At 48.1% G+C, this 254673-nt stretch overlaps 4 protein-coding genes, 1 long non-coding RNA gene and 2 pseudogenes across 16 annotated transcripts; 3 read left to right on the top strand and 4 right to left on the bottom strand.

Moving 5' to 3' along the window:
* The first annotated feature begins 2383 nt into the window (after nucleotides 1-2383).
* Nkd1 (NKD inhibitor of Wnt signaling pathway 1) lies at nucleotides 2384-70264 on the top strand. The gene is made up of 10 exons (XM_087900153.1): nucleotides 2384-2595; nucleotides 2721-2753; nucleotides 3358-3491; nucleotides 51261-51327; nucleotides 60409-60515; nucleotides 62677-62772; nucleotides 66501-66648; nucleotides 67142-67226; nucleotides 68093-68220; nucleotides 68779-70264. Exons 1-10 carry the CDS (start codon nucleotides 2571-2573, stop codon nucleotides 69369-69371), a joined length of 1416 nt encoding a protein of 471 aa, XP_087756279.1. The 5' UTR covers nucleotides 2384-2570; the 3' UTR covers nucleotides 69372-70264.
* Nucleotides 70265-102895: 32631 nt separating this feature from the next.
* Nucleotides 102896-117029, bottom strand: Snx20 (sorting nexin 20). Of its 4 annotated transcripts, none has more exons than XM_087900189.1 (5): nucleotides 116900-117029; nucleotides 112105-112241; nucleotides 108168-108309; nucleotides 106501-106652; nucleotides 102896-105069 (listed from the first exon to the last, which is right to left on the bottom strand). In XM_087900189.1, exons 3-5 carry the CDS (start codon nucleotides 108295-108297, stop codon nucleotides 104401-104403), a joined length of 951 nt encoding a protein of 316 aa, XP_087756315.1. In that variant the 5' UTR covers nucleotides 108298-108309; nucleotides 112105-112241; nucleotides 116900-117029; the 3' UTR covers nucleotides 102896-104400. The 4 variants fall into 4 exon arrangements, with proteins under 4 accessions (XP_087756315.1, XP_087756316.1, XP_087756317.1 ...); XM_087900190.1 differs by lacking the exon at nucleotides 116900-117029 and adding an exon at nucleotides 115322-115585; XM_087900191.1 differs by lacking the exon at nucleotides 116900-117029 and adding an exon at nucleotides 112346-112489 and having other exon boundaries at nucleotides 108168-108306.
* Nucleotides 117030-120731: 3702 nt separating this feature from the next.
* On the top strand, nucleotides 120732-172220 carry Nod2 (nucleotide binding oligomerization domain containing 2). Of its 3 annotated transcripts, none has more exons than XM_048428549.3 (13): nucleotides 120732-120792; nucleotides 126186-126652; nucleotides 135285-135387; nucleotides 138655-140470; nucleotides 147289-147372; nucleotides 147537-147623; nucleotides 149515-149598; nucleotides 152053-152136; nucleotides 152584-152667; nucleotides 159381-159464; nucleotides 168360-168443; nucleotides 170423-171097; nucleotides 171286-172220. In XM_048428549.3, exons 2-12 carry the CDS (start codon nucleotides 126194-126196, stop codon nucleotides 170493-170495), a joined length of 3042 nt encoding a protein of 1013 aa, XP_048284506.3. In that variant the 5' UTR covers nucleotides 120732-120792; nucleotides 126186-126193; the 3' UTR covers nucleotides 170496-171097; nucleotides 171286-172220. The 3 variants fall into 3 exon arrangements, with proteins under 3 accessions (XP_048284506.3, XP_048284507.3, XP_087756280.1); XM_048428550.3 differs by lacking the exon at nucleotides 120732-120792 and adding an exon at nucleotides 125131-125329; XM_087900154.1 differs by lacking the exon at nucleotides 120732-120792 and adding an exon at nucleotides 125131-125329 and having other exon boundaries at nucleotides 147540-147623.
* On the bottom strand, nucleotides 160766-167297 carry LOC148118450 (uncharacterized). Its single transcript, XR_015735910.1, has 2 exons — nucleotides 166762-167297; nucleotides 160766-161706 (listed from the first exon to the last, which is right to left on the bottom strand). It is a non-coding gene; the product is annotated as an uncharacterized LOC148118450 (long non-coding RNA).
* Nucleotides 172221-181001: 8781 nt separating the features above from the next.
* Nucleotides 181002-223968, top strand: LOC125411232 (ubiquitin carboxyl-terminal hydrolase CYLD). Of its 7 annotated transcripts, none has more exons than XM_087900398.1 (18): nucleotides 181084-181127; nucleotides 186475-186603; nucleotides 188172-188824; nucleotides 189963-190265; nucleotides 192378-192483; nucleotides 203142-203240; nucleotides 207589-207705; nucleotides 208499-208878; nucleotides 209694-209859; nucleotides 210679-210820; nucleotides 211936-212058; nucleotides 212648-212739; nucleotides 213632-213698; nucleotides 217046-217178; nucleotides 218005-218113; nucleotides 218909-219027; nucleotides 219327-219543; nucleotides 221394-223968. In XM_087900398.1, exons 3-18 carry the CDS (start codon nucleotides 188321-188323, stop codon nucleotides 221576-221578), a joined length of 2862 nt encoding a protein of 953 aa, XP_087756524.1. In that variant the 5' UTR covers nucleotides 181084-181127; nucleotides 186475-186603; nucleotides 188172-188320; the 3' UTR covers nucleotides 221579-223968. The 7 variants fall into 7 exon arrangements, with proteins under 7 accessions (XP_087756530.1, XP_087756526.1, XP_087756529.1 ...); XM_087900401.1 differs by having other exon boundaries at nucleotides 181093-181222; nucleotides 208505-208878; XM_087900397.1 differs by having other exon boundaries at nucleotides 181095-181222.
* Nucleotides 204951-206016, bottom strand: LOC125411186 (small ribosomal subunit protein eS7 pseudogene; annotated as a pseudogene).
* On the bottom strand, nucleotides 216191-216795 carry LOC148118451 (large ribosomal subunit protein eL21 pseudogene; annotated as a pseudogene).
* Nucleotides 223969-254673: the final 30705 nt, after the last annotated feature.

Below are 254673 nucleotides of genomic sequence, written 5' to 3' on the forward strand. Positions count from 1 at the left end.
AGTGTTAGAGCAAGGTTTACCACAGAGCTGGCATGCACTGTTTCCTTCCAGATCTTAGGCTTGGAATGTGCTGGAAACCTGAGGTAGTGAAAAATGAGTACCAGTGAAGGAGCAGCTTGAGGTTGGTTCTTAACGAGGTCACTAATCAGCTGCGTGATGGGTAACTCCTTGGGCAAGTAACCCCACCTCTCTGAGCCTATCCAACAGGATCCGTCGTTTCCACAAGTACAAAAGTCTGCATCAGGAGTGACTGTGAGAGCCAGCCTGGTCTAAAGAGAGTTCCAGGACAGGCTTCCAAAGCTACAGAGAAACCCTGTCTCAAAAAAACAAAAACAAAACCGGAACCCAAACCAAACCAAAGCAGAAGTGATTGTGAGGATGATGGGCACAGAAATAAACAGGTACTAAAGATATGGCGATATAAAACTGACAGCCGACCAAGCGTGGTGGCTTACACCTGCATCCCAATGCACAGGAGGCTAAAGCAAGAACATTGTTGCAATTTCAAGACCAGCCTGGGCTACAGTGTGAGCCCTTGACTCAAAAGAAGCTAAAAACCAAAAAAAAAAATCAACTGTACTATTTTGCTGTTTTATGAGGTCCCAGCCATGCTTGAAGGAGCACATCCTGCAAGAGATTTAGGTGTGCGCTTAGAGTAGCTTTCATTTCCTCCAAACAGGGTGTGAAAACATGGAGAGGGATGAAGATTCTGGAGGGTCACACAGCTCTGGGTTCTCTTGAGACAGGTAGGTGCTAAGAGTTGCATTTCACAGTACAGTAGCCACGAGCCCCATGCAAAGCCACTTGCAGCAGTGTGGCTGCTCTGCTTGAGATGTGTGTAAGTGTAAAATGCAGACCAGACTTTAAAGACAGTGAAAACTTATTAAGCGATAACTTATTAAGTATTGATGCCATTTTGGCTGTAGTGGGTCAAACTAATTTCACTTGTGTCTTTTTTAATTTTAAGTCACATTTATTTATTTAGTATGTGAGTATGTAGGTGGACACTTGAGTGCCACAGCACTCATGTGGAGGTCAGAGGACAATTTTGCAGCAGATGCGCCTCTCCTGTGACCATATGATCTCTGGGGATGGGACAGATCCCCAGGGTTGGTGGCAAGCACCTTTACCAGCTGAGCCATCTGGCTGAAACACCTGTTTCTTTTAACTTTTCAAAAATTGTGGTGCCTAGGGCTGAAGACATAGCCCAATAGCTGAATGCTTGCTCGTCAATCGTGACCAGTGTTTTGGGTTTGAGTCCCAGAGCTCCTTCCACGAGGTGACTACTTGTAAGTCTAAAATGACAAACGTGCTCACCTGTTTCTATTGAGTAGCGCTGCACAGGGAACAAGCAAAAAAAGGGTAGAACTAAGTATCCATTGTACAGATCATAAAACTGAGGCCAGCAGCCTAGTCTAGCTTTAATAGCAGATCTGGTTCTTTCCCACGCTCACACTGCCAGATACCAGGATGAGCCTTAGCGCAGGGCCCCGGTGTGGCCAGCAGAGACAGCATTCTCAGGACCACAAAGGTGGGATGGAAGCCTTCAAGTCGCCCTCCCCTTTGCAGAGACCTCCCTAGACAAAACAAACAGGCCCTTGGGGTCTGGAGAACTGCAGGGGGGAGGGGGGAACGGAAACTAAGAAAGATCAAAGACCCGGCGGTTCACCGCTCCCGGCCTCACAGCTTGGCAGCTGGCCCCGACTCCAGTTGGGCACTCACGAGCCCATGGGCGAGGAGTTGCTAGCGATTGGAGGACAGCTTGGGGTATCTGGACACTTGTCGTTAACAAGAGTGGGCTGAACCCGCACTCGCCTGCGAGGTGTCCTGGTGATTTCTACCTGACTCCCAAATGAAAGAAAAACAACCTTAAAATCTAGAGGAGTCAAAAAGGGGGCGCGGGCACGCGGCTGGAAATACGGACCACTTTCTGTAGAAGGCTGGGCACGGGAAGTCTGGGAAGGGACAACACCGTGGGAGAGCAGCAGACGCGTGCACCCGTGCAGCTAAGGTCACCGGTCGCGACCTCAGTTTCCCCAACTGTGAACCCGAGCTATCTAGTCTCACTCTGACGGCTCCGAGGAAACGCAGAGAAGAGGGAAGTCGCAGTACCACCAGCGAGGGCAGCGCTGCTCCACCACCCGGCGGTCAGAGCCTCCGCCCGGTCCCCATTCCCGCCCCTGAGTCCGCGTAAGGGGCTTGGGGCTCAGCACATCCAAAGCCCCTCCCCACCAAGGCCGCCCCGCCCACAGACCACGCCCTCTATGGACCCGCCCCTCGGCAGGCCCCTACTCGCAGGCCCCGCCTCTACCCGCCCCGCAGCGTCCGCCTCGCCTTTGATGGGCCGCGGCCGGCCAATGGGCGCTTGGGGAGGCGCGGGGCCGCGGCGGCGGGCAGGGGGCTCGGCGCTCCCGGGCGTCAGTCCGGCCGCGGAGACGGCGGCAGGAACGTGTACCGGGGCCGCCTGGGGCTGCTCTCGGCGCGCGGACTGTGAGGAGGAGGCGAGCGAGGCTGGCGCAGGGTCGGCGGCCGGACGCATGGCTTAGGACGCCCCGCCGCCGCGCCCCAGCATGGGGAAACTTCACTCGAAGCCGGGTCAGTGTCCCCCGCCCGCTCGCCGGCCGCGGCCCCGCGTCCTCCCGCCGGTGCTAACTCTCCCTCTCCTTTCTTTCCGGCTCCCGCCGCCGCCGCCGCCGCCGCCGCGCGCGATGTTCCCACAGCCGCCGTGTGCAAGCGCAGGGAGAGCCCGGAAGGTAGGAGCGTGGGCCACCGGCCCGGGGGGGGGGGGTTCGAGGGAGGCGGCGCGGCCGGCCCAGCCGCTGGATCTCATTACCAGGACTGCCCCAGCCCCCAGCCCCGCCCCGGGAGCGCTCTTTGGGGCCCCTCTGTCCCTTTACTCGTTCCCCATAGCCCAGTGCTCCCACTGCTGACCCTAACCCCATCCACTTTGGCGGCGTCTTCTCTTCAGCCCCCCAAGATCTTGCACCTTTCTTCTGGCCGCCAGCCCCTTCTCTGGAGAACTTGGCCTCTGCGCCCACTGCACCCCCTCTCCTGACCCTCAACTCTTTTCTCCACAGTCCTGACTCCCGCGCTCCTTCCTCTGATCCCCTAACTCCTTCACTCAGGATACTGCGAACTCCTTTTCACCCTCTGAATCCTTGCACTTAGGATCTCGCCGAGCCCCCTTTCTTGGCTACCTTCCTCTTTTAGATTCTGCTCCGTCCGGCGCTTGACCCTCCTGCCAAGCCTTTACTCTCCGGGTTGTGCCTCTCTGTCTCCTTCCCTTCATTCTCAGGTAACTTTTTGTCAGCTGCGGGGGGGCCCGGACTCAAGGTCTTCGTGTTCTTCCCGCCTCAGGTGACAGCTTTGCTGTGAGCGCTGCTTGGGCAAGGAAAGGCATCGAGGAGTGGATCGGGAGGCAGCGCTGTCCAGGCAGCGTCTCAGGACCCCGACAGCTGAGATTGGCAGGCACTGTTGGTCGAGGCACTCGGGTATGGCCCCCACTCTGTTCCACCCTTTCAGTTTTGGAGAGGGTCTGCGAACCGCCTCCCCTCCTCCCCACTTTCAGCATCCTGTTGGCACATTGTCTAGGTTCCCAAATCCCTTCTCAGCGTGTCCCACCAGCCCTACTTGTGCTCCATACTTTGGAGGATCCTTGTCGATCAGTCTGGCACCCATCTCCCGCCCAGTTGGGCACAGAGAGTTGCTTGGGGAGGAAGTGCCAGGGAGGAGGTGATACAGGTCCAGTGGGTGGGGAAGCTGTGCTTTGTTGTGTGTGTGCGTGGGGGGAGGCCTCCTCTGCTTTGCTTTTATGGCCAGCTTTTCCACAGGGAGGGGTTAGGACTAGAGGCAGGCAGGAGTGTCTGGGTAGAAGGCAGAGCTGTGCTGGCCCAGGATCTGTGGCCACCTCCAACTGTGTCTGTGGCATTCATCAGTGCCATCTGCCATCCGAGCGTAGAGTTTGGAGGCACTGAGACCTGGCTGTCCCCTCAGTGTGGCCCTTAGAGGTGGGAGAGGCGTAGGGTGGGGGGGTTTTGTATAGTGGTCTGGGTACACCCTCTTTCTACACCCAGGGGCTTCTTGAGGCTAGAGTTGTTCTGCAGGAGCAAGTGGGATGGGGAGTGAGTGAGTCCAGCCCCTGTGTCTGGCCTGGGACTGGTGTTCACAGATGTCCTGTGAGCTCCAGAACTCTGCACAGGGCTCTCAGATGGTCTGCGTGGAACTCTTGCAAGCCAAGGATCAAAGGATGAATCAACTTTTTGATGTGACATTTAATTTTTTTTTTTAAAACTTGGAGAGGGAACAGATCGAGCCTCAGGTCTGGTTAGTTCTTTGGTCTTATTCTTTGGGTGAGGCTGGTGGAGTCTTTGTGTGTGTATGGTGTGTGTGGTGTGTGTGGTGTGTGTGTGTGTGTGTGTGTGTGTGTGTGTGTTTGGGTGGTGGCATCTGGCAGCATCATTGCAGAGAGATGGCGTGTGTGTGTGGTTGGGTGGTGGCACCTGGCAGCACCACTGCAGGGAGGTGGCATGCTTGCCACCGTGTGTGTGTGTGTGTGTGTTCGTGCATGTGTATGTGGTGTGTTAAATGTCCTCTGTCTCTGGGATAAGCTCCCTCTCTACTGTGTAGCTCAGGCTTTCTTTTCCCTGGCCCTCCAGTTTGCTGGCTGACTGAGACTTGGGGCTGCTACTGTAGTAGAAAGGTCAGAACTGGGCCCAGGGGGTGGAGGCACTGCATTTAGAGCCTTTTAACAGAACCACAAACTTCTCCTTCCCCCACCATTCCTAGTTTTTGATGTACTTATTTATCTAAGGACCAATGAAAACAATCCAATTTAGACATATGAGCAGATGCATTTGCAGCTCAATACAGGCCAACAGAGAGGATTTCCATTAATCAGGTTTTTTTTTCCAGCCTGTTTATTTTCATAAAGTATTCTTGCAGAATGACATTTATTTAGGCTCTGCCGCTCTCCTCTTTCTCTCTCTCCTCTCTCTTTTTTTCCTAAACTGCCAGGCAGCTTTTACTCCATGCTAGAGGGGAAACTTGAAATACAGCGAGGGCTTGCTTCAACTGACTTTTATCTTCAAAGCCATAACAAATGTTACCCGCATGTTTTTGGTGGGTCTCCTTGGCATCCAGGCTGGGAGGATGGGAGGGAGGGGGAAGAAGGAGAGGAAAACAAAAGTCTGTCGTTTTTAATTAAATAGTAGTGTTCCCAGCAAGAGGAATGCAAGCCAGTAAAAGTTGCCATTGGGGGAAATGAAGAAGGGGGAGGGGGGGCCCCTGCTTAAGCCTGTGGCTTTGCTGAAGTCACGGAATTTCGTTGCCTGGTTTCTTCCCCCAGCTGAGGACAGCATGGGATGGATGGTGCTTGCTTGCCTTCCTGGCTCACCCCCCTCTCTGAGAAGGAGGGGTCATTAATATTTGTTCAAAGTCCTTTTGAAGATGTGAGGCATAGAGCCATCAGTGTGACATGTGTTGGATAGTTAAGAGGGTGGGCCCAGCCATCAAAGATGTTGAGTGTGTGTGTGTGGGGGGGTGTCTCTGCTTCCTTGAGAGTGGATCTTAATAACAGATCTGGATGCCTGGGTTCCAACCTGGAGTGGTCACAGTAGTAGGGCCATGCATCAACCCTGGAAAAGGAGCAGGCTGAGCCAAAGTGTGGGGTCGCACTGGTGGTGGGCCGCGAAGCAATTCAGGTCGTCTTTAGGGGGAATGTCTTTAATCTTTATAGGTATCTATCTTTTTTAATCAGGGAAAAAATAACTAGGACATCAAACACATGATTTCATGGATGTTATCACTTAAGATGAATCAGAGTTGAAAGAGGGAGGTGAGTTCAAAGCCAATACAGGGAAACATGCCGGGTTCAAGTGGTCGTGGTTGGGAAGGTAAGAGCGAGTGCTGAACTGGCAGGGACAGCGAGGGTGCTGGGCTGGCCAGTGGTGAGTCCAGTTCAGTTCTGTCGCTTCCCTGAGTCCCACTGGCATGGGAAGGGTGGCTGGCAGGTCCTTCCATGATATCATCAGGATGTCGATGGGTGTGGACTCCAGCAGTCTGCTAGCTTCCAGGGCTGGCAGCTTCCTATAGCCAGTACCAGACCTATCTTGGTGAAGGCCTCTGTGTCTGCTTCTCTACTTGTCCTGCCACCAAAGTGGCTGGGGACACATTAGTGACTTATCCAACTGACAACCTTATTATTGCTGTGAAGTCTACTGTTGCCTGAGCGCCTGTATGTGCCAAGCACATTGCTTCTATTACCTTAATCTCCCCATAACCCTCTGGAGTTGCAGCCAGCTGGGGTAGACTAAGTTGTCTCCCTTTCCAGAGTCAGTGTGTGTGTGAAGCCCAGCATTGCCTGATTCCCAGCGAGGGGCACAGACAGTTGCCACCATGTACACATGAACCAGTTGCAGGGGAGGAAGAAGCAAGAGGAGCCCTACCTGCCTCATATCTGGGGCAGGATCCAGGTTGCATACATAGCCCTAGGGTGTGAGAGTAGCCACGCAAGTGCTCAACTCAGCCTACCCCCCAACATATCGAAGTGACTGAGGTCAGACTCTGCACCATAGCTCGTCACCTTGTGCAAGTCACTTTAACTCTATGTATCTTGTTAAGCACATCTGTAAAATGGGCCCAGTCATGTTCTCCTCCATGTCAGAGTTAAGGTAGATAAATCTCGGAAAAGAGTAGAGCCCGGGCTGAGAGGGTGACATTTATGGAGGGGCCCTGGTGTTCGTGCTCTTCCCCCTACACCCTTGCACTGTCAGCTCACCTGGTGAGACCCAGGTTAAGGTCTGGGCTTTTGCCTCTCTGGGGATGTTGGATGAGGTACAAGGGACTATAAACTCAAAGGAGAGAGGTGGTGAATGACAGGAAACATAAAGGCACTGTGAGCGAAGGACAGTAGACGGAGCCAGTGCATGCCTGAGACATAGGCACTGAGCAGAATTAGAGGCTAAAGCACATTCACCTCCAAGAGATGGTAGAAACCAAGCAGCAGGCAGTAAGAGACTACCCAGTGGAAATCCAAGGTGGGCAGTGGCTGGATAATGAAGCTCCCTAGGTACCTCTGTCCATACTGTGAGCGTGGGCACACATGCATGTGTGGATGTGTGTAACCAGATTCAAAACAACCTTTACTCCGTGCACTATGATCCTTTTGCTCTTTTACAGCAAAACTGCTTGCAGAAATAGGTTGGGGGCTTGGGGGACAGCCAGCCCCCCTGTAGATCAAAGGCGGCTGCCAAGCACTTGGGTAATTTGATTAGGGGGCACCTAGCACATTTTGATATTTAGGGAAGATTAGGAGGGTGCAGGCATGCTGCATGGGGCCCGGGTGGGGCTGGGTGATGAGATTGGGGGCCGATCCAGCTGCTGCCTGAATTCTGGATTCCAGGGGAATTACCCTTGAATGATACCAGTTGGCACAATTAAAAGGCCCCATGTCTTCACCATATGGAAAGTGTTAGGCCTCCTTACGTGGTTTCAAAGCTATGTGTTGGGAGGTGGACTTGACATTTGAGGTACAGCATAAATTAAATACTTGGTGTTTAGGAATTAAAAGATGATTTGCTTTGAGGCTGGTCGGGGTGCAGGGGAGCAGCATTGTGTCTTCACGCACAGGCTTCTTGGAGTGGTCTAGGGGAGGGTCTCCTTAGCTGATGGCAGTCAGACCCCGCTTCACAGCCCCGAGAACTACCTGGACCTGGGAGAGCCAGCAAGGAGTAGCCTGGAAGGCCTGAGCTGTCCCAGGTGCCAGACATCACTGCTGCTTGCTCCCGGTCTTGCCAAGTGGTGTCATCTGCGAGATGGAAATTCTTGGAGGCCCTTTAACTAGCACCTTTTCTCCCTTTCAGGCTTCTTTAAGGAGACGGTTTCCTTGAGCCAGGCCGTATGTGCTGTCTGTTCCCTAGAAACCAGGGGTACCCATATCCGTTCACAATCTAGGCAGCCTCGCCTGCATGTGGTAGGAGTAGAACCGGGAGCTGCTGCTTCCTTTCTTAGTGGGAGGAGGAGAGAAGATGTGCTGTGGAGCGCGCGCGCCCCTGTTTGGACCGGGAAGCTCACTTCCCCCATCAGTGACCACCTGTCTCCTTGGACACTTGGTCAAAGTTGAACTGTCAGCAACAAAGAAGTCGTTACAAAACGTAACTTCTTTCTTGAGGTACGTAGCAGGCACTCACTGTGGATGAATCCAGACACTTTGGTCACTGCTTTGGTCCTTGCTGCCTCCTTCCTCCAGCCAACTTCTCAGACCATCATTCCCAGTTCGCTGTTCTTAGTGGACTTGTAGAGTCAAGTCTTTCTTAGTTGACTAATCACTGTTGACAATGCATTGTTAATATACATAGTGTCACACATTGGGGCATGGTGGGGAGAGGCATGGTCTTCGCCCTGGGGTAACTGCAGAGGAATGAAGGAAGCAAAAGCCTCTGCGCGAGCAGGCGGAGGACTGAGGACCGCCAGGATGTGTCGGGAAAGGGATGGGCTTTCAGATGGGGTGGAGTGTGGCGTGCTTGAACACCTGTCCCGGACAGGCGTGTGAGGCTACTACTTTTTCCTTGGAATTGATATGTAGTTGGAGGATGGGACATTGCCCCGCGGTCAAATGGGTTGGTGGCCTCTGGAGCCAGGTTATAGGTGGAGATCCGTGTAAGGGTCAGAAGCTTAGCTGTGTGGTTAGGGAACTGGGAGATGATATTGGCTGCTGAGAGGCAGAGGTCAACTCAAGGGCTTTGGGGAAAGAAGCTGCTGACAGCCAACCCCAGAGCAAGTGCACGGGGCCATTAGGGACAATGAGGCTGAGCTGTGGGAAGAGCTCCCCTGCCCAGGCTTTCCAGACTCAACAAAAGGCAAAGGGACCCTGGGATCAGGAATGGAGCCTATGGGGAGGTCTATAATGTCGAAGAGTCAAGTGCTCAGGGCTATAAACTCACACTCTGTACAAACTTTGGGGACTATCTGGCTGCTTGTTGGACCCAGGCACTTCCTGTAACTGCCTCCAGGCTCCCTCTTTCTGGTTCCCACATCCCTCCTGCAGCTCCTGTCTCTCACATTCCCCTCCTGTTTTCTTCCCCTTGTTTTCTCCCTTATCCCTCTCTTCCTGAGAAAGGAAAGAATCCAGTTCCTCATAAACCAAATATCTGCCCTGTCAGAGAGAAGTGAGGCAGGAGCCCAGAACACCCTGGACGAAAGGCCAGAGAGAGCTGAAGGCTTCGCTTGTTGGATCTGGAAGCTGGACTTTGATGTCACCCTGCTCCGTTTATCCTGGGACGTTGCCTGCCTCCTTGTGGCCTCAGCCTCTCTGCTGGACAGGGGCAAGCTCTCAGGTTGGAGTAGAAGAGAGGCATGCCCACTCCATGAAGGGTAGCCCTCTCTAAAGGGTAGCCCAAGAGTCCAGCCAGGCCGCACCCTGCCAAGCCCAGGTGGGTGGGGAGCCTTTTCTAAACACGCACTTCCAGAGACATAAGTAATTCTTTGATAGATGCCTGGGCAAGCTGAGAGGGATGTTTATCCATGTGGGCACCAGCCACAAGGCTCAGGAGGAAAGCTGTAGGCCCCTCGGCTGAAGTCATCCTCAGCTTCAGCAGGGCATGCAGGAACCCTGGCCAGCCAGTGTGACTGTCCGAGGGGCCTGACCAGGGCCGTGTTTGCTTAGCAGCCCTGAGGAATTAGTTTGGGCGACACTGTTCTGGCTTGCTGAGCCATATTGGCTATGGCATGTGACCCTGTGTGTAGCTGATGGCTATTTGAGGGCCCCAGGGCAGGGTGGGCTTTGCTGGAGCATGACATCAACAGAACGGCCTTTCCCTCTTTTGAACTTTGACATCTCCTGCTGAGAAGGGGGATGACGTCATTCTAATTTAGTGTGCCTTCTGTCCCACTGTCCATGTATCTGCGGTGGATGTGGGATGCACATCTGCTCCATGCACTGACCATAAGTCATTGTCATGAGGCTTCCAGCCTGGGAGAAGGCAAATGAGGTCCAGAGCTCGTATGGGTGGTTCTTCTTTCCACACTGGCAGTTCCTTCTGCTCAGGTTGCTGTGGAAACTGAGGAACAGATTGTCCTTCCCTCAGAGAATGTTTCCTGAGTTCTGTTGAGTTAAGAGTGAGGTGTCGTGTGTTGTTTCTTTTGGCTAACGTAACTTGCTTTGACTCTTGGTTCTTTAATATTGAGTTAGGAATAATCGTTTAGTTTTATCAAATGCTGTTGGCATGTTGATAGGATGGATCATTTACTGGTGTGATGTATAATTTGGGTTTTTGGTGGTGTTCTGTGACAGGATCTTTCTGTGTAGGCTAGATTGGAAATCACCATCCTCCTGCCTCAGCTTCTTGATTCTTAAGATTACAGTGAACGCCACCACACCTGGCTGATGCACTATTATCTGTATAGTAATAAACATTACTAAATTCCCTAGTGTTCAACTTCTTTGTACTTCTGAAGTCAGTCCATTTATTGTGACATATTATCAAGTGAGCTGTCTATATGTGGGTCCTGCATCTATGGACTCAGTCAACTGAAAACAGAAAATATTTGAAAACAGTGGATCCAAGCTGGTCAGGCTTCGCTTCTTGTCACCGTCCTTTAAACACGACACCCTGATGCCTTCATAGCCTTTTATTACATTAGGTCTGTTAGCTACTTTTCTGTTGCTCTGATAGGGTACCTTGACCAAGGCAACTTGTGATTCGGGCTTATGGTTTCAGAGGAGTAGAGTCTGAGGTGGCAGAGCAAGGGCATGGCAGCAGAATCAGCTGAGAGCTACACCGCCATCCACAAGTAGGAGGCAGAGAGAACTAACTCAAAATGGCATGGGCATTTGAAATCTCAAAGCCTGCTCCCAGTGGCGCACCTCTTCCAACAAGGCCACACCCCCTAATCCTTCCCAAACAGCCCTACCAACTGGGGACCAAACATTCAAACATAGGAGCCATTCTCATTCAAACCATCAGTTAGGAATTATAAACAATATGAACTTGAGTGTAAGTATACCATGCATGTATCTACCATACATGTATAGTCCTTTGTTACATAAGGGACATGAACACTGTAAATTTTGGTGTTCATGGGTGAGGATAAGGGAGACAGGAGTGCTCTATACTCTTCCCTATAATACCAAGGGATACAGCTGTGTTCTTTGTAAATGCAGTTGTACTTGCTATACAGATGCTGTACTGTGAGCTTTTGGAAATGCAGCTGTGTTTTCTATGCAGATGCTATGTTCTGGGTCTTTTGCACGGGTGTTTCTAAGTTAGATTGGCTCACGCTTAGAAAGTAGATGTTGAGCAGTGAGGATATTCAAGGAAGGTTAGGGGCAGCCTGGAGGCCCTGAGTCTAGAACAGGAACTACCGGGGTATGAGCTAAGCACCAGAGGTGAGTTGGGGATAGGAGCAGAGAAGGAATGTCACAATGGTTGCCCGCTTGCTAAGTGTCAGGCAGTGTGCCACAGAGCAGTGGACAGTTTGTTGGAGCTGTTGATGGAGGTCATGGCTGGCCTGGTCACCTTCTGAGTGTGCTAGGTTGACCTCAGACTTAGAGAGATCTGCCTGCCCCTGCCTGCTGAGTGCTGGGATTTAAAGCACAAGCCATCATGCCCAGCCCTGGCTACCTTCTCGCTGTGTTATGGATAAGGTCTTTGTGCAGAGGGGGAATATGAGGGAGCCTGTGTGAGGTCACCGTGATGAAAGGAGTCTGTGATGTGTGCTGTGGAGGGGGAAGGATGTGAATCCCTGCTGTAAAAACACTTTGAAGGTGAAGAGGAATCAAGTGGCAGAACATTTCACGGGCTCTGTGAGGATCCACAGGTTCACCTGGGATTGGTACAGCACTCGGTTCTCTGGGGGCCATCCAGGGGACTCTTGAAGAGGCTGCAGGCAGGCAAGGGGCAAGAGAAGCAGAATAGGATGCAAGGCGAGCAGGGGCTGTGGAGACCCACAGTCTAGGTTCTGATTCTGCCTGCATGCTTTGTCCTTGAGACTTCGGGTTCTAAGCCAGGCCTCCGGAGCCAACCAGTGAATGTGGTGGGAACAGGTGCGGTGTAGATAGATTAAATAAGAAGATTCCTGAGGTCCCAGAGTTGCGAGCAAGGATGGGAGTCTGGCATCCTGGCACCCCCTGCTGCTAAGGCACAGGTAATGGGTGGTAAAGGTTGTAGGCGTGGTGATTAACTGAGGTCAGAGTCATAGTATGGGGTGGTGAAGGGTGGGAAGAGCTACTTCACTTCCTCTCTACCTTCCAGGTCCTTCTCTTGGCTGAATTCAGAGGCCAGCAGGCAGGGGAGCCCTAGGGAACTGGTGCCTAGAGATTGGCTTCCCTAGGATGCCACAGAGAAGGCAAGGAGTCTGTGAACATGCTGTAGTAGTAGAGGAAGCATCTCTGGGCCTCAGTTTACACAACAGGGTCTGGGGCAGTAGTGCTGTGTGCCTCCTAGCACGGTTGGGAAGAATCCTGTTGTATACGTCTCTCTTTAAGGGCAGGGGTCGAACTATAAGTGTGATTGGAGGAGGAGGCGCATGAAGGGGGCTTTGTGGAATGCTGATACTAAGCTCTCAGGGACCCACGGAGCTGCAGAAATCACAGGAGTGGGTCACACACCTGGCTGGGTAGAAGGCCTTGGTGACTGAATGAACACACACCCTGCCTCAAGAGGGCAGTGCCACTTAGCGCCAGCCAACACTTAGCCTCTGGGGAACTCGGTCCTGAGGCTGTCATCTGGTGGTTTAGAGAACTTAGTATCTGGATTTTCACACAGAACCTTCTGAACTTAAAACGTTGTGGGCATGGTGACACACATTTGTGATGCCAGCACCCAGGAGGCTGAGACAGGGAGGATTGTAAGCTTGAGGTCATTTGGTTACCTAGGAGAGCTTGTTTCTAAAAAGCCAGTCAACTAGAGAACATTTTCGGGAACCCTTCCTGTGGATGAGCAAGTAGCTGGGTTTGGTTTGTGAGCCATGCTTGTGATGACTTCTGAATCGGCCCTGTGGGTCCAGGTAGTAGAGGATAAGACGGTGCGCAGGCTGGATGAAGCTTGGAGTTGAGCGCATTGCTTGCATCCCCTTGTGAGATCTTTGTACCTACACCCTGAAGACACTTTCATCATGTGGACAAGGGACCCACTCCTAAGCTGAAACTGCTGGCCTGGCAGGAAAAGCTGGGTTTGGATGCAAACAGAACAGAGCTGGTGCCCCTCTGAGCTGGGAAGTCAGGACTTGTTTCTCTGGCAGGACAGCGGGATGGCAGACAGCGAGTGCAGTAGAGATGTGGGTTGGCTGCTGTTGCTGAGGACCAGCAATGGCTCATCCCAGCTCCTCCGTCTTCACATCTGTGGGCTGTCTAAAGATCTGTTCCCACCACATGGAGTTCTCCGAGGGTGAAATAAGTTCGTGTCAGCAAGTAGAAAAGTGGAGCAGATACCCCTCCTCTCAAAGCTTTCTAGAATGTTCGCTCATGATCAAACAGATACATGCCAAGAGCGTGGGTATCGGAGTGTGCTGCAGAACAGGAAAGGAAAGTAAGGGGCTAATTCTTCAGGTTAGGGAGTGTTACTGAAGCTACAGAGCTCCAAGGATAAGTAGGAGGTGGCCAGGTGATGGATGAGGGCTTGGTGCAAGCCTTGCTTCCAGGCATGGGTGCGGGGGGGTTGAGGGGTGTCACACAAAGTCCTTAGCCTCCTCCTCGAGTCTAATTCTGGTCTCCTAGATTTTAGGTCAGGAATGTGGACCTGCAGGGGGTAGCCGTGCCTGCCAGAGTGGGTGGTGATAATGTGTGCCACGTCCTGTGGGACAGTCAGGCTTCTGCTGCAGACCTTCCTGACTCCAGCGTCTGCCTGTTCCGGCCACATGGAAGATCAGGGGGAAGACTCTCACTGCAGCCCTCCTAACTCCGCTTTCTGAGACTGTGTGAGCATCCACTCTTAACTGTGGAGTTGGGTTAGTCTACCCGCAGGCTGTGGAAGAGCTCTCTTTGGACTAACTTCAGAAGATTGGGCAGGATGTCTCATTCAGAGGCCTGTCTTATAGGGTATATTTGAGGTGTTGGTTAGGGTCCATACCTGTGTCCCACACTTGTCCTCCACAGATGTCTTGTTTACAGGGCTGTTTTTGATTTTGAATTTTTGTTGATTTGCCCTCTTTTTCCCTGTGGTTTAGACAGGTCTCAATGGTGAAAGGAGGACTAAAGGCAATTTGGGTTGCCTGGGAGTACAGTTGCCGTGTCTAGGGGTGCTGGGGCCGGCTTCTTGCACCCTGTCTGTGGTCGTGTGTGTCTGGGGTAGTCCTGAACAATGCCTCTTCTGGTGTTTTGTGGCTGCTGCCCAAGTGCACAGCCTCATGGTCAGCTCAGGTGCCCACCAAGAGGAGGTGGTTGCAGCTTAACTTCTGCCTACAGAGCTGAGGATGTCAGGCCTTGGGCCATGCCGTCTTTGTCCCCACTGCTTAGTTCTGTAGCACCCTGATGAGGTAGGTGCTGCTATGTCCCTTGTGTTAGTCACTTTTCTGGTCGCTGTGACAGAATGCTAGAGGAGACTAACAAGGGAGGAAGGTTTATTTCTCTTGCAGTTTCAGAGGGTGCAGGTCCTCAGGGCTGGAGACTGAGGGGCAGAGTAGCTCATGTTGGACAGGAAACGGAGACAAGATATCCACAGACACCTTCCCCTTCAGGACCTAGTCCCTGCTAGACCCTTCTTCCTTAAGGTTTCAGTGCCTTCCCAAGGTAGAGCCACTTCCTAGGGACTGAGACTATAGAACTTGAGCCACTGGGGACAACATCTCATATTTGACATTTGCATTCCCTCTTCATCTAGTGTCGCTGTTCTCAACCTGTGGGTCACTGTAACATGAGGGGGCCTGCTTGTTGGAGTTTATGTCCTTCCCATTTCCCCACAGCCGGCAAGCCCCAAAGAAAATCCCACAGAGATCTCCACAAGTTATAAAACTGATTGGCCCATTAGCTCAGGCTACTTATTAGCTCTTGTAGCTTATATTAACCCATTATTTTTATCTATGTTAGCCACATGGCTCAGTACCTTTTCCAGCAGGGCAGGTCACATCCTGCTTCTTCAGGGTGGTCTGGGCAGAACTGTGGAGGGAGCTTCCTGCTTCCCAGAATACTCCTGTTCTCATCGCCCTGCCTCTACTTCCTGTCTGGTTGACTCACCTATACTTCCTGCCTGGTCAATCAGCATTTATTTAAAACATGATTGACAGAATACAGACAATTCTCCCGTACTAGGTCACGACCCTCTTGGTGGGGGTCGTATATCAGACATCTTGCATATCAGATATTTACAATACAATTCATAACAGTAGCAAAATTACAGTTATGAAGTAGCAATGAAATAACTTTATGGCTGGGGGTCACCACAAGATGAGGAACTGTGTTAAAGGGTCACAGCACTGATCTACTGGAAAGCTGAAGCTGAAAGAGCTGGACCACTTTGCTGACTTGCTTCCGCTCACCTGTCAGGAAAGTAGGACCTCACTGGAGCAAAACTCAGGATCAGGCTGGTAAACTGTAGAGCTGTCTTAGAGACGTGTCAGTGGGTTCAAAGTTATGTTACAACTCCATTCTTGAAATCAACTGGTGGCCAGAAAATGAAATAGAAAATTATAAAAATAAAAAAAAAACCATACATACCTCTTATAGTAAGACTGCTGCTTTGTGTTACTTTTTGTATTGGTTTAGATAAGTATATTTATGCCCATACTCATATAAACATAGGCCTGTTATAATGTAATTCTTACTGTAGATCGTGACGTAAGTGTCTGAAAAACACTGGTGTTTGGTCATTGCTCTAGATTCTAAATGTGGATTCCTAGGTTCAAGCCCCAGCTCAACTCTTACAAACTGTGTGGCCTTGGGCAAGTTCCTTGACTCCTCTGTGTGCTTCTAGTTTCTTTCTTGGCTTCAGAGCCTTTGATTAGATGGATTCTTTTTTGTCTACGCTCCTCGGGATTGAGTGAGAACCTTCACGCTGACCCACTCCCTTTTCACTGGAGATGAAGACAATGAGGGATCCTATGGCCTTGTGTTTGAGATGTCACTATCTGAGCCTGAAGACATGTCTGCCCAGGGGATGCCAGCCTCCTGTTGCTTAGCAGCCTCAGGTATTCATTGGCAATTATTTGACTTTCCTGAGAGTGCCCTGCCAGGGTCCTTAAGCTCAGGCCTGGAGATGATGCTCTACCTCAGATTTCAGGGAAGGGACCATGGGGACCTAAACACTGGGAATGAGATCTCCGTTGGGGTGCACTGTGGCCTACCATAGAAGAGTGTGTTGTCGGGGTGCACTGTGGCCTACCATAGAAGAGTGTGTTGTCGGGGTGCACTGTGACCTACCATAGAAGAGTATGTTGAGAGGGAAAGCTGCTGCTGAGCAACTTTTTAAAGAAGCTTGTGTGGGGGGGGGGGTAATGTCCGTGAGATGGGGGGGCAGTGTCTGTGGAGCAGTGTCTGTGAGATGTAGGGGGATCAGTATGTGTGAGGTGTAGTGGGGGTCAGTGTTCGTGGGGCAGTGTCTGTGAGGTACAGTGAGGGTTACTCTCTGTGAGGTGCAGTGGGGGGCAGTGTCTGTGAGGTGCAATGGGGGGTACTCTCTGTGAGGTGCAGTGGGGGCAGTATCCGTGAGGTGCGGTGGGGGGTCTGTGAGGTGCAGTGGGGTACTCTGTGAGGTGCAGTGGGGGTACTCTCTGTGAGGTGCAGTGGGGGCACTCTCCGTGAGGTGCAGTGGGGGTACTCTGTGAGGTGCAGTGGGGTACTCTCTGTGAGGTGCAGTGGGGTACTCTGAGGTGCAGTGGGGGTACTCTCTGTGAGGTGCAGTCGGGGTACTCTCTGTGAGGTGTAGTGGGGTACTCTGTGTGAGGTACAGTGGGGGTCTGTTAGGTGCAGTGTAGGTACTCTCTGTGAGGTGTAGTGGGAGTACTCTGTGAGGTGCAGTGTGGGTACTCTCTGTGAGGTGCAGTGTAGGTATTCTCTGTGAGGTGCAGTGTGGGTACTCTTTGTGAGGTGCAGTGGGGGTACTCTCTGTGAGGTTGGTTCACTTGCTTCTGAGTGTCCTGGATGCTGACTAAAGCATGGAGTCCAGCTGCTGTGGCACACATATGTGCACTTAGGCAGGAGGATCATGAGCTCAGAGCTAGCCTGGGCAAGACCAAATGAGGAGAGAGGCCAGCACTGAGCTGAGTGTGGGGTCCCAGTGGGTGGTCCTATGGGACTCTGTGTGAGGCTCTCAGTCGATGGGTCTGTCTTCCTCTTCCTGCTCCTGTGACAGTGTCCTCAGGTTTGATACTTGGCTACTCTGAAGGGCAGCCAGGTCTCTGAACTGGGGATGAAGGGAATGGTAAGAGAGCGAGTCGGCAATGTCGTTTATTCTGGTGGCTTTCCTTGTGCTTAGCGTGCTCTAGGTTACGTGTGCTGTGTGCGAGTATCGTCCAGCTCCTGAGCTCTGGTAAGATAGGCTTGCTTTGAGAGGATTGACGTGCAAACTTATAGAGCCCCCAGAAGCTAATGTTGCTGCCTGCATTGCTCAGCTCTCATCTGAGGGGCAAGACCTACGCCGTGGTGCTTCTGGCTGAACTTTACCTTGCATCTTCCCTCCCCATCTCCCTCTCCTCCCCCCCCCCCCCGCCCCTCTCTCTGTAAGATATATTCGCAGCAGAAGGTGGTGGAAGGAACGTTCTCCACACCATCAAAAGGGAGCCCTGGTCCACTCTTCTGTGGAGCATCACAGACATTAGAGGCATGGATGTGCTGTAGCAGGAGAAGCCAGCCTCATTGGACACTGACAGCTATCGTCATGGTTTTCAGTGCTCCTGGGCTGCTTTCTAGAAGGGTAGAAGGGAACGCTGTGCCTTGCGTAGAAAACACCTAACTCCGGAGCTCCTGCATGCCACTTCTTTTTTTTTTTTTATAATATTTATTTATTATGTATACAATATTCTGTCTGTGTGTATGTCTGCAGGCCAGAAGAGGGTGCCAAACCTCATTACAGATGGTTGTGAGCCACCATGTGGTTGCCGGGAATTGAACTCAGGACCTTTGGAAGAGCAGGCAGTGCTCTTAACCACTGAGCCATCTCTCCAGCCCTGCATGCCACTTCTTGTGCAGCTCTGAAGTGAGGCTTCTTCAAGTGTGGACTGGGTGGGCACCTGGCACAGATTTTGCTGTGGGGTGCTAGATGACAAGCCCCTGTCTGGGCTGGAGCAGCGGCCCCTAACCGGGCGGGCATTTACCGAAGGTTAGCCAGAGGTTTTCAGATTCCCAAAGCCTTGCTCACAGTGATATTGCTCACCGCTAATTGGCCAGGATTATTTGCATGGGGAAACTGAGCTCATACTTGAGATTCCATGGGCAGTTTCCTGGGGGCTGGGCACTGCCTGGCAGGTGGTGGATACTCAAGAACTTCTGGGGCTTGGAGGATCCCCGTAGCTCAGAGAGGAGGTCAGATGTGCAGGGGGCTAGGACTCAGGCTCTGTGCCCTTCAGTGTCAGCTGCTAATCTGGGTCTTTGTAGAGAGCTTCTGCTTGCTTCTCCCTTGTGCTGTGTACAGAGTCTCACTGTTTGCCTAAACCATGTCTGTAGCTAAAGAAAATATAAGTAAAAAATAAGGAGAAAGAAGAGGCAAACTCCCGGAAAGTGGCTCATCTCGAGTTCAGATCGCCCACCCCAGTGAAGGGTGGCAGCGTCTATCTCTGCCTACTTTGGGTTGTCTTCATTTTTAGACTGTCTCCTCTGGTCAGTGTGGGTTTCCTTCCCCAGCAGTTCAAGCTTCTATCTTCAGCTGAAAGGTCCAGGAAATTTCAGGCTAGGATTCCACTTTTTTGACCTGGGCCATCTACTTTCCTGCAGAGTTGAGTCACCCCAACCCTTTGTCTCAGCTGAGCCCCTTGGGTGTGTCCATAAGAGAAGTCACCCATGGGAAGGGCTGCACATACTGGTGGATGGGTAGAACCAAGAGCTGTGCATGCCTAGTTTCCTGGGCAGAAGCCTCATCAAACAAAGAGGTGGCTCGCAGCTTGGGGCAGGGCTATCAGGTAAAGTAGCTGTAGCTGAGCTTTAAGAAGAAATATGGCTGGCCATTGGGTTTCAGAAAAGCCTGAGTGGTTTGCCATTTCCCTTACACAGTCCACAGGAGCCTCCTTCTTTCCCAGCCCCCTGACTCTGCATGGTTCCCAGGGAGTTCCTCCCACCCTGAGGACTGATAGCAGCATTCTGAGGTCCATGTGTCCTTCTCCTTGGATATGTGCTCTTTACTGTAATGTCAGTGCAGCCAGAGTTCTCAGGTCAGGAACTCCGCCTTGATTTCCACGGGATAGAAAAGGCCAAGGATGCATCTTAGTGGTGGAGGGCTTGCCTGGCATGTGCTAGTCCTGGATTTGATTCCCAGCACTGCAAGCAACACACCCGAGCAAGAAGTGATTTTAATCATGACATTTTCATATATGCATTTACAATTTTTTGAGCCATGCCTTTAATCTTCATACTTGGGAGACCAAGGAAGGTGGATTTATGAGTCGGAGGCCAATCTGGTTCACATAGCAAGTTCTAGACCAACCAAGGCTACATAGTGAGACCCTGTCTAAATAAATAAATAGAAAATAAAATATTAATAATAAAATAATGATTTGATTATTCCCTTAACTACCCTCTCTGGATACCCCCCCCATTATTGTCATAATAAATCTTGCCTCCCTGTGTGTGGATCTGCCAGTTCAAGGGGATACAGAGCTTCGGGTACATGCAACTTTGGGCAACTTTGGGGTTTACACTGTTTCTTTTGGGTAGTGGGGGCAGCCTCCATTTTGTTTCTAGGATTTAGTTAGGTAATATCAATGTCCACATATACTAGAAAATTTCCAGTAAGCTCACCTCTATCTCTTGGGTCTGAAACAACACTTGGCAAGGGTCTTAACTAGTGTGTGATAGGTGCAGAGGCTGAGAGGGACCAGTCGTCTGGGCTCTGTTTCTCTAGCGCATATATTCCACGTTGTGCTACATGCCTTATCTAGTGTCTTAGTGCGAGTCAGGTTAACCGCTTTTACACTGACCTAAGAACCCCTAACTTATTTTATAAGGTTCACCGCCTCTATGACAAAGGCCAGGCCACAGAGGGCAACTCGCCGGTGTATCATTGCCAACTCAGGGGTTCCCTGCTCTCCAGAATCCTTCCAGGCTCCTGAGCCCAGCCGTGGTTCTGCTGCCCACTTGGCTGCCCTATGTACTAGGGTGGTGGGTATTGTTCCAGCAGAAATGTGAACTGGTGTTTTGCTTTGGGTGTATTAAGACACAAAGTCCCTGTGGTTAACAGCAAATTAATCACCATGCCCAGGAGGACTGCCTGGGGTAGACATGACTTCATGAGCTTGTCATAACGTCTGCCTTGGCCGTATTTCATTCTCCAAGGTTTCTGACTTTCAGAAAAGGAGCCGCAGATAGAGTTACCAAGTTTTACAGAAATATTTGTACTGGGCAGAGGATTGCTTTATGGTGAGAGCCAGTTATTTCAGGAGACGAGCAAAGAGCCCTTTATTCTCACGTTCTGTGGGAGGAAAATATTATGTTGGAGAGCTTGCTTCTTGGATAGGCCACTGGGGGGGCCAGGCTGCATTTCTAGAGTGGGAGTGGGTGCCAGGAGATGGCATGGGTTTGTGGAGGGAGAGGGAGGGTGAACATGCACCCATGTTCTCTTCTCCCTTCTGGGGGTTTAGGGCAGGGATGGAGATAGGCAGAGCTAGAAGATGGAACCAGAAACCTGGGGAGGGTATAGCAGCAGGGAGGCCCCAGATTGAGATCTGGAGGCCTGGTCAGAGCTGGTGCTGCCTTTGTTGGCCATGGACTCTGACTTATCTGTCATCTGAAGACAGCAGCAGTACCTGCCTTGTGGTGTGTCCTCAGGGCTGAGTGTGGCCATCCTTGTGGGTTGCTTTCTTCTTTATTCTACCCATGACACTGAGGGCAGTGGTTGGGAGGCAGGGGCTGATTTCAACTACCCACACTACTGAGCCAGCTCACCCCTTCTCTTTTCATTGCCAGGGCCCAAGCAGTGGGAGATTTGAACTCTGGGCTAGCCACCCTTCGGATGTGGGAGCTCACAGTCCTCATTCTGTTGCTCAAGCTACAGTTAGTGTCCTGGTTCCCAGAAGGGGCCTTTCTCTTTCAGAAATTTAGGGGATGATCAGCCTGCCATGTACTCAGGATGGCTTTGAGCCCATGCATGAAGACTGCTTGCTTCCCTTCTGATGCGGAAGAAGGGTGCCTGCCAAAAGTTTTGTTTGTGTCTGGAGCAGCCTTGTGCCTGATAAGGACACGGCATCTTTGCTCCCTCCTTGCCCTGGACCATAATGCCTTTTAAGTTGGGCGGTGGGGAGGCTTGATTTCTTTTCTTCTCCTCCCCACCTCCTCCTCGTTAGTTAGAATGTGAGGGCGAGTTTATCTGCTTTTCCGGGTGATCTGTGTCTTCAGCTCTGGAATCGCATCCAAGTTTACAGAATGGAGTCTGTGCCCAGAGCCTTCTGGTAAATATTTTGGGAAGTTGGATTCAACTGGCATCATGGCTAAGGAGTAGGCAGTGGGTGCTGTTCAGGACGAGGTGGTTGAATTTGGACCCTTCTCACACAGTGCCTGTGCATAGGCATCTGTCTCAGCTCCACCATACCTGCCTCTGTCTGGCCCCAAGAGCCCTGTACTGTACAGGACACGCCTGGTCCGTGTTTTCTGAGCATGTGTGCCCTGCCTTATCCTGGGACCTGCTTCCTTCTTCCTTCCCAGGCCACTGGCATGCCATGTTCCTCCCCCTTCTGGAAGCTTTCCCTCAGCTGCCCTCCCTGCTCCAGGGAGTTTTCTTAATGCTCTGCTCATGTGTTCTTGGGTTGTCCAAGTCAAAGGAATATGTGTGAGATACATGCCCTCCCAGCCCTCAGTTTCCCCATCAGGAAAACGAAGAGTCATCAGAACTCATCTCTTAATAGTGAGGATCAAAAAAGAAAAGGGAAGCGGGAAACCTCAGGGCCTGGGGATCAGTAACTTTTAGTAAATACAGCCTTCCTGTGTCTTTGGTCCCTGGGCGTCTCCTCAAGTCCCTTATGCAAAATGACAAGACGTACATGTAACTTAGGCACACCCTCCTATTCTTTAGCCAGCCCTGATGGTTTGTTATACTCAAGACAAAGGAAATGCCTGAAGCAGTTGTTGCGCTGTGTTTAGGGAATAATGATAAAAAGCGGTGTGTACCTGCTCTCTGGGAAGCAGTTTCCCCAGCATCTTCCTGGGTTGGTCTCTGGCTGCACTGCAGTTTCTCTCCTCCCTGCAGAGTGACGCTGTGCATTGCAGAGATGCCCTGCATTCTCTGCATCCCCCAAGATGCTCCTCACGTCTCTCCCACAGCAGGAGCTACAGATTAGAGTAGGATGTGCCAGTTGGGGTTGATGGGGACTCTGTCCAAGGCTCTTCTGTGACAAAGGTCCCTTAGAATTTGTCTATAGAGAGTTCTGGGGTAGATACACAGCCTAGCTTCAGTAGAGTGGCTGGAACCTGCAGGCCCTGCCCACCATGAAGACCTCCTCTGCTTCCTAGGGGCTGACAGGCATGGAGATATGGATGGCATGGGGTGCAGAGGCACAGGGTGTCCCAAAGCTTTTGTGTGAGAAAGGAAAGATGAGAATTCCTGGTAACAATTTTAAAAAGATTGACCTTTACTGTTTTTAATTGTGTGTGCATTCATATGAAGGCAGATGTTCCTGGAGACCCAGTGGCTTCAGAGGGTGCTGGGAACTGAACTCAGGTCCTCTGAAAGAGTTGTATGCTATGTGTCCTTAACTACTGAGCCTTCTCTCTAACCCCTCTCCTGCAGTAACTTTTTTTTTTAAAAAAAAACCACTTTTTCTATAGAGTGACACTTTAGAAATGTAAATATTTGAATACACTGGCTTTAATAACATCACAATTAATTTCACTTTAAAAAAATGTAGCTGCTAGGGATTTGAACTTACATCCCCTGTATTCTATTGGACAGGACTGCTTTCTACTGTAAATGACTCTCCAAGGGGCAGTGGAGGTTGGTTCTTTAAAAATCTTACTCTCTTAAACTGTACGACACAGTAAACAGACAGGCTATTGTCTGCGGCATTGGGCATTGACGTTTTTGTTGGGGGCGAGGAGCTGAATGGTCCTTGCATGGGGGAGGGTGGGCAGGGAAAAGCACTGCTCACCACTGTGCCAGCCACCAGCCTATGGCCCCTGGAGGGCTCCTCTCCGCCTGTCTGCGTTCCAGCCAGGCCATGTTTACAGTACAGAAAGGCATCACTTCCTCCTGTCTCTCGGATCTCTCCATTGACTTCTGTGACTTTTGAGTGAAGAGATCCAACAGTGCCTGCTGCTGTCCTGTCCCTCCCCCTCCCCCACAGCTCTGCCCCAGCCATTCTGGTTCCACCTGTGCGTCTTTGCACACGCTCCTGTCTTCTTGAGATGCCTCCTGATTTACTTACCCTGGTCTTTTCCCAATCATCCTGGGGTTTAACAAGAACAGCATTCCCGGAGAGAAGTTCCTCCTCACTAGATCCTTATCACATCCATTTCTCTACTTCTGTGTGATCGTCACCACTGGCCACGGGTGGTTTCTCCATGTGACAGCTGAGTTACTGCTCACCTGAAGGACTGTCCACTGTGGTGCTGACAGGTTATTGCCACAAGGGGCAGGAGAATGTTGGGTGTGTAACAGGCATGGCTTTGAACTTAGGGAATGAACTTGCTTTGTTGTCTTAGATAAGTGCTGTTCCCTCTCTGTGTTCCTGACTGTGAAATATAGTGGAAGCAGATGTTGGTATTTCTGTGGAATTCTCCTGGGGCTGGCTGTCAGCTGAATGGGGAATTGTTTCCCACACCCCATCTTTTGTGTTCTAGCTGAGTAGGAGATGGGTGTCAAGGATCAGTTGGTTGATCTAGGAGAATGGAGACATTTGGAGGGTACCAATGAGCCCACCCTCAAGAAAGCCCCTGGCTCTTCACTGACTTGGATGTATTAGAACCATGCTTTGATAACCTAGATGTATTAGAACCATGCTTTGATAACTTGGGTGAATTAGAACCATGCTTTGATACGGGAAGAAGTGGGAAAGATGCTGACCTGCCCACACGGAATAAGCAGAGAGGACTCTACACTTGCATGTATTTAAACCCAGAGCTTGCTGCCTACTAATAATGCAAACTTAGGCAGCTTTACTGTCTTGAGGTCTCAGTTTTCCCATTTGTGAAATGGGGCTATCAGTGGTCCTCTTACTGTGGACAGTGGTAATGTAAAGTTACTCAGATGGTCATGTAAACCCCAGTTGCTCAGTAATGTGCCTTTACCCTATAAACCGCGTTGTTGGTGCAGAAAGATTGATTCTGATCCATGGCATTATTCTGTGCTTTGTAGGGTCACACCAGAACTCTGCTGGTCTCTGCCCCAAGCCCTCCTTAGCAGCTCCACATGGACCCAAGCAGGATTAAGGGCCATCCTGAGGGCTTTACAGATGGGCAGTATCCTGGGCATTCTTGGTGGAGTTCAGTTCCAGGTAGCTGGAGGGTGTGGAGGAGACTATTCACATCAACATAGACAAGGAGGAGGAAATAGTCAGGGACCAGAATAGTGTAATCTGCGAAGGCCTGGCCCAGTGACCTACTTTCTCCATCTAGGCTCCCCTCCTAAAGGTTTCACAGCCTCTTCAAAAGTGCTCCCAGCTGAGGAACAAGTGTTTGAAACATGAGCCTGTAGGGGAACACTTCAGATTCAAGTTATGACACCCCTCCCTGGAGGCTCAAGGAAGGTGGAGGCAATGGTCCAGGCCCCTTCCTATTCGCTGCTGCTCTGTGGGGGTTTGCAGGAAAGGGGGACCATCCAAAGGAACAGCAGGGCACTGTTGCCACCAGGCAGGGTAGGGTGAGCGGACACAAACAATGACTATATGTGCTGTATGTCTGTAGAGGTCCTGGGAGACACACAGTGCACAGACACATGTGTACAAAGTGTGTGTGGCTGGGAGATGGCTGGGTCAGTACTGTGCTTTCTAAGTCAGCATGAAGACCAGCAATTGAATCCTTAGTGTCAGTGTAAAATACCAAAAGGTAGAGAGACCCCAGGAGTCTTGCTGAGTTGCTGAGGGGTGTCTAAAAGTAAAATGGGGAGCAATGGAGGAAGACACTGGAACTCAGGCCTACACATGCATGTGTACAAACGTGTACACATGTGTACCATCCCCACAACAAGCATACATATACTACATGAACAGAGAAGCAAAAGGCATTATGTACACACACACCCTTTATTTTGTGTACACGAAAACGTGTTTTTTCACGCTGTTCTGAAGTAGGCATTCTTACTCCCACTTTGCTCTCCATGGCAGATGGCCTCCTTCCCGGTCGTGTGGGGAGTCAGTGGTAGCCCCTGGTCAGGTGTGAATGCTGGGCTGCCTATGCCCATTCTGCCTCACTGCTGCTACTTGGGGGTCATCGTTTCCTCAGCTGGCAAATGGGTAGACTTGCCCAGCCTGGGTGGACCGCACCTAGAGATAAAGGTGGAGGATAGGAAAGCCGTGTGAGCCACCTGCAAGTCGTGGCTGGGCCGGAAGTGTCCTGGTTTAGCTTGGTTGACTTTACTGGCCCCCCTAGCTGGATACACACAGCCTTCCTTCCCCCAGAGACTACATTTAGGAATCCTTGGGGTCTGGCAGACCTTGTCTTGTTTTTAGAAAGGTTCCTTTTTGTTTCTGCTGCTGCTGCTGCTGCTGCTGGTCACAGCTCAGTGATAACCTGGTCTCTGCTCTCCAGAACTGGCCTTAGTTGATCTTGTCAGAGCTAATTAGGAGCCGGCCTCGCAGGCCTGGCCTTCCCTGGGTGGGAGGAGCTTGAAGAGGTGTGCCAGGAGCTCTCCCCCCCCATCTCTGCCTCGTTGCTCCTCAGCAGAGGCCCTTGGAGGGAGGCGCTAGGGTTTTCTTTGGCACTCAGTGAGCAAATGGCTCCATCTCCCTTTTCTTCTTAGCCCTGTAAAAATAAAAAGTTAAAAGACCTAAAGTTTGAACTGTAAAACCAAATACATGAAACCAAGCTGTTTCCATGCGGGAGCCACGGACTACGAACACCCAAGTTTGAAACTTCCTCTCCTCTGGATTTATGGAGGCCTCGGAAACTTTTTCCTTTTTCCTTTAAACATCAGATCGGCTCAGGGTGCACTTGAAAAGCATAACCCGGCGTGTCTCACAGCTTGATTTAATGCAGCTGGGTACTGTGAGGACTTCTGAGGGCCGTGATTCAGAGGCCTGCAAAGCTGCTCCACCACTCAGTAAGTGGGGTGTGTGTGTGTGTGTGTGTGTGTGTGCGCGTGCATGCGTGTGTGCGTGTATTCCTTAGCCAGGCTGTTCCACCACTCAGTAAGTGGGGTGTGTGTGTGTGTATGTTTCTTTGTCAAGCTGTTCCACCACTCAGAAAGTGGTGTGTGTGTGTGTGTGTGTGTGTGTGTGTGTGTGTGTGTGTGTTCCTTAGCCAAGAAACATATTCTGAGATGTATTAGACTCTCGCTGCCTCCCTGCTAGTAACCCAGATTCAGGCTCTGCAGCTGAGAGATGAGGAGACAGGTTTTCCTGAAGGAGACCTGTCCACATCAAAACATTCATTGCTTATGGGCCAGAATCAGTTGCTCTACAGAGTGGCCCTGGCCCAGTCCTGCTGTGGGACATCAGCAGGAGGAGGTCGAGGTGGAGGAGAAGACAGGAAGCAGGGCGAGGCTACTGGCCTGTGAGTCTCAGGAATCCACCTGTCTGTGCTGTACTAGACCCAGGACTGCATGCCTGTGCCACAGTGCTAACTTTTTACTTGGCTGCTTGGGGTTGAATTTTGGTCCTTTTGCTCACGCAGCGAAGGCTTTTACAACTGAGCCGTCTCCGCAGCTCCTGGAAGTCACTTTTGATCAAGGCAGGCAGAACTGAGCCCTGGGGTTTGGGAAGGCTGCATGGAGGAGGTGGGGGCTAATTTTATCTAGCAGATTTTTCTTTTGCTGCTTTTTGCCTTGAACTTGTCTCTCCTACTGAGGACTTGTCTCTTCACCCGTGATATTTTTCTTTCCTTTTACTCCTGGTTTAGACGAACTAACTAGCACAAATTAACTTTGGCTCTGCATTGGCCCAATACATTAGGATTTTATCATGCACCAGCCCTAAGCAAGTGTGTGGATTGGAAGGTAGCTTTTGGCCTCGAAGTGACTTGACCCAGGTGACTTCCATTTTGTGACTCGTTCTGTCCTCTTTTAGCTGCCTTTGTCCTCCCATCTGCTGGGATTCCTGGCTGCCGGGTGCAGGTTCCTCTTCTACCCAGGTTCCCTTAGTAGGAATCAACCCCAGCCTCACTTTGACCCAAGAGCTGCTGGGAGATGATGGCCCATCCAAGCTGTCATCTCACGTGAGGGAGCAGTGGTCTTGGGGCTGCAGTTGTTTCTTCTCAATATCTAGCTTGGTACTTTCTCCTTTGACGATGTCTGGGCCTCCTTGTGGCCTCCTCAGGTGCCTGTCTAGCTCTACATTGTAGGAGATTCTGCCGGTTACCACATGGGGTGACATCGCCACTGAGGCCCGCTGATGCTCTTCTGTGGACTCACACTTAGGCTTTGGACGCCCTTCCTGAGCACACCATTAGCACGGTGTGTCAGCGCCCGCGACACAGCCAGCCATAGCCTCACTGTTAGTTTGAGCCATTCCTTTGGTTATGTCTCATCTTGTTAGGAACCCTGTTGATCTCTGGAAATGTAGATACCACTGTGACTCCCTAGGAAATTCCTTTATGTCCATGGCCTCATATTTGAGATTAAACAGCTGGGCACAACAGCACGTGCCTATAATCCCAGCAGTAGGAAGACTGAGCCAGAAAGATGGAGGAGTTTGACTCAGGCTGACCTGAGCGACATGGTGAGACCCTGTCTCCGAATGGGATGGGATGGAGTAGAGTCTTCTAAGCCCTGGTCATTCAGAACACTGGCCACTGAGAAGTCCTCGCAGGTCTTCCCCAGGAATCGCACCTCTGCTCTCCAACCACCTGACTACGGGCAGTATGTGTGTGGTGGGGCCGCCAGCAATGGACTCTCTGAATTTTGTCTGTGTTGAGTTTCTGAAAGGTGTGACTGTGACACCATGATGCATTGCTGTGATGTACTGGCCATCAGTGGGCCAACGCTCACCTGACCTGCCTCTTCCCGTGTGTGCCAGGAGAGAGCGTGGTACTGGGGTCACATGCTTAGAGACAGAACTTGTGTCTGTGGGACCCACTTGTGTATGCGGAATCAAAGAAGGATTAGCTGTGCATAGGCACATTGTAGCAGCCCGAGGGCAGGCCCACCCTGGCTCAGCAGCACTGTTTCCCAGGGCATCCCCTGGCCAGCAGACTTGATGACAGAACTCACTACTGAGCATCATTGTGTCCTGTTTGGCAGAGCTTGCAACCTGCTGGGTTTTACTGTCCCTGTGAAGGTTCCATTTGCTCCACATTTTAGATTTATTTTCTTTATGGGTAAAGTTTGCCTACATGTATGTCTGTGCTTCATATGCATGCCTGGTACCCACAGAGGTCAGAAGAGGGCATTGGATCCACTGGAGCTGGAGTTATAGATGGTTGTGAGCCACCATGTGGGTGCTGGGAATCATAACCTGGTCCTCTGCAAGAGCGACAAGTGCTCTTAGCCACGGAGTCACCTCTCCAGCCCCCTGACCCGCATTTTAAAGTGTGGTGTTTCACTTAGAAGTCTGAATTTTGATCTTCTGTACAAAAACAGGAAAGCTGGTGTTTCTGGCCTTAACAACAGTTTCTCTACCCTCTCCTTCCTGCTGCCATGCTTGAACGGAACCCAGAGCTTGTGCATACCAGCCAAGTATTCTCTCGCTGAGCTGTATCCCCAGCCTTAGGTGTATCACTACGTAGCCCAGGTTGACCTTGAATTAGTGACTCTTCTACCTCAGCCCCCTGCATTTGCACCACATACCTTAATCCCTTAAGCTGGTTAGATTTAACTGGAGCTGAAGGCAGCTATGCCTCTGGACAGACCTGTGTCCCTAGAGGCCATAGTGCCCAGCAGTGTGCTATTCCATTATTCCTCTCTGTCTCTGTCTCTGTCTCTGTCTGTCTGTCTGTCTGTCTGTCTGTCTCTCTCTCTCTGCTTTCTTTATTTTCCTTCCTCTTTTTTTTGTGAATAGTGATGATTCATACTGGTTATTTGTTTTCAGAGAAATGAGAATGTCTTTCTCCATGGAGCTGAAGAATGCTCTCATGTGTTTCCTGTGCAAATACTAAATAGCTCCCACCTCATGTGTTTGTGTAACCTGGCTCCCGTAGGAGTCAAGGGGAACTTGTCTCATCTGCCCTGTTCCCTAGACACTCTGTCCCGAATACACGATCCCATTAGATTCTGTGGAAAAGCAGATTCTGTATGGAAATAAGTTGGGTAAGATTAGATACAATGACAAATTCAAGTCTCTACTGCAGGACTTCTCAGGGCCTGTACTGTGCCAGTGTGTGTTGTGAATCTCAGATGTGGGCTTTGGTTCAAACTCAGTGTTGCTCCCATTTAAGCAACTCATTTTCCAAGCTTATCTAGCCTGAGACCCCCTGAAGTAGTTCTGTAGGGTCAGAGTACTCTCCCTTGGGCCCTGCGTTACTCAGCGTGCACCTGCTGTGGTACCAGATGCACTGAGAGCTTTGTACCAGGTCCGTCTCTGCTGACCATGTGCCTCCTGTCATCGTGCAACTGAGGTTTCTAGTTCTCATCTTAGGGGATCTCTGCCACCAACTCAGAGCCAGTGGATTGGGAGCTGGGCAAACAGCAAGTACCTGCTCTCTGAGTTTGTGACTCTGGGTACTTATTGGGCTACACAGAGCTATTGAGTCGTTTCCTTTTCTATTTTTAAAAAACTTTCTTTATTTTACATATTTGATTGTGTTTATGTGTACCATGTGCCCATAGATGTCAGAAGAAGGTGTTGACTCCCCTGGAAATGGAGTGACAGATAGTTAGGAACCTCCACGTGGGTGCTGGGAGTTGAACTGAGGTCCTTTGAAGAACAATCAGTGCTCTTAACCACTAAGCCATCTCTCCAGTCGGATGAATCATTTTCTACTTCATGATGATGTGATGGCTCTTAGTGACTGTAAGCCTACAGGGACAAATTGGGACCTGGAAAGACTGATTCATTATGTATTGGTGTGAACTCCTTATCCCACCCACATTAATTTGGAGAGGACTGGGTAGAGCAGAAGGTAGGAGGCATGCCTCTCACTTCCCAGCACTCAGATGCTGCAGAACCAATGCCCAGAGTGGTGGTGGTAGCGGTGGCAACAGGATTGCCTGATGATTATGCAACATATCTGCCCGGCTATTTGGCTGAATCCTAGCCTTGATGTGCGTAGCTCCCTGATATGTTTCTGGAAGGCCAGAGTGCATTGCCTGCCCAAGGACGTCTCAGCTAATTAGCCCATTAGAGCCGATGGGTCTCAGATCTCACACTTGGAGCCGTCTGCTAATTATGCCTTGATTGTGATTATAGTTAACTGACGGTGAGCTCTTCCAGGCTGCTCAGTGTGGCCTTTCTCAGCTGTGTCCAGAGCCCAGCCAATAGGCAAGTCGTTTTTGTTCTGGTAGAGAGAGCCTTACCCTAGGTTCTTAAGGAGTCCAGACCTTGAAGTGCCCATTTCCAAATTGAGGTCTTGGCAAAGAGCACAGTGGCACATTGTCTTTAGACACCTGTGTGTGGTCGGGGTAGGGGGCTTACTGTTATTCATTGTGCACATATTCATTCTGGAAGGTTCTGGCAGCTATGCTGAGGGGCTGAGGCCACTCCCTTCATCTTGGGTCAGATGGAAATGTACCAGTTATTCTCTAAATTGGATATGCTATGAACTTGATGCAAGCTTGCTGCCCGGTGAAGATCAGGGGACAGAATGTGCCACTATTGTGCCTCAGGACCCAGGCTGCAGTGACCTGAGGCTAGGCTACATGCCTAGGCCAGAGGTTGTGGTTGATGAACTTGCTGTCCATGGAAGAGTGTCCTCTCTTACTTTGAACGTGGGCCCCCTGGAACTACTTTAACCAGTAGCAGGCAGTGGAAAAGGGATGCCTGAGGAGACTTGACGGCATTCTCTTTTATGCTCCTGAGGTTCATATGAGAAGTTGAGTGGCCGTGTGAGAAGTTGAACCATCTTGCTAGAAGAGCCATGTGGAGGGACTCCAAGGCTGAATGCAGCAGGGTTTCAAAGCCCAATTATCTCAACCTTTTAGCTATCCCTGTAGTGAGCCAGAAGCAGAGTGGACCACTGTGGGGTGCCAGTCAGGCTGAGCTCCCAAATTCCTCAGCAGAGCCCAGTAACCTGGAACATCCAGAAATGGCTATAGGGTCGGGGGAAGCCTCTGAGTTTGAAATTGTACAGCATATCCAAAGAGAGGGTGGCTTCATGTTAGCAGGGCATGGAAGACGTGTGTGCAGTCACCTGTCCTGTGCTACAGCATTGCCTCATGAGTAACTGAGAGGACAAGGGTGATCCATGCTTCTACTGCAGGGCTGTGCACATATGTGACAGGCAAACAGATATGTGTCAGGGTTAAAGGTCGCCTTTTCTCGTGGTATACGAGATGCAAAGGCCCCTGTGATTCAGTGAACTTATCTGTCAAGTAGGAGATGCTCTAATACCTGTAATCTGAAGATCTGAAATTAAAAATACTTCAAAATCTAAAACTGTGTGTGTGTGTGTGTGTGTGTGTGTGTGTGTGTGTGTTTCTGTGGATTGGGAGAGAGAGAGAGAGAGAGAGAGAGAGAGAGAGAGAGAGAGAGAGAGAATATGAGAATATAGGCCAGAGGTTAAACTCAAGTGCTAGTCCTTGGGTATTGTCCAGGTTCATTTGTTTATTTATTTATTTTTCTCTGTCTGTCTGTCTGTCTGTCTGTCTATCTACCTACCTATCTTTTATTTATTTTTAAGACAGGCTATTTCATTGGCCTGGAACTGACCAAGTGACCTGGCAGTAAGCTTCATGGCCTCTCCCTGTCTCCTGCTCCCCAAAACTGGGACTCTAGATGTAAACCACCATTCCTGGCTTTTCTTTTTTAGTGTGGATTTTAGGGGTTGAACTTGGTTTTCATATTTGTGGGGCTAGTAATTTATTAACCAAGCTTTCTCCTTATCCCTGAAACTTTTTGAGCACCAACATAATACCACAATGGAAAATTTCACACCATGTGGGCAAGTTATACTTAAAACATGGGTACCCTAAGAATATTGAATTATATTCCCTTTAGACTATGTATAGTGCATGTATAAGACAAAGGAGCTTTGTGTTTAGATGTGGGCCCCCCTTCCCAAAATATCTACCTTCATGAATGTAAATATTGCAAACTAAAGACATAAAAGAGTAAAAAAATAATAAGTTGGGCTGGAGAGATGGCTCAGCGGTGAAGAGCCCTGGCTGTTCTTCAATAGATCCTGAGTTCAATTCCCAGCAACCATATGGTGCTCACAACCATCACTACCATCTGTGGTGAGATCTGGTGCCCTCTTCTGGCCTGCAGGCTTACATGCAGAACTCTGTATACAAAATAAATAATTTTTTTTTTAAGTCTCTTTGAGCTGGAGAGATGGCCCAGCAGTTAAGAATGCTTGTTGCCCACACTGAGTGGCATAAAACCATTGTGACTCCAGCTCCAGGGAATCCTCTCTGTACTCTTTGGGTGTGTGCGTGCATGCACACACACACACACACACACACACACACACACACACACACACACACACGCACGCGCGCGCACACACACACACACACGTACACACACAAGTTGAAAATATTTAAGAATAAGAAGTTCTCCAACATGCTGGTTCCACTCATTTCAAGTAAGGGATATGCGTTCTGTAGTGACTGTTTACCCCATGGCTTTCAGGAAAGTTTTTCCGTTGTTTCTTAGCCTTTTGGCTGAGATCAACTGAAAGAGCTTTTCTCCTCTGTCACTGTAGCCGGTGCAGCTCCTAATTGTTACGTAATAGGTTGTCCCAGCATTTAGTGCTTTGGTGCCGTTTGTTCTCCCTCACGTGGACAGACTGGCTGGGGCAGTGTCATCAGTCTAGGTTGTGCTGATGTGGGCTGGTCTAGGTGGGACAGGTCTGACCTAAACTCTGAAGAACTATTGTAGATTGGTCTAAATTGGGCTGGGCTGATCTGGATTGGGCTAAACTGATTTGGATTGATTAGGGTTGGTCTGGTCTAGCATGGGCTGTACTAGTTGATCTGGTTTGGACTGAGCTGGGTTGGTTAGGTCTGGGTCGAAGTCATCTGAGCAGAACTGATCATGCTTGGGCTTAGCCGAGCTTGGTTTTATTTCCCTTCTGAGGACAGTTGGTAGGTTGGCTGCCTGCTAGCTGGGCTAGAATAGAACTGACCTAGACAAGTTCCCTCTTCTTCCTGTGTGTTCCACAGGCATTTCCCATCGCTGTAAGGTCCCAGGCTCTTTATCAAGTTTGTATTACTTCTATTCCTGTCCCCATGGCAGGTCATGTGTTTAAGCAAAGACCCCAATGTGAGGACATTGCAAAGCAAGTGGAGTCAAATGTGAACAAATGAGGCCACTGACATAGAGGTCACCCCAGCTGGAGCGAGAGATCTTTTGCCTACCCCCAGGCCTTGACGCTGGGCAGAATCCTGTTTTGGCAACTTTCCAAATGTGGCTTTGGAAAGTTTATCTGGCTCTCGGTTTTCTTCTCTCTAAAACTGGTATAGTCGAGGTGGAGAAATGGCTCTGCATTTGAGAGCACTTGTTAATCTCCCAAAGGACCAGGGTTTGATTCACAGCACCCGCATGGCAGCTCACAGCTATCTGTAACTTCAGTTCCAGAGGATCCAGTGCCCTCTTCTGGTCTCCATGAACACCAGACATGCATATGCTACACATATGCAGGGCAGATATATGCAGGGCAAAAATTTATACATATAACATTTAAAGCAAAACAGAAAACCCACACTGGTGTAATCATAGAATCCGGGATGTTGCAAGGGTTTCATAAGAAGGCAGGGGTAAGGCATGCAGCAGTGTCTGGCCAGATGAGCGTGTACAGATGGGAGCAATTATTCAAGCACCAGCCATCGGAGAAGCCATCGTAGGTCACAGGCACATGGATGCATGGTCTCTTCTGGGGCTGCTTGATGTCTTTTTCCTTCATAGATAAGCAAAGGTCTGGACTGTCTTAGGTGACTCTGCTGAGTCCGCCATGACTGGACAGCAAGGACCATCAGTACCTTCTCTTCTGAACACATCTGTTATAGCCAAGTATCTGAGGGCTCAGTGCTAGTATGCTAACTGGTATTGAGCCCCAAATGCCTTGGGACAGATGAGTCCAGATGTCTCCCTTCATGGGATTCCTTTTCAGGCCTTGGAGAGAGTCCCAGTGGTAGATGGTGAGACCAGTCACCAGTAAATTTCACCAGTGACACTAAGGACCAATAAGAGTCACTGAAGTCTGGGTATTATTACTGAATATTGGGCAGGGGCTGGGTTGGGCTGGTCTTCTCAGGTTGTCTTCTTAGGAGCTGTGTGGAGGGCGGGAAGAGAAAGGAGTGGTACCCAGCAGCTGGGGTCTGTCAGCGTGGATAGCTGGCCAAAGAATTCTGGCCTGTGCCTGAGAAGAGGCTGCCTTGGAAGTATATCCAGGCCTGGAAGGAGCTGAGAGCTCTGGCCAGCAGGCCTGCCCGGGGACTTGGGACTGGAATGCTGGGAATGGAAAGCTGGCCTGACTTCTGAGACTGCGGAGCTGGCTCTCTGGAGGCCTCCCTGCCTCCAGAATCCAGCAGCCAAACGTTTACACAGCCAGGCCTGCCCCTTGCCCTCAAGCGCACACCCTGGGCTCTGTGCTCAGCTGGACCCGGACACTGGGCTTTGTGGTTTAGCCCAGCCTTGATGTGAGATGTTTGGTTCTGCAGCTCTGCCTGGCCAGGATGTTGGGGTCTGGGACTCTGGAAGTTTTCTTTTGCATTCTCTCTCTCTCTCTCTCTCTCTCTCTCTCTCTCTCTCTCTCTTTCTCTCTCTCTCTGTGTGTGTGTGTGTGTATTTTGTGTTTGAGGCAGGGTTTGTCGTGTCCAGGATGTCCTATAACCCCCACAAGCGGAGGTTCTAGCATGTGCTCTCATCCTGGAAGTATTGCTTCCCTTCCTTTAGAACTGGCACTCACAGGAGGAGGAACAACAGTGGTAGCAGCTGCCATCAGTGAAGACTTGCTTATGCAGCAGATCTTAACCACCCATCTCTATTGGAGCACACCCCTGTTCGAAGCCACCCTTTAGTCCCTTCCAGCTTGGCAGAGGTGAGGCTCCTACAGACTGGCACACACTCCCGCCACATCCCTACAGTGATGCAGGTCATCTTCGACTGGACAGAAGCTGAGGCTGTCAGGCTACCCTGTGGAGCTAGACTCACCTGTGGCTGCCCCTGCCTCAGCCTTGCTACCTCCGTGCAAACTTCACACAGCTGTGTAGAATGTCCTCGCGTCCGACCTCTTCAAAGTACTGTTGGAGTACTGGACTTGCAGTGAATTCCTGAAGATGTCAGCAAGTGGGGCTGCTCAGCCTTGGCCACTCAGTTTAAGAATAGTAGGCACCTGAACCTCGGGCCTGTAGACCTGCTGGGCCCCAACTCAGGGATGGTGTTTGGGCTGAAGTGTTAACGATAGACCCCATCATCTACTGAGACTTCTAAGGCCGTGGATGTTCTTGAGCTGTCGCAGTTTAAAGCCATCTTTTAATCACCTTTGTGTCACCTTTGGCCTCATCTCAATGATACAGAAAGAGTTTTCCTGCCTTTGGATTGGAGGGGAAAGCCTACCCCATTAAGACTTACTCCTTGATGAGCTAGGAATTGCTTCCCATGTATCCTAAACAGAAGGCCCCCCAGCCTTTGCTCGAACACCTCCTGTGGCAGAGAACTTACCACTTGACCATTCCTTTCCTTGTTGGACTTTCCTGGCTCCTAGAGCTAGGGATCGAGAATGTGGGTCCATCCTCCCACTAATCTTGCTTTGCCTCAAGAGATATCGAATTGATCTTCTCCCTCTTTAGAGGGTGATCCTGCCCTGTGGAGAAGCGAACTACTGGCTGTTTCTACTCTTGTCCAGCTGATCCTTGGGTCCCCATCTTCATCTTCCTGCCAGCTCTGTGCTCTGGAGGGAGTTGCTTAGCCTCTCTGAGTCTTTGCTTCTTCATCTGTGAGATAGAGATGGCGGCTGGGCATGGTGACATACACTCGTAACCTCAACACTGGAGAGGCAGAGGCAGGACGATCAGGGGTTTGAAGCCAGCCTCTGCTGCTTAGTTTAAGGCAGCCTGGTCTACAAGAAACAGTGTTTCAGACAACAGTGAATGAATGAATGAATGAATGAATGAATGGTGAAAGCTGTAGTTCCAACCCTACACTTTCATGTAAGACATGTAAAGTGCTTTCATGCATTAAATTAAGATTGACACATGCTAAGTGTAACAATCTCAACTCTTCTCTAGACCAGGGCTTCCCAAATTAGAGTGTGCTTATGAGTCACACGAGGGTTCCGAACAGAGATTCTGACTTGGTGAGTCAGGTGGAGCCAGACCACACTTTGAGAGAAGAACAGTGTGCCTTTTTTTTGGTATGAGGTTTTACTTTCCAGGTGATGTCTCTAAATCCCATGGTAGGAAAATCATCACCTCCTATGCCAGCACTGTGATAAGCTCTGTGTGTGTGTGTGTGTGTGTGTGTGTGTGCTCATGCAAATGTGTGCAATGTCACATGCATGTGAATGGATGTGTGTGCATGCACATGTTTGCATGTGTATGTGGAGGCCCAAAGTTGACAGCGGATGTTTGCCCAAATTGCTTTTTATTTGTAGAGGATCTTGCTGAACCCAGAGCTCACTATGCTTATTTAATACAGCTTAGGGGACTAATTATTGATATTGAAGTAATTTTTATTCCTTTTCCAAGTTGGAAGCGTCATTTATAGACAGCTGTTCTGCAGTGTGCATGTATTGATAGATCTGAAAGAGAGGCATCTTACCACTTTTCCTGCATCGCCTTAATTGCCACTTGATAGAGCCTAGCTATCTGAGGGGCCAACTGAGGAGTCACCTATATCAACTTGTCTGTGGGGGATTGTCTTGATTTTTAATTAATTGGAGTGGGGAGCTCACTGTCACTAGCACCATTCCTGGGGCAAGTGGCCCTGGACTGCTTAACAAATGCTGGTTAAGCATGAGGCAGAGAGCAAAGCCTGCAAGCAGCATTTCTCCATGGTCTCTGCTTCCAGCTCCTTCCTGGGGTGTCTGTCTGGCTTACCTCAGTGGAGTATTGTGACCCGAAAGCGTAAGCCAGATAAACCTTTCCTTTCCAGTTTGATTTTGGCAGTAGTGTTTATCACAGTGGCAGAATCAAACTAGAACTATTTCCTTCTGCAGGACCTGGGATGAGTCATGTGACAAACCAGAGCAGATGGGATCCCGAGGGTCCTGAAGGATGGTACACTTTCTCAGGGATGGGAAGGAAAACCTCTGCTGGGGAGAAATTTCTGTGAGGGGTATAGGCTGAGCACTCCAGCATGGCTGGGAAAGGCACCCTAATATCAGGGGTTGTCCCACCTCCTGGGTGCCCTGTCCCAGTGCTGACCCTAGCTTCCCAGTTGTTTCTGGGATCATGGGGCTGCTTTAGCTATACCGGCACTCAGTTCCCAAGGCACCAGAACACAGCCTCAGGAAGGCCCTGTGCTGTTGCCGCTGCTGAGCCATTTTTGAGTTTCTTAGCTGCTCTCAATCTCAGTTTTCTCAGGTAGTAGTTCCTGCTTCTGGTATCCATGACAGAGTTAAGGACAGATGCTATTAATGCCCATGACCTTTGAGCCTGTCCCCATGTGCCAGCCTCACTGCCAAAAAGAAATCTAAAACCAGCCACTCAGGCTGAGACAGAAGAATTCTGAATTCAGGGCTAGCCTGGGGAGCTCTGACCTCAAGCAGTTTGAAAGCAGGATTCTCAGCCTTGTCTGTTCTCCTGCATTCTGCAGAGTGCAGGGGTCCTGCTAATGTAGAGGGGAACATCCACCTGACTCGGCTAGGAGCAAGGAGCTGGTCTCAGGCTGTAGCCCTGCCAAACCAGGAAACAGCTAGAGGCTAGCTCAAAGGACTTGGGAGTGGAACCTAGGCTTGGGATTCTGGTCTCCATCCGTAGCCTCTGCACCTGTGTTGTTTGCATTCTGAGCAGTGACTTGGCTGCTGCAAGGGACTGAGCTGCTGGAGGCTGGTGGCATCGCCAGCATCGCTGGCCCATGTTTTGAGTAGGAGCCAGGGCTAGATACTGGCAGAAGTCAGCTGGTGCCTGTCCCTGGCTTCAGGTTAGTGAAAGCTGTCGGAGGGCCAGTGCCTTGTCTCTGCTGCCCTCCCCTACCGTACCCACCCTGACTCATGAAGCCTAGTCCCCAATTTTTGCCTCTCTGTAGTAAGTCACTGAGGATGGTTTCCTGAACACATAGAGGAAATTCCGTCTTCTGGAGGAAGAAAAAGGTGCTGTCTCCACTGCCTACTGTGTGTATACGTGCCTAGGTGTGCGTATGTGCATGACGTGACAGGCTTGTGAGTCTTAAGGGCTTCAGGCGCAGGGAGGGAGGGAGTTCATAAAGAGACTGGGCTTTCCAGAACAGAGGGCTTCAGGGGACCATACCCCAACTCCAGGACGGCTTCTCTGGAAGTCTGCAGGAATGAATCAGGAGGTGGCGAGAGGAGAAAGGAAGCTTTTGCACAGAGGGTGATGACTGACTGAAGTGAGAAGGACAGACAAATGAGGTGGCGGTGCCAGCGCAGGGAAGGGCAGAAAGTGACGGACAGCACATCCCTAGGTCAGTTACCCTAAGTACCGGTCGCTCTTGTGTTCCTATTCTTGTTCATAGCACCTTTCACTGTTGAAGGTGTTCTGCTTAGGGCAGTATAATGATAGGGACTCCTGCCATGGCTGGGCTGAGTAAAGTAAAGAAGACCCATGTGCTAGAGGCTGGATCCCTAGGGCAGCCTGGCAGGGGTTCAGTAGCAGGAGTGTGAGAACCTGAAAGTCATTGGTAACTATGCTCTAGGAGGGAACCTCAGGACCTTAGCCCCCACCCCAACTCATGAGGCTAATGTATTGTTCCCCACTGTTGCCATCCATACCTCCCAGTAGCTTCGGAATGATGTGGCCCCCTCACCACAGTCTGGACTCTCTACCAGACATGTCCTACCTATATGATGTCATTCACTAAGTTCATGCTCAAGAAACTGTTCAATCAAGTATGCCCCCCCAAAAAAATTATAAAAAGATTGGCAGTGTTTTCAGAAAGTTTATGACTTTGCTAGGTACATTTGTGACAGTGATGGGAGGTGATTAGGTGTGTGTGTTTACAGCAGCGGAGGCCAAAGCTGAGGCTTCAGGCCCTGAAGTGAGGATAGCCAGGGCTGGATGGGAGCTGAGCCCTTCTGACTGGAAAGCTGAGGCTCTCCTGCCACCCACGGTGAAGGGAAACCTTGGGAGTTCTGGGGCAATACATCGTGGGCCTGGCAATGTACTGGTGACGAAAGGAGGGTACAGAAAAACAGAACTCAGCAACCAGGATGGAAAACAAGCTCAAATTGGTTTAAGCAGGAAGAAGGAGATTAGTGGTTCACATTATTGAGATGTCTAAGGGGACCTAGCTTCAGGCATGGTTTGATCTAGGGGCTCAGATGGTGTTGGAACCTGTTTTTTCTTGCTTCACTGAACCCTGATTTCCTGTGTTCGTTTTTTACTCAGCTAGGATCTTCCTGTAAGGAAGCAAGTGTTTCTAGCAGTTGAGAATTCCAAGCTCATTATTGCAGATGTTCTGAGAATGCACTGGGTCGCCTTGGTCTGGCTTGGGATACTGCACAGTTCTCATTGGCTAGGCTGCATCATGGTCAGGGGAAGAAGTCATCCCTGACCACCAGGTGGACAGGGTGGGGTGGGGGATTAGGATTTCCCTGTTACATGTGTCCAGATAGAGACACAAAACTCTTGTTTTAAATTTGTTGCAAATTTTGCACGGGGAAAGCCTCACACTAAGCAGTTACGTGTTCTGTCTGAGATGCCCAGCACACTGGGTAGAATCCAAGACCATCAGTAACTCTGGGGACAGGGTACAGATACTGGGAGGGGCTGGACAGGAGCTTCTGACTCACAGATGCTACAATACATACAGTTAAAAAGAGAGACAAAGCTATGCTTCAGCCTGGAATCCCTCAAAGAATGGTCTGAAGTCTGTCCTAGACTTGCAGATGGATGATCTGAGAGAGGAGCTCTGGGGATAATGTACTCAGGAAGGGTTGACCATGTTTAAATGAGGTCCCTAAAGATGAAGGAGGAAGTGTTCCTTCCTGTCTGCCAGCAGAGACGGAGGCCTGGTTTAAGATCCTATGCTTCCCTGTGTAGACTGGCCTTCCTATGACTTCTGAGTCTGGACCCATTCTGTCTGGTTTGTATGAGCCCGAGCAGCTGGCCTTCCAATGGCCTGTCCACTGCCTGGGAAGTCACCACATGGGGTCAGAGCTCCCCAACTCCACAGTTAATTCAGTGGGAACCCCTCTTAGGTCAGGCATTCCAGAAGCAGAACCTGAGGTGAGGATTGTCTCTGATTTCTTTTAAGGATGTCCCGAGACAGTCACATGAAGGAAGGAAGAGGCAAAGGTGCCATTTCTGGGTAGGTTCTGGGCTCTGGCTTGGTCTTGTAAGGACCTCCAGACTGTGACATCTTTCTAGAATTTGCCCACACTCACCATGGGCAGCAACCTCCTGCACCTTTCTCGGGCCACCCAGTTCCAAGCCTTCAGACCAGGTGCCGGGGTTGGCTCCTGAGGAAACCTCACAGGGATGGATGCTGGGAGGCCTCAGAGAGTCCCATGTACCAAGCTCTCCAGAGTGGGAGTTAGTTATCCTACCAAAGGCTCTCTCCAGGCCCTGCTGCAGATGTCAGCAGAGGTGTGAGACGTTCCACGCTGGGGACCCCTGGATACTCTACGAGGTTTTTCTGTTGGCTGGGACTGAACTGGCTACACGCAGAACCTGCTTCTGCCTGTGGATAAGTTGGGGAACTCTTGCCCCTACTTTGGGTCTTTGGGGTTCTAATGGTGACTCTACTGCTGGAATGTTGTCTCTTTGAGGCCTATTTTCCCATCTGTTCTCAGGTTCTCCTCCAAGTCCACAAATAAACTGATAGTGGGAGGGTCAGGAAACCCATGTACGCGGCGCACCACTGTCTGGGGGCATCCCTAATGGGTCTCCCATTCTGCCTGGTCTGATGCCAGCCTGTGACAAGAGGCTGTGTGGACCTGTACTGCATTCTCCCCTAGGTCACTGTGGTCCTCAGGGGCCTGGCCTACACAGAAGGATGTGATCCTTCCCAGGTGCACTTCTTTCTTGCTTCCCCTTGCAGATCCTCAGCCCCTCACCTGAAAAGTTTGGGCTCTCTAGGTTACCAGGGTCAAGAGGTGATGGATGAAGCAACAGTTGTCGATCTCCTCTGTCCCTGAACCTAAGCAACCTCCTTCCTTCTCTGCTGGCCACACAGCCTTTGCCAGACTCAGGCCACCAATGGCATGGGACCCTGACATCCATACAAGGGCAAACACTGACCTCTTGTAACCCAGGGTGTTCTTCTGTCTTTGGGTTGACTAGAATGTGACAATGAAATCTGGTGTGTGGTGGTGACTACACCCTCTTTCTTCACGTGCTCCCAGTGATAGCTCAGTTGACATGCTCCATTGGTCTCCTGCCACTTCTGGAATCCAGGTTCTACTATATCTAATAGACCAGCAGTCAGTCCCCAGATTGCTAGGCAGGCAGGGTCTTCAGGACCTCCAGGTGGCTGAGTGCACGGGAGCGTTCTGCAGTGTGTGGTAGCTGGAGACCCCATCACCTTGACCTCATCGCTCTTCCAGTTGACTCCTGTAAACCCCACTAGCCACACAGGTACTAGTCATACAGGTTTCTGGCACAGCGCCTTGCCTTTTCTCTGCCGCTGGTGGTGAACATCAGGTGACCTGCGTGCCAACTGGCATAGCCTCGGAGAGCATTTTTGGTGCCATGTCTGTAACCTTGATGTATGGGAACATGTGGATAATTTTAGCAGAGGCACTCATGTCCTCTGGGCTCTTGGGCCACTCCTTTTTTTTTCTTGGAGAAAAGAATGTTTTCTCAGTCTGTAAACAGAGAGCTGCGTGGGTTGCTCAGCTCGTGCCTGGTGCATGCCTCCTGTCAGGCCTGGTATAGTATTACAGATGGTGCTGAGTCCCAGAGAAGACTAAGGAAGGGAGTGGGTGCATGCTTGGGAGGGGCTGCATTTTAAAATAAATTTAATAGTAAATTAATAGTAAAACGCTGAAGGAGAGAAGGGCTTTCTAGAGAAAGAGCAAGCCAGAAAGAAGATGCTGCAGGTGCAGAGAGGCCCAAGTAGGCGATGTGCTGAACACCAGAATAGCAAAGAGAGGTGTCTACCATGACTGCAGCAGACAGCGAATGGGGATCAGTGGATGACGCACCGTCGGTGGTGCCTGGATAAAGAAGTGGTGGGGAGCAAAGTGCAGAGAACGGTCTCTGTGGTCCTGGTGTCAGTGCTGGGACACACTGGGGATGGGGCGGAGGTGAGAGTGTGTGGTGCCGGCCTGTGATTGAAGGGTGGAGCCTACAGTCTGTGCTGATGGATGGAAGGAAGGAAAAGCTGTAGGAGAAGCCTCAGCTCACTCCCTGGTCTGACCTGGGCAGCAGTGGAGACTGCTATATTTGAACACAGGGACGACCAGGGAGGATGGGCTTGGAGAAGCTGTGGGTTGGTATGGAATGCATAGGCTTATGGTGAGTCTGACAGAAACCACATCTTAATAATAATGAAACTAAAAAACTTAACATTTTAGTGTAAAGGCTGTGCATGATCAGAGAGTGGGGTGAGGGTAGTAACAGTTCTCATAGTACAGAACGTGGGGATGGAGGCACCAGGTGCTCCTGTCTGCAGGGTCACACGGGCAATTGCTGCACTGCCCACTCATCCCATAGCAGGAAGGACTCCAGACTGGGTCTCACATGGGCTCCCTGGCAGCCGGTTTCTTATGTTTGCCTCTGCGTGATCCTTGTGCACCCAAGTATCAGGTTGCATAGGCTCTGGGATTCAGATCAGTCCTCAGGCTGAACCTCTTGATTCTGCCCAAATGGAGTGGGTGGGAAACTGAGGTATATGACTCCACTAGTGGAAGGAGGTATGAGACCACTGTTACGAAGGGCAGAGAGCTCTGGATAACCCAGCACAGATGGGCTGGGCTCATTGGCTTGTGGGGAAGCAAAAAGAATCCTCTGTCTATCTGTCTCTCTGTCTCTGTTTTTGTGACAAAGTCTTTCTACATAGCCCTGTCTGTCCTGAAACTCACTATGTAGACCAGGCTGGCATCAAACCCATAGCGATCTGCCTGCACTTGCTCCAGCTGCAGGGTGGTCAGAAGGGCTCAAAAGCCCTTGGCCACTCCTGTCGTCAGGTCTCAGCCATGCAGCCACAGGCCAGTGACGGGGCAGGTGAGCAGTGTGACAGGCAGTGGCCTGGCAGTGTCAGTGGAACTTAGGAGGTGGGAAGGCAACAGCCTGGCCATGTGCCTTTTGGGACAGCACAGATGCCTGATCCCTGAAGACCTCAGAGAGGAGAGGACAGTGGAGTGACAGTGAAGGTCCCAGCCAGGAACTGAGGGGGACAGTTCTTGCTCTAGATGTGAGCTCATTGCTTTATGCACAACTCATTTGCCTGTTCCAGCAGTTGGAGACAGCAATGAGCAGGCAGAACCTCAGTATCTACAGGGCTCATGTTGGGACAGCATCTGGCCTCAGACCTGGCACCATGGAGGGTTTAGCTAAAGAGGTACCAGACTCTGCATAGCACTAGATGGCTGTCACACTCGGCTTATGTTAGTTCCTGTCATCACTGTGGCCTTGGTCTTATGGTACCTGTACCCCCATGCTCCAGTGAGCTCCAGGGCTCTACTGCAGAAAATCTCTAAACTTTGGCTAGACCATGCCCTGGCTGTTCTGGTCAGCCTCTCCTGCCCCAGGACTCCTGCTTCAACCCTGAGATTCAACACAAGAGAGCATACACACTTTACCAGTCTTGTTGGTTTGGGCTTATCCCCCTCTCCGCCCCCAGCCTTCTTTACTCCATCCATAGAAATCCTATTCTAAATGTAGTTGCTGTTCTATGGGAAGAGCCTGGGAGTCCCTGGTGTTTGCCTTGCTCCGTGTCCCTTCTCTCTCTCCCCTGCTGTTCGAGTGAGCCTTGCCGTAGGGGTGGGACTGCGCCATGTGCTCTCCACATCCTACCTTTCTCAAAGCCTGCCTGTTATTCTTCTGTGGGGTGGGACTGGAGACGGTAAAGTAGTGGACATCTGGCATTTTAATGACTGTGTCTGTTCAATGTGAAATGCCCCTCAAAAGCCTCGAATATAACGAGGACTCACATCCATGTTTTCACTGATCTCATTGCAAGGCCGAGGAGAGGAGGAGGGGGAGAGGATGAGGATATTTAACACACTTCGAGACGTTTGAATATTAGCCAGCTGCACACCTGTAACTCCAGCTATTCAATAGCCAAGGCAGGGGGATCACAAGTTTAAGGCTAGCCTGGCAATTGAGACTCTGTCTCAGCATAAAAAGTATAAATATAAAAAGACTGGGGAGCTCAGTGCCAGAGTAATTGCCTAGCATGTAGAAGCCCTAGGTTCTATCTTCAGCACCCCAGTGCTCTATTGGGTAGGAGAAGAATATTAAGAGGCTTAGGTAGGAACTGCCTTGAAGGAAGTTGTGCTGATAGTGGCATAAGGATTCCATGGCACACAGATTCCACAGCGTGCAGAGTGACAGCCTGGGCAGGAGACTTTGTTGATCTGAGCTATGACTGGCTGATGCCAGAAGTGTGCAGAGCCATCTCTGGGGATCGTCTGTGTCCTGTGGGGCCCTCCCAGATGTCTGATGTCCATCTCCCTAGCAGCAGACTAGGCATCCAGGCTGCATGCTTAGCTGTGGGGGCCAGCTGGGGGCGCCGCAAAGAGCACTCTGATTACATCCTGGGCAGATAAAAATAGGAGCAATGCAAGGAATTTTAATCACTGCTCCGTGTCTTTGGAGCCACGGAGGCTGTTCCTTGTGAGCCTAGGCAGAAGGCCAGACCTGCCTGTGCCTCAGAGCTACCTCCCTCCTCTGAGCAGCACAGTTGGGCCAGCTGGGGAGACTAGAGGGGCCACGGGCAAGGGTGGCACAAGCAAGCCTCCCACAGCTCCTGAGCTTGGCCAGAATCTTGGATTCTAGCTATCGTAGGCTATGGCTTGGTCCTGGCTCTGTAAGAGTCAGGATTGTATAGCAAGGGACAAGTTTAGCCTGAGTGCTGTTGCAAGAGAAGAGATTAATGTGATGGCAGTGGTCACCTTCCCAGGTCACGATGCCTGGAGGTGAGGTAGGGGCAGTGTTCCTGGTGCTAAAGTCTATCCAGAAGACATTTATTACATTTGTCCAGCACCTGATGGATGTGTCCAGTTCATGGCCCACAAGATGTAGGCACCCCAGGAAGCTATGAATGCAACTTAACACAAAATGGTAAACTTATCTAGAACACCTAGTTTTTTTGCAGGGTTTTTGTTAATATTGTGTCAAAATGTTCAAAGGTTGAACACATACATAATGGATGTGTCAGGTACTATTCCAAGACCAAGTCAGCCAGGTCCCATCATGTGGAGTTTGCTTTCAGAGATGGTCGTTCACAGTCTTTTGTTCATTGGCCTCTCTCTGTGACCTCCATTTGGGCTAAAGCAGTAGACTTTGGGAGCTGGAGCTGAGGCAAGACACAGCGAGAGAGGCAGGTGTCTTTCCCAGCTCCCGAGAGTCCCAGGCACTGCTGGTGGCCTAAGTCTGGCAGACAGCTAGAGGAGCTGAGGGCTCCCTGCCTTTCGTTCTTGTTCTCTGGGAGCAGCCTGCTGAGATCTTGGTTCTGATACTGTTCTGGGGCCCAATGGGCTTGTGTTCATCTTACCCCTGGGGAGAGAGTGTTCCACCTTCCTGTCACGGGAGCCAGTGCTTCTGGGAGCCTTGTCTGTTCTCTCAATCCTTGGATGGCGACTGACTTTGTGTCCTGGCCCTGCGTGTTGCTCATTGTTGACCTGGATGGGCAGTTCCCAGCACCTATGGCCTACGGTGCTCATGAGTAAGATGGGTTGAGGCCGGAGAAGTCTGGGGAGTTGAGAGAGCAGAGGCCCAGATTCGTGGTGTGTGCTAGACACAGAGAGAGGCCGCGGGTGGTGAGCAGCCTTGGTTCCCCATCTCTTGTTCCCTTCATGTGCCACAGAAGAACAATCAGCTGCTGATGGTGTTGGTGGCTAGATGCCCCAGGAGTCCTGTAACCAGGAGGTCGTAGCCTCCTGGGCCTGGAGGACCCCAGCCTTCGCTGCTGTTTCTTCTCTGTGATCTCTTGGACCCTTCTCTCCATCTGTCTGAACTCCAGGTCCCTCTTCTGTGAAGTGGGCCATCATCTGCGGTCTTGTGAAGTCAGGATTTCATTCCCTGGGCGACACGTGGATGTGCAGCTGGCCCTCTGTGACTGTGGGTTCTACACCCACCCATTCATCCCGTAGAAGATACACATGGGAAAAACAACCTTTGTATTGAACAAGTACAGACTCTTTTCTTGGCTGTCATTCTCTAAACAGAGCAGTGTGACAGCTGCTTACACAGCTGCACTTGTTGGAACTGAGAGCCATCCAGAGATGGCTTAGAGACTTCGAGGGAGGTTTGGGGCTCCGCAGATACCGTGCTGCTTTATCTAAGCCCTCAGAGCCCTAGGATGTGGATGTCTTTGGAATCAGCCCTGATGGAGCCCAAGGGACCACTGTCTCATCTCTGAGTGCTCGAAGGATTCTCTCAAGGCTAGGTGTTTGACTGAGGTTCTGTGTCTGTGGCCAGGGCATCCATTCCATACCCTCTCTGGCCTCTTGAGTGCCACACGGTCCCTTATAACTGTCACTGTTTCCTAGGTGCACAATAGTGGCATCGTATCCCCTGCATGTGTTCCCGTGCTTCTCCGTGGGCTATGCTCCATGTAGCAAGCAGAGAAGTCCCACCACCCCACAGGGAAGACCCACACTGTATATTTTGTTAGCATTGGGGAATCTCTTGGCCCTAGATGTCAGTGAACTTAAATGGGCTCTCAGAGAGGGTAGAGCTGCTGGGAACTAGGTGACTGATTATCAGGATGGACCAGGAGGACATTTGAGAGCACACACGAGAGGAGGCTATGGCAGAAAAACGGGGGAGACTGAGATCGAGGTTCTTAACTTTATATCAGATGCCACCTGGACATTTTGATCCCTTTTCCTTGCCTCCTCTTTGACATAAAAAAAAAATTAAAGTAGGAGAATGGAGCGGTCAAGTTCAGTGACACTTTTATTGCCACTCAGCTGTGGAGAGGGGCTGAGCCCGAGCTGGACTAGCCCTGCCCTGCCTCTGACAGCAGAAGGTGGAGCATTCTGTTAGCGAGGCTGGGCTGTGTCTGCAGAGTTCGTGGAAGAAAGAGTTTGCTGTGCTTTCCTTCAGGGGCTAGCTAGGACAGGCTGCTTGGATCTGAGGGTTCTGGGGTGGCCTGGGCTGTGCCCCTCTTCCTGGAAAGTCTCAGTCCTGTGCATTCCTGAGTCTACATGGTACCGCGTTCTGTGGGCACCAAGAGTTTGCTTAAAAAATGTGTGGCACCCACATCTGTTACCTCTTAGAGAACAGAAAGATTGACAGAGACCTGCTGGGGCCTTACGTGGGGGAGACTGAGTTCAGGAGCATGAAGCCCCAATGACAAAGAGGAAAATCCCTAGCCTGCGCCAACACTCCCCAAGGCCCCACTTTGATGTGGTTTTCCGTCCCGGAGGCCTTATAAGGCAGTGTGCCTGTGCCTCTTAGCTCGGGACTGGGCGGGCTGCACACCAGTGACCGGAGAGGTTGCTCTTCTTGGGGCCCAGGGAGGGGTAGAGGCTGGGCTCCAAAGGGGCAACCGAGGGACAGCACTGGGACTTTAAAGGCTCATGAAGGCCACGTGTCCTGACAGAATACTAAGCCAGGCTCTAGCCTTAGTCAGAACTTGGAGTAAGTCTGAGGCCCACAGTCCTGGAAGCCAGAGGAGACAGGGCCTAGGCCCTGGGTCCTAGGCATTAGATAGTCCTTTGTCTAAGCCCCAGATTCAGGCCTCTTACAAGAAGGTGTAGTGGTAAGGGTCGGCCTCTCTCTGGCCTGGGCAAGTCACGAGACTACTCTGCCTTGGTTTTCTCATCTATAGAGTGGGTATAATAACAGCATACCCCACAGTGGTTGCCATGGGAGGACAGCTGGGTCTGGTCAGTCCCAGCATTTCCAGCACGTACTGATAGTTGTTTGTTGGTGAACACAGAGGAAGCAATGAATGGTCACTGCTGGTTGATCTTCCAGCATGGAGGCAAACACTCCCTTGTCTCTCAGAGTCACTCTGAAACTGCCCTGTGGGCTGTATCTGTGGAGGGGGAGCCAAGGCACATGGGAGGCTGAGCTGCACCTTCTAGACTTAGCTTGTGCAGTGAGCTGTGTTTGCACCACCCCTGACTGCCTGAGCCCAGTTCTGTGCCCTCTCTGCTGTAGGCCCCATGGGGCTCACTACAGCTGTGAGGTCTGAGTGTGCAGCTTCCACAGCACCTATCTGCCTTCCTGCAGGAGGAGGCTACAGGTCTGTGGCCATGTGGAAGGAGCTTATGGCCAGGCGGGAGCCAGGACCAAGCCCAAACCACAGAGGAGGAGCTAGCTGTGCTCCTGAGTCCCACTGGGTAGATCGGAACCCTTAGTCTCTGGGCCACCAGAGCTGGTGGCCAGGCCCTGTTTTATGCATTGTTTGAGGTAAGGTGTAGCCCAGGCTGGCCTGAAACTTACTGTAGAGAGGGTTCCACTCCCTTCCTTTCTCCTTCCCTTCCAATCCCCTCCCTTTTTGCATTGCTGTGAGTGGAGCCCAGGGCCTTGCACAGGCTGGACATGCCGGACAAGCTCTCCGAGTACTCTCTCACTGCTCGCGAGTTGGGCAGAGCGGGACTGTTGTGGTGGCCAGCGTAGGCTATCTACCACATGGCAGCACTGCCTGCCATGAAGGAAGTGTCCAGTGAGTGTTCGCGGTCTCTCCGTAGTGTAAGTTCACCTGAGTCCAAATGCTAGGAGAGCCCAGAAGCCAGGGCCTGACCCAGGGTTGGCTCCCCATGTTGCATTTCCTGGGTCTAGAGACCATGAACAGTTTATGCCAAGACCCCGGAGTGGCCCAGGGAGCACTGCAGCGTGTTGCAGAGCATATACTGTGTGTGAGCTCACCCTCTGCGGGTGTGCAAGACCCGTCATTCACAGTGCTGATGGTGGGTGTGCAGTATCAGCAGATAGCTTCCGTGGCTGCACTGTTGGGGTGATCTGGCAGTAACACCAGTAGAAAGTCACAGGACCTCAAAGACTCGTCATTGCCAGCCTCCTTGCTGTGGTGCTGTCAGGGCTACTGGGGTCAGTGCCGAGCCCACTCTCTCCTAGAGGACCCAGCGTGAAGGCCTTTGTCCCCTTCAGGCCTGCTGCTGCTCCTGTCACAAGCACTGCCTGTAGCCTTTCAGGGCTGAAGAGATGGCAGTATTCTTTGTCGCATGAAAGTGGGGCTTTAATTGGCTGCTGGGGTGTCCCCGCCATCTGATGATGCCACCTGTGTGTGTACCTTGCCTGTCACTATCTCCAGACTCCCTGTCAACTCTGGCTCTGTTAACACAAACAGCCAGGTTACAAGCCTGGGAAATGTTCAGTGATTACGATAATTGGCAAGAAGGGGAGTGAAGGAAGCCACCGGGGTTTGAAGTAAATGGGACGCGAGAGCAGGAGCAGTCACGTTTCAGCCACCTTGAAGGAGTGCCTAGAAAGATCTAGGCTGCATGCACACAGAGAGCTGTTTGTCTCTAAAATAAAAGATTAGAAGCCACCCTGTGGCTCTGTCCAGTGAGCACCCACTATTTGCAGCATTCTTTGCTATGCCGTGTCAAGGCGGCCCTGGATGTTCTTTAAGCATCCGAAGTGCCGAGTTTGGGTGGTTGGTATTCTCTGCTAGTGTTGCCAAGGCCAAGGTTTTTATGGTCACAATGAGGCATTGGTAGCAGCTGGTGTGTTTGGGCTTTTTCAGTGTTTGTTATTTGCTGGACTTTAGAGGCATCATCAGATGAACCATTGTGACATTAGGAGAGGGAATATGGCGTACCCCTCCATGACCTCTTCTTTCTTTAAGAGGAGTGTTTTCCAAACTGGGCCCTTGGGATGTGTGCCCCACACTGCAATATATAGAGCAGAGATTCCTATGTTGATAACTGTGGTGAAGGCCCTGAGAAGTCTCACATTAAAAGGTCTTGTTTAACTTTATCTAAATAATCTTAGGTTTCAAAATTCCTGGCTGAGTACCAATAAATAGAGAAGCCATTTTGCAAGATGCAGTCTAATCTTTCTGTATCTCTCGTCTGCTGGGGTGAGTCAGACAGCTGGGGCTTTAGTCTCTCTCCACATCTCAGACTTTTCCTAGCCTGTAGGACAGCAAAATTTCCTTTGCCAATATGACAGTATGCAAACGGCAGCTTGACAAGGCTGCTAGGAAGGACCCCTGCCACATTGGTTCCAAACATCATCAGCTTCTGGAGGGGACAGATCAGGCATGGGCCAAGGCCAGGGTAGTGGGAAAATGAGACCGTGGGCAAGACGTGGAAGCCCCAGGGAGGATCGCTGGAGTCATGGCCTACAAGCCCAGGGCATTAGCCAATGTGTTGGCACTACGTTTGGCCTTGAGGGCAATAGAGATTTACCAGAGAAGAGAGCAGAGAGGGCCCCATATTGTCTGGAGGAAGAATCTAGACTGAGTGCTTTCTGAGTCTGTGGCTGTGAAGCTGGCTAGACAGGGAGGGGGCTGCACAAGGGACACTGATCTTACCTGACATTCCAGTGGGAGAGTGGGCTTGGTCTCTAGGAGAGGTGGGTCCTAGGTGGGTCCTGGGCACTGAGAAGCCACTGTACTATCACATGACTAGGTCTATCCAGTCTGGTTGGTATCTTGTGCCCAGGGTTACCTGTCCATCTAGCCAGGTGGGTTCCTGCTGGGCCCCACCGTCTGGTAACCCGTTGCTCTGTCTTCCCCAGGAGCTCGTGGGTGACACTTCCAGAGAGGCACTTGGTGAGGAGGACGAGGAGGACTTCCAGCTAGAAGGTATGTGGGACTTAGTAGCGCTGTCTGTGGTACCAGGGTGGGGGAAGGCCCACAGAACCCAGAAGGGGTAGGCAGAGAATGTGAAACCCCTCCCAGTACCCAGGGTTTTACCCATACCCTGTGCTCAGAAGCTACCAGGCTTCTGGCAGGCCATCACAGGCCTACCCGCCTATGGTGGTGTCGGTGATAGTGAGTGAGTGTCCGTCTGGATACTGCACATGACAGCTCTTTCCCCAAGACCATCTATGTGGTGCCCTAGCATAATCACACCCAGTCTGCCTCTGGCCTCTTGCCTCTCTCCTCTGGTCCCTTATGCAAGACCCCTCCTTCCTCCAGTAGAAGTGCCATGCTGTTGAGCTAGTGACAGTGGCCTGGACCCAGCCTCTAGCCTGCTGGGTTTTTTTTCTGGCAATGCCTGTGTCCCTATCTGTAAGAGTGAGAGCTAATGCCTGCTGCTGTGGACTGCCCACGTGGCTCAGCTGACTTCCCATGACTATGGCAGGCAGAAGCAGAGAAGGCTTCCCTCTGCCTGTCACTCTTTATGGGAAGAGCACCTGGCCAGTATTGAGCAACCCAGGAGAGCAAGGACCCTGTCCGTTTTTTGAGACCCTTGGAAGAGTCCTGGACACATTGCCTGCTTGAGATTCTCCGGCTACTCCTGTTGTAGTGGCCCAAGCCCGCCCTAGGGCAGGGATGTGGCTGTGCATGGCACACTGTCAAGGACAGAGGCCCCTGAGTCCTGCCCACACAGCCGTACACCTGCTGGATCTGGGGCTGTGGTATCCCTCTGTGCTCCTGGCTAGGGGAGAAAACTGGTTCCTAAATGTCGTCTTTGTTTTTCTGTTGGCCAAGTTCATTGCCTCTTGGCTGCTAGAGAGCTGTTTAAGGGAGAAAAAGGGCCATGTGAGGCGTGAAGATGAAAAGGAGTCTCTGGCCATCCCCGGAGAGGAGGGCTTTGGCTCCTGGGTTGTTCTGTAAAGCTGCCCCTAATCCTGAGTCTTAGCCGCCTTAACTGGCCAGCTGGGAGCGAAGCAGGAGATTAAGGCTGGCTTGGTGTGCAGGGCTGTGAGCTCCTTTTGAACTTGGGAAAGAACAAAGTAAACATCAGAGGTTCCAAGCTGACTGCAGGCCTGTGTGGCAGGGTGTGGAAAGTCTCCTTTGGGACTCCAGCTCCAGCCTGGGACGTGAGGGGCAGCCCCTCATTCACTTCCAGCACTCACATGGCCTCTCAGGCTTATGCCCTGAGTGCAGGTCAGTGCTGGCCTGGTAGGCAGGCCCATGATACTTCCAAGGGTGGTCGGTCCATCTTGTGCACCCCCTGATTTATGTATGTCTCCTATCCCCAGGATCTTCCTGTTGCCTCTCACCTGAAGCTGCCCCTACCCATCCCAGCCTGCTGGCTCACTTCTGTCTCTGGGCTCCAAGCAGTTTTTCTATCAACCCCAGTGCCCATTTGGCATCTGCTGTAGAAAATTAGTTTTGCCGAACCTGGCAGTCCATTGGTGCTTTACCACCTTGTGAGGCTGTCAAGGCTGCTAAAGTCTGTGACCCCCAAAACAGAACCCACAGGAGCTTGGTATCTGTAAAGATAAAGAGAAGCCTGGGTGATGGGGAGACACTGGGTACAAGGCGATTGGTTAGGGATGCCAAATTGAAAATCCTGCTGGCCATCCAAGTGGAGGTGCTGAAGTGGTCAAACCACCTGGCTGCTGGGGACTGGAGTTAAGGGACAGTGTACTAGAAGGTACAGGACAGTGTACTAAAAGGTACAGGACAGTGTACTAGAAGGTACGGGTAAGGGCTTCTCAAGAGGCAGTTCCACTCACCCGTCCAGGGCAGGTCCATCTACAAGGCTGGCCGACAGTGCCTGACGTCTGAGGAGGCCTCTGGGGAGCAGCAGGCAGCCACCCTGGCTCCTCATCCTGCTTGAGTTTCCCCGGTGGCTCAGCAGTCATTCTCCAGTCCCCAGCATCTCTAAGCTGTTTCCACGGAGTGAACCTGACTTGGTGTCTTCCCATCTGCTCTCCGTGAAAGTGCAGCACGGACAGGGTAGAGTCTGCCTCTGCTGTGCCAGGAGGTTTAGCTGTATCTCCAGGGACCAGGTTTGAAAGCTAATCTCCTTCATGGACTTACACATGGGGGAAGGGGTGACGGGCAGCACGGATGGACCATAGCAGCCTCTTACCACTCTCGTGGTACAGGGTCCCTGCCTGTACTCATGATGTCCCCTCAGTTCTGTTCAGGCCTCAGAGCGTGAAGACAGACAGTGCTTGCAGACAGTTGCCTGCTTTCCCCATGGCCTTTTCCCTCTCAGTCACAAGCATCTCAAAAGCGGAGTCACTGCTGGCATATGGGCCCAGCGGTGGCATGTAGGAGGGGAGTATGCACGTTTGGAGGGAAGCCAGGGAGCGCTCGGGACTCTGCTGGGCAGATCACTGCTGCTGGGAGGTGGTAATGGTCCCCTGAAAAGTAAAAGTTCACAGTGAATCTCCTCAATCCAGAACCCTAGGCTCTTTGGGAAGCTCAACCAAACTTGCTTAAAAGTGAAGCTTTTAAAATCAAAAATTCCCAGGATAGCATTGCATAAAAAGCCAAAAGCTAAAAACACTAAAAGCTGGACTTAGGAATGCAGATGGCACCACCGGCATGAGGAAATACACAGACAAACACACACACACACACACACACACACACACACACACACACACACTCTTCTCTGTCCTCTGTCCCTCAAAGTCCGAGGTGGTTTTTAAGGGGGGATCAGGAATCTGTTCATGAAAGGGTAAGTTAGGGACACTCCTGGCTTCTTTCCCTCAGTTCCTAAACGGTCCTCACAGAGAGAGGACCTCTTAGCCCAACGCTCCTCCTATCCAAGTTTGATCAATGACACAAAACTCAGTCTGTAAGCTCTCTATCCTAAGAGTGTGGAGTGTGCAGTGCTATCTGAAGAAAGTCATGGCTTCTGAGTCACAGAATGCTGTGTAGAAACTCTGCTCTCATTTTCCTAACCCAGGGAAGCTCCAGGTGTGTGAAATTTAGCTCTAGTTCCGTGGTGGGGGTAGGGGGAGACCATCAAGAGTGCACTTTCTCTTGTCTTCCTCTCTCCTCTCCTCTCCTCTCCTCTCCTCTCCTCTCCTCTCCTCTCCTCTCCTCTCCTCTCCCCTCCCCTCCCCTCCCCTCCCCTCCCCTCCCCTCCCCTCCCCTCCTCTCCCCTCCCCTCCCCTCCCCTCCTCTCCTCTCCCCTCCCCTCCCCTCCCCTCCCCCCTCCCCTCCCCCCTCCCCTCCCCCCCTCCCCTCCCCTCTCCCCTCCCCTCTCTCCTCCCCTCCCCTCCTCTCCATCTCTTTTCTGTACAGAGTCCTGTTCCAGTAGCCTGGCGGGGTGGGGATGGGAGGGCTCAAACTCAGCATCCTGCCCTAGCCTCCCGAGACAGGCATGTGCCGCCTTGCCCAGCTTTCACTTCTGCTTTTTAAGCTTCACTCCCAGTGTTGTGAAATGCAAATGGGGACACTCCTACATTGTGTTAGTAAGGACTTAATGAGACAACATGTATACCTGCCAACCTGACCAGCAGTGCCAGGCTGGCACATCTGTGCATCTCTAGAGCCCTTTCCCTCGTGAGGCCTGTGCCAGTCATCCAAGAAACCATTTGGCCTGGAATGCACACACGATCTTTCTCCTCACGACCGCAGATTTACCCTCCTAATTATTTTTGGCATAGGCTAATATTAAAATCCATGTGCATTCCCCCTGACAGCTGCTGCTGGAGGTTTGGAGGCCCAGAAACATCCTGGCAAGCCACCCTTAGAGCAGAATATTTGTCACAGATATCTTTGTGTGGACAATCGCGGGGGGTCACGAGCACGGCAGGGCGCGTGTCCAAACTTCAGCGCAGAGGCGCCAGCTTGTGCTCATTCTTCTGCTGTGTCTGCCTGAAAATGCGTGCCACACGCTTGCTGGTCATCTCTGCTCTTTCCTTACTGAGGTTGGATCTTCACTGCCTTGCTCGTAACCTGCTTTCCAGTTTGTCACTTTTATCCAAGCTTGCTGTTAACTGGGCTTTTATGGACTGTGTTCCAATAAACTAGCACTGTCACCTGAGTTTGGATTTGTGCCCATTTTTCAACCATCTCCTTCCACACCAAGCCTCCATGTTGCTCAAGCCAGGATGGACAGCACCTGTCTGTCCTTACCTGTGCCTGTGTATAGGACACAGCACAGCTGGGCTCATGCCTGTGAAAACTCCCTCCTCTGCAAGGGTGCATAGATGCATCAGCTCCTGTGAGCAATACAGAGGTAGCAGCCACCAGGGACCAGCCTCCAGGAAGTTAATGTTCTGTCTGTGCAGATACAGAGCCTGCTGTGAGGTTGACAGAGGGCCCCATATGGGACTCTATAGAATGAATTGCCAGATTGAATGGAAGCAGACCACGCCCTGTCAGCTCCAATGCATTTGTACCAATTAAGAGACAGCGCTCAGTGCTCCTCCTTCCACACCTGCCTGCCTTTTGCTTGAGAAATGTCAGAAGTAGTACACTGTGCACGTCCCTGGTGTCATGTGGACGACACTTCTGGAATCGAGCAGTACATAGCCTGCTTCTCAAAGCCTGTCGCCCTGCAACCCCAGATGACCCCTGTAGCCCCAGCCACAGGGCAGGAGCCCTAGGTAAGCATGCCCCCGTGCAGCTTAGGAGGGAGCTACTGCACAAGGAGGGCCCACTTGGTTTCCTAGCCCTCTTCTCCCCCTGCTGTTTGGGTGACGCCAGCTGTCAGCGCTCAGGCTGGGTGGGCTGTGCCAGGCTGATCTCTGGGTCACTGCTGTTTGCCAGGGTAAACAGTCCCCAGAAAGTGATGGGCAACTCTCCTAGCATGTGATCGCAGGGGTGCCTCCTGTTGGCCTTGGGGAAGGCCCTAATCACAGCTGCCACCTTTCCCTGGTTCCTAAGCCTCTTCCCTTTCTCTTCCTCCTCCTTCTTCCCTCTTTTAAACTGGGGGAGGGGAGAGGGAAAGAGGCTGTCTTTGATCTCAGTGGAGGAAAGAAGTCTGTTCTGTTCAGGCTTTTGGCTAACACAACAAACAGTGTTTAAAATTTAACTTTGCTTAATTAATTAGTAATTCTGTTTAATGCTGTCTGATCTCCCTCCAAAAGGTATTTTGAAGCTTGAGAAGGGAACTTCAAAGGGAGCCGGGTGAAGATGGTCAAGTAATGCATTTAATCTGGCAGTTGCTGGGGGTGGAGTGCGGCCAGGCTGGAGCTGATGCGTAGAGAGAACGAACCATCATCTGCAGAATCAGCCAGCCAGCTCTGGTGGCCATGGCCTCCATGTGAGAAGGACAGAAAGCAGCTTCCAAAGAGAAGGAGCCCCACAAACAGCCCCCATGTTCTTCTGGGCTGAGAAGCAATTTTAAGAAAGTAGAAATGTCATTTTTTTTCTCTTCTGTGGCCACAATGAATGACTGAGCAGGTTGGGTACCACACAGGGTTTCCAGTTGGCCAAACAGTAAATCACAGGTAACTCCAGGCTGTGTCCTATTTGACAAGCATATGCCCTGGAAGATAACGGAGAACCGCCTTTGCCTAAAGTAGTAATACCCAAAGTTCCAGAGAGGACCAGACAGCTCCTGTCTTAAACTGTGTGGAGCATGAGGACTCTTAGGATGACGTCACTCAGCTCTCGTGTGTGCAGAGAAGCAGCCAGAGACTAGTGAGTGTGGTCTGTCTCATTAAGCTTTGCCTAGAAAGTCAGGCTGCAGGCCCAGTGGCCCACAAGGCACAGTTGGCACCCTGCTCCATGTCTCTCAAACATGCTGTTTTTGCCCACCTTTTTCCTGTCACATTGACAGTGTGCCCTGATGTGACTCTCCCTGGCAGTCGGAATATGTTGGAGATGTGTCTGGAGCAAGAAGCAGAGAGAGGTCTTGAGTACTAGAGTCCTTTTTGGCAGCTTAGTATCGTCCCTGCGTATGTGACTTGGGTGGCCTGCCACGAGCAGAGTTTGCTGCTGTCTAACCCTCGTGCCAGAAGCCATAGCCAAGTAGAGATGCTCTGATTAGCTACCTGGGCACAATACCATTTGCCTTGGTTTGGTTTCAGAGGGGTCATCTGCGAATCCCATGCCGGTTGTCGGAGTCCTAGCCCCTCTCTCTGACACCGGGCCTGCATGGTTTTCTGTAGGTTCTCTGCCTCCTCTTCTGGCACTTGATCAGGGGACAATAGAGGAGAGAGGTCTTCTTTGATAGGGCACAGAGTGTCAAGGAGTCTTACTGGCCTCACAGCTCTGGGGCAGCATGTCTCCCAGGCCTGCTCTTCATTTCTGCTCTGCCCAGGCCGGAAGGCTCTACATGCTCACTGACATGACCACCTGGGGCTACCATGGGGGCTTGTTGGGCTAGGACAGCATGAGGGACCTGCTGGGGAGGAGAGGACAGCCTAAGCCACTCTGGTCCCTTGGGAGGACACATGAGGATAAAAGGGGATGTTTTCCACTCCAGGTGGGGGAAAAGGAAGGGGCAGGGAGGTCCCAAAGGAAGACATGCTTTCTAGCATGGCAGCAAGGGTACTCCAGAGAGAACGGAACAGCGGTTCCTTGTCTTTGGGCTTATCAAGTGGAACATGAAAGGCGACATTGAACCTGGAGGTGCTTGTCTGATAACTTCCCTTTGAACTTGAAGTCGGGTTTCGATAAGCCTGGCCAGCTCGCATCAGCGGGACCTCTGCAGAGCCAGGCAGTGGCTTTGAAGATGGAACTCGGCTTTGTTTTGCTTTCTGCTTCCTCTTCTCTCTCTGGGAGGGGGAGGAGCACGGGAGAGGAGCAGGGTTCTGCAGGCTGTGATGTCTCTATAGTTCCTGCAAAGGGGCAGGTTGGGGCAAAGGAGACAGTTCGGACCTGAGCTACCAGCTGGGACTAGGCACAGTCAGTGCTTACTGAGCACCTGCCGTGGTGTCTGTCCAACAGTCTCCTCACAGTTCTCTCCTGGAACTGGCTTGAGGATGCTGTCTGCTGAGGACCAGCATCCCTGGATCACCAGGAAGGGTGAGGAGGCACCACCCTTCCCCCACTGTACAGACTTTGTTAAAGTTGCCTGGGTCAGAAGAGCAGGAGCACCAAATGCCCCTCACCTGTGGTGCTCCTGCACAGCCCAGCCGTGTCTGCTGGAGACGTTGGTAGCATCCGAAGCTAAGGCTCAGCAGAGCTCCCTGCTTCAAGGGGTAGCAGTAGGGCCACCTGTCCCGGAGCCTGAATGGCGTGGCCATACTGCGCGCCCTGTCTGGACTCATGATAGCATCTGTGGCCCAGCGGGCACTGGGTAGACTGAGTAGCTGGCGCTGGACTTTGAGTCCCTGGTGAGTCTCCAGCCTGGTCTTCCTGGATTCAGGGTCCTCTGGAGGAGGATCTCTGACAAGTCAGATCAGGATGGGACTACTAAGGATGAAATCCAAAGTAGTGGGCCAGTGGCCTGCCTGGCAGTAAGCGTGCTGGGCCCCTGGAGCCTCTGAGGAGGTGGCCATTCTAGTTTTGTGCTCCTTTGGCTTTACTCTGCAGTAACAGAGCATTTCCACAGTTAACAATTGTGATGGCGTTAGTGAGTTGTTGGCTCTCGGGGCACTAATGGCTGGAGGCCCCTGTGGGTATTGGCTGTGCCAAGGCAGGGAGAGAGAAAGGAGAGGTTCCCAGGGGACAGAACCACTGCTGCAGGCCAGTTTGTAGTTGGCTGTGGTGTCTGAGAGCCTGGAGTATTCTTATGCCGCAGTTTTCCTATCTGTTAAATGGAGCTAATAACAGTAACCACCTCACAAGGTCCCAGTGAAGATAGAGTCAGTGAATAGCCAGTGAGGGCGGTGGGGCCCGGTTACTGTGAGAGTCCATCGCACATGCGTTGATTGCCGGTTCCGTGGTACCGTGTGGACTGCTGCAAATAGATGCCAGGAAGAGAGCCCTGACTTGGAAAGTAGGAACAAAGCAAGGGTTGTGTGCCCCTCCCCCACTGTACCCCCTTCTCACTGTTGTGCTTAGGGATGTTCACATATCCCATTGCAACACTGGGATATGTGAACTGAGAGGGGTGGAGACAGAGCCCCAGTTTCCTGACCTGTGCCTCATTTTGCCATGATCATGACATCCCCAAAAGGTTCAACTGGAACTATTGGTCTAGCTGAGTCATCTCGTCTGCCCTCCGGCAACCTAGCCTTCTCAGGTCAGGAGCCATCCTCAGTTTGTTCCCCTTCAAAGTAGTACAGCAAGGTCACTGTGTCAGGACACTGAGGAACTTTGGGGAGGGAAAAGATGGGAGCATCTTCTAGAAAAGTAAACTGAAGCCCCCTGTGTCCCATGGAAAGGGTCAGAAGACACCTGTGGGTCATTCTGTTACATGGTGAAACCTGTAGCCTGGGTTCTGGGTCTAGGGTGATGGTGGTGCCAGACTGGCACATCTTGGACACAGAAAAATGGTGCCAGTGGGCCACAGATTTCACATTCCCTCTCCTGAGAGTCAGACACACAGAAGACCACGCCCTTTTGCAGACAGAAGGGTCCCAGGTGAACAGAGGCCAAGGGCAAGGGTCAGAGTGAGTGCAATCCCTGAAGAGGCCATTGTGTGGTACACGATGTCCTTCACCACATATACATATACCCTTCTTCAAACTGGGTTAACTCAGTTCTCATCCCTCTACCCTGCCCACTATAGCATCTTTGAGGATTCCACAGCGTCAGTGTAGGAAGCAGTGAATACAGAATGCTAAGGTCCCACACCTTGTCCAGTCCCCTAAACACCTCTCCAGGCCCAGCCCTGCTAAGTGGTCGGTTGTCCCTACCAGGTACTCAGTCTGCGGGCTGCTATTCCAGGCTGTAAAGTTGGGACAGAGTGGGAGTCTGAGAGGCTCCAGGGAAACCTGAGTAACTGGTGTGGCTGCACCACAGAGGCGTTCTCTGGGGCAGCCTGTGGCATCATCGGGGCCAAAGAATCAAAGGACATGGAACACAGCCAAGAGGCAGGGCAGGAGGGGCCCGGCACTCTTGGCCTGAGGACAGGGCATAGCCACCCTGATTTTGATTTTCCTCCCCTTTCCCTCTGCCTCCCCGCAGTGGCCCTGCCACCCGAGAAGTCCGACAGCCTGGGCAGTGGCGATGAGAAGAGAATGGAGAAAGCGAGTGACCCTGGTCCCGGCTCCAAGAAGCAGCTGAAGTTTGAAGTAAGCTTGCTTTGGAGGGTTGTGAATCATGGTGGTGCTCTAGAAGGGGTAAACCGAGGCCCATCTAAAAGGGAGGACCTCTTAACTCTCATGTGGATAGTTTGCTTCTGTGGGAGATCCTTCCTGGGCCTCTGGGCCATAGTATCTCAGTGATGGCCTCCCCACGTGGGTGGTGGCAAGTACACAATAATAGGACCCTACGACAAGGCGGGGTTGTACATGGGGAGACAGGGCTCTGGTCCTTGGGCCTGTTGCCTTCTTACAGGATCCTCAGATTCTTCAAACCTTCCATTTCATCCCCAGAGGTTGACCTGAGGCATATGGGGGCCTCCTCTGATATGGAGAAATCTAAGACTGGAGGCTCTGGACAGGGCCCCAGTCCTATCTGGACTTTGGTTTCTAAACCACAAGGACAACACAAAGGATAGCCCACCCCACATAGTGCCCATCCTCCTGCCCTACTCTGACCCCAGCAGTACAGCAGAATGGGTAGCTTAGTTCCAGGCACCAAACACAGAGTGAGAGCTCACATTGAAGCTGAGATCGGTGGAGGTTGCTGGCATCCCTCACCTCAGCGCCTCACTGTTTCCCTGTCCCTCCCTTCCTGAGACCACAGGGCACAGCTCTACTGTTGGCACAAAGCTGTGAATTCAGGCCAGGTCCCTTCATGTTCAGGCTCCCTGGATTGTGGGGTTAGTGAGGATCTGCGGAGTTCTGGAAGCTTTCGGTGCTCCCAGCCCACAGTGGGTTCGTTGCTCAGAATACTGGGGTCTCCTTCTTTACCCTAGGGCTCATGGAGCCCTGTTGCTCACCAGGAGATCAACAATGAAATGGGTATGGTTTCTGGTTCCTGCCCTTGCTGATCAAGCAGTGTGGTCAAGGTGACATGGTAGTTACTCGGACAAGTGGCATAGCTAGCGAACCAATGTGGTATATATGTGCAGGTGTGTATGTGTGCCACGTGTCGTATCACATCAAGTACTTCCTCAGGAGTAGAATGGGCACTTGGCAGGTGTCCGATTAGCATGTTGTGGATGAGGGAAGGTCGGCTTTGGACTCAGCATGACCCACTTGAGAACCAGAGAGGGAAGCCAGCTTCAAGCTGCAACTGCTCTAAGTAGAACACCTTGCCTGCCACGCACACTCCAGTTAGCAGGCATTTCCCACGTGGTGAGGCCACGCACACTCCAGTTAGCAGGCATTTCCCACGTGGTGAGGCCACGCACACTCCAGTTAGCAGGCATTTCCCACGTGGTGAGGCCACGCACACTCCAGTTAGCAGACATTTCCCACGTGGTGAGGCCACGCACACTCCAGTTAGCAGGCATTTCTCCTGTGGTGAGGCCACACACACTCCAGATAGCAGGCATTTCCCCTTGTGGTGAGGCCACGCACACTCCACTTAGCAGGCAATTCCCCTTGTGGTGAGGCCCGTCTCCATGTTCTCTGAGCTGGGGCACGGAGTCTGCCATCCTATTGATCAGGTCACCTCTGGGTCTTTGATGCCTGGCCTTGTAGGGCCGCTCTTGGCAGAGAAGCAGGACAGTTGAGGTGGAAGTATGAACTGTCCCCATAGCGGCAGGGGACCTGGGAACTCTGACCTGATAGAGGGCCACATGGGAAGGGACTTAGTGTTCTGACAACCTTACAGGACAGAGGATAGATACAATCATTTTCTGTATTTTATATGAAAGGAAAATGAAGCCTCAGAAACATAGAGACCTGTCCAGGATGGTACAATTGTTGGGGCCGTGCCAGGAGGAGTCTGGGCAGACTGGAGTTTCACCTCTTCATGTCCAGCCTGCTGCTGCCCAGTTCAGTTGCCCGTCCTGGGATCTTGTCTGGCTTCCCAGTCATTGATCACTATTTCCTTCGAGAAACTTTTCACCTTTGGTTGAAGTTTAGCCTTGTAAGGCCACAGTCTCCTGTCTGATTCCTTGTGTTTCCTTTGTCTTTGGACATTAGAGATTGTTGGTGCCCTGAGACCTGTATGCCCTGCTTAGACTCTGGCCTCTTTCCCTGCCTGGTCATGTCTTAGTCATTGTTCTTCTGCCTTTCCCAGTGTCAGGGAATAGTCAGGGTGTCCAAGGCCTTAACCACTGGTCCCAAGGTAAGGTAATTATGTAGCTGGTAAGTAAATAAGCCACCTGTCTTTCTGTAGGAGCTTCAGTGCGATGTTTCTGTGGAGGAGGACAGCCGACAGGAATGGACTTTCACTCTGTATGACTTCGACAACAATGGCAAAGTCACCCGTGAGGTAAGTGTGCTTGCTGCCACTTGGCAGCCCTCAGGCATAGGAGCTGGACTCAGCCTGAGTCTGCTGCCCCCTCCTCCTGCCTGGTGGGGGCAGGGCTAGGGAAGGCTGCTGGGAGTATCCTGAAGGGTGTGCTGGCATCTGTCAGTGAGGAGAGGGGCCAGAACGAGTACACCTGAGCACCTCACAGTCCAGGGTTGGGGGTACCCCACTGGGGAGAGGTGGGAGACAGTGGCACAGTTCAAGGATTTCCCAGAGAGGAATCTCAGGTCCAACAATCTGTCCCTACTTCCTTCCTCTCGCAGTCCCCAAGCTCCAGCAGCTACCCTTGATTGCTTCAGTGAGCCTCCCAGGCCACACAGACAGGAGCAAGCAGTGGCTGTGACTGGTCTCAGTCCTCCCCCCCCCCCATTCAGAGCCTCCTACAACTCCTCCCAAGTTCTTCTCACCTTCTCCTTGTCTCTATCTCTGCATCAGCTGTGTACCAGGCTAAGCACTCAGCAGGGGAGAAACAGTCTCAGTTCTCCGTGTGTTGCTCTGACAACCCGATGAAGCAGAAAACACCATTGGGACAGGAGGGAGCAGCTTCTTGGAGGGACATCCCAGTGCTAAGCTGGCTCAGCCATGCAGCACGCTGGCCTGGGAGTGTGCCTGCCTAGCTGATCTCTGGTTAAGAACTGAAGGAGATTGGCCCGTGGCCCCTGTGCACAGTAGTGGGTCTTAGGTCCTGCAAGCAACCCAGATTTCATTCCAGGGGCCAGGAAAGCCAAGGTGGGCTCAGACTCAGCATCCTTCCCTCTTCCTTCCAGGCCTGCCTGCACTTTGAGGAGGGGCCTCTTAGAGATGGTACTTGGCACCTGTGTGGAGGTGTAAGACCAGGTGGGTGGGCTTTGTCCTCTCCTGTGGGCCTGCAGTGTCTCCAGAGTCATGAAAGCTTGGCCTCCATATCTCCTTATCCCAGTTTGGGACAAGTATTAGCTTCTCCACAGCATCTACAGGAAGTCACCTTTAAGCTTTCTGAGGGGTATGTGGCTTACAAAGCCTGCCTGAGAACCAGGCGGGAGGGAGACTAACTAACTATGGCATGTTAACTATGCAGGACCCTGGCCTGTGAGCGATGGGATCCTAGTTTGTCCTGTTGCAGCTAACAACAACAGGAATGCATTGACTCCTTGACCTGTAATTCAGTTCTGGGGCCTTACTTTAAGTATGTGTACTTCAGGTCTTACTCATGGCTGTTCTTGTCTTACTGTGCACTCTCTCCATGGCACTGAATGCTCCCAGTTCTAGCCTGGATCTCTCCCTCTCAGGAATTTCTCCCATTCAAAATTTCCATACCCAGCCCAGAGTCAAATCTCACTGGCTTCTCATCCAGCCTAGATGACTAGGACACGTGGGGCCATCTGTGACGTCTTTGACATGCATGTCACAATGGAGGTGGCCCGCTCTTGGTGACTGCCGTCTTCCTGTCTCCCTGTTGTATACATGTGAGGCACCTCCTGTGCATAGACCCTCCTGCAAAGGCCTTGCAAGAAGGAACAGGGACAGATGCTCCTTTCTCTTTTCTAACTCATGTCCTTGGTGATGAGAGGAAGAAGCCACAAGGAAGGCAGGTGGCCCAGCATAGCCTGAAGCAAGCCTCTGGGCTATGTTTTCTGAGGAGCTAGGATGCTGACTTTGTGTCAAGAACCCTGCCTGGTGCCTTTCCCGTCTCTAGCCACAAAGCCCCCTTTAAACCTGCGTACAAAGCTCTTCCAGTCTTCTTCCTAGAGCGAGCACATGGATTTTGGTGTGTCCCAGAAAACAGGCTCCTGCCTCACTGCATCTGCTGCCTGTAGCCTGTGTGTGAGCTGAACATGGGAACCTTTGGGCTGTCAATCATACAGGAAGCAGTTAAGTCACCTGATCTGCCACTGTACCAAATACTGAGTTTTAAAAGGCAACAGGCTTACTCCAGTGCACAATAGTTGGTTCTGTTGTTTTGGACCTGTGGCAAGGCAGAATATTCTGGCATGTGTGCATGGAAAAACAAAACTGCTCACTTCAGGGCCTGAAAGGAAGAGGAGAGAGAGAGAGAGAGAGAGAGAGAGAGAGAGAGAGAGAGAGAAGAAAGAACCAGGTCCCCCTTTAGGAGCGTGTCTTCAATAGCCTAAAAGCCTCGCCACAAGGTCTTATCCCCTAAAAATTCCACCAGCTCCCCATATGCCCCCCTGAGACCACACATTTACTATATTGTCTTTATATAGTATAGTAGTGGCCTGTTCCTATGTTCCATACCCTGGCTTTTAAGGTGGTGGCAAAGCAGCTTTTTCAGCTCGGTGCTGAAGGCACCAAACAGGACCCCAGGACTTTTGAGGCAGTGGCCTTGGCTTCCTTGCTTGTCACCTCCATCATGGCTTTGGAAGATGGTGTAGCTCTAGAGCATGTAGCATAGCTGTGCAGGGAGCCATGGGAAGGACAGGAAGAGGGGTTCGGTGTGACCTCACTAGAGGAGCTGAGACAGCTCAGCATGCCAGGAGGGAGCAGCTGGAATCTGAGTCTCATACTGCCGCCCCCCCCCCCCCCAGTCTGTCCTGCACATATTCTGGTCTGGTCTTTCCAAAGCTTTTGTTAAGAATTAAGTTAGTTGTCAATGTTGACGATTTGGGATATTTCTCAGAAGATTCTGGATTTCTGGCTTCTCTGAGCCGGCTCAGAGTCAGCCTAGCAGCATGTCCACCATGTTTCACAGGAATGCCTGTGCCATGATAGACCGTTCGTGCCTGGCTACAGCATCGCTAGGGTCATTCGTCTCTGCCTCAGCCTAAGGGAAGAGAGAGGAGAAGGCCAAGTCTCTCCGCAGTCATGAGGAACTGCAGGGCAGTGGCTGAGTGTGTCTGGTGGATAGTGTTTTTAAAGCAAGTGGCTGTACCCCAGACAGCTGATCACAGATACCCAGAGCACAGAAGTCCCAGTGAGGGGTACTCTTCCCGACTCCAGTCAGAGTCTCTGAGATCCTCCTCATAGAACACTGCTGGAATCTCCATTCAGGCCAGAAATATCTGGTCAGGTTTCTCACCGACCAGTTTGTCTCCAGGGACACTTACCTCATGCTTCAGCAACAAAAACTGATCTTCCTCCATCCTGGAGGCTGGAGTTTAGGGCTGAGGCAGCAGGCCCCATGGTTCTGGTGAACACTCCCTTCCTAGTCTGTGGACAGCTGCCTTCTTATAGGCAGAGAACAGGTGAGCTGCAAGAGCCGCAGAACAGCAGCCTCTGCTCCCACATACTGCTCTTCCATCACCTCCATCGCTCCCTGATCCAGCTACAGCGTCCATGGGGATGACTTCGGCAGAGGAATGGTGGGGCCATAATCCAGTCCAGTGGAATTACACATTATTAATTATCACATTTCTGGTTTTCCGTCTAAGATCGGGGTGTGTAGCATCACTAGGTGCCTGTCACCTAGGAGGGTTGAGATCTGGTTTTTAAACTCTTCACCTCCCAGGTGAGGCTTCTCTGGGAGGTTCCACATCCTGCTGAGGTCCCCAGCGGCTCAGTCACTCCGAGCTCTGAACTCCCTTCCATTTGTTCTCTTACTCCTTATTCTCTCCCTGAATCCACCATTCTGCCTCCAGCTCTGTGTGAAGGAGCCAGGGGCCTTCAGCATAGTGGCGGCCCCCAACTCTCAGGTTGCTGGTGACTGTGCATTGCGGCTGAAGTACACGGTGTGTCTGCTTCTTCTCAAACAGGACATCACCAGCTTGCTGCACACCATCTATGAGGTGGTTGACTCCTCTGTGAACCATTCCCCCACATCAAGCAAGACCCTGCGGGTGAAGCTCACTGTGGCCCCCGATGGGAGCCAGAGCAAGAGGAGTGTCCTTTTCAACCAGACTGGTGAGAGTTGACAGAGTGGGTACCCACTTTGGGAAAGACAGGAAGGACCCATGTCAGCCTGGAAGGGTGGCAGGAGTCCCAGCTTCCCTGGACAGTTGCTTAGTGTACTTAAGACTTCGGTGGGCCCTTGAAGGAGAAGGCCCCTGGACTGGGGGTGGGAGGGTTGCAGATGGAAGGACCTGTGTAAGCAAAGGCGTAGAGATGAGACTGTAGCAAGAAACTACAGGGACATGTTGTGCAGAAGATGGCAGTCCAGGCCTTGGAGGGCAGCTTATGAATCTGGAGAGGTCAGTGGGACAGACAGCTAGCATGATCTTCACTGGGCAAGCCCACCCAAAGTTCACCACAAAGCTATGGTGAAGCATGATGGGTATTCGTTGTTGTTGTTGTTGTTTTGTTTGTTTGTTTGTTTGTTTGAGGGCATAGTGCCATGCAATCCCAGGTAGAGTAGGAGTAGGTACTGACTAGTATTTCTTGGGCTTCTGGGATTCAGACCTGCAGAGCACGAGGCCCCGAGCAGACACCAAGCCTGCTGAGGAACTTCGTGGCTGGGAGAAGAAGCAGCGAGCCCCTCTCAGGTATGACTTGCACAGGCAGAGGCGGCAGCCTCAGGCCCATGAACATATATTGAGCACCATCTGGATACATACATCTGAAGGACTTTGAGTTAGCAGGCTCTATTTTGGGTCCTTTGCAGGGGTCCTGGATCTATTTCAGAAGCACAGATTTAGAGTCATATTTAGACTCTAAAATTAAAAACAAAACAGCTGCAGATTTATAAGCCCTTACCTACAGTTCTGAAAGAAGCCTGAAAATGAAGGCTTTCCTAGCCCACTGAAGAGCCAAGCCATCCAAGGGATGGGAGGTTTGGGGGTTTGTCTCACTGTTGTGAAGGAATGTGCACATAGTACCTGGTAGAAACATTAGTTGGGCTAGGTCCCGAGGTGCTGTCCTAACCCCATCTAGAGTACATAACATGTCAGGAACAGTCAATATATGCTAATCCAAATTCCAAGGAGAAAATCTGAAGGATTTTTATATGGAATACAGTGAAGGACTATAGCTAGGGGTTCTGCAGCTGTATGTCCCTTTGTCACGTCTGCACGAACAGAGGGAAGGTGGGCTGTTCAGGCAAGTGTGGGGATCTTTCGCATCTGGCGCCAAAGGATGTAGTTGAAGGACCGGTCCTCGATGTGAACTTGGAAAAGACAGAACATTCTAGGATGCTGTTGGGTGGGCAGTGGACTGAGTGGAAGGCTGGCTTGAGATGAGTGGGACTGGGGTACAGCTGGGACAGGTGGTGGGCATCAGGGAAATGAAGGCATAGTCCGAGGGGTTTCTGTCTTGAACCCCTTCTCCCAAGTCACAGAGCAGAATGAGCTATGTGTTTGACCTGTGGCTTCCCAGACCTGTGCCTTCCCAGTCAACATACTTTTTGTCACAGGTTCCAGGGTGACAGCCACCTGGAGCAGCCGGGCTGCTACCACCATTGTGTGGACGAGAACATTGAGAGGAGAAACCACTACCTAGACCTGGCGGGGATAGAGAACTACGCATCTCAGTTTGGGCCTGGTAAGGGACTGCTGGGCAGGCTGTCCACCGAAAACACTGGGTTGGGTGAGGACGGGGAGATGTGGAACTTTTTACTGGACATATCAGAGACTCTTCTCAGAGACAGTTGCATTAAAGATGTTTCCAAAATGAAAGTAGTACTTGGACAAAGTTGGGCATGAGAATGAGGGGGCTTCAAATCCAGCCAAAGCAGTGGTCCCACCTAGGCCACCCCCACTCTGGCCCCGCATCAGCCACAGCTCCGGTAGCCACTTGGTCCATGGCAGTGCCACACTGCTAGCCTCTGTGCCCCTGGACCTTGCTTCACCCCTGTTCCCTCTTTTGAGTGCTCTCTCCGTTCCCTATGCACATCCCTTTATACGTGTAGAATGCGTTTGTCCCATCCATCATCATCTGGCCCCACCTCTCAGCAGATGGGAAGGTTCCCTTTCCTGTGGAGCAGTGAAGGACAGTAGCGGGTTGATAGCTCAGACAGAGAGGTGGTGGCACCTGGGAACCCCGGGGCAGCCCAGTGCATACAGTGCGCACTCATGAAGTATCTGTTGGATTGGTTCCTAGGCTCCCCTTCAGTGGCCCAGAAGTCAGAGCTGCCCCCTCGAATCTCCAACCCCACTCGCTCTCGCTCCCACGAGCCAGAAGCTGCCCACATCCCACACCGGAGGCCCCAAGGTGTGGACCCCGGCTCCTTCCACCTCCTTGATGCTCCCTTTGCCAAGGCGTCAGAGCTCCAGCAGCGGCTCCGGGGTACTCAGGATGGGAGCAAGCACTTTGTGAGGTCCCCCAAGGCCCAGGGCAAGAACATGGGAATGGGCCACGTGGCCAGAGGTGCAAGAAGCAAGCCCCCACTGGTGCCCACCACCCACACTGTGTCCCCCTCTGCCCACTTGGCCACCAGCCCAGCCCTCCTACCTACCCTGGCACCCCTGGGGCACAAGAAGCACAAGCATCGACCCAAGGAGAACCAGGCCAGCTGCCGGGGCCTGCAGGCCCCACTGGCTGCAGGAGGCGCCACGGTTATGGGTCGGGAGCAGGTGAGGGAGCTACCTGCTGTGGTGGTGTATGAGAGCCAGGCTGGGCAGGCCGTCCAGAGACATGAGCACCACCACCATCACGAACATCACCACCACTACCACCACTTCTACCAGCCCTAAGTCCCAGCAGGCCGCCACATGAAGGACCCACCCCCACGCCTCGAGGCATTATTATTCTATTAATTATTGTTATTATGACAATTATTGTTATTAATAATTATTGTTACTCCACTAATATTTAGCTAGCCTTCATGTAGAAGATATATGGAAACACAGAACTAAACTTTTATTTATATGTTGTGGGGATTATATAGCTCACCCAAGAAGTGACTCTGGGTTTGGAAGGGTCCTTGGGCTCCCCCAGCTGCAGGGTCCACGCAGATCTTCCCAAACCACAGGAGCCCTCGGCCCAGCTGCCCCACTTCTGCTCTTCCGGGAGCGCACCCTTGCCTGGCCAAGCTTCAGAGACCCTCAAGAGCTCCGGAGGACAACAGCTGCTACCTCTCAGTGTTATTCCGGTCTGACTTCACCCTTAACCGACTGTCACGTGCTACAGGGGCTTTTGGTGGACTGTATTGCCGTGCCCTCCCTGCCCTCATGTTTCCACACCTCAGCCTAGACCCTTAGCTGTGCTTTCTGGAGTTGCTGCCTCACCTTGGTCCACGCCAGCCCTAGCTTTTTTTTTTTTTCCTGCCATGCACAATGTGGAAGCGCCCCTCTCCTCCCATGCACCCCCCTTTGCTTTTGAAGGATGCACCTGTATTTAAGGATTGTCCTTGGAGCCAGCCTTCTCCTTTTGGAAACTGCTACAGAGAGAAGCAGCCACATACAGAAGCATGGTTTCCCAAGATGGCACCATTGTATGACGGAGGGTGTGAAACCTGAGTTTGCCATCAGCAAATACACTTTGTGGCTCTCTGGCAACCTTTGTATCTATAGGTAGATGCTGCCTGTCCGTGTCTCTGTATCTTTCTATAAATACACTCTCAGGTATCTTTGCTGGTGTGCAGAAATCACTGCGCTGCTCTGTGGAAGCTCCTGCAACCCAGATGTGCCCCATGTGCTTCGTGTAAGGGTCGCCCATGCCTCAGACACAAGCAGCCGCTACCCTCTCATAAGAGGTCATTTCTTTGGGTTTGAAGTCTGCAGTTTTGGAGAAACCTGCTTGGGTGTAGAATCTTAGAGTAGAATGGGTATATCAGGTGAGACCGTGGGACAGCCTCCTTCACAGAGCAGGATTATATCAGACAAGAGCTAGAGAAACCAGGAAAGGAGCACTGTTAACACTGGGGCAAAAGCTGAGGGACAGTGGAGCCCAGAACGGCTCTAAGCTATCCCTGCACCTGAAAGGTGAGGGTTGAAAGGCCCCTGGAAGCTGTGACTTTCGTTCAGGGAATGTAAGGGGCTGTGTGGAACCCCCAGGGGTGGAAGTCTTGACTCTCTCCTGCCTCTTCCACATCCTTCTGTAGTGGCATCTGGTGACAGTCTTGGGAGCAGGGAGGAGTCTGGGTATGGTCCCAGAGAGAGTCTGATCCCAGAAGGAAATGATTGCTGCTGTCTGCCCTGCCCCTTCGTCTCCTGAGTTTAGCATGGTTGGTAAGCACGTACTTCTGGGGGTAGGCGGCATTAGTTGTTTTTATGGTGTTAATTTTCCTGGTTGCTGGTCTGCTTGGGACTGGTTGATCCAGTTCTCAAGTCATCACACTGAGGAAACAGGAACTAGAAGTCCAGGGCCTGCATCTGAGGCTCAGAGAGGTCGAGAACCTGCGGAGTCACGCGGTAGGTGGCAGCGTGGAGTCCTAGTCGTCAGCATCCCTAACACCGTGAAGGGTATGTGAGCCCTGGCTTTTGTTCACAGGAAGTGACTGTAGCCAAACCAAATGGGCAAGGCATTGTGGGAGCTGACTTTGAGATGACAGGATCCAATATGAATGAACCAGGGTTTTTGTTCCTGAGTTACTCTGTGTCAGCAGGCCTGAGCTACTGGCATTCCGGGTCCAGGATCAGGAGAAAAGAACTTCCTAAGAAACAAACGCCTGATGAGGGATTGTGAAAGGCTGGGTTTGGATCAGGTAGTCACCCCTGGACCAGTCACCATGCCCCACCTGGTATGTGACCACTTGCCCCAGGAGGCAGTGTCAGCACTGATAACAGCAGGGGCAGGGATGGGGAGAGACAGCCAAAAAACAAAACAAGGAAAAAAAAAAAAAAAAGAAAACCAATGGACTCCAGGTCCAAAGTTGCCATGAGCAACTTTGCCTAGGGAGTGGGAGCTGCTGGCTTTAGAACATGGATCCTCAGCCTGGGGAGTGGGCGGGGGGGGTCTTCCTACTAACTTAAAAGTCATCTTATAAAAATAGTACCGTGTTCACCTGTAAAAACCCGTAGAAGCTTAGAGTAAAAGGGAACTCACCAGGCTCCATGCCAGCATCCATGTCCAGATGCCCTCCAGGACCATGGGTGCAGTGTGGTGCAGTGGTTGGGGCAGAGACTGGCCCGGCTGCAGGGACTCAAGGCCCGACTCCCTTTCCTCAGCACGCATTGAAAGTGAAATGCTGCTCCCTTGTGAGCACCATCCAGATGCTGGCTGCCTTCATCACTAGAGTAAATGCATTCCATAGAATATCTCCAATTTAAATTTTGTTAATTTAAAAAAAAAATTCAGAGCTTGAAGCAGTTGTGTACGGTAACCTTGAACTCCCCACCCAGAAGTTTCAAATACTGACATTTTGCACTATTTCTCTCTGATCTATTTTTAAAGGAGAAAACCCGGCAGTGATGTTCGGTCCCCTCCCCACCTTGTTCTTTTATTTTTATCCAAGGAGCAGCACAGCCTTCACTCTTGGGCTCGTTTCTCCGCAGCCCAGTGCGCTTGGGGACCTGCCCCTGAGTCACTGACCTCTGTCCCCCTAACAGCTGCTCAGCCCTCTCTTGCTCAGAGGCACTGTCACCTCCCGGCAGGCCTGTGGGTTGTCTCTCATCCTTCGCTGTGACATACTGCACAGAGGGTCCTGGTATGTAACTTGTCTCGCTGTCTACTCTTGAGACAGGAAGTGGCTGAAGGCGTCAATACAGAGCTGCTGGATTGGATGGCAAGTGTGGTTTCCGTTTTGAAGCTATTGTAGGTGACCCCTTTAAAGTGGTTATAGCAAATAATTAGAAGGAGCCGGAAGGACAAAGGAGAGAGGGAGGAAGGTAGAGAAGATGAAGTTGGATCCTTTGTGTAGATGTGACCCAGTTCCCGGGCACAGATGCTGCTTCTCTGGCCCCCGAGCTCTGAGCACCCGACATCCCTGAAGCCTAGAGAAGTATCTGGGTTTTTGTTTGTTTGTCTTTGATTTTGGATTTAAGGCATCCTGGCCTTGAAGCTTTGCACGCACGTGCACAGCACTAGCTGCTTGGTGGGAGGGTGGATAGCCACTTTGCTCTCACCTCCCTGTCTCGGGAGCACCACACACCCAGCCATGCCAATTGGACATTTTGGCAAAGGGCATAGTCAGGACCTGTTTGTCCTTCTCCTTTGCCCTGCATTCACATCTCAGATCTCTCAGGTTGCTGCTGGGCCTGAGGATTAAAAGCCAGAGAGGAGAAGAGAGGGGCTACCTGTCAAAAGTCATTCTAACGAGCAGCCCCCGGGACTCCTGACCTGGGCTATAGATGCCACCCAGCACCCTCAGCTCTGTGTGAAGGTGCGGGCTGCCAGCCACACCACTGGCACTAGGGTTGCAAACTCCAAATTCTCCAAAGCAACCTTGCCCTTTACCCAGGTTCACTCTAGTAACCAATTTCCTGGTGTTGGCCTTGGTTTCCTACCGTTCCCATTGTGGCAGGGTTGTGTCTGTAGAGTCGGTGGAGATGAATCAGCTACCTGCCTTACTGATACTAGACACAGGCAGAGGCCACCCTTCCCATCATCACATTCCTCCCACCCCCCCCCACTCCAAATTTACCCTTCATTAGGGGCTCTGATCTGCTCTGAGGCAGCAGAACCTTGAAGTCAACCCCTGTCTTTCCTGATATATTTTCCTTTGGAGGGATCCCAATGCCCAGTATCTGGTCCCAGGAAGTGACAGGGTTTAACTTAAACACCCTGCTTCCAGCTGACCCAGTGGGCTCTTTGCTCTCTCCCAGCCTTCCAAGCAGAAGAGGAAGCAGTCCTGCTACAGGGAGCCCATCAACCTGGCAGCTAAGAGTTAACTCAGTGAGGCCCAAGCCCCTCCTGATGTGACTTGAGAACAGGCCAGCCTGTCCGTGGATGGAAGCTGCATTCAGAATCACCTGGAGGAAGTTACAGAGGCCAATCTCTTGGTCCCATCTCTGATGATGCTGATTTTGGAGTCTGGGATGTAGCCTGGCCATTAAGAGCTCAGGATCCCAGATAGTATCCTATCCAGCCAAGGTGATACTCCAGAGCCTTGCAGCACCCCCTGGATAACTCCTGACGGTCTTTTGAGAGAAATATTTGAGTCCCAGGACTGAAGAAGCATGTTAAATAGAGACTCCCAGGCTCAATCCCCTGGATTAAGGGGGGAGATAGGTGAATTAGGGTTAAGGTACAGGGACAGTGGTTTTTAAGAAGCTCCCACCCCTAGAAGTGGTATATCTGGCCCACAGGCCATCCTGAGAATTCTGAGAGCCTGTGTTTTGGCCCTGCCTCAATGATTATGTGTATTGAGATTGGAGGGAGATAAGGAGAGACACCCCCTCCTGTGCTGTAATCAGGACCCAAAAACTCCACAGAACTTAGAACACATGATCATAACTTAGGCAAAGGACCAGGCTAGAGGGCTCAGTACCTCTGTTTGTATGGGTAAAGCTTCTCTCCTAGCTGTGCTGCCATTGGCTCTGAAGAGCCCACCTACACCATTGCCACAAAACCACAAACCTTCCAGAGAACTGGACTTACTGAGATCGCGTGTCCCCAGTGGAGTGGTCCACGTGACACTGACGAGGGCACAGACTTCACCCTCCACTTAAGAGGAGATCTGGCATTAATAAGATAGGCATACACGTTTTAAAATCCCTCTTTCTGATTCCTGCACTTGGCCTCAGAGCCCTGGGCCAAGGTTGACTTGGCAGCGTAGAACTCAAAGTGGCCACCACTTTGTTTACAAGGTGCCAGGTCACTGTGAGAGCCAGCTTTGGCAGACCCCTCTCCCCAGGAAGAAAGGTGGATGGGGAAACCATTTGGGGCTTAGTTCTGAGTGAGAAGCAGAGAAGGTCAAAGATCTTAGAGGTTCCCAGCATTGACAGGGTTATTCCTCACCTCCACCAGAGTTTTGATGCCCTGTGTTGCTAGCGTTACTCTGCTCAGTATTTCTGAAAGCAAAATTCTGGACGCATTCATCAAAGCAGACCACTAAATCTGTTCATCCTTTCTCAGCCAGGCTGTTCTTCCTGGAGCCGTAGCAAGTCCAGCAGAGGGCAGCAAGCAATGCGTGCCTCCAAACCTGGTCCTGAGTGTCTGTCTTGTCTGAATCTCCCAAGTGGGGTTCTTTGGGGCCCCGTGTGCCCGTAGGTGGTTAGTGAATAGGAGAGAGCATGTTGGTGAAAGAGATAAGGCACCTGTGGCAAGACAACAAACAGGAACGTGTAGGGTCTCATGTCAATCATAGCATCCTCCCTGTTGGTATCCTAGGGATAAAAGTGTGCATAGCAACAGCATTGCTATCTTTTGATTTTGTTTTAAAAACATACTTAAGATGTAGCTCAGTGCTAGAGCTCTTGCATAGCCTATGTTTGGCCTTGGGTTTGCTCTCTAGAACAACAACAACAAAAAGCCAATAAAACACACAACAAAAGCAATAATTTAGTTTATTTAAAAAGAAACAAACCCCTACTGTGTTGTCTTTGTTTTTTTTTTTTTTTTTTTTCTGGTTGGTTGCTTGGTTGGTTCCCTCCTCCCCCAGAACCAGTGACAATTTAGTCAAATGTTCTTTGTGGTTTTGAACAATTGATTCTGATTGGGTGAGAAGGATCTTTCGACCATAGACACAGGAGAACAGAAAGACTTCAGTAGTTAAACTAAACTTGTCTAGACACTTGTCCCCAGAAGCCAACCCCAGACCAACTCAAGGCCTTTTTCCTACCTGAGGCACTTGCTGTCTACACAAAGACACAGATTCGTTCCAGTACCTGGAACCTAGGGAGGGGCCGGACCAATTCAGTAGTAAGCCCTGGACCACGTGCCCATGCATGCGGTATGTGGCAGAGGGTATATAGAGCAGGGATGAGCCCAAGTTTCCCAGAGCTCTGGGCCCCTTCCCCTCCCACTCAGTCTTCTCAGCTCCTATGCTCACCCCCAATAGCTGGGACAGCCCTAGAAAGGCCCAGCATCTCATGTTTGACTCATTTCAGAGTTTCAAAGACTTTGAATGAATGTCCAAAATCTAAAGTTTTCACTTAAAAAAAAAAAATCAAGTCTTGTTTTTTTCATGAGAATGAGAAACTCAAAATCACCCTCCTCCATGCAGCAATCTGTGGGCGCTGAGTAGTGTCTGGCCCTTCAAGTAATGTATAAGCCTCCCAGGGCCTGGGGCCCATCCCTGGCCCCAAGCCTTCCCAGCCTGGCCTAGCTGCCTTAGAGCTCATGGTACATGGTCTCTCATACTGAACCTCTGGCGTGGAGTTGAGCTGGATCCTGGTGAGGGGGTGTTCCAGGCACAAGAGGACATTCACAGGAAGGTGTCAGGGAGCCACGCTGGCCTTCACCACATAGCCCATTACTCAGGTGAACAAGGCTGGCCATGGCAAAGCCGCAGAGGTGAGACTGTCCCAAACCTCGATTGCTTTGTCAAGTTGCCTGAAGAAATCCACCCAGCTTTAAGCTCTTGGATCTGTGAAGCTTCCAGCAAGATGGGAGATGGAAAGGGGGTGCCTTCCACATGGAGCTGCCTGGACAGATGCCACCCAGCTCCCCAGGAACGGGAGCAGAAAGACTGCTGGCTGGTCTGGAGAGCTCAGCGTTGGCAGGGGACCCCAATGCTGCCTGTCTTGCTGCGGCTTCTGTAGGTTCAGGAGACCGCCCCAGTTGGCATGGTTGACAGTACACTGCTCAGTGACACTGAGCAGTGACCTGACTACTGATACCCTCATTTCCTGCTTTCTATTGGGCTCATTAGTTCCCACCTCACGGAACTCCTGGGAAGATAAGTGGATCCTTGGCTGTAAAGCTTCAGCACAGAGCATTGCATGTACGAGTCCTGTCATAGACAGAAGCTTCTGTTAGGAGAATATGGCCCCAGGAGACTGTGGGTGCTATCCTGCCCTCGCCCCAGCTGCAGAGGTCCTTCTGCTGCATACTTGAGAGTCACCCTACCCGGCCTGTTGCTTTTCTTGACCACATTCCATGGGGTCATTCTTTCCCTCTATACCTGGCTTGTGGGGACTCAGAAAAGCCACTGTGCATCACCATGAGTCTGCCCCAACCCTAGTCTCAGAGAGTGACAACTCTGAGCCTACAGAGGTGGACAGGACTGGTTGCTGGCAGCCTGTGGGGCTGAGAAATAGCAGCCTTCTAAAGCTTTTGACTGAATGGCCAGCAGGCATTGGCCAAGACTAGCCAGGACCACTCATTCTCCACGGGCCACCGTCACTGTCACTAGTTTGGGTAGTTGAAAGAGAAAGAGTTCTGGAGACACTTCAGGCTTACCAAGGGCCCTGAAGCTCGTGGATCCTGCGGTCCCTTCCTTCTCAGTGTTGATCAGTGTTTGTGGCTAGTTTGTGCTCATTCATGTCTGCAGTTTGTCTGCCAGGTTGCCTTGGACACTCAATGTGTAAGTACTTACCTGCTGTTCCTGGGGACGTAGAGAGTGAGGTTCCCGCCAGCCTGCCGTGGCACTGCCGCCAGCCAGTGTGCCTTGCCCTGTGCAGTCACTTAGTTCCTGGATACTGATACTCGCACTGAGCGTGGCTATGGGACCACATCTCCAGCCTGGCATTTACTCCTCGAGACAATCCCAGCTTCCCCATGTTTGGGAACCGGGCAGTCCTTCTGCTCTAGGCCCAGGGACCATTTTAAACAGTGAAATCCCCAGCACAGAGCAAAGCCCAGAAAGAAATTGTGACAAGGACATGTGTTTATAAGAGGAGCGCTAGAACCAGAGACCACGGTATTGTCCTGTTCTTCCCCAGCTGGGCACGAGCAGCCGGGCAGCCAGCAGCCAGCCATTTCAATGCTTTTCCATGTTCGTGAATGACCATGAAAATGCCCTAGATAATAACTTCGGAGTTGCCGTCGAAGAGACACAGGTTGCTAAAAGCACAGTACAGCACCCGTCAAGGATGGAACCCTCTTTTCAGATCTGTTTATGTCAGTTATGTGGTTTCCACCAAGACTCTGTTCACCAGAGACCAAGGACCCCATTTTGATAGACTTTCACAGAACTCACAGGCCAGTGGGGTGGGGGCAGCTGTCCCACAGTGGCATTGCTACAAGCTGGGATGCCTTCGGTGGGGACATGGGGGTCTAACGGCGCATAACAGACCGAGGGTGTGAGAGAGTTAGAACCATGTGTAGGTGAGACTGCAAGATTGATGAGGAATTGGCCATGTAGCAATCCAGCCAAGACCCTGAGGCGTTGGGGGAATGACTGGAGGCCAGTGTGGGTGAGTGCTGGCAAGGGAACCAGCCAGGGTTGGTAGGGTCTGGAAGGGAGCCTGGTGGATGGTGTCCTCTTGAACCTAAGAGACATCAAAAAGTTGGAAGCTCAGCAGTATGAGATAGCATGTGCCACTGGCTAGGGAATGGTGAAAGGACTGGAAACCACCCTGGACGGGGAGCCTCTCTGTAAGGCCATGGTGACTCAACACCACCTACTGCGGGTATCTGTGGCATTCTTCCCCACAAGGTGCTCAGGATACACTAGTCTGTCTCCATCCTGGACGGGAACTCAGGCTCCCGGTGTGCAGGGGCGCTTCTGCTCCAGATGTGCAGGGGTGCTGCCGCTCCAGATGTGCAAGGGCGCCGCCGCTCCAGATGTGCAGGGGCAGTCTTTAAGTGCAGGAAGGAACATGAAGCAAGGATGTAGGCAGAAGAGGTAAAGAGAGGAGGGAGAGTGGGGAAGGTTAAGCAAAACTAGAGGTGTATGGAAAAGCTCATGAAAACCCATTGCTTTGTAAGACAAAAAATAAATGTTTTGAAAAAGGAGTTTGAACAGAGGTACCATGTATGGGTGGAAAATACCATTCCCAGATGCCAAAATTTAACCGAAGATCTCAGTGCCAGGCTTGGGATACCTTTACCCATTGTTAGTCTGGGAGGCCCCAGAGATGCCCTCAAATACAGCTATGGCCGTTGTGTTTGCCATCATAGCTGGATGGTAAGACCCTACTCCTGAAGAGACAAGATGCCTTAAATTCGAGACGCAGAGAAGTCAAACTTCCTTCCGAATGACTAGCTTTCATAGTGCCAGGATGCTATTCAGATTGCTGGGGGGAGAGGAGTCATCATATTACCGAGCAGTGAACAGGATACTTCAACACTGACCTTCCAGGAAGATGTGCCCACCGCTACAACAGCAACGCGAAGTTACAAGGATAACCAACCATTTTCTGATTGCTTCTGAGGTCTGCTCCATAGGAGGGAATGCATGTCTGGTACCCTAAATCCAGTCAAAAGCCTGGGAGGTCGTAGCCTGGAGGGGGGGCTACTGTTGTCTTGCTAAATGGATATACTGTCAAGCTACCTTGTAGATAGTCATGTTTAGACCTGCGGGTTAGTGCTGTTCTCATCCCTGGTCGAGAAGCTCCATTTTGCAGTGGTCATTGGTTAATGCATAAGTGGGTGGTGCTCTGAAAATAAGTGACTGTTGAGTGTTCCATCCGTATCAAGACCCTGCCCACAAGGCTCCAGAAACATTTCAGAAGAGGGGACAGGAAAAAAAGTGCTAAGAGCCAGAGAATGGGGACAAGTGTCTTCTGGACGTGATGTGGCCACTGCTCTTATAAACACCGAACGGCTGTGGTGGCGTTCATGAGATTGAGCACATGTGTGGAGCAGGTTAGGAAGCCCTGTGCCTATGTAAGGAGTTGTTGGAAGTTAACGATTGCTGGGGGAGGAGAAGTAATTTTTCTTCAAGGACATAGCAGGTGGTAAGTCGCCCATGGTCCAGTAAACAGCTCATATCCATGTAACCATCCAAAGCAAGTTCAGTGGTTTATCAGGAAGAAGAGTTCCAAAGGACGTGGGAGAGGAAAAGAATTGGGAGATGGAGCTGAATCCTGTCAAAAATACATTATATACATATATGAAATTGTCAAAGAACAAACTCTTTTTAAAAGAAGGGGGTGTGAGGCATGCAAGGATAGACATCTGGAGTCTGCATATCCCTCTGGTAATTGCTGAACTGGTGGCAGGAGGCAAGAAGGGAAGAACGGACTTGCGCCCCTCTGCCGGCAAAGCGGGGCGGGGGGGGGGAGGGGAGAGGGGGAGGGACAATATTGACTTTAACGTGGGGGATTTTAAAAGCCCCTGTGTTCCCACTTTGTGCTTTGCTTCTCACAGGCAACCCAGGACCTTTGAAGTCGGCCTGGCCCAGTGGGGAGCAGCTTCTGCTGAGAGAGGTGCGGGAGGGGGAGGGCTTCTGTGGAGAGGAGATGTGGGAGGGGCGGGGTCCAGCTTTTGTGGAAAGGAGATGCTGAGAAAGGCCAAAGGGGCGGGCTTCTGTGAAGAAGAGATGCGGGGAGGAGCTGGGGGCGGGGCTCCGTGCGGGGGTGGGTGCAGGAGGGCTGAGGGGCAGGCGGGATTCTCTGAAGAGGCTGTGCTCATGGGGGTGGGAAAGGGGCCAGGGGCGGCGGAAACTATTAGGCACGCTCCAGCAAAAAGGCCGCAAATCCAATGATAATGTACATCTGTTCTAGGACTTTATAAGCTTTGAACATTTTTTATGGGCAGATAAGTGGGTCGTTTTCTTACCATAACTTAGAACTTCAAAGCGGAATGTGTGGATGATGCAAATTGCTGAAATATGAGATTTTCCTACAAAGAGGCTTCCAGAAAAGACAGGAGGAAAGGGTGGGAGGGACCGGAGGCTAATTGATGCCACCGCCTTTTATGTACACTGCAAAAACGGGACAGAAATTGATTTTTATGAAAAGTTGATGGGAGATGTGAGGGGGGGTGACTTTGCCCCTCCTGTGGGATCTGAGATGGCCCAGGCTGAGGTCAGCCCTGCCGACATAGCCTCTTCTTCCAAGTGTCGCAGCAGTGGGGACACTAGGACATTTCTAGGCCAGCCAAGGATGTGTCAACACAAGTCCTAGAACACCCATGGGGCTCACAGGCGCGAAGCACTTGGGGGAGCCTTGAAGAGGCACTCTGTGGGGGCAGCATGATCCATCCTGCACCCCACCCCCACATATAGTTACCTGTGTTGTTTTTGTCTGCCCCCCTTCTGCTCTGACGTTTGGGGGTGGGCTCCTAAGAGGAGTTCAGTGCCAGTGAATGAACCAGATGAGAAAGTGGAGCTTCTTGGCAAGGAGGGTCAACCAGCTGCTTTTTTTTTTTTCTTTTTTTTTTTTTTTTTATGCTGAACCCACCGTGGGACAACTCATTCTGGAAAAGATGATAAGTCTGGCTTATAAGGTTGACTCCGACACCCTTTCTGTCCATAAGGGTGTGGTCTAAACTAGCCTGGGCAAAGCGACCAGTTTTGCCAGGGGTCGGTTTAGGTGAGGTCATGTGGCTGGAGTGTGGTCTATAAGATGGAAAGGTGCAACCCACGAGGAACTTGTAAAATGTTAAGGCTGAAGCCTTCTGGCCCGCTGCCAGAGACTAGTAGGGTGTGGGGCCCAGAGGCCACCACGGAGTTACCGCTCCTCTAGTTCCTGGCAACCATCCAGTTATGTGGCTTTTCTCCGGAGAGGATTTCAAGACAATAATTTGAAGACATGTTTATTTTGAAGTAAAACACCAGGAGGGGAGGGAGGAAACCAGACCGATGGGAGGGAGCAGCTAAGGGACACACACTGTCATAATCTTGTTCTCCAGGAGAGTATGGGGAGCTTCCGGTAGGCACCCACCCCCTGCTGCCCACCCTTACAGAGCCAAGGAGCTCAGAGATTATCCACTCACTCCTGTCAGTCACTTGTTGAGGGCAGCTTAGCTCACCAGGCGCAGGGAGAGCTGTGGCGACCCAGGGAGAGCTGTAGCAGGTGCGGGCTGGGCGTGGAAATGGTGCTGTCGCTCAGATGATCCCTGCATGGGCAGAGTCTATGACGTAGGATTGCTGAAGGATCCCAGTCTTTGCTTCCTAGAGGGCTGGTGGGTGGGGAGCTCAGAAGGCCAGGTGAGGTTGGGTAAGGGAAAGTCTGTCTCCTGGGAGCCCGTCCAGGTCTAGGAGAGGCAGGCGTCATAGTAACCCTGAGAAGGTAAAAGTATATTCAGCAGTAGCTGGATTGCTGGGGTGACCTGGAGAATCTTGTCCCCCACCCATTGACATCCTGGACCTCGGGTCTCAGTTTTGTGACAGATGCCCCTTCTCTCTTCCTGTCACCACCCACTCCTGGGCCCCACTGTGGAGCCACCAGCGAAGACAGGAAGTCCTCCATCGCCCACAGCTCCTGTTAAGTCCCCTGACTGCTACCCTGTGCGGGCCACCTCCCTTTTTGTCTGTTTGCTGTCTTCTCCTGGAGTCTTTGGGGGGTCTACATTTGCATTCTCTGTTTAAGAATTCTCACCTCCATGACACCTCCCCTAAAGAATAAGGTGCTCACAGTCCAGGGCTCTCAGATCAGATAGACAGTGATCATCGTCTCTGCCACCTTGCTATGGATTTTCTTGTCTCGGAACCCATGAGACCGTTCTGTAACAGGTTTCCTGTCTCACGGAAGTTTGTCAGAGTGCGGAGCACAGCTCCCCTTAGGCCCTACAAAGGTGTCCTCCTGCTCCCTGTCTCCCTTCTCCTCTTTTCCTGGGAATGCAGCCTTTGGTTCTGAGTTTAAGAATAAAAACAGTTCTCAGCCTGTCTCACATTAAATGTTCTTGTCAATACGTAGCTCCCGGGACCCTTCCTTAGAAATGGCTTACTATATACGTATCACCTTTCTGCCCTGCCTCTCCCTCCTCCGTTTAGCAAAATGGAAAGAAGAAGTTATGGCTACAATTTTAGTTACCAAAATGGATCGTGAGGACAAAGACTATACCCTAGAGATGCTGGAGTGGCAGGAAGAAGGTTGTGTCCCTAAGGTCTCTATGCTGGAGCTGATGTCTGTGGGCTATTCTGTGAAAAGACATCAGCTCCACTCTTGTTTGACCGCTCTCACTTGCAGCCAAACCCAACCTCAACTGACATTGCTTTCCTGATGTCATAACCTGTTCCATCTCTTCCAGCCTGGCGTTTGTAGCTTACAGATTTACCTAACCTTCCTTATAAAACGGTGTCATACACGGGTGCACAGAACCTGTCTGAGATATCTTTGCTGATTCCTGTACCCATATAATTATTTACAGATTAAAAAACTATTAGAATAGGATATTATTCAGACTTCAGTCCTGGCCCCTTTCTCTTTCCCTCAGACTCCCTGGGTCTCGTCTGCTCCATGGCTTCAGGGACCATCTTTATATTTAGGCTAACAGAGTTCTAATGACATCTGCCTTGAACTCAGTCTCTCACCCTAAAACTTGTTCCCTGTTTAGCAAATGACAAAGACAGTCCTCCCTGTAGCCCATCCGCGATTCCTCCCTTGTCTCAGCTCCGCACATGACACTCTGGACCTCAGTGATTCCCTTGCCATTTCCCACATCAGTTTTTCCACTTATGCCTTCTGGCTGCCTGTGGTATTGTTCATCCTAAGGTCCCTGGACCCTCACCCCAGCACACACTGCCGCTCTTTCCGGCGCTGCCTAAGTTTGTCCCTCCTCTCCCACTCCTGGTCTGAGCAGAGAGCAAGGCTAGAGATGACCCGTCTGTGTGAGGGTGCGTTGCTGAGGACGCTGCTATGGGGCCGTGACCCTCTCAGACCAGGACAAAATGTTTCTGGGTGCCCCACTGCCGGAAACATGGTGGTTGCAGGTACCTGTTGTTCCGGTCTGTGACTTGTGTGCTGTTAGGGGCGTGTACCCCTCATTTCCTGTAGGATTGGCGGAAGATGAGATGCAAGCCAGCCCTAGGAGGACATATAAACTGCCTTCAGCTGCCACAGTTCTGTGGGTCTGGGGTACATTTTGTCCAACACTCAATTCTTTCAGGTGAGCCCTGGCTCAGGTTCAGGTGGATACCCTATTCCAGACTGGAGTGAGCAGATAGGCCCGTGATCCTGCAATTGGACACGTCCTTGCTTTTGGTGCCCAAAGACTGCAGAAGACAGGGGAAACTTCTGCCGCTGATCCTTAAAACCACCACTAAAAACTATCCTAAAACCACCACTGTGGTGGGCAGGTTTTCTGTCGTGCCCATTTTACAGGTGAGGAATGTGAGGCCAGGCGACTGTTGCTGGCCTACAGCAGTTGCCGTGGAGGCTCATGCCCCGTGGTTTGTGCCTGCATTTGCTCCCATACCCGAGCCTCCTTTCTCAGGCTTCCTTCCATTCTCTGAGCCTCCCTGAACCACCTCGATGTCGGGCTGTTGTGGTCATCTCACTGGCTCCCATGTCTTTAGCTGAAGCGAGTCACATGGGCCAGCCTACAGTGGTGGGAGTGAGGTGTGACTTCCCAAAGAACAGTGCCTTCTGCCTCTGTCGCACGTGTAGGCATGTGCTAGGTAATACCTCAGCTGCATGGAGGCCCTGCATGGCCATCCATTTGATCTGTCATCCTGGGTGGACCATTTTCATCTTCTGCAAATCTCAGCATATTTCTCTCGACCATGCACTGGTGAAAGCATCTAAGTCACTGGCCAGTCTGAGCAGGGAGGGCCTTCTTCACACTGCCATCAGCAAGAATGGGAGTGTCCACCGTCCACACTGATGCCAGAGGCCACGCATGACCTCGGGGGTTCTTCCCTGTCTTCTTTTTTTTTAAATATTTATTATTTATTATGTGTACAATATTCTGTCTACATGTGTGCCTACAGGACAGAAGAGGGCACCAGACCTCATTACAGATGGCTGTGAGCCACCATGTGGTTGCTGGGAATTGAACTCAGGACCTTTGGAAGAGCAGGCAATGCTCTTAACCACTGAGCCATCTCTCCAGCCCCTCCTCCCTGTCTTTTAACACATGTTGACCTAGATCCACTTCTTTCTGACCTGGGGACCAGACTGACCTGGACTAGGCATAGCAGCTGCCAGCTCTTTTCCGAAGAAAATAAGTGTGGGGAAGAGGTGTGGGGAGACGACAGGACAGACAAGCGCCCTCTAAACTGTCTGCAAGCATCCCATACTAGCAGCTGGCAGCATCAGATATGGGGATTAGGAATTGAGAAACACAATTTACTGATAAAATAGAAGAGGCAATTAAGCTAATGAAGGATCACTTTGCTGGTTTACATGCTGTAATTAATAAGCATTCATTGTCTATTTTGAAGGCTAGCATGACCCAGGTTCAGGAGCCGGCGTCAAACACAGTGACAGTCTGAGCACGGTCCAACAGCTGCCCAGATGTTGCTCAAAGCCCGACAGGAGCCTGGCGAGGGACTGATTCTACAAGGAAAGACACCACTTGTTGCTCCGCTCATCGTTCTGAGATGTCCCTTGGGAGATGGGACCCTTGGTGTCTGTGCTTTCATCCTTGCTTAATAGTATGTGGACTGGCAGATGGAACCCTTCCTCATTTTAGCCAGCAACCCAGCTGGACTTTCTCATGGTGCCTGTGGTGGCCTTGCTTGTCCCGTGGTAGGTTTTGCAACCACATCTGTGTGTGAACAGACATCAGACACTGTCTGAGTCCTGGGATACAAGATTCCTTAGGTGGCTCTCCTGGAACCATGTGAACTGGGAGGACGGGCCCCAGTTGCCTCCCTAGTTACCGCCCTGGCTGGAGGAAGCAAGGCAGGTAAGCTTTGTGGTCTTGAGGCTTCTTGCTTGTGGAAACCTTGGAAGTCTGAAGGAGGGATGGCTTAGACATTAAGAGCACCAACTGCTTTTCCAGAGCTCCTGAGTTCAATTCCCAGCAACCACATGGTAACTCACAACCATCTGTAATGAGATCTGGTGCCCTCTTATGACATGCAGGCAAAGCACTGTATATGTAATAAATAAATCTTAAAAGGAAGAGAGACAGATAGACAGACAGAAAGTCTGCAGGAAGCACTGCAGAGTTCACCTCTCCAGGGAGGGAGAGGAAGAGCCATTGTCTAGCTAGATGCAGAAATAACTGTGCTCAGATCCCACGGCCCCCACCTACGTGAGAGTCTCTTGTCTCTGTCAGCGGCACTCTGTGAGCCTCTTACTGTTCCTATTATACAGACAAGAACATTGAGGCTATTTTGATGGGTGAGAGCTGACCATGTGGCAGGAGGAATGAAGGGGCTGTTAACAAAAGTCGGGGGACCCCCTGTGGCATTTCAGTGAGGATCTGCCTGGCCCACTACCTCCCTGCTGTGAGTTCCTTAAGGATAGGGACCTTGAGGTGTGGTGACTCAGGCCTGTAATCCCAGCCCTTGGTGGGAGGCTGAGGCAAGAGGATCAAGAGTTTGAAGCTAGGGACTGGAGAGATGGCTAAGCAGTTAAGAGCATTGCCTGCTCTTCCAAAGGTCCTGAGTTCAATTCCCAGCAACCACATGGTGGCTCACAACCATCTGTAATGAGATCTGGTGCCCTCTTCTGGCCTCCAGGCATACAAGCAGACAGAATATTGTATATATTATAGATATATAAATAGTTTTAAAAAAAGAGTTTGAGGCTAGCTTGGGCAACAGAATCAGAGCCTGCTCCCCCACCCCCATGTAAACACAAACACACAATAGCAGCCAAGGCCCTGGCTTCCCGGCAGGATGGACTGCATCCGAAAAGCCAGGCTGCTTTGGCTAGTGTTTACTCGCGCGGCAGTAGAGAAGCATGCTGCCACAGTAAGTTCCCATTTGGTCATGGGCCCAGTTTTCAAATATGATGTCTCAGTTGATTCCAGACCCTGTCAAGCTGACAACCAGGACTTACCGTCATCCCTGTCATAGTTGGCTTTAATGTCACAACCTGCCGTAAATTACAATCACCCAAGTAGACAGCTGCACCTGAAGAACTGAACTGTCCTGATTGCTTGCGTTGCTGTGGGAAGACACACACACACACACACACACACACACACACACACACACACACATTGTGGGTGGCCCCTTCTGGTAGCAATCCAGATAAAAAAGCAACACTCACACACACATCCCACAAAAGCAAGGCAGAAGGAAGCTCCAGCCAGGCCTCCCTCTTGCCCCGGAGCTGACTTACCCCATTGCTGCTGCTGTTGCTGATGTCATCACTGACTTCGGGTTTCTGCCATGGAGTAGGGACCAGTGGCTCTCCAGAAACTTCCAGGTTTCTAACTCCAGCTGGGGACTGACTGCTGAGGCACCCAGTCTTATAGCCTGAGCTACTAACTGGTTGTCAGCCTCCGTAGGGAGAGACAGCCGCTTATAGAACCCTGACACACCTCGGGATAGGACTATGAGGAAAGATTCAGGAAGAGTTTGCTGAAGAAACCCTGACACACACACACCTCCGGTGGCTGTCGCCTTCCCACAGGTGACGTGGACAGAAAACACACACACCTCCGGTGGCTATCACCTTCCCACAGGTCACGTGGACAGAAAAGTCCGTGGAACAACGTTGTGCTGCCTGACTTTACCCTTTCCTGAGAGTCACATTGTCACCACCGCTCAGGCGGCCATCATCCTTTGCTGATGTCAGAACTCAGTGAAGGCCAGCAGGTCTCCAGGAATCCTCCCCACCAGATTGGAGCTATGGAAGCAATCCTGTTTTGTGGATTAGACAGCTAGCGTGTTTTCAGCCTCTCCAGTGTGTAGACGGTTGTTGGACTTCTCAGACCCTATTCGTGTAAGGCAAGTTGGGGTCCCTTTTAGTATATATACATTGAATTTAATGTTTATATGATATATAATAATGAAAATAATATCATACATGATATGCTTCTGTCCCTCCCTCTATCTCTCTCTCTTTCTCTCTCTTTCTCTCTCTCTCTCTCTCTCTCTCTCACACACACACACACACACACACATATACATACAAACACACATACTCAGTTTTTTTTGTCTAGGGAAACTTACCTAAAATAGTAGGGGCATCAGATGTCTCTGCTACCTCTGTCTCTGCACCTGAGGATAGGACTGTCACATTCAAGAGAGACAGAGCAGTCACTGGGACTTCAAAGACTTTCAGTCTACTCCCCGGGGCTCATTCTGTGGGAAGACTTCAAGACTGAAACAACAGCACCGGGGTGGCCCCTGCCAGGAGCTTACCCTGTGGCACCCAACTTGAGCAGACCTCAGTTTCCCTCTCTAGACATGCCCTTGTCAAGCAGAGACTTGTGAAGGTCACTTTTATTTATTTGTGTGTTTATGCGTACACATACCCACACATGAGCCGCAGCACCTGTGGAGGTCAGAGGAAAATTTACTGGGGTCACTTCTTTCTACCCTGTGGATCTTGGGGCGTGAACTCAGGTTTCAAGCTTGCTCAACCACACCCTTGCCCTCTGAGTTATCTTGATGGTCTTTGGGGGAGAGAGGCCAGGTCTTACTATGTAACCCAGGCTGGCCCTGAACGTACGGTTCTTCTGCTTTAGCCTTCCTTGTGATAGGAACACAGACTTGCACCACCATGTCCAGCTACACAGATTCTACTGTGTGGGTGTGTGACACGCCCTAAGGGGTTGATGTCTGGAAACGTAGATCGATGGGTAGAACCATTTGCTAAGTTCTTAGGGAACTTACAGAATGCAGATGCTGTAGGGGTGTGGCGCCTGGATGCTCACGTGATAAAAGATCATGAAATGGCTGCTGCTGTTTTACAACTGCAAACAGGAGAAATTGCAACGGCCTAAGCAAACAAACAAATGAGGAAACTAGCAATCAGGTGCAGCTTGATCTAGGTGCTAAAATCAACAGAACTCATTGTCTTTTTTGCACCGTTTAGGGCTCTGTTTCCTTAGTTCTTCTTGGACAAACTCCCTGGAAGCTCCAATCTTGCCTTATCACGCCAAGATCAGCAAGAAGCATCCTCCAGTAGCCTGTCTAAAAGAGCCCCAAGACCACTTCTCTTTGGTTCTGATGAGGTCACATGCTCACTTCAAAATTAATCATTGTGGTCAGAAGTATGCAATGACAGGCAGTTTTTTAATTACACACAGTCTCAGAGCTACAGTAGAGTCTACAGTGCTTGAGGCTGTGTTCCATACAACACACTAAGATGCTTTGCCTGGAGGATGCAAGATACTGGTAGCTCAGCCACCTGATGTGAGCTGCTGGAGCCCACCAGGTTGGGGTACCCTTCTCTGTGTCTGTGGCAGCCTCCACCCTTACATCTGCACCACTCCCCAGGTCCTAAATGCCACCCAGTCCCTGTCTCTCTCCTGCAGGCAAAAGGAAAGGGGGTGCCCCTGTTATCTCATTAGTCTCTCTGACACCTTTTGTCACCTATCAGGGGAACAAGCGACTCCTTTGATCACAGCAAAAGGAGAGAACATTTAACACGCAGCCCAGGAAGATTCCCCCGGCAGAGGCTGCCAAGGCAGTCACTGGCAGGCCCTGGGTGGAAACATGATTTTGTAACTGCAGACTTGCTTATCTGAGCTCTGATACCAAGAGTGGGTCCCTCACCTGCCAGCCCTGGTTAATCAGACCGGGGATGGCTTCCGGCCAAAGGGATTTCCGTAATGAGAGAAGTCACAGCCTTTGGTGCACCAGGGATGGCAGCCTGGAAAGACTGCATCTTGTGGGAATAGAACCCCGAGCTGGGAGTCGGAGATCTCATGTGCTGTGGAATAATCCTTCTGTACACTGTGAATATGGATTACTCTCATCAGTTAATAAAGAAGCTGATTGGCCTATAGCAAGGCAGGATAAAGTTAGGCAAGACTATCAAACTGAGGATACTGGAATGAAGACGGGAGGAGCAAGAGAGTTCCTGGAAGATGCAGAGAGAGCAAGGTGGACAGGCTGTACTGAGAAAAGGTACCCAGTCGCATGGCAAAGCATAGATTAAAAAATATGGATTAGTTTAATTTAAGTGTAAGAGTTAGCTAGTAATAAGCCTGAGCAATTGGTCGAGCATTTGTAATTAATATTGAGCCGCTGTGTTGGTTATTTGGGAGCAGGAAGTCAGGACAGGAAAACTCTGCCTACACACTGTGTTGTCCTCCCCCACCCCCCAGACTCCCTTCCTCCCTGACCGGTTGTGGCCGCCCCTCCCTGAGCTTCAGTGCCTCTTCTGCAGCAGGTCTCAGGACAGAACTGTCCTCAGGTCCTCCTTCACAGTTGCCATCAGCCCAGCCGGTATTTACAGAGACCGCCTTTCCAAACAAATGCATTATGTTGGTGAGGGGCAGTTCTTCCCACCACAGACGAAACAGCTTCAGTAAGAAAAGCCATGAAAATAAACATGTCGGAAGGAAACCTGCCAGACTGTCTCTCTAGAACGTGGTTCTCAACCTTCCTATGCTGTGACCCTTTAATGCAGTTCCTCCTGTTGTAGTGACCCCCAGCCATAAAATTATTCTCCTTGCTACTTCAAAACTGTAATCTTGATGCTGTTATGAATTGTAATGTATATATCTGTGTTTTCCGGTAGTCTTGGGTGACCCCGTGAAAGGGTTGTCTAACCCCCAAAGGGGTCATGACCCACAGGTTGATAACCACTGCTCTAGATCCTTCTGTGGGTAAAAAGCAGCAGAAGCTTCTGGAAGGCTGAAGTGAAGCCTGGACTGGCATGTACACCAACTGGAATCTGACAATGTACGATTGTCATTTTCCTGGAAGCTTTTTCCTGGTGCATTCTGGATGAACCGTCTGTCCGTGCTCAGGGCGCTTAGGGACCAGTCACCGGGTAGGTTACACTTCTGCACAGAGGGAGCCTGGACCAGAAGAACTACAGGCCATCCAGATGTGCATCCAGGGGCAGCCTTCCAGATGTGCATCCAGGGATGGCCAGTCGCATCCTCAGACTCACTGTGGCACCAGGCAGCCGGCTCCAGGCCTTGGGCCATGCTGCCTCTGATTGTGAGGTGTCTATAGTTACTTAGTGTCAGAGGTAAGGGACAGAGGGAGGGGAGGAATCAGAGACACCAGGTCACACCACAGCTTTGGTTCCTATCCCCCCCCCCCCAACCTCAGCAGTGTCTCCTTTCTATTTCTCTGCTTAACCTGGGTAAGTCCTGGGCATGTACAGGGTTTGCCTCCCGCAAGGGGTGCGGGGCACCATCCAAGAACTATTGTTTTGTTGCCCTCTGTCTGTCCACACCAGGACAAATTACCTAATTTCCAAGTCCAAGTGCAAAATAAAAACGTGAGACATGTGTTAAAAAAAAGGATTACATCAGCCCGGTGGTGGTGGTGCACACCTTTAATCCCAGCACTCGGGAGGTAGAGGCAGGTGGATCTCTGTGAGTTCGAGGCCAGCCTGGTCTACAGAGTGAGTTCCAGGACAGGCCCCAAAGCTACAGAGAAACCATGTCTTGTAAAACCAAAAAAAAAAAAAAAAAAAAAAAAAAAAGTATTACATCAACATCCACAAATTATTAAGAACATCAAGGAGGTGATAGATCAAGCCAAGCATGGATCCCTGTAGGACTGAGGAGGTGAGAAGGTGAGGTAGTGTGCTATACCCCAAAGGGACCCCTATGTTATCTCCATGGGATACAGCTGTCGATCAGCCTTCCATCACTAGAACAAAACACTCATGACAATCAACTTATAAGAAAGAAAATTTTATTTTATGTCACAGTTTAGAGGTTACAGGTTATAGGCACCTCACTCCTTCCAGTTTCTTTGGGGGTCAGGAGGTGAAGGTGGGGGAGCAAATGATGGAGGAAGCCATTCAAGGCATGGCTAGGAAGCAGGGGGTGGGGGGAGGAAGCGGCTGGAGTCCCACAGTCCCCTTTGAGGACACACACCCTGTGGCTCCAGACCCCAGCCCTTGAAGCTTCCATTACTTCCTGACAGACCACCCTGGGGACACAGACCTTTGGGGGACCGTCACAGTCTGATGAACGCATGGCCTGTTAAAGGTAAATGGGTCTGGGTGGGGTCCAGCTCAGTGGCAGAGTGCTTGCCCAACGTGAGTGGTGCCCTGGGCTCCATCCCAGCACAAGACAAAAAGTCACACCAGCGGAAAGTGGGGGAGGGGAGGCGCTACAGGGGAGGGGATAGAGAGCCAGGAGGGAGACAAGCATGGATGGAGGTTGGCCAGGAGGGAGTCTTGAAGACAGGAAGGTGACAGAACGGAAGGCTTCTGAGGGCCAGACGCTGCATCTGGAAGCATGCTGGGGGAAGAGCTTCCCCTATACAGAATGCTGAGGATTGCTGGAAACCTTCAGAAGCTGGGTGAAGGCCAGGAACAGATTCTTTCCTGACATCAGAGGGAGCATGGCCGCACTGAACCTGATCTGGGTGCCAGACTTCAGCCCCCCAGAACCTGCCTCAAATCTTCTAATTTGTGGTCATCTGTTCTAGGGAAAGCATGCCCCCCCCACACACAAACAAGGAAACTGAGGTAGAATGAGTGGAGGCTGTGAAGGCTGCTGTGTCCCTGCCCATCTAAGGACATGGACTAGGACTCAGAGAGCTGTTTTCCCGGGGGAGGGGAGGAGTTAACCAGGTGCTAACTCCAAAAAGAGCTGGGTGGGTCACATCAGCATCAGCGACACTTGCTCATATCCTTAGGGTGGAGGTACTTCCCTTGCCTCTCTACCTCCTCACCGACCCAGAGAACATTTCAGAAATCCCATCTGTAGCCACGTGCTGTCTCTGTCACTTTAGGGGCAGGAACTCCAGAGGTCAAGCAAAGCATTTTGAGAAGCAGCGGCTTTGTAGGACCCAGCTGCGCAGACACTGCCGTGCAGAGAGGTGAAGGCAATAGAGCCAGCAGGTGACCCCATGGAGAAAGGCACAGGGTCCCAGTGGACCCCAAGCTAGACATAGTGATGCCCCAAAAATGAGGCCCTAAAATGTGATGACTGGTTGATTCTGTCCCCATGACAAGCTAGAGATCCAGGTACCATTTTGAAAAAAATGGATGTTCAGCATCCACTTTCCCCCTACACAATTGGAACAGAACAAGCCCAGAGTGGGCGCCGTGGTGCTGTGCCTGTCTCAGCATCTCAGCTTTGGCCTCTGTGTTCTATCACATCTTGCTTGAAGAGAAGACACTGGCTTCCAGAAGGCAGCAAAATGTGCGCTGAATGCCCCCATTAATTCCAGGGCTTTCTGTCGCCTGGACTCAAATGTTAGGCTTTTCTCATTTCTCCTTAGAATTTGCGGGAAGTTTGCGGGAAGTTGCAGGAATTCTCCTTATAATTGCTGGGAAGTTGTCTAAAGCTTTTCTGCTTGTCTCCTGCAAACTTGTTTACCCACCATCAAACTTCTGACACCATGCCTGCTGTGAAGATGGCCTGGGGTCTCCGGAGAAAGAATGCAGCAATAGATCATCACCAACCCTTGGTTCACTCAAGAATAAGAATAGGGGCTGAAGAGATGGCTCAGCGATTGAGAGCACTGGTTGCTTGCTCTTCTAGAGGTCCTGGGTTCAATTCCCAGCACCCAGATGGCAGCTCACAACCACCTATAACTCCAGTTCCAGTGGATCTGACACCTTCACATCAATGAACATAAAATAAAGTTAAATAAATTATAAAAACAGATTAAGAATAGAGCGCACGGGCCACTCTTCCTCCTGACAGCTCCTTTGAGGGAGCCCCACAGGTCCCTAATGCTAAGAGCTCACGGCTGTCCATTAGCTCTTTCGTAACAACCCTACAAATCTGTGGCTTGAAACACATCACCTTTGGCTTAGGGAACTTGGGAATGAGTCAGCGCATGTGGCTGAAAGGGTGTCACACATGCTGTGGTGATTGAATGAGATGTCTCCAGTCTCTGGCTTTCGAATACCCGGTTCACAGTTGGCTCTATTTCTGGGAGGCTTAGGAAGTGTAGCCTTGCTGGAGAAACTGTGTCACTGGGAATCAGCTTTGGGGTTTGCAAAGCCACAGTTAGCTCTCAGATGGCTGCTCCACTCACCTGCTTGCCCCCACACTTCCCTACTGTGATGGTGGCGGACTCTTACCCAATACCGCCTTAAGTCCAAATAAACCCTTGGTGTTTTATCACAACAGAAAAGTGACGATCATATACTCTGGCCTGGATTGTTCCCTGGGCAGATGCTTCATGCTCATCCAGGCAGCCCTCTTCCTCATCACCATCTAGGTCCTGAGACATGTTAGAAAGAGAGGAGCCTCGGGGTCAAACTCTAGCTCTGACCACCAGGGTACCCAATGCCTCTGTCATCATTAACATTCCATTTCTGTAAGAAATCCTTCAGATAATCAGCTTACAAAGAGGACAGGAGTTAGGCATGACGGCACAAACCTCATTACTCAGGAGACAGAGGAAGGGAGGCCTCTGGTTAGGAGTCAGCTTCATCAACATAGCAAGGTCATGTTTCAAGGGGAAAAATAGACAAAAAAGTAACAACAACAAAAGGAGAAGTTTATTTATTTTGGCTCATAATTCTGGAGATTTCAGTTCGTGGTTAATTTCCTCTGGTACTTTGAGGTTCATCATGGTGACTGCGGCAAAACCCTTCACCTCATGGATGAAATGAAAGAGGATGGCTGAAGTCCCAGTACCCTCTCCAGAGGCACAGCTCAGTGACCTCCTTTCTTTCCCCTTGGCCCCACCTTTTTATCTTAAGTTTCATTTATTCTTATTTTATATGTATGAGTGTGTGCCTGCACATATGTATGTACAGCATGCCTGGTCAGAAGAGGGTGTCGGATCCCCTAGAACTTAAGTTACAGATGGGTGTGAGCCACACCTCATAGATGCTGGGAACTGAACCTGGGTCCTCTGCAAAAAACAAACAAAAAACCCAGCAAGTACTCTTAGCCACTGAGCCATCTCTCCAGCCCTAGGCCCCACCAATTAAAGGTTCTACCATTTCCCAGGTATGCTGAGGACCACAATGCCCTTGGGAGGTGCACATTCTCTGCATCCGTCTGTGCACCCAGAGGAAAGTGCATAAAACCCAAAAGCACATCTTGGCAAACTGATACTGCATAGATACTCCTTGGACACATCTCCCAAGACTAAGAGGCAGAACATTCCCTCAGAGGATTATCTGAGACCCTCTTCCCAGCCATGTCTCCGTGAGAAGCGCCCCACTCCCCAGAATGAAAAGTCATTGCCTGGACTTCAAATGTTAGGCTTTCCTCATTTCTCCTTAGAATTCGCGGTGGCTGATGTTATAGTCTGCTTGCTCGAGACATGGGGTGCCCAGAGGGCTAGCTAATCTGTGTCTCTGAGGGTCATCTTAGAAGAAACAGCAGAGTTTCATGGGTTATGTGAAGAAGGCGGTGCCATTATCCAATCCTGCTAGAGACTAAAAGGCAGAGAAGGCTGGACTGGCCTCCCTCTGCCTGACTGCTGAGCAGTGCGCCCAACTCCCCCCTGCCTTGAGTGTGTCCTGTTTCCAGGCCTCCGCTTTACTGCAGAGGCTGTGGGATATCTTAGCCTCGATAAGCTCGTGAATTCAATGCCTTTGGATAAATCTCTTTACAGAACTTTGTCTTTGTCCCTGCACCCTGTTTCTGGGGTCACCCGTCGGCTCCACTGTGTTTTACCTCTGCACAGCCCTGTGCAGTTGGGTCTCACAGAGCAAGTGCCTCTCAGAAAGCTTCACTTGCCCTCTTGAGTTCCTGCCCTGGGGGTGACAAGGACTGTTGTGTCTAGAGATGTGAGACTTGTTGGTTGCATTTTATCAAGGTGTCTGTTTGCATGAATGTGAAATATACCAGTGACAAATAGGGTGCCCTTTACTTGGCTGTTGATTCTGAATGGGTATCTGGGTGCTCTCCAGGGTGACATGGCTGGAGACTGTTCTGCTAGGCAGTTCCAGGTGGTCTCCTGGAGAGTCCCTTGACTTTCCTTACCGTCTGCCCCTCCAGTAGGATTTTGGTCCTTGCCACACGTTGTGTTCATCCTTACAAGGGGAAGGTATAAGTGCATTTTTAAAGTTGCCTAACTAGTGAGGAAGGACCCCCTCTCCCCTCTCCCAATCCTTCTTCTTTCTCTGTTTTTTTTTTTCTTCTGTATTTTGAGACAGGGTTTCTCCCTGCAGCAGTCTTGGCTGTCCTGAAACTCACTCTGTAGACCAGGCTGGTCTCGAACTCATAGAAATTCGCCTACCTCTGCCTCCCAAGTGCTGGGATTAAAGGCGTGCACCACTACCTCCTGGCTTCCCATTTCTTTTTCTTTTTTCTTTTTTTTAAATATTTATTTATTATGTATACAATATTCTGTCTGTGTATATGCCTGCAGGTCAGAAGAGGGCACCAGACCCCATTACAAATGGTTGTGAGCCACCATGTGGTTGCTGGGAATTGAACTCAGGACCTTTGGAAGAGCAGGCAGTGCTCTTAACCTCTGAGCCATCTTTCCAGCCCCCATTTCTTTTTCTTTAACTTCCTTTTTATTTATTCTTTGTGTCTTTCACATCATGCATCTCCATCCCATTCATTTCCTGTCCCTGCGTATCCACCCTCTACCCTTGCAGCCTTTCCCCATAAAATTTAAGAGAAGAAAGAAAAAAAAGAAAAAAAAGGGGGGGGGATCTCATCATGAAGGCTGTACTGTGACACAGTGAGTCACACAGTAAACCCTTTGTCCTTATGTCTTTACTTGCAAGTGTTCATTGCAGATATTGCTTTGTTTCAGGCCTCTGCTTTCTGCCACACTCTCGAAGCTGGGCCTGCACTGGAAGACCTCTTGGTTCTCCTGCTGTTGCTGTGGTGTGGAGATCCTGCAGCTTTGCGTCTGCAGGACCAGTCCCTTCCCACACTCCCTCAGATCACAGATGGGATGGAAATTAGAATGGGCCAACCCATAACTCTGGTTCTGGGCTGGGGCAGTTGCAGGGTTGGTCAGCTCTCCCTAGTCCTCACCATCAGGTGAGCTCTCTCTCACCTTTGCAGTGCAGGGATGAGCAAGAGGCGGGGCCAGTTCTCCCGCTTTCATGTCCTCAGGGTCAGATCTCCCAAACCTACACCTTCTGGGCCAGCTCTACTGTGGCCCAGGCATGCATAGGGTTCACTGAGAGTGGCAGCAGATAAGGGGCGGGGCTAGCTCTCCCGTTCTTATGACCTCAGGGCCAGCTCACCCACCCACCTCAAGTATCGATGGGCAGGACACACACACACACACACACACACACACACACGCACGCACGCACATGCTATCTGGGTGGGAGGAGTACATGGGAGGAGGAGCCTGCATCCAGGCTATATTTCCTTTTGGAATGGGCATGAGCAGACTCCTGGTTGCGTAGAATCAGGAAAGGGTTCTCTGACATGGGAATGGGGGGTTGAACAGACAGTTGGGCATTTGACCTCCAGGAAAACATCCTGTAACTGCCTTTCTGTCAGAAGATGCAGGTTCCCCTTGCGGGACGGAAAGATGGGGAACTGAAAGAGTTCTGAAGTCCTAATCACAAGTGGAATTCCCCTGGGAAACCCCAACAAACTCGGGGGATAGTGATGGAGGCAGCGCAGAAACCTTTATTTTTTTATTTTTTATTTTTGTCTCTTCTGAAAGTGTTGCCAAGTTGCGTTTTCCTGGAGAAATGCTGGTTTTTAGCTTGCTCTCTTTCAGCGCCGAGTGCTGGGTGTTGAGCGCCCTCTGCTGACCACCTTGTGAATGGCCGGATTAAGCCTGTGATCTCCCTAATGGAGAGAGTCACAGGAAAGAAACCTAGTTTGAACTTAAGGCTAGCTTGACAGTGCCATAGCAGGTACATGAATAGGCAGTTCTCACATTTACCAGGTGGAAGAATATTATTAGCATTGCCTTTCTGAGGAGAAATAAAAACATTGCAAGCGTGGATGCTTCATAAACAGACACTTTGGTCAGTATAAGTGTAAAATAAAAGACAATGTCTAAATTCTGGAGAAGTGTTTAGAAACTCAGAAATACCACTGTGAGAGAGAGAGAGATGGGAGGGTACCCTGGTGCAGAAAGACAAACGTATCTTGCTTAAGTCTCTACTAAAGGAGTATGTGCCATAGTAAAGGTAGTAAAATATGGCATACAGGAGACCATGAGAAGCAGAGCGTGAGGATGTTTTACTCTGGAGACAAAGGCGAGTTAAGCACAGTTGCGTCCTACAAAGTCGATCGCAGAACGGTATGCTCGAGAACTCTCTGCTCAAGCCTGCCCAGGTGGATGCCCGTGCTAGCTGTGGTTGTACACCGTGTGTGTGAGGTGTGCCCTCTGGGTCCCTTGGGAAGGAACAGTTGTATGCTTTCCACAGATCCTATGTGCGAAGACCACACAAGAAGCCTGCAAGAGAGAGTCATCTGGAGTTGCCAAGAAAAGAGCATGCGATCTTGGAGAGCTGGCTGTCCTCTTGTCACTGAGAGAGAAAGCAAAGCAGAACAGAGTGGCATGCGAGTGTGTATGTGTGTGTATATGTGTGCACATATGCGTGTCTATGTGCATGCGTGTTTGTGCCTGTGTGCATGCGTGTGTGTCTGTGTGTGTGCCTATGTGCATTGTGTGTCTGTGTGCATGCGTGTGTGTCTGTGTGTGTGCCTATGTGCATTGTGTGTCTGTGTGCATGCGTGTGTGTCTGTGTGTGTTCCTGTGTGTGTTGTGTGGGGTGTGTGTGTCAGTATGTGTCTATGTGTGTGCGTATATGTGTGTGTACATGAGTGCGTGCATGCGTGGTGAGATCAGATCCAGTTTGGCCGGCAGCCAGTCCACTGCTGGGATCGTCAGACTGTAGGTTCTTTCCGGGTCAGGTTAACTTGTGGTTTTGTATGTGTAACTGAAGGGCTCCACACGCACCAAGCACAAGCTCCTCAGCTCATTGACTTTCATTGAGCTGGCCACTAGCAATGGCTTGCTATCTGCTGGTACTTGATGTCAGGTTCTGGCCTGACATTGATATTCTGCTTTCCCTCACTTGGGCTCCATGCTGGCTCCTTTGCACCCTCAGAGACCCAACACTTCCTCTGAGAACTCTTCCCCAAACACCTGACTGAGGGACACTGTAGGCCCATATGTCATATGAGATATTTGCAGCCAGGTTCTCCGGCCATGCTTCGTTTCCAAGGGCAGCTGCCATCCTGCCAGACCACCTGTAGCCACCTAACAAAGGCTCAGGATGGACTGCGCCTTCTCTTTGTTATTATGTAGATCGCCTGGGAAGAGGTGTGGATTCCAAGCTGGTGACTGAGTTGCAGGTGTGATGCCATGTCCCCCAGAAAGAGAATATTAATGAGTTTCCACCTTGGTTTACCTGGGGCAGTAAAAGGTGTTTGAATAATAAACGTGGGTGATCTTCAGGAATGAATGAAGCCAGAGATGCTCTTCCGATATTGCTGTGTGTACTGTGTCTCATTATTTCCCGCGTCTCCGTATAGGTCCAGTTAGGGAAAGTAGTTATATGTTGGGACATCAGACCCCGACAGGACACCATCCTGTCGGAGCTTCTGTTTGCTCTGAGTGCCTGTCATGTTGGAGTAAGGACAGGCACTCGACCTGTCCCAGCCGCCAACATGTCATTCCATTCTTAGGCTCCAAGACATAAAGTGCCTTGACTTTCCCTGTTCTGAGAAGACATGTCCAGGTACACAGCAGGTAAGATGGCCCGTGTGGGTCTGACAGAGGCTGGTCCCTGGGGCGGAGGGCGTTTCGTCTCATTGTTCTTCCTCTCAGCATGGCTAGCAGCGCCAAGACCTCCTTCAGAGGACACACTGCAGGGTCAGGCTTCAGCCAGCCCGGATCACTTCCTCCAAGAATGGGTGCTGTTAACTGGAATTAGCTTGAGGTCGGGCACTAAAGCTTGAATACCAGCTCCTAATGCGACTTTGCTGCTCAAGGTCATGCAATCAAAGTCAGAGCGGACACAAGCCTTTGGAGACAGTAAACAGGGCTGAGACCAGTGCTCAGGAGAGAACAGTAGGTAATGAAGTCTATGGTTTGCTTGGACCAGACAGGTGACTTGGGTTAATGTGGGTCAGACCCAGATGGCTTAGGACAACGCTGGCAGGAGGGGACCACACGGTGGACACTCTTATTCATTGAGCGGTGCTTGCCAGAGCCCAGAGTCCATCAGCACAGATGGGACTTAGCAGTGGAGGCCTGCCACCTGCCTCAGGGCAAGGCCTGTTGGTCACAATGAGGGTGGCAGGTGTCACTATGTTTATTATTAGAGTCATCTTCTAATGAGGGCAAGGGATTCTGACTTTCCACGTGGAGTTATAGTTGCATAGGAAGTTTCTTTTGCAAATAGATTTGCATAAGTAAAGCAGACCGCTAAAAGAAAACAGCACACGGCAAGTGATTAAAACCTGAGGTGGCCTAACAGGGCCCAAGAGGAAAGGCTGAGAGCGACTGTCGGTGCAGCCCAGCTTTTGTCCAGACCATTTCCAGCAGGAAACCCAGCAGCCTTCGGGACATGCTGGGTTAACAGGGGAAACGGACCCTAGGAGCTCCAAAGCAGAGAGTCACAGGAACCTCGTGAAAGGTGGGGAGCACAGCTGAGCAGACCCTCTACCCCCTGCAGCCTGCAGCCTGCAGCCTGGAAGCTAGGCGTCCTTGACCCTGCACCCCCAAGTCCAGCTAGGTGACCACCAAGGGCATCTAGAATCTGAAACTAGGGTTCTTCCACCTGCCTTGCCTGTTGGAGCATTTCGCCATGCGGTGGGCAGCCCAGGTGTGGTCCAGACATCATACAGTGCCCCTGCATACTTTCCACATCTGTAAACAGAGGGGTGTCATGGCCTCGAAGAGCTCTTCTGGGTGAGGGGTCCCGGGGCAGCCACTGTGATAAAGGTGAGGACGTGGGGTCACACAGCCTAAGTTCCACCTCCTGCTCTACTGAATAGGAGTCATGTGACCCTGGGAAAGTCACTTTAACACCTCAGGGTGCTTGTTCTCAGCTGTGAGTGGTATGAGAGTGTGGCCTGGACAGGGTTGGGCTGGCAGTACCAGGAGAGAAGCCTGGAGCATAACCGTCCGTGGACACAGGGTGTAACGGGGTTGCCCGTCTCTACCTAGACGGCTAACATGGGAGCCTAGTCCCCAGGCTTTGGGGCTAATATCCAGAGCAAGCTCATGGGCATGGCTGTGAGCCTCATGCTGCCGCTGTGTCTGTCTCACAGATGAACACCCGAGAGAAACAAATTAAGGAAGGAAACATTGGTTTTGGTTCTGGGTTTCAGAGGTCAGGGTTTGTGTGTCTCTTTGGGTGAAGGTGGCATCCCATTGGGCCCCGTGTCCATGGATGTTGTGTGGTGGGTCTCTCTCCTGTCACTGCCAGTCTATGGCATTCTGGTTCTACTTCTGAGTTATGGTAAGGATGCCATGGTGGAAAGGGTGTGGCAGAGCAAACAGCTCTCCTCATATGCCACTGTGCCCCTCCTTGAGCGCTAAGGGCAGACACACTGTGCCCCTCCTTGGGAGCCAGTTTGAGAAAGGGAGGTCCAGTCCCAGTTGGACCACTATTCTCAAATGTCCTATGGAGCGAAGACTAAGTCACTGTGATGGGAGGTGCTCTGGGAAACAGGGAAGTGGAGCACTACACGGGGTCACGGGGTCATGGCGGGAGTAGGTTTCCTCTGGTGGGAGCAAGCCAAGAGGAAGCTCTCTGGAGGGGTCTCCTACAAACTCAAGGACCTCTTCCACGAGTCCAAGAAACAAGGAGGTCTCTGACTCCAGGCGCTGGGAGGGGGTGGCCGGTGTGGCAGTTGTCACAGGCCTTTGAACTATCATCATGGCTGAACACAGCGTGTGAGCAGCAGGCGCTACAGTGGCCGTGGAGAAGGCTGTTGGGAGACCCAGGCAGGTGCTCCGAGCACAAAGACCATTCTCACCGCCATCAGAGCAGCTGGGACCATAGCGACAGCCCCTCTCCAGCTGCCTGTGGGCCTTCCCTCATAGAATGAGGGGTGAGAAGGGTGTCGAGATGCTCACCCAAGGTGCCAGCCGCTCCTCCTTATGCCTCCCTCCCAGCTGTATATAATTCTGCTCAGGGTCGCGCACGGTCTTGTGGGCCCAGGAGGTGCCAGAGCTTACAGACCGTGAGAGAGTAAGTGAAGGGGGATTCCATCTGTGCAACCATGGGGAAGTCATCATCTCTGCTACAGCAAGGCCTTCTGTGGTGCCAGTGCTTCGGGGTCACACATGCACACCCCCTGTAAGCAACACCTCACCTGTGCTCTGTAAGCAAGCTCAGTAGATGGACGCTTCACCGAGCCGAACTCTGGCAGCATCAAACTTTGTTCTGTCCCCGAAGCTCCAGGTGTGACAGATGTTATTCAGATTTCTCCAAATGAAAAGTTCACACAAGAGGAGGGCAGCATAGGGCACCATCAAGGAGAGGCGCGCAGGGGTCCTGCAGCTGCCTTGGCCTCTGTCAGGCCAACAGGGCAAGTCCTTGCCTGTACACTTTGTGGGACCAGTCCTTCTTCAGGTCCCCTGAGGGGAACCCCGCTACATGATGCTGTAGCTGTTCCCAGTGTGCACACCAGATATCCTTCTGCACCCTCACATCCACGCTTCCACACACATTTTCTCACACCCGCCCCCAACACACGGCCCATTCATAGTCTGGAGAAACACATGTTAGTGCCAAACACTCTTTTTGAATAAGATTCCTTTTATTTCCTTTACAATGCCAAGGAGATGTCCACCAGAGAGCACTTAAACCCAGCCTCCCTGCTTGAGCTACGTTGGAGCAAACTGTGATTAATCAGCCCCCAGGTGTGGCTGAGTGCTAGTTGGAGTCCAAATACCCAGATGTTCTCCACCTCGGTCATCTCACCGTTGTCCTTAGTTACAGGTTGGAATGCATAGGAGTCTTGGTCCATTTTCTGTTCAGCAGTCAGGTACCATAGACTGCATAATTCATAAAGAACAAAGACTTCTTCAGCTCTTTGTTCTGGAGGTCCAAAGTCAAGAGGGCTGCTTCTGATAAGGGACTTCTACAGAGTCCCAAGGCTGTGTGGGGAACCACAAGAAAAGACAGAAAAGGTAGGCACCTTGGATGAGGTCACCCGTGCGACTGCAGGGGCCTGTCCTTATGCTCTGGTCTAGTATCAATTACTTTCCAAAACTGCCACCTCCAGATGCCATATTTGGATAAGTTTTCAACCCCTTCTTTATTTAGACATGCACCCCCGGCTGGCCTGGAACTTAATAGCCCAAGCCAAGGAGGAATTCACTACATCTCCCAGGCTGCCCTGGAACACACAATCTTCCTGCCTTGGCCTCCTGAGTGGTGGGATTACAGGGATGCACCACCACATCAGTTTCTACCCTCTTACTATTTCACAGTTAGAGTTCAAAGTGGGGGCATTCAAACCTTGGCAGAAGTTTGGCTCAACATTGGTTGAGCTTTACAATGAGAATCCAGTTCTGTGGTTACTCAGCTATTTTTTTTTCCCTAGAATTTCCTGTTTAGTTCTGTATATGGGGCGCTGTTTTCTCTGTTGTATTTTATTGAGTACATTTTAGACTTAAAGAAATAGCTTACAGAATCACCAGTACAAACAGACACAGCTTTTATTTTGCCACTGAGCACATTAATTTCCCCTAAGACCAGCTTTTCAAGAAGCCCAATATTTCCCACTTGCTGTGTCTTCCTGGAAAAACTGCCTGAAGGAAGACTTTCTCTCTGCTTCATTCTAAAGACCTTCATGGGCCCATTATGGTAGTTGCCATAAGGCGTTGATGTTGAACAAGATTTGGGTGCAGTTTTGTGAATGCCTACCTTGGAAGAACTAACTCTTCCTACATCAGTGTGGTGCCTTGGTCTCTTGGCTCATTCACTCTGAATGCAGCAGCGGGTTAAGTCTTCAAGCCAGACTGTTCCATCAGCTCAGATCATTAGTCCTGATTACCCTTCACCATGAGGTCTGAGGTTGTCTTTTCCCCATCCTAGGATTCATCAAGAACACTCCAACCTACCAGAGAGGTTCCATGGGCACTGACTCCTTAAATGGGGAGCTGTGAAGGATTCCTTTGCCTCCCCAAACCCCGTCCCTTATCTCATCCCATTTCCTTCCCTCTGTGTGTACAAAACCCAAGAAAGCAGATGAAGGCACAGCTGCCTTAAGTTCATTTACAAACACCACCAGTGCCACAGTGCCTTGGGCTCATGTAGCTTTCTGGGCCAATATTTTTTCTCTTTTCTTTCTTCCTTTCTTCCTTCTTTCCTTCCTTCCTCCTCTTTTGCTTTTGAGACTCATTTTTTTTTTAAGGCCTAGGTGAGTCTTAAACTTGTGATTCTCTTGCCTCAGCCTCCCTCCTTGCACTACCACACCTGACTCTCCAACATCCTTTTACCCTTCAAAGAATCCTACAATCTTCACTCTGGGGGTGGGCTGGCGGACAGGTTTCCCGAGGAGCAGTAGATGGGCTTCTGCTTCACTGAGTGGGCAACACTAATGGGAGGAGCTAGGACTTTGAACTAGTGGGCAGAAAGCCTTGCAACTGTTGCTGGGGTGATGGGAGCAGAGGGAAGGTGTGGGGCAGCAAGACAGAGCAGCTCTGAGGAAGTGCATTACATGTTTGCACACGATGAACCCGCAAACTTCTTCCCTGGCTGCTTACAAAAAACAAGTGCTTATTTTTCTTTTATTGTAGTATTAGGGATTGAAACTAAGGCATCTCATATGTTCGGCAAGCATTCGGCTATTGAGCTACATCCTCAGAATTCTGTATTTTGAGAGTCTCACCAAATTGCCTAGGCTGGCCTTGAACTCATTCTCTGCGGAAGGCAGTTCATCCCATTCCCAGATGGTAAGGCCCACAGTACTTGCAAAGTTTTGACAGCTAAGCTTGTGGGCTCAAGGTTTAGAGAACCCAAGGGGCACAAGAAGGCTCTTCCGGGGATCGCAGGAACCCCTCTGCTTAGCAGACATAGTAAAGAGGTTCTTGTTTAAAGATGCCCAGCAAAACCCGCCCGCGATGGCCCCAAGCAGCCCGCCAGCGACAGTGACCCAGGTCCTTGTCCGTAGTCTGGATGCCTGGGCACCAGCCAGGCCGGTTCAGGACAGATACTCTCGCACCGTGAGCTCCTTCAGGGTGAAGCCCCTATGCGTGGGACTCCGGAGCTGGCTGTCATCCAGCCTGCCCTGCAGCGACGCGAAGTCCTTGCCCAGCGCGTAGGCCAAGCGCACCATGGCGTCCAGCAGCGGCGCGTAGTAGCGGTGGCTCTCGCGGGCCCGCAGACGCTGCAGCGCGCGCTCGCCCACCGCGAAGGCCTCGGCCGGCCGCTCCAGGTCGCGCAGGCAGACGAGCGTGGCGCAGAGCGCGGGCACGGCGGCGGTCGGGCAGTGCGCCGTCAGCTTCTCCTGCAGAGGCAGCACGCGGTCCAGCAGGTCGAGCGCGCGTGCGTACTGGCCGGCGCGCAGGCAGCCGAAGGCCTCGCGCAGCTCGGGCCGCGTCAGGAAGTCGGCGAACTCGCGCGAGCGGCGCACGGCGCGCACGGCGTACAGCAGCCGCAGGTAGTCGCACAGCTCGAGGCGGCGCTCGCAGATGGTCTCTGCCGACAGGTTCCCCGTCAGGCGCTTCCGCGGGAAGGCCACGTCCTCCAGCTCCGGCCCGAAGCGCTTCAGGAGGGCCTTCTGCAGCCTCTCGAAGTCCGAGTAGCGCCGCTCCACCACCGCCATGTTGCTGTCGAAGCTCCCGGTCTGGACGACCACGACCTGATACATCTGCAGGCAGAAGGGAGGGGCTAGGCTCGGGACACCCCCAATGCACGCAGTGTGTGTATAGTCTTGGGACACTCCAAATGCACACGCTATGTGCGTGTGCATCGGGACACCCCCAATGCACCCAGTGTATGTGTATGTAATCTCGAGACAGCCCTAATGCATGCAGTGTGTGTGTGTGTGTGTGTGTGTGTGTGTGTGTGTAGCCCTGGGACACTCCGAATGCACACGCTATGTCCGTGTGCATTGGGACACCCCCAATGAACTCAGTGTGTACACGTACGGAAAGGCTAGCCTCGGGACACTCTGAGTGCACACGCTGTGTGTGTGTGCAAGGACAACTTGTGGGAATTAGTTCTCGCCTTCCACCTTGTGTTTCTGGGTGGTCAAGTTGGGCAGCAAGTGCTATTCCTGGCTGAGCCATCTGGCGGACCCTCTGCCATTTTGTGTATGCATGTAACATACTTGGAGACTCGTCCACCCCACCCCAAACTGTATTCGCTATCAGTAAAGGTTGCATGGCAAATATTGGCCCTAGAATAATAGTGCTTAGAAGCATCTTGGAAGAAAAAGAGCGCAGGAACTTGGTGGTGGACTTGGGGTCTCTCTTAGCTTTTTATCATAAAAATGAGGGCTCCAAGTTCTGAATTGGGAAGCGTGGGCTGGAATTGGGAGGGCTTGTGTGGACCACCTGGGCGTTTGTTTCCGGTATAACACATTTAGTCACATTAGTCTTTGGTAATTTAATCTCTTTGAGCTTCCCCTTCACTAACTCGAGGATAGGAATAGTTCCTCTTTTCTCCATGAGGATTAAATCAGTGAGTGAACTCATTAATATGAGAGAGAGCCGTGCCCAGCATGCACTGGTGGCTATTTTAACTGTGCTGGACCCCGTGAGGAGGAGGGACAAGGAGGCCTACTCCCAGGGAGGTGGGAATTACTGAGGTTGGTGTGACTCTTCTATCTTCTAGAACATGTTTATCTTCCAGTCTCACAAAGATGGTAGCTCCTAGCAGGGCGCTTCCCACAACCACAACCAGCAGCTAGAATTTAATAAGAGTTCAGCTTTCTTTTGTGTTTGCTTTTGTAATTGGTTTTTCTTAGTGTCGTGGGAAACCAATCTTTTACTGAAATGTAGGTATTTTTTTTAAAGCCATTTGAATAAAAACCAAGCACGTAGTTTGGGTGATAGCACAGAATCAGTGGAGAAGGGCTGCAGATAGCTGACGCCTGGCATCGCGGGATCAGGAGCGTGACTCACACATCTCTAATCTTCGTGGGACCCTGCATGTGGAGCCATGAAACCTCCATTTCTCGGAGGACCGTGAGTTAGTGCGTCACGTCCTGGCTGGAAAGTTGAAGTCTCCCAAGACCTCCCCGGGAGCATGTGGGAGGTGACTGACAGGGGCTTCCTCACATCTACGCTCTGCTTACCACAAACTTGGAGACTCTCCTCTCCTCGATGCGGGCTGAAGCGATCTCAAAGAGCAGCTTGACATGTCGCCAGCGGCTCTTCTCCTTCTGCCAGTGTTCCTGTAGCTCCCTGGTGGTCATGCTGGAGTTGGAGCTAGGACCGTCCTGGGTTTCTGGAAGGATAGTCCCGTTAAGGAGTTTGCAGTAGGCAGTGCCCTCTAGGCTGGGGCTGGGGAAAGATGACTGGGTCCGCTTGGCTTGGGCCATCAGAGTTCTGGAAGGGCCTTTGCTTCCTCTCACCCTCACTGCTGGGGCACAAGCCAGGGCCCTGTGAATGCACGTAGTGCACTGACCTCAAATAATGCAGCACTCACTGCTTATTGTTAGGAAGTGCACTGTGGGAGAGTTGCATTACCTGCTTCCAGCCCGCTGATGGACCATTCTATAACCACGGGTCCTGGTAAACAGGGACGTGTCCATGTTTGCTTCTGTACTCCCTACAGCATTGACTCCAGGGAGCCGTGGAGCCCATGAGTGCACATCAGTGTGGTGAGAAAGCCCTGAGGGGGTCATATTTCAGCCTCAACTGGGGGGCAGGGAGGGACTTATTAGACTAACACTTTCAGGGTACACCTGCCACTCTCTGCTTTGAAACCAGTCCTCCTGTTTCCTTGCCTGGAACCCAGTAGTGTTTTGTATTTTTAATTGTTGTTTCGAGACAAGATTTTTCTGTGTAACTCTTGACTATCCTGGAGTTCTGTAGACCAGGCTAGGCTCCAACTCACAGTGATCCGTGTGCCTTTGCTTCCCAAGAGCTGGGATTAAAGGTGTGTGCCACCACCGTCCAGCTTTAGACTGTGTTTCTTAAGCCTCACTTGAACCACACACCCTTTTTAGAATCTGTGTAGTTTCTTCCAACACTACTGCATAAATAATTGTGCAGTTATTGCAAGAGGTGCAGGCTGGGAAATCCTTATCTTGTTTGTGTCATGTGACTCACGTGTTACTCTCTCCCCGCCCCCCCCCCCATAGTGGAGTAAGTGCCTCCTCTTTTGTTCCAGTAGCCTCTTTGTGGCGTCTCTAATTATTTTTCACTAATGGAGACTGAGCTTGAAGGCTAGGAGGGTGATCAGTTTTACTTTCCAGCAAGATCCATCTTGAATGGGTGTAAAGAGAGATTGGTCCAGGAGATGGCACTATTGCAGGTATCGTCAGTGCCAGGCTAGGACCCATTGGCAGCCACTGTTCTGGGAAGCCTCTCAACTTAGAATCCTGGGGCCTCTCTAGGACAACAGCAACATGCTCTGGTGTCTCTTCAGCGTTTGCAGGAAGGGATGGTGGATAATCACTGGCTGCTTTGTCCCTTGGATGCACACCTTAGTTATGTTATTTACACCTTCCCTTGGGCCCCCATCCAGACAGAGTCGCAGGCACCCACCCCAGTCATGGGATCATCCACCCCCTATACTGGGTGCTGCTCTTGTTTCCAGTCCCTGCTCTGCCTCCGACATAAGGAGCATCTCCCACATAAGGAGCCTGCACCAAATCCTTGTCTTGGGGCTTCTCAGGGGTGACCCCAGTTAAGACAGTTACCCAGCTTCTTGGTGCAGTCACTGAAGAGCTTCAGATGTCTTTGAACTAACTTCTGCCCCCCACCCCCGCACTGAACCCCAAGATCTCAAGTTTACCTAAGTGTTCTTCTGGTCCTGAACATGGGAGGTCTGGGCCCGAGGGCAATACTTCTTGCCTGGTTCTTGGTGTGCACTGGTGTATGGGTCCTGTCCAGCCAGGGCTCCCAGGATGCTCCAGACTTGCCATGCTCCAAGGCTGCTAGAGGTGTAAAAGAGAATAGTGAGAGCCAACTCATGTTGGGGCTCCTGCAAGATCCTGGGGTGCTTGGGATTCTGGCTGTAATCTGTGCTGTCTAGCGTGGAGGAATACCAATAATGATCCCTGTGCTTGGTTCTTTGCTGCCCACCCAGCCAGATCAAACCTAGCCTTCCCACTGATGGACAGACAGATGCAGCTGGGGCTGTGATCCATGGAGTGTACAATGGAGTGTACAGTTTCTTTGGATTCCACATGAAGTCGTGTCAAGTGACAGCAATAACTTTGAAAATTACCTGGGAGAAAGATGCTGGCTACTCTAGATAAATGTCCCACCACCCAGTTTCATATTACAGTGCACCCCATGTATGTACCTTTAAGCAAATATTCAATATGCTTAGTTCATCTCAACTGGTTCTTCAGACTTCATTTTTTTTGTGAGACAGGGTTTCTCTGCATAACCTAGGCTTGCCTACAACTCACAGAGATCTGCCTGCCTCTGCCTCCTGAGTGCAGGGATTAAAGGTGTGCACCACCACCGCCTGCTCACCCTTCCTTTTTAATACAACCCCCACAAAACTTTGCCACTCCTGCCTAATAACAGATACGGAAACAGATCTAACCCAAGGTCTTGTGGTTGGTGAGTGTACGAAGGAGCAAGATGGAACTGCCTCCACAGACACACACTGAATTTGTCTTCACGGTCTCAATCTCACTTCCCTCCTCTACAGGGACTGTTTATATTTTCATTTTGTGCCAAGGCTCTGAGATGCAGGGCTGCCTGACAGCAAACGCTGAGGTGTGGGCTGGGACAGAAGCCCAAGTCGGCTGACGATAGGATCTTTGCTCTTATAGAAGTGGACGGGAGGCAGACAGCAGGCCAGCAGGCTTCTAGTGTCCAGTGTGTGCACATAAGGAAATGGATCATTTGGCAGCTGTCAGCCACGTAGCTGCTCTATGCCCCGGTGTCTTATAAAATGGGTACAGTATCAGAACCTACCTTCACAGGCTGGGCTGAGGGTCAAGCTAGGCCTACCCCATAGAGCTTGGACTCGGAGTCCTTCACACCGCAGGGACTGCACAGTCCTTTCTGTTACTAGGATCTGATGTGCGTTAGGTGCGTGAGAAATAGTAATGAAACGGCTCTAGAAGTGTATGCCTTTGACAGATAGCTGCAGATTAGAAGAGACACAAAAGCCTCCTCTCAGATGCACAGATGGCTGGGCACCCTTTTAGGCCCATGTAGATTTTCTTCTCATCACTGACAACGCCTGAGTTGAACAACTGACGGAGGAAGGGCTTCTTATGCTCAGTTTCAGATTTCAGCTCATCATAGCGGGGAGGGCATGGGCAGAGCACAGCCGCTCCCCTCCAGGTGGCCAGGAAGCAGGGAGGAGGGAGGAAAGGGGGAGACTATGCCTACATTAATAGAGGCTTCTCCCACTTCTTTTTTAACATGTATGTGTGTGTGTGTGCACATGTGCATGCATGTGAGTACATGTGCATGTGTACTCACACATGCACATGAAGAGTATGGATGTCATATGTCATATGACAGCTTGCAGGAGTGGGTTCTCTCCTTCTACCACAGGGGTCATGGGACTTGAGTTCAGGTCATCGGTCTTAGCAGCAAACACCTTTACCTGCTAAGCCATCTCACTGAACCACACTTCCCTCTTTTCCTCCTAGTCTTTTGGATAGTGCTACTACCCACATTCAGTGTGGGTCCTTCCCCCTTACTTAGTCATCTGTGGAAACACCCCACGGACACACCTAGAGGTGCACTTCTCCTTGGCTCCCAGGGTATGGTAAATCCAGTTAAGTGGGCAAGATTAACCACCATAGTACAGGAATTGAAGGCAGGGGTTTAATGATGTCACCATCTCTCCAGGACTTTTGGCCTGGCCTATGGGAGGCTAGCTGGGCTGAATCTATGCCTCAGGAACTGTTCTTGACAGAACATGGAAGGAACCCTGAGCTGTTTTCTAAGCAGTGATCTAATAAGTGTCTTCAAGGACCCTCCATCAGGCCTAACATTTATAGGTGGGCAAACTGAGGCATAGAGCAGGGGCCTAACTGACCCAGGGCTGTAAATGCTTGTGTACTCAACAGATTGTGTGTCTTGCCAAACTCTCAGCCCTATGGAAGAGTCAGGAGATGGCCTCCATCCCGACTGACTACGGCCCTGGGGCAAGTTATTCACTATCTTCTGTTTTCCATTTTCCCATTTTCCTCTGGGAAGGAAATACAGCCTTGTTCCACTGTTAGGACATGGTGACGGGATGGGTCCCTCTTCTTCCGCTAAGTCAGTGGTTCTCAACCTTCCTAATGCTGTGATGCCTTAACATAGTTTCTCATATTGTGGGGACCCCAGCCATAAAATTATTTCATTGCTACTTCTTAACTGTGATTTTCTGCTGTTACTAATCATAAAGTAAACATCTGATATGCAGAATCTGTGACCCACAGGTTGAGAAGCACTGTGCTAAGTGCTAGCTACAGGTGGTCCACATGCTGTTATTTTTAATGGAAGCTTTTTTTAGCCCAGACTTCCTTTAACGCATACTCTTCCTATCTCTGCCCCCCAAGTGCTGGGATTGCAGGTGTGTGTCACCACACCTGACTTATCTAATGGGGACTTAGTGTTTTCTGTGGCCCTTATGCGCTTTTCCTCTATCATTTTGTCTGTGAAGTGAATGGGGGTGTGTGTAGGTGGCCTTAGTGGTCAGTGAATGGTGGTGTGTGCAGCTGGCCTTAGTGGTCAGTGAATGGGGGACATGTGCTGCTGGCCTTAGTGGTGAGTGAATGGTGGTGTGTGCAGGTGGCCTTAGTGATCAGTGAATGGGGGAATGTGTGTGCAGATGGCCTTAGTGGTCAGTGAATTGGGGGGCATGTGCAACTGGCCTTAGTGGTCCAGGTCTTTCCAGATGTGTTTTCTTGATTTGAGACCTTGGAAGACCTCAGAAATGTGCCTCCCTCCCCACCCCAGCTCCTGAGCATGACAATCATTCTTCCCATCTTCTGGGTGCCCTGATCCCCACTTTTAAGGCTCCTGCCTCTTCAGTCCTACCGGGGTACACAGGCCACCTTTCTTGGGGGTTGCAGAGGGGACGAGCATCTAATAGAATGTACTAAAAGCCCTCGCTATTCCCCCGCAAGAAAGAAGAATTGAGAAGAGCCCGTTCAAAGAGAAGAAGGAAGGAAGTGCCAGGAGTGGCAGTTGAGTTTTATTCTAAGCCCCTTTCTTTCTTGGGCAGGTTTCCCGGGTCTTCATTGGAGCAGTATCTGGGGCATCCCCGCCTGCCTTGCCAGGGAAGGGTTAGCGCCATGGGACCCCTGGTGCCTCCTTGTGAGGCCCCCATTGCAAGAAGGGAAGAACTCTCAAACATGGGTGTGCATCAGAATCCCCATTGGGGTCGGTGAGAGGAAGTGCTCAGGGCTCTAAAAAAAGGCAGGCTGTCAACCTCACAACACCCAGACAGCCTTGGGGTGGGCTCTGGATTCTGTACTCTGTTTCAGGGTCATTAGTTCCAGTCTTTGAGAAACGCAAGTCTAGACCTGTTCCCCAGAACAGGAATGGTGCCTGACATTTCAAAAGGAACCAGGACTAGAGGTTGAAGGGGGTATGCCCAGTTTGCCCCCCCCCCCCGGTTTCTAAGGAAAGCCCTACTGGTAGAGGCTCTCACCAGCCTCGATCCCACCCGCTCTGTCCCCAGCAAGTTCCCAGAGGACCTCTCAATGAGATCAGAGTCTCAGTGGGCAGAAGCCAACTGAGCTTGGGGTCAAACACTGACTGACCTGGGATCTTCAGGTTCTGTGGGTCCACGGTTCCAGGATAGTCACATGCCCCTCTCCGATCTCTCTTCTAAGGCCCAAGGAGAGACTAAGATCCGACGAGATGAGACAGTTGAGTGTCTGCTGCTCCACTGAGTTCTCTGTTTGAAAACAGGAAATAGGCTGAGCGATCTGCCTCAGAGGCCCCAGCTTATTGGCTGCTGAAAGATGTTCATGGAACCCCACAGACGTGTGTTTGCAGTACCTCAGAGAGGCCACCCACAGGAGTGCAGTTTGACCTCACTTCCTAGCAGCCTCCAGACACCTGAACCATCTCTGGCATTCGGAGCGTCGATCCCACAGTCCTTCATCTTAGTTCTTTTCTGTGGCAGTGACTAAAGACCACAGACTGAAAAAATCACACACAAACATTTTATTTAGCTCATAGTTCTGGATCTGGGACATGGAAGAGCACAGCAGCAGTGTCTGGTGGGGGCTCTCCTGCTACCCCTGACACGACGTGGCAGAAGGACAGGCAAGAGGGAGCCTACCTCATATACCCCAGTTTCACTGTTATGGCATGAACCTTTTATGAAGACTGCCCTCATGAAGTCACCCTCATAGGTCCACCTCCCAAACCCATGGTGTTGGGGTTCACAGTCTAACACAAGGATTTGGAGGCACATCCTTTTAGGAATCATTGTCCTAGTTATGAGCTAGGCATAACGGGGTCCTCATGTTCTCTTGACAGACCAGAGGACTGAGGTCTGAACACTGGGTTGGTGGAATGCCGACCCAGTGCCTGGCATGGAAGGGCATACAGTGGCCTCCATGCTCCTCTTTGGAGTTAAGCTGTGTCCATGATTAGTTGACAGAAAGCTCCAGGCAAGATAGACCTTAGCACAGGGATGTCACTTATGATCACCAGTGTGTGTGGCCTTAGGAGCAAGAGGCTAGAGAAAGAGAGAACTAGAACCTTTTTGTCTAGCCCCGAAAGGCCTCTGCTGTCACTCTAGCCATGCTCTTCTCTCCTGGGCACAAGTGGCCGTGGCCCTCTGTCCCTCCTTCTTCATAAACTTGACCCTAGGAATAGGTCCGTGACTCTCGAGCCTCATTTTACTTCCCTTTGAATTTTATATGCATCGATCCATGTACACTGCTTGAGTTCTTTGGTGTCTTGTTTCTTTCCTTCAGTTTTTATGTGTGTAGGAGTAAAATGGTGTGTGTGTGTGTGTGTTGCTGAGTTTTATATTTTCCTCTTGCTCCATTGTCACCTTATTTGGCATGTCACTACTTTTCCTTTCTGGAGCTGTGATACCCATTTTCACGGTTTCTAGAGCGTCGCCATAATTGCTGCGTTAGTTCCATTCTCAGGCGTTTAACCAAATTTATGTGACTGTCCAAGGGGACTCTTTGGGTCTTTGAGGAAGAGAGTCTTCGACTGAACTGGGCCAGGTCACTGCCGGGGGTAGTCATCTTGCACCTTCCCAGCTGCTAATGAGCCAGGCTGCACCTTCTCTGTCCTCGACACGGTTAGTACTTCTTGTAGCCATACTACAATGTGGTCAGTGGTGTCACCTCATAGCTTACACTGTTTCTCCCAAAGATTAATTATGGAGGACATCTTTCATGCGCATGTTTCCCACCTGTCTCCTCTCTAAGTCCGCACTCTGTCTTTTATTGAATTACTTTAATGGCTGGAGAGAGACCGTTCATGTTCCCTTGGGTACATGTGCTTCTTCATACCCTCTCCCTCCTGAGGCTCACATTTGCACTTAATGGATTGTGTGATAAATAGACATCGTCAGCCGTGCTCGACTAGATCAATCTTGCTTTCCACAGTCACGGAGGTTTTGCCCTTATTTGCATCTGCTTCAACCCCATAGGCCCTCAGGAAGCTTCAGATGAGTCAGGATGTGCTAAGCATTCGATGGTGTCATGCTGAGCGTGTGAGGGCTGGCAATCGATGCCATGCTGCAATCTTCAGTTTGCCTTTCTTCTCGGGGCTCTGTACTACACCCCTTTACCTGTCTGTTTGCTTGTGGAAGTGTCACCCCATCCTGTCTCTCTGCACTGCCATCACCATCATAGCAAGAACACCCATATCCATTAGAATTCCTTCCCGGCATGGGCTCTAGAGAACTGTTGTGCATGCTGTGTCTCCGGTTTGCTAGTCCTGGCGGCAAGGGCCGTATCTCATTGCCTCTGCCTCACATTGCCTGGAAGAAGGCCCAGTGTGGCAAGGAGACACGGGTTTGCAGAGAGGCTGTGTTACTCTGCCCTCCTCTTCCCACCTTGCAGCTGTCCAGTTTCTTGCCCAACCTCTGCCCAGGCTTGAAATCTGTGAGATGCCTCAGCAGGCTCCACATCCTTCTCCACACCCTATGAGCTCATCACAGAGTTAAGCAGCCAGAGGGGACTAGTGCGACAGTCTCTGCTTCCTCTTTTCAAGCCGGGGCCCATTTTTTGGAAACCACCTGACATGGAGGTTCTGTTGGAGGAACGCAATTGGGCCGGTGTGACCAGAAGACTTTGTGACCTGCTGGGTGTTGATTGTTCTCTGCAGCCCAGAGCCTGGTGGGGGAGGGGAGAGATAGAAAGGCCGTTTTGTCCACTTGGACTGCTCTAACAGAAGGCCCTATGCTATGTGGTTTAACCAACAAATGTTTGTGTCCCACAGCTCTGGGGCCTGGGAAAGTTCAAGATCCTGGTGATGGCAGATTCAGTGTCTGGTGAGAGCCTGTTTCCTGGCTATCTTTTTGTTGTGACCATCCATATTCAGCAGAGGGCTAGAGAGTTCTCAAGGGTCTCCTTTTTAAGGGACATAGTCCCAGGTCTTCACCCCATGACATGGTCGCCTCCTAAGACTCCACTTCTCAGGGCCATCAGATTAGGTGTTAGAATTTTGATACCAAAGTCTGAGACATATTCAGTCTGTAACAGAGATAATTGTGGTAGGCTAGGACAGAACAATGGGCATTCCTTGTGGCAATACCAGGGTCAGATGAGGGTAAAGGGGCACTATGGAGTCAAGAAGGGGAGATTCTGGCATCTAGGAGTCAGATGCCAAAGTCAGAGGGTGTCTCCCCTGCTCTGACCTTTTGGTAATGTCCCACCACATTCAGAACCAATCCAGACCCCATCCTCTCTCCTCCCTTCCCAGCGTCACTGCTATGTTCCCAGCATTCCTTGCTGCCCTAGCAGAGCCATGCTGGAGTATGGTGGAGGTGCAAAGACTCACCTAGCCAGGAGTTTCCTTTCTGGAAATACCCTTCTTTAGGTTCTTTCCATGTGGGTTTTTCCTTCCCCCGGCTTGCAGCTTCCCATCTATCTTCCTGTCGCTTCTGTGGGCGACACCTCATGCCATCTACCACTGTTGGCATAGCTGTTGGCTTATTGTCTCAAACACCATACCACCAAGGAGCTGTGCCCATGTTGGTGGGCTGCCCCCAGCCAGCACTCAGCACAGCGCTGTACTTACTGGTTGCTCAGTGGGTCACTGCTGTGTGACAGGGCTCATGAGCAAGCAAGTGAATGGTGAGGAAATTCAGAAAAGGAACTGGGCTGTGGCTCCAGCTCAGGGTCAACCATCGCGCCTCTCTGAATACCAAGGAGATTAAGCCAGTCCTTTTTATGTGCAGGCACTCTCCCCAATGCCTCAAAAATAGAAAGTAAATGAATAAATTGCTGCTCACCACCACTCCAGATATCGAACGTACTTGAGACTACAATACTGAAACTTCTTTTGAGAAATTAAAAGGAATGATCCCCAGGGAGGATCTCTCTAGGTCTGCAAAGAAACCTGAGCTGGCAAGGTGTTTTGCAAGTGACCCCAAACCTGGTAATGTCACTCTCATCTTTTTGCAGCTGTGCATGCATGATGAGCCCTTTTGACAATTTCAAAGATTGTTATTTCTGCAGGACTTCAAATTGGGGCCACAGACCAAGTGTGCTGCTGACTGACTTCATGGCTGCATTGAGATACAGTGGGAAGGACGAGGGTGCTGGCCTCATTTCTGCACTACAGACTTGCCCGTCGCTGTGCTGAGCCTCCTAGTCTCCCCTCAGCCTCAGGATGGTCAGGCTTCTGATCTGAGTCAGGATTTACTGTGAAGTGGAGACAATGGGGCTTTTCTCATCGGACCTGTTATGTGATGAGGACATGGTGTGTGTTTGGGGGCAGGCAGAAGTGGTCTGAGATCTGGGTGGTTGGCTGTTTTTCTAGGCCACATGGATACAGAGACACTACCTTCTGAGGAAAGTTGTGCAAGGTAGAGGCTGAGGAACTATTCTTTTTTCTTTTTTTGGTTTTTGAGACAGGGTCTCACTATGTAGTCTTGACTGTCCTGGAACTTGCTCTGTAGACCAGGCTGGACTTGAACTTCAGAGATCTGCCTCTGCCTCCCAAGGGCTAGGATTAAAAGTGTGCACTACCATGCCTGGCAAGGAACTATTTTTTTTTTATTATTATCAAACACTCTGTTGGGTGGTGGAATATTTACTTTGCCAAAAAGGGATTTGTAGACAGAGCTGGTTCCAGAAGCATTATGGGACAATGAAGAAGAAGGAGGCTCTCAACAAGGAGTCGGTGGGGAAATGTGGGTGGGAGAGCTGACTTTTATTTAGTGTCTGATGTTCTTAGGCTATCCCTTGTAGGTAGAGGCTGTTTGTTCCTGGCCGCTCAGACCCGAATCACACAGAAGCTATATTATTTGCAATACTGTTTGGCCAATAGATTAAGCGTATTTCTAGCTAGCTCTCATAGTCTAAACTAACCCATCTCCATTAATCTGTGCATCACCACGAGGTAGTCGCTTACCGGCAAAGTTTTGGCAGGTTTCTGCGGAGGTGTCTGTCTCCCGTAATGGCTGCATGGCTTCTCATTGACTCTGCCTTCTTTCCTCCTCTGTCTGCTTGGAATTCCCGCCTTGTTCTATTCTGCTAAGCCGCTGGCTGAAACAGCTTTATTCATTGACCAATAAAAGCAACACAGATACAGAAGGACTTCCCATAGCAATCCCTGTTGCTGTAACAAAATACCACAGACCCTCTGGCTTATTTAAGTTTATTTCTTATGGTTCTAGAGGCTGAGGAGTCCAAGGTCAGGACTCCTGCAGATTGGGTGTCTGTCGAGGGCCCATGGCAGATGGTTGTACTCCATGGCTATCTTGCCATCATGGGATCCCTGGGTCTGCTTCATAGGGGCACTGATCCATTCCTGAGGGTCTGACCTCCCAAGCCCTCAGGGGTTAGGATTTCACTGTGTAAAGCTGAGGAGAATTCAGACATTCAGACCAGGTCACATCCACTCAGCAAAACCTTCCCAGTTCACTGATGAGCTCAGGGATGGCTTAGGCCGGGAGATGGGGTGCTGCCAGGATGCTGGCTCTCATTATGAGGTAGGAATGGAGTGAGGACAGAGGCCCGGGACACCCAGACATACGGGGTCCTCCAGGTTTGAGGCAGCTCAGTGGCATGTGCCTGACCAAACTTGTCCACCTTTTAATAAGTCACTCAACACCAAGCTTGGGTCATGCCTGTGCCAAAAGCAGAGGTCAGCAATGACCACTGGGAGCTTTGATCTTCCAGAACCCTCAGTGGGGTAGAAGAGGAGGACATGCAGGGAACATGATCCGGGATAGAAAGCCAGCTAGGCTGATGATGACATGCGTGGAGCTGTTCCTCACAGCTCAGAGCACAAGGAGACTCCCATGGGGGACTGTAGGCTGTGGCCACTGAAGGACAGGTAAGGCCCTGTTAAAGGGGCAGAGAAGGGTAAGGACTTGACCAGTGGTGCCTGCTGTGGGTAGTTGGCCCACTGTAGGAAGCCAGTGGCCTCTGGGAACCTCTGTTTCTTTGTCTTAAGAGTGTGAGCCAGAGCAAGAGACCTCGAAGAATCCATCTCCAGTGATCATCTGGCTGCTATGGTTCTACCTAGTTGGCCATACTGCCCCTATTTAGGGCAGGTCTTTCCCATTCTATTCGCCAAGCCTCTCAGGAAACCCCTTCAAAAGACTCCCAGAATTGTGCTTGGTCCATTTTCTGGATGATCTTAGTTCAGTCGAGTTGATGGCCAACATTAGCCATCACAAACTGGTTATGAGACACCGAACATGTCGGCTGTTCCTTTAGTGTGATAAACACCCTCATTTGAAAAGCAACATGAGTTGACGTTTTTGAAAGGAGACTCACTAGGGCTGCTCCATGAAGGAAATGCTGCTGGCAATACGGAGAATGGTCAGCAGTGCCTGCCTAACCTAGGTGAGTGATGAAGATCTGGGCTCAGGTAGCCATGGTAACTCTCACTGTGTGATGCTATTTTGGGGGGAGATGTGAACAAACATCTCTTCTGTAGTGATATTTTTGTTTTAACAAATAAAGCCTACCTGAAGATCAGAGTGCAGAGCTGAGCCACTAGAGGTCAGGCCGTGATGGCATACACCTTTAATCCCTGGACTCGGGGACAGATGAATCCCTGTTAGTTCAAGGCTACCCTGGGCTACAGGAAATTAATCCAGTCTAAAAGGGAAACAAACAGAGCTCACACAAAGGTGATCCCAACGCTTGGGATCACACGCCTTTAATTCCAGAACGAGGGAAGTGGAGACAGGAGGGATATGGCTGGGCAGAGAGAGGAATACAAGGTGGGAGGAGACAGGAGCTCAGTGCAGTCTGAGGAGGCATCTGAGGACAGGATCACCCCTTTGGTCTGAGCACTGGTAGAGATAAAAACTCTCTGGCAGCCACTCTGCTTCTCTGATCCTTCAGCTTTCACCCCTAATAATTGACTACAGATTTTTATTATTAATACCAATTAGAATTCAGGCTACACTCCTTACTCAGAGAATTGATGACAGACGAAAGCCAGGATACCACCAAAGTTCAATGTAATGAACCAACAATCTTTTAAAATATTTATTATATATATAGTGTTCTGGGCACCAGATCTCATTATAGATGGGTGTGAACCATCATATGGTTGCTGGGAATTGAACTCAGGACCTCCAGAACAGCAGTCAGTTCTCTTAACCTCTGAGCCATCTCTCCAGCCCTGAACCAATAAGTTTATGGGGTTACTTATAGCAGCAGAAATGGTCCACAGACAGCTGCATCACCAAAGCCCACTCCAGCATGGGTGACATCTCAGGAAAGCCAACGCAGAGGTGGAAGATGGAGGATCGGCTCTTCAAACTCATCCTCAGCTTTAGCACCTTCTGGTCTACCCAGGCTAGACTGTACGCCATCTCAAAACAATGTAAGAAAAGTTAGTACAGTCTTTGGTGCCTGAGGCCTGGGACACATCCTGAGGGCGCTGTCACTATGTGGACAGGCCAGTGAGCCTTCCTGACACATCCTGAGGGCGCTGTTACTGTGTGGACAGGCCAGTGAGCCTACCTGGGACACATCCTGAGGGCGTTGTCACTGTGTGGACAGGCCAGTGAGCCTACCTGGGACACATCCTGAGGGCGCTGTCACTGTGTGGACAGGCCAGTGAACTGCCCTGTGTTTCGCTTTCTTCATGCAGAAGTTAGGGACAGGAACGGTACTCTGCGGGGGTGGGGGTGGTAAGGGAGCTACTATGAGCACAGGTCAGCACACAGTCAGGTTCAAAAGAAACTCCAGACAAATGGCTATCTGCCCTACGTAGCAGAGACCATGCTGGCCTCCAGGCTCACTCAGTACCTGTATGTCTCCTCACCCCACCCCCTACCCTAAACTTCTCCAGCTCCTGGGCTTCCCTCCCCCAACTTCTCATTCCTGTGTAACCCTGCCATTTAGGCCACGTACTCTCTTGGCTGGTCCTCTTTTGTCTTCCTCTCTTGGTCCCTTCTCTCTTGGTTGTCTCTTTCTCCTCCTCTTTTGCTTCCGCCCCCCGCCCCCCATGACCCAGGTCCCATCTGCTGGCCATGTTCAAGCTACTACTTTCTCTCCCTGCTCTGAACTCTTCCAGAAGCCTCTGGTTGTGCTCTTCCTCATATGGACAATAAGAACCACACCTCAACCATCCCTCAGGGCATCATGTCCGCATTTTATACACAAAGCTCCTGGGTCAATGTCAATTATTATCTTTATTTATTTATTTATTTATTGAGGCTTCACATTCAAGCGTTTAAAAAATAACATTAAGAAAAGAAAGTTACAAATCGAATGAATGCAATAGAAACAACACAATGCTACTGAATGCTGACTGGGATGGTGGCAGAGCCCAGCCTAGGGGGCTGTGTGGGAGGCAAGTGCTACAATACTACTCTGTGACTTCTCTCCTCAGCCTGCGTGGGACCGACAGCCAAGGGGGAAAGAGTAACTTTAAATGTCCCAACAAGTCTCCACCAGCACAGTCATCTGGGAATGCAGCCATTAAGACTGTGGCTAAGAGTTTACAGCTCCCTGGGAGGGGGCATCGGTTCCTGCTGGCAGCGAAGGCTTTCCCAGCTCTTGTTCCCGGGACTCTATGGTTCCCTCCTGTTTGGAAGGTGGTCTAGAAAGCGAGCCACACAAGGGCAGGACTCACAGCACCGCAGGCAGGCCTCTTCTTCCGTGGTACTGGTCTCACCGATCCCTTGAGTGAAATCAGGAGGGGTGTGGCCGCCCTTCGGAGTCCGCCAGAGTGGGCGGGGTCTCCAGCTAAGTGGGAGGGGTGACGGGCGGGGCAAGATCAGCGAGGGAGACCTGGAGCCTCCCCGGCGGAGGAACCCCGCGCTGCAGCTGGCGGTGAGTGCTTGCCTGCTGGTTCTGTGGTCTGCGGGTGCTCGGGGGTGGGTGGGTGTGTGTAAAGGAGGGTTTTCTGGGGCAGACTGAGGGCTCCGGGCGACTGCACTCGGTGTGGTGGAGACCACGAGCGCCTAAAGTCCCATCCTCGGAACACTGGTCACTGCCTCTGCCTCTGGAGCTGGCCTGGCTGCGCTTCTGGAAGGCAGTCTGTTTCCCCTGGAAGCATCAGCAGAATAGATAGGCTGTAGAAGGAAAGGGGTGTCTTGAGGGGCAGACTGTGGTCACAGGGGATGAAGAGGTCTAGGATATGGGAAGCACATCGAATCCCCCAAGATCCTTTGAAGTTTGAGGGGAGGCTGAGATTTGAAGGTGACTGGGACAGTGGAGGGAAAACTTGCAGATTTTCCTCACCCAGAAGGAGGAAATCTTGCTTTGGGTCACAGCAGGAGCTATGACCTAGTTGTCATAGCTAGTTGTCCTGGCCTAGTTGTCCCTTCTCTGTGTGCCTCAGTTTCTCTGTCTTTAGTCTTCAGAGATACTCTCTAACCCCAGCTGCTGCTCCATGGTCTTTGCCGGTGTCTCCTGCCTATCCTTACTCATTTGTGAAGGTGGGACCTGGAGTCAAACTCTGCTCCTGCCCAATGCCAGCCCAGCACTCAGCCTTCAGGCTTGGTCCTCTCCTTTGCTTCCCACGCCATTGGTGCCCTCTGGACAAGCTAGCTCCCAAGCGTTTGGGTAGGTCGGTAGCTGGCTGAAGCTCTGACTTTCTGTGTCTCTCTCAGAGCCTGCAGGGTCCTGGCCTGGAGCAAGAGTGTTAGCTTCCCTGCGGGGTATGATCTCCCCCAGGGTTGATGTTCTGTAGGGGAAAAGCTGACCCTATCAGCCCCCTCTGTCCTCTTAGCAAAAAGACCAAAGTGACATCTCAGTTGCCTCTCTTCTGGTCAGTCTGCTGTGAGGCTATTGGAGTCTTGCTCTCTTGGCTCCATATCAGTTGGCCTCCTCGGGCAGCACCACATTGGCACTGGTTCCATCTTGCCCCTCTCACCCAGGTCAGCACTCGGTGTGACCCAGTAAACAGGTTCTCACTCCTAGCAAGGTGGCTTCTATGCCCATTTAGTTAAAGTCTGCGCCTTGCAATGGCTACTCTCTGGTTCCACGGCCACCTCCCCAAGCTGTGTGGAATATGCAGATTCTCATTCATCCAAATCCCGTCTATGCACTGGGCAAAGCACAGGGTCTAGAGAGGAGCTCCAGCAGAGTGTTATGCTAAGATGACAGGAAGGTCTCGGGGAGAAAAAGCTGGGACATGGCTTGGGGACCACAGTTTCATATAGCCTAGATAGACCCCTCGGAGACAGTGACCACTGAACAAAGTCAGAAGGAGGCATGTGGCAAGTCATGTGACTATCTGTGGGACAGAGTGCCCTGTGAGCAAAAAACATATGCAGAGGCAGGAGCATGGCAGACCAGAGCAGGCTCCCCTGTTGTGAGAGTGAGGAGGCAGGCGAGGGGCTAGAGCAGGGTGGGAAGGAGGGAGCAGTTGGGAGCTAGCAGGAAGAGGGCAGGAGTTGAGGTCTCTTGTATTGGGCTTGAGGTTGCTATAAAGGCTTTTGGCTTTCACTATGAATATGATGGGAGCCACTGGTGGGCTGAGCTGTGAACAGATAAGGCCTCTGCTCTGACTCAGGGTCTGGCAGGTTCATCTAATTGTGAGGCTGAGATTGGCCTATCGGGGTCACAGCAGATGAGGGAACCACGAGGAGGCTTTAGGGCTTACATCATGGTATAGAGAGAGGTGGAGAACCTGTGGCTTTCAGATGTGGGGTCTATGGAAGGTTGGGTGGATAGTCTGTGGCGCTTGAGGGTGGCAGAGTCAAGGATGGCTCTGGAGTGTGTGGCCACTTTCACTTGAGCGAGGAGCTGTTACGAGGAAGGCCTCGTGATGGCTTTTGTCTGTTTGGAGATGCTGGTGGTCACCATGTGATGTTGAATAGTGTCCTGAGTTGGCAGTGACTTTCAGGCATCACCAGCACGCAGTTGGGAATTAAGCCTGTGGGGAGGTGGGCTTATGCAGGGAGAGAGTAACTCAGAGAAGAAGTGGCAGTGGTTCAGATCTGGGGAGGGGGCGCTGGTCTTGGAGGTAGAATGGATAGAAAGAACAGCTCGTACCCGAGGAGGAAGATTAGAGAGATCCCTCATGGCCTTGAAAGAAGTGCTTCCAGGAGGAGAGTGAACAGGTAGAGCAAATGCCATGGACAGAAAGGGAGGCCAAGAACAGAAGGCCGAGAACTGGAAGTCAGGGCTTGTATTCTCCTTGGTTGTGGGTGTGGGAGGGGGAGAAGGCAAAAGGCAGGACTTGGGGATGGCCATTCAGGCCCGCACTAGGGAGGCCAGAAATGAAGGACAAATTAGTCCGTTCTATGATGGGAACTGGTCTCCTAGGGAGCAACTCAGAGTGCGAGGGAGGGTGAGGTTAGTACAGCCAGAAGTGGACAGCTCAGAAGCTGTATTCTGCACGCCTCTGGGTACCTCCCTTCCTCTCCTATCTGCAGAGGCCTGGGGGGCACTTCAAGGAGAGCTCAACCCTCAAAGAACTCCAGGAAAACCAGGCTACCCATGATCCTGGGAAGGAAGGAGGTGCTAGGCATGTGTATGTGGCAGGAGGGTGGGGGGTCAGGATGAGAGAGGCCTTCGTAGATACCCTTGACCCTCTGTTTCAGTAAGGAGGTGCCCCCTTTGTTTGGGTTCCATCTTTCACAGCCTAAGAGTGATTTTAAGGTGCATTAGCTGGATAGTGAAGACAAGGCAGGGCAGACAGAGCAGCGTGTTTAACCTGGAGAGGGTGAGTCTGACCGGGTAGGAAGAAGGTGCGAGAACCGGATTCTAGGATCAGCTTTTATGAAGTGGTGACAAGAATAATGACCCTTTTATTTTCCTCTTCCAATCTTAGCTGAACAAGATAAACTAACGAAGATAAACCAAGATAAACAGCTGGTCAGGAGAATAGTAGCAAACCCAGGTTTGGATCTTTTCCAACTGCTTAAGAGGAGATGGGAAGATGGCCTACTCAGAGGCAGGGAACTGGCAGAATTGGTCTTCGGGGCTATGCCTTGCTTTGTGTTCTGCAGGAGACTGGCAAGATGGGACTTTCCAACTGCAGGTGGGAGGCAGAGCACCAAGCCACAGGCTTTCCTGCCTCACCCTGCCTGTGTCCACACGGCTGACGTCATTGTCTGGGCGTGTACGGTTCGGGCATCTGGCTGGCTCTTGGCATAACTGGAGAGAGCTTCTGCTCTCTCCCAATTGTTTCTCTCTGGGCAAGCACATTTGTTGGAGACATCTCGCATCCCCAGGGTCTTTGAGTGAAAGCCAGTGTAGATGTCCCAGGCCATGTGCCAGGACTGCCAGGAACCGGCAAGTTCTGGGTGCTGGCCTGCCAGTTCAGGCTTCCTGCTCAGCTCCTGGGATTTCCCCTAGGGTGGGTCGGCTGGATCAGGGACGGCCTGTGCAATGTTCCTGGGCTTTTGACTCATATACTCTTCCCAGTATCCTGTGGATAAAGTGAGCCAGGCATTCCCTCTTAGTGCTCATGACCCTCCAGATTTCCCGGCTGCACTTCGGGCCTCAGACCAGAGTGCTGCCCCGGCCTCTGTGCTGTTCTCTGAGTAGGAAGGATCAGTGGTTACTTTCCTCAGAACCTGAGCAGGGCTGGCAGGGTAGCTGGTGCCCCAACTTTGGCTGGTTTACACAGTTGAGAAGCACCCCATGACTTAGTCGCCGCTCACGCTGCCCGTTGCTGTTGTTCACCTCTCCCTGTTCTTGGCTCCTCTGCTTGGACTGAGCACAGGGCACAGTTGATCTGCTTGGCCAGTGAGAACTCTCAGCTCCTGGCTTACGGTCGCCTCCATGGTCGCCTCCATAGTAGGGATACTTAGGATCTCCTAGGTAGGGATACTTAGGATCTCCTAAGCTGCCAGATGCTCAGGTAGCTTCCCTATCTCACTTTCCCTGTCTAGCCAGCACATCAGTAATGTGGTGCTGAGTTAGAGATTGAAGATAGATCCATAGCATTCCAGCCCCAGGCTTCCCAGCATCCCCAGGGCTTCTGTCGAGCACAGTGCCCTGCAAAGCTTTGGGGCGTCAGAATGAGGGAGGTCTAGCCTGCAGTGGGAGCCTGCCATCGAGGGGAGATAATCACTATCTAACAGGAAAGGCCGGGACTCCCCAGACCATTTCCAGCTGCCCCCTCTGCACTCCAGGAGTGTCTTTAGAGTGTCCCGGATTGCGAAAGGAAGCCTTCCTTCCTCTTCCTCCGCCTCTGTACTCTTTCACTTTCGTTTTCTCTGGGCACTGCCCCAGTCCTTATCTTGGAGAGTGGCAATGACAAACTGGCCCACTGAAGTTTTCTGATTTTTCTCTGCGGCTCAGCGATCTCTGTGCTCAGAGCTCATGCTGGGTGGCCCCTTCCTCGCAGAGCCCCAGCGCTTGGGACTGAAGGCTGAACTCAGTACCAGCTCCTGAGAAGAGCGATAGCAAGGTAGCCAGCAGTGTGTGCTGCTGAATGCACAGCAGGGAGCAAGGGCCTTAGAGGTGTGTGTGTGTGTGTGTTGCTGTCGGGGTAGCATATCAGTAGGTTTCATGATACCCCATTTCACCAGACACCCCATTTTACCTGACTTGGCATCTTTGGAGCCAACCCCAGCTCTACCATGGAGCCGTAATGGGTTATGTGCAGACAGCGGGGCTGGGGACCTGTGGGAATACTAAAGGTAAGAGAAAAAGGTTTGCACCAGCAAGAGACACACTGCTTGGGTTCCAGTCCCAGCCCTGTCTTTCCCAGCTATGACAAATACTACAAAATCCCTTGCCTGCGTGCCTCAGTTTCCCTCTCTGTAGATGGGGCTGGCCACAGCACCCGCTTTCTAGAAGCTGAGAGTGGGAAATAAAATATTTCGGTAAGGCCCCGAGGATGCACTTGACGGATCCAGTGGTTCCAAAGCTGTAGGACTGAGTGTGGCCTGCGTAGAAGGGAGCTGATCCGCAGGGGGCTACTTCTCCTGCCAGCTCTGCTTTGTGAAACTTGCTAAGGTGGAGAGAGCAAGCATGGTTATGGGAGCCAAGGGCTCTCATGGCTGGCTGCTTTAAACTCATGGGACCTGCAGCTAGTTTCTTGATATCCTGGGGCCTCACTTTTGGGGGAATTGGAGAATGCCTGAGTACAGCTGTGGCCCACTTGGACTTGGGGTAGGTTGCTGTCTACATAGCCTGGCTTCCAGTGATGTCATTCCCTGACCTCTGACCTCTCCAACTTGACTTCTCAAGAAACCGTTTCCTGACCTCTGACTCCTAGAGAAATCATTTCCTGACTTCTGACCTTCCCTGCTCTCTTATAGGCTATGACATGTGCTCACAGGAAGACTTCCAGGCACGGAGGAGCCAGCTGGTGGCACTGTTGGTCTCGGGGTCCTTGGAGGGCTTCGAGAGCATCTTGGACTGGTTGCTGTCCTGGGATGTGCTGTCCTGGGAAGACTATGAGGGCCTCAGTCTCCCTGGCCAACCTCTCTCTCATTCTGCCAGGCGCCTACTGGACACAGTCTGGAACAAGGGTGATTGGGGCTGTCAGAAGCTTCTTGAAGCTGTCCAGGAGGCCCGGGACAACAGTCACACCCTTGAACTGTGTGACAGCTGGGACACTCCCTCCCTCCATCCAACCAGAGACCTGCAGAGTCACCGGCCAGCCATTGTCAGGGAACTCTACAACCATGTAGAAGCCGTGCTGGAGCTGGCAAGGGAGAGGGGATTCCTGAGCCAGTACGAATGTGACGAGATCAGACTGCCAATCTTCACGTCATCGCAGAGGGTAAGCCGTGGCCTGTGCCAGCAGAACCCACAGGAGCGTGCTGCGCAGTCACCACGACCGTTGCTCTTGGGCAGTCAAGCCCACGAAATAGCACAATGGGTGGGATTTGCCACGCAGAGTTGGCCAGGCGGGTCAAAGTTGCTCTTGGTCGGGTCAGCATGTCACTTTTGGTGGGAGCAGCAGCTGTGACGTGGCAGTGCAGGGCTTGGACTCAGCAGCCAGAATGATGCAAGTTCAAGAGCAGTTCTGTGTGACTGGCAGAGCTGTATAGAAGCTCTCCAGCTACTCTTCCCGCCTTTTCCCTTTCTTCTTCTTCTTGTTTGCAGTGCTGGGGCCTTTCACTCCAGCCTTAGCCTCTACCCTTCATTTCTCCCATCTCAGTCTCCTTATCCGCACGACACTCTTAGCCTCAGGGATGCGCAGGGACTTGGGGCGAGCTCGCTGAGTTAACCCATGCATCAGTTAGAGACGTGTCTGGGAAGCCCATTCTGGGAAGCCCATTAACATCGTCCCTGGCTGCTGTCATTTCTGCTGAGTGGCTCTCTGTACTTGTAGACTTTTATTTGCTATCTGCTTCAAAGCAACAGCTCAGTGGAGAATAATTCTGCATTACGCTAAATCTGAATCTAATAGTATAGGTCTCCGTGCGCCAATATAGTTTAAATGCGCACCTAGGATTTTAGATATGAAACTGCATTAGAATTGGAGATAACCGCCCCTGAAGTGCAATGATTCAACAGAAACCACAAGGGCAGCAAAGGATCACTGAGTATTTCTGAAACGTCTATTATCCTGTAAACGGTGGTCTTTAGGCTGCCTGGGAAGCAAGGAGAATAGAAATACTCTACGATTTCGAGAAATCTGCAGTAGTGAAGGAGACAGTGGTGGACTCTGGCCTTGACCCATTCATTCGCTGGAATCTAGGAGGCTTACTGCATGCCAGGCTGTGTTAGAGCTGGCTGTGCTGAGAACTTTGCATGTGATAGGTGTTTGGTCAGGTACTTGTGGATGAAATAAGTAAGTTATTAGGACTACATTTCAGTGTGAGGATGGGCGAGCTGGACTTCAGGTGAGTCTGGGTAAACAAAGGCTGAGGTGGATGAAGTGAGTGTCCCTGTTTCCAGTGTCCCTTTCAAGCTGCTCAAGGTGGCTAAATCTTTACAGAACACACATGACCCGGGCCTTCTCACTGCTGCACACAGGGCCTGAAGGCTTGCCCCAGTGTGCCTTTCGTTGGCATTCAAAAGCACCTATTTCTTGTCCCTCCTCGGTGCCTCCTGTGACCGGTTGTGGAGACAGAATCGGTTCATGTAGAAGTTACCAGATTTGACCTAGTGCTCAGTGGTGCATCCAGAGAGAGAGTCTCTGAAGGGTTTGAAAAAACCACCAGATGCTTAGGCCCCAGAGGAGATGAAACAGGAATACCAAAAGTATCGAGATTGTCCAAGAAAAAAAAAACTGGGAAAACTTACAGGCCAAAGAAGCGATCAGCGGATGCCTATAGATACCCAGAAAGAAACAGAAAGGAGCGCGTGGTCTTACCTAAATCTATGGGATGCAGCAGGACAGAGGGACCTTTAACCTACTAAACAGGAGAAAGGCTGGATTTCAGTGAGCAAAGACTCCATTCCAAGAAAGAAGTAAGTGGGGCCAGCCACCTTGAATCCCAGCCCTCAGTGAGTTTCAGGCCAGCTGAATCTACTCTTGTGTCAAAAGAAAGGAAGGAGGGAAGGACCAAGTGGACCCCAAAAGCCAACACTGAGGATGAGGGAGTTGACTGACGGATGTGACAGTGGAAAGAACAGTGAATAGCAGATCTGAGGATTTGGAGGCGACAAAGAGGGTCCCACAGCCCGAAGTTAAATGATTAGAACCCACTTTTCCTTAGTTCCCTTGGGCACTGGCATTCCGGGATCCCTGGCTTTCTTTCCCTCTGTGGCTCAATTTCTGACTCAGTGTAGGTGTATGGTATTTCCAGCTAACATGTGTCCAGCATTAACCCCTTCATTTCTTTTTTTTAAATTTATTTATTAAAAATTTCCACCTCCTCCCCCTCTTCCCATTTCCCTCCAACTCCCCCCACTCCCCCTCCCTCTCCCTCTCCAGTCCTAAGAGCAGTCAGGGTTCCTGCCCTGTGGGAAGTCCAAGGTCCCCCCCCCCGCCCATCTAGGTCTAGGAAGGTGAGCATCCAAACAGACTAGGCTCCCACAAAGTCAGTTCATGCAATAGAATCAAAACCCAGTGCCATTGTCCTTGGCTTCTCAGTCAGCCCTCATTGTCAGCCACATTCAAAGAGTCTGGCTTGATCACATGCTCCATCAGTCCCAGTCCAGCTGGCCTTGGTGAGCTCCCATTAGATCAGTCCCACCATCTCCATGGGTGGATGCACCCCTCGCAGTCCTGACTTTCCTTGCTCATGTTCTCCCTCCTTCTGCTCTTCATTTGGACCTTGGGAGCTCAGTCCAGTGCTTCATTGTGGGTCTCTGTCTCTATCTCCGTCCATCACCAGATGAAGGTTAGTAGGATCAAAGTCTGGTGTCATTATCATTGGCTTCTCAGTCCGCCCTCATTGTCAGCCACATTCAGAGAGTCCGCATAGAACCTTCATCTGACGATGGATGGAGATAGAGACAGAGACCCACAATGAAGCACTGGGCTGAACCCCTTCATTTCTTTCTAGAGGTGGCTATCATTGGTTGAAGGCTGAGAACGGAAAACACATCATGGAATAAAGCAGAATACCCTATTTCCCGAGCAGGTGCAGAGAGCAGGTGCACCAGGCTCAGGACCAGCCTTCTTTCTAGCAGTCCACTTAAGCCCTCCTACATCCTCCCAGCGACGGAGGGTGTGTTTGCTGAGAACGAAGAACAAATTGCCCGTTTGCGAAGGTCTAACTAGAAACTGAATCTAGGCCTGTCTCTTTCCAGGGAGTGCACACTTCCCTTTGTGTCATAAGATGTGAAAGCATTCTATAGTTTTGCTCAGCTGGGAATAACAGTTGTTGGGAAACCTCAGGCTGGCAACGCCAACTGTGATACCAGCTGTCTGCGTGACTCATGCAGATGCTAAAGCCAATGGGGCTGAGGTGACAGACTGAGCTATAACTTGCTTGCTCCTGTCATAGTACCTACTTATACAGTGGCAAATTGGGAAATGTGTCATACCTACAAAACAATACATTTCAAATGTCCACCTCCAGATTAAGAAACTGCATGTTATTGGTACCTTGCCCTTCAGGTGCAACCAGTGGAGGCAATCAATGATCTGATCAATGTCTGTTAATCATTCCTTTGGTTTTTTTTTTTCAGTTTCTGTGTCTTTTGTTAGAAATTTTCAAACAGTATGTTTTATTTTAAAAAATGAAGTAGCAAGCTACATGTATGATGTCAGGAAACAGCAAGATTGCCATTTCTTCTTAGATGAAGGCTCCTAGGTAAGAGTAACTTACCAGGGTCTTGGGATGCAGCCTGGCCTCTGCTTCCTTGGGAGTCTACTAGGGACCCTCTAGTAGGTCAGTGACAAGGTCATTGGTGAGTACAGAAATCCTGAGCTCAGAAATCCTGGGCTCGTTCAAGCTGGATATCTGGCAGAGGAGGTGTGAGGCACGTGGGAAGGATGCCGGGAATGTGGTCTGAGGAAGTGGGCTGTGCTGCCCAGTCTGCTCTGAGCCCATTAAAGCCGATTCTGACTTTTAGGAACAAATTGGCACATCTGTTGATGACACCATTGTCCTCAGCTGCCATAGGCTGGTTTCCTCCATTTTGGTAGACAATATATCCCCTGGTTTATCTTTTCTAACAGACTGTTTAGAAGTTGAATTTTCCTGGTGTCTCCAGCTTCCCTCATAGTTGATTGACAGCCCGATTAGGTATACAGTCCCTAGTGGCACCTCTGTAATCCCAGCAACTTGGGAGGCTGGCAGGAGAGGAGCATCTGTAAGGACTGTGTGCGCTGCAGAGTGAGCCATTTTAAGGATGGTCTGGTCAATTTGGTGAGACCCTGTCTCAGAGTTAAAAGAGCTCTGGAGCTACGCCTGAGTAGTAGAGAATTAACGTGTGGCACCCCAGGTTTAATCCCCAGCATGCAAGCCAACAAACATTCTGGCCATCATTTTCCTTGGGAATTTTGATGGCATTCTTTCCTTATCGTCCCTGTTTAGTGCTGCCACGAAGCCTTCAGAGACCATTTTCTCTTTCTTAAACTGGTCCCCAAAAGCCAGTACAAGCAGTAGAGATGAATCCTGGTGCCACTACCAGTGGCCCTGCAGTCTGCCCAGCCATGCAACTGTCACCCACATTCAGAGGGACTAATTTGGACCTATACTTGCTCCTTCCCAGTCCGGCTGGGGTTGGTGAGCTCGGAGGCATCACCATCCCTGACATCAAGCTCTATTTTAGAGCTACAGTAATGAAAACAGCTTGGTATTGGCATAAAAACAAAAAAGTTGACCAATGGAATTGATTCAAAGACCTGTGTATTAATCCACACACCTATGAAAACCCCATTTTTGACAAAGAAGCTAAAATTATACAATGGAAAAAAGAAAGCATCTTTAACAAATGGTGCTGGCATAACTGGATGTCAACATGTAGAAGAATGAAAATAGATCCATATCTATCCCCATGCACAAAACTCAAATCCAAATGGATCAAAGACCTCAATATAAATCCACCCACATTGAACCTGATAGAAGAGAAAGTGGAAAGTAGCCTTCAATGCATGAGCACAGCAGACCACTTTCTAAATATATGTAACTTCCTAAATATATATATGTCAGCAGCACAGACACTGAGAGCAACAATAAATAAATGGGACCTCCTGAAATTGAGAAGCTTCTGTAAAGCAAAAGACACTGTCAATAAGACAAAAAGGCAGCTTACTGAATGGGAAAAGATCTTCACCAACCCCACATTAGACAGAGGACTGATCTCCAAAATATATAAAGAATTCAAGAAATTTGATATCAAAATTCCAAGCAACCCAATTAAAAAATGGGGTACAGGGGGCTGGAGAGATGGCTCAGAGGTTAAGAGCTTTGCCTGCTCTTCCAAAGGTTCTGAGTTCAATTCCCAGTAACCACATGGTGGCTCACAACCATCTGTAATGGGGTCTGGTGTCTTCTTCTGGCCTGCAGGCATACACACAGACAGAATATTGTATACATAATAAATAAATAAATAAAGTGGGGTCCAGAACTAAACAGGGAGTTCTCAACAGAAGAATCTCAAATGGCTTAAAGACACTTAAAAAAATGTTCACCATCCTTAGCCATCAGGGAAATGCAAATCAAAACAACTCTGAGATACCATCTTACACCAGTTAGAATAGCTAAGATAAAAAAAAAAACACCAATGATAGCTTATGCTGGAGAGGATGTGGAGTAAGGAGAACACTCATCCATTGCTGGTGGGAATGCGAACTTGTACAACCACTTTGGAAATCAGTATGGTGGTTTTTCAGAAAATTAGGAATCAACCTACCTCAGGACCCAGCAATACCACTCTTGGGCATATACCCAAAAGAAGCTAAATCATACTACAAGAACCTTTGTTCAGCTATGTTCAGAGCAGCATCATGTGTGAACCTGGAAACAATCTAGATGCCCCTCAACCGAAGAATGGATAAAGAAAACGTGGCACATTTACACATTAGAGTACTACTCAGTGATAAAAAACAATGACACCTTGAAATTTGCATACAAATGAATGGAACTAGAAACAAAAAGCCTCCTGAGTGAGGTAACCCAGACCTAGAAAAATGAACATGGTATGAACTCACTCATAAGTGGATACTAGCTGTGAAGCAAAGGATGATGAGCCTATGGTTCATGATCCTAGAGAAGCTAAGTAACAAGGTGAACCCTAAAAAAAAATACATAGATCCACCTGGAAAGGGGAAATAGACAAGATAGCCGGACAAAATTGGAAGCATGGGGGTGGAGAGGGAAGAGAGGGCAGAAGGGGAGAGGAAAGGAGAACGGGAAGGGCTAGGGGAATTTGAGGGAATGGGGTAGTCAAGATGGAGGAAGGACAGAGATGAGAGCAGGAAAGAGATATTTTGATTGAGGGAGCCATTATGGGGCTAGCAAGAAACCGGGAACTAGAGAAATTCCCAGGAATCCACAAGGATGACCCCAGCTAAGACCCTAAGCAATAGAGGAGAGGGTGCCAGAACTGGCCTTGCCCTGTAGTCAGATTGATGACTATCTTAAATATCACCATGGAACCTTCATCCAGCAACTGATGGGAACAGAGGCAGAGACCCACAGCGGAGCACTGGGCCGAGCTCCCAAAGTCCAGCTGAAGAGTGGGAGGAGTGAGAATGTGAGCAAAGAGGTCAAGACCATGACGGGGGCACCTTTCCTGAGCCTTTCTTCTCTTTTTATGCAACCGCAGCTGCTTGAATGCTGGAATTTCTAGATGAATCCTCCAGCTTTCTTCTGTTTTTCATTGCTGTGGGTTTTTTTTTTTTTTCTGTTGTTTTTGAGACAGGATCTTACACTATAGCTCAGGCTGGCCTGGAAGTCTTATGTAGCACAGGTTGGCCTCAAATTTGGGGCGATCCTCATTCTTTAGCCCCCCTCACTCTTTAGCGGCCCAAGTACTGGGATTACAGGCACGAGCCATCACAGCCAACTCTGTGCTCTTTACTGCATGGTATTTTCAACTCCAGTCTCTCGAGTTCCCACCTTCTCATTTGCAGTGTACGGGGCTCTTTTTACTGTTCCCTTATTACAGTGTCTTGCTCTTGTTTTAGGGATGTAATCTTTTATACAGACAGAGTGATATTCATAGTTGGGTCTTTTGTTGGTTTGTACGGTTGGTGGGATTGTTTTCATTCATGCTACACACATTCTGTGTTAGGGATGGAGCCCAGAGCTTTGCACAGGCTAAACAATTGCTCTACCACTGTGTGACATTGTCCATTCCCTGCATAAACCTTTGAACCTTCGAGCGGTTTTTCCTTCCCCACTAATTTGGGTCTGACCTCCCATATTTGACACTTTCTTTGGGTATGGGTAAACCTTGACTGTCTGTCTTCTTATTAAAATGACAGTTTTTTGAAACTCTCCGAGCAAGCAGGTGAAACCTCCCTGCTGTGACTTCTACAATGGCCGGTCAGGAAACGGCAGTTTCTAGCTACAGACCTTTCCTCCTGGGCTTACCGAGTTCCTCAAATAGAAAGCCTTCCATCTGGAGTAAAGGTCTGTTTGTAGAGGCCTGGGAACCCGGAGGGTGAATGCTTTGGGTAGTGGCAAGGTAGCCTTGGCATTCATTTTGCACGTGGTCATTTGAACCCCGGCTGTGGTGCTGGGGATAGGCTGCGGGCAGGGGCAGAGCAGCCATAGGCAGCTATGCAGTTTTCAGGTGAGCCACAGCATGTCTGGGGCAGGACAGCAGTAGGGCCACGTGTGCAGGGCTCAGTAGCTTGGGGGCATCAGCTTCTGGGTAGCTGCTGAGCACTGCCACACAGCTGGGTCACACCATGAGTCTAAATGTTGCAGCTGTGAGAGACTTAACAGAAAAGAAAAGCGACCCATTTCACTATTTTTTTTTTACATTGATGATGTGTTGAATTGGCAATGTCTTGGATGTTGTGGTTAAGTATGAACTGTGACTAAGCTTGAGTGTGCCTACTGCCACTGAAGAATGTGGGTGTCGGATGATTCCAGTGCACGCGTCACTTCCTGGTATGCCTTGGGCTGTTTCTGTTGAAGACCTGATTCCCGGTCCTTTGAAGGTGAAGGTCACAGGATGTGCTGATGAAAGAGAAGGGACTTCAAGGTGACCTCAAACATTGGGCTGGAAAAGCTAGGAGGATGGCGGAGACTTGAGCAGGGGTGGGGAAGGCTGTGGTCTGGACATACATGCCTAGCATGTTTGCCAGTGCATGTGTGCGCTTATGATACATGTAAGTGGAGGAGGCAAAGGGGCAGTTGGGGGTGCAGGCCCCAAACTCAGGGGCAGCTGAGGTTGGAGGAGCGGGTTCTGTGCAGAGAGAGAGCTCAAGCATTCAGGTCACAGGACTTGGTGAGGCCCTGCCTTCCAGGTGCTCTACAGCGTCCAGAATCATTTTCTGATTTTGTCGGTTGGTGGGTTTATGTATTTATTTATTTGGTCTTGTTTTGTTTTGTTTTTAGCTACTCATTATTTCAGTGGGAAGGAGCCAGGCTGCCTGTGTGTATGCTTCTCCAGCCATGACTACACACCTTTGTCTGCTAAATGCAGGCTGTGCAGCCGTTGTTCTTCTGGGCCCTCCTTATGGTAGAAGAGGACTGTGCATAAAATTGTATTATTGGTGAAGTTTCTTTTATCTTAAATGCTTGATACCGGAAGTATTTCGGATACTTTTGGGATCTGAGAATATTTCCATAAACAATGAATACATTGGCAGTCTGACCCATGTCTAAGCACAGAAGTTATTTAGAGTTCATAGAGATGTGGCCTGAAGGCCCTTTTACACAATGTTTCAATTTTCCATTTGTGACATCATGTCGGCACTCAAAAGGTTTTGGATTTAAGAGCATTTGGAGGTCTTCGGATGTCTAACTTTTAATAGAAACCTTCCCACACTTCTCCTCCCCCTCCATCAGCATTCTTGAAAAACGTAATGGCCTTTTCTTGGTCTGTAGGCGAGAAGGCTGCTTGATCTTGCCACAGTGAAGGCGAATGGACTGGCTGCCTTCCTTCTGCAGCACATCAAGCAATTACCTTCGCTGCCCCTGACTCACGAAGGTATGTATTTGTCCCTTTAGGGTAACAGGAAAGAAAAGGAAGTCAACTGAGATTCCTGGTTAAAGAGCAAAGCCCACGTCAGTTAACGCCCATGTACTGGTGCGTTATTCCTTCAGGCTCAGTTCCTCCATTTGAGTCACTGGGCAGAAGGGGAGATTGAAGGCCTGACAGCACAGTGACTCTTCCCCTTTCACTGCTCCCTGAACTATGGTGCTCACTGCAGCCATGGCTTGTGGAGGGCTAGCTGTGGGAATGCCTTGCTGTCTAAACTGCATTCCATATCAGGCAGAGATAGGGCTGGGATCTCTTGATCGACAAAACCTAGTTTCTCATGATCTGGAATGCATCACCAGGCAAATTTAGAGAATATCGTCTCACCCATGTCTATGCTCAGCAGCTGAGTAGTGCAAGAGCCCTGGGTGGCATGGCTGAGACATCCATCTTATGGGCATTCTCTACCATCTACTCACAGTCCTGAGTCATGAATATTGCTATGTTCCATTCTCCAGATGGGAAAACTGAGACTCGAGTGGCAGGGAACAGTAAGTGGGTTTGACTGTCGTGTCCCTACCTTCCCTCCTTGGGAAAAGAAAGCATGAGTTTCAGAGAGGATCCAAGCCCGGTAGTCTCCCAGTCTTGTTTCCATGTAACTGAGAAGAAAGCTACTGTGGACTGGGGGTCCATGAACTATGTGCCTGAAGCTAACAGGTGGACTTAGCGTTCTGGCCTTGCCCTCTGTGCAGGCGAAAACCTGTAGGCAGGATGGCTGGAGGCCTGTGCTTGGTACTCAGGTGTATACTACTTCGTACAAGAGCAGGGGACGGGCATCGCTGTATGGTAGCCAGTATGGCCCTTGGGGAGCAATTGCTGACAATGTCATCAAGTATGGCGGGCCATAGAGGCATTTTACGGTTCCCTGATAGGAGATGCTTCTTAAGACTGTCGTTGAGCAGCAGGACATGGTTCCAGACACCTGTGGGTAGAGGCAGAAAGATCAGGAGTTCAAGGTCGTGTGTGTGCGTGTGTGTGTGTGTGTGTGTGTGTGTGTGTGTGTGTGTAGAGGCAGAAAGATCAGGAGTTCAAGGTCGTGTGTGTGTGTGTGTGTGTGTGTGTGTGTGTGTGTAGAGGCAGAAAGATCAGGAGTTCAAGGTCATGTGTGTGTGTGTGTGTGTGTGTGTGTAGAGGCAGAAAGATCAGGAGTTCAAGGTCATGTTTGTGTGTGTGTATGTGTGTGTGTGTGTGTGTGTGCGTGTGTGTGTGTGAATACACATGCATGTGAATGCCCCATGGCATGTTTGTGTGTGTATATGTGTGTGTGTGTGTGTGTGTGAATACACATGCATGTGAATGCCCCATGGCATGTGTGTGTGTGTGTGTGTGTGTGTGTGCGTGTGTGTGTGTGAATACCCATGCATGTGAATGCCCCATGGCATGTTTGTGGAGGTCAGAAGACAACCTGCTGGACTTGGCTGTCTCCCTCCACCATGTGGATTTTGGGGATCAAACTCAGGTCATCAGGCTTGGTGACAGGTGCTTTTGCCCCCACACTGGGCCATCTTGCCAGACCTAGGTTTGCTTTAAGCTTTTAGTAATATTGGTAATGCTAGAGACTGGCGTTGTCAGTCAGGAAATTGGAAAGGAGGCGGTGTATCTTTTGGTATCTGGTCAGTGCTCCTGACATAGCCAAAGAGTAGAAAGAGCTATAAGCATCCTCACCTTTGGGAACAAGAGGCTTTGAATACTGGGTGTGGAGGCCCATCTAATCCCAGATCTAGGGAGGCTTAGGCAGCAAGACTGCTAGTTTGAGGCTAGTCTGGGCTCCAAAGTGAGGCCCATATCAAAGAAGAAAATAGAGAGAAGGGATTATCAGCATGGGGCACCGGCTTGGCTCTGCAGGTACTTCTATGGGCTAAGAGCTTCTGACAAGAATCTGCTTCTGAGTTGAGAATAAATGAGCTGGTGCTTTCCTGGGGCCATTGAGGCCATGGTGGGTGAAGATGCTTACGTCCTATGATGTCCTATGACGTCCTGCCAGTCTGGGCCTCTGATCAGCCCTTCCCTATTTCCTGAAAGAGGAACTAAGCCCTCAGGAGGAAGTAGGGCCCTGGGTACAGAGGGGCAGGAAGGAAGGATAGATCTTGTTGATGACTTGGCACAGGCGCCCGGTGACCCTGAGTTCTCAGAGTCGGCCCCTGCTTCTGGCCAGTCCATTTAGCCATATAAGGTAACAGAGGCGTGGGTTTCAGGAATCGGATCCCGACACTGCCCGTGGCCACTTTTCTTGTCGTGGTATGGAATACCTAACTGAATTAACTCATTGCTTTAGGACTGTCTGTGGTGGCCGGGAAGACTGCTGGCTGGTGCAGCTTGGCCCAAGGAGTGGTAACCGGAGAGGCTGATTCCATTACAGCCACAGACAGGAAGCAGAGAGCTCAGGTGGAAGTGGGCCAGGCTGTAACCTTTGAGTCCCACCCCAAGGGACTGTGTCAGCCGGCTAGCCCTGTGTCCTAAGTGTTCCACACCTACCAAAACAGTGCTGACAGCTGGGGACCAAACATACAAACACATAAGCCAGTGGGGACATTTCACATTAAGGCCTTACTAGTCCCTGTTTCTATAGAGAAGAAAACTGGATCTAGCAAGGTCAAGTAGCTTGCCAAGCAGGTGGTGGGCCCAGGTGTCAGACATAGTAAGTTGGACATCTAAGCCCCGTTCCCTATTTTCCCTCAGAAACTGGCAGCGGAGGGCTGGAGAGATGGCTCAGAGGTTAAGAGCATTGCCTGCTCTTCCAAAGGTCCTGAGTTCAATTCCCAGCAACCACATGGTGGCTCACAACCATCTGTAATGAGGTCTGGTGCCCTCTTCTGGCCTGCAGACATACACACAGACATAATATTGAATACTAAATAAATAAATAAATATTAAAAAAAAAAAAAAGAAACTGGCAGCGGAGACTGAATGGTAGCTCAGGCCACGCAACAGGAACAGACAAACAAGACACAGATCCTGGCCAATGTCTTGTGTTGGATGCTAGACTTAACCAGGTGGCATGCATTATCACTGTTTTTTCCTGCTTTGCCGGGAAGAGCCAGGTGTAGGAAGCTTCTGTGACTGCCCCCAAAGCCCACAGCTTGTAAGTGGCCAAGGCCGGATAGGTGCCCACTAGCTCTCTGAGTCATCCATATATCACACCTCCAGTGTAGGTGACTCTGCGTAGGTCCCGTTATAACCACAATCCCAGCCTCACTTTCCTGTTCTGTACCCCAGCTGCCGAGTGCCAGCGGTTCATCTCGAAGCTGAGGACCATGGTGTCAGCTCAGTCTCGCTTCCTCAGTACTTACGATGGGTCGGAGAATCTTTGCCTGGAGGATATATACACGGAGAACATCTTGGAGCTGCGGACAGAGGTGGGCACGGCTGGGGCCCGGCAGAAGAGTCCCGCCATCCTGGGTCTGGAGGAACTCTTTGGTACCCATGACCATCTGAACAAGGATGCAGACACCGTCCTGGTGGTGGGTGAAGCAGGCAGCGGCAAGAGCACTCTTCTGCAGCGGCTGCACTTGTTGTGGGCCACGGGGCAGAACTTCCAGGAGCTTCTCTTCGTTTTCCCGTTCAGCTGCCGGCAGCTGCAGTGCATGGCCAAACCGCTGTCTCTACGGACGCTGCTCTTTGAGCATTGCTGTTGGCCTGATGCCGCTCAGCATGAAGTCTTCCAGTTCCTCCTGGACCACCCTGACCGTGTCCTGTTAACCTTCGATGGCTTGGATGAGTTCAAGTTCCGGTTCACAGACCGGGAGCGTCACTGCTCCCCAACTGACCCCACCTCAGTCCAGACCCTGCTCTTCAACCTCCTTCAGGGGAACCTGTTGAAGAACGCCTGCAAGGTGCTGACCAGTCGTCCAGATGCTGTGTCAGCGCTCCTCAGGAAGTTCGTCCGGACCGAGTGCCACCTCAAGGGCTTCTCCGAAGAAGGCATCGAACTATACCTGAGAAAGCACCACCGGGAGCCCGGAGTGGCAGACCGCCTCATCCGCCTGCTGCAAGCCACATCATCCCTGCACGGTTTATGCCACCTCCCTGTCTTCTCATGGATGGTGTCCAGATGCCACCAGGAACTGTTGCTGCAGAATGGGGAGTTCCCAACGACCAGCACAGACATGTACCTCCTGATCCTACAGCATTTCCTGCTGCATGCCTCCTCCCCAGATTCCTACCCCCTCGGTCTGGGACCTCGGCTCCTTCAAAGCCGGCTTTCCACCCTCCTGCACCTTGGCCACCTGGCTCTCCGGGGCCTGGCCTTGAGCTGCTATGTGTTTTCAGCCCAGCAGCTCCAGGCAGCACAGGTTGACTCTGATGACATTTCCCTTGGCTTCCTGGTGCGTGCTCAAAGCGTTGTGCCAGGGAACAAGGCACCCCTGGAATTCCTGCACATTACCTTCCAGTGCTTTTTCGCCGCGTTCTACCTGGCAGTCAGTGCGGACACGGCGGCAGCCTCCCTCAGGCACCTCTTCGGCTGTGGCCGGCTGGGCAGCTCGCTGCTGATTAGGCTGCTGCCCACGCTGTGTATCCAGGGCTCCAGAGTCAAGAAGGGCAGCGAAGTGGCTCTCCTACAGAAAGCTGAGCCACACAACTTGCAGATCACAGCAGCCTTCCTAGCGGGTCTGTTGTCCAAGGAGCATCGGGACCTGCTGGTCGCATGCCAGATCCCTAAGAGGGTGCTACTCCAGCGCCACGCATGTGCCCGCTCATGTCTGGCCCAAAGCCTTCGGGAACACTTCCACAACATCCCACCTGCTGTGCCCGGTGAGGCCAAGAGCATGCATGCCATGCCTGGCTTCATTTGGCTCATCCGGTGCTTGTATGAGATGCAGGAGGAACAGTTGGCACAGGAGGCTGTGCGTCGCTTGGACATTGGGCACCTGAAGTTAACATTTTGCAGAGTGGGCCCTGCAGAGTGCACTGCCCTGGCCTTTGTGCTGCGGCACCTCCAGCGGCCTGTGGCCCTTCAGCTGGACCACAACTCTGTTGGAGATGTTGGCGTGGAACAGCTGCTACCCTGCCTTGGTGTCTGCAAAGCGCTGTAGTGAGTGTGACAAGCGTTATCATTTATAAAACTGGGTGACCCGAGGCCAGTCCCATCAGGGGTGGCACAGGTCACCCTAGGCCTAGGTGGGTCCCATCCCAATGCGGGTAGGAGACCGACCTTGGTGGGTGAGAGACAGTTATGCTGTGCAGAGAGAGCTTGGGTGTAGAGTTTATTTAGTGGGTTACGGAGGGAGAGGGGAAGGGGGAGAAGAGGAAAAAGGGAGGAGAGAGAAAGGCAGAAACTGTCTCTGAAGAAGAGGGGACAGAGAGAGAACCAGCTGAAGAGGGGGTGGAAAGGGGTGGGGGAGATTGGGAGTGGGCGGGGCTTGTCTCTTAAAGGGACAGGGTACCCAGGTGACAGGCCCGGCCAGCAGATTATAACATTCCTGCCTTTCTCTTACAATAAAAAAACTGGGAGTTAGGGATGCATGGCAGGTTGAGGGAATTGGGACAGTGGGTTCTCAAGACTGCTTCCTGCTTATTTGTGGGCGTTGAATTTTACTTGGGGGGCCTGAGAAAGCTGGGTACTGGTTATATCCTGGGGTAGCTGGTTGCATCACTCTTGTCCAAGATTTATGGTGTGGAACTGTCCAGTGTCTCTTGGACCTGGCAAGGTGTTGGCAGAGCAGAGGACAAGGTTAGGTTTAGGAAGAAAAAAAATTTCAGGATTTGAGAGGGGTGTATCTGATCTATTTAAGGCGAATCCTTCAGTTTGACTCCCTGGAACTCACAAGATTTCTTGAGTTTGTAGAACATAAGTTTTAGAGGCATGCATTATTTAAACAGCAGCATATTTATGTCAGAATGACTGTGACAGATGTTTTTGCACAATGAAAAATATCTTTAGAGTAGTACTCTGCCAGAGTTAGATTAATAGATTAAGACTATAAAAGGCAGCGTGAGAGAGAAATCTGATAACTTTCATTTGTCCTCACACCTTAGTAACCTGCATTTGTGTATCTTAAAGCACCTTTTATTTAGAACATGTTAAGAAGTTGTGCTGAAATTTGTCTGGTGAGGTTGTCTTTTTAAACTGACAAAACTTCTCAGCTGTCAAACTGCATCGGAGATCTTTGAGAAGGATAAAATTTTACTTGAGTTATTGATTTAAAAAAATGACAGATAACTTACTCGATCGGCTACCTGCAGCCACTCCTCGGCGTCCTCCGTGATCCTGGAGGGCAGGGGCATCAGGACTGTATTTGCCTTCCGCCGTTTAGCTCAGGGCCTGCCAGGTTTTAGAAGATCCCGTGGATTATGAAATCTGTAGGAAGACAAACCTACCTTGCACTGAGCAGCGTCAATCCTAATTTTCCTTTATCCACTGTCTGGAGATCTTCAGTCTAGTTGAAAGATAGTTTCACCCAGTGGTCAGCGCTCGGTAGTTGAAGCAAATTGCAGATGGACGCTGTTCTGTGCCCATTTGTCTTCTGTCTTCTTTGGAGGAAGTAGAGTGCTGCTGCTAGGAGCCAGCCTGTCTCTTTGTTATGGAAAGCCTTTTAATAATTAAATATTTAAATGCCGTATTCCCCAGATCTCTGAGCACTTGAGGGCTGCTGGTGGGGTATAGATAGGTAAGTTGTGGCTACATATAGAATCTGCCTGGAGAGCTGAGTCCAAGCTTGACTGTACTGGTTTCTAACTTAACAGGTGAGACTTATACTTGTGAGAGACAAAGAAGAGAAAGCTGTTTGCGGTAAAAGCTTAGCGGTCGAGCCGACGATAGTGGAGAACAGCTCACAGGAAAGGCTGTAGGCTAGCTTCGAAAACATCTTTGAACCGTAAGGCCATGTGCAGGTATACAGAGTTGAATTTAAGTTTTATACACATACACAGAGTCAAAGCTAACTTATGTTCATACATAAAGTTAACTCAAAAGCCACATGCATGCACACACACATATATTGAATAGGAGCTGGGTGAAGTGGATGCTTTGGTGGGCCCTACCGAAAGCATGGCGCTGCAAAAACACACATGTAACAGAGTCGGTAAGAGGAATTTAGAGACAATAAGTAAGTAAACCACAAGACTAGGCAAGGAATACCTCAGTAAAGATGGTGAATTAGTTACCTAACCTGCCCTGTGGCAAATGCTATTGTCAAGTTAAGATGTCGAAGCCTAACACAGAATTGAAATCCAGAAGTCTGGGTTCAAACCCATGTCTGCCACCCTTCGTACGTCAGCCAGACCCTCTCCTCTTCTGGACCTTGGTTTCAGCACAGATAATGATGGCCGCTGTCCTAGCTTGCTTTCTGTAGCTGTGGTATGCTATTCTAACCAAAGCAACTTAAGGAGGAAAGGGTTTATTTCATCATCTATGGAGCCAGGGAAGGGGGGTGAAGAAGAAACTATGGGGGAACACAGTTTAGTGGCTTGCTTCTTCTGGCTTGCTCAGCTAGCTTCTTTATACCCCAGATCCACCTGCCTAGGAACGGTATCACTCAGTCCACCTCCGTCAATTAACCATCAAGAAAATGACCCGTAGACATATCCACAGGCTCATTTGATGGAGGCAATTCCTCAGTTGTTCCCTTTCCCCAAGTGTGTCAAGTTGACAGTCAAGACTGGCTATCACAGCCACTCTCGAAGTTTTGTGCTCAACACTGTGCCACACCTTCCAGAAATCACCTCATCTAGTCCCACAACCACGCTGGGCTCAGCCGGGCTATTAGCACCCCCATGACCCTTTACTTGAGGGTCACAGAAGTCAAGTAACTCGTCCTGAATTGTAGAGGAAACAAGGATGGCTTTCACGAATCATGTCTTTCTGGTTCCAGATTTCCTGGTCCCTGCCTGTGGGTGCACTGGGAAAGTCTTGAGGGCCCATTCAAAGTTTTATGTCTTTACTGGGGACCACTTCAAATCAGAAAGGCTTTGAACTCCATTAGAGTCTTTAAAGTCTCACCAAGATGGGAATTTCAGGTCTTGAGAGAAAGCGGGTGGAGGACTTTCCGTTACCCATATGGCTTTCTGCTCCGTGGCTAAAGCATGAGGCTCTGCCCTTTGGAAGGTCTGTGCTCTTGAATGTGTGGCGCTCTTTCCACGCCTGGGGTCAGACAAAGGCAGAGGGTCCGCCCAGGCCTGCCAACCAGCGTGACCACAGCTCCCAGCTCTCTTGTCCTTTGTCTTGAGAGGGAGCTCCTGCTACTTTTTTAAGAGCCTATCAGAAAGAGGAAGTTGTACATTACAGTTAAGATCTAGAAGCAGCCTCCTGGGGCGTTGGTGCTCCTTGTAGATAACCTTAGTTGAACTGAGCAAAAGGCAAGATTCCTGTGTGTATTAGGATGGCTTATCTGCTCTGAGACAAAGCCACAACACACAGATACCGGTGTGAGACTATGGGGACTTGACTAACCCTTCTACAGGGACCGAGGTGGCACGTTTATAACACAGTGTACAATATATGAAGCAGTATATATACATTTCTAGTGTATATACATTTCTAGTGTATATACATTTCTAGTATATGCTAGAAATATGAATAGTTCCATCTGGGTCTTGAGGAAACAGATGTTACCCTTAAGCTGGGAAATAGGAAGAAAGTCTGTGGGAGCAACTGCAGAATTGTGGATGGGAATTAGGAAGGGCGCTAGAGAAAGACCTGAGGCAAGGGAGGATTCACTGGCTGAGAGAAGACCTGGAGAGGGTCTTGAGGAAGGGATGCATCAGACGTTAGAAAGCCCAGTTCGGCCCCTTCCCTGTGCCCCTTTGCCTTTCCAGTATTGTGTCTCAGGAAGCTGAGACCGCCTGATGCCATCTTAGGGTATCTGCCTCCCAGCATCAAGAGCTAAGAGACTAGAATGGTTCTGACCACGAGATGAGTGGACATGACCTGTACCATGTGCCATTTCCTCGGGAAGGGAGCGGCATGGTTCCTTGACTGGGAATTTGCACACCTGGATGCTGAAGCTGCTCTGGTAGAAATCTGAGTGTGCACCTTCCTCGATAGTGGGGCCATACTTTTAAACCACGAACCTCAGAAGACTAGCCACGCTGGCCTGGATAATCTTCAGAGCAAGTCATCTCTGGATTTTTTTTTTTAATGAGGCCTCAGCCAATCCATGCTGATCTCAAATCTACGATCTTTTTGTCCTAGCTTCTTGGTACCCGGAGTTACAGATACAGTCTACCAAGCTCAGCCTCTATCTCTGGAATGCTTAAATGGTCCTCTCTCCATGTTACTCATATGATCCTGTGGCATGCTGATGGGTCTGGGAGGCTGTTGTATCATGAAAAGATGCTTGTTGAATAGGAGATTCCCAGGCCACAGTAATTCCTGTCTGGTAGGCTTAGACTTGGAAACTGTAACAAGCATCCTCAGATGCCAGAAGTCTTACCCTGTGAGAAAATGCAGGAGCCAGCTTCTTTTACATTGAGCGCTTGCTGTGTATGGATGTATGCTTCTCGGGGATCCATGGGTTGGGAAGTGTAGTCTTTAAGGAGTGGGGCATTGTGGGACGTCTAGGTAGTTGGAGGTGTGTCCTCGTAGGGCTACAGGAGTCCAGTTCATTTCTTTACACTTTATTCCCTGGCTGGAGATGTATACTTTTTCCCTTCTTCACCTTCCAGTCATGATATGATGCCTTGACACAGGCCCCAAATCAATAAGGCCATCTAATGGACTGACATCTCTAAAAGTGTGTGTCCAAACGAACCTTCTCATTTTATACATTAATCACCTTGGGGATTTACGTTAGGAAGAGAAAGAGGATTTGAACACAGCAGTTAAGGCCCTTGACCAAGCTCTACCGTTCTTAACCTATGTACAACTGAGAAGTGGTTGACATTTCGTGTGTGTGTGTGTGTGTGTGTGTGTGTGTGTGTGTGTGTGTGTGTGTAAAACACAGCCACAACGAGGGAGAAAAGAAAGTGGAAGGGAAGAAGGAGCAGGCTTCTCTCCCACAGTGTGAGTCTGCATCTTCTTCATTGGAAGGGTTTCCATGCCAACTGAAATTCTCGTCTCTAAGAAACCCTGCATGCAAAGTGCTCCTATGCAGGTTTCTGTAGACTCTGCTCTCTCTGCCTCGAGGCTGATGGTTTCGGTTCTGTTCCACCCAGAGAGAATGCACAGGCGCATAGAACCGAAACAAGAGCTTTGGGAAACGACTTCCCTTATTAGCTCTGACTTACTCTGCTTTAAAAAAAAAAAAATTTATTTTGTGTACATTGGTGCTTTCGCCTGGGTATATATCTGTGTGAAAGTGTTGGGGGTCCCTGGAACTAATTACAGACAGTTGTGAGCTGCCATGTGGGTGCTGGGAATTGAACCCGGGTCCTCTGGAAGAGCAGCCAGTGCTCTTAACTGCTAATCCATCTCTCCAGCCCCTCACTCTGCTTTCTTTCATCTGTTCTATTTCAGCTCTTAAATCTTGTTCAGGACCTTCAGAATTCTCAGTGGCACTCACTAAGAGGTCATATGACCTGCAGCTCAAAAAACCATTTCTCTGAGAGCCTGAGAGAAGCCTTGCAGAGGCTGCAGAGAATGTGGTGCTTAGGGCAGGCTAGCAGCCCGATCCTTAGGCTCGACCCTTTCAGCACTGTGCAACCTCAGCAAAGTCAGGCCACTTATTTGTGCCTGATGAGCTCTCTGTTGAGGACATAACAGTATGACCTACTGCATGGGCTTGGGGTGAGAGCAGTGGTACTGTATGTAGAGCAATGCCTGGCACATGGATGTATTTATGATTCCAGGTGGCTCTTGCCAGGTATGGTGCTCAGGGGGCTGTATGGGCACAGTTTATTGAGGGTGGTCATATCTTTTTTTGCGGATGAAGGGAACTGCAGCTAGCAAGTCTAATTGGTCCCCATTTAGCAGCGAAGTTTGGGGGAAGTTAGGAGGTACATACAGCCTTGCTGGCAGGAGCATGTCAATGAGGACGGCCTTTGAGAGTTTAAAGACCTTGCCACTTGGAGATCACTCTCTCTTTGTTCTTACCATTGACGATATAAGCTCTCATGCTCTGGCCTTCGTGCCTACCCGATGCTGGGCCTGCCTGCCATGATAGACTCCTGTCCTTCTAGAACCATAAGGCAAAATAAATGAGTGCCTCCATTAAGTTGTTCCTGGTTCCTGGTGTTTTATCATAGCCACAGGAAGCAAACTAGGACAGCTGGTGAACAGCTGGTCAAGGTTGGGACCTCCCGCTGAGGGGGACTGGCACCTGAGCTCCTAACCATCCGGGCAGGGCCACCTAAGTTTGCCTGAAGGTAAAGAATGGTGGGCATGGTTGTTAACATACACAGGTGTCTGATTTCACCTAGCACAGATTCCTGGGCTGCCAGTTCCATGCAGGGAAACTTTCAGATGCCCTTGTGATCCAGGATCCTGAAGGAGCCGGAGAGGCTTGCCAACATGCAGGGGCTTTGATGGGCAAAGGGAGGTGAGCAGTGCTCACAAACCCAGGACTATTTTCAAGGTTTGAGCCACTGTGTCTACCTAACTGGTACTGCCATCCGCTTGCTAGGTAGTTATGTCCTGTTCTGGCTGCTTCTCCCACAGGTCAGCTCCTTTCCACCTCACAGCCTTATGTGGGGTGATCGCCACGGTCACTGTCCTGCCAAGATGTGCACTGGAATTAACACTGTGGCCTCTCAAAGACCCCAGTGTTCTTTAGTCAGCCCTCAAAGTCCCCGCCCCTTGGACTGTCCCCTACCATCAACTCCCCTGGCCAGGGATTTGGGAGGGAGGGGCATGGGCCATACTCTCTGTCCTTCCTGTTCCCAGAAGCACAGTGAAGCTGTCATTTGGAGATGAGCATCTCTTTGGGGGTATCTCATCAGCTCTACTTTTAACTGAACCAATGATGTCTTTTTCAGTTTACGAGATAACAACATCTCAGACCGAGGTCTCTGCACACTGATCGAGTACGCGCTGCACTGTGAGCAGCTGCAGAAGCTCGCGTGAGTTGGGCTGGGCATGGCCACTGAGGCAGCTATGAGTGGGTGATGGGGTGGGCCAGGTGTGGCCTGGCTGGAGGAGGCAGGGTGGCTCCTGGGAAGAGAGGAAGACACCCTGGGTTAGCTTGCTGGTCATGTGATTTGTTTCCATCTTCCCCGGAACCCAGCAGTCTCTTCAACAACAAGCTCACGGACGGCTCTGCCTGCTCCATGGCCAAGCTCCTTGCACACAGACAGAACTTCTTGTCACTGAGGTGAGCGCTGCGCCCCCTTACGCTCTGAATCTGATGCTCCTCACAGCGGAGTTCAGGTGATCCGGGCTGGACCATGGTGCGACCCACAGTGGCCGGTGACCCTGGACTGCATCCAGGAAAGGGTCTCACTTTGAGCTTGTTTCTCCGATGCCATGGCCTGCTCTGCTCTGCTGAGGCTGAGGATCTCCTCTTTTGGAGGTTTGGGCCCCAGGGTGGAGAGTTTCTAGGCCTTTCACCCCCAGTGTCTATGAAGTGTCTATGAAGACTGCAAGTTCTTTCGGATGCACACCAAACCTGTGCTTGCTACCACAGCCGTGGTACCCAGGTGCTGGGTCGTGCCCCAAACCTTCCTCAGCACTCATTAGGCGAGTTTGAAATGCCACCTGATGTTCCTGCCCTCAACTTGGATTTGTTTCCTATTAGAGATCAACAAATATGCCCCAAGTCTCTCTCTCTCCCCCATAATGCCCTTATGATTTTTGAGGCAAAAGCAAAGAGAACACCATCTATTATTATTATTATTATTATTATTATTTATTATTATTATTATTATTATTAGCTGACTGCCTTTGGGGATGAGGGATGTCCTTTTAAAATTTGGTCATTGAGCTCACCTCAGACATGGCTACAAAGACCAAGGCCACAGGTACGACTTTACACAGAAAGCTCTGTCCTGTCACTGCTGCCTGCTTCCCCATACTTACCTGGTCCAGCCATCTAGGGAAGTCAGTGGGTAGCATGGGCTCTGGCACTCAGAACTGGAGACCTAGGTTTGCGGTCAGCACATGGGACTGTCACTGTGACTGAACGCTGGGGCTCTGGAGCTAAGCTGCCCCTGATTCAAATCTAGAAGCCCAGAGATTTGAACCCTTATTCGCTGCATGGCCTTGGGTCAGATAATGCTTTTGTCCTCGCCTTTCCTTAAAATGAGGATTGTACTCAGAGCCATCTGAAAGGCCGTCACGATAGAGTTAACACACACAAAGAGCTGGTACAGTACATGCTTTATATAGTAAGCTCGGAGACTGAAGGATCGTGGGTAAATTATGTAAGCTTCCAGCTTGTGCATCCTTATGTTAGTTCAGTCCTCAAAGAAGGGAATATATGAGCAGAAAATGCCCACGGGTGGGAAAACGGGGAGGGAGCTGGGGAGGCTGGGGACTGACCCTGCCTGAAAGAGATGGATGGGAGGAAGTATTTTGGATTTCGGAGCAGCTCTGAGAGAGTTCAGGAAGCCATTGGGGTGCTCCCAAACCTAATCTGTCCAGCAGAGGTCTTGGGTTGTTTCCTTGGTACACATACTTTTTGGAATGAGGTGGTCATACCTGCCCCATAAGATTGTAGTGAGCCACAGTGGCTTAAAGTGTCTTGGAAAGATGAAATGTATTGTAATTATTCTGGAAGGCTTGTCTCGGATGGCAACTCTGAACTGGTGGTGGTGGGGTAGATTCAACTATGCTAGAGCCATTTCGTGGTCTTGTCCTTGCTGATTCCTGATACCCCTTTGGTCCTGCTTTCTCCCCTCCTGCAGTCTCCTTGGTGATGTCAGAGAACCTTCAGATTCCTCTTTTTTCCAGCCCTTTCAGAATAGGCCAGTCGCACCCCCGGGGTGACCGTGGGTTTGAAGTCATGCGGGAGGGGTGTCCTGGGGTGTAGACTGAGGACAGTTGAAACTAGGAAGACAATTCCTAGGGAAACCAGTTTTCAGAAACAGCTTTCTGCTGCAGCTCCTGCCCAGGACTTGGAAAAGCCAAGTCCAAGTGGGCAGGAACCGTGGTAGGAGTCACGATGTCGGTAAGCTCTGCAGGAGAGCATGCCCACTGCCACACCCCAGGAGAGGCCGGGGACCAGCGTGCTGTACTTTCTTTGAACTTCTGTGTCTTCCTTTCAGGGTGGGCAACAATCACATCACGGCTGCTGGAGCCCAGGTGCTGGCCCAGGGACTCAAGAGCAACACCTCTCTGAAGTTCCTGGGGTAGGTTGGGTTCTGAGATGCGCCCCCCCCCCCCGCCCCGCGGGGAACAAATGTGTGACTTTCAAAGATGTCAGGGCAGGTGAGCGCTTCACTTGAAGAGCCTACAGGCAGCCTTGGCTCCGGATGGAAGGGTGGGCTGGGGTGAGCGTGGGTGGTGCTAGGCTGCTTTGGAGCTGCCTCTGTGCTCACCTCCTTACCTGGTAAGTAGGAAATTCATGGTACAGCGGGTAGGGAGAGGGCTGTGCCTTGAACCGAGGACCTGAGCCTCCTGGTCCTCAGGGGTGCACAGGACTGGGCTGCCTTCACAAATACGCTGTGCTTTTCAAGAACACCAGGGACAAAATGGATGTGTCTGATGATGTACTTCCAAGGGAGGGGTCAGTTGTCAAGAACTGGGGATTGTGGAATCCAAGATGTAGGAAGAGAGTAACTACGGGGCCCAGATGCTCCAACCCATTGCTCTGGCAAGCTAGCTGCCCATAAACAGTGTGAGCCAGGAAGGAGGCAGCTCATCTGAAGTCGGCACCCTTTCCAGCTGGGTTAGCAGCAACAGAGTATACACAAAATGAGGCCTTAGCCCCATGGAGCTCCATTCTGCCTGAAGTCTTTCTCACCTGACACATCTGGACATTCATGTCCCATTTAAAGTTTTTTTTAAAGACACCTGTCTGGGCCAGGGATTGTATCAGGAACTGAAACACTCTCATAGGACGCAAACTGTTCTGGAAGCCCGGCCCCTCCTCTTGCTTCACGACATAGTATGGGCATCTTTTGGACAGGATGACCTCATTAAGAGGAGTTGCACAGCCTCCCACTGGCTGGATGGTTTTAGCGCATCTACTTGACAGTCACCTCTTGTGTGCACTTTGGATGTTTCCAGGTTTGTTTGTTTCCCTATGACAGTGCCCTATGCCCAGAGCGGTGTTTTCATACGGCCACACCTCAGTCCATACTTAATCTAATGTATTGGTTAACCTTTGTTGCCAGTACTAAAATACCTGATACAGATAGCTTTAGGGAAGTTATGTTTATTTTTGGTTTATGGTTTCAGAGGGCTTAGCCCATTACTGTTCAGCCTCGAAGGTTGCACAGAACACTGTGGTGGCAGGAACTTGTGGGAAAGAACAGCTGGTCACTCCATGGCTGATCAGCAAGTGGAGGCAGGATGTAGGAAGAGACCCAGTACATGACCCCAAGGACATACCCCAGGTGCCTACTTCTTCAATGGGCCATACTCCTATTTCACCACCTCCCATCAATGCCATATTATGAATTCATCAAGTCAATTATTTACTGGTGAGGTCATACCCTTCAAGCCATCTGATTATTGCTGGGAGCACTCTCACCGACACCTGCAGAGGTGGGCTTTATCTCTGAAATATTTCTCAGCCTAATGAAGTTGGCAATCGGAACGAACTATTTCACACAGTGAACGAAAGGGCTGTGCCGCCCAGTGCAGCGGTCTTCGCTTATCTGTCCATATACACAGTCCAGGGCAAATCCTCGAACGTATGGTCCTGGGTCAGAATGTGGGGGCTGTGCCCAAGCTACAGAGGGTCAGAAGGTAAAGGAGTTGGACAGCATAGAAATAGAGAGGACTGAGAAGGAGCAAGAGATGAAAAGCTGGCTGGTCCAGGAAGAGTTAGCATTGTTCTGGGTAATCTCTGAGAATAGTTATAGACTTGTGGGTGAAAGCTACCAGGAAGGAAATATGTCAGGAAGGAAAATTATCATGACCATGTGACCTACTACCGAGGGTGAGATCCCCATCACCAAGGGGTGGGTCTGTGAGCCTTCAATACTAAGGGTGAGTTCCCCATCACTGGGGCTGGGGTTGGGTGTGGATCCACAAACCTTCACTACTGAGGGTGAGTTCCCATCAACAAGGGGTGGGTCCACGAGCCTTCACTACTGAGGGTGAGTTCCCCATCACTGGGGCTGAGATTGGGTGTGGGTTCATGAGCCTTCACTACTGAGGGTGAGTTCCCCATCACCAAAGGGTGGGTCCACAAACCTTCACTACTGAGGGTGAGTTCCCATCACCAAGGGGTGGGTCCACGAGCCTTCAGTACTGAGGACAAGTTCCCCATCACTGGGACTGAGGTTGGGTGTGGGTCCACGAGCCTTCACTACTGAGGGTGAGTTCCCCATCACTGGGGCTGAGATTGGGTGTGGGTTCATGAGCCTTCACTACTGAGGGTGAGTTCTCCATCACCGACAGGTGGGCCCACAAGCCTTCAGTACCGAGAATGAGTTTCCCATCACTGAGGGGTGGGTCTACAAGCCTTTGTTAAGTCTGTAAGGTCACTGAAAAGTCTGAGTGAAGTTTGGTCATCTCACCAAAAAGGGTGTGGTAGATCCCCTCTGCTGGGATGACTGAGACTTCCCTGGGGTAGAGTAGCACCACACAGGCACATCGGCACATATCTGAAGCACACCGTATTGACTTCTCAGGTTCTGGGGCAACAGTGTGGGCGATAAGGGTGCCCAAGCTCTTGCCGAAGCTGTGGCTGATCACCAGAGCATGACGTGGCTCAGGTAAGCTGCAAGGTGTGCCCTGTCTGTGTCAAAGGGGAGCTCGGTGGTTGGGACGGTTTTGAAAATCACTGGACTCTGTATGCCCCCACTTGTATTGGGCAGTGAAGTAAGGAAGAAACACATTGGATTTGGGACCAGGAACTTGAGGATCTGGGGGTCATTTTGGATGTGGTTCTCCTCCTTTTAGGGTCATAATTTCCTGTTAGCAGATTGAAGGCTGTGAGTTGAACCCATCATATTTTATCTTAAGGATCTGTTTTATTCTCCTGGAAACGACTGCCCAGTCGGACAGAAGTTGGAGGCTGCTCCTGGCCTTAAGGGGCACTGTAACCAATTAGTCTGTCTACACGACACACTATTAGGGTGCACCATTTGCCCTTCATAGGTCAGTTTGTCTCTGAAGTCCTTCTCTATGCCAATTAATTCTTATTCCATGATTACGTCCAGCCTGGTGGGAAACAACATTGGCAGCAAGGGTGCCCAGGCCCTAGCGCTGATGCTGGAGAAGAACAGGGCACTGGAGGAGCTCTGGTGAGTTGGGAGGATTCCCCGCTCCTGGGCGGCAGAATTGGGAAGACTCCCCCACTCCTGGGAGGTGGGTACTCAAGGCACTAGAGGAACCCTGGTGAGTTGGGAGGATCCCCACCCCCACCCCTGGGAGGCAGGTACTCACCTTTATTGATCGCCTAGCCTCATCCACGGGAGGTTGTGTGGGTAAGCTAACGATTTTAGCTTTGAATTGTGTGAAGCTCGCAGGGCCTGGTTTCACTGCTAATTCTTTTTATCTACGTGGATATGTTGGTTTGCTGCTTCACTTACTGCTTGCACATGCCCCGCACAAGACCCACAGACCCTGGAATCAAGCGGGTACACTGAAGTAATCCCTAGACTATGGGTTTCTACCGCTGAACTGGAAGCATGAATGTTCCAGCTCTAGAAAGGTGCTTTTAAGAATTAGGGAAGGTAGTGCTGGCAGAGCCCTTAATATAGTGCCTGCCACATGTACAAGCTTAATATAGTGTCTACCATATGTACGGGCTTAATACAGCGCCTGCCATATGTGTAGGTGTTTCATAAATGCTACATTGTAGCGGCGAGGTTACTGCTACTATTGCAGCTGCCCACAACTGCAGCAATAGTACCGGGAGTACTAATGTTTGTGAAGTTCAGTATTTCAAGATGAGTTGGAGTTCTTCAGAACACTGGCTGTTAGTGTTAGGATTCAGGCAATATGCTGGCCTACCCTGTCATCTGGCAGGATGTACCAGGCTGTACCCTGGACTGGGTGCTAGTTTGTGTGCAGGTGCAAAGGTTCCTTTAGGAGACAAGCTCCACCCACTCCTGGTTTCTCTTTCCTGCTGTTCCTCTGAAAGAAGAAGCTTCTCTCTCTCTCTCTCTCTCTCTCTCTCTCTCCCTCTCTCTCTCTCTCTCTCTCTCTCTCTCTCACACACACACACACACACACACACACACACACACACACACACACACATTCTCTCTTCCCTTCTCATTCCCTTTACCTCAAATAAACTTCACACTCAAACTCTGTCTGTATGGCATATTTGTCTGTCCCTCATCCGCATGGTCCTCACCTGCCATGGGACCTGCCAAGGTTCCAAATTCGTGCCTAAACAACAATCAGGGTTAAGGCTTCCCTCAGAAGGTGAATGGAGTTTGGGATCATTGAAAGAGGAGCCACCAAGTGTGCTTCTGACACAGACCTGAGGCAGACAGATCTCAAATCATCTATCCCGTAGATGCGTAGACAGATCTCAAATCATCTATCCTGTAGATGCGTAGACAGAGCTCAAATTATCTATCCTGTGGATGCTGCCAGAGCCGTCAACCCCAGGGGTGCCTCTGCAGTTACAGATTTAGCAGCAGGAGAAAATGCCGAGTGATTGACTTCTCCAGAAGACAGCAGAGCGTGAATACTCAAAGGATTGCCACAAACAGAGTGGAGGTGTTATGTGACCAAACGTTTTCTGGGGAGATGTAACACACATGTCTAGTGATCCCAGATAGGGAGCCCATGACAGACCAAACTATGAATACCGCTGAAGTCTAACTTGGTGAACCATGAGCATTACTGGGGTTATCTGAAGGACGAGGGGTTACTTACAGGAACAGAAATGACTCAAAGGCAGCTGTATCACCAAAGCCCACTCCAGCATGGGCGAGAATTCACAAAGCTTGAGACTTTGGGCACACTGCACAGCCTGCATGCCCCTCAATAGATTGGGCAGTGTTCTTCCCAGCAGCCTCAGTTGGTCTAACCCTCTTCCAGGCAGCTCAGCTGGCTTCTGTTTCTTCCAGGTAGCTGGTCATGTCTTGACGTGTCCCGTCCCCCCCCCCCCCCCCCCCCCCCCCCCCCCGCTTCTCTGAGAGGGACTTTTCAGCTTTTGTTGTTTGCACTGGGGGGTGTGGGGGGTGTGTGGTTGGTGAATCTGGTCAGTTTCAGGGACTTCCTGAAGCTATTTTGAGTTGTTTACCTTCCTGTTGGAGGAGCTCCCCTGCTAGGACAGGATGTTTTAACCTTGAAAGACACCATTGCACAATGCTCCACGTTTGTTTTTAGCTCTTGCATTCTTTCTGCCCCCTCTTTCACAATGGTCTTTGAGCCTTGGAGGAGGTGACAGATGTCCTCCTATGGCTAAGAACCAGGCCACCAGGCCATAGTAGCAGTCACGTGTTCTTTGGAGCTTCACCAGGGGTTACGAGTTGAGGCTGACAACAACAGTTATCTACAGGTACAAACACACATGTTTAAAAGATCTTTGGACAGGCACACCACAGCCATCCAGAAAAACCATAGAAGTTGTTTTCCTATTGGTATCCACAACCCGCTCAGCCATACTGGCTTACAGTACCAGATGTGAACTCCCTTTTATGGAGTGGACCTGAAACCCAACTGGAAGGCTGTTGGGCTTACCCATGAGCGCTGAGCACAAGCAGGCACGTGCTGCCCAGCATGTTGGCATTTCAGCGTGCAGGATCCATAGCCAAGCAGGAACGCTGGTGGCAGTTTCCCACCAGCAGCCTATACTGCCCCCTTTGGCAGTATGAAAGCCAGCCAGCAGGGTGAGAGTTTTCAGTTCAGCCCCAGCTTAACTTCTCCATGTCCCAGTCAAGCATGCACAGGCAGTGTTTTCAGCAGTGGGGTCTTGATGTCTGGTCCTGGCTACAACAGCAGCAGCAGCAGCAATATTTTCATCTGTTCCTGGAGGACAAGTCAAGGGATGGATGAACCCACCTCTGCACTGGGGTTTTTATTCAATAACATTACAGCCTCTGGAAGTCTGCCTGCCTGCTCTCTCTCTCTCTCTCTCTCTCTCTCTCTCTCTCTCTCTCTCTCTCTCTCTCTCGATTTCTGTCTCTTTCCTCATGTAGGGTATCCTTTGGATTTAAATGCTTTAGCTGTTGGGCTGTTTAATTACTGGGCAATGCTCAGTGGCTTTAAAGGACACGGGTCCTAGGCCAGCCTGTGTGACATTGGTATTAGGGCTTGTAGACACCACGTTCCACTGTTGTAAGTATGTGTGTCTCGTCTGTAGAGTTTGATTTTGTGCCACCCCAGAAACAGTTTGGTCAGGAGGCGTTTAATCCAGCCCTTCATTGGGTAAGCTGTTTCTACAGTCACTGAGGTGGAACCAGTTGTGGATTTCACCTCTTATGGTTGTTGTTCAAGCGTTGTATACAGAGCTTTTGTTTCTTTTTATGGCTGACACCAAAACTCGATGCAACCATTTGTTCAGGTGGTTTTTGCCATGCAACCAGCTATAGCCTTGGGTGGTTTCTAACTGGAAGAGCCTCTGGAATAGTGGGGCACACACTGTTTAGCCTGTCCTACAAGGATCTTAAGTCTGCTCAAAAACCCTTTGAGCCTTTCAGTCCAATCCCATATAGCACTCTACCAAGTTATACTATACAGAAAGCAGGCAGCTGAGGCAAGATGGGGTATGAAAATCTGCCAAAATCCCGGGCATGGTGGTACATGCCTTTAATCCCAGAACTCAGGAGGCAGAGGCAGGTGGATCCCTGAGTTCGAGGCCAGCCTGGTCTATAGAATGAGTTCCAGGGCAGCCAGGGCTACACGGAGAAACCCTGTCTCAAAAAACCAAAACAATAACAAAAAGAAAGAATGAAAGGAAAAGAAAAGAAAACCTGCCAATGTCCCAAGAGTCTCCAGGATGCCTGCAGCTTCTTTCCATGTATAGGCACTGGCTGTTGTAGAATTTTGTCAGTAGCATTGTCAGGTATAATGTACATCCTGCCAGACCATAGTACCACAGGAATTTTATAGCTGTGCTGGGCCCTTGCACCTTGTGCAGACTGAGCTCCCAACCTTGTTCCTTTAGATGCACCTGTGTGACCCTCGAATGACTTTTCAAATCTATAAAACACTCAAGGGTTAGCACTATGTCATCTATATAGCAAGACCTTTCCAGAGGATGGGCGGGGCAAGGCAACATCCTGAGGCACCATCTCATAGCAAATAGTGAGGTTACAAAGATGCCTGTTGAAGCACCCAAAACGTCTGTTGTCACCTGTTCTCAGCAAGTGTCAGGTGATCCCAGTAGTTCATACGTAGGGAGATACTAAAGTCGAGCAGAAGCAAGGGTTAATACAGCCTGGAAAGGTCCCACCCATTTGTATTAGTTGCTTCCCCCACAGATCAAGGTAGGGTGCAAAGCATGGCAGGGAGGTTTTGACCTCATTAGCTCCGTGAAACTCCCTGTCATTCTCTCCAAGCCGCTATGTTTTCATCTGGAGCCTCCCCGTGTTTCTCTGCACCAGAGGAACTAAGATGGACCTGGTTTAATCAGTTCAGATCTCTGTGGGGTCAAAGGTGAGAGTAGCCCTGGTCTCCTCTGCTGTACCTGCTGACTCCCTGGGCCACAGTGGCCCTGGGTTGGCACTGTGGTTGGAGCAGTAGCTGTTGCCTCTCTATTCATCATAGCTTGGCTGGGCAAACCATCTCCGCCCTTAGCATAACCTTTGTACTGGAGGGAAAGGTATTCTCCTTACCCTGGGAGGGTGATTAGGGTGATTACCCACCATGGAGCAGGCTTGATCATCTTCAACCGTATGGTTTCCTCACAAACGTCTTCTGCGAACTGCTCCTTGGGTTCCAAAGCCTCCCAGCTTCTCCTTAGCTCACAGTTTGGGTTCTTACTAATTTTTTCCTTAGAAACCCCAGCTTGATACAAATCTTGTCACATTAGTTTTTGAATAACCCTGACAGATCTATCTATCTTTCTTTCTTCCTTCCTTCCTTCCTTCCTTCCTTCCTTCCTTCCTTTCCTTCCTTCCTTCCTTCCTTCCTTCTTCCCTCCCTCCCTCTCTCTCTTTTCTCTCTCTCTTTCTTTCTTTCGTTCTATCTCTATCTGTCTATCTGTTCTCCTTTAGTTTGTTCTCTTACCTTACAGACTCTCTATATGCTGGTCTAAGTCACTGAGATCTGCCAAAGCCTTTGCCCTACTTATAAAGCTCTTATCACACTAAAGGTTTCAGCAGAGACACTAAAACTCCATACTAGCCTCAAAGTCCCTGCTGGAACATTCTTTTCTTTATCTCCTCTGTGAACACAGCTCTGGCTGGCCCAGTGAACTGGGTTCCAACAGTTTCTCTTCTTCCTAGTTCCCCCAGTATTATTTGCCCCTCCTCTGTGGTCATCCCATTTAATATGTTTCAGTCTGGGAGGAAACCATTACACAACAGCAAGGGTCTGGGATCTGAAGGTGTAGTGTTGATTATATGCTGATTGGGAATTACCTTCATCCCTTCTTGTTAGAGAAGCACCTCATTGTGAGTTATTGCTTATGATTATGATTGGTTACTTGTCTAACTCTGGCTGTAGCAGAGAGTAGGGAATGCCATATGTTTGTTTGATCCAGGTACATAGCTTCCCACAACAAAATGAGATTTCTTAGCATTTCTTTTTTTATGATTTATTTATCTTTATTTTTTATGTGCATTGGTGTGAAGGTGTCAGATCCCCTGGAACTGGATTTACAGACAGTTGTGAGCTGCCATGTGGGTGCTGGGAATTGAACCCAGGTCCTCTGGAAGAGCAGTCAGTGCTTTTAACCGCTGAGCCATTTCTCCAGCCCCAAAATGAGGTTTACTGTTAATATAGGAAATACCATAGGTATTGGCTAGCTGGGCATAAAGGAACTTTAGATAAGGCAGATTTAGCAGAGTTTATGTGAACAGAGACTGATGAATGAACAGATTGGCACTTGGAACGTGGAGGGGTTCAGAAAGCTCCATCCAGCCCTGAGGGCAGCAGTATTTACAGGAAAAGGAAGTAATACACAGAAACACGCGTTGGCAACAACTCTCCACTCCCCTCATGTAGATGTGGTGCAGTGAGCTGCCAGCCTGTGACCCGCTGAAGCGTGGCCGTTGGGATCATCTGAAACCAAGCTCCTTGCTGCACGAATATATTCCTGTTAGGCTTCAATTCGTTTGCATACTAAATTAAGCTGCGGTTTGCTGCAAGGAACTTAGAAGTTTGGAGGCAAACTCAGGCCAAATTTAGTGTAAGTTAATTCTACCACATGATAGAAAGCCTCCATCTGTGAGGCTTAAGCCAGCAAAGTTTATTATCTTGTGTCTGGGAAGTCTGGAGGTAGGCAGTTTAACGCTGTCGTGGTGTCTGTGGCAGACTAGCCAGGGCCTCAACTGTTTCTATGTCTTCCTGTCCCAGCAGGCTTAGTGCGTGTCTTCTTTGTCACATATCAGGATAACTGCTCCATCTGCAGCGCCAACTTTTGTATTCTAGGATTCAGGCTCTGTATTGTACAAGGACAAATGGCAGGCACAATACCTCCCTTTCAGAAGCGTTCCTGGAAGCTCCCATCTGTCAACTTTCCCCGTGTATCTGTGACTCGTGTGTGTGTGTCCCTTGGCCAATTCTGGTTCGGTGGAAAGCCGGAGATGCTTCACGAAGTGCATAGCTCCTCGTGCCAAAATAAAGTTTCTTGTTAATCTAGGAAAGAAAGCGACAAGAGTATTCATACCTTCTAATGATGGGGACTTTTATATAGTGGCACTGTGAAGTGAGTTCCCTTGCAAACTTCTCCTTGGAATGGAGACTCCCTCGCCTCTCCTGTCTATTCTTATTCTTGCTGAGTAGTGGGATTCTGCAAATGGGGTGGGGTATAGGTTAATCCTTCCTGACATCCTCCTCCATAGTCATTGTCACCAGGACAACTTGTCTTCCTCTCTGTTCTCGGCAGCCTGGAGGAGAACCACATCGGTGACGAAGGGGTGTGTTCTCTCGCAGAAGGACTGAAGAGAAATTCAAGTTTAAAAATCTTGAAGTAAGTTCCTTGTGATGGTACAATAATGCCCTGCCTGGGGGGGGGGGGTTAGGGTCAGAGGTCAGGCTCTGGCCGTCTCTGGAGCCTCACTGAGGTATCTGGTGGGGAAAGCTTGCCTTGGCCTGGGCAGGTGAGGCTGCCAGTGCTCACTGCTTACCTGGCATCTGGGTGGTCCTGGGAAGCGTTGCAGGAAGAGGGGGTTTAATGTGGCTGGAAGGGATGGTGACCACAGAGGGTGGACCCGGGGGTGGTTATCCCTAAGGAGCTTAGAACTTGTGCTATCAGGGCCTCCAGGAGTTGGCAGAACACACCCACCCAATACAAGAGTGGAGCAGCAGGATACTTACCCTCAAGTACATGCAAAACATGTGTCTGTGGGGCTGTCTGTTGTCCTGAACTTGCAGCCTATTCTCACATGGCTGAGCTTGCTCTGAGAGTCTAGGGCAGTGGTTCTCAACCTGGGGGTCGAATGACCCTTTCATAGGGATCTCCTAAGACCCTATGAAAACATAGAGATTTATATTACAACTCATAACACTAGCAAAACTACAGTTATGAAGCAGCAAGGAAGATAATTTTATGGCTGGGGGGTTCCCAAAGCATGAGGAACTGTATTGAAAGATCAAAGCATTAGGAAGGTTGAGAACCACCGGTCTACATAGTGGCAGAGGTCAGCAAACGACACTCAGCATTGGAAATGTAAGTTGAAGGAGCACGGGTGGGCTGACTGACTATATCTGTTGTGTGTGTGACTTGGGGGCGTCCTCCTTCCTCCAGGGGCCACTGCTGCTCAGGCAGAAGGACTGTTTGGATGGTCCTTTCCAGTGGTATCTCCTGGTGTGACCTGTGGCCTGAGTGCTGGTGTCTGCGCCTGTGCGCATTCATCCATGGATTGGACAAGTGTTCGCACACCCATCCATGCGTGTATATAGGAAGTGACCCTGCCCTAACTCTGTGTCAGGTGGAAAGGACAGGCAGAGCAGGCTCTTATTCTCCCAGTTTGCCCACTCTCATGGTGGAGACAGATGGTAAACAAAAGGCTCATTCTAGCTCACTTCTGGCTAGGAGGCAGCTGTGTCAAGGGGAGGTTTGGTTGCCGCCATTTGGACAGGGCCTTTCGGAAGGTGGGATTTGACTTCAGACTGGAAAGGCTCACGTCACACTGGAGCCTGGGGAAATACACCTGACCCGTCCAGCAGGCCAGGTTATTTATGGGTCTCGAGGGGGCATCACCTGAAAATAATGGGGGGCGAAAGGGAAAGGAAGCCAAGCGCGTAAAGAAAGACAAAGTCAGTCTGAGATGCGTCAAGGCTCCGTTTATTGCAGGCACAGTTTCATTTTTATAAGGCAGTTCTTGCAGGGAGGGGGTGAGGGCAGAGGGGAATGGAAGACTACCAAGCCCCAAGTGCCCAGGTCAAAGAGGAAGTAACTGTCTTGCTTCTATAATCTATATGGCACATCTTGCGGTCACATTGCTGTGAAAACTATGCCACAGCTGTCTGTACCTTTCTGCAGCAGACTGGTTATGTAACAAAGGTGTGAAAATATGAAGGAGGTGTGAAAAGTTGGCCAGCTCCTCTGGCTTGGGGGTCTTTTGGTCCCTCACATCTCCCCCTCTCTTTAATAATAAAAGGCCAATTGGGATTTAGGATCTAGGTGCTAGTACTTGACCCGAGACTGACGATAGTTTAGTGCCGAAGCAGACCCAAAATTGGTCTGAGCCTAAGCTGGTGCAATGGGAGCAAGCCCTCAGCGTGCAAGGCCTCAAGACATAGGGGCTCTGCTGTTCAGTGGCTGTCGTCAAAGTCTCAACATGAGAGAGACTGAGCCTGTTAGAAGAGTGATGCTAGACCTTTACCCGTCTTTGGGTCATCCTCCCCATTGGGACCCCTGTCTTAGGTGGGCCTAGGCTTAGACAATTCTTCCGTCACTGACTTTCCAGCCTTCTACTCACTGGGTATGCAAATTTAAGGCACCATGGGGATAGATCTGACATGACCGAATTTTAAAAATTTTTCCAAAATTTCCACCTTGGACCTGGGTTAGGGGGTGTTGTAAATCTAAGAGGGGAATGGGGGAAGGATTGAGGAGGGGGAAGGGAATTTTCTGGCAGTCGATCAGCAATCACGGGCAGCATTTCAATCGCAGAAGCAGTTGGCATCTCAGCACAGGAAGTTTCTTCTTCAACCACCACTTGGTGATAATGAACCTCAGCAGGCTTTAAGGCAGAATCTATTAAAGACTTAATAAAACGGGTTAAGCGATTAAAGGCCCAAGGCCCAAAAGAAAGAAGGACAGCAAAAACAACCAGGGGAGCTATAATAGTGGGGAGCAAGGTTGACAGCCAGGGAGAACCCTGCAGCCAGGAGGAAAACCAGGACTTTTGGCCATCAAGCCGTTCGAACTCCTTTTCACGTTGATCCAACCTGTCTTTCAAAATTTCCATAGATTCCCTAACAACGCCAGTCTGATCAGCGTAAAAACAGCAGTCTTCTCGCAGGGCTGCACATAGGCCGCCCTCCTTTAAAAACACAAGGTCTAGCCCACGCCTGTTTTGCAGGACTACCTCAGAGAGCGAGGTAAGAGAGCTCTCTAGAGCCGCAATAGATTTTTGAATGGCTCTGAGGTCTGTTGTCATTGCTCTTTGCAACTCCTGTAGCCGACTAGTTTGCAACAGGGCACTCGTCCCAGTCCCTATTCCCGCAACAATGCCGCCAAATCCTATTAGAGCTGCAATTGTCATGGTCAGGGGTTCTCTTTTTATTCTATGGGACAATTGTGCCAAAAAAAAAAATCATCTGAATAATATTTTACAGTGGGCCAAAGCTGTATCAAAACACAAAACTCTCCGGAAATCTTAAAGCTATTGGCAAATACACATGGTGTCAGGCCAGTATTACAAGCCCAATAAGTCCCTTCAGGGGGCACAAGATAATATTGTCCTTTATGGGGAAGAATGGTTTTGCTGCAATATGCAGAGAAATCCTGAGAAACTTTACCCAAACAATATCCTGATCCTGTAACTTTAGACAAGGTAAGTCGATTTGAAGTGGCTCTACATCTTGGCGGGGGCAAAATCTGATTGAATACATTGGCAATAATAGCAATCCCTTCATAATAGGGGGGTTCTGCAGACAGACACAACCAGCAATCTTTTGTTAAATTAGAATTGGATACCTTAAGTGCTAAATAAGATCCTTGAATTAAATCAAACAATCTATCAATTGTTTTAGGGACTAAATCGGGGGAAATGGTTGTCTGCACGAAATTCCAAAGTTTTACCAAAACACAATAATCATAATTTAGCACAGCAGCCAAAACACAAGGGGTTAAACCGGTGCCACATGCCCAATAGGCTCCGGGAGGAGCAACTAGGTGATAGGATTTATCAGATATTTTTTCAATGGTACTGCATAAGGCTTGATAAACTGAAGGAACATTTCCTATACAAAGTCCTTTTCCGGAAATTTCAGACAAGGCCACTCCAGGATAGGAGGGGGAGAGGCAATCAAGGGGCTTTGAGGTATACACAGAATATTTGCCCATCATGGCCATCCCTTTATAATGGGAAGATCTGGTAACTGGGAGGCTGGGCAAAAAGGAGGACTGAGGCAAGGGGGTGGTAAAGCGTGAAATCTGAATAGACTCAGGACTGGTCAAACGTAAGCTCTGAACAGGTTTAGGGCGTCTCACATCATAATTCCTTACATCATATTTCCGTACATCAGCCTTTCCCTGATCTAGGAGGACAGCATTAGGTCCCATAGGTGTAGAGGAAAATGCCTCTCTCAATAACTGAATCATAAAAGTGGCAGCAGGATGAAAAAAAAGGAATCTTTAATATCAATAATGACTTTAACATAGCCCCGAGGAATGGCCACTGATGTGGGCATCCCCGGTTGTAGGGCTCCCATAGGTACCATGGTTTTATTAACCTCCCTGAGGTCCTGGAGGAGCCTCCATTTTCCTGATTTCTTTTTAATCACAAATATGGGAGTATTCCATGGGAAGGTGGATGATTCAAGGTGTCCTTGATCTAACTGTTCCTGCACCAACAGTAAGGCTGCCTGAACCTTTTCTTGGGATAGGGGCCACTGATCTATCCATACTGGATCATCGGATTTCCAGGTTATTTTCTCAGCATGGAGTGCAGGGGGAGCGGTGGCCCTCAGGAAAAAGAATGAACAGGGGCAGTGGATTCCCAGTCCTCCCCGAGTCCTCGCCTATCCATCTTTTGTTTTGGGGTAATGGGCTCTTTTATACCCTGTTCCTCCTTTCCCAGTCCTTTTCCTGGCAAGTATCCTGTTTTTAGCATCATTTTGGTAACAGTCTCATTAGGGCTCATCATAATGACCCCCATCTGGGTTAATATGTCCCTTCCCCATAAATTAATGGGCAGTCCTCCCACCACAAAGGGTGTGACACTCCCTGTATTGCCTTCCTTATCTCTCCATTGCAAGACTTTAGAGCTCTGAAGGGTATCTTGGCTTTGTCCTATACCCTGTAAATGAGTGGCTGTGGCCTGTAAGGGCCAATTCTGTGGCCAATGGGCTTTAGATAAGACAGTAACGTCTGCCCCGGAATCCAGCAAACCGAGGAAAGGTTTCTCATCAAGCCACAATTGTAAGGTGGGTCTGGTTTCTGTTAATTTTTGGACCCAATACACATCTGAAGATCCTGGCTGAGACTGGCCTCGAGTCTGTGAGGCAAAAGGAAAGTTCCCACAGAGGGGAAGAGGAAGGGCCTGTGCTATACGCTGTCCCTCAGATATCAGAAGGGGTCCATCAGGGGCTGACACCAGGATTTTAATTTCACCTTGATAATCATTGTCTACTATGGTGGGCGTTACTAAAAGTCCCTGCAGGGAGCTTGAGGCCCGCCCTATAATTAGAAAAAACATGCCTGGGGGTGGAGGACCATTGATCCCGGTATCCAATATGACTGTTCCTTCCTCTGGTGTTAAAATCCGGGTGGAGGAGGAACAGAGGACCAATCCTGCACTCCCTGCTGTCGCTCTGCAGAGGCTTGAGGTGGAGGAGGGTTGATGAATGGATTGTGGTATCCGGCCTGCATTTGTGGGGTCTGCTGTGGGGGATGGTAGGGGCCCCGCAGGGGGGCCCCTTGCCCGTTTCCCTGAACCGCAGGAACCTGCTGTGAAGGGGGATAAAAACTCCGCAAGGGAGCTCCCTGTCCGTTCCCCTGAATCGCAGGAAGAAGCTGTCCTGTGGCATCGTACTTAGAGCGACATTCCTTCGCCCAATGATTCCCCCGTTTACAACGTGGGCATAGCCCAGGTACAGTCGGCTTAGGCAAATTGAATGCTTGCGGAGGGTCTGCGCTGTTAGTTCCCTCAACGCAATTTCTAGCAAAATGTCCAGGCTTCCCGCACTTAAAACAGGATTTGGGAGAAACCTGTCTTGCGGCCGCAGGGTTGAGCGCTGCGCCCACGGCCAAACTGATGGACTTTGAAAGTTTATGCTCAAAGGAGTCAACATCATTGCAAAGCCTAATCATGCCATGAAGATCAATCGCTTTCATTTTTCCCCTCAACGCAGCCTTACAAGCCGAGTTAGCATTCTCAAATGCAAGCTGTTTTACAATCACATCATCAGTGCCGTTTTCTCCCAAAATTCTTTCTGCAGCTTCCAAAAGTCTGGCCACAAATTGTGCATACGGCTCACTGGTTCCTTGAACGATCTTAGCAAGGGAAGTACCTACAGAGTTAGAGGGAGGAATGGCTCGCCAGGCGGCCAAAGCAGCTTGTGTGAGCTGGTTAAGCAGCCCTAAGGGCAGCGCTTGTTGTTTACTTTCAGCTGCATACCTCCCTCGACCCGTCAGTTTATCCAAGGTCCATGAGGCTGTAGCTGCATTTTGTTTGTTAACATCAGCCTGGGCTTCCAGTTTTTCAACCAGCTCAGCTTTCCAGGTTAGATATTGGGCACGGGAGAGGACTGACTGAGCAACCTTTGTCCATTCGATGGGGATAAGATTTCCTCCTTGCCCCAACCCTTCCAGAATAGACAGTGTAAACGGAGCTGCAGGGCCATAGTTTTTGACTGCAGAATGCAGCTCTTTCAAATGTTTCAGTTTGAGGGTCTTAACAATGCGAGAACCACCTGTTGGAATGTCTTCCATGCTTCCTCCTCCCCTTCAGACTGAGACTCTTCCCCATCCTGTCCATCCTCAATGTCTGAGGTGGAAGATTCTGCCTGGGTGTCAGGGGCTGTTCCCCGAGATCTAGTCATCACCGGGAAGGTGAGACGATGTTTAATAGGAGCAGAGCGAGTCTTGGGGGGACGGGCTTTAGCAGCTCTAGTCTGGGGAGGCTTAGCTGGAGATTCCTGTGATGTAGAGGATGGTAATGATGGTGTCAGTAGATCAACCTGCAAGGTCTGAATCTGAGTAGTCAGATCCTTAAGTTCTTTCTGCAGGGAAATAACGCCTCTCAACTGGGTTATTTGACTGGCAAGGGACCGTTTAGTGGCCAGTAGGCTATCGACACCAGGAGTCTGAGAAGGCAAGGCCATAGCAAAGGAAGAGGCTGATGGCTGGATCTGACAATTATGGAGGGGCACATAAGGAGGAGGCTGGGACCATCTAAGTCTCTGAGGAGTATTCCTTCTCTCATGAGTCCTGATGGGAGCTACAATGGATGAATTATGTCTTCCCCTCTCATAAGTAATTGTCTCACCCTCGAGATCAATCTCATCGCCAGAATCCAACCAATCATTGTTCTTTTCCTCAGGAATTACTGGATACAGGGCGGGCGGAGGGAAAATGGGGGGTGCAGAGGGTTTGTCAATCAGCGGTGGATGAAGTTGTCTATCTCCGACCCTCTCGTCCACCAGAGAGGAAGCCGAAGAACCAGGTCCCTCTCTCCTAGGCAAGAAAGACGGAGCCACCTCTCCAAGTAAGGTCGCCAATTCTGACTCCTGCCTACCAGAAATAAAATCCTCATAAAGGGCCAAGAGATGGGATGCTTGCCCTTCCTTTCCTGAATCCTTAAGAATATCTCTAATTATACCATAAAAGCTAAAAACATAATTCAGGGACCTCTTCACCATTTCTTAAAAGATCATTAATACTTTTTCCTACTTTATTCCATGTCAGGGGGTGAATGTCTGGCCCATGTACAATCAACCAAGGGCACTTCTCTTCCAAGTAACAGAAGAAGTTCAAAAGGTCCTTTTTCTTTACCCTTATTCCCCTTTCCCGAAGACTGCTCTTTATCTCTCTCATAAAGAGGGCCTCTTTAGAAGCCGACTTCCCCATTTTTAACTCGGACAGCCGAACTTACCTCAAGACGTTGCACGGGTGATGCAGGACGTCTCTACCGTTGATGCTCCGGAGCCTTTCTTTCTAAATGGGGGCTGTCCGGCGACCACCGTCCCTCGAGCCCCACGTTGGGCGCCACTTGACCCGTCCAGCAGGCCAGGTTATTTATGGGTCTCGAGGGGGCATCACCTGAAAATAATGGGGGGCGAAAGGGAAAGGAAGCCAAGCGCGTAAAGAAAGACAAAGTCAGTCTGAGATGCGTCAAGGCTCCGTTTATTGCAGGCACAGTTTCATTTTTATAAGGCAGTTCTTGCAGGGAGGGGGTGAGGGCAGAGGGGAATGGAAGACTACCAAGCCCCAAGTGCCCAGGTCAAAGAGGAAGTAACTGTCTTGCTTCTATAATCTATATGGCACATCTTGCGGTCACATTGCTGTGAAAACTATGCCACAGCTGTCTGTACCTTTCTGCAGCAGACTGGTTATGTAACAAAGGTGTGAAAATATGAAGGAGGTGTGAAAAGTTGGCCAGCTCCTCTGGCTTGGGGGTCTTTTGGTCCCTCACATACACCCAGTGCACGGAACAGCAAGTGCTGCTGGAGCACTTGGGGACACTTGCATGTCATTGATCGGGTGTGGAGGTGGTAGCGGGCCTGTCCTTCCTCATTGCCTCACTTTGCCTCACTCGATCCTAAAGGAGGTCAGGCAGGGGTGGGAGTGGGGAGAGGCCTGTGTTGCTTGTTGCCAGGCTGATTCTTAAGCATTCCGCGTAGCAATAACTACACCGTTCCATTTCCTCATAGTATCTGTCTGTCTGTCTGTCTGTGTGATGAAATAAAGAAAGAGAAACAGGATGGAGAGAGGAGAGAGAGAGAGAGAGAGAGAGAGAGAGAGAGAGAGCGCCTATCTCTTTCTTTTTCCACTGTTTTCTCTGCCAAGTGTTGGTTGGAGTCCAGGCTTCACAGACACACGGTCTCTCCTTGGACAGAAGCCCTAGTTGCCTCAAGTGTAAAGGGATAGTAATTGGCCTCCGCATGGGTTCTGAGCCTGCACTGACGTAACAGGCAGAGAGTTGGCACACAGGAAAAGCTCAGCGCATGATGGTATTGTTCTTAGCATCGCTTTGATGGCAGATGTGCAGCAGGCCAGTGCTAGGGAGGAAGGCAGATGGGGTAGTAGTTCCTAGAAGGCGAGGCTAGGAACCAACGATTCCAGTGTAGATCAGCTCCTGTCTCAGCCTCTGTCCCTATGTCCCCGTGCACCGCTGTCTGTGAGGTACTCTCTACCAGTAAGGTGCTGTGCCAAGAGCTCTTGCTATGTTGTTTCCTGTTCAGTTTTACTCTCTGTGAGTCAGGCACTTCCTTATTCAGACAAATTTGCTGAAGAGCAAATGGTAGAGGCTGGATCTAAACCCTCAGAAGCGTGGCACTGAACTGTGGGGCTCGGCCCTTATGTCCTCCCCAATGTGTGACCAGATCTGTGAGTGGAAGAGGGACTGTCTTCACAAGAGCATTGGCCCTCGTAGATGATATCACTGACTTGTGTGCTAGACTTCCCGAAACCGGACAGGCTCAGCAGAAGACCAAGTGTTACAGTAGCGCGTCTTGTCTACTTCTCTTCCAGGCTGTCCAACAATGGCATCACTTACCGGGGTGCAGAAGCCCTCCTGCAGGCCCTCGGCAGGAACAGTATCATTCTGGAAGTTTGGTAAGGCCACTGGAGAAACTTCTTTGCTTTTCCAAACCCTGGTTTTCATATCTGGGAGATGGGATGAGAGGAGAGATGAATAATGGAATTTTGAAGACCAGCTTTGTCCAAAATTTTCTATTATTCTGTACACAATAGATTTAGATCTCTGGCTATAAAGGAAGTCAGTGTCTCTAAGGAGGGGCCAATTCTGTTCAAAATCAGGGTGTGGTGGTGTGTAACTATAATCCAAGTATTCAAGAGACTGAGGCAGGAGGATTTTTTTGTTTTGTTTTTCTAGACAGGGTTTCTCTATGTAGTCTTGGCTGTCCTGGAACTCACTTTGTATACCAGGCTTGTCTTGAACTCACAGTGATCCACTTGCGTCTGCCTCTGGAGTGCTAAAGGCATGCACATCACCATGGGGAAAGAAGGAGGATTTTGAGTTTTAAGTCAGCCTAGGTTACAGAGTAAAATCCTGTCTCAGAAAGACAGACAGACAGAATGAACAAACAAAAGACAGACAGACAGACAAGAAGGAAGGAAGGAAATAAAGAAAGAAATCAGGAGTATTTATTCTGAGACTTTGGTCTTCTAAGCTACAAAGTAGGAATAGGGGTGTGGTTAGATAATTAAAACAAGAACCCCATTATTCACTTCTGGCCATGACATCAGCTCTTACAGATTGAGGATGCTATGTGAGATCTTCTGCACCTTTTATTTCTGAAGATTACACAGGGTGGGGACTACAGTACGGCATGGCCACATCTGTATCATTAAAAGCCACAATCATCCATGTGTTTGAAAAAGGCTTTCAGATACAACTTTGATTCAGGCTCCTGTTTCTCATGTAGAAAACAGAAAGGAAGGCTCTGGTTTAACACATAATGGGTGAAAATTACGATTTGCGTGTTTCAGGCACTGGTCTAGATATCAATACTTTAAAACTAAGAGAGTCCCTGGAAGGGTCTGTACTTCAGATCAGGTATGCATGATGAGGCATGCCTGTGGTCCTGATGCTTAGGAGACTGAGGCAGGATTATAAGTTCCAGCAAGTCTGGGCAAGAGCCTATCTCCAAACAAAACAAGCACATTTTTTCAGTATTTCCTCAAAAATGCTGTCTACACTAGGACCCTATTTTCTCTGTCTTCCTGCTCACCCATCCCCACTCCCCACCTCAGACAGAATCTCATGTGACCCAGGCTGGCTTCAAACTCACTGTGTAGCCAAGGATAAACTCCTAATTCTTCTGCCTCCACCTCCCAAGTGCTGGGGTTACAGGTGAGTACCACCATGCCTGACTTGGAGTGAAGCTCCGTTGTCAATGCCAGACATTTAACCAGAGAGGAGGAAAAGTTGGCCCTTCTTAGGTGGGCCAGCTCTAAGAGTTGGCTGCAGTCCCACACAGCGTATTACCTAGACAGGTCCCATCGGCACTTGTGTTTTATGGAGTAGCAAACAGATTTCAAATAGTGAAATTGAAACCAAAGCTGAAACCTGAGCTGGAGACACTTTGCTTCTTGTGTGACTGTGAAGTTTCATTGTTGGGGAGGTCAGGTAGTCTAGCGTTTGAAACAGCATGCTTGTTGTTGTTGTTGCTGTTGTTGTTTTAAATCATTGTACAGGCCTCAGAAATGTCCCATTCTGTTGTCAAGGAGTAGGCCAGCCTCGGGCTGCTTCTTAAGGGTTTTGATGCCCCTCACTGCTTATTGATGAAGCTGTGTGGGCATGAATCTTGCTCACTTCGTTCTTAACCGATGTGATTATTGCCTGAAAAAGAATAGCAGGCCCCGGGAGTCTGTAGCTGGCGTGGCTCAGTGTTGCTCATTCTTTGGGGTGGTCCTGATAGCCCTGGGTGGCAGATGCTAAAAACAGAACCCCTTACATCTGGTAAGCCTGAGGCTGGGACTGAGCATGAACCCCTCCCAGGCATGGGTTTAAGGGTGGCCACTTTCCTTGCAAGTCTCCACTCAGATCTCCCTTCCTTTCATCCCCGTAGGCTCCGAGGGAACATCTTCTCCCTGGAGGAAGTCGAAGCCCTCGGCTCCAGTGACAGCAGACTCCTGCTATGACATCCCAGCCTTGGAGGTGTGGACTCGGGAGGCTAAAGAGCTCCAGGCAATATACCTGTGCTACTCAGGGCTGGACTTCTTTCCTGGGAGCACTATAGTCACCTTGTGATAGCAGAAAAAGATGCTCCATTGGCCTCCAGAACCGACTTCCCCCAAGGATGCATGAAGTTCACCTTAGTTAACTGAACTGGATTAAGAGACACGAGGGACGTGAGGACCGCACTTCCGTGGGTCTAGAGAGGATCATCGTGTAGGACAGTGGCTGAGAGGGGAAGGAACCTGACGGAATATGGGTAACACAATCCACTGGGCGCCCCGTGGGAGGAAGCTGACGGAGGAGGAAGATAGCGTGTACTTGCATGCATGAGCCCCTCTTCTTCCTGAGTGAGGACGGCTGTGGCTGCCGCCATCGCCTTTGCACAGCAGACTCCAGCTTCTTTGGCCTTCAACACGGACCCATCGCCAGCGTCACTTCAGGGAGCTTCCGGGCCTCGAGTCGGATGAAACTGCTGAGGTGTCCAGTCTCTTCCTGGGCCAGGGCAGCGGCCAGATTCTCTGCCTCTCCAGACGGCTATTGTTGGACTACCCAGCCCCGATGGATGGTGAATTTGAGAAGTTCCCTTTCTTTTTCCCTCCCTCCCTCCCTCCCTCCCTCCCTCCCTCCCTCCCTCCCTCCCTCTCTTCCCCTTGTTTCTTTCTCTCCCTCCTCCCACCCACCTTGTTTGTTCTGTTCCTCAGAGGAACTCTGGCTAATGCACCTGCTTTTACTTTCTTGTATTTTTTTTTCTAGACTCTAAGCATGAGATGAACACAAGAGGATCCCTCCGACAGTATGTGGCCAGCGTTCTCACGGGGGTCAGTCAGGACCATGGATGTCAACTCGGCCTGTTGGTGTGGAGACCTCCATACAAGACACCCTCCTCCTCTTCTCTCTCTTGGAGAGGAATATTCAGGAAACAGCTCTTAGCTTTGTCTGGACTCAGCTCACCCTCTAAGGTCATCCCACTCTGGTTCCCTCTCTCACTCCGCATGAGGCCCAACAGGACCCCAACCCAGACAGCCGACACAATACCTATCCTGCTCTCCTTTCTTAACGCAAACAACAGTCATCCCCCACCCCCACCCCAGGATGTTCTAGATTTACGAGAAAAAACATGGCCATACCCCAGCTGGGATCACAGGTGGACTTTGGTTTCCAGTAGCATCAGTTGCTCTGTAGCCACCGTGCCTTTGGAGTCCGTTCCTGTCCCAGCTGCAGCTTTTTAGAGCTAATCTGGGCCAGAATTTCAAGTAGCTCCAGCAGGGCCTCGAGCTGGTGCCTGTGGACCGAGCACTGACAATGGACTTCTGAAACATCCCTAACAGACCCCATTTGATCTGTGACAGATGCTTTAGGACGCAGAGTCAGGGGTCGGAGGTTTGCAGGGGACGAACCTGGCCCCCTTTTTTTTCTAGGCGAGGTCTTTTTGTGTTTTTTATTTTTTTTTCAAAATGTCACCTTTGTAATTTGTTAACTATACAGATTTACTGTCTTCTATATCATTACGTGTGAAAACAGGTGAATATTTATGAACTGCATTGTTTTATTTTTAAGCTGGTATTTTTATAGAAAATGTGATCATGAACTTTCTGCTATAAATAACCACAGAAGGGAAAACTCTGGAGTTACCAAAGCTGTGCTCATTGTGATGAAGCCTTTAAAAATATCTCCCAAACCTGTCAAAATTTCAGAGTCCCGTGTCCCACAACGAGGGGGGGGGGAACGATGTTGTTTTCTATTGAATAATTTATTGCTTAACGCCAAAGCAATTCTTAGAAATTGCTGGCAGTTGCAACACATTTGGCTTCAACTTAGTGGAGTCTAACCCAGCGTGAAATCTGAAGCTATTCTGGAGCCTTCTAGGGTGCATGGGGACAGCCCTCTGGGCCCTCTGTAGTTCTTTCCAAATGGCTGTAGGAGGAACTTTTACCAGGAGGAAGGTGAAGAAGGCAGGAATGTGCTCCAGCAGCCTGCTGCACTGGCTTGCCTGGCACAAGACTTAGCCATTCTCTGTGAGCATGTGCATGGTGGCTGCTGGCTGTGATGGAGTCCTGCTTCCTTGGAGGTCTTCGGTGTGTCTGGTGTGTGTGTGTGTGTGTGTGTGTGTGTGTGTGTGTGTGTGTGTCTGTCTGTCTGTCTGTCTGTCTGTCTGTCTGTCCATTGTCTCTTTGTCCCTGGGGTTCTGCCCTGCCTGGGTTGGTGGTGCAGATGATGAGGGAAGAAGATGGAGATGGAGCCACCTTCTCTAAGGAGGGAATATAGTGGCTATTTTCGCAGCACCATGTTGGATGGTAAGTTCATCTTTGGTAATAATTCATTAGCTAGTTATGTCCGAACAAATGGCCACTGTCCTTGTCCTCAAAGCAGGGTTAGGGCAGAGGGAAAGGTAGACAGAAAGCAAGTCCATTAAAAGTACATGTATAAAATAATACTTTCCTATTAAAGTACTAGGAAGGGAGCTGCTATAGCTGGGATTTAAATGTTCCTCAGAGGCCCATATGCTGATGGCTCGGTGCCTGGCTTCTGATGCTATTGGAGGTAAAAACTTGAGGAAGTAGGGCCTGATGGAGAGAAGCGAAGTCATCGGGAGTCATGCCCTTCTCCTGGATGTCAGGACCTCCGATCCTTTCTGATCGTCTACCATGAGGTGAACAGATTCTGTTAACCATGTTTCTGCTGCCATAGACACACTACTGCCCTAGGCCCACAGCAGCAAGGCCAAGAGACCAGTGAGCTAATTAAACCTTTCCACCTCAGATGCCCTTCACCTTGGGTATTCCTCACCTCCTCGGAAGAATGCCAAGATCCTGAGAAATAAGCAGACAGGAGGGCCAGGGCGCTTTCTTCTGATGCGCTAGGAAAGCTGTGTGCTCATGGGAAGGAGCTGGCCAGGCCACCGGAGAGAGGGCAGAGGGGCTTTCAGTGCCATGGAGCCAGCTGCACAGAGACTGTTCAGACAAGATCCTTGATGTGCAGCAGGCTGAGTGACGGTCCCCAAAGACATCAGGTTCTAGCTCCCAGGACCTTTCTTAGCAGAAGGGACTTTGTAGGGTTTCTTGGAATAAGGGTGGTGGTAGCTATGAACTGTCTGGTCGGCCCTGCACACTGTGTGCGTCCTTATGAGAGACAGGTATGGGGGATGGCATGGCACAGGAGGCCTCATGACAACTGAAGCAGACGCCATGCTGCTGGCCTTGAAGGTAGAAGGGTGGGGGTAAAGAACTAATGACTGCAGGTCTGGAAGCTGGGAATGACAGGGAAGCAGACCTCCCTGCCCCCCCACCCAGCCTTGGAGGGAGCACAGTCCATTCTGAAGTTACAGGTGATGGTGTGATTTATGGCACTTTCAGACCCTCTGCTTATGATGACTTGCTGCAACTGCAGGGAAGAACACATTCTGCTTGCTGTGAGCCAAGGACAGGGTGTCACTAGATGGGCCATCAAGGGGCTGTTCTTGATGGACATGACGAAGAATTTGGTCTTGACCTTGGAATAAAGGCAGATATTGTAGCAGGTGCCTGTAATCCCAGCACTGGCGAGGATTACACTGGGAGGATTTAGCATCTGAGGCCAGCCTGGGCTATGCAGCTGTTAGGGTTCTAGAGTAGTCCCACAAAACTAAACAACTCCCCACGTACGTAATCAGCAAGAGCGTTTATTTTCTCAAGAGTAAAGATTCCAGTATGCAGGGGCTCAGCCATGTGACTCAAGGACAAAATGGCGTCAACAAGAAGCGCATTCAGGCTCCTTTAAGCAAAGGTAAGGGGAATTTCAGGGACGGTACCGTCATCTCAAATGTAATTGGTTAGGTAAACATCAGTCACATCAGTACGTTTCTAATTGGCTGTGGTTATAATCTTACCATTTTGGGGCATACCTGGGCAAGGCAGGGTATGTTTTAGGGAGATTACAGGAACTGTCCTTTTTGGTCATTGCCTTGAGGTACTGTGGGGGTTGACTCGGGCCTGGTGTGTATTCTCCCCCTCATCCCTGTGTGCATGCTGTCTCTCCCTTTGTTTGTCCTTTTAGGAAACTGAAATTCTTACCCAATTGTAAAGTGGGAAAAGTTCAGACCTTTTATAGGGAGAATCTGTATCAAAAAAACCTAAACCTAAATAAATAAAATAAGGTCAAGTCATTGGGATGTTCTAAGCAGGGGAGCTATGATCCAATTTTTTTTTTTTTTAACAAAGAACTTTGCTTCCGGGTGGAGATGTGACCCAAATTCGTAGGGGCAGAGATGAGAGAGAAGAAAGAGGAAAGGCGGCTGAGGAACGAGTGCAGGCTGGGTAATGGTGGGGAGGTGGAGCTAGGTGAATAGACCCCAGAGACCCTGTGGAGGTGAGTGCCCGGGGCTTACAGGTAGATGGGAGAGGTCTCAGGGAAAGGGAAGAATCTAGAATGACAGATTTTAGTCCCAAGCACCCGGGAGTTGGGGAGAGCAGGTTGGAAATAAACTGGGAAGGGAAAGGCTTCTGTTTTGGATGGTCGAGTTTGCTATGCCTAGAAGTCAAGTTACACTGTATCGGTCTGGAGTCCAGAGAGGCACTTCCAGGGAGAGTGGGGTGGGTGTCCTCAGCCTCAAAATGAGGAGTTCTTAGACCTGCGTGGCAGAATCCAGGAGAGACAGAGAAGAAATAAGGGGCCAGAGCCAAGTGTGGTGGTGCACACTAGTAATTCCAGCGCTTGGGAGGTAGAAACAAAACAGTTTGGGTCATCTTTGACTACGTTCTGAATTGGGGTCAATCTGGACTACATGTGACTCCATCTCAAAGAAAAACATCATCAGTCAATCAATCAAAAATTTAAAAAGGAAAACAATAACAAAACAAAAAGGGAAATGAGATATTACAAAGACCCAGACACGGATGACACCCAGAACTTGGTAGGAGATTACTGGCAGAGTCAGAGTTTAACTTTCTGGATTTTAAAAAACCCAGCAGATGACACCAAAGGGACTCGGGCCTGAGCAGGTACCCAGTGAACTCAGGTTCTTAGTCTTAAACTTCTTTGGAAAGTTAATGGAGAACACATTCGCGCGTAGCCCTTGGCTCAGGCTGGTCCTTGCAGACTTCCCACATGGCCAAAAGTACCTAGTTCTTGTGTGCAGAACAAAAAGTACCAGGGCAGGAGACTTTTCTAGGTTTTAGTTTAGGAAACTTTTCAGATTTTAGTAATCTTTGTCATGATCCTGGGAGAAAGTGGTCACTGAGTATTTCCCTTACCCCTGCCTCAGCCTCCTCCACGATCAGGCAGCAAGATACTGAAATGAACGTGGGGCTTTGAAATATGATTGAAAAGGCTGGGGGTGGAGCTCAGTGGGAAAGCACTTGCCTCGCACTGTGGCACTGTGCGGTCCAGGGTTGAGTCTCCAACACCGAGAAGAAACGTCCCAGCGGAACCGTGTCTGAAGTGGGCTGAGTCTCGGCCAAGTTCTGACGCTTTACTTCGATAGTGCATGGTCAAGACTTCTCCTCCCACGCAGCGGGCAGGCACAGTGTGGTGGGTTAAGCTCTGGAATTGCTCATGCTCAGCCTCGGGTTTGGGACAGTGGCGGCAGGTCATCCGGGACACGGGGAGTGAGCTGAGCAATTTCCTGTTTGGGAGTTACATCCAAACAGACTACAGCTGTGTTGGGGAAAACCCAAACTCTTTAGCTGTGCTCCCCAGAGGCTCCTGTTGTGACTCTAAATCTCATTGCAATTTATAATTATTTTCCTCAACAAGCCACCAGCCAATCCTGAGCACAGCTCTCCCCTGTCACTCATCCTGTCAACCTTCGTCCTAAGGAACAGTCATTTGTCCCCCAAATCGAAGTAACTTCCTTCCTTTATTGTTCTCTTTCCAAACTTCTCTTTACCTTATTATTATTATTATTATTTTGACATTTTGTTATGATGCCCAGACTGGCTTCAAACTTGAGATCTTTCCGCCTCTGCCTCCCTACTGCTGGGGTGACAGGTGTGTACCCCCAGTCCTACCTATGTTCTTTCTTGGCATCTTCACCCCACATTCCCTCATCTCTACCGCTTCTTGTTCAGTACTTCCATTGCCAGGACGCAGGGGTCCCTTGCCGATAGCAGCCCCCTGGCTGGGCTCCTTGCTTCTGCCCCTGGCCTGCAGATTGATTTAGTAGAACCAGCACAAGTCGGATTAGCTTCTGCTCGGCTCTAAGTCCTCTTTGACTTCCCACCTAGCGCAGAGTAAAGTCAGAGTCTCCTGCTGACTGTCCTGTGTCTGTTCCCTTGGCCACTGGCACCGTGTTCTTTACTACTTTGCTGAGGGCTTTTCTCCTTCCAGACCTGCGCACCTGCCTGATCATTCTTTTTAAAAATCTTACTTTTTTTCAATTGTTTTTATTGAGCTATACATTTTTCTCCACTCCACTCCCCTCCCATCCTCCTCCTCTCCTTCTACCTTCTCCCGTGACCCCCACGCTCCCAGTTTACTCAGGATCATTTTTAAGGTGCCACCATTCCCTGTGCTAATGCTTGCGCCTACTTCCTTATGGTCCCATCCCCCCCACATGGCCTCCTTGAGGGAGTCCTTCCTTGAATATTCTGCCCATTTCCACTTTTTCTCCTGCCTCCGGGTCTTCTCAGTGTTGACTCCTTGTGTGCATTTGCCTCATTCTTCTTGACAGAGTTCGGATCTTGATATCCCTCGAAGTCCTGTGTTTTGAAAACCTAATTAGCAATATGTGGCTCTATTGGGACGCTGTGGAGCCTTTGACAGTTGGAGTCTAATAGGAGGTCTTCTGTCATTTGGGATTGTGCCACTGAGGGAGATAGTGGGACTCTGGTTCTCCCTTGCATCTCTTTTAGGCTTCTCCACTACCTCAAGGCAAACGACTGCCACCCTATGATAGTTCAATACCGTAGGCTCAAAGCCACTGGTCAAAGCAATGGGGAAAACCCTGAGCCAGAAGAAACCCTTCTTCCTTCCAAGCTAGCTTTCTCGGGTATTTTGTCCCAGCAGCAGACTTTAGCAAAGGCTTTCCCCGGAATGCCAGCTGCTTGAGAGCAGAGGCGAAGCTCACTCCAGTGCCCTCAGCCTGGGAAGGTACGCAGCACATGTTAGGTGCTCAATCTTTTTTTCTTTTTAAACTAAGCGAAGAGCTCGCTTAATGAACTGTATTTAATGGGGGCAGAAGCCGAAGCTGGCACAGATGAGAAGAATGAATCTACTTGCCCAGGGCACCGCTAGGGTGTCCTTCCCAAGGAAGGGTGGCTATACTGGACACGACACACGCTCAGCGCATGCGCTACCCCAAATGGGTCTCAATGTGGCACAAATGTGTCAGAGGAGAGCACCGAGCCCTTTCCTCTGCGTGTTTTAGAGTCGCCCACAGAAATCACTCATCACTACTGAGTACTGATAACAGCTCCAAGAGGGGAGCAGGGGCTCAGCTGGATTAGCTTAAAGACATTTAATGCAATCCCTTTTATCTCATTGAAAGGAGATGGACAGCGCAACAGCTTTCGGATAGAGTGCTCAGGTCTGCCACAACGCCCTCCTCAGAGATAGATATATCTGTGACAGAGGACACTCAGCTCCCCATGAAGACACCATGCTGGGCTTCTGTGGAGAAAGCAGTGGTACCTGATCCTCATCTGCAAGGATACCTGGTCTAGGTGGCTTCTTGGTTCAGAGCTCATTCTGGTTCAGAGCCCTGTTCACTGGGTTGGTAGGAACGCAGATAGAGCCAGGGAGGCTGGGGGTGTGGCAGGAAGTCACCCATTCGCTGTGGTGGTGGGGTACGGTAGTATTGCAATGGGGCAGGGACACCATTCACTTTAGGTTGTGTTAAATACAGATATGCATGAAATAAACACTGTGGGTATTTACTGAGTTTTTAATGAGGCATGGGAGTAACCCCTGGGAGGCATAGAGCAGGGTCTATATCAGGGCTATGCCAGCACTACGAAGAAATGCTTCCTTCAGTCTCCACGGTGTGTCTGAAATAGCTCCTAAAAAGCTACCTGGATTTATTTACCAATGTCTACAGGGGGTTGCATTCAGCTCACCGGCCATGCATTAGGGATCCTGCTCATGCCTTAAAAGAATTGGGTAAGACAGCTTAGAATCACATTCGCTACCAGATTAAAAACCCTCCAAGGAGTCCTATTGCTCTGGGAATGAGGCCCTGCCTGGCCCTGACGAAGTGTGCCATGCTGTCAGAGCCTTCTCAGTTCCTTCAGTATCTCATGCACTTTCTGTTCCCTTTGGGTTGCTCCCTCAGCTCTTGTGACATTCGTCATTGCTCTCTTATTTTGCAGGAGCCTTTTCAGGCTGCCTCCGAGCTCACCCCTCCCTTCTGAGAGTACTTCTCAGACTGTTCTTCTCCTAACTCTGACTGAGCTGTCAATGGGGACAGCAGGGGGCTACCCTGTGCTCTGTGTTCCCTGCTGGAAGCAGGCGCTCACTGCCCCTGTCCACTGATTTGACTCCTGCCAGCTCCTCCACATCTCAACCTAATCTGCGCATAGCCAAGGGCAGGATGGTTGGGGCAGGCTGAGGGTAGGGAAGCAAGAGGTGAGCAGGCTCTGAAAAGACTGTTGGTAGAGTTTGGACCTAGGCTGGGTCCCACGTGAAGGGAAGCTTAGGCAGGGATGATAACCTCTCAGTCAGAGAAACCATTTAAGCACAGGTGGGGAGACAGCGTCTGTGCATCTGAGGGAATCCATTTTCCATCTCTGGACCTTGCTCTCCCTTCTGTAAAATGGGAGGCTGGAAGATACAGAATTGCAAATAATATGTAGGGTGATGACACCATCTGCTCTCCTGTTTGAGATCACGGCAGGCATCTCTTGAGCATCGCGTCAGCTCAGGTCTCGGCAGGGATGGTGACTAAGAGGAGCCTGGGTGTAAGGATTGGCTTAGCTGATGATGAAGTCAGGCCCTAACCCCGATTTGGTGAGCATGTGACAAGAGGAGGGCTAAGTAAGGTGTGTGGCCACTGTGGCCTGGAATGACAACCCAGGAAGGGGCACAAGGAGAGAAGACTTGAGGAGAGGCAACACTGGGGAGGAGTTTGGCAAAATGGAGAAAGTAAGAGTGCTTGCCTCATTAGAAGATTCCCCAAGTCCACTTCCTTGACTCCTTTCTCTTTCTTATTGGATGGAGTCAAGCAAAACCAGTTTCCAGGCTGAAATGTTCTCCCACACAGCCAGATTGGATCTCCGGGTCCCGCCAGTGTCATGGGAGAATCCAGATCTATCAGGGAATGGTGTTGTGTAAGGCCACTGCACGTCACTGTTGATTCGTATCATGTTGCTTCTTGCTAGAGCTCAGGAAGGTGGGAACAGGATGTATGTGTACCAGTGATTGAGGCTTAGGTTTACAAATGATGTCAGTTTCCCCGTGGGTGATTTCAGCAGGGAGAGATGGGGTGAGTTTATACTGTTGGTAATCACCCGTGTGTCTGCCCGCTTTTATCTTCTCATTGGTTTCAGAAACATGCCACTTTCCACTGGGGGAATTTGTGTCACGATTAACGATCACACACACACACACACACACACACACACACACACACACGCACCCCTCCTTCTGTCTCAGTATTAATCACCTTCTCCCATAATTAGTAGTTAAAATGTCAAAGGAGAAGGAATTAATTAAGAGGACTATCCAGCGAAGCAAGGCTTGTACTGCCAGTCTCTGGGACTGAATATAAAAAGAGTTTCCTTAAATATTGTGAGCACTTTTGGGAGTTAGAAGCCTCTCTTCTAATAGAAAGATCCTTAACTATACCCCAAATCTGGCCGGTGGCCAGGGGCGCGGGCCTGGGTAAGGAGGAGGGTGGAAATCCCTTCTCTATCCTTAGGAGACTCTCTCCAACCCGGGCCAGGTGGCCCCAGGGGTTCGGAAACAGCAGGCGTTCTGGACCCCATCTGAGGGCAGGAAGCGCCTCAACTTTTCCCGAGCGCCTGTTCGGGGATGCGGCGTGGCATTTCACAAGAATCTGTAAGACAGGTGGTACTAACACCTTCTATCTACAGATGAGGAAATGGAGGCTCAGCATGGTCGGGAGTTCCCCATGTCACACGGCGAATAACTGAGAAAGAAAACATTGACTCTTAGGTGCGATTCTAAGCTTCGATCTTTCATGGAATTCTAAAAAACTATTCTCAGCTCTCCGCTTCCCACCCGAGTTTTGACAGCTAGGGCAAGAGCCCAGACTCGCTAAAGGGAGGTGGAGCTGGGAGCCCAGCGCCCTGCCCATGTCTGTTTTTAGCCAATGGTGACGCGGCACCCACAGCCTTTGGTCCAATCAGCCTTCGCTCCTCGCCCCCATCCTTTCTCTTCTGTCCCTTCTGCACCGCCCCTTCGCTTTCCCTTTGGCTCCACCGAGCTTGACAGAGCGGAAAGTCCCTTCGGCCGGCGCCGCGCCGGCAGCCATTGGAGGAAGAGCTGCTACATTAAGACCCAATCAGAGCGCGCGCAGGGACGAATCTCTGGATGCGATTGGCTGGCGCGGCGTCTGCCCTCTCCGCCCCCGTTCCTCCCTCCCCGCGGGCGGTTCGGAGGCGGGGCAGGTGGGGGCGGGCCCAGGTAGCAGGTTCGGCTGCGCGGGGGCCCGCGAGCCTGAGGTAAATACTGGGGTGGTGGGTGTGGGGTTCCGGGCCGGCCCCGGACACGCAGTCTATGAAGCCGGGCCCGGGGCATTGAGCGGCGGCCGAGAAGGGTGAGTGAGTGCGGCCGAGCAGCAAAGGCATGGTCCTCGGCGTTGCTGCTGTGCCTCGGGGCTCCCTGAGCTGCAGAGGCGACCGTCGGGCCTCAGCGCCCGCCCGTTAGCTGCCCCGGGCAGCCGAGCTTCTGACATCAGCCCCGGCTGCCCACCTCCTGCCTCCCGGGGGACTTCGAGTCGCGGGACTCCCGGACCAGAGGGCTTGGGGAGGAGCAGCGCAGGACTTAGACTCCCTCTTTGGCCCGCCGTCGTTGCCAGATAGGGAAACTGAGGCCGGGACCCTGACTGGTCCCCAGTGGGTTGCAGGAGGCGCGGAGAGCCCCGGGTTGTGCTACTTCATGCCTGTGTCATTTCGGGGGCTCTTGGAGACTCCTCTCCCGGAAGAGCAGTCCGGCCTCGCTAATGGCGTGTTCTGCTTTTTTTTCTTTCAGTTTCCCTGGTCTCGGGTGGCGGGCGGGGTGGAGGAGTGAGAAAGGGGAGGGAGGAGAATGGTTTTGCACAGTTGTGTAGTTGGAAGGTGTGCCCTGTTGAGACAGGTACCTCGCTTTGCTTTTATTGCCCATGGTCAGCCTTGGAGAATCGCTAAGTCGTGAATGAAGATCACGGTCTTGAGCTGCGTTCAGCTGGGTCAGCTGCCGGTTATTCATGTCCTTGGCATCTTTTTCTGTTCCACCCCTTGACATTTGCATGTTTTAAGGGTTTGTCATCTTCTAGCCATCAAACCTTGCAATCTCCCAACCCCCCTGTTCTTGCCACCGTCCTTGCTCTGATTTTCCTGGGAAGTTGTCTTCTTAGAGGAGCATTCATTCATACCTTGTTTTTTATTTTAGTTAGGGCTAATTAGGGAATCTTAATAAGATTGTTCATTTTTGTAATCATTGGCTCCAGAGAAGAATACGGGCCTCAAGGGGGCGTGCATTCAGGCATCAGTCTCCTGCACACCCCCTCACACCTCAAGTAGGTTGAGTGGCCCCAAGAATTTAGCCTGCTGCTCCCCACTGGGTAGTGGGTGGATTTGCACTAGAACAGTATTAAGAGAAAATGACTTGCTGGAAATTCTTAGTGAGAGGTTCCTGTAATTTGAATGTTGACAGTACCCAGAACATTCTCTAATGTTCTGCTGCAAAATTCTAAGGTATTCTTTCAAAGAAATCCTTCTTTGGAGTGGTAACTTTTGAGATGAGCCGATAAGGCCAGGAACTTGTTATATAAAATACCATCGAACAGCAGATAGCTAAACTGTGGTTAACTGATTTAAGGGAGTCTTTAATACACGAAGAGCAAGGACAGTAATTTATCCTGCTCCTCAAACTATAATTGTATTTTGTTTCCTGGCTTGTATACTATCATCTTAAATTTCTTTATTTTTTAAAAATATGTCATAGGTGGTGTGAGGCTAGGAAGCCAGTGTCAAATAAAGCTCAGAACAGCTTGGTTTCTTAAAGTGTGACATTTCCCCTTGTTTATACTTATATGTGTGGCAGCATAGTCTAAAACTGATTGCGATTTCTTTTATCCAAAGAGTAATGGTATTTTAGGCAAAAGTCATTTTCCTTTTTCTTGATCTTATATTTTAACGTAGTAGAGACTTGAGTCACTTAAAAGGACAAGTGTTTTAACTTTCACTGTTACCTCCTAAGCTAGTGAAGTTTCCCAGCCTAGGCCCTGGGAAGACAAGGAGTAGGGCGGTGGTCCTACTGATGTGACTGTGTGTAGGAACCAGACTTTGTCTTTTTTAAACCTTGTAAGACCCACTTGTTTTAGGCACTGTATCCTTGTGTTGTAAGTTATTCTGGTCTTGAAATCTCTGTATTTCTGTGTACTGTTTAGGCATATAACAACTTGTTCTTTTAGTGAGGGTTGTTTTTTCTTAAACCGATAGTCATCCTAGCTGTCTTGAAGCATTTGGAAAAAGATGTGTATCTTTTCTTGAGGATCCATGCCAGCCTGCTTACCTCTTCACCATTTATGGTTTGGTCAGTATTTAGTATTTCAATTTCTGTGCTGATTTAGAAAACTCCCTGTGGTGTTTTAGAATAAGGAGGCTGCCTCAGAAGATGTCAGAAGTTCCTGATTCACACCTGTTTTTATGAGCCTCTTAGGATGGTGCAACCTGATCACTTGAACTGATATCAAGATGTCTTATACTCTAGAAAAGTTAGCAGCCACCATTTCTGTGTAACTGATGGCCATTTGTGCTGTGTGTTTTAGAACTTGGTAAGTCTGATCTTTAATATTTGTGCTAGGACTTATATCTTGATCATCTTTTCATTTCATTCATTGGACGTTGATCAACGTTTCTATTTTCAACCCTCATTTAGTTTAATGATTTTATCTTAATATAAGGAAACTCTCCTAATATAAACAGATATGATTTCAAGTCTCTGTGACTCTTTACTGTTCCCTTGCCTCCAGTGTCTTAAAAATAGAAAAGAAGAAGCTTCTGTTCATCCTTATTTCAGGCTGAACAGTTTGAGGCTACACTGCTGTGTTCCAGCTCTTTTATGCACTTCTTTCAATACTTCATTAATTTTCAAAATATACACGATCACTGTTACCCAATCTGACCTGAGACAGTGTTTAGATGAGTTGTTCGTGAGATATACTCACTTTCACAGTGATTCCATTTGCCAAGTAACAAGAGAGTACAATTGAAAATTTCTCCCTTCATCTAACCCCATCCTCTTGACCATGGCCTTGGTGAGACCTGTCTTCCTTCTATTGCAGAAGTCATGACCTGTATTTAAAGCAGAAACTGAGTAGGTGGAAAGCAGGCGTCATACTTAAAGTTTGTGGATTTCAGTGTCTAACCCTGACTGTATCTGAATACTCACCCTGACCTGGAAAGACTCACAATGTGATTTTGATGTTTCTCTTTCTACAAAGAGAGAAGTCTTGAGGCTGTTCTTATTGCATGGGGGTTATAAGGCTTTATTTAACGACTGTGAAGTTCCAGTGGAACGAGAATGTTAACATTATATTTATTACTACAGTGGGAGGAAAGATGCTAGTGCATTTCTTTTGTAATGCTGATATCTTCAGACGATAAATGATCATTTGGTTTATCATCAAGTGTATATCTAGAAAGAACCATAAAGTTCTTCATTCAACTTTATTATTTGTAATAAGGGAAATTAACTGTAATGTGTTTCAAGACTATTCTTAATATGTTTCTTGTAAAGAGGGAAGGTCACGCATGTTTCTTATATTTGGATGACACCTTAAGTATTTTGTGATGTTTGCTTTGACTATTCTAGTTGTCTGTTGTGACCTACCCTATTACTGAGTATAAACTCAGGTTCCCTTGTGCAAAAAGTTGGCAGACTTTCATCACTCTCTGCTAGTTCACTTTAAAAATGGTGTTTTCAAACTTCTGTTTGTTTCCAGAAACCTTTTTACTAGCCAAAAAGCTATCGTTTTCTTTATTTAAACTGTGTACTACTTCCATTAATGAGTTGCAAAAGGCAATTTTGTAAGCAAATTCATTTGAAATATAATATCGTAAAACAAATAAAATGATTTGTTTTGATTTGACAATGCTTCATTAACACTTATATTTTTCATTTTAAGTTGTGGCATTAGTTGTTAAGTTAGAGAATCAATAAGAATACGCAATTTCCAGCTTACTATTTAAAGATACCTGGTTTTAGAAAAAAAATTATTTAAAAAATAAAATAGCTGTGAAATGTTTTTGACCAAAAATTTTGCACTTTAAAGAGATCCTCAAACAATAACCCACTGCTTTTTGATTGTTTCAACCTCTGAGAACAGTCTTAAGAATATCTTTGTAATAAGTCTTTATGCACCTTATTTTTCAAGACCCTTCTAGAATTTGTCTGTTCCTTTTGTTTTTGTTGCTTTGCTTTTTCAGACACAGAAACATACCTCATCACCTCACTTCTTAGAACTGATTAGAAATAGTAAATTGGAAAGCAAGGAGGCCACAAAAAGAGTCAAAGACAGACTGCAGGAAACCACAGAAAATGGCTGATTGCAAGAGGGCCATATAGGATGGAAAGGTTTTTAATGAAATAATAAATAGACATATATTTTGAGGCTCACTAATAATAATTTATGTTCCTAATGATTCTTAGCGATTGAGGAAAAAGTAATTTCCTTTCTTGAAGAAATGCTGACATATTAATAGCATTTTAGTAAAACCAAACCAAACAAAACAACAACAACAAAAGACCAAACACTTTATCTTGGTGCCTCAGGGGCACAGAGCCACATTAAGGGGTTGGGTAGCTTCTTTGGTGCTTTTTTTTTTTCCTTTTTTTTTTTTTTTTTAGGGATTTTGTTTATGTGGGGTTAAGATTGAGGTGTCCACAGGTGTGTTATGTAAGTGGCTGCTATAGATTGATTCCGTTTCTGTTGAAGTAGACAGTGCCCTCAAGTGGAGTTAGAGACACATCACAAAGGAAGCAGAAAGAGGAGCCGCTCAAACTGCATGGGCTTCATCCATTTTCACCAAATACCTGCAAAGATGCTTTAAGTGATGGTGGACTGGAGGAGCGCTGACTTTAGCCTGTCTTGGGCGATTTGTGTCTCTCCTTTGGGCTTACAGAGGAAGAGACTTGTGAAAATGTTACTATGATGGGACACTTTATCACCTAAAAGTGTTTTCTAAGAGAACTGTTACTCTGTGTGTTGAATTGCCTGGTTGACTAATCATTGAGTCAAATAATACAGTTTGATGCTTTAGTTTGAAGTTTATTTGATTTGAATTACAAGAATAAAATGCTTACATAGTATAATGTTATTAATTGCTGCCTTCAACCACAGGGCTGGAGAAGGATATCTCTGTCTCAAGGAAGGATGAAACAAACAAGTACTGTATTTGGGAATCAAGTAGCTACATTCTTATGACAGAGATACATGGAAACCATTCTTTTCATGGAAATAATTAAATAATTCCTTAATTTTAAAGAATGAAATTGAGTTTTTAAAATTTTTCTTTGGCAGTTAGCCTCTATGCTATGGGTTTCTGAACTGGTTTATACCTGGCATAGATTCCCTCTACCAGAGCAGGCCTCAAATTTAATAGAACATGGTTTACTGAGTCCATCACAGTCTTGCCTGCTTGGTTAGTATTGTAGTTCATAGGATTCGCAGCTGGGCAAGACCACTGACGTCCTACTCTGCCTACCCAGTCTGCGTAGCACCTTTCAGCACTGTGAAAGCTAGTCAGAGGATGATGTGTCCATCCCAACTCTAGCTTCACGTCTTGGTTTCTCTGTATCTTACAGCTAAGGAATGTGGTGTCTTAAGTAATAGAATCTCATCATCTAGTTCTGGTGGGCAACCAAGAGGACTGGCAAGAGTCTGGACTGTCTTGGAGGCATATGGAAGCTCCCTGCCTAACAATTCTTAAGGAGGTATTCCTACATCTGGCACTGGGATTTTTGTTTAATAACCATGACTTTCAGGGGTAGTATTATTTAGTCGAGCAGGATATCTCCCTTATAAAGCTAATTTTCTTTTAACTTATATTTCTAAATTGGCTTATGAAATAGTATATGTTTGACTGGAAAAATGGCTTAGCAGGTAAAGGCGCTTGCTGCCAAGCCTGATGACCTGAATTCGATTCCTGGAGCCTACATGATGAACAGAGGGAACCAATTCCTGTGTTGTCCTTGTACCTTTACATGTGAACTGTGGTATTTGTGTGTAACAAGAGTGGACAACTTTGCCTTGGTCCTGATTTTAGTGGGATAGCTTCAAACTTTTTCTTCATTTAGCCTGGCGTTGACAATGGGCATGTCATTTACAGCATTTGAAGTTATGTTGTTTTAAGTCATTAGTTAAAGTTGTCTTTAAAAATGAGACTACAAATTGTAAAATTATTTTTGTAAAAGTTTTCAATGCAAGTTAAATCTGGAAAATAGTCATTTGTATATTCTTTCCTTTTTACATAGTTAAAATTGTGGTATAAAGCCCACAATTTATAGATATAAGCATCTATAATTCAGTATAATTTATAGACAAAATATCAAAATCAAATTGAGCTAAAAATCTTAGAACAATGTAATATAGTCATATATCATTATTGCATTGTCCAAATTTTGATGCAACAAATAATTTCCTAATATATATGTGTGTGTATATATATATATACTCAAGATTATAATATTTAATGCTTGTGATTGTAAGAAATTAAATAGTAGTTATAATTAGTATAGTTAATATCTCCTTGTCTAAGCACAATAGGTATATGAAAATGAAATTGAGGGGCTAAAGAGATTGGTCAGCAGTTACTGCTCTTCCAGAGGACCTGAATTCAGTTCTCTTCGCCCATGGTGGATGGCTCAAAACTGCCTGTAACACCAGCTGCTGAGGATCTAACCGCCCCCTTTTGGCCTCTTGGAGTACACACATGTGCCATACAATCTCAGAGATACAACATTTATATGTAAATAAAAATAAAATATATAAAAAATAAAATTGAGTGAGATAATGTTCCATTAGCAAAATGAAGCTTATAGATAAATGAATTTTGGATAAAGTTTCAGAATGTAATATTGTCATATTTTTAAATGATAAAAGATGTTTGATACTGTAATATGTTACTTTCTAAGTTACATGTTTAGAAATAGCCTTTTTAATTTATAAGATTATGTGTGTTTTCTCAAATATTGTATCTTCTTCATTCAAGTTCAACAGAAATGCTACTTTGTAAAGTTTAGAAAAAGTCTCAGGGTCTGTATATTAGGATAATCTTAAAGTTTTTGTTAGATTCTAATTTTATAATTTTGGAAAAGTCATTGTTTCTATGGATGCTTTGTTGCTGGAGTTCTTTACAAATGCAGTTATAGCAGACACAAGTCATATGGGTCTTTCAGCTCATTGAGATATTTATATAGTCAAATGAGATTTTAAAAAATCTTTAGTTTTATTTTAAGGTTATATTGAATACAGTCTAAAGTTTGTTTTGCTTGTTTGCCAGGCACTTTGAATTGCTGTCTTTTTACAGCATGGACACCAAGTTGTTAACAGCTTGCTTTGGGACTTCCAGTAACTTCCTTTTTGGGGATTTTATGACAAATTTTCTAGTGGCTCCTTTTTGTGAGTTGATGTTCTGAAGTTCCTGTCACAATGAGTTCAGGCCTATGGAGCCAAGAGAAGGTTACTTCACCTTACTGGGAAGAACGGATTTTTTATCTGCTTCTTCAAGAATGCAGTGTAACAGACAAACAGACACAGAAACTCCTAAAAGTACCCAAAGGAAGTATAGGACAGTACATCCAAGACCGTTCTGTGGGGCATTCGAGAGTTCCTTCTGCAAAAGGCAAGAAAAATCAGATTGGATTAAAAATCTTAGAGCAACCGCACGCAGTTCTCTTTGTTGATGAAAAGGATGTTGTAGAAATCAATGAGAAATTTACAGAGTTACTGTTGGCAATTACCAACTGTGAGGAGAGGCTCAGCCTATTTAGAAACAGAATTCGACTAAGTAAAGGCCTCCAGGTAGACGTGGGCAGCCCTGTGAAAGTACAGCTGCGATCTGGGGAAGAGAAATTTCCAGGAGTTGTACGCTTCAGAGGACCTTTATTAGCGGAGAGGACAGTTTCGGGGATTTTCTTTGGAGTAGAATTGCTGGTAAGTTTGATAGGACATTTGAGAGAGAGAGAAAGAAGGAGAGAGAGAGAGAGCGCATGAGAAAGCGAGCGCGCGCGTGAGCGAGAGACCACGAGCACATATTTTCCCCTTTATAAGATTTATGTTTTCTGTTTGTTTTTAGTACAATTCTCAGGATGGACCTCAGGGCCCTCTGCCACTTAGCTATAGTTCAGCCGCAAAATTTATTTAATGATAAGTTGAGAGGATATAAATACAATTCTTGAAAAATTTTTAAAAATTATCTCTTACAGTAGAAATTTACAAGTCATTATCTGAACTTCATATCTTGGAAGTTTTTAAGTTACCTATATTAAAAGTTAACACTACCAATTGTAATTGTAAACACTTAAAAAATTGTGAACTATTTTGTGATAGTACCTACAGGATTCCCAGTTCTTAGTGTATGCTACTAAGTATAACAGTTTAGAGGTAAGATTTTGAAGTGTGTTTCAGCAATTTCAGTTTGCTCATGCTTATCCCTGGAATATACAAACTACCTTGAAACTTACTTGCTTTGGCAGCATATCTAACAATTCTATATTCTGAACTGACTGTTGGTTCACATTTGGACACTCTCACGAGTAGAGAGAGGTCGTGCTTTCCTTGCCTCTTGATTTGGCTTTTCAAGCAGTGAAATAATTAGGCTTCGACTGCCAGTTATGGTATGTACTAGCAGGGTTGCCAGGGTGCTTAACTAACCTATATCAAGTTTTCCTAATCTGTTTGTTCCTCATTGTGAAGTGCTTAGAGCACACATGACTTATAGTAGCTGTATGGTGGATGGCTGTAGATGGTTACAGTTTGTTCTCAGTAAATGGATGGAGCTGATGCTGCTGTTTGGTTAAAGCTGAATGTCTGTTCATAACAAAAGTCATGGTAGAACTATGTTGTAAATTTAATCCTCACTCTTTCTCAAAAGAATTATGATCTGTAATTCTGAGTTAGTTTCATCATCAGATACGGCTTCTTTATTCTTTAAACACCCTAAACCCAACAGCAGCTGCTAGTCATATTTCATATTATGAATGTAATTTAGAGTTTTTTCAAAGTAATTTCCTGAAGTCCCTTTAATGGATACTCTTTTTATATCTCTTTTTAAAATAATTTTGAAAACTAGGAAGAAGGTCGTGGCCAAGGTTTCACTGATGGTGTATATCAAGGGAAACAGCTTTTTCAGTGTGATGAAGACTGTGGCGTATTTGTGGCATTGGACAAGCTGGAGCCCATAGAAGATGATGACAATGAATTGGAAAGTGATTTTGCAGCTCCGGGGGATACAATGCAGGCTGAACCTCCCCCTTTAGAAATAAACTCAAGAGTTTCTCTGAAGGTCGGAGAAAGTGTGGAATCTGGAACAGTAATATTCTGTGATGTTTTGCCAGGAAAAGAAAGTCTAGGATATTTTGTTGGTGTGGACATGGTAAGGATTTTTTGAGTTTTATTATTGCGAATATATATATATATATATGTATAAATTTTATTACCAATTTAGGTATAAATTGAATACTTTGTATTCTTAACATGGACTAATTTACAGTATTTTAAAGAAGATATTCCAGTTTATCTTTGGTACAGGAACATTACAGTAGAAATGTGAGCAGAAACAATACGTTTACTACATTTTTTCGTGTTTTAATAAACTGGGATAATACTCTCAGTCTTTAAATTCTCCTCATTTTAACTGACCAATAGACAAAAACAAAAACCAAACCAAAACAATAAAACAAACTGACATTTCTCTGACTAACCAAGTCCAAATACATTGTATGATACTGTATTTTCCTTTAATTGAAAAATACTTTTGATACTTCTTTGGATATTTGCTAAAGTTTAACTAATTTTCTCATAATAATGAGTGTAGAAAGTTATTAATAGAAAATTCCCAGGAAAAGAACCATACTGCTTTTTGAGTTGACAGAGTATTCCCACAGGATTTTCACTGTCTAAAAACTGTTTTCTTATTGTGGCAAACTGTGTATAAGAAAGGTTCCAGCGTAACCATGGTTACCCTAGCAGTTCAGATCATTTGGTATATTCTCATCATGGACTCTCAACTGTCTGTCTACAGAAGTTTTTCATCATCCTGTGCTGTGCTCTGTTTCTATTAAATAAATTCTGCCCAGTTTGCCCATGCCTGGTAACCACAGACGGGGCATTTGCCTGCTGTAGGCACCTCAGAAGTGAGGCCATATGGTGTCACCCCTTGTGTTTGTGTTACTCATTTTATTACTGAATAACCACACTTGCTAACAATGAATGCATTCCAGTGCACATAGTGAATTAACGTGGCCTTAAGAGAATGAGAAGAAAGAAGCTGAGAACATTTTTATCATAGACTGAAAGTATAGGGAAAAGTTCATTATGGATAAAGTAGATTCCTTCGTAATTGTTCTTACCAGGGTGTATTAGGAGAGGATATGAACAGCAGACTCACACAGTGAATATTTTTAATAATCATTTTTATTCATTCATAAATGCTCTACAGAATGGTTGGGTATGAATGTTCCAGTGTGTTTCTGTTACCTTGTCCTTAGAAATTGTGTAAGATGGCTCATTTGTTAGGTTCAAAATAAGAATTTGCCAGACTCTTGCTTTGTGAAATTAGAGCCAGAGCAAGACCCGTGGGTCTCTCAGAATCGTTAATAATTAAGAACAAGAATTCTTTAAATGTGAGTTTAGTGTTTCAGAGGAGTTGTAGACTGGGTAGAGAGAATGTTGGAGAAAGAAGGCCATTATTCTTTGGACTTAGTCTCCCCTTGCTATAGGTTTCTTGGCCCAGGCTTTAGATGTTACATGAACTGTTTGGGTCCTCTCCCTTCTTAATGGTGACCCCCTCCATTTGATTTATGTGAGCATCAGTTCCAAACACTCCCATTAGACTTCTTGATAAGAAAGTTCGTCAAGCCCAACTTTACTCATGCCTGTCTGTTTCCAGGGACACGCTAACATTCCACACTGGTTCTCAGAGCAGTTGTTTCATGGCCAGCTGCTTGTGCCTCACTAATAACTCCTGTGGCTGGTGACACAGTCGAGTATAACTTAGAAAATCCCCATTTTTTTTTTTTTAGGAAAATCTTGTATACCCACAGATAACAAGAGAATTCTGAAGTAACTGCTGTTCTGTTTCTAGAAAGACAAATAGTAATACTGTGAGCACAGTGCCCAGGGAGTGCAAATGTGTGATTAACTTTAAGGGGAGGTTTCTGGGTAAGAAAATGGATTCCTAGTAAATTTTCTTTTGCAGACAATGTCTCTTTAAACCTCAGCTGGTGTTATTACTGCAAACTAAAGTATGAAAAACGCTTTTGATTCATTATTTTCTGTGTTTGCTCTAAGCTGATTGTTATTATTTTTATTGTAAAACGTTGTTACTTTAGCAGATATTTCTAATACAGCCTTTCTTTTGGGAAAAATAGTTAACATTTCTCTATGAAAGATATTTTAGGTAATACTTTTGTAAGAAATGTTGGTGTTCATATTTATATTTTATTGACAAATAAAATATAAAGGTTTACTTTTTTGGCATTTCAAGGATAACCCTATTGGCAACTGGGATGGAAGGTTTGATGGAGTACAACTTTGTAGTTTTGCGAGTGTTGAAAGTACAATTCTTCTGCACATCAATGATATCATTCCAGGTATGTCTCCTTTATGTATTCAGAAATTAGTCTCTCATGTATTTTGTTATGAGAATGCAAATTTATACTAAAGATGAATCTTTTGAAGTTGGCTTTATATTGTAGAGTTGTCATTAATAGACTATTCTTTCTTTTCTCCCGAACCAAGGCAATAAAGTTTATTTCTAAAAAGTATGTAAGTATAGTGAAGTTTATACATTATCTCTTACATTGTCTTCTCCAAGACATTCTAATAAAGAAATCCTGTCTTGTAATTGGAGGGTTCAAAAATACAAAAAAATGTTGTTTTTGGAGTAAGAGATGAAGCTAGAAGCTATTAAAAAAAATGGTTATCTCATCTAAAGTCCACAGAGAATTCAGGATTCTTATTAAATGATAGCTGAAGTTCCTTTTTTGTTGTTTTTAATTACTTTTTCATTTATTTTACATCCTGATCTGAGTTTTCCCTCCCTTCTCTCCTCTTGTTCTCCCCCCCCCCGGGCCCCGGCCCAGGTTACCTCCCCTCTGTTTCTGTTCAGAGAGCTTATTTTAGTCCCTGAATTTCTTATTTCATAGAAACGGAAACTGAAGGCTCCTAACCTGCATTCTGCCCTTCCTGTCTGCCTGTTGGTATCAAGTCATAAATTGTTCTACAGTTTGAACATGCTTCCCACGCAGCTTTTAGTTTTGTAGCAAGAGGCATGAGGTTCATATGACAGCTTTACTTCAGTTCTGCTCTGAAAAAAATCTGACATACTTTACTTTTGATTTCTTTTAAGATATATTTGTTATTGAGAATTTTTATGCATGCATGTAATGTATTTTGATTATAATACCCCCCAACTCCTCCTGGGTTTCCCACTCCTAATTCCTTTTCTTACTTTTTGGAAACAAATGGTTTATGTTCAGGGAAAGCATATATGTCCTTATTTTATTTAGTTGTGTTTACTTTTTCATCCATGTTTTATAGACAGCACAGTTTGGGATGTTTGTGAATTAAAATGCTTTTTTAATGTTACAATGAGTGCTTATTGTTTAAAATACAACAGTGTAAAAGCACCATTCATTCAGATAGTAGAAAGCCCTCACATAGACTTCTTTAGATGTGGATATTTAGGAGGCAAAGCACATAAGCATTCTTGGGGTTGAGACTGTAGCTCCATGGTTAGAAGACTTGATGAAGCTGTAAGTTCCAGTCTCAGCATTGAACAAAAGTGATGATTAGGGCTAGCAAGATGGCTCAGTGGGTAAGGGCACTTACCCTCAAGACTGATTCCTGGAACTCACATGGTAGAAGGAGAGAATGACTCCTGCAGATTGTCATCTGATCTATACATGCATGCTATGGCACATGGGTGCACACACATACACACACACACACAGAGTAATAAATTAACTTAAATTTTTTTAAATAAAGTAATTCCTATGTAGAACTTTCATTTAATAAGTTGAGATAGATAGTAAATGAGCAGAATCTATGTTGATAGTAAACGAACAGAATCTGTGGTCAGTAAGATGGTGATGAGGCTGGAGAATGGTCAAACAAGGGATAAAGAAGATGGGGTGCTGCCCTGTCACATTCATGTGTTCCCACAGACCTCTGCAGGAGACATTTCAGCAGCACACACAAGAAATTATTTGGGAGCTGAATTAAGAGGGCCTGTTCTAAAAGTTGGAGAGTTATGCTGATTTTATAATGCCAACTTGCTGAATGGCTGGGAGGAAGCCCTTGTAATTCTTTTTTTTATTTATGAATTTTTTCACAGGAGCCAATTCAGGGTAATACTGCTTCTCTATAGTCATATCTCACTGATTTCATAATATCCCACAAATTCCACTTTAATTAGCAAACAAGTATGTTTGAGTATTTTTTTAAGGATTTTTTTTCAGGGAACTGTCCAGTGGTGCTTCTGAAACCTTAAAACCTGTGACATTTTTGTGTGAATATAATTATCAATTTTTAGCTATCTTAATTGCATTGTTCTAGGGTTTACATTTTATAGTTGAATGAAGTATGTTGTGGGATTGGGAAAATCATTGTTAGTATAACCATTCAAGAAGGAAGAAGAGGGGCTGGAGAGATGGTTTAGAGGTTCAGAGCACTGCCTACTCGTCCAAAGGTCCTGAGTTCCATTCCCAACAACCATATGGTGGCTCACAACCCTCTGAAATGAGATCTGATGCCCTTTTCTGGCCTGCAGGCAGACACACAAACAGAATATTGTATACATAATAAATAAATAAAATGTTTAAAAAAAAAAAAGAAGGAAGAAGATTCCTGAGCTGTGGAGCTCAGGGATGCATAGTTGGTTGCGTGTTTTCAGTCTTCTGTAAATTAAAGATTGATGTGTTCCCTCCCCCAAATTTACAGCTTTCTTTATTTATATATGTATGCATGTGACTAATATATGTTTATATTCCAACTCTAAATTTGTTTGAACTGTAAATTGTCTTAGATTCTGCAGTAGCACATAATAAATAGAAGAAAAGTGAAACTGTTTTGGAATTGGGCTGTAACCTTACAAGGAAATTTTTTTTATCAGTACCCACCTTAAAAATATTTTAATTATCTTCTATTTCAACAGTGGTATAGAATTAAAATAACAAAAACCAAAACAAAACGAAACAAAACTTGAGTTTCATTATTTGGGAGTCCCTTGTCAAGATCTTCAAGATTCCTGCTTGTCGTTGATATTATTGCTGGTTTAGAGAGTGGTAAGAAAGGAAGAGAATGCTTTTTCTCTTTCATAGCTATTGATATTCATAAACCTTGAATAGTAGATAATTAGGAATGATACTGCTTTTACACACATAAATTACACTTATTTGCCAACAAAATAAAGCTTGCAAATAGACTTTGAAAAAGTAAAATTATTTAAATGAAAATTAATTTGGTATATTTGAATAAGCCTTCATCTATATTTTGTATCATTAACATTCTTTTCTTGGGGGGAGAAAGCGTGACAGTGTCTCCTTTAGTTCCTTAGTTTGTTTATTTTTTCTTGCCCAATTACATCCATTTGTGGGACAGAATTAACATTTCTAGCACGTAGGAAAGATTGTTTTCGGAGCAGCTGAACAGTTGGTGAGATTTGGGAAGAATTCTCCCCAGTGAAATATTTCTTACTGTTGGTATCTGGAAACCTTTGCTTCACCCTGCTGTAAAAGTGTCCCTCTGTGCACTGCTGTTCCTGATGGTTTGTAAAGTTGTGATGAAGTATGCCAATTTGTGACACTCCTAAAGTATGCATTTCTTTGAGTAATGCATTTAAAGTGCATTGAGCTGTGTCTGTCGTTGTGAAGGTTAAGAGTATAATGCAACTATCAACAACAACTCAGACTACACTGTATGTGCACATTCACAGAAATTTGAAAAGGAAGTCATTTAGTGGGACCCTTTCCTCCTGAGGCTGATCCCAAGCTCAAAATTTCTTTTTGTATCTTTCCCGATCAGTTTTTTTTCTTTGTGTTGCATGTCTTCATAGTTCATGACCTTTAAAAAAGATAACACTTTTATAGCAATACAATTGATAATATAGCCATAGACCAGTACATCTCAACCCTAAGAAAAGCTTCTTCCTAGTCTTACTTTGTCTTGACTTCATCACATGGTTTACTTTTGGGATTAAATTCAACAACTTCTACTTAGTTCCATATTTGGAAGTTTTTATTAGTTTTAAAACATGAAATATAATTTATGTCTCAGTACTGTTCCTCTACTAAAGCATAATTCATCAATGTTAAGTACATTTAGGATATTATAAATTGTTGCTGTCATCTAGCTCAAGGACTGTTTTTACTATCCTAGCTAGAAACCCTGTTACCCGTGTTCAGCAGTAGCTTCCATCTAGATCCTGGCAACTATGAGTCTGCTTTCTGTCTCCAAGTTTGCCTATTCTGGAATTTCTTCTGTATTGGCAGGACTTCTGGTCATGGAAGACAGAGCCCAAAGGAAGGATGGTTTGAAGTATCAGAACTTAGCAGGCAACTCTAATGTTACCTGTGAGATCCCATACAGATATAATTATTATATACATTATCTAAAATATTTATTCTGATTAATCATCCAATCCTAGAGAGATTTTTTTTAAAGATAATTGGTCTGCATAGCATGCCTGGCATCAGATTTTCTAATACCCTCATTTTTTTGCACATGTTAAATTCTCATTTGGATTTGACTTGTGCTCTGTGACTAATGATGTTGAGCAATCCATCATTTTAAACAACCACTGTCAATTTAATGAACTATTGAAATTTATAGACTTACTCACTCTTTTTTTGTTAGGACTTTCAGAATCTTTAAAAGACCTTTTTTTTTCTTCTAGACCCAACAAGAATAATGACTTAAGTTCTTAGATTTACCATTTTGAAAGCAGTCCTTCTGTATATATTCTGTGTATACTTGAGGTCTGGTTTCTTCTGCTCAACACAGTGGTCATGTTGTTGTGTATATCAGTAGTTTGTTTCATTTTATTGCTATGTAGTAGTACATTATATTAATAGATCATATTTTTAGTAAGCTCTAGAAATGATCCCTTAGAAGTTTTGTTTTGTTTTGGTATTGTGCAAGGGTTGAACCTGGACTTTGAGCATGCTGGCAAGTGCTCTATCACTGACCCATATTTCCAGCTCACAATTTTATGTGCCTTCAATCAGTTTGTCTGTTCTACAGAATAGATTGTTTTCAGCCCCCAGTCATTATGGATAGGGTTGCTGTATGCATTTTGGTGTGCTGGGTTGTCTTTTCTTATTTTCTTGAATATCTTTAATCATAATTTCAATTTTACAAATTGTTAAATTTATTCCTCACTTTGTTCACTGCTTCCTATGTTGGTAAATTCTTCAGATTTAAGCCATGAAGGCAAATTTGCTTTATGATCCAAGTTATTTTAGATTATAAACATAGGTTTGACAAAGTATTAGGAAATATTGGTTATATCATTGTTTGGGCAAAATAGATGTGCTGTGTGACCCTTCTCACCACATGGAATCCTGTTGGGATGTCCTATTCCTCAAAGTTGATGTTTGACCCTGAAAAGTTTCTGCACCTCGATAAGCGTCTCTGCTTACACAATAATCAGAATCAGACCAAATCAAATCAAATTAGAAAAAGCCCAGGTTTGATAGATACCATGCTACCAGATGACTTTTCAGCCCCCTAGAGAGAAGAAGGGAAAGGAAGACTGGAAACCCACGTGTGTGTTCTCTGGGGAGCAGTTTAAATACCCTGTAGGAGTGGTCTTGAGCATCTCTGGGGAGGGGTCATGGTTTGGTGGGCTTTCTTGGGGGTGGAGTCTGATCTGAGGCATGGAGAGGAGGGAGCTCAGGGTGGAGCTTCCATCTGAACATTTCAGACTCTTTGGATATATGGATGCCAGGGACTGGGGTGAAATGCCAGGGACTCTGGGAAATGGACACTGGTTCATATCTGGCTGCTGCTTGCTGGCTTGGGATGACGTGGGGGGAGGGGAGAGTTGGGAGTTGGTGGGCTCATGCTCAGCGGGAGGTGTGGGTGGAGAGGCATCAGGTTAACTGCCATCCTGGAGACCTTAGGCATCTGTTTCTTGAGGGAGATGAGAAAGCAGGATGCTAGTAGAAAAAAATAGGTTGTTATTGGCCCTATGAATAGGACTAGCCAGGGGAACAATGATTAACTGCCAGAAAGAGTGGAATGGAGACGTGCCCTGGTTGTACAGAAGAGGCAAGGGTGAATGGGTGAGACATGAGAGCCGATGTGCCCTTTAAAACCAAGATTTCAGTTGCTGGGTAGGATCACATTTGAGCCTCGAGAGGTGGTACCAATGATGAAGTCCCAGGAGCTGGTGCAGGTGCTGCTGGTGTTATCTGGAGAACCCTCTGTAAGTTGGTCTTGGCCCAGGTGGGAGGAATGAACCTGCAGAATATGCTTGAAAATGGTTGTGGTCAAAATGGGCTCTAGAGACTTAGCTTTTAACCAAACCAGATATCTTGATACAGCAGCAGAACTTCTCCCTTGAAACTGCAGGTATCTATCTGTAATACAGCTGGAACAGATTTACATCATCTTGTCATAGCAAAAGGCTATGACTTTAGGTTAAAAGGCATGAACTTTTTAGAAGATAATTAAAGAAATTTTAAAACTCTGAACCACTGAAGTTACATCTGAAACCTGTTAATGTTGGACTATGCAATCAGATATCCTGGTCTGCGGGATGCCATTGGTGGTCCGTGGTAAACCTAGGGGAGAGGAATGGACGAGCAAGAGACAGGAGAAATGAAAGACAGTATTTCTGATCAAGCTGCCCTTTATTATTCCTCAGAAGCTGTTTATATTGCAAATGGACAAGGGGGAAGGGGAAGGGAAATGTGTCAGATCTGCTGGAATTCAGGCCTGGAGAGGTCCCTAGCTGACAGGTAAATACTGAGGGTCTGTGATTGTTGACTAACGAAGGAAAATGCTAACATTTTTTAAAAACCTGGTGCCTGCAGGTCTCACTAGGTTAATGTCCTAGGTCCGGAACTTGCCTGCAAAGGTGAATATCTTACTTGTGAACTTAAGATGGCTGTAAACAAAATGCAGATCTCAACGTACAGGTCTTTGCTTCCTGCAGTCAGACAGATCTGAGAGGGATGAGTAAATGAACAGAAGTGAGACAGCTACCCAGGCAACCCCAAACCTTTCCATGGTCTTTGGCAAACACCAGTCTTAGCAGTATGTGCTTTTAGCTGTTGAGCCCAGGAGGCCTGACAGATTTTCCTGTGGGAGTAGGGTTTAGTCTACCTGTCTTGGCAGGATGAGACCGATTCCCCCCAGTGTTCTGTTGTCCATTCCAGGCAGGGTCCAGGCAGCAGATGAAGTGAAAGGCAGCTTTTTGTTTGGGGCGGGGGGGGGGCGTTATCACATCCAAAACAAGCCTCCAGGAGGAAGTTCTTTTGCAGCTGTGTATCTTCTTGGAGGAGCTACAGGAAGCTGCAAGAACTGGCATGTCTCTATTATAAACTTTTTTGGTAAATGCCATATTCTCAGATCTGTAAAGACACCTGAGGATCAGGGTACCCTTACCTGTCAGGGATATTTAAATTAGACATATATGTTAAATTTGGACATATAGTTAACCCAAACAGTTACAGCTTACCAATGTTAGTAGAGGCAAGAAGATTAGAAGAAATATCTAGTTTTTTTTTTAGCTGTGTTTCTAAGATGGAGAGGATAATCCTAATCCGTAGAAGGCAGAACCAAGTTTTAACATTGTAAACAATTTGGTGTTTTAAATCAATATCAAGGGGTTTACTCTTAAATTAAAAAATCTGACTACCAGCAACATGTGTTCTTGTACATGAATGTAGAGGTGCAGCCTTAATATCTCAGTAAATCTGCATTGTTATAAACCTTGTTTTTTAAGAACAGGACAGGAGTGATCAGATAGAAGTACATTGTAAATCAAAGCATATTGGAGAGGAATATTTCCTTGGTGGGACCAGCACATGTGGGTACCTTTAATAAGGATGGGACTGAGGTTTTGAACTTAACCAAAATGGTGGTTATCTGTGTGTTTGTACTTTTTCAGAGCAGTTGTAATCTGGAGTTGCAAGTTTTACAGATCTTAAAACATGCACACAAACACATGCAGGCATAAAGCAAGCATACTGTGACCACATTAGTTACATGATTTATTAATAGATGAACAAAATTTTTCCAGGAAACTGTCAGCTGACCAACTTAAAAATCCTGGAGTAGGCTGCAGGAGCCAGGGAAGCACACAGGTGGTCCTATTGAGGGCTAGATCCGCAGATGCTATAAGAGAGAACAGAAACACAAGGTGCAGGGAGAATCCCAGCATGACCAGATCACATGCCAGGAATGAGAGAGACAGGAGTGCAGAGATGCAGACAAACAGCAAGAGAAGTGTGTGTGTGTGTGTGTGTGTGTGTGTGTGTGTGTGTGCGTGCGTGCGCGCGCGCGTGTGCGCCTGCGTGCAGTGGCCGGTGTTTCCAGCAGCATGGTCAGGGCAGAACTTTCAGGATTCCAATTCCCAGATAGGTGGGAATCTGCAGGCACCATGACCCTGGTAACTAAGACAGGTGCTATGAGACACTGGCCACTGAGGGAAGGGTGGGATTGCAGTAGCCAGAAACCATGGGCAAATGGGAGTTCTATCCACTGGTCTTCATGCCGGCAAAAATTTTTAGGCATTTAGGACATTGGTGTCAGACAGCCCCAATTTAAAAAGATTTGTTGAAGGCAGTCCAATGGTGTTTGGGGATCAGGCTTTGAATTGCAGGTGCACATTTCACAAGTCTATGCCGGGACACAAAGCCTAGTGCAGTGCATCCACTGTGGTAAGCATTGGATCAAAATTAGGGTGTGTGGGAAATTCTCTTGAACAGAACATCTTCTGAAAAAGGGGTCCCACAGGACAAGGCAGATTCTTGTCCCGGTAACAGGTCGGGAGCCTGGCACAGCCATGTCTTTGGCAGATACCCTGAAAATTGCAGGAGGCGCTGAGCCTCTAAGGCAATAACTTGGAAAAGACAGCTTACCCAGTCGAAAGCCGATGTTAGCTGGCTGAGAGCATGGGCAGGGGAGAAGGTTGTTTCCCATCATGAGGCCCCTGGTGGTGAGAAAAACAGCCCTTTGATGGAACCTCCAGGTGCAAAGTTTCTGCACCCCGTAAACCTTTCCACTGTGCAATAATCAAAATCAGACCAAATCAAGCTGAATTAGAAAAAGCCCAGGTTTAATAGATACCATGCTTCCGAATGGCTTTCTAGTCCTCCAGAGAGAATGGAAAGGAAGACTAGAAAACCATATTTTGTTCTCAGGGGAGCAGTTTAACTACCCTGTTGGAGTGGTCTTGAGCATCTCTGGGGAGGGGTCATCGTTTATGAGCTTTCTCAGGGGTGGAGCCTGGTCTGAGGCAATTGGAGGGGGAGGCTCGAGGTGGAGCTTCCATCTGAACATTCCAGACTCTTGGGATATATGGATGCCAGGGGCTGGGGCGAAGCTTCCATCCAAACAGACCCTATCCCCTAAAGTCTTTGGTGGAGGGATCATTACAGTTATCACACTCCTAGAAATTGGAGCATCACCTCCAGCATCACTAGCAGAGCTGGCATCATGCCTCATCCTTTTGGGGATAATTTGCATAACCATCTTGACAGAGTGCAAAGGGAGGCCCCATGGCTGCATTAGATACAATGACCCAGCCTGTGTAATATCCATATATTGTGGTATCCATATGGCTGTGATCTCTTTTCACATGGAGTTACATACTCTTAGTTACAATTGACAGTGGGCATTAGTTATCTTTAGTCAGCTTATATGCTCTAGTTTGGAACCTTCCTCCAGTGATAGTTATTTTTTCTATAAAATCTGTCATAGATGACATTTGTAAATATCTGAATGGTAATGTCATAAAACATTTATAGTATTTCTTTCATTGTATCATTTTTAAAATTATGGTTAGTCACTATATTTTTTAATTGAAATGATATTTCAGTATTCTATTTGATCCTATTTTGAAGTGTTTAAGATATATAGTTTAATATATATTTTCCTCCTCCTCCTCCAGCCATTTAAAAAAGATATCAAGCATTATTTACATACAGTTAATTCAGTATGACTCTTATTTTGTTACCTCTTATGTTTAAAATATAAAAATTTTCTTATTTTTTCTTTTTGTCCTCAAAATTCCACTGTATGTGACACTGTTTTGGCTGATAACAGCTTTATCAGGTATGGGCTTAGCAATTGGATTGCACTTCATGGATGTGCTGTTAAACTTCCCGAGGGGAAGCCTTTCATCTTGACTCTTCTGTTTTTATTTGATCAGTGTTATGAGTGTCGGACGAGTGTTACCAGGTTTTAATATTTAGGAAAATCTTTGAATTTAAAAGAAGTTTGCCAGAATTTTTTGTTACCTGTGCTTTGAAGTGAAACTTGGAATGCTTCCCTCAAAAAATTTAGTTCTGTATCTCTGGCTTTCTGCATCATTGATTGGTGTGTAATTCTCTGCTTTTCCTGTTTGCATTTGTTTGTATACTTATCTGTGTTATTCTTAGAGCATGATGTGTTTAAAGGTGGACACATACTTAGTATTGAGTGCGTTCCTAACTCTGATTTGTCTCCTACCCAGGTTTTTATCAAGCTGTGTTCTGTGAAATACACTGATCCAGCATACTTACTTGGGTGGCTGAGAAAGTTTTATGAAGTCAGTTTAGTGCATCACATTGTTTAGAGGTTATCCAGGCACGTGGGCATGTAAAGGCTCCAGTTCTTACAGTAAATAAATTGTCCATGTTTATCTTGGCACCCTCCATAAATGCTTGAGTGTAAAACACTGTAATGTGTAGGGTTTTGCTGGGCATGCTGATCTGGAAAATGTAACAAAAATTATGAATAAGGTTTTTTTTAAAGCTTTTTAAAACTTCAAATAAAATTGACTGCATCTGAATAACTTTTCAAAAATTAAAGCATTTTGATAACTGATGATTATATTTTCTTACAGAAATTACATTTTTAAGTACAGTGTTGATGTTTTTTTCACCTGAGAAATTACTTTCCAGTATTGTGGAGTCTTTAAAGAGAATCTGTAAGATTATAAAGATTGTGCTTTTTTTGTTAGAAAAGATATCTTTGTTTCTTTATGCTAAACTATTTTTCTTCCATATATATTTAAAAAGTATGTTCACTGTTTCAGAGAGCATGACGCCGGAAAGGAGGCCTCCCAAACTTGCCTTTATGTCAAGAGGTGTTGGTGACAAAAGTTCATCTAGTCATAATAAACCAAAGGTTACAGGTATGGAGGACATTCTTGGTAGTCTGCATGATAATCTGATTCTCTAAGATGTTAAATAAGCTATATGTTATTATATATATACATACATACATACATGTATATATACACATATATGTGTATACGTATGTATACATATAATTTGTTCCTACACTTTATGTAAACTAAAATCTTATGTACATGATTTTAAGTGAGGATGTAGAAAAGAAACCACCGAAATGGCCAGCCTATGAGTTGTGGAGGGAGATTTTTATTTGGATAAGAGAGAGAGAGAGAACAGCCGGAGGTGTTACATGCTTTCAATCCGAGCACTCAGGAGGCAAAGGTAGGTGGATCTCTGTGTTCCAGGCCATCCTGGTTGACAGAGCAAGTTCCAGCAAAAAACCCTAGAGAGAAGGAGGGAGGGAGGAAGGAAGGATTGGACATGACCAGGACTATCTACAAGAGAAGTGAGAATAGTGGGGCAGGGGGAAGTCTTGCCTTTATATGGAGAGCAAATGGGTAGCTGAGGGTAGGGAAGCCCATGAGGTGGAGGGAATTTAAGGTAGGGGAGAGGTGAGAAAAGCTAGGATGGGCTGTGAAATGTGTAACAGGTACTTGTGATATTGGTGGGAGCTGGAAGCCAGAATGTACTTTGCTAATGCTAATTGATGCTATAGATAATCATGTCTCTTCTGCCAGTGATTAGGGAAATGACTCCTTTTGGTAGAGAGGAATTGACTTCACAGGTTCCTAAGGAGTGCTTTTTGTCTACCACCAGAAATCCTCTTATAGTCCTTTGGGGTTGGAGGAAATAGAGTTTCCTTTGGACCTGATACTAGGGACATGGAGACATGGAAAGTACTGAGACTTGCTATTACTAGCCGGCCAGCATGCCTATCTTAATTGGCAAATTTCAGGCTAATGGAGAACCTCTTCAAAAGAAAGCAAAAATCAACAAGATGGCTCTTGAGGACTCAATCTCTCTCTCTCTCTCTCTCTCTCTCTCTCTCTCTTTCTCTCTCTCTGTCTCTCACACACACACACACACACACACACCTGCAGACAAACCCACATGTCATACACACAGAAAAGATACCATAAGATCACTACTCTCAGATATAAAAGAGCTATAGATTTCTTGTTTGTGGTTGAGCGTCTTGCTACGTTGCCTGTGCTGACTTTAAACTTCTGGACTCTGGTGATCAGCTTTCTGAGTAGCTGGCTACAGGTGTCCCACATAAAGTATGAGTTAAGTTATGGGATGCAGAGCTTTTTGCTGTACATTAAAAAACAGTTGGCTTCACTGTGTGCTGTCGAATTCCTACTGATCACCATGAAGTGTTTTTGTAGTTAATACAGAGGCAGGGAAGTGTCTGTAACTGTTTGTGATGCAGGTATAATTTCTCCTTATTTATCAGTCATCCTATAAACCAATGGTTCTCAACTTTCCTAATGTTGTGACCCTTTCATACAGTTCCTCATGTTGTGTTGATCCCCAAACATTGTTGCTACTTCATAACTGTATTTTGCTACTGTTATGATCGTAATATAAATATCTGATATGCAGGATGTCTGACATGTGACCCCCAAAGGGGTCGCTACCTACAGGTTGAGGACTGCAGCTAGAAACCTATGAGATATGTGAAAGCTAACAGAATGAGAATTACATGTTCCCTACTGGTGTCATGGGGAAGTTTCTGGAAGAGAAATAAGTTTTACTTAACGTTTTTTTTTAAATATTTATTTATTTATTATGTGTACAATATTCTGCCTGTGTGTATGCCTGCAGGCCAGAAGAGGGCACCAGACCCCTTTACAGATGGTTTGAGCCACCATGTGGTTGCTGGGAATTGAACTCAGGACCTCTGGAAGAACAGGCAATGCTCTTAACCTCTGAGCCATCTCTCCAGCCCCTTTACTTAGCGTTTTTAAATTCAACTGTATTACATCTAGTTATCAAGACCCACACAATTAATCTCTAGTATATTTTGTTCTGCAATAAATATAATTTGTGAGAAATTATGGTGTTTTGTTTTTTCTGACATGGGAAAATTAAGAACTTTTATTACTTTTTTTGACTATGAATGACATTTAATTCACTTATTTTCTTTATGATTGAAACTCTGGGAATTCCAGATTAACATCCTTGCCCGCGGGCCTCTAATACATACCAGAAAAAGTTTCGACCTGTGTTCTGCTTGTTCTGCTGAGCTTTGTCTAAACGAACCATTAGGAGCTGACTGCCATCCATTCATACGGGGTGTCCACAGTTTCACTTGGGAAGAACAAGTCCCCAAGGATGGCGTCATGTACAGCTGCCAGGGTGCAGCTTTTGGGTGCTTTTTTGCTTATTTTTTTGAACATTTTTTCTGAGTTGGCTTGGGCAGAATCTTCCTCGAGCAGTGAAGACTGCATGCTTGCCACTAAACTTTTTCTCTAATTCATGAACCAGCCAGACTTGGATTTTCTGGAAAGATTTCTGCTGAGAAACTGGTGCTAAAATAAGGATTGCTTTCTGACCGTCACCAGCTTCAGTTTCCTTGGCTGTCGTGGGTGATACTGAGTTTCCAAGCTGTGCCTTGAGATCTGAGTTCATCTCCAGCTCGAGCAGTGCATGAGAGATGCTGGACTCGAAGTCATATGTCTTCTTGTCATTGGGCTTCATAGTCTTGGTGCTTGAGCTGCTCATGGCCTTCTCCTGAAAGGAGGAACGTACCACTAGTCATGTGGGTCGTGGGCTGCATTGTTAGGCCATTGACAGGCACAGGCCGAATATTCCACCACATCCCTACGGAGGGCACAGAGTAAACTACAAAGAACAAGAAATTGTGTTAATAAAATTCTAAGATGTTTATATTGTAAATCTAAAAAAAAATTTAAATTATTTCTTTTGTAATGTTGGGGATCAAAATCAACAAAACCTTATAAGGTAGGCAAGTACTTTATTACTCAGGTATTGTTCCAGACACTGAAATAACTTTTCATTTTTTATTTATTTATTTATTCCTTTATTTATTTGGTGTTTGCATCAAATCTAACATCTTACACAAACTAATATAGGACTCTACTACCAAGCCACATACCCACCCGAAACCTGAATGTTTTTTAACTTAATTTGTTCATCAATTTGTATTATCACATTTGAAGTTTATGAAGGGAAATTATAATCATGAGTCACTTATTAATGGGATGAGTTCTGAGAAGTGCATCATTCGGCAGTTTGTTTTTTTGTGACTATTGTATGAGACCTCTTGTTTGTTCCCAGCTGCTCAGCCCCAAAATAATCACACAGAAACCATATTATTTGCAATACTGTTTGACCAATAGCTTAAGCATATTTCTGACTAACTCATCTTAAATTAACCCATCTCCATTAATCTACGTATTGCCATGAGGCTGTGGCTTACTGGGTAAAGTTCTGGTGTCTCTGGTGGGGCTACATGGCTTCTCTCTGACTCTGTCCTTCTTTCTCCCAGCATTCAGTTTAGTTTTCCCCACCAAGTTCTGTTCTACTCTAATCAGGCCAAGCCAATTTCTTTATTAACTCATGGTATTCACAGCATGCAGAGGGGAATCCCACATCATGTGACCATTGTAGAATGCACTTCACAAACCTTGGTGAAAGAACTTTGTGTATGTCTAGGCTCTATAACACTGCTGGATGTTCTTTTGTTGTCTGCATGGGGTTTCATCCTGTGGGTCGTGACCCCTTTTGGGTTTGAATGATCCTTTTATTGGGGTTAAGACCATTGGAAAACAAAGATATTTATATTACAATTCATAAGAGTGGCAAAATTGCAGTTATGAAGTAACAACGAAAATAATTTTCTGGTTGGGCTTTTCCACAGCATGAGGTATTGTGTTAAAGGGTGGCAGAATTAGGAAGGTGGAAAACCACTGTTATATGATATGAATGATAGAGGTTAAATTTGTGAGCCAGTAATTTCATCAAGTTAAAGTAGAGGTGACATTGAAAAATAGACTACATGGAATGATTTTTTTTTGAGTCCAGGTTTCCTTAGATAGTCTGTAGTGTCCTGAGCTTGCTCAATAGACCAGGATGGTCTCAAACTCAGATATGCCTGCCTCTACTAAGTGCTGGGATTAAAGGCTTGTGTCACCACTGACCACCAGAATGGTTTCTTAGAGCTTTAATATCAATGGCTAATTTTTATATTAATTTTATAACTCCTACTCTCTTCTGTGTTGACTAATTACCAAACTTTGAAAGCCGAAGACAATACAATACTATGTATATATATATTAGTTGTGTGAGCAGTTGTTATACCATACACATGTTAATTTATTTATAAAATTTATTTTTGTAACATATTGGCTTTTTTAAAAAGGAACTTTTCTTGTTCCATAGGATCTACCTCAGACCCTGGAAGTAGAAGCAGATCTGAATTATTTTATACCTTAAATGGATCATCTGTTGACTCACAACAACAATCCAAATCCAAAAATCAGTGGTACATTGATGAAGGTAATCTATAATTTTAGTCCTCTTTATAGTGATACCCTCTGTTTAATATGTAAGGGGAAATAACTTTTTCATCAATATTTGTTAATTTTGGAAACAGTGAAGGGATCATTGCTGATATAACAATATTGTTGAACTAAAATATTAAACATAGTTTGAACTACACTGTTATTAGGGTTGAGGATACATTTGAAATATGTTAGTAGTCTGGGTTTTGTTTTGCTTTGTTTTTTTTTTGTTTTTTGTTTTTTTTACCCGAGACAGGGTTTTTCTGTATAATGTCCTGGCTGTCCTAGAACTTGCTCTGTTGACTAGACTGGCCTTGAACTCACATAGACTCACCTGCCTCTGGTTCCTGAGTGTTGAGATTAAAAGTGTACACCACTACGCCCAGCACTCTGTTCTTATCTCTCAATACATTTACTTAGGATCAACTGTTTCTAGAAATGAAGTGACTCATTTAAAGTCTTGACTATCTTTCTTTCTTTCAAACATCCTACCTTTCCTTGTTTCTTAGATATCATTCTTTTTTCATGTATTTATTTCCTTCATCTGTTCAGCAAATAGTTATTGAGACATTCTCAGGCTACAAAGACAAAGAATAAAATAGATATAGCTCCTTACCCTGTTTGAAGTTGTAGTCAGAGTGTTAAGATAGAAATTTTACAGTGCTTTCAAGCAGACTTGCAAAGGGATCTTGTGATCAGATAGACTAGAACTTTGTATTGTTTTTAGAGATGCAGTCATATTTAATGTTCTTGAACAGCCTTTTCTAATTAAGGACAATTTTTCATAGTTGCAGAAGACCCTGCAAAGTCACTTACAGAGCTGTCTCCAGACTTTGGACATTCATCACCTCCACCACAACCTCCATCCATGAATTCCTTATCCAGCGAGAACAGATTTCACTCTCTACCGTTCAGCCTGACCAAGATGCCCAATACTAATGGCAGTATTACTCACAGCCCACTGTCATTGTCAGTGCAGTCTGTGATGGGCGAGCTGAACAGTACACCTGTCCAGGAGAGCCCGCCCTTGCCCATCTCTTCTGGTAATGCATACGGCCTAGAGGTGGGCTCACTGGCTGAAGTGAAAGAGAATCCCCCGTTCTATGGGGTTATCCGTTGGATTGGCCAGCCGCCTGGGCTCAGTGACGTGTTAGCTGGACTGGAACTGGTAATTTATTTTGGCTTGAAATCTACAACTTTTCTTCATGAGGTTTTAAAACTAGGTTTTCCTCTGTTAGATAATCTCTTGGGAAGTTATTTTTTTCTCAAAATAAAAGCCAGTAGTAGAGGAAATATTATAGTATTGCTTACCTTCACCCTTTGCCATTCCTCAGGCTCTCGCCCACTTATTCCTCATGTTTGTTTGTGATCAAGGAATAGATTGATTTTTAGACTAGAACATGTAGTCTCCACATACAAACAGAATGCAGCAAAGAAAGCAGTCCAGTGACCAGCTTTCCTTTTTACTCCTTATCCTCCTCCCATTACAGTCAGTTCAGGGATGTTACTGACTTTAAAATTAATCATCATGTTTGGAGTCTTTGGGAGAGGGGAAGGTTTTATTTTTGGGTCTTAAAAAAGCATATTGTGTGATATTTCATAACCAGGAGGGAGAACTTGAATAAATTTAGCTATTACCTAAATACAGTTTTTAATTTTTTTTATTTGTCTTCTTGCTGGTGAGGAACTAGTTAATTTATCTACTCCTGCCCCTTGATTTTAATACTTTTGAAATGGCTCAGGGAAACTCAGTAAACCAGGGAAGTTCTAAGCATGTATTTTGAAAGGAAATGCATCAGATACTTCCCGGAGGGCTAAAGAATTATTTTCTTAAACCACCAGCTGAGGGCCAAAGCCCCAGTTAGTCAGTCCCTTTTCCTTGGTGCTATTCTGTTCAGAAAAGATTTGAAAAAGAAATTCAGAAAAGGTGAAAACTCCATAGCTCTTCCCGGTGTAACACATACCAAAACCTTTCTTTTTCAGGAAGACGAATGTGCAGGCTGCACAGATGGCACGTTCAGGGGCACGCGCTACTTCACCTGCGCCCTGAAGAAAGCCCTGTTCGTGAAGCTGAAGAGCTGCAGACCTGACTCTAGGTTTGCGTCCTTGCAGCCTGTCTCTAATCAGATTGAAAGATGTAATTCTTTAGGTAATTGGATACTTTTAATTTATTTACCCTTCTGGAATGACTGTTTCTGGCTACTGTTCAGTATCTGAGGTGACAGTGTTAAATGATTCATTTACTTGCAAGTGTTCATCAAGTTTCGAAGTTGGTAATGATTCTTACTTGGTGCATAAGAGAGTTGTCCTAAGAGGAGATATGTTGAAAGAAGAGTTAGGAAAAGTGTTTAGGATCTAAAGAGGGAAAGGCAGTGTTTTTTCTTCTCTTTTATTGATTATAGACATTAAATTTTTGGCAGTATGGGTGGTAGAAATGAAAATGTGGTCCCTTTAGCAAAAACTTCCCCTCCGTGTTTATTTAAGTACCTCATTCAGGATGTCCTCATGAAGAAATCTGATGCAGTCTGGAGATGCAGTTGGCTTGAGAGATGGAGGACAATTCTTCTCATTGTCACTAGCTTGCTGATGCTGGCCTTTCCCTTAACCATAGTGAGAGTCAAGCAGGGGGGAAATAGGGAAACCATCTTTATGAAAAACATTTTTCTTAATGTTGAAGAGTATTTTGGAAACCTGTTTTCTTTTTATCTTTGGAAAGGATACATTGTGGACTAGTAACAAAATATTCTTTGACAGATGTTTAATTGACTTAATATTCTAAAATCTATATGACAGGAATGATGTTTAAAGTGAATAATCGCATTTTTATAAGTCCAGATAAATATCAGTTAACTGAAGTAAAAAAAATGCAGAGGATACCAGAATATACTTTTAATGATATATATGTACATGCATATGAATATACACTGTCGTGATTTAAAACAATTAATTTTATTTTTTATCTTTTCAGCATTTGGAGGCTACTTAAGTGAAGTAGTAGAAGAAAATACTCCACCAAAGATGGAAAAAGAAGGTTTAGAAATAATGATAGGAAAGAAGAAAGGCATCCAGGGCCATTACAATTCTTGTTACTTAGACTCAACTTTATTCTGGTAAGTTCCTATTTTCTGCAGTAAGTGTATGTAGTGCTGTGTGGGGTAGAAGGGAGACAGGTATGTATGTGTGTATATGAAAGAAGATGCCAGATGCCTTTAAGTAGAGAAACTGACAGAGTTAGGAAAGACTGTGAGATTTGGTCCTTAGTGACTAAAGAATTTCATATCCTATTCCTAGATCCAAAGCACTAATCTAAAAATACTGCAGTGAATGATGAGTAAACAGATACTCTGAGGACATCTGCCTCCAATGTAGATGATTGCACGTGTGCCAAGTAACCTGCAGCAAGCTTTTGGCATTGCGTGCTGCGTGTGGTCTGGAATATCGAGATGATCATAAAAATTCTTAATATTAAAGATTACTTTCCATGGGATCACTGTTGCCCTGCTTTGTGTAGTTTTCCCCAAAGTGGATCAAGTTGAACAGCAAGGATCATTAGGCTATAAAGATTAAATCTGTAGCAGTAAGGGTTGTGCATTGCCAGTTAAATTAAGTGGATCTGCCACTCTGTAGGCTGTGCCACAAGAGTTAGGAAGTTAGTATGGATGTTAGAATTTTAAAAGTAGAGAGCAGAATAAAGGTGGGTCTTTTCGTTGGTGGAATACTTTTGATTAAACAAACAAGCAAGCATTACTATAATATTCATTAGATTTACTGATAAAAATTAATTTTAACTAAATTGATTTTCTTTGATACCAGCAAATTTTTATTGCTAATCACTCAAGTTATTTTAAGGAAATGCCTAACTTATGATAATGAGATGAATGTGTCCTGACTAGTCTGATCTGGTCTTGACCAGTCTGGCTTTCTCCCTATGTTGTCTGTGTGTGTGACCGATTTTCAGGCCTCTGTTGGTTTATGTAAACAAGCTTCTTTCCTAGTGTTCTCTGGCGTGTTTTCAACTTTCACGTGTATGATGCAGTCTTGGTGTTTCTGGTCCGGATCTGCAGGGTCTCTGTGTGCTGAGCACAGGGCCTGTGCTGTCTGTTCATGAGTTCTTATACCAGTGGTTCCCTACACTTTATCCCTTTGCCTCTTCCTACTCCTTTAAGAATCTTTCTCAAATATTATTGTTTTTATAACATGAGGAAAATATTCTTTTCTTTTGCAGCTTATTTGCTTTTAGTTCTGCCCTGGATACTGTGTTACTTCGACCCAAAGAAAAGAATGATGTAGAGTATTATAGTGAGACCCAAGAGCTACTAAGGACAGAAATAGTCAATCCTCTGAGAATGTAAGTAGAAGACATGTGTTTTGTCATTAGTTGGTGTTCTGTTTACTGTTTTCTTGTATATCCTATTTTATAAACTGTTTTAATTAATTAGCAAATGCCATTTAAAAATCGCTTCACCCAGGCTTCATAAAACGTTCAGAATTGTATTAGTACATGGTAGTTATTTTTTTTTTAAAGGTTTATTTATTTATTATGTATACAACATTCGTTCTATGTATGCTTGTATGCCAGAAGAGGGCACCAGAGGGCACCAGATCTTATTATAGATGGCCATGAGCCACCATGTGGTTGCTGGGAATTGAACTCAGGACCTCTGGAAGAGCAGTCAGTGCTCTTAACCTCTGAGCCATCTCTCCAGCCCCTAGTACATGGTAGTTATTTTTAAGGTGTATAATAGTATCTGGGAACAACTCTGATTCTCAGACTTTCACTTTTCAAACTTCTGTAAGAAGCCTACAGTTGTTTCTTAAAAATAAATGCCTTCTCTTGTTTATTTTAATATGTTAGAATTGTATGAAAAGTATTTGATTATTAAGATGTGTCATATAACTCACTATGCCAGTGTGAGTTAATTCACTTTTATCAACAGATATGGATATGTGTGTGCCACAAAAATTATGAAACTGAGGAAAATACTTGAAAAAGTTGAGGCTGCATCAGGATTTACGTCTGAAGAAAAAGGTGACCCTTTTAATTTATAATATATGCATTGAAAATAACTTGAAAGTTTATCATTTAGTAATATGCTAAATTATTTCCTGAAATATACCTATTTTAGTTTAGAGGGTTAAATTTAAGTTAGAATTCATTGAGAGGGCTAGGAGTATACTCAGTGGTAGAGTATGTAAAAGGCCTTGGGTTTGATTCCTAGCACTGCAAAAATATGAAAATGTTTCTTTTCTATGTGACATGCATATTTCTCCTGATTCTGTGATTCTTCTAAAGTGATGTGATGTGAAAGAAGTCTTTAAGAGGCCAGCCAACTGGCTCTGCAGAAGATGACCAAGTAAAGAGCTGTCCTTGTCCCCAGCAGTGCTGGGACACTGCTTGTTTGTGGCTGCTTCTCTTCCTGCGACAGGGAGTGTCCCCAGTGCTCAGTTTCTCACTGTGCTCCCTGTTGAAAGGGGCTCTGGAGCAGCTGGCCAGCACTTCTGTCTTCTCACAACTGAAAAATTTTCTCAGATTCAACTTCTAAATTTAAGTTTGTTAACAGTATACTATAACCAGCTGTGGCATTTATACACATGGCTAGTACTTAAATAGAAGAAAAAAATAGGGCATATATCAGGTATTATTCTACTGAACCTCCAAAAGGCATAAAAATGATTTCACTGTGTGTGAAAGAGTACATTCTGTTAATATATGACAACATGACAACAAATGAAAAGGTAATGTTTTATTATAAATTTTCTCTTGTCAGGATAACCCGAACTAACTAAACTTTAAATTAAAATAATATTACATGAATGAAATTAATTTCATTGCAGAAATACATCTCTCTTAAAGAATAGAATGGTTTTTAAATTTTCTCTGTGATTCACTTAGGTTTTTGTTTTGTTTTGTTTTCTCCTAGATCCTGAAGAATTTCTAAATATCCTGTTTCATGATATTTTAAGGGTTGAACCATTGTTAAAAATAAGGTAGGTCTCAAGCTGTCTAGAAGCATCAGAAGTAGACCTTCTTATTCACTGCCATTGCAGTGTGCGCCTTAGTTTTTTTTAGTGACTGAACTCTGTCTCTCTTTGGCCCCAAGTTTTTTGAGACAGGCTTTCTTTGTGTAACAGTCTTGGCTGCTGTCTGTCCTGGAATTCACTTTGTAGACCAGACTGACCTCAAACTCACAGAGATCTGCCTGCCTCTGTCTCCTGAGTGCTGAAATTAAATGTATGCTTCACCACACCTGACTTAAACATACGATTTTAAAGCTATTACTTTCTACTCTTTAATAGGTTCTTGGTCATCTTTAATGCAGAATACATTCATTCTAACTTCAGAAGTTTCCATAATTTTTAATGTTCCAACACTGTTCAAAAATAGTCTTTTTAACCCTGAGTTCCTGAAAAACCAATAAACAAGTTTGATACTTCCAGCTTACAGTGGCACAGGGTTGGCTTCTCATCCCAAAAGGAAGGAGTTGGGGGCAGAGCAAAAAAAGAAAGGTCAGACCAAAGCCAGAGTGACAAGAATATCAAGGCAGGGCGACCCAGGCTCCTTGTAGCTGGGCAGTGACGTCACAAGCTTCACAGGCTCATCATGGAGCTGCAGGATTTTGGAATGAGTATAGGACCTCAGGACCCACCTATTATGGTCTGCACCACAAAGACAGGTCCAAACCACACCAATCCATGAATGTTTTCTATTAATGTTTGTAAAATGTCAATATCCACTTTTTAAAAGTTACCAAATTCGTCTTCTTGTGCCCTTGGATTGTCCCTAGTGGAAAATACAACCCAACTAGCATGGCTTGGTACAGTTTCACAACGTGGTTTTGATTCTGTAGGTTTCCAGACTTCTAAAACACTAGCTGTGGGGTTTTTAAATTATTTTTATCATTTTCTAAAATTTTCATAAACTCCATGTTGTATACTGAGTATGTTTCCCTGTACCTCCATCGCTTCTGTCCCTTTCTATGTCTCCCTCTTCATAGTTCCTTTGTTCCTTAGGCATCATCACATCTACTTTCACGTCATATACAAAGTAAAGCATTTTATCTATGTGTAGAAAATCTAGGAACCATAAATGAGAGAAAACATACATTGTTTCTCTTTATGGGACTGGTTTAATTTGTTTAGTATGTTTATTTCCAGTTGTATCCATTTTTTGTGACTGACGTACTTTGTTCTTTATGGTTAAAAGAACTTCCCTGTGCATATGATTTTAGGAGTGATTTTTGTTGTTTTGTTTTTCTTTCAGGTTTGGTTTGATTTTTTGAGACAGGTTTCTCTATATAGCCCTGACTGTTTGAAACTTGCTTTGTAGATCAGGCTGGCCTCGAACTTACAGAGATCCACCTGCCTCTGTCTCCTGATTGCTAGGATTAAAGGTGTGCACCACCATGCCTGGCCCTGGAAGTGAGTTTTGAGTGGCTGTTGTTCCTCCTGGTTTTCTGCTACAGTGTTAGGGCACTATGCATCTCTTCCTCCATTCACTAGCTGCCATGCCTCTCCCGGCCATCCTTGATTTTTCTGGGTGTGATTTTTTTACCTCCATTATTTATGTTTTCTCTTCTATGCTATTTTTCACTATGAATTTTTATACGACTTTTTTCTATGAATTTTTCTATGATTTTTTGTAGTCATCAACAACCAATTGAAATATTATTCTAAAATAACTGCTAGTTTCTAGGATTATAATCTGTTTTTGTTAGCTTTGTGTACTCAAGAGTGCTCTAGCTAGCTACCAGATTTTATGTTTTGTACATTCAGGACATAATTTGCTTGGGGCAGCTGAAGATCACAATAGACTACTCCCTGAATTCCAGAAGTTTTGTGATTAAAAACTGCTGATAGTTTTTTTTTTTTTTCTAAAACTCTAAATCTAGACATACATTTAAATAATCTGATTCTAAACCCAGACAGCTGGCTAAAAAAGATAAGCGGTAAGCTCAAAGATGAAAAACAAATTTTCTCAGTAGAGTTAGTTTTAATGGTTACTAGTAAGCTGGGAAGGGAAGGGAGATGTTGGACCCTCATGTTTCACCGTGACCATTTACCTGGTGTTTGTCAAGTTGGTGGGTGACCATCTAAAGAGCTGCTGGTAACTGAAAGCCTATAGGATAGTTGTTAGGGTTCCTGGGAGTCACACCTTGCCTTGCTTTGACTTGCTAGGAAAATATCTCTCCCTCCCTCCCTCCTTCCCTCCCTCCCTCCCTTTCCCCCTCCCTCCCAGGGCTTTTATTTTAGGAAGTAAAGACATTTGATTTAGAAGGTCTAAGAGTCTGTCACTGAGACATTGTAGGATTTGTTCTAGTCAGTAAAAGCAGTGCTCACAACTGTCTATAACTTCAGTTCCTGGGGACCTGACATCCGTGGCAAAACACCAATGTACATAAAATAATTTTTTTTTTAAAAAAAAGGCAGCTGCTACTTTCTAGATTTGGAGGGAGAAAGACTGATTATTGTTCATATAGCGTTTCTTTTTTTTTTTTTTTTTTAAGAAAAACCCTTTACAGTCCAGGTCTTTTATTTCTTTTTGTACATCAGACCATGAATTCGTAGGGAATGGGCTCCAGCAGCTCAGGCTCCTTGCCGTTAGTCCTCACAAAGTGTGCTTCTCTGGGTGGAGCAGGCTGGCGCTTCAGCTGAACCCAAGTGCCCTTCTCTTTGGCTTCCTTTTTCTTCTGGTCGTTTTCCTTTACCCGCTTCAGGAAGCTGTCCCTGCTCTTCGAGTGCTTGATGTGTTCAATCCTCACATTAATTCTCTTGGCAAGAATCTTGCCCTTAACTTACTTGTTTGCAATGATGCCCACAGCATGCTGGTGACATTGTAGACTCTTCCGGTTTTGCCATGGTAACATTTATGGGGCATTCCTTTTTGAACAGTGCCCATTCCCTTGATGTCTACAATATTGCCCTTCTTGTAGATTCGCATGTACGTGACCAAAGGAACAACTCCATGTTTCCTAAAGGGCCTAGAGAACATATAGCGAGTGCCCCTCCTCTTTCCCTTTGTGTTTGTCATTTTGGCGAGTTACTGAAAGATGGCTACCGCGGCCGAAAGGCTCATATAGTGTTTCTTGACTGGAATATTATTCTACATTTTTCTTGTGATGGCAAGAGAACTTTTGAATAATATATAAATAAGGCAGCAGAAATAATTTATGAGGTCTTCTGCATAAGCACATTTAATTATCTCATCCAAATCTTTGTCTTTCACCTGTTGTGTGGACGATCCAAAGCTGGACATGAGCATTTGATGTTGTGGCCTCAGGTCTGACAGATGGCGTTTGATAGCTGGCTTATGTGCATTTCCTTCTGTGTGCTTCCAGATCAGCAGGTCAGAAAGTTCAAGACTGCAACTTCTATCAAATTTTCATGGAAAAAAATGAGAAAATTGGAGTTCCTACAATTCAGCAGTTACTAGAATGGTCTTTTATCAACAGCAACCTGAAATTTGCAGAGGTTAGTGATTCTAACTGGACTTGTATTCCTACTTTATTTTGTTTCTTATCAGTGCTAGAGATTGAACTCAGGTCTTTTGTACACACTACCCCAAGTGCTGCCCCACTGAACCATACCTAGCTATCACTGTGCTTTAACCAAGAATAGTTTGAAGAAACAGTTAAGAAGACACATTTTTTTAAAAAAAAAAAAAATGATATTCTAACTTTGTTCTTTTTAAAGACAGCCGCTTAGCTTAGGTTGGAATGTTTTGGATTTGCAAAGGGAACAAAAGCTAATTTTTAAGTTTCAAGTAGCTTAATGACAAAGATATGTGTGCATACATGTTTATGTTTTCAGTTGTCATTTTACCCATGCGTAGTATCTAAACATGCCAAAGGTAATGTTATTTTTTTCTCCCTCTGTTAAGAGATAAAATGCCAATAAATTCTTGTGTATGGGTTTGCTGATGAATGCAATAGAAACGTCTCTGACTGTCAGAATGTGTGATCTCTGCAGTGCATGCTGTGGTCTGTTTTGTCATGTTCGTCTCCGGGGAAGTCCGGAAAATCTGTAGCTTATTGCTGCTCTGCGTCCACACTGCACATTCACAAGTGGGCTCTGCTTCACGGGCCAACAGCACTGCTGACACCACTACTGGGTTTCACAGCTATGACTATTTCAGTTCCATAGGGAAACGTTTTTCTTTTACACGTTTCCTCCGTTAGTACAGGGGTTAGGACTCAAGGCTTTGGACATGCTAAGTAAGCACTATAATGAGCAAAGTGCCCAGCTCTTTAGGACTTTGGTTTCTAAAACTACATGTCTTTATTTTATTTTTTTTAAGGCACCATCATGCTTGATTATTCAGATGCCTCGGTTTGGAAAAGACTTCAAAATGTTTAAAAAAATTTTTCCCTCTCTAGAATTAAATATAACGGATTTGCTTGAAGACAGTAAGTATATAGTCCTTTCTTTGTTTTTTTTTTATTTTTTTTTTGTTTTGTTTTAGAAATAGTTGGCCTGGAGTTTTCATTAGTTATGGGTATAGTACTTCTGACAGGTAATTCAGTATTTGAAGAGCTTAGACATACTAACTCAATAATTTGACTGCTAGAATTTATTCTAAAAAAAAAAAGAGGTCAAAATAAATAATTTAAATGGAAATTTACTTACTATCTGACAAGAAATTAGAGACAAGAAATGTTAATAAGAGGGAGGTGGTTAATTGGATTATATGTCTAAACCATAGACCTGTGTGAAAACAGTGTGTGGTAGTTACGGTGGAAGGGAGAGCATCGGGAGGCTAGACGAGAGACACTTGAGATACACATGCACCTGGGTGCACATACTCATGTAAATATTCAGACATAAAATTGTAAGAGAAAGTTGACAATGGCAGTGATTGTTACTTACTGACTTAAGATCATATATGCTATTAGTCTTTAATACTTACTTTATATCTTTGAACATTTCATGACCAGAAGAACAATTCTACAATAGGTTAACAAAATGGACATGCTAAGTAAGTACTATATTGAGCAAAGTGCCCAGCTCCTTAGGACTTTGGTTTATATAATCCTGAAAAATACTACAGATACAAAAAAATCCAAATGAAATTTTAAGAGGGTCAGAGAGGACTAGGCCTTTCTTCTCCCCAGCCCCCAAGCATCCTTGTTTTCAAAGTATAGCTTTCATTTTTAATGACAGAATGTCTTTTTAAAAGGTTTCCCCCTTCCCTCTTTGCTTAGCTCCGAGGGAGTGCCGCATCTGTGGAGGACTTGCCATGTTCGAGTGCAGAGAGTGCTATGATGACCCCGACATCACAGCAGGGAAGATCAAGCAGTTCTGTAAGACCTGCTGCACTCAGGTAATCCACATGCCCTACACCAGTCAGATACTGATGGTCCAGAAGGCAGGGTTTGAGAGCCTTTCAGAGTCAAAGGGCATTGTAAACATTCACAGGAAATGTTATTGCTCAGGTCTCTTCTGCCAGCGTGCGTGCGTGCGTGCGTGCGTGCGTGTGTGTGTGTGTGTGTGTGTGTGTGTGTGTGTGTGTTCGTGTGTGTAGAACTTGACTGTGGTGGTGGTTAGTGAAAGTGATTAGAGTCTGCCCTTGAAACATGGCATTTAGCTCACTTGTGGTATTTTCTTCATGGTCCATTTTAGGTTCACCTTCATCCCAAGAGGATGAATCATACATATCACCCAGTATCACTTCCCAAAGACTTGCCTGACTGGGACTGGAGACACGGCTGCATCCCCTCTCAGAAGATGGAGTTGTTTGCTGTTCTCTGTATAGAAACGAGCCACTATGTTGCCTTTGTGAAGTATGGGAAGGATGATTCTGCCTGGCTCTTCTTTGACAGCATGGCTGATCGGGATGGTATTTAAAACTTTTCTTTTGGAGTGAGATGCTTCCTAGTGAGAGCACGTGTTTGTAGTAATAGGGTATTTTGTGAACAAATTCTTTAAAGGATACCACAGTGTGACAGACTTTAATCTTCAAAGGGTATTACTAATTCTATACTCAAACTAAGGAGCAATAATGTGGCATCTTGGTCCTTACATGAATTTGTTAAAGAATCCTAGCCCTAATCCCAGACTTGGGAAGTAGAGGATTGTGAATCAGAGGTCAGTTTGTATTGCATAGTGAGAACCTATTTCAATTTGTCCCACCTCAAAAGAAAAAAAAATCCTAAAGTTTATTTAGAGCTGATTTTACCATCTACTTCCTTGAATTTTTATACACAGTAGAGTAGCCATTTATTGAGGACATAAATGCCAAACTCTGTGGGAATACTTTGGTCATGGAAATCATGCCTGTTTTCCTATTGTCTAAGCTAACGTTAAAGGTGGTGAAGGTTGCATGGTTTGTATTTAACTTAGTCTTCCTGATCTTATGCATTTTATTTCAGGAAGAAACCTTTACTCATTGAGATGTTTTTAGGAAGCTTAGTCATTACTTAGTGTAAGCACCCGGTCCTGTGTCACCCTCTGCCGGTATGGTTTGTGTGCCTTTCGTACTGGCCATGAGCTTGGGGCAAAGGCCTGGAGATTGAACAAAAGACACGACACAAAGAGACCTGGGTCATTCGTCAAGAAATAGCCGAATGCCACTTTATTTAGCTTTCTGAAAAGTTAATATTCCTTTGCCCCAGAAGAGGGATACCCTCCCAGCCAGACAGAGCGAAGACCCTGGCGCTGTGTGAGAATTCCTACCCAGGCAGGGGTGGGGGGCCGGGGAAGCAGCAACAAACAGTGGAGAGGAGACTCAGCACCACGTTCTCGGGGCAGGTGGGAAATTACCATACCAAAAGTAAAACAAAGCCCTAGGCTAAATCTCCAGGCTGGCAGAACGAGCACAGAAGTTAGCAGGAAGCTTATTTGCTTAGCCAAAACAGTACTTGCAATTTCCACCTCAAGGGGTGGGAGGGTAGGGGGGACAACCCAGGATCCTACAAATAAGTACACACTTGTGTGACAGGGGTCTTGGTAGTAAGGTACTTGTCCCAGTACCTGTATATACCCCATTTACTCCACAGCTCTTCTCCCAAGCCATAGTTCCCCAGGTCTTCAGGTGTGACACCGAGTGACAGCTTCTTGACCAGAGGCCCAAGCTGTAGACCAACAGGTCTTCATTTCTCCGTATGCTCTCAAATACCTGAGGGTACAGCCCAACCCTGTGTGCGTGCTTCACTCAGCATTAGCAGCATGACATTTGGGAAAGCACCTGGGAGAACAAATCCGACCGACTGACCATAGAGCGCATTCTGATAATCAGTATCTAAATCAGCCTTGCTAGAGGTCTGCAAGTATGTTCTTAAAACGTAGGGAAACAGTAGCACTCAAAATTGGCTTTTTGTGGAAAAGAGTCAGGCTGCTAGTGTCTGGGAGGAACAGAAAAGTCTGAGGGGCCTAGAGTAGCAGCCTGCAAATCAGGACTGCAGCTTTTCCTAAGTGCATGTCCTTTTACCAGGTTGGTTTTTGTTTTTGTTTTTACAATTTTCTCTGCTGAACCCTCTCAGAAGCCAAAGAAAGGAGACTGTAATTCTAGAAACTGAAAGTCAAACAAAGTTTTTTGTTTGTTTGTTTGTTTTGTTTTGTTTTTGATTCTGGGAGTCAGTCTTCACTAAATTTTAGGATAGTAAAATTGTTCTGGTGGGACAGGCTGCCAAGAGGACTTAGAAGTTTTTAGAAGTTTGCTGCCCTAATGAGAGCTCTCTTTCTCCCTAGGGGGTCAGAATGGCTTTAACATTCCACAAGTGACACCCTGCCCTGAAGTGGGAGAGTACTTGAAGATGTCTCTGGAGGAATTGCACTCCTTGGATTCCAGAAGGATTCAAGGCTGTGCACGCAGACTTCTTTGTGATGCGTACATGTGCATGTACCAGAGTCCAACCATGAGCTTGTACAAATAATAGGTCATCTGAAATGGGCAGAGGCCAAGCACAAAGCTTACCACCATGTTTCTTCCATCTGGCAGTTTAGGCCAACACCCATTGCCGGCAATGGGTGTCTTTTGTGTTGATGGCCCTTCAGCAAAGGATTCTTGTGTTTTTAAACAAATTACTTTTGTGTTCTTGAAGTATTTAATAAGCATTTTGCACTCTAGGATGTATATTTGTGTTGGTTTTTTAAGAAGTTTAAATGAAGTTTAGTTTAAATGAAGTTAAGTTTAGTTTACTTTAAGTTTATTGAGTTTATTGCATTGATAACATATTTTTGAAAACATACAATTTTAATTGTGACGTCCAAAATGTCTTTTAGTCCATTGAGGATGTAAGAAAATATTTCTTCTTATGGACCAAGTATATTAAATCATTTTTCTTTTGTAGCCTTGAGGAAGAAATAATATGGTTTTATTAAGATTCTACCTTTCCTCCAGCTATTGAAGGTGTGCTGAGTTTGTTAATTTTTCCTATATAGTGCTGATTTCCTGCATGTCTGTATTTTGCCGAGTTTCTGTGTTCCTGCAGCAGTGGTCAGAACATGCTCAAATTCCTTTCATGGTGTTATTTTCTGTTTGTTCTGGTTAATAACTTAGTTATAAAATGTCCATTTTTAATGTCAACTTGGAAGATTAGGGTACGGAACAATTAGAACATCTCAGTTATAACAACTGTCACCAGGCAGGTTTCCTATAGGAGCTCTTAAGTATTTATGGAGCAAGGCACGGTGACTTATGAAATGACTAGAGTGGTAATAGATAATGTATTCTTATACAGATCACAGTACAGAGAAAATAAAGTTGGCTTAGAGATATTCCTACCATTTTCCTGACGAGATCTATTAGGTTTGAAGGCTTCAAAAACACCTTCTCTCTGTGTTACTGTGGATCAAACAATGCTGTTGTCTGTAGCAGTCATTCTATGTAAGTGTGAATAAGTGGACATGGACTCCGTGTTTATCTGTGTTTACACATGAACGTCTAGATTAAGTACATTTGGTCTGTGGACCTCAGTGCTCTATTCCTAGAGGGATTAGCAGTCTTTGGAATGTGCATAAATGTTGGAGGGTATTTGATGGTACTTACTTGGATATTTCCTTCCACCCTATTTCTATAGAAATAGAGGCTCTGGGAGCCAAACAAATAGACAAAATTCTCATGTTGAAGTGGAAAAAAATTACTGAATTGATTTCTCGCTACTACTTAATAATGTAAACATTTAACTTCTGGGAAGATTTTGCCTGCACCCCCATACTACCAGATGACAGGTCGTCATGTCCCCAGTAGGCTATCCTTCTCAGAGCAGGTAGGTCATGAGACCTCTGTTTAAAAACAAGACTGCCCTCCTTGGGCTTGGTGATTCCAGCACCACCCCCAGTTCTTCATCGGGGAGATAGTTGTTTAGTGTCCTAATGCAGCTGGGATAGGTGGAGAAGAGGATGTAATGGCTAGTGAGCAGAAAGGGACCTGAGGAGGCCGTGAACCACCTGTCCCAGCAGAGGACAGGACTTGTGTGAAGGCAAACTTCTGTGGCTTTGGGCCTTGGTCCTCTAATCAATGATGTCAAAGTGACTTCCTGGCAAGGAATTAGGCTCCTGTGTGAGCTTCTGTCGGTTGTCTCATTAGGTGGTGGACTGGCTGGAGTTGTTGAGGGTCTTTGCTTTGTCTTATTCTAAATCCTAAAGGATTTCTCTTGGGTCCAAATGCGGTGACAAACTGAGCAGCAGAGATGGCCAGGAGTAGTGAATAGTATGAACATTGGGGGTAAACCCTTGCTGGTGGGTGGGCCTGGCAGTGCTGACAGTTTTTTGCCATCATATTTTAGTTCTCATTTTCTTCCTAATAGATTTAAGGAAGAAGGGCTATTGATGTAGGGATTATCCTTCCAGGCACCATTGGCCTCTGCACAGTTCTCTTGTGCTTTTAAATATTGTTGATGTTCACTAGTTATTTATTCTAAGGGGATTATGCTGGAGACACAACTGTCTTTGGTTTTATATTATGAAATAGCCTTGTACTGTGGAATGTTAACTCTGGAGAGTCGCCCTCATACTCGAAGTATTCATTAAAAAAATCCCACGGATACTCCCTGGGGGTGTGTGGTTATTATTATCAGGTTGACCCAAAGGAACACATTTTGTATTCCATTTCCTTTACTGGTATCTTGTTAAAAAAATTTGCCTGAAGAATATTCTTTTGTTCATGAAAACATGAATAACATTGTATAAAACAGTCCCTTTCTGTCAGAATGCTCCAATGTAGCCTTAATTTTGTTAAACTTAGAGACAAATGAAGTGCTGCTGTGGAAAGAAATGTACTATGTACTATTTCTGTATCATTAAAATGCAGTTTTTATGGCTCTTTCTCTTTGATTTCTTTAGGGGAAGGGTCTTGGGTTGGGGGAACATAGAAGTTGGTTCTTCATCAAGCTTCCAGGCACACACTGTGTCTAGGGCATGTTTTAGGGTGTTGCATTTGACTCTGGGCCACAGCGTGGCATCTACCTACTCTGGAGATGTGCTGGATATGGCTCATCACCACCATCTCTAAGCCTCCAGCCACAGGTTACTCCTCCCAAGACGCCGTTTCACCTGCAGGTATGTGACCCAGAGCTGTGCATTACATAGGGTGCGTGCTGGGCCTAAGAACTGCCAAGGACGTGGCTGCTTCTCTGTAATGCCCAGGGAATGATCACATGACATTTTAGGAACTGAATGTTTACCCCAGGCTTCTTTTAGATAATAAAATGCATGAGAAATCCTCCTTCTTTGGTGACTAAGCCACTCGCTCCATACAGGAAGAGATTCTAGACTGATCTGAGTTTTATTGCTATTGTAGTACGTCAAGGTTTCTGTTTAGAAAACCCACAGCTTACAACATGACCATGCTGGTAACAGCATGCTGCAGCTCTACGTTTTCTTGCTGAATTCAGAGGTTGGCAAACACTTTCCTAGATCTCACTCTTGCGTTTGGGCAGATTGATGTGACAGGGATTGCGCTGCCCGTGTGTGAATATGAACGGTCAAGTGACAACCAACCCTTGTTGAAGAAAGCTGACCTAGCCAGAGGAACTCTGATCCTACCCTTGACCTCTGGCCAGGCTCCCTGACACAATCTGAAGGAAGAGATGCACTGTCAGTAAGGGTTTTCCATCCTGGCTAAAGATTTTTTTCCTGTGGTGCTCATGGCTGGATGTAGGCCCATGGGAATATCTGAAGGTGACTCAGAGGTATTTGTCCCGTGTGCAGCCAAGTAGGAACCACTCATGGACAGAGTTTTTTCAATTGAAGCAATGCTCACATCATCCCTACTGGGATCCTTCTGCTCCAGTGGAAGACAGGCTGTGGATGCGAGTTCCAGAGGGGAAGTAGAAAAGTGTGGGAAAGCTGTGTGTGTTGGATGCAGGAGAGAGAGTTTAGAAGCAAGGCGGGAGAAGGTTTGAACAAAGAATACTGACAGGGCAGGAGAGATGGTTCAGTGGTTAAGAGCACTGGTTGCTCTTCCACAGGACCTAAGTTCAAACCCCCTACACCCACATGGTGGCTCAAAGTCATTTGAAGTTCCAGTCCCAGAGGAATTTTCTGGACTCTGAAGGCAATGTCGGTGCACAGAAATACATAGAGGCAAACTTCTATGCACATAAAAGCAAAGATTAAAAAATTTAGAAAGAGTACCAAAATGGGCACTGTGAGGATGCTATGTGTTTTGTTTGGGAAACATTCCAAAGTGTGTGTGAACTCCAGGGGTTGTTTCAGATGTCATTCAAAAGAACAAGCCACCAGTTATGGGAACAACAGTGTGGGACAGTTTCCTGCCTGTCTTCATCTGTTGCTGAACAGCAGGTCTCGGTGGCCTGCCAGCCATGGTAGGGCACAGCTTTACAGTGCTCAGTTTTAATGGAAGGGGTTGTTTTGGGGATCTGATTATAGCCGGGAGGTGATTGAAGACTGACCTGCAAATTATGGGAACTGGGCCATTTCTCTTTGTAGAGAGGTGGGTAATGCCACACCTTAAAGGTGGCGCTGGTTTCTGCCTTCCACCTTCCTGACGGTGAGTGCTCTCAGTCGTAAACAACTCTATATATGGCTAACGGTAAGGATCTGGCTTGCTTCCGCGTTTGTGGACCTATCTGCATTTCCCATGTGGCTTGCTGGGGTTGGCTACCCAGAGGTTATTTAAGCTGGGGGCTGGCTTTCCTGGGGCAAGAGGTCAGAAGATGATTTAAGGTTCCTGAGTAAACTGCAGTTAGAAGAGTCTGTGTTGCATCTTCCTTGCTGGCAAGGTAGGCACGACGAGTCATGGCCCATACAGGGACACAACCTCTCTTCTGGACTCAGAACTTTCTGTGGGCAGGGTAGTGCACTGGTAAGTTCCCAGGTAAGGTGGGTATCTGCGACAAGAGCGGGGTTAATGACCACGACAAGAGTGGGGTTTGTGACCGTGACAAGAGCGGGGTTAAAGTTCCACGACAGAAGTGGGTAGTCTGCTGTCCTCTATAGATAGAGAGTGAGCAGGGAGGGTTAGCAAAGCTGTAAAACTGAAAGTGAAAGCGGTTCCGCAAGCTGTAAAACCGAAAGTAAGAGCAGGTGCCGCAAGCTATCAAACCGAAAGTTAAAGTTTAAAAGAAAACATTAATAGCTTGGATACAGGCGCATCTCAATCGCCCCCAATTTTTTTTGGCTCTGAATGAGCTGCTACATTCATAGAAATTAAAAATAAAATGAAGTATCCTAGAGAGGTTTCTGAACGAGTGTGATACCATTGCACCCTGGTTCGCTATTTCAGGAAGTCTCTCAATGTCATCATGGAAAAAGTTAGGGAGGGACCTAGACTTTGCCTTTGAACAAGGGACTCTTAAGAGTGGGGTCAGACCAGTTTGGAAACTAGTTAGAGGCTGTCTTGAGGACCAACGATGTAGTGAGGCAGTAGAGAATGGACAGGCCATAGGTTATTTAAGCTGGGGGCTGGCTTTCCTCGGGGCGAGAGGTCAAAGGATGATTCAAGGTTCCTGAATAACCCGCAGGTAGAAGAGTCTGTGTTGAGTCTTCCTTGCTGGTGAGGTGGCCATGACATCTCTTACCAAGGAGCTCTTGTTACAAAGAGCGACTAAAATCTGCAAGGATTTTGTCAGTCGACACTACCACTTCTCAAGACTGTATGCCATTGTGGTGGACTCTGATTGGTGGCTGGTTGGTCTCACCAGCCTGTGGAATAAATGCCGTCAGGCCTTGAGTCTACACTCAGAGCTTGCTTCCCAGCTATGGTGCTCCACTAGCCACAGAGGACCAAGGCTGCTAGGGGTTGTCATGAGCTGTTACATGGCAGGCAGACCTGGTAAGTCAGAAGTTCCCCCAGAGAAGCATTAGGGGAGGTCTTGAAGACAGTGACTGGGGGCGGGGAGGATTGGAAGATGAGCTCAGAGTGTGGGGGACATAGGAGCAACCCTGATGGTTTCCTTTGCTTGTTTTGTGGCAGACATCCATACCATGGCCACTGCAAGCTGTCAAAGCTCAGCAGCTGGAACGGGAAAGGGGCACAGAAGGGTTCTTCAGAAGAGTGCAGAGCATGTCCACTCCAAATGCTAGAGTCCGGACCAGGGCTCTGCACACTGCCTGAGCCTAGCCGAATACTGTTTTCCCAAGTGGCAGTGTAGTGGGACACAATCATACCCACTCACCTATTCTTCTTGGGTCTGGCAACAGCCGGATTGTGGAGCTGTGACAGAAAACTCGACGCCAGCACAGCCTGAAGTATTTATTCTCTGGTTAATGGCAGGAAAAGTCTACTGGCTGTTGTTACAGCTGTGGTAAGGCAGATACGTAAAGGAAGGGGTGAGTTTCTAAAGGTTGGTCGTCTTGTACATGTAATCAATTATGTATTTCTTCTGTTCTTCCTCCTCTCTCTTTTCCTTGCTCTCTCTCTCTCTCTCTCTCTCTCTCTCTCTCTCTCTCTCTCTCTCTCTCCTGAGGCACGTCTTATTCAATAGTCTAGGGAGAACTTGAATTTGCCATAATCCTCTTGCCTCAGTTTTCTGAATACTGGGATTACAGGTGAGAATCAACTCTCCTGCCTCAGTTTAACTTTCATAATGTGTGGGTACCCGGTTCTGCACCACCCTTCCGGTACGGTTTGCGCACCTTCCGTACCGACCACGAGCTTGGGCAAAGGCCTGGGGATTAAACAAAAGACACACACACAAAGAGATCTGGTTCATTCATCAGGAGCCAAATGCCACTTTATTTAGCAGAATTTAAGGCTAATATACCTTGGCCCCAGTAAGGGAACTTCCTACCAGCCAGGGGGGCGAGGGGAACTGGTGCCCTGTGGATATCTTCCCAGGCAGGGGGCAGAGAGCAGCAACAGACAATGGGCCAAGCAGAGAGAGAAACTGGCGCCTGTAGGAACTCTCTCAGGCAGGTGGGAAATTGCCATACCAAAGATAAAATAAAGTCAGGAGAAAGAGTGCAGAGGTCCTTTGTCTAGAAGGCCAGTGGCGTTGTGTGGAACAAGCCCTATGAAGTCACAGTGCTGGCAAATGCTGCTCCCTTTTTGACAGGGGTGGGGTGAGATTATCATCTACAAAGAGGAACATGAGATATTCTGTTAATAGACACCCCACCAGCCATGGAAACACCCTATTCCCACCACCCAGACTTGAATCTATTGTAAAAGTTTACCTGGCATTCTGAAAATGAGGATCTGGAAGAAAAAAAAAAAACCTTTACCGTTTCTTCTTACAAAGTAGTTTTCCCATGTTTTAATCAACAAGCACAAACGACTTCCTCATGTTGGCATATTATTTCCTAAAATTATATGTGAGGAGATTATCAAAGTTTGGAAGAAATAGTTTTTAAGTTGGCTAAATACCATTCAAATCGGGCTTTTTCTTTTTTTAAATAATCCCTTTAAGTTAAATATCTTTTGGTAATAAAGGCAAATTAGAGAACAATAAATTATAACTTCTGACCGGTGACTGATTATAGATATTATAATTTAGTCCAGTTTCCTACACAAGGCATATTATCTTAATAATCATCCCATCCATTAGCATATCTTAAAGAGGTTCACAAAGCCGGCTGTGGCACTTGAGGAGACCTCCGATCTCCTCCCTAGGCTATGAAAGGCTAAGAAATCAAAAGAGATGAAATTACTTTAAAAAGAAGTTTGGGTTAAATATAAGTTGAGAAACTCAGATTATAGTCATAAAACCCTAACTTTTAAAAACATTTACCCTAAATACCCCCTCCGACCAGCAGCAGCACGAAGAGACTTCGCTTCCTAGAAATCTACAATTTACACAAATTTGTTCAAAGCTGTTGTGACCCAGCCAGACATGTACTGTGTCATAGAGCGTGCAGCTAGGGCTGGAACAATACTGAGGAACTCAGGTTTTTTCTGGAAGTCCTGACCTTGTTCCGTGACAACTGCAAGAACTAATGGTTGACAGGGGCAACAAGAGCAAACTAGGTGATTTTCTTGTCCCTGCTCATTTTAAAAGTGAATAATTTCTCCAGCCAAGCTCTTGGGGTTATGTACAAGACAGAGAGAGCCTGCAGCATGCCGGCTTTCTCTGGGATGTGTTTCTGACAGCTTGCAGTAAGAGTCCACTTCTTACAGTAGCTGGGGAGGTCAGGGTTGCTTTGAAAGATGCTCAGAGAAGGCTCAATGAGCTGCCTGCAATCCTTCACGCTACAAAGTCCACAGGAGCCTCCTCTTCTGGGAAGACTCCAGGAGAGCAGTTAAGCCTTTGGCTACAGTGGGTGATACAATTCTGGGGTCCAAGGCACACAGGCAAGCGGCACCAACAAAGGCACAAGGAAGGTCAGACTGCAATAGAGCATGCCCTGATTTTATCCGGGAGATTGATGCACAAATCACCTTGATTTCGATTTGGCACAGGGTTATAAAATACACTTGCCATCACTGATAGTGCGAAAGATCGGGTCCAAGCATGGGACACGGTATTTTATATCCCTGGCAGAGTTTTCCCTAATACAACCATAAATCAGCCCAGAAAGTAGGAACTTGGTCCATGTTAACAGACGAGGAGAAATCTAGGAGCATTAACCAAAGGCACAGTCTTGAAACCTGGGGCAAGCTTAAAACTTTGTATCAAAGCCACCCAGATACATTCTTCAGGAGGCAGCCCACAGTAGGAGGAGGGCACAGAGGAACATGGACCATAAGACAAGCCAGTAAGAAAGCAGTACTTGCCGACCAAGCATGTGCAGAAATCCCTGAGTCTTAGCCCGAGATACGAAATCTTGACAGGGGAGAAAAGGAAGAACTAAGATACTAAGGAAAATGACCCCAACACACATATTTAGAAATGCCCATTAACATATGAAGAAGAGAATAAAGTGAGCCTCGCAAGAGGGGAGGAAATTTTAGCAGTCCAAAGAGAAAACCAATTTGCAAAACTCCTGTCAGGAGCAGCAGCAGCTGGAGGAGGGGATGCTCTCTTTGCTCTGACAGGTTCCTACAGAATATTTAAAATAGATTCATATATTCCAGGATAATACATACTTTCATTTCTCTTCAACTTTCCATGCCAGCAGCCATGGCCTTTATAAACGATTTCCTAACAAATCCAGAATGGGAACTCCTACTGGCCTGGGACTGTCCCACTCAGTATCAGAAATAAAGCAGGGGGTTTGTCTTTGGCTGGGCATGCAGGTCTCAACTCAGCTGAGAGTCTATTTAGATGTTTCCAGATTCTACCTAGGAAAACTGTTTTCCAGACCTCCTTCCCTCAGACTATTGAACCCCACCATCCACGAACATCCAAGCCGGCGAGCTCCTTGGCCAGCTCTGAGCATCAGTGGGACCACGGAGAGACAAAGTAGAGGCAAAGTCACCATTGGCACTAGTTCTCCCCACGTTATTCAAGGCTTCTCCTTCACCTAAAGCCAGTAAGAAAAGCATCCTACTGTTGGGGGGCTAGGGTGGTACAGGCTTCTTCCCAAAGCAGACAGACACCAACAGACAGGACTAGCCAGTTCCAGACCCAAAGCTTCCTTCTGCTTGAAGACAAGCCTCTTGTAGCCAAAGGTTCATTTAATCATTTGTAGACTCCCAAGTTTGTACTGATATTTTATTTGTATTTTAATAGATAAAGCTTTTGTGAAATTCAGAGAGTAAAACAGCAGCACTGATTAGCCTTACAGACCAGGCAGTGGTGGCACACCCCTTTAATCCCAGTAGCCACACTAGTTTGCCATAGATACCGGGCTGTAGTGGTGCACGCCTTTAATCCCAGCACTAGAGAGGACTAGAAGACAGGAGACTCACACACAGTCTCATTCTGAGATTCCTAGAAGCAGGATTGTTATTTCAGACTGAGGTAGAGGTAAGAGCCAGTGGCTGGCTGCTTTGCTTTTCTGACCTTCAGGTTGAACCCCAGTTTCAGTCTCTGGGTTATTATTAATCATGCTCCACAAGTTCCTGTTTCTGAACATCACATAAGAACAGGCAGATTGTGGGCTAAAGTTAAAGAAAGGGAAGAAGCCCAGCCCCCTTATCTGTGGGTGAGCCCTGGGGTGGAATGGAATGGGCCAAACCATGGGGATTCTTGTACCAGATTCTATGATTTACCTTTTCCATTAATTAAAGAGCAAAAACATCACCACTTTTTAAAAAGTGATCCTTTCTCTAGCCATACTCTATCGAATAGGGAAAAACTTTTTAGGTGAACATGCAGGGCTGCGCTCAGAGGAAGAAAGGTGCAGGGGATGCACGGGGTGGGGGGGCGTTAGGTTCTCTGCTCTCTGGCTCCTTGGACCCACATTAAGCCGCCCAGCACTTTTATACAGTGTGAAACAAAAACACAAAACAAAGATAAGACCAAAAAGCAAGTTCCCAGCTGCCTTTGCCCAAGGTCAGATATCAATTTGAAGTCACATAAAAATAGAAACAAAGAGCCAGGCGGTGATGGCGCACACCATTAATCCCAGCACTCGGGAGGCAGAGGCAGGTGGATCTCTGAGTTCGAGGACAGCCTGGTCTACAGAGCTAGTTCCAGGACAGACAGGACTGGTACACAAAGAAATCCTGCCTCAAAAAACAAAAACAAACCAAAAAAGCAAAGAAACAAAGTAGAAATTAATGTACCTTCCAAAAGGCTCCACAGCTGGGAAATTAGCGTCTAAGACCCTGTGTCCCAGCTCAGAGACACCAGGCTTCCCCATCTGATGTTTGTGTATATGGGAAGAAGAATGTTCTCACCAGCACTGAGATGACCGAGTGAATGGAGAGATGGACCCTCCCTTCTGCTTCCTGGGCAGTGCCTGCATGGAAAATACTGCTGAGAGGATGTCTCTCTTTCCTAGGCACTGAACACGTCACTGTGGTCCTCCGGTCCTACAAAGCCTCTTCAGACCCCAAGTGGCTCCCTCCTTGACAGACTGTGCCTGGGCTGTGTCACTGAGTGTGGGTTAGTCACCAGCCTGGTTTCAGCATTTTGGGTTTGTATCAGGGGTTATAAGGTCTCAAGCACACTGTCTTCACCTACAGCCATGCACAGTGACCGCTATGTACCATCTGGGAGGGAAAGGAGCTGGACAGATGGCTCAGTGGCTGCTCTTCCAGGGGACCTAGCTTCAATTCCCAGCACCCACATGGCAGCTCACAACTGTCTGTAACTTCAGTTCCAAGGGATCCGACAGCCTCACACAGACATACATGCAGGCAAAACACCAATGCACATAAAAGAAATTAAAGCCTAGAGGTAATGGCGCACACTTTTGTTTAATCCCAGCACTCTGGAGACAGAGGCAGGTGGCTCTCTGTTGAGTTTGGAACCAGACTGGTCTACAGAGAGAGTTCTAGGACAGGTTCCAAAGCAACACAGTGAAACCCTGTCTCAAAAAACCAAAATCAAAAAATAAGTAAATTTGAAACCAAAAAAGAAAAATAATGAGTAGAGAGCCATTGCAGAAGACATTTGCTGTCAACCTCTGGCCTCCACACACGCATGTGCACAGAGACAGAGTGAGCCTGATCTAGTCTCCACTTCTCGTGACAGACGTGAGGACAATGCTCGAGGATGCCACGTAGGCATGGTGAGACTTCTGGTATTCCCAGAGAAAGTCGGACCCAAGAAATGGGGCCAAGGCCCCACTTTTGCCAATACCTGTCAGGGCAGGCAGTGGCCTGCAGAGACTGCTCCTCTCAGTATCACAGGCTAAGTCTTTTTCTCTGGCTCACCCAAATCAAGCATCCCAGCAGGGTACTTCCGGGACTACTCAGGCCCCGCCCCCACATGCTGCTCCAGTCTAGCAGCTGGGACACTTTTTTCCTAACAAGCTTTTCTGGTCAGGTCAGCCAGCAGCTGAAGACCAGACCTCTTCTTGAATTTCTTTTTCCTTACCTCCTTTACAAACTTCTAACAGTAATCTTGCCAAATGTGCATGGTTTCTCTACTTGAATGCAAAAGAGAGTAGAGGAAACCCCAAATTCCTCCGCACACACTCAGAAGCCTCATTCAAGAACCCCCTACCCTCTGTTTCCTGGCCCAGAGTCTTGGGCAAGCCAGTCTTCGGGTCTAGCCAGTCCCCCATAGAAAGGGGCAGCTAGCCCTGCCCATGGATGAGAACTGTCGTCGGTGGGCAGAGTCTGCTACACTGAAAGTCCTGTAAAGCAAGCTAGGTGGCAAAGACCTGCCAGCCCTGCTATGCAGGAGGTGGAGGCAGGAGAAGCAAAAGTTTAAGGCCAGCCTCAGCTGTATAGGGAGTTCCAGACCACCTGGCTTATAGCAGCACCTGTCTGAAAAATGCTAAAATTAAAGTAAATAACATATGCCTGGTAAGATTGCTAACAGGTAAGATTTCTTGTGGCAAAAGACTGATGACCCAAGTTCAATTCCCAGAACTCAGATAAAAGTGGAAAAAGGAAACCAATTCCACAGGTTGTTCTCTCACCTCCACGAGCATATATGTGCCCCCCATAAACATAAAATGATGCTTTTAAAAAAATAAATAAAAACAAAATCTTTATAGAGGGTAGGAAAGACTGTGCCTGCCTTCTCAAGAGGTTCCCTCTGCCATCAAAGCCGGTGAGGGAATACAGAACTTCACTGGATGAAGTTCAGTCTGCAAGTCCCTATGCAGACACTGGCCACCTCCTAAGATCTGTCTAGGGCTTAGATTATGGGCAGAAGATCCTTTCCCCCTTTGTGGGTGACTGTGGGCAGATGATGTGAACAGAGCAGAAAATCTGGAAAAGGGCATGACTCACAAGCCCCAAAGGGACTGAGTCCAATACTGTGAGAACTCCTCACCCTACAGAGAATAGCCCATGATTTAAAGTTTATTAATTGACTTGCATTTTCAAGGATAAGCTATAGTTTGGTTGTTTCTGGAATTTCTTAGGTTTGGATGGTGGTTGTCAATGAGCAACAGAATCCAAATGGGACAAAATCACAGATGAGACGGCCATGGTGTTATGGTAAAAGTAAAATGCTGCGAGTCCCAGGCAGAGAGCCACATGGTGGATGAGAGACCTTGACGGGGCAGCCATTCCCATGAGGAGAGACAGATGGATGGGTATGCCATAAGACCACACCTCAGGTCTCTGAAGGCAGCTGGTCCTGGGTAGGAAGCAACGTGGCAGGCGAGAGACAGAGGGATAGGCACACCATGCCGAAGGAGGTTGGATATTTAGTGGGTTATGGAGGGGAAAGGGGAGAAGGGAAGAAGAACAGAAAGAGAGAGGGGCGTATTATGCTGACAAAAGACAGCCTGCCTGATCCTAAGGACAAGGAACCAAGAAGACCTCTTTCTTGGCCAAAGGATAGGTCTTGATGCATACTCAGCCTATCTTGTTGAAGGCAGCATGGCGAGAGCTGGCAGTCCAGTTGATTATAGCAATGAGGGCAGACCTACCTAGCAGTTAAACAGGGCAGCAAACGAACAGATAGATCTGAGCATCTCCGTGCTATATCCACGGCTGTCTCGCCAGTGTAGCAGAAATGCTGACTAGATGGGCAAATATTGCCGGTAGGAGTGGGATTTGTGCTTCTAGGAGCTGTGTGTTCCAGGCGGTCCCTTGGCAACCAGTTGTGGTGTAATGCTACCTGAGTCGCCATTAGTATTGACTCGACCTGGGTGTCCTTGGAGCCATATGTGTGTCTTTTCCCTTGTCTGTGTGTTCTTTGTGATTCTTGCATATTGCTAACAGATCAGACTATTCCAGGCAGTTGCGGATACAAACAAGACTGCTAAGAACATTTTTGAATTCTGCTCCACTATTAATCAAAGCCTTAAAAAAGTAGCCAGTTCTGGGAATTGCCAGAATCATCATTAGGACAATTCCTTGATGATGTGGAACAAAAGGAGTTAATTTTACTAGGATACACCTTAGAAGCTTTAGGCATTTGCCTTAGAAATATGTGCAATTGTAAACAGAAGACCTAGCCTAAACTGACAATATCTGAGCCTGAGAATTGAGAAGGGAGGAAAGTTGAAGTTAGTGATATAAAGTAAACTTCAGAAAGATTCAAGACTATGTATTAGAATTTTCCTAGCAGAAAGCTTTCCCAGGGAGATAGTAGCCTTTTTCTTTCTCACTCAGGCACACAAGGTCACTTAGCTCAAACCAACCAGCTACCTGCAAGCTGATAAAGATGGTCTAGCTCAAGGGCAGTGATCTCTTTGAAGGCAAGAGGAGAGAGTTTGTTTTGTAAAGTGTGAGAAAGCAGAAGTCCTTGTGCCCAAGTCAAAGCATCTTCAAAGATTCTTTTTGTAAACTGTTTTATGCTGTTCTTTTCTGTTTTATGATTTGATGATATATGCCATTGCCAAGTTCTTTGATTGTAAAAAAAAATATATAATCCTGCACTGAAGTAAGTAAATCGCCACAGTATGCCTCAATATTGAGAGTGTCTGTGTGTCACTTTCCTCGCCGTATCCTGATTTCTCCTGTGCCTTCGCCCTGATTCCCTTACAGTCTGAGTGGCTCCCTTGAGCCGGTCCGTAGCATCTCCGGAAGAGAAACTACAGCCCACCTGACTCTCTGGGCCCCTTGAGTACCCATTCTTTTCAGAGCCTTGTCCTCCACCCATCTGACAGCTCTAGATGCTCCCAATACCCTCCTAATAAACCTCCTCTCCCTGTGACAGTGAGCCAGCTTCTGCTGCTTACAGCCAAGGATGCTGACAGATATGGGGCTGTCTTTGCAGGCTGTTGTCAAGCTCCACTGTAGTCACACTTGTAAGGCATTCCTCTGAATGTCTGGCACTAGATCAGACTCAGTTAACTATTGAGATGGTGTCAGACTCCCATGATCCCAGGAAGGGATGGCTGGAGTCAAACATGGGTTTCTGTTCCTGGAAAGGGTGCTGAGAATTCTGGTTATCTAATAACTTCTACACTTAGATGTTGGCTACCTTGCTTCTCCCACTTGCCATACTCACAGTAAACTAGCAATGTTGGATGAACACAACAATATGAAGACTTGGACCTTCCAAAACCAACATCAAACACACAGACATATTGAATGGTGACACTAGTAAAACTTTTTCCTTCTTGGCATGTCAAAGTTTGGCATAGCGAGCCAGAGCTTGCTAGTCTTCATAGCAAAAATGAGTTTGCAGTCTTCGGACACACAGCCAATGGCAGCGCAAAAAGCCAGAGAAAGAAAGAAAGAAAAAAAAAGCCAGAGAAAGTGAGGGCAAAGGTCCAAGGCCAGCTCTGCAGGATAAACAGTCATCTCAGAGACATAGCTGTAACTGCTTTGCTGGGCCTCTTTGTCACCAGCCGTGCTTGGGAGTAATTAGCTGCCTTACTTAGGGTTTCTATTGCTGTGAAGAGGCACCATGACCATGGATACTCTTATAAAGGAAAATCTTTAATTTCGGTGACTTACAATTTCAGAGGTTCAGTCCATTATCATCATGGTGGGACATGGCAGTGTGCAGACAGACATGGTGCTGGAGGAGCTGAGAGTTCTACATTTTGATCCAGGCAACAGGAAGGGAACTGAGACACTGAGCATAGCTTGAGCATAAGAGACCTCAAAGTCCACTTCCCACAGAGATTAACTTCCTCCAACAAAGCCATACCTCCTAATAGTGCCAGTCCCTATGAGCTCATGGGGGCCAATTACATTCAAACTATCACATTAACTGAGCCTGCTTCTTAGCCGAAAGAGGTAAGAGGCCAATGAGTAAGCTACTTGGCTATACTTTACTATCATCCCCATCTCCATCATCGTCATTACCATCATCACCGGCATCATCACCACCATCAGCATCTTCTCCTTCCTAACTGTTATTAAGTGATATGCTGCTGGGCTGGGCTAAACATTTTATACACTTTACTTCACTGAATCCTTAGAGGAAGCTTATGTAGGGCTAAGTTGTCACTTAGTAGTGGAATGCTGGCTTAGCAGCCTTGAAATCCTAGATCACCAAAACTCTCTGTATCATCGAAGAAGAAAAAAAAGCCGAACCAAATGAAGGCAGATACTATTGTTATCATCAACAAACTGATGGGAGGGAAAACAGAGGGAACTTGAGTAAGCCAAGGTCATGTAGCTCAAAAGGGGGTCATGATCAGCCCCCAGACTCTTACCAGAGCCCTTAGTCACATAGCTATAACTCCTCAATGCCATTGCCCCCACCTATGCCATACCTTTACACATTCTGAGTCTGAGTTCAGCCTCTCCCAGCCTTCTCTCTACAGATCTGTCTCCACAGCTGTCACAGCTACACAGTAGAATTTCTGCCAATGTGCCTTTGTGTTTTTATTTAGAAGATACATTTTATGCCCGGGTTGGAGCCGGTGGCAGATCCTGTGTCTTCTACATTATAAAATCTTATGTAAACACCATAAAAATATTCCCTGGTGCTTATGGCAATATATTGATCACAACCATTTAATCTCATGTGCAAAACCAGAGGCTGGGTACACCCTGCTTCCTGCAGTTTGGCCTGCAGGTTTGAGCTTATAAATCTCTATTTATACACCAGTGCTGGAGGCCAAAAAGGATTATTTATGAATGAGATTCTAGGGGCGTTCTGCCCCAGATTAATTGCTTCCAATCCTATTTTATGGAGGTCCAATGGGTCAATGGTGGGAAGACGAATCTCAGACATACAGCCTCAATGGGGGAAAAATTCAGAAGCAGCATTCATCTTGCAGGATGGTGACTGTCCAGTCCAGGTTACGCTGTGTTTGGAGCTAGGCTCTGTGATGCTGGACGGGCAGCGGTAAGGGATGAAGACACTTGCATTCACCCCAGAGATCAGTTGCAGCTCACAGTGCCATGGCTGCTCATGCCAGCAGCCTCTGACTTTTTACTACTCTTGTCTTCTGGAAGGAGGCGGAGCACAGATCAATAAGATGCTCCGACAGAGGAGCCTGCAGCATGGCCATTTCTCAGGAAAGACACTGATGGCACCTATTACTAGCAATAAAAGGCCACTGGAGACAGAATGGAGGTCCGTCCATTGCAGACCTGTCCACCCTCTCTGATAAACATCTCCTGAACAGGCCTACAGCAAAGAAACCATTTCAGGAGGCAGCACGCAGGGCCTCCTCTCAGGACTGATCCATTGTGTGCCTGTATACAGTGTATGACAAAATGCTCCTTAGGAGTCCATGGTGAATACTGGCTCCAGGGAAGCCAGGGGAGGTGTTTTGAAGTCTTGTGTGCTGTTGAGTGAGATCTATTCCAAATTAAAGTATTTAAAGGAAGCCACATCTTATCAGTTCTTCCTCAAGTTTTTATTTTGTTTGTTGTTGTTGTTGTTGTTGTTGCTGGGGGGGCTTATTCTGCTAAACTAGTTGCTTAGAATACATTTCTTTCTTTCTTTTTTTTATGCTTTGAATATCCTTTCTCCTGTGTTGGATATAATTGAGTAAAAGGTCTGGATATTGCAACCAGAGTGGGTCTAGATAGTCTGTTCCAAATTCTTGGTGCACATCCCTTACTGATCTCAGTCAGAAAGGGGAGAGACAGTAACTAATACAGCAATGTCCAATTCTAACACAGCACAGACATACAACCAAAGGACTCCTTTCCTCCCTTCCACCCGACACACACTGCATGAAGAGAACGTGGAATGCCACAGTCACAGTATCCTATGGAAGGCAGCTAGGCAGCATGTGGAAACAGGAAAGACCCTTCAATGGCCTTGAATTTAGACTCAAAAGAATACAAATTAGGAAAATAACATCGAAAACTTTCATTCCCAAGCCAGGTCAGAGAACCCGTAGGAGATTGCAAGGCAGAAATGGAAAGAATTTCCTGCAGGATGGACCACTTCAGCCAAAAGACTACCCTGCCCAGCATCACTAACACTGGCCTACACAGCTTGGTGTGGGAAGCTTTCCTGTGCTCGACAGGTGTCTAGCATCCTCCCGAGTCTCAGACCTTTAAGGACCACTAGCACTCACCAGTTGTAACCATAAAAAAAATCTCCAAATGTTACACACTGACCCTGGGCTGGAAATTAACCTCCGCTGAAGATTACAGTGCCAAGCAAAGGCATGGAAGCAGGAACGTGGCTGGTAGAGTGGCTAATCCTGATTGCCAACTTGAACGGATTGAGAGACCAGTGAAGTACACCTCTGTAGCTGGACTTTCTTTGGATCACCAGCCCCCAAATAATGACAGACACGTAGGCTTCTTATTAATTATGAAAGCCTGGCCTTAGCTTAAGCTTGTTCCCAACTAGCTCATAACACTTAAATTAACCCGTTCATATTAGTCTGCATTCTGCCACATACTCTCCTTAGTACTGTACATCCAACTTCTTCTGCCTCTTGATAGCAACCCCCCTCTCAGACTCTTCCCCCGAGTTTCTCTCTCTCCGTAGAAGTCCATCCTTCCTGCTTAGCTATTGGCTGTTCGGCTCTCTAAAAAAAGATTTATTTTATTTATTATGTGCACAATGTTCTGTCTGCACACCAGAAGAGGGCATCATATCTCATTCTAGATGGTTGTGAGCCACCATGTATGTGGTTGCTGGGAATTGAACTCAGGACATCTCGAAGAGTAGTCACTGTACTTAATCTCTGAGTCTCTGAGTCATCTCTCCAGCCCTGGCCATTCAGTTCTTTAGTAAACTAATCAGAAGGTTCCTTAAGCAAATGAAGTAAAACAGACACATATTCACAGTGGACAGAAAGATTATCCCTCAACACACTTCTGGAGGTGTCTAAGAGAGTGTTTTCGGGAGGTGGTTAGTAAAGGGAGCAGACCTGCCCTGAATGTAAATAGCATCCCTCCCATCCCCCGATGGAATTAAGTAGGAAGCCTGCTAACACAGATTCAGAACCTCTGAGACCAGGAACCAAAGTCAGTCCTCCCTCCTTGAAGTTGTTTTAGTCTGACAGTTTGTCACAGCAAGGAAAACTAACTAATAGAGCTGGCATGCTGAGGCCCTAAACACCCCCAGGGCCTATACAGTCAGTGTCTAAGGTCTGCTTAGAGAACTCCAGCAGATGCCAGAGAACCTCATAACACAACATTAGAGCAGCCACCTGCAGCACCTAAAGCCTGCTATGCATGTGGCAGGTGCTTGATATCGTCCCAGGTGTCATACCACGGGCTGGTGACTCAGAAGAAGAAGCCACTAGACCCATCACGTTCACCAAATACAGAAAACATAAGAGACCGTGGCCAGGCAACTCTCAGGGCTTCTAGTGGGGGGAAAAAAGAGGCTATGCTCTTGTCCATAGGAATAGTTCAGACAGTAAGAGGTGGGTAGTGGGTCACATCCTACTGTAAGGTCACCAGCTAAGGGGACGGCCCTGTTACCCTACCTAGTCTTGCTTGCCGATTGCATTTGTCACTTCCGTGCCATTAACCCTTTACAAAGAGCGGTCCATGACATACAACCTCGCTGAGAAACTCATCAGAAATTTGGAAACTCAGGGTTCACCTCTGATCTTCTAATTCACAATCTTCATCCTAGCAAGATCCCCGGGTTATCTGAGACGGCGTTAAAGTCTGCAGTCCTCTCTGTGATGGCAGCTTATGTTGTAATCAGCAGCCTCTAATAAGCAGCATCCATCAGCACTTGGCGTTGCCCGTTTATCAGCTCCCTGAGCAAACATCTGGGATAAGAAACTTGCAACAGAAAAAGTTTATTTGGGCTCTTAAAAAAATATTTGTGTGTGTGTGTATGTGTGTGTGTCTGTATATGGATGTATAAGGATGTATATAAGAGAAAGAAGAAGGAGAGAAAGAAGAAGGGAGGGAGGGAGAGAAGGAGGAAGGGATGGAAGAAGAAAGGGACAGAAGAGGGAAGGGGGAGGGGGAGGACATATACAGATGCCCTGGGAGACCAAAAGAGGTTGGATTCTATAGAGTTACAGGCAGTTATAAGCTACCCAATGTGGGTGCTGGGAAATGAACTCAAGTGCCCTAGGTAAGAGCTACTCCTAACCTCTGAGCCATCTCTCCACCCCTTGCTCATTGGTCTGTAGGGTGCCATCGTGGGGTCATGAGCAAAGCAAACTGCTCACCTCACAACCAGAAAGAAGAAAAGACAAAGCAAAACAAACAGAAATCAAAGCAAAAGCAAACAAACAAAAAACACAGAGGGGTCTTGGGTCCCTTAAAAGTCCCCAGTGGCCTGCACATTTTGCCCCAGGCCCCGCCTCTTAAAGGTTCCCAACCTCCCAGTAGCCTCACATTGAGGACCAAACAGACATTTAACACACAGGTCTTTAAGGGTATTCCAAATGCAAACTGTCCTAGTATGCACACATAGACACCCCAACCTTCAGCAACATTCAATCCATTCAACAACAACCATGGCCTGCCCTGGGGGTGACAGTCTGGTGACCTCACACTCGTCGGGCAGGGAAGTGCTCAGATGAAGTCCTTCAGTCCACAGAGGACGACTGTGAATTTCCACCAGGTGAGACCACTCAAGCCAAATCCTTCTGCTAATGGCACAATACAGCCGGCTAACGCAGACTTCCTTTCCCCAAATCCTGGCTCTTTCAACACATGCCCTGCTTTACACTCACTGGGATGAAAAAAACAGACTGGGAACTTTCTGCCTGTCCTAAGGAATGGAAGCCTGGTGGGGGCTGGGGTCGCACCAACTGACAGCTGGAACCAGCTAGCAACTCATCAGGAATCAGGGGTTCAAAGACAGTTTAAGTCACCGGGGCGGGCTTAGCTTTACTCTAAACTACTTAGAGTCTACTCTAAACTAAACTTAGCTTTACTCTCTACCATTTCATCAGATCACAATCAAAGGCATTTACAGACCACACAACAAAACCACAGAGCAGCCACAGCCCCGAGCCTAGCAAATTTGTACCTTTGAATAGATAGTACCAACATGGAAAAAGTCCAGATCACACCTCTGCTGTGCACATTACCAACATGGAAAAGGTCCAGATCACACCTCTGCTTTGGATATTACCAGCATGGAAAAAGTCCAGATCACACCTCTGCTGTGCACATTACCAACATGGAAAAGGTCCAGTTCACACCTCTGCTGTGGATATAACCAACATGGACAAAGTCAAGATCACACCTCTGCTGTGCATATTACCAACATGAAAAAAGTCCCGTTCACACCTCTGCTGTGCATATTGCCAACATGGAAGGAGTTCAGATCACACCTTTGCTGTGAGTCCCACTCTAAATCATTCCTTTCCTGAGGGCTCTAACATTTGAGGGGGATGTCATTTAGCTTCACTTAGTTCTAAGGTTGTCACTGTTTTGTTAGGAGAAGTGTAGAGGTTGAAGCAGATGTCATGCAGCCCAAGTTGGTCTGAATTGTTAGTCCTTATCTCAGCCTATAGTGTGCAGGGTAGGTGCCACCATGATTGAATTTCATTTTCTGATAAAAATGACACATGACTGTAGGCAGTAAGCAGTCCCACAGCTCAGAGACCCGCAAAGAAATGGCCACATACCTCCACTCCCATGTTTGGAACTAGAAACTGCAGAAACACTTTAAAGGGCTCTGAGGGTACAGTGAGCTAACCCAGGACCACATCTTTCTAGATCCAAGAAAGAGAGCAGTGAGTGGCAGGCACCCTTCCATTCCCTTTTTCCTGCGGACATCCCAAGATTCTTCTGAGGGCTTCAAGACTCCTAAACCCAGAAGGCAGAACTGAGTAGTGTAGCAGAGCCACAGCCCACTGGAGGACAAGGAGTGGAGAGAAGGGTGCTGGTCCTGTTGTCTGAGGAAGCCCCCAGCTATGCTCAGAGGGCCCTGAAATGCTCTGGTGGGACACGGGGCTGAAAGATCTCTGACCTCATTCTGGTTCATCCAGCCAAGAGAGCTGCCTACCCTGTGCACCTGAGATGCTTCCCAGAACTGAAGCTGAAAATGTCATGCATCCACGGTCCCAGCTTCCCTTGCAGCTTTGACATGACCAACAAAGGCTTCCCAGCAAGGTTGGACTCAGCATCCAAGACCTGTGTGTAAGCATCATGGGGCAGATGCTGTGCTTCTGGTTTCTGTGTGGCCAGAGTGAGATGTGCTTCCAGAAACAATCACGAGCTTATTCTGGACCTTTGTGAGTTATGCTGGGGCCAATTCTGGACAGGCTAGCCCTGATTCCCTGACCTGCCTGTAGTAGAACCTATGCACTCCCCAGTGTTCTCTGTTTAAACTGGATTTTGTGACTGTAGGTTGTAGCACGATTAATAAAAACCCAGAGACAGAAATGGGGGTTCAACCTGAAGGTCAGAAAAGCAAAACAGCCAGCCACTGGCTCTTACCTCTACCTCAGTCTGAAATGGTGAGCCTGCCTCCAGGAATCTCAGAATGAGGCTGTGTCTGAGAGCTGTTTCCTCCCATCTTATATTCGTCTCTAGGGCTGGGATTAAAGGCGTGCACCACTACCGCCTGGTTTCTACAGCAAACTAGTGTGGCTACTGGGGTTAAAGGTGTGTGTCACCACTGCCTGGTCTGTAAGGCTGACCAGTGGGGCTGTTTTACTCCCTGATCTTCAGGCATGCTTTATTTATTAAAATACAAATGAAATTCACTACAGTAGGTAGCTAAGAATCCTAATAAAAGTGTCCCAAGGTTTGCTTCCTCACAGAAGGAAGGACGTGAACACAGGAGAGTCCACTGCCACCTTCTCTACTCTGCACCATGGCTACTTCTCACAGCCCATCACAGAGTCCATGGTAAGCAACGGGTTCTGGTGAGAGGCGGACAATACAAGATAATTTGAGGTTATATTTTGTGTGACTGTTTTCTATTTCACTTTTATGGTAATATATTTTGTTATGCTTGCACAAATACTGGTCCATGAGAGGTTGTGGAAGAAAAACTAACCTACTGGTCTCCCACCAAAGATGACCCCCCTTCACTACAACTGGTGACTGCACACCAACACAACCCTGTGCTCAGGGAGCCGCATACCAGGCTGGGACTGGGAGTGTGTCTAGCCACAGACCTGAGCTCTCTCTGGACCCAAGTGCCTCGAGAGGCTGTACCTTTGCCTTCCCAGTAGGAAGTATAGTTGTCAGACTCCACGAACTCCTGACACTCAGGAGGCTTTTGTTTCTAGGAGACCAGAAGGGAGCATCAGTACACCCCTAAAAATTTACCCCTGAGCAAATCTTTATGCTCCTTCCAGAGCCAAGACAGGTGACTTGGTGGCAACCCGGTCCCACTTCCATACTGTGCTGTCCTCAAGCCAAATGTGAGAAGCCCCAGACAATCTTTAAGGTTTAAGAGCTTAAACGTGGCACTTTTAATGTCCCTCCCCCTTTAAATCCTTAATAGATCATAGCCACTTCCTGTAAATGTTAAATGAAAACTTCAGTCTCGGTGTTATCACTGTGTATGCGTGAACAGAGGAGGAAGGGTGTGCACGCTATGAACCGTGTATGGAAGTAGAAGAAAACTTACGAGTTGGTTCTCACCTTTATGTGGGTTTTGGGGATTGAGTTCAGCTTGTCAGCCTTGTGGCAGGTCCTGTAACTGTTTTTGAGACATCTCATAGGCCCTACACTTCCCATTTGACTAACACAATTAACGTGCACTGCCGAGCGCCCACTTAAAGTGAAGGGCCACATCAGTTTTAGGGCACTTCTGGCTACACTCACGCTCACAAGCATCTCTAACACTTAAAAGTTCCCTCATTTCCTTTACCAAGTCCCTCCACTTCCCCGTGATTACCTTCTCCATCATTTACTGTCTGGTACATGGATCAGTTTGAATTTCTACAGTTTCATATAAGTGAAGTTCTACAGTAGGGACCCTTTGGGTGACAGATTTTGTTTTTACTGAACATGACCTTTTTCTGTCCTGGTCACCGTTCTTACATCTTGCATGCTTAAAACCATCACTGGCAAGCTAAGCTGCTCAGTCCTCTTGCTGTTGCTGCCATGGATTTGTAAAAAAGGGGATGAATGATGAGCAGGTGAGAAGCCACTGGAGACTTGTGCTTTCTTAATTTACAAGACCCTTTTGCCTCTGAAAATCCTGGCGCTCCCCAAAGGAATAAAGATGTTCACAGGGCCACCCACCAACACTGGAGGTCTTTCTTTCTTATTCATTTATTTAAAAAAAATCTTTTCTCATTTTACATACCAATCCCAGTTCCCATTCCCTCCCCTCCTCCCATCCCCTCCACCTTCTCCTCCAATCCCACCCCACGTTCACTCCTCAGAGAGGATAAGTCTTCCCATGAGGAGTCAACAAAGTCTAGCATATCACTTTGAGGCAGGACCAATGCCCTTCCTACTATATCTGGGCTGGGCAAGGTATCCCTCCAAAGAGAATGCGTCCCAAAAAGTTAGAACAAGCAGTAGGGATAAATCCTGGTCTCACTGCCAGTGACCCTACAGTCTGCCCCAGCCATACAGCTATGTGGGCTTCCGCCACATTCTGAGGGCCTGGTTTAGTCCTATTCTAGCTCCCTTGCTGTCAGGCCAGAGTTGGTGGGCTCCCATTAGTTCAGGTAAACTGTTTCAGTGGGTATCCTCATCATGGTCTTGACTTCTTTGCTCATATTCTCCCTCCCTGGAGGTCCAGAAGGACAGGGTCACTGAGACCAGGAAGCCTATGGTGAGCAAAGCCAGAAGTGTCCGTGCCCTTCCCACCACTGCAATGCTCACAGGAATCATCAGAAATGCTAGATCATGTATCACTCCTCAACTGTGGCCACAGGAACCAGAAAGACACTCACATATAATTTGCATACTGCCAAGCTCCTGAGAGCCTCCAAAGAAAAGGCCCTGTGGCCCTTAGGCATGATTTTTGAGTAGAAGGACACCAAGCGACAGATTAAATGTTATCTGTTTTTCCACTGGGGAGAGGGTGTCAGGGGTAAGTCTCATCCTCCACAAGCTGACATCTGGGAGTTTCTTAAGGCCATTTGCTGCCAGGCGGCTCTTGAGGAAGCCAGCATCACAAGGAGCGTGCACACCTGCGGTGCCAGCAACGCTGTGCTAGCAAGTATGGCAGCTGCACACTCTGGATTCCTTTCCCCGATTCCATTCGTAAAAACCATTTTAATCTCATGGCACACAGGAAGAGAGTTCACGAGGGTGCTTTGCATCCTGCCTGTAGGTGTTTGATTACAGTGAGCCACAACATGACTGTAATCTTAACAGCAGAAGGAGCAGCACTCATTGGAGGGTCTGAGTCTATACCAAAAGGCAGGATGGGCAACAGGGACCATGCTCGACTGGAATGGCTAGGGACATTTTTCATAATTTGACAATGGAAAAGAGAAGGGGTGGGGGCAAACTCCAGAAAAACAAGGTCTAGGGCACGATAACTGGTTGCTATTATCTAGGGAAACGCTGTATATCTCATTGTCCTGTTTGTTCTGCTCTGTTTTGGACACGACCCAGGAGACTCCATGCAACAAAACCAAATAGCCAGAAAGCACAGCCTGGCACCTGAGCAGCTAGCGATTCCTGTGCCTACAGGGCTCACAACCTTCCAGAAACATGAAGAAGGCCTGCCTCTGGCCCCAGGACCCACATGGGTAAGTCAGCTGGGCTCATGGACAATCTACTCTCGTCTCAGACTTCTTTATTAGGTTTCTAAGACCTCCTAGATCGAGCGTGTTTTTACTCTGGGCACTGCATTGTTTGTTCTCTCCCTTAACACTAAGCCAGGCAATAGCATGGTCAAAATAATAATTTTTTGATTTATCACTATAAGCAAAAAAATGAATGTGAGTCTCTTACAGTGGCATCCCCCATGCCCACCCAACATTTCTCTCTAAGAAGTGAATGAATAAATGAATGGAAAGACCGGTGATGTGGGACTATTTTGACCACATCGTATTATTTGATCCCACAGTAAACCTGTGAGGTCAATGCCAACAGCTAACAGTTACACTGTAATTACATGTCAGGCATCATCCAAAAATCTTCACACATATTAACTCCTTTACCACGCTGGAACCCTATGGAATAAGGACTATTATTATCTACATTTAGCAAACGGAGGAATTCATGGAAGCAGATTTGCTTATAGGAGGCAAAGCTGCCTCCTTGCTAGACACTGGCCAGCATTATTCTGATTCTCTGCTCTATACTTAGCAAAGCAGGGAGCAGAGGGTCATGGTATTAATTTAAATGAGGTTAGCTAAGATATGAACACAAACCAATCCTCAGGCTATCTCCCCTGGTCACTGTTAAAGGACACACTCAAACTGGGAAACCTGAATAGCCTGCTCTGACCCCACATGCTCAACCCCTAAACAGCACACGTGCAAAAAGGCTACCCTGCAAAGAGCCGAGATGAGCCAGACAGAGACTGGGAGGGGAGACAGAGCATGGGTGCTGATTTGCTCAGGATGGTTTTCCCAGACTGAAGGTGCTGTGAGGCCCAAGGTGGAAAGAAAAACATGAAAGCAAACCTGGGAAACAGGGAATTCACCCAACCCCATCCCCTCCAAAATCACGTACTTGGGTTGCAGAAGAAACCATTCCCTGGCAGCCTGGTGTTTGGTTCTGAGCATGTGCACAGCCCAAGTAAAAGCTGGAGCCAGACCTACACGAATCTTTGCAGAATCTCAAGATTAGATATGTTACAAACTCAGCAACGTTCAGGGGGCGATCCTCTTGGGATTGTATTTTAATACAAAATATGCCAAACAGTCTAGGGCACGTTAGGGAAATGTTGAAGGCAGACAGAGATCAGAATGACAATTTGTGAAGGGAGAAGAAAAGACAAGAGCTCCTTCTTCACATGGCCTTCTGAACGTGGATGGTTTCAGAATTCTCTCCTGAGAGAAAGCAAGGTGGCTCAGGTTTGGAGGTGGGAAACGGAAGTATCTCTAATCCCCTACTGCATATTATGCTGGATGTTGGGTTGAGGAGAAGCGTATTGTTGCTGGAGCTGGATGCTAGAATACACCAGTATCCCATTTAGAAAGGCACGTTAGAAGAGGCTGATTAGACCTGAAGGAAAGGGAAAGCAGAGTCAAGCTGGCATCTAGGGACACCATAAGGAGAAAAACCTCCCTGAGACACAGGGAGGGAGCCAGCAAAGCTTTGCCTGTGAAAGCCAGGGCTCAGCTGACTCTCGTGGGACTTGTTATCCCCACCCATGTGAGTGACAAGCAGGACTTCCCGACAAGACCAGTCTTAAATCCAGACCTTGCCATTTGTTTTTCTATCAAAATGAAACCAAAAGGTTCTCTGCTTCTCCATGAAAGTTAGTGGGGAAAAGCCCCTCACCGGGAAGAATTTCAAGGCACAGAGTCGTTTAATAAAGCCAATATCTTTGAAAACGTTTAACCTGTTGTTTAGAAAGTTTTGCTGGTGAAAAAGAAAAGTGACAGTATAACTGAAGAAAAAAAAATAAATTGGTGTTGAAGGAGGTTCGCTTCGTCCATGTGTGGGCGCTCCGCGGTTGGAGACGATTTCCTTTAATGTTCCTTGGTAGGTTCCGGGTCATCCCCAAATACACGCACCCCCACACCAGAGCGGGAGCCCTAGAGACCTTACTTTTAGTCTCAACCGAAGGCACTTAATGAGAACCAATCACTTCTCGCTGGATCCTGGGGACCAACTTTTTGCGCTTCAGGGGCATCTGTGCACCCTGCTGGGCTTTCTAAACGTCTTGGTTACTCATTCCGAGAATGAGCCACACGCTATTGCTATGGCATTTGAAACACCACCTAGGGAAACATTATTATCTTCATTCTTCAACATCAGACCCACTGATAGCTTTGTTTGTCTTTTTATCAAAATCTACAGTACCCAACAGAAACTGTGGAGGGGGAAAGAGCGAAACGCGAGAGAGGAGAGCTGGAGTCCAGGGAGGCACGCGAGCAAGGGCAAAACTAAGAAGAGGTAGGAAGAGTGAACAGGGAGATTGAAAGAAGGGAGAAGTTATACTAAGAATAAAGACAGCAGATGGAAAAGATACTTTCAACTAACACACAAAAAATTAAGGGAAAAAGAAAAAAATCGGAGAAGAAAAGAAGGCCATTTAGGAGAGTGCGATATGGGTACTGAATTCTGAGGCTCTGCCGCGAAGGCTGGTGCCCACTTCGCGCGAGCAGACTGTGGCTCAATTCAGACTCAAAGGCGCTCCAGAATTGGGGCATCCTTATGAGCCCTCACCTCTCCCATCGCGAGATAGGGCAAGGATTGTGTATCTGCACCCCTCCCCCGCCTCCACCCCCATTACTCAGCCGAAGTTTAGTTAGTTTAGTCCTTCAGGCACAAGACTTCGGGAACCTCGGCTAGCGGAAACCCAGAGGCAAGAGGAGATATAGACTAAGCCCAGGATCAGCCCCAGATTCGCGGGCGCCTAAGCCCGGAAGAGGGAGAGCAGGGTCCGGATTCCTGGGTCCCGAACGGGGGTAAGGGAGGCTGTTACCCCCCTCTGGGAGATGGAGACGGAGCGAAAAGTTTGGGGACCGCGCTGGCAAGTGTTGGAAAAGTGAAGGCGAGTTGCGGCGTAGCTAGGGGGCAGCGGACAGGACCCCCTCCCCTCTCACTCACTCCTACGGTTAGGGAAGCCACCTTGTCACAGACAAGGAGGCGGCTAGGGTAGAGAGCAAAGGGGTCCCGGGTAGAGGTGGTGCCTAGGGTCCGGCTTCAACTGCTCCTCCCAGCCCGGGGGCGCGCTGCCTAGCACTGGATTAGAGGCGCCCCTCCCCTCCCTCCCGCCGAAGCTGAACTCGGAATCAGGCTGGTCCCTGCTCTCCACCCGCCCAGAGCTTGGAGGCGCCACGGTGGCCACCGCCTCCCCGCGGAGTGACGCGCCCTGCAGCCAACCGGGGCAGCTGGGGGGAGGTTCGGGAGGGGTCCTGGGCGGAGTCGAGCCGCCCCCTTATCTCACGGGCACCGGGCGCTTCTCCCGAAAACTTCAGCCTTAATTGTCCGAGGTAGAGAAAGGGAGCTGAGGAGCCAGCCTGAGGCTGGAGGAGCGCAGCTCCCAGCAGGGAGCGGACGGGGTGGCGAGAAACCGGCCCCTCCCCCCCAGGCCCCAAACCCATCACATTCCTAAACCTTTCCTGGGTCCTCTTCTCCGCACCCCCGCGAGCCCAGGATCCTGGGAATGGAGAACTCTGGGCGAAGGATCTCCGAGCCAGGCGGCGGGCAGGCGGGAGGGAGGCCCGGCAGCGGGCGGGAGGCGGACCGGCGTGGGGCTGGCTCTTCCCCACTCGCTTATTTTTTTTTTCGAGGGTGGGGGTGGGCTGCTTTCTGGTAGCTCTTAAAGAAACGAAGGAACACTCACGAAACGGGACGCCCTCCCCACCCCACCCCCAATCCCGCCACGGGACTCCCTCCCCCCGCGGGCCAGCACGCGGCGCGGGAGTTGGGAAGTTCGCCGCGCGCCCGCAGCCTAGGTCTCCAGCCCCCGCCGCCAGCCCCACCCCCACGCGGCCCTGCTCCGCTTGGCTCCGGGGCGGGCACGCAATTTCGGTTTGGCCCAGCCCGGGATGGAGGGCGGGGGAGGGGGGAGGGGAACGAGAGGGGGGCGCCGGCCCGGGTGCCCAGCACACAGTAGCGAGGAGGCAGGCCCCCGGCGGCCCCCCGGCGGTCGCCAAGAGGGTTAATCCAGAATCGGGCGGCGCGGCGCGCAGAGCCAGCCCCGTGACCGGCTTATTGGGCCAGCGGGCGGAGAGACGGGGGTCTGCAGCAAATCACGAACTAATTGATTAAGGCGAGCGGGTTTGAATAGCTCTGGCCCCGTGCCAATCGCCTTTCAAAGAGCCCCTCTATGATTAATCGCAATGCATTATTGATAATCATAATTATAGCAGGACACACGCGCGCTGTGCCCGGGGGACGGGGGGCGGGGAGCCGGGGCGGGGGCGGGCGGGCCGGCGGGCGGGGGTAACCGCCGCCACAACCGCTCGATTTCCGTAATTTTGAGATGATTTTTTTTAGTAATTTTTTAGTCTGCCCCAGCTGATGTTTGAGCCAGCATGTCGCGGAGGAAGCAAGCGAAGCCTCAACATTTCCAATCCGACCCCGAAGTGGCCTCGCTTCCCCGGCGAGATGGTGAGTGCTCCGGCCCGCGCCGCGGACACACAGACACACGCACTTACACGCACACTCGGACCCACGCACACGCGGCGAGTCCCGCGCCCACCGCCGCTCTCGCCTTCTGCTCTCGGCGTGTCTGATTTTATTTCATGCTTCCTCGATTTCAATTTGCCCGGCCGGGTTTCCCCCTGCCCCGGGAGAGCCAGCCCATCCCGGCTGGAGCTTTTCGGAGTTCCGAGTCCTCGGCCAGTCGGAACAGAGTCGGCTGGCCTCTCTCCTCCGCCCCGCCGGTCCGAGGAGCCCAGGGCACAACAAGGCTGCCCCAGGGACTGTCGCACGGACCGAGGCCGGCCGTGGCTTCCCACGCGAGGTCCCTCGTGCTTCCCGCGCGGCAATTTGTATACGGAAAAAAAAACTCAACTAGTGAGGAGAGAAGTTTTTTACTCTGCAAATTTGTACTGATTATTTACATTTTCCACGCAAAATTTTCAAAAGCAACAATTAACACGTCGGGCTTTGGAAGAAGTGATGCTTGCTAGTTCTCCGCTTTAAGTCTGGATCTGGAATGTTTAATAGTTAAGGCTTCCCATAAAGCGATAGCATTAAAGGACTCCACTATCTTTTACTATTATTATTTTTTAGTACAATGTTTTTTTTTTTTTAGTTTATTTGAGCTTTGAGGTAAGTTAATTAGGGAACTGAATCAAGTTTCCTTTTTTTCTTTCTTTCTTTCTTCTTTTTCACTTCTTTTTTTTCTTTCTGAAAGCTAGTTAATTGCCCACAAGTCTTGATTATTCTGAGCACCCTAGGAAACACCCCTCCCAGGCCCTTTTCTCGCTCCCTCCTTTTCTTCAGGAGTAATGGTTTTAGGTTATGACTGTTTTTACATGGTTGAACAATAAGTTTGGAAGAAGTTGCCTAGAGGGTAGGTTTTGTAATAGGGTTACAGGATTTAGTGTGCTGTGATAGTACTCCTCCACGAGAGCCCTCCCCACCAGTTGACGGTCAGGAGGGCCTCCCATACCCCGTTCTCTCCATTCGGGCACAGTTGTGAGATAGATAGAAATGAAAAGTCCATGACGTGGCTCAAGTTTGCTTGAAAAGCTCAGTTTTTCTGCTCTGAGTCCAGCCATCTCCATCTATTTCCCTACATAGAACCTGCGCCTGAGAAGGTGCTGCTGGGCGGTTGGGATTTTTACTTTGGACGGCAGTCCCCTACTCAAATGCCAGCCTTACTTTTTCTCCTATCACAAGAGGGTTTGATTGTAGAAAACGAAACAGCAGATTTTAGCAAAGTAAATCTGACTTATGCCCTTCTTCCATATTGTCCCTCAAAGTGTCTGACCTAGAGCAAAACCTAGAAAAGTTTGCAGACCCAGCCACAGAGGCCCTGAAGCAGCCATTCTCCTGGTAGGCTGTATGTCCTCGGTCATGTATATGTAGTATATGCTGTCTTTGGGTTGTACAAAGAAAGCCATGCCATGCTAAGTAGCCATTCCAACAGCTTAATTCAGAGTTTTGCTTTGTTTTTTAAGAATTATTTAGTTTGTCTTAGAACATTGGTAGTTTATTCTCCTTGGGCATTTTTATAAGTTTTTTTCTGTTTTTTTTTAATGAAACCAGGATTATGGTAAATAGGATCCATATCTTAAAAGATATTCAACAAGTCTCAAGTTACTTGTAGAAAGATAACTGGCCTTGGAAAGATTATTTACCAAGATAGATAATTCTTGGAAAAGGGAATATATACTCTTATGCTTTAATATGTGATTACTCTTCTGTGAGTTTGGATTTCCAGGGTGTGTGTGTGTTCATTCCTTTTGGCGATGGTTTCAATATTCTTGCAGCTACTTGGAAGACTGACTTTACTGACTTTACTCGTTTAAGTACTTTTGTTGCTTAGCTTTTTTAAGGATAATATTGGAAGAAAGTTAAAACATCAGGAATTGCAAATAAAATTTTGACTCTCCTAAGAAATATCCTGAAAACCCCATCTTACTCATATTAATAAAAAAATTCTATTATTTACCAAAGTAATTTACCCAGTGTAAGCAGCTTAATAGCCACACATTGATTTCTGAGCCCAAAAGGTTAGAGAGAACTATAATGAATTGCTTTACAAAAAAAAAAGAAAGAAAAAGAAAGAAAAAGAAAAGAAAAAAGGAACTTATACCTGCAAGACAAGGCAGTTGGAAAGAATTCGTGTTTAGTCAAACCTTTTTTAAGTTTGGTGAAATAGAAGATTCTGTAGAAGATTCTGGATGATAAAAAGTGAACTGCTTTTTTGTTTTGTTTGTTTTTCGAGATTTGCTTCAGGCTGCAGATACTTACTAAAATATTGAAAACAAACAACAAAGCCAGATCAGGAGATCAGGCAGGAGATAACTATGTGAAGGTGGCTTTTTGGTATTGAGCATGTGGTGGTGCCGTTTCTATCCAGTTTCTGCCATGGCTCATGGGCACAAGTACCAAATTATAGGTTGCTCTTTGGGAAGCTGTCTTTTCTCTACATTTGGAGGCTTCAAGTTTTTTTTTTTTTTTTTTTTTTTTTTTTTTTTTTTTTTTTTTTTTTTTTTTACCAGCAATCTCCTTCAGAAGGCAAAAGCCCACATTTTTCTGGTTGAGAATCTGGAGGGCGATGGGGGGGAGGAGATTCAGGCAGGTTCCAGGTTTCCAAACTTAGCCAAGCTCAGTGGGTAGGAATCAGACAATCGAAATTCTTCTACAGCTTAAACATGGTTTTTCTAACACAGTCCCTAGTGCAGAAAGCCTGCGTTCGAAAATATCCTTAGAGGAGAAAGAAGAGACTATTAACCTAAGACTTGACACTCCTCCCCCAAGAAGAAAAAAGTTCCTGCCAGGCTGTAGAAAACCTGCACGCCTAGAGCTGTTTTAACCTTTGCCAGCCTCCTCCCATGCAGAGGTGACAAGGTCCAGATCATAATGTGTCCTTCAGTGTCTTCCCAGTGACCCCCAATTTGAGTCTTGCTAGTCACTTAGCAGGAAGTTAGTAGTTTATTTTAGTTTCTCCTTATCAGCTTGGCTTCTTTTCCTAACCTTATTCCCCTGCCACCCCCAGATGCCAGACCCCCAAAGGGGAAGATTGACAGGTAATTCCCATAGCTCAGCTTCACCCTCCAACAACAGGGATTTAGTTTCTTGTGACTTTGCCAATGTTTGTGTAGTCAGCGTTTAGATCTCGCCTTAAGGAGTCTCTCTTTTACGCGTCACTGGGATGGGAAAGCCACCAAGCAGTTTTTGAACAAACCCTTGCAGTTGGAACCCCATCTAGTGTTCAGTTTGATTCATGCATGGGGAAGACATTTTTCCCTTTTATTTATTGTGAGCAAGAAGTGAGCTGGGACCGGTGCTTTCAATGGAGAGTGTCTTGTCTGTCTTATTTTTTTTTCAGAGATTACTCTTGCATCCTTTCACGTAATCAGGGCCGGCACTGTAAACTTGAAACCTAGTTTGTAGTTTGGTTGCATACAGTACAAAGGGAACTTCAGGCATTCCTGAAAATATGCCCAGCATATGGTGGGCTTTTCTGGAACTTTACATTGGACATTTAGAGTATGTCTTTTTTAAGAAAAAAATTAAAAAGATACAGAATCATTCAATCAAATATGTTCGTGATCGCCTTTGCAAAAAGGTCCATGG

The sequence above is a fragment of the Myodes glareolus genome, chromosome 22 (genome assembly GCF_982192425.1).
Source record: "Myodes glareolus chromosome 22, mMyoGla1.1, whole genome shotgun sequence".
Classification (NCBI taxonomy): domain Eukaryota; kingdom Metazoa; phylum Chordata; class Mammalia; order Rodentia; family Cricetidae; genus Myodes; species Myodes glareolus.

Excerpts from the sequence above, each read along its gene's own strand:
- Nkd1 (XM_087900153.1), top strand. The coding sequence starts at position 2,571 with ATGGGGAAACTTCACTCGAAGCCGG. Across the intron at positions 60,516-62,676 it reads AGAAGCAGCTGAAGTTTGAA|GAGCTTCAGTGCGATGTTTC; the intron begins GTAAGCTTGCTT and ends GTCTTTCTGTAG. Across the intron at positions 62,773-66,500 it reads ATGGCAAAGTCACCCGTGAG|GACATCACCAGCTTGCTGCA; the intron begins GTAAGTGTGCTT and ends CTTCTCAAACAG.
- Snx20 (XM_087900189.1), bottom strand. The coding sequence starts at position 108,297 with ATGGCAAGTCTGGAGCATCCTGGGAGCCCTGGCTGGACAGGACCCATA. Across the intron at positions 106,653-108,167 it reads AGGACCAGAAGAACACTTAG|AAACCCAGGACGGTCCTAGC; the intron begins GTAAACTTGAGA and ends CTATCCTTCCAG. Across the intron at positions 105,070-106,500 it reads GGAGAGTCTCCAAGTTTGTG|ATGTATCAGGTCGTGGTCGT; the intron begins GTAAGCAGAGCG and ends TTCTGCCTGCAG.
- Nod2 (XM_048428549.3), top strand. The coding sequence starts at position 126,194 with ATGTGCTCACAGGAAGACTTCCAGGCACGGAGGAGCCAGCTGGTGGCA. Across the intron at positions 147,373-147,536 it reads GAGCAGCTGCAGAAGCTCGC|CAGTCTCTTCAACAACAAGC; the intron begins GTGAGTTGGGCT and ends CCCGGAACCCAG. Across the intron at positions 159,465-168,359 it reads TCAAGTTTAAAAATCTTGAA|GCTGTCCAACAATGGCATCA; the intron begins GTAAGTTCCTTG and ends CTTCTCTTCCAG.
- LOC125411232 (XM_087900400.1), top strand. The coding sequence starts at position 188,321 with ATGAGTTCAGGCCTATGGAGCCAAGAGAAGGTTACTTCACCTTACTGG. Across the intron at positions 192,484-203,141 it reads CATCAATGATATCATTCCAG|AGAGCATGACGCCGGAAAGG; the intron begins GTATGTCTCCTT and ends TCACTGTTTCAG. Across the intron at positions 203,241-207,588 it reads TAATAAACCAAAGGTTACAG|GATCTACCTCAGACCCTGGA; the intron begins GTATGGAGGACA and ends CTTGTTCCATAG.